The sequence below is a fragment of the Ictalurus punctatus genome, chromosome 15 (assembly GCF_001660625.3).
Source record: "Ictalurus punctatus breed USDA103 chromosome 15, Coco_2.0, whole genome shotgun sequence".
Classification (NCBI taxonomy): domain Eukaryota; kingdom Metazoa; phylum Chordata; class Actinopteri; order Siluriformes; family Ictaluridae; genus Ictalurus; species Ictalurus punctatus.
Window position 1 is genome coordinate 1,151,133 of NC_030430.2, and position 258,308 is coordinate 1,409,440.

General features: G+C 40.5%; 1 protein-coding gene across 1 annotated transcript; it reads left to right on the top strand.

Moving 5' to 3' along the window:
- The first annotated feature begins 7,081 nt into the window (after window positions 1–7,081).
- plxna2 (plexin A2) lies at window positions 7,082–239,358 on the top strand. Its single transcript, XM_047160545.2, has 32 exons — window positions 7,082–7,593; window positions 49,261–50,591; window positions 56,538–56,720; window positions 105,500–105,634; window positions 137,644–137,744; window positions 152,042–152,165; window positions 155,069–155,222; window positions 156,983–157,079; window positions 163,935–164,049; window positions 166,809–167,009; window positions 167,568–167,664; window positions 169,008–169,207; window positions 179,321–179,472; window positions 183,096–183,213; window positions 185,120–185,256; window positions 186,415–186,582; window positions 189,003–189,096; window positions 196,912–197,145; window positions 197,454–197,597; window positions 199,011–199,245; window positions 200,652–200,794; window positions 202,810–203,078; window positions 213,261–213,327; window positions 213,990–214,136; window positions 214,471–214,630; window positions 215,734–215,837; window positions 225,121–225,220; window positions 228,537–228,727; window positions 229,472–229,641; window positions 229,783–229,995; window positions 230,714–230,864; window positions 235,108–239,358. The coding sequence occupies exons 2-32, from the start codon at window positions 49,389–49,391 to the stop codon at window positions 235,201–235,203; spliced, it is 5,703 nt and encodes a 1,900-aa protein (XP_047016501.2). The 5' UTR covers window positions 7,082–7,593; window positions 49,261–49,388; the 3' UTR covers window positions 235,204–239,358.
- The last annotated feature ends 18,950 nt before the right edge of the window (window positions 239,359–258,308 follow it).

Below are 258,308 nucleotides of genomic sequence, written 5' to 3' on the forward strand. Positions count from 1 at the left end.
AGGAGTTAGCCAAGTAATATGCATGGTGTGAGAGATATTCAAGTTTACAAATGTCCTCTAGAGAGGACAAAATTGAACTGCTGGCAGTCAGGAGGGTAAAAAAGTAAAAGACAGCGTGTTGTTCACACCTCTGAGTCTGCCAGGTTTTATTGAGAGTTGTCAGAGACAGGGTTTTTCAGTAACATCAACAGTAGATAACCACCTTTGAACATAAACATGCCTTTAAGCACAAAAAACATCACAGGATAGAAAATGTGGATTAAGAGATTTTTCACCCAAAATAAAGACTAATATGTTGAAAAGATGGCACACATTGAAATAAATATTCATTTCAATCACAATTACAAACAACAACAACAACAACAAAAAACACCTGTATGCTATGCTTAGAGCTCACTTTAAGTAAGTCTGGTTAATCACTTTATAGTACTTGAGATGTCTTCAGTGTAGGTCTTTACTTTAGGTTCTGTCTTCACCGTTCTGTGGACATGGATGATTAACAAATAATTAATCAATAGTGTCATATTTATTTATATAATATTTCCCTCGAATGCCATTTTAGCACACCCTGTGAGCAACTATGTGTTCAGGTTATTTTGACGTGAGAGTAACATGGTTAATTCTGTAAAAAATTATTGCTTGTTTTATAATTGTGAAGCAAAAAGGTCATTTTAGTTTCTGTCATATTTCCTCAGTTATTTGCTCTCTCACCTGTACATACACACCAGCAATCATGTTAAGAGGTTATATACAGTATAGCTGTTTCAGTAACGTTTTGTACATTGCTATTAACTGTGACAAAAATACTCTGGCTATTCTAAAATAATACTTAAAAAGTTTTATTGCTAATAAATCAAAAGAGATTTGATCCAGTGTATAGTACTTCCACTGGTAAATGGTGAACAAAACATGAGGGTCAACAGCACAAAACCTAAAATTAGAGTTGGTTTTGTTTGCAAATGTGTTCTAAGGGTTGCAGGGAGGATGAGGCTGCCTGTCAGCTCAGGGAATGGCTGCAAAGATGCACTGGCACATCATGCCAATGGAAAGCTGTCACTAGTGTGAGTGATGACTCACACCGATTTGTTTGCCTATTCAGTGCTGTGGCTGTTAGACACACACACACACACACACACACACACACACACACACACACACACACACACACACACACACACACACACACACACACACACACACACACACACACACATATCTTTATGGAAGAGTCCAAAGGCTTTAATGGAAATCCTTGATAGTTGTGTTGTCTCAATTGTGGGCCAGTTTAGGAAGAAATGACCAATTTTCCATTTTCTGACATTATAGTGCAATGGATCCAAACGAGAAGACACAACTAAACTCATCGACTCAAGGCAGATCCATCTATTACTCCTAGTACCTTTCACAATAATGAGAGTCCTTGTATCAATACAGTGCAAAGGGAATGCTTGTTAAGATATAAAGGACATCAGCAGTTCTAAGTGCATTTTTAGAAAAATGAGGGTGCTTTGTGTCTCTGTTGGTGCACCTGTTTCATAAGGCATTTCAAATAAACCATCACTAGATATTCTCTCAAACAACTGTCAAAAGCTTCTTTCTTATTTATTTATTTATTTTTTGGCAGCTTTTGTTTGTTTGTTTGTTTGTTTTAAGCTGTTCCTTTCTCTGAGTACCAATTTTGGCTAATTGTTGATGTCTTAAATGGTATACTCTTGGTGAACAATGGTTCTTCAATGGTTCTTAAATGGTTTATTGGATAATTCATGGTTCTAAACTGCCAAAAATGGGTTCTACTTAGAAACCTTTCTCAGAGAAAAACACCATTTTCCATTAAGAGTTCTAAATGTTCTATAAGTGTATTCTTCAGTATAGAAAACTGCCTCATCTTAAAAAGTGAAGTAACCAGCTCTTTGAGCAGACTCCATTTCCAACCACTGTGTTAACTTAATATTATCAATATGACTGTATAAAATATTCAACTTAAATTTAGATTTTAGGTGCATTTAGATAGAAAGGAGGGCAATGTCAGTGACACACACAAAATCAAAAAAGTATATTAAACATTACTGTTTACACGCAGTGGTTAGAAACTCAACACGTGATAAAATGCTTTACAGAGACAATTCTGTGGCATTAAAAAGCAATATTATGGAAACCAATGCAAACATTCACATTACTACTACTACTACTACTACTACTACTACTACTACTAATAATAATAATAATAATAATAATAATAATAATAATAATAATAATAATATATGGAACACTTAACTGGCTGGGGACATGGAGCTTGTAGACAATGGTTTGATATTGTCTGCTTTTTTCATACTAATTAATTTTATTTTATCTTTTTTCGGTCAAAAGCCAATTCCTACCCACCAAAAAGCTCTCCTTTATTATAGGACAGATACCAACCAGGGAGGATGAATGCTATCACATGCTTCTTCCAAGACATTTGAAGTCAGCCAATCACATCTTTTTTGAACTGCTACTCATGGTACATCACAGGGCAGCGTAACATATTCAGAGGAGAGCGCTATTCACACGTTTCCATATCCATAGGCTCATAGACACCCACGACTGGCTAGTGACACTGTGATTGATAGGGAGAGAGAGAGAGAGCAAACTATCCCTCCCACCCAAAGAACAAGGCCAATTGCATTCTCTTGGCTTCTGGCCACAGATGTCTATGGCAACATTGGGATTCTAAACCTGATTTTAAATGGATGCCAGGTTTTTGGATCCATCTATTGGATAGTATCAGTTATTTTTGAGGTCACTGAAGTAAGGGTGTGATGTATTACAAATTTTGTACAGTTTAGTTTGGTGGACAAATTTTAAAATAAAATCAGTTGCCTATTTGAATACATTTTGTTGTGTTCTCTATGAGGTCAAATTTACCATTTGTAAGAATTCCTCGGTAATCAGAAAATAATTTAAAAATCCCTCCCCCATCAGATATGTATACACATCTGCTGTGATCTCTAGTGAAGAGCCTGTAAGAATAATCTGGCCTTTCTATGAAAAAGAAAAAGCGATTTTACACCTAAACACATGACCATAACTCCCCGCAGAATCAACTACTATACCAATTACTTTGCATGAGCCAATTTTAATTGAGCTCATGCTCTCCTGTCATATTTCACAAGTATCTCGCTTCTTTGACATCTGGAACTGGAGCCTAATTTGGGCTTCATAGCCCATCAGAGTTAAACAATCATCGGTAATTATGCTCAGATTGTACCATCTCAGCCAAGGTCAGCACCAGATAATGTTTCACGGATTGTACCAATTATAGCATTCGTTCCAGAGCTGGCACTTGAGCCAACCTTGAATCATAGCCTCTGTGCCTGAAGCCTGTAATGTGTGCTGTTAGGTCTGCATGTGTACAAAGCTTTGGCAATTCTGAGTGTGAATATCTCAGACTCACTGATTCTATAGTTTAGATTTTTTTAAATGCAAAATATGATTGATATCACAAACACCTTATAAAGCAGAAAGTTATTGACATAGTTTTTTTGTTTGTTTGTTTCTTTGTTTTGAGCAGCCTTTCCTGTATTTCCAGTCAAGACTATTTTCTAATCAGTCCTGCTCCCACTGCATCTTCCAGTCACAGTGGTGCATTAAGGACTCAGAAGAAGCCTTTCATTTGATTACCAGTGAAGGACTAATATGTGTTTGAGGGTTAGTGCAGCGGAACTTGAATATGGAAGCCCTCCAGGTATTTTTTGTGTACTTACGTATCAGTCACTCAACATTACCATGCCCATGGCAGTTTTGCAATACTTTTGATAGATGCCATCAGGCCCTTTCCCACTCTAGATTACTAACGGATCACAGGAGAAATGGCCCTGCAATGCTTTCTTCATAGAAGTATTTTGAGTTTAAGTTTTACTAAACTGTAAAAATGTACTATGTAAATGTACATTAATTACTTGGAGAAGTGCTGTCACGTAGTTACTGTTATTTCCAGCAGTCTTACATCTTGTTGTAATGTTTGTTTACAGAAATAGCACATTATATTGTATTTTTAATATGAAAGTGAAATGTGTGTTTTACAGGACTACATACTGTACAATAATATTTAGAGAAGAGATAGATAGATAGATAGATAGATAGATAGATAGATAGATAGATAGATAGATAGATAGATAGATAGATAGATAGATATTTTTGCTGTTTTTGTTTTGTGTGTGTGTGTGTTTCTGTTTAGACTATAAATACATATGTTTATTTAGGCTACCTTTATAGGCTAATAATACCAACAATGCTCAGCTGTCCCTCCAGTTTACAGATCAGTGTAAATTGTTGTTATTGTTGATATTTTTATATATCTTATGTAGGCCTAACTTATGAAGGGCAGTACTAAATGAAAAAAATAAGATCTTTAACTGAAATAATAACAATTTACACCGATCATCCTGTTCAAAAGTTGCCTTCTTGAGCATCAGTAAATGTTTGCACCTTTCGTAATAGTCGTGTACGAGTCCTTCAGTTGTCCTCAGTGTGAAAAGCTGGATCTTAACATCATATAGCCAATGCCGGAAAGGGGTCAAATATGCAGAAGATGCTGGAAAAGCAAAGTATGTGCGGGATCTGGAGGATTTATCTGAAGAACAATGGACAGTTTAACTGCTCAGGACAAACGAGGGACTCATGAACAACTCTCACAAAATATAAACACAGTCGTGGATCATTCAGATAACGACACACAGTATTAATAATCAAGGGTGTGTAAACTTTTGAACTGGTTCATTTGTGTAAATTCAATTTATGTTATGTGAAATAACTTATTCAAGGCAGTAATAAACAAAACACAAATTTTATGAAGTCTATTTTTTTCAATTATTAACATTTTGCAGATTATGTAAGGCATATGTAAAGTTATGACCTCAAGTGTAAATTTGTTGCACTTATTGCAACATTGTTTACTCTTTTTCTCATGGACACATTCGAACGTCCGTCACCTTATGATCAGCCCCTGCACTACAATCACTTTACTTACTTTTGTTGCTACTTAGCATCTTATTTTTTTACTTAATTTAGTTTACTAAGTATGGGTACTGCAACAAAACAAGGTCCCTCAGGGATCAATAACATATTCTACCTTTTACTGAATATGTTTATTGTTATTACTCCTTGAATATTTCTTATTCACACACTATTTTTTGCTTACTGCTGTAATCTGTAAATTGCCCTTAATTGAGATTAATAAAGCTATCTATCTATCTATCTATCCATATATCTATCTATCTATCTATCTATCTATCTATCTATCTATCTATCTATCTATCCCCCCATAAAATGTCACAGATAAATGATATCCAAAAGGAACGTGCTAGGCTTAGTGGTTAGCACATTTGCTACGCATCTCCAGAGTTGGGGGTTTTAATCCCGCCTCCACCTTGTGTGCACAGAAAACTTTGCATGTTTTCCCCATGCTTTGGTGGTTTCCTCTGGGTACTCCGGTTTCCTCCCCAGTCCAAAGACATGCATTGTAGGATGATTAGGATTTCCAAAGTGTCCATAGTGTATGAATGGGTTTGTGAGTGTGTGTCTGACTGTGCCCTGCGATGGGCTGCACCCCATCCAAGCTGTCCCTCGCCTCATGCCTCGAGTTCCCTGGAATAGGCTCCAGGCTCCCTCGCGACCCTCAGTAGGATAAACAGTACAGAAAATGGATGGATTATTATTATTATTATTATTATTATTATTATTATTATTATTATTATTATTATTATTATCATTGTAGTTATTTGTTTATTGTAAACTGTATATTAGAGAAATATATATAATTATATACTTGAGTTTAACTCGAATGAACAGAATGCTGTAATTCCGGATTTTGGACGATAGATGGCACTGCCCTAACAGAATTATTACAGGCTCTCTCTCTCTCTCTCTCTCTCTCTCTCTCTCTCTCTCTCTCCATTCTTCTTCTTTTTTTATTATTGTTCATTTTGTTTTTGTTTTTATTATTAAAAAATAAATAATAAATTGTTATTCTACCTTTTCTTCTTTTTATTCTCTTTTATTATTATTATTATTATTATTATTATTATTATTATTATTATTATGGTTAAAATGTGGCTACGTTACTGTACTGAAGGACGCATGACAAAGTTTGTGTCATGTGTCCACAATAATGTATTCGCACCCCAAAATAAAAAATAATTTTTTTAGGAAGATGACAGATGACAAATTTTTTTTTAAAGAAATGATGGTTTCTAACTGAGGGAGGAGAACGTCAAAAAACCTGGATATAACGAATGACTGCGAACTAAACCTTGGATCATAAATGATCATTTAATAATGGACACAATGGAGAGGGGTGTGTATGTGTGTGTGTGTGTGCGCGCGCGCGCGCGTGCGCGTTCGTGTGCGTGTTGTTTGGAGGAAAAAAAAATACTATGCAGCATTACAATGAATGCAAATAAACCTTAAGACAAATTAAAGCACCACTCCGGCCATTACACCTATTTGCTTAATGAAAGCAAAGGTGTATTATGGGTATTATAGTATGAACATTGCAGGTCCACTTCAAAATTCACGGCGTCCTAGTCATAGATGGAAGATACTATAATAGAGCAATTACATAGGCTTCCAGACATTCGATGATATTCATGATATAATTTTCAAACTGTCAAAGAAATCAGGTAAGGCCAGAAAATGCAGTGAAACTGACTGCATGTACAGTAGATAAAGGACAGCTCCTAAAGGTACCCAGCATTTGGCAGTGGCATTACCAAAGTGCATGCTTCAGCTGTGAGCAGAACTTGGCTCCTTGGTGGAATTGCAACTAATAAAGTATTCTTCTTGCCTAGATAAAAATTAAAAAAATAAATAACAACCAGTGGTGGAATGTAACCTCATATAGATGGTATAGATATAGTAGACACATCATATATGAAGGCTACTTTATTTTCTTGAATGCAGGCTACATTTCATATTTGAGTGTTTGTTATTAATGAGTGTACCGTGTTTCCCTCGAGCGCTAGCGCGTGAGGGATGAGGAAGGAGGGATGAGGAAAGGGGGGGGGGTGTTAAACGCTGTGCAGTGGAGTAATGCCGTACACACACACACACGCACGCTCACACACACGCACGCGCGCACACTCGCACACATCCACTGTACCGCGCGCTCTTGCCTCGTGCTGCTCTAACACAAGACCATCAGTGAAGTGAAACTGGAGACAGCGCGTGAGACAGCGCGTGCGTCTTCTGGAGATCCGCAAGCAACTACCGAGCAGTAGCATGAAAGACATCACACCTCCTGCACAGACGGAATGTGCCATGGAGCTGGCAGACATCTGTAAATGACCATCTTTATGAGAAGGACCGAGCGGCTGCATCTCACATCCCAGAAACCGGCGAGTGACAGAAGAGACCACAGCTGGGGGAAAAGCGCAGAACCTTCCGTCCTTCCTGCGTCCTGTTATTGAAGCGGCAGATGTTATTGATCTTTTCGAGGAATTGCCAGGAAATAGTTCATTCAGATTGATTATTCGGTGACGGTCCGAACAGCCGGATGTGGATTTATTCCCAGACCCAGGAACACAGCGCACATTCTCAGTGTTTTCTATATATAAGGTGAGTGGGAATCGCATGCTGACTCGGTTTGGACCTAAACGCGGCGGTATGCGTGACATGTGGCTGTGAATACTAATGCTTTCCGCCGGCACATTTGAACATTTCCGCGGCAAACGCAGCGAGCTGTCGGGCTTTGACGGCTGCATTAACTACAACTGACAGCGAGCTCGTATTCAGCCGACTTCAACTCAGCTGACCTGTGTGTGTTTCACATCTGTGCTCTGTCCGTGTGTACGCATCGCCCTTACCGAACAGTAGCCTGCCTGGATAAATCCATCCAATGATCGGATACATTGTTTCACATTTCTTTATATAAATCCACATCAGATACATCTTCATGTGAATACACACAGCAGTTAAATCAGGGAATAACTGTATTCATGAATGATAACACCATCTCTCTCTGTCTCTCTCTCTCTCTCTCTCTCTCTCTCTCTCTCTCTCTCTCTCTCTCTCTCTCTCTATATATATATATATATATATATATATATATATATATATATATATATATAAGACACACACACCTGAGGACCTCAGCATCTTTCTGAACATAAGCTACATTAGCTGGGTTATGTGAATGGAGATGCCTTGGCAGTTGCTTTATGCTAGCTGATATGGAGATTTCTCTTGCGGGTTTCAAACATGTTAGAAATCCTTGATTTAGCAGGTCTAGACCTTGCCTAGACTACCCTTTAGCTCAGCTCTCCAAGAACCTTGAATGACCTGTGGATATAATAATATAGGAATCTCAATATGACGAGTGTGTAAGCTGCCTGTACGCAGTGTGCTACAAGAACCGTGATGTTATTCATCAACACGTTCATGTGCTTGACGTTTATTAGCCGTCGATGTGTCCTCTTACATTTCTAGTTCATGAAAAAAAAGATGATTTAAATGAATAATACATGAAATAAGAAAATAGTTATATACCTATGATGCTTCGAACAGATTCAATAAAGGGAATCATGATGATCCAGGCAACTCACTAATACACATGTGAAATAGCATACTGATGTCTTCACACAGTTTAACACCGGTCTAGGAGAGCACGTTTAGATAAGGTTTATTCTAAAAGCTTCTTTGATCATATGTGATTTTGCGGTGGAGCAGAAGATGTAGGCTGTACACAAATCGTCACTTCATTTCATCCAGCACGCTTAATCACACGCTGTCCAGACACGGGAATGTTGTTCTTCTACGTTGACAATTGCTCTAAATTTGCATTAGAATAAATTGCATCTGTTTCGCACTACGAGCCAACAAAACTTGCTTTATCAGCGGCAAACGAGTGAAGTTAAGCCGAAGTGTGATCATCCTTTTAATTTCTACCTTAAGCTGTGCTACATGTCATCTTTAGTCTGTTCTCTCTGAACCCATTAGGCTAATACACACACAATCAATAGAAATATCTTTTTTTTTTTTTCTTTTTTTTTTTTTTATCAACAATTAACGTAAGCTACAAGCACTACTTGTTTTACTGATGACAGTAGGCTTATCATGGTGTGGGGTTTTAACTTTCATTTTAATTCTGAAAAGACCCCTACAGAAAAATCATATGAATGAAACTAAAATAATCATGATTCACATGTGAAATTGACACATATGGTATTTAGATACGTCACATCAATGTTCACACTATTTTTGTAACGTGGACTTTCCACGTACAGTATAGTGAATACGTTTTTGTTTGTGTTTCTTTCAGTGATTTGTTTATTTTCATGTGATTTTGCATACAATTTGTTTATTTTTGCATGATCATTTTTCACATGGAGTCACACGTACGCTTCACAGCTCACAGGTGAAAATTTCAGGGACTTACGTTGAAATGCACCTTCGCGTTTTGCACACGATCACATATTAGTCACTAATTAGTCATTAGTGAAAAACATACGATGGAATGTGAAATGTTTGTGATAGGGCCATATGGGGACGAACGCGTGCAGCAGTATGATTGACTTGTGTTTCTATATCCAGGGTATTGCATTTGAAAGCGTGACTATTCTGAGAGTTGGTGAGTGGAATATTGCGATAGCTGTTTTAAAGATTTATGTCTGTGAAAGAGCCAGGGTCTTTTAGAGAACGGCTGTACCAGTAACTCCACAGTGTATGGTTAAGAAGCTTTTTAAAGAAGACTTATGTTAAAGTCCCTTTACATTCTAAGAGATATTATGAAAAATAGATGCTCAGAGAAAAAAGTCCTTTCGAGTGCTCTGGGCTCAATTATCACCAACAAAAGATTTCACCATGATCCAGCAGTATTCATTAGGCAGGAGGCATGACCATCCCTGTCAGTTATTTTGTGCATGCAAAGGGCTGTACACTGAAAACAAAATGCCACTATTTTATGGCTTAGGCTAAAGTTACTGTGGTGTTATTGTTATCTCTTATGGAAGGAATGGTTGAGAGGCTTCCGAGTGATGGCTTGCAGTAAAAGGATTACAAGAGCTTACAAATAACTGATCCTAACAAGCCGCTGCACATGGCTAATTCTATGAATTCTGTCTAAGAATAAGATCTTGAATCATGTGTGTAAATGCTCGGGTAGAACAAAAGCATGGCTTTACTATAAATTTTTTATTACCATTGGATTGGGTCTCCTTTGTTGGCTCCTTGGTGTTGTCTGGTGAAAGAGAACAAGAGTTGCCAATATTGTCATTGCTTAAGCATAAGCATTAATGCTTTTGTGGGCTAAAAATCACGAATGGGTTAAAGCACAGACCCATCCATAGCTTATTTTCTTCAATGAAGTCATGGGAGACATAAAAAGAGTGTTGAGCATCTCCACATCACACTCTTTAATCAATAAGGTTAACTACACAAAGCCATGGGGTCACGACTTGCAGCCATCGTCCTCCCTGACGAACGCTGTGTACCAAGTACATCACTTCACTAGAACTCGATCCAGCAGTAGTCACACTCAGCCAGATAAAAGCTCCCTTCGCAGCATGAGCTTCTTTGGTTGGATTTCAATGTTCAGTGAAATTGTCAAATAAGCCTTTCAGCCTCTAATGCCCGGACGCATGGTATTGATTTGCGTATGTCAATCCAGCTCGTTAAATGTTTCCTGGAGGCTAATTGGGGGTATTATGTGCTTAACGGGGGTTTGTCTGGCTCTATGTAGCCCTGAGCTCCCAGAGCTCCCAGTTTGCCAGTATTTGTAGTAAGGTTTAAGTTTCTCAGTTTTCTATAGTGCACCAAGCTGGTTTAGTAATAGGCTAAATGCAAGTTGGTACTATCTGTAGGTCTTGTAGTATATAAAACCTTAATAACAATAACTTCATCGTTTGACTCAGCAGCTGTGAGAATGCACTTTGGAATGGTTGAATGTGCGGGTTTGATTTGTGAGTATATGTATGTCTTCATATATTATTGTCTAAAGTGGGATAGAGCTTAAGTAATTGGTGGAAAAAATGTTTAAATATAGCACTTTCATCTACAGATGTTCTTTAAAATGTGCTTTATAAATAAAAATAAACATACTTATTTTGAAGTTGTTATAATGCATGTTGTCTGATCACGCACCGTCTGTCAGCACTCACCTCATTCCCGAGACCCTTGTTCCCTCTGAGAGACAGTCTGGCATACCAGCACAGCTCAGTAGCGCCTCCTATTGATGCAAACCAACTTGGTGGAATTAGTGAACCGGAGAGTGCAGCCAGTGAGAACTTATGATGCCTCTGAAGTTCCACTGATGTAACATTGCACTGCAGACTCCCAGTGGCTTGTGATGCTGCATGTATTTTGAGTATGGCGTATCAGAGGTCGATCTGTCTTGGATGTGTGGCACTGTGTGTTTTAGTTGCACACCGTGTCACGAGTGAGTACAGCACCTTCACAGCTCTTCCAAGGCTCCTCTCTCTCTATCGTCACCTCTCGTCTCCTCTCCACTATCTCTCTATCTCTCTCTCTCTCTCTCTCTCTCTCTCTCATCCTCCCAGTGGGCTTGCCCCTGTTTAGCCTGAGAGATTCTGACAAGGCGCTGTGCATGCAGCCGGAATCCTTGACCTATTTCTTAATGAGTGAACAGTGCAAAATGTGTTCAGGGGGACCATGTTTTCTGCGGCAAGCTTTCTGCCCTGCACAAACTTGACCTCACACACACACACACACACACACATACGCACACGTTTGTCTTACAATCCTTGTAAGGACCTTCCACTGACATAATTATTGCTGCAGTTAATTAATGTTGTGTTATTAACTCATAAGAAAAAAAAAAAGTTTTCCTTGTGGGGAGTAACCAAATTCCCCCACACATGACACTCATATCTGTCAGATACTCCTATCCTTATTTCCTCCCCATCACAATATAAACACACACACACACACACACTTAAGATAGAGATGTTTGTTTCTGAGTGTGTGAATATAGTGTCTAGTTTTTAATGTGTCTGGTCATGCCTCCTTCATTGGTTCATGGTCATGCTGTTTATCTGAATTCTCACCAGTCCAGCTGTCACAACAGAGATCTTTATCACGTTGACCCTTAGTTGCTACTCTCTCTAGAACAGAGAACATGACTCATGGGTTTGTGTGTGTGTGTGTGTGTGTGTGTGTGTGTTGTAACAGCCAAAACTATGTATTTACCTACTAGGGATGGGCAATATCTTATCGTTTGCGATATACTGTAAGAATTAGTCTTCCCGCGATAATAACGATAAAGCCTAGCTGATGACGTATTTCTGTGTGCGACCCATTCGCACCTCACATGCAGAGCGAAAATCTGGAACTGGTTTGGTTACAAAACATTAGTTTTACTTTTAGATAAATGTTTGTGTTTCTGAGGCTCTCAAGACTGCATGTAGCTGTCACTAGTAGCCAAAAACAGTGGTGAATGGCACTATAGTTATATCGTCACTGATATCCTTATCGCAATGAATACCAGAAAGTATCGTGGTATAGTTTTAAGTCCATGCCGCCCATCCCTATTACATATACCACATGAGTATGCAGGGTGCCTTTAAGAGACTGAACATTTCACTTCTATTACGTGCTTCATGGTAATGGCGTAGAGACTGCGTGATTGTGTGCTAGGAGAAACGGTTGATGATAAGACAGCTCTGCTTGTTTGTTATAATTTTATTCTTGCTTTCATTTGTAATGCTCAGAAAGAGTTGCTCTCACATGTATGAGAGGAGTGCATTGCCTGTGTACTTGCCATTAAATGTGTGGAATACAGACCTTTTTGCCATCAAGCTCTTTCATTCCATGGGTTTATTGAGTGATATCCGGGTAAAGCACCCAAACAACTGAATCTGGATCTGTCGTCTACGTGGAACCTGCATCGATTCAAACCTTGAAAATATGGGAGTTGAGGAGAGTAGTGGGAGTGGTTAATTGGTGTTCATTGCTGAAGCTGCAAGCTGGTGAGATTAGCTTGCTAACACTGGGTGCCATGTGTGCGAGGAACATATGTAATGTAGTATGAGCGGATTATATAACCAAATATTTTTGTGTTGCAAAAATAATTTGAAATCTTTAGACTTTGTGCTTTATCTGACATTTTAATACAGATTTCAGGTTTACGGTTCTGTTTTTTTTGTTTTTTTTTAATGAAGAAGTCCGATCGGAACGGAGGATCATTTTGCTTGTTTCAGTTGATTCAGTTGCTAACCTTATTTTTTAAATATATATTTTGCTCATATTTTGCTCCTTGGACTGTTTGGAATATTTCATTACAGCACAGTTTTTGTGTATGCGTTATGCATAAGTGGACAGAGAAGGGTATTCGTGAGGAAGCTATACACTTTTTGGAACACAGTTTTCCTTTTTTCATCATGAACTGAACATGCTTATGTTGAACTAAAGGTTGAATTCTAACTTTTGGACACATTTACTTGGTAAAGTGAATTCAAGAACATTCTATTCGATTCAAATCAATGTGTTGTCTTGCTTTGGGTCTAATGAAGTTGCAGCAGAGCATATTGACACACTTTGGATGTCCTGAGGTTGACTCCCCAGCAGCGCCACATTCACAGCTTCCTCCTATGGCCAGCTCTACCCCTCAAAGCCATGTTCCATCAGTCCAGGTGCAATTACAAGGTACGACTAATAATGTTACCTTTAGAAGCGTGACTTGCTCACCACAACCCACTCTTTCTGATATGAGTAACACTAGCAGAATCCTTACATCTGTACTGTACCAGTCAAGGCTTGAGCTACCTGTGCCTGCAGGAGAAGGACACGTTAACCCTGTGGATTGGCTTCAATCGGTCAATGTTTACAGAACCTCCCTTGACTTAACCGATGCCCAAATACTTCTTGAGCTGCCATGGTTTTTGGCAAAAGAGCCGAAGAAGTGGTTCACTGTCCTCAACACACATGTTGTTACATGGGCTAATTTCTGTGACTTCTTCAGGAAAGTCTTTCTTCCTTTTGACAGCCAGGAACAAATAATGAGAGGTATCTTGGACTGTATACAAAGTCCTGAGGAGCCCCTCCCTGCTTTTGTGCCCACATGCTAAGTGAATTCAGGAAGTTAAAATCTCCCCCACCCGAACAAGAACAAATAAATCTTATTTGTAAACATGCTCTTGAAAAGTACAGAGTTGCACTCTATGGAACTTCTGTTTCCCCAGTCATGGATCTTCTTCTAAGGACTCATGAGATCCATGTGGTTCTGGGACCAAGTAACTGTTTCCCGCCCTCAATGCAGAGTAAAGAAACTTGGCAAAGAAACCTACTGTTACAAATGCTCGTGGCCTGGCCTTTCTAGATTGAGTTCACAACAAAATGAGTTCCCTGATGTGCGTTCGAAGCCTGCATGTGATCCAAGGTATACAAACAAACCCAAACGCAGTGATGCAGTGTAAGGGAGTACATTTTTCAGGCAGAAGGGAAACCCTCCCTTCAGAAGATACATTTGCCTCAACTGACTAATGCAACCATTCCGGAACTACCTGTGCTTTGTCATGTGGAGGATACCACATCACCTTCCTTTTGGAACACTCCATTTAGAGTTAAGTTTAACTTACATGGCCAGGTTTTGGATGCTACACTTGACACTGGCACATCGCTTTCTGAAGTGCAAGCAGACATAGTTCAGGATCAAGCCAAGATGAAGGCTAATGTTAAACCATGGACTGCTCCCCCAATCCAACTAGCAGATGGTGGGGCATGCCAACCCTTAGGGCTGACATGGTTAGCTTTTGGCTTCATGGGACAACGTTTTTATCACCATTGCAATTGTCCCATGCCTACCCTCAACTCGGTCTTGGGGATGGACTTCATGCTGCGGCATGGAACAATTGCAAGTGATGCTTCCATCACCATTCACATCGCATCCGGAACTGTTGCCATAGGCAATGAGCCGTTATTCACAGAAGAGTTGGAAGGCAGGGAAGTACAGGAGTCAGAAGGCAGTTTGTTGTTCATGGAAGTCCCATCTTCAGCACTTCAGGAAAGAGATGAGGAAGCATGTCTGAGTACTGCCGAGAAGGAACAGCTGACAGAGCTACTTGAAAGCTTTTCTGACCTGTTTGACGGTCACCTGGGCCATACAACTCTAGCAGAGCACTACATAGACACAAGGCATACCAAGCCAGTTCACCTTCCCCCTTATTGAACCTCCCCAGCTAAAAAGCAGTTAATAGAGGACCAAATAGGAAAAATGTTAAACGAAGGCATCATTGAACCGGCAACAGGGCTGCCCCTGTTGTGATTGTTCAGAATTCTTGTGGTGAACCACGATTTTGCTTGGACTACTGTGGGCTAAACCAGCTCACCGTAAAGGACTCTTAACCAATACTGAGAGTCAATGAGTCCCTTGACTTCCTTTCCTGGGATATATTCTTGACCACAATCCACCTTGCTTGGGTATACTGGCAAGTCTCCATGACAGAGGACTCAAGACCATAGATGGCTTTTGTTTCACATTGTGGCTATTTCAGTTCCGTGTGCTTCCATTTGGGTTCTGCAATCCACCAGCGACCTATTAAAGGCTTATGAACAATGTTTTGGCTGGTCTCATTTATAGATCCTGTGCAATCTACCTGGATGACATTGTTGTGGTTTTCAAGCAACATCTCAATGACCTTAGGGAAGTACTTTCATGACTCAAGTCCGCTGGGTTGACAATTAAACTCACCAAATGCTTACCTTCTTGGGTTACCATGTCTGTCCAAATGGCATCTTGCCAGACCAAGACAAAGTAAAGGCTGTTGCAGACTTTAAAACCCCTGTCAATGTGAAGCAAGTGCGACAGTTCCCGGACCTAATAAGGTATTACCGCTGATTTATACAAGACTACGCCTGCCATGCTGAGCCACTGTTCACGCTCACAAAATATGATGTTCCCTTTCTCTGGGACGGTGCCTGCCAGGTTGCCATGGGTCTTCTGAAAGGAAAATTAACTTCGGCGCCGGTGCTAAGTTTCCCTGATTTCGCTTGCCCTTTCTTTATTTATGCCGATGCCTGTGACGAAGGACTTGCAGCTGCTTTGATGCAGAGAGATCAGCATTGCAGAGATGTAGCTGTGGCATGTGCTAGTCAGGAAACCTTGGGAGTACAGTATGTTGGTGTTGATTTCGTTAGCTCTTTGCACGTACCTCCTGTGGTAATGCTTACATCTTGGTATTTGTTGATTATTTTTCAAAGTGGGTTGATATCTGAGAGAAGCTACAGCACTGAGAGAAGCTACAGCTCAAGTGGCGGCAAGCAAACTGTTGAGTGAAGTTTTTTCCCATCACGGGGCCCCCACCTACCTCACTTTGGACAGGGGTTCCACTATTCTGAGCGACCTATTTGAGCAAGTGCTCGCTTCACTATGATCGGAGCACCGGCTCACAACTGCATATCACCCACAGACAAATGCCTCAGAAACTCTCAAGATGGCGTTTCGTTCTTATATGAATGATAAACACACCACCTGGGACCAAATTTGCAAGTTTGCTTTGCCCTAAGAATGGCACGACATGAGAGCATGGGTCAAACCCCATCCATTATGTTGTATGGGAGGGAGTTGGACACTACATTGGACCTGGTCACTCAGCCTGTTTGGGATGAAATGAAGGAGCCTGGAGTCCCCACCCTGAGCATCTAAGGTTGTCATTGCAAGAAACTCATGATCATGCAAGGGTAGCCCTGGAAACCAGGCTTAACAGTCAGAAACCAATTTTACATCTAAGCTGGCACTCTGTACTCTGTTCCACACTGTGTCACTCAAGTTTTATCTAATGTGAATACAGACTAGCAAAGTTGGAAACAGGAGAGGATGCTGGTGTCTTCCATGTGGTGATTATGCAACCTTTCCACACTTGGAACTCATGCAGCAGCCATACTCAAAATGAGCCTCAGGATGGGACTGTAACAGACTATGAATCATTGGAGGACAGTCTTCTGGAGACACAGATGAGTGAGGATCAATCTCAAAACCCATGCTCTGCTCTGCCTGCTGAAGCTGTCGTTGATTGTGAACATTTCACTGATGATGCTCATGACATGGCTGGAGATGACACGAGTTGTGTTGTTCACATAGCTGGCTCTCCATTAACACATCTACATGATATACGCAACCTCCTGACTTTGACATTGAACTGCAGGGGCATTGATACAATCTCAGACTTAGAAAGGCCCCTAGAATCACCCCACGGCAGTCAGAAAATGGACTAATGAGTATCATACTGACAGATTGGACCTAAAGTAGTAATGGGTTCAATGGTTTGCATTTCTTATGTATTTAAATGTTACAAATAAGATGATCATTTCTTGCATGGGAATAGGACCTGGAGAGTATGGTCTTGGTTCATGTGTTAATGAAAATTGTTATTTTGCATATATGATTTGGTTACACTTATTTTAGTCTCTTAAGTGATTTGTCTTTGAAGTACATACTGTTTAGTGTGTGGTTTTTACTGACATGTATGCGAGTTATCTACCTGTGTGTGTGAGACATGTTATGGTTTGAAGGATTTCCAAGTTTCCATGTGTGGGGCTGGATTTGAATGTTGTTCCTATGTTGTGTACGGCTGGGGGCAGCCTTTTTCTTTCCTGTGGGGAATCTATAATGGCCGAAACTATGTATTTACATACATCACATGAGCATGCAGGGTGCCTTTAAAAGACTGACCATTTCACTTAGGGCAGCTGTGGATCAGGTGGTAGAGTGGATTGTTCACTAATCGTAGGGTTGGCAGTTCGATTCCCGGCCCCCATTACTCCACATGCCGAAGTGTCCTTGGGCAAGACACTGAACAGTAAGTTGCTCCTGATGGCAAGCTAACCATGGCATCTCTGCTACCATTGGTGTGTGAGTGTGTGTGTGGATGGGTGAATGAGACACAGTGTAAAGCGCTTTGTAGAACTGCTAAGGTTAAAAAAGTGCTATATAAGTGCAGACCATAAGTGCATTTACCATTCATTTCTATTTCGTGCTATGTGGTAAAGACATAGAGACTACGTGATTGTGTGCCAGGAGAAATGGTTGATGGTAAGTCTGCTCTATTTGTTTATTTGTAACGCTCAGAAAGAGTTGCTCTCTCTGCATCTCAGAATGTGTTGCCTGTGTACCTAACATTAAACATGTGGAATACAGACCTTTTCACCATCAAGCACTTTCATTCCATGGATTCATTTATGGATTATGGATTAGGGATTATGTGTGTATGTGTAATATAGCTACATATTTGTTCGTGAACAGAACAGTGTTGTGCTGATAACAGGACTGACTCTTTCTCAGTCTGCCCAGTGGACATCAGCTGCCCTTTCCACCAGTGTTTGGCTTTATCTACAGAAAAGGTCGTAAACACTGTGCTGGCATAATTTGCCTTTAACACTGCTGTCACTTTGAGGGGTGACCCCAGAGCTGAGTTTCACTTTAATTAGGTTTGTATCATTGAAGCTAATAATTGGGAGCAGGTGGGTCACAGGGGTCACCAGTTTGATCCTGAGCTTGGGTTACTGTCTTTGCAGAATTTGGTTTCTGGTTTCCTCCACCTCACAAACACAAGGCGGTAGGTGTATTATATGCAATAACTTGGTGCTGGATTCACTACAGACCTGACTAGGATAAAGGGGTTACTGAAAATGAATGAATGAATGAATGATGGATAGAATGATGGATGGATGGATGAGGTGGAAAGGGTCTTGGTTGGAAGGTTCCAGTATGCACAGTGGTACACGGAAAAGTGTGGACACTGACACATTTAGCAATTTTGCATCCGTCTCACATGTGGCAATTAATCTTTGATAACAAAAACAAACAAACAAACAACAAAAACACTGACTCTCCATGTGCTGCGAGGTCCAAGACTGGCAGACCTGGTGTTGTATAGCACAGTGCTCCAGAATTATTGGCACCCTTGATAAAAATGGGTTAAAAAATAGTAAAAAGTTATGGTGAAAAGTATTTTATGGTTAATTAACTTCCATTGAAACTCTCACTCTAATAATATGAGAGAAATATAACCGTTAACTTTAGGACCCTACGTGTCAACTCCTAGAAATTCTTGTTAACAAGTATTTTCCTATTGAAACACTCACCAGTTGAGTGGTCTTTGTGAGTAAATTTCCTGCATTAATATCACAAAAATGACACTGTTTAAGAGTCACCTAGGGCTGCTCGATTATGGAAAAAATCATAATCATGGCTGTATTTATACCAGCTGTCATGATGCTAGAGGAAATGAGCTTTCCAATGATACCAAACATTATTTCTTTTTGTTCCACATCAGACTTCTTGAAACCAAATTGTTTCCAAATGACTGAAATGGTTTTATCTTATCGACCAAAGACTCTCTTTCTGTCATCTTGGCTCGAGCTGAACTAAAAATCAAAATCTAAAATTTGATTAATTGCACAGCCCTAGAGTCACCTAGATATGTCCTCTTGGCATCTTGATCCAAAATTGAGGTCAGCTGTATCTGGTCAGCATCCATGTAGATGCTAGACAGCATACCAGGATGTTAATTGCTTAAATGTATCAGCAGTGCCTGCCTGAAAGCATCTGCAACTGTTATGTTTCTCCAGTAAGTTATTTGGGTTTTCCTTTAATTAGCTACCAAATCTCTCTCTATATCTATATCTGTCTTATATATATATATATATATATATATATATATATATATATATATATATATATATATATATATATATATATATATATCAGTCTATTATATATACAGTGCCCTCCACTAATATTGGCACCCTCGGTAAATATGAGCAAAGAGGGCTGTGAAAAACTGTTTTTATTGTTAAAACTTTTGATCTTTTATTAAGAAAATTCACAAAAATACTCTGCTCTCAGGGATATCAAACAATTGCAAACAAAACACAGGTTTATCCAAAATAATTTTGTTAAATATAGGTGTGCAACAATTATTGGCACCCTTTTAATCAATACTTTGTGCTACCTCCCTTTACCCAGATAACAGCTCTGAGTCTTCTCCTATAATGCCTGATGAGGTTGGAGAATACATGGAGAGGGATCTGAGAGCGTTCCTCCATACAGAATCTCTCCAGAAGCTTTAAATTTCAAGGTCCACACTGGTGGACTCTCCTCTTCAGTTCACCCCACAGGTTTTCTATGGGTTTCAGGTCAGGGGACTGGGATGGTCATGGCAGGACCTTGATTTTGTTGTCAGTAAACCATTTTTGTGTTGATTTCGTTGTATGTTTTGGATCATTGTCCTGCTGGAAGATCCAACCACTTTTTGGTAGAGGCAGTCAGGTTTTCATTTAATATCTGTTGATATTTGATAGAGTCTATGACGCCGTGTATGCTAACAAAATGTCCAGGTCCTCTTGCAGAAAAACAGCCCCAAAATATTAAAGAACTTGCCATCTCACTGAGGCCATTTTCAGACTGCTAGCGACAGGGCCACAAATGTCAAATATGAACATAACACAGAAAGCAAAAATCAATGCACATATACTCTATACCCATTACTGGCTTTAAAACAACAACAACAACTGGCCTGCTAAGACATGCAGTGTGTGATGGTCTTTCAGTATCTGTCAGGAGTAGGAGTAATATTTGTTATCACAAATATAAAGTAACTATGTAATAATAATGAAACTATGTATTAACAATTTAATTAAACACTAATAGACCCCGGGAACAGAGCAACTTATTTAAAGCACATACACTCTCTTATGCAATGTAAACACGATACATGAAAGTCTGACTATCTATTAAATAATGGTCACACCGGCTGTGTGCTCTTGCCCTTTGCTCTGCGATCTTCATGTGAGTATAATGCAGACTGCTGATGCATTTCACTTGATAAGTGAAATAGACTAATGTAATTATCCCCATATTACATAAAATATAATGGAAGCTGACTGATATTTGATTGTACAGTCAAAGTAGTAAATAGGTAAAACAATAGCATGGAAACATCATAGTTTAAAGAAATCAGTATGTTTAATTTTGGCTTCTTCAAATGAATGAAAGGTAACATGTCTACATATTGGCTCCTGATTCAGTACAGTTTAAATCACACGTGTCAATCTCAAGGCCCATGGGCCATATATAACCAATACAACCTTCTGTCTTGATTTATTAGGCCGGTGTAAACTTGCAAAAAAATAATATTAAAATGGCATGTAGTAGCTGCCTAATACACAATACATTCCCATGTAGACCAGTAATATTTAGAATTGACTCCAGATCTGCCTGTGGTCTGTACATGCCACTGTACAGTGTGTATGGGCTCACTTCTAACATGGCTGAAGTGCTGGTTACAATTGACACCGATCTGTTGTTTTTATTGCAATCAGACCCGCTCCTAAAAATAATACAGCATGATAAAATATAAAAAACGGATGTTGACTTTTAACGTGATTCAGTGATTCAACTCCATATCGTGAAATGATTCACCAGTGTAGAGACTAAAAGAAATTTGGAGTTGGGAGTATTTTCATAGCAGAGATATAAGCCCATGTAAGTTCTTCATAAATCTCTTTCTTTTCATATGAACGTACCATTCTACTTTAATTTATTGGTGTTTATTTATAGAATGGATAATAATGCATTAAAAAAATGAACAGCCTTAGTTTATGGCATTTCAAGGACTCACAAAAATGCTGATGTGGCCCGAACTGAAGTTGAGTTTCACACCCCTGATTTAGCCAATGTTATAGAGAGAAAGATATAAACATGATACGTTTGAATCATTTGAAATAAACTTGTAAAATTCCTTATTATTGTTATTGGAACAGGGAATAATTGTTAAGTTAGTCAATTAAAAATAGGCAACCGATTATTGTCAGGGCATATTTCTTAGAGCATGACGGACAGCAAAAGAAGATAAAGAGGCAGACAGACAAAGGGTGAGAGACAGAGTGAGTAAAAAAAAGAATGGCAGGAAAATAGTAAGTGTACTCGCTTTGCCATTGAGAAATGTCCAGCTCATGTCTTCACGTCTCTGCCCTGCAGCTGCCAACTTGCCAAAATAAAGCCTTTTGTTTCGATCTTCACTTTGGCAGATGGAGAAGAAGATGGTAAATGAAAAAAAAAAAAAAAAAAAAAAAAAACACTTAGGAAGAGAGAGAGTTAGTGGACCATGATGGAACATGGCCAGTCCTTGGGGAAGACTAACGGTCCTACGAAAACAAAAACAGCAACGCGACAATGCCCCTAAGCTGAGCCAGTGCAGCCCTCTGTTTCTTTTTCAGCTGTAGCCACTCGTTTAAAGCAGTAGCCGCTGCCTCAAAGCTCTCTTGGGCCCTTGCGGCCTTTATTAAGATGTTAATAGAATTGCCTTCATGACACATTTCCATGGGACGGATTCACTCATCATGGCCATTCTTCAGCGCCTCAGTCTGGCTGCCACATTCAATACATCAGCTCCTTTTAAACAACAGGTTCTTCACCCATTCATGTTCACTCACTATAGTCGTGTGCTTCACTTTTCTTCTCTGTTTTTCTTTCTCTGACTTTCTCCTCTGCCATTTTTCTTTCTTCCTTTCATACCCTCTGTCTCTGTTCCCCCTTTCTTGGGGCAGTGGTGGCTCAGTGGTTAAGGCTCTGGGCTGCTGATCAGATTGTCATAGTTTAAGTCCTAGCCCTGCCAAGTTGTCATGGTTGTGCCCTTGAACAAGCCCTTGACCCGTTCTGCTCCTGGGGCACTGGATCTGCACCGACCCCAGCTTACTACTAAGCTAGGATATGTGAAGAAAAGAATTTCACTCCACTGTACTTGAATATGTGAACATAAAGGCTATCCTTTTCTGTCTTCCTCTACTTTAACTCTTTCTTCCTCTCTTTTTCTCTGTCTCTCTCACCCCATCTTTCTTCTTTCATTGCCGTTCCTGAATATATAATATTCCCTTTCAGTGGTGATGTATTCTCAGGAGCTCAGGCTCATAAGTGTAGAAATAACCTATATACAACTAAGTATATACACTTGATAACAAATAAGAGTAATAATTTTTCCATCAGTAATACTTGCCCTTCTCCATAGTCCATCTTGGCTATGAGGCAACTTCAGACACTCATGTAATGCCCATTAGAATGTTAATGTTGAATCTGAAACAGTAACACGGTAAAGATAATCCAACACAGTAAAGGGTAGTCTCATAGTCTCTTTGTCTCTTGCACAGACCACTAAAGCTGTCCAAACTCACTCTACAACTCACCCAAGACTGCATAACATACACACTGCTACAAACAAAAGGAGCTCGTACTTTTGTTTTGTTTGTGCTCTTTTGTGATTTCTGAAAGTCTTTGCCTTCTCTCAGCATGCTACTTTCTCTTAAAGTATGTTTAAATGTAACACCAACTCTGACAGCGTCTATAATCAATTAGTTCATGCTGTAGCTGTGTGATGTGCGTTATTGTCTGCCTATGGAAGTCGACAGTAAGTGAACAACAAAAGAATAAAGAGTGAGAGGTCCGGGGTGGGATTGGGTATGACTGTGTGTTTGTGTGTATGCTCGAGGGGCTGGGGGGTGGACTGGGGTGTCAGTAGATCCAGATGGGCATCTGCTCTTGACAGACAGTGTGTGTGGCCTGACAGTATGTGTGTAGCCTGAGAAAGGAAGAGGGCACAAGCATAGGTAGGGGCTTTGGGGTCCATGTTGCCCACTTCTGAATGTTTCCATGGTTACCAAGAGGAGGTGCAGTGCTTGTCAGTGGTGCTGCCAGCTCGGGCCAATTGCAACCCAGCTCTTTCACTGAACTGAAAGTGTTTTTTTTTTTTTTTTTTTTTGGGGGGGGGGGCTGTTCAAGATACATTCCCTACTTGTTAAAACTTGGTTATAAATGAATAAATAATCAATTCAATCAAATTCAGTTTTATTTGTATAGCACTTTTAATGATGGCTATTGTCACAGAGCAGCTTAACAGAAATGTACATTTAGATTCCCGGTGAGCAAGTCAGAGGAGACAGTGGCAAGAAAAAAAAAAAAAAAACCCACGACATCAAGCAGAACCAGAGGGTAAGAGGAGCCACAGAAGTATGTCAGTATCAGGTACCCACATCTCATCAGGCATAATCAAGCTTATACTTTTCGTATCCTTTTTCAGTGATCCGTTGTGTCATTAAAGGAATCATAGGATGCACGCAAATTGCACCTTTCTGTCCAGCCCAGGTGTGCATTGCCATGTGCTGACAGGAACGACCCCTTTGTTGTGGGAAGGTAATTGCTTTTAACCTTCCTTCACCTACAGGCACTGTACATGTACCCACCTGCACCCGAGCCATTGGCTTTGTTACAATTCTCAAGCCAGCCATGGCCTTATCAGCTTAGATAGCTCGTCATTCCTGTCGGGAGACAGGCGCCTTAACACATCCTCTCCGCCATAGCTGGGAAAAGCAGAGATAAGCCTCCAAAATTCATTCCTGGGCCAGATAGCAGACACAGCCCCTCAGATGGAAGGGAGAGAGTGTGGGGAAGAAAAATAGGAGAAAAGGATTGGGAGGGAGAGAGAGAGAGAGAGAGAGAGAGAGAGAGAGAGAGAGAGAGAGAGAAATGATTGCTCTGTCATCCAGATAAACATTTTCTAGAGTGTCAAGCAAAACAATCCCAAAACCGAAGCTATGATGAAAGGCCTTGAAACTCTCAAGTTAAAAACTTGAAAGTGACATGTCCTTGCATGGCACTCCCATCATCCCCTTGTTAAGTGCTGCTTCGTACTAGAATGCAAGGGCACATCAACCACAGACACAAGAATCAATGTTGAAGGTACTGGATGTGTTGTTTAAAACACAGGCCAGGCTGGTAGGAGACTCCTACAACAAGAGGAGCATTTTGAGACAGAGCAACTTCATTCCTCTCATACATTCTCCCCTTGTGTATTTCATCTATCATTTCACTTTGAAAGTCCAGGAGAGTGTAATAAGACTAGATTGTGCTATTTGTGCGATGTATGCACGACTGGATGTCTTCAAAGTTTGACTAGGGCTAGACAAAACTGATGATATCCCACAACAGTGTGGTTTATGTGTGTTTTTTTTTTTCTACTGGTTCATATCCATTTGACCTTAAAAGATGAGCTGCCATGTTTGCTTAATAAAATGTGGTGAAATATATAACAATATGAAATATTTAGAGAAGCAGTTTGTGCTTCAGAGCCTTCTGTTTTTCACCCCACTTACTCCACCCTCTATGCTGAGATTATCTATATCTCATTTTAATCCTACTGCACACTAAACTAATTTTAATGTGTGCACAGTTCATCAATGCATTTTCCTCAGTCTGCGAGCTGTCTCTGAACCCCCAGCAGTTTCAAGCATGTTTTTGATATTCTTGGTGAAGAATCACATATTGTAAGCTCTTCTGTGACTAACAGCAAGAAAAGTGTTAAGAAACAGTGAATGAGAGTCCAAGAGGAAATTAAATTAATTTGCCTAGATGTGCAGAATATCCCAGTTTATCATTATTCTATTTATTGTGAGTGTAAGGGGAAAAAATAAAGCAAAATAAAATGTTTCTATAAGAAATTATTTGACATGTCATACCCAAATGGTTGTTAGGAAAAGCAAAAATACTCATGACTCCTGGTGACTCACATTATAAAAATAGCATGTTTCTGCACTGTATCTCCGGTTCTCTTTGCAGAACAGACAATCCTGTGCCTGCAGCAATATTTGCTCCACATTTGTGTCTTATTTCTGTTTTTCTTGTTTCTGAACAAAATAGTCACAAAGCCACAAAATCACACGATATACTGCTCTCACATTTACTTTTGTAAGAAAGTGTGAGCCTCATCTATGAGCAATTGTGTAGTGCAGGGGTTCCCAAACTTTCCAGCCCAAGGCCCCCCAAATGGCATTAACATTTGACCGAAGCTCCCCTTTTGCGAAATGTTTTTGCATAAAAACATCTTGCAAAAAAAAAAAAAAAACATCTTTTGCATAAAAATGCATCTTTTGCATAAAAAATACAGACTTCTAAATATATCCCGCTTTTTTTTTATTATTAACAATTACATCTTACATCTTTAAATTACATCACATTAGGCATTGATTGTGTGTGTGTGTGTGTGTGTGTGTGTGTGTGTGTGTGTGTGTGTGTGTGTGTGTGTGTTTGTCTGAGAGTGAGAATTTATTTTTCACACCAAATTGTTGAGGCCCCCCAGGCGCCCCCTGGCGGCCCCCAACGAGGCCGTGGCCCCCACTTTGAAAACCACTGGTGTACACACCCATACATCCGCCAAACAACAGATTGATTATAGAAGTTATTAAAGTGGTGTAGTGGGCCAGTGATGCTGAGATTTTTTAAGTTGTGTAGTGTGCATTTGTAAACAAACTAGAGAGTTACATTGTAACGCAATATTGCAAAATAGTTTTCATAGATTTTAAATAAATTACTGTAAGCAAAAATACAAGCTGTAACTTTAATACAATTTTAGTCACTGCATAATTTCCTATGTGGAATGTTTATTTCATAGTTTTATAATTCACAGTAATAGGAAAACTCTTTTGAGTAGATGTGTGTATGGACATTTGATTGATGCTGCATATGTACCCCCTGAAACAATGTTTCTGAAAATATATTAACAGGAGATGACGAGACTAAAACCTTGATCCCTTATGTCTGAGATGGTTGGTTCCACCCCTCTCGTTCAAGCATGTATGCAGTTTAGCAACAGAAAATGTGTATGCCTCGTAAAAGTGCCTCAACAGATTTAATACAATGACTCCTCTGGTGTCAAAATGAATGAAATGTGATACATGACAGCAACATCTCCCATCTGCCTTGCGTGTCTGCTTCTGCACAAGCAGCATAATTAGGAACATAGACGTTTGACTCTAAAGTCACAGGAAATAAATAATCAAACGGTGACATAATGTGTAATTCTCAGATCAGCATCAATGTAGGTCAATCAAGCTTATTTTGCTTTGCATTTAAAGAGAGCAACTGGTGAATTAGGGTATCTAAGACAATTATAAGTGTGACGGCACTGAAAGGCTAGGCAGAGGACTGCAGAGTCCTGTGTTGTCCGCTGAGATGCTGATTAAATATGACTGTGTCGGAATTGCTGTCTCCAGAGAGAGATAGGAAAAGAAATAGAGAGAGAGAGAGAGAGAGAGAGAGAGAGAGAGAGAGAGAGAGAGAGAGAGAGAGAGAGAGAGAGAGACAGACAGTGAGAAAAGGGGAAGTTGTGGGAGATAAGGAGAGAGAGATAGAGAGATAGAGAGAGAGAGATGGGAGGGGGGATAGAAGAGTGCTGGGCAAGTTATCACTTGAAAGATGTGAATGAGTGTAGTGTCATGTTTCTGTGTGTAACTGTTGTGGATCACCTACTAATGCAGTTTAATGCCTGAACATAAAAGACGAGATCGCTTCATTTTTACTGCTTTATCAATGTCATGCCTTAGTTTTGGAGTTATGTTTCCTCAGAGCACCACTGGGTCATGCTACCTTTTTGGTGTTTATAATACTGATTACTATTTTGCATACCTTTATTTATTTATTCAGAGAGGACATCATTGTATAGTTGAGCATTAGGAGTCTTGATCCAGGACAACTTGGTGGTGCTGGGATTTGAACTCACAATATTACAGTCAGTAAGCCCAAATTCCTAACCACTGAGCCACCAATATCCAGCATGCCTGCTGTCTCTGGCTTTAAATCTCTGGCTTTAAGCCTTGCTTGGTGGAAAAAAAGTACTGCAGAGAGATGATGGCAGCTCTGCTGTCTAAGAATGAAGATAGATGTTTCCTCATGGTTTAGGTATAAAACAGCACTCTGTGTGGTAGGTCAGTTCAGTGTTGAATTGAGCAAGCTACCCACATCATGTCTATGGATATATTGACAGATTTCATCCATCCATTTTCCATACCGCTTATCCTACACAGGGTCACTGGAGAGCCTTGAACCTATCCCAGGGAACTTGGGGCACAAGGCGTGGGACACCCTGGATGGGGTGTAAACCCAATACAATGGCAGAATTCAAAATGTCAATATTACGTAAGAAAAGAGTGTTTTTCACAGCCTCAGCTATAGTGCATATTTCTGGAAGTGAAATATATTTTCAATTCATTAGCTCCCAGTTATTTTCATATTTCAGAACAAATCTGTCAATTATGGGCTTTGCTGAGGTATTTAGTTAGCCATGCTGGAAAAATGCTTTTCATGGCATAGGGGATTACAAATGCATTATCTTTCCTTCATTAGTCTGCTTGCATGTATCATCAGTGGCTTTTCAAATCTGGCAATTAAAAGCTTGTAACACGCAACATTTTTTACTTTCTCCGTTCTTCATCTCCCAATTCCTCCTAGGCTGAGTTCTTGTCTTGGCAGGAAGGTGAAACAAGAGAATGTGGAGTAGGAGGGGTGTGTGTGTGTGTTTATGTGTTTGTCTTGCAGTGGAGATATTAGTATGCCCTCCACTGTCAAGCCTGCTATCAGCTCCTGCATTGCCCTTTCCCCAATGCTATTTACAGGACTTTGGCAGATACCCAGTATGTTAATACATTAATGGGCGCTCACAAGCACACACACACACACACACACACACACGCACAGCTTTGTCAGTAATGTGAAGGATTAAAATCTGCCTGCCTTTGTTGGCCTTCTTCAAATGTATGGACAGCTTGAGCTGCCATTCTCATCCACTGATCACTGCTGTTATTTATATATATATATATATATATATATATATATATATATATATATATATATATATATATATATATATAATTCTTTACAAAGAATAAGAGTAGCAAAATATGCCCACTGATTCAACAAATTCTGAATTGCCACATTGACATTTATTTGCTTTCATACCTTTGATATCTATGATATATAATGAGAGGACCATTAATGATTCTCACTGAGGGTTCAGTGATCAGGTGGTGGAGGACATCACATACTTCTACAATATCTAGGCACAGTGCTGCTCTTTAAGGACACAAAATTTTAACTCCCAACATGGCAGTCCTTGTAGCTGGGGACCTCTCAGGTCATTGTTGTCTTGCGAATCACTTATCATGCCGGTAGGCAGCATCTGCAGCCCATGACAGCCCAGTCAGGGAACAAGGCAAAGAGGAACATCACAGAACTTGTGCTGGGTTGTTCCCCATGACGCTAAGCAAGACATGAACAGGAAGGAACTGGTGCTGGGAGGGTTATAATATCAGACACTCTTGGGGGAAGTGTGATAGATGGGGCATGGTGCTGGAGCCGGAAAAGGAAAGTGTTTTGGGATCTACTTGCCAGCCACTAGCGCATAGCTGGCACCAAGCTGGTGAAAGATTGGTGGCTTGAGCGACTCTGGAAGAACAGGATCGAGGTCATGAAGACAGATACTTCCTTGGATGAGCAATATTAAAATCTATTAAGTATATGCCTTCTTCGCTCTTCTAGGATAGAAGTTGTGAATGTGGAGTGTGCAGGCTAAGAGATGTGCTGGCTGGCGTGCAGATTGATTTGTGTTCGGATGAAGTAATATTGATTTTAGATCAGGCCTGCAAAGTACAAGATAAAAACAGAGCAGGGGTATTCAACTAAAATTTGTGAACATCCAGCTACTATAAATTCCTTGCTTAAAAAGGTCTGGATAACCATCTAACAAGACTGTTTGGTGACAATGGTTACCTACAGTAACTATTAGTGATTTTTTTTTACACTGTTTCTTACCACTTTAACTTAATCTGTTTTGAACATGAAGCAGAGAATAACCATATACCTCTCTGTCCAGTTGTCTTGAAACTTCCTTTTTAATAGGCCATGTCATCAGTTCATTAATTAGACCAAAGTGGGTAAATGAAATGAAAATGAAAAAATCTATGAAAAGTCATCTCTGATCTGCGTTCAGTTAAATAATTAAATAAATGCTTGTAATCGGCTACAACATGTTGCAACAGAGGATCTGCTAAAGAAGCCTTGTTGGGGGGGGGTTGGGGTCACTTGCTTCAAGTGTTTGGTATGATCCCCAGAAATACTTTGCTGTGAAGTAAATATAAAATATATATATATATATATATATATATATATATATATATATATATATATATATATATATATATTTAGTTTGGGGAAGGAAAGTATAACACTGTTTTCCCCACCAATTATGTCCATGATATTTTGCAATTGATTCAGACACATATATTGTCTCACTGTTTTTATACTGTTCATAATACCTGCATCCTGTTTTGTTTTGTTCATTGTAATTGCAATTACTAGCTACCATTCATCTTCTAACCATTCAGCTGAAGAAAACAAATGCACGACCATGTGATGATGTCTCGTGTCTCTCATGGTTTGATTGAGGCATGTTTGTGTTGATGATTGAGAAGTTATAATTTTGTCTAGTTTTCTGCCTCGTAAATGCAGAGAGGGTGGGATGGCTGTAACTGTCCAGTAATTACAACTGGGCCATACAACATCCCCAATTCTTTATTTTCCTAAATGATAATTATTTGGCATTAAAGCATGACAAAGCTGTTGTTTTGTTCAGAATGCAGATTTCCACAAAGCTATTTTTACAGACATCAGGCTTTTAACCCCCAGTGAGAAAACCAATGGCGACTCAACAGGGGCGCCCATCCACTTCTGGCTAGCACGGTTAATTATGACCTGTTTTTATATGAGATAGTCTAGAAATAGAAGGTTATAACCCTCTATATCTAGACTATCTAATATGAAAACAGGTCATAATTAACAGTGCTAGCCAGAAGTGGATGGGTAAGAATGGAGAATGGATAAGAATAATGGTATTGAGATATACTGTTTATGAGTGGTATATGTATAACTTTAACTATAGAGAAAGAGACAGGTCACTCAGCCATTGCTACTCTGAAAGGAACCGGCGCTTCTAGTAAAAGGATTATTGGAGTAGGATCTGGAGGGTAGCTGGAGCCTGTTTGCCTCAGGCAAGTTATCCTGTGACTAGTATGAGAGGTAAGAAAACTTGATTCTAAAAGCTTGTTTGCACCAGCAGCAAGGATCAGGTGCTTCATTAGTAAAACACATCATGACAGTTTATATGAATAATACATTGATATACCTCTTTATAGTATGCCATTCTCGATTGCCCTGTTTATAGAGTACTTTCAAGCGGCACGAGTAAGAACAGCAAGACTAAGGTTGATCATTAATGTCCCAGTTAATATGAATGCCTTAGCTCAGGGGTTCCCAAACTTTTCCAGGGCGAGGCCCCCCAAATGGCATTAACATTTGACCGAGGTCCCCCTTTTGAAAGATGTCTTTAAAACACATTAAAATACAGACTTCTGAATATATCCCCCTTTTTTTAAAATTAATAATTACATCTTACATCTTTACATTAAACTGCATTAGGGATTGATTATGTGTGTGTGTGTGTGTGTGTGTGTGTGTGGTTATCTGAGCGTGAGAAAGAAAAAATCATGTATTTATTCATTTTTCACACCAAACTGTTGAGGCCCCCCGGGCGCCCCCTGGTGGCCCCAAGGGGGCCGCGGCCCCCGCTTTTAAAACTACTGCCTCAGCTAGTTAAGTTTGATGTTGTTTTTCTGCTTGGTCATAGCTAGCATTACTTGAACTGCAGACAGATTTGCTCTGCAGTCAAGAGAAGAGACAGATATAGGCTATTATTTGAGAATCTAACTATGTAGTTAATTAAATTACTTTTTAAATTTAATTGAAAGTAATAAAAATGTGTTAGAAAGGTGTTTTTTTGTATTTCCTGTCTTTCTCTCTCTCTCTCTCTCTCTGTGTCTCTCTCTCTGTGTCTCTCTCTGTGTCTATATGTCTATCTATCAAACACAGTAGAAAAATAATTAGCCAATAATTAGATCATCATGGTTTTTTGGATATTTGGACCCTCAAACCAAACCTGCTTAAAACACTTGGTTAATGCTAAAAGTTTTCTCCTTGGGTAGCATCCCCCTGGACTCGCCCCTGGACTTTCTTGATGTAAACTCCTCCAGTGTTCATAACCCAAAATGATGCACCTAGTCAGCTGGAACCCTGGACCATGTTGGGCCCCATTTTTCAGGCTCATCTGTCTTCACTGTCAAAATCAGCCTGATTTGTCTTACCCCCCACTGCTCTGCCACTGATGGGCTTATTAATGTTGAAAGGCAGGTGGAGGTATATGTGCAGTGTGTTCCAGCTACTAGCCATTATTGCCTACTCACGGATCTCGCTGTCCCTCTGTGTGTTTCACTCTTTCTTTATCTGTCTTTGTCTGTCTGCCTCTGTCACACTGACTCTCTTTTTCTCTGTCGCCGTCTGTCACACGCTTTCTTCCTGTCTGTTCTCTTTCTCTGCCTGTTGCTCTTTCTTTTACTGTCATTTATTCTCACTCTTGCTCAGTCTCTTTTTTCCCCTTTCTTTATCGATCCCGCTCTCCTTGTCTCCTGTTACTTTTGATGGGTCTGATTTCAGCCTGATGTCACTCCTAGCCAAGTGAAATAGATGCTAATTTTAATCATTGCACATGCACAGACCTGATCTAAAGCAATGCATGAAGTGTCCATGTTGTTGGTTAAGGGCATGAAATCCTTTTATTATTATTATTATTTGCTCTGAGGCTTCTCTGAAGCTGTTATAGACAGACAATGAAAGACAGACATACAGAAATAACGAAAAGACAATAAGCGAGAGAGATTTTAGATAATGCTACATACATAATAATTGTCTCATATTGCAATCATGTAATAAATGTCTCATGCAGCATGCGCATAATTCGTCTCCAATCTATACAATGAACGACAAACTTCTTTTGGAAAATCCAACAGGTATAGCTGGGTATTAATGGGATCTGTAAAGCCTTATGCTAGTGCTACCATCCTATTATTATTCTGTTCACACACTGGGTCGGATTTAGTGAATCCATGCTCTGAATTTCAATTCACTCACTCTCAAAGTAGGTCTGGGTCCTGGCGTGTGATAATATCAATAAGCGTGTTCCATTAACCCTGGTCTCCACATTACAGCAGCTGTATCAGAATGAGTTATGGGGTGATTCCTGAAGCGAGTTCCTGAGCAAAAGGCAGAGGAAAGAAAGAGAATCCTTTGACTCTCTGAGAAAAGCTTTCCTGTCACAAGGTGCAACTAAAAAATCTTAATCATAACCAAGAGTGTTCCTAGATCTTCTATTTTGTCTGCTACCTCCTTTCTTCATTTCTATTTCCCCCACGTCTATCTCTCACTCTTTTTCACTCTCCTGCCTTACACACACTCTCCCAGCGGTGCCTGAGAACTCATTTAATGGTGACGTCTTTGACAGACACAGGCCTTGCGTAAGCCCTTGTCCCCTTTTCTGAGCTTACCTGTGCCCAAAGCCATTACCCCAGCTATCAAAGGAGGAAAAATTCTAATAAATGAAAGGAGTAGGAGAGAGAACATGAATCCTGAGAGCAAGACTGGATAAACATCCAGACTTCTTTGTGAAATCACATGCATGAAATGAAGGTCCCATAGGTTCCCAGCTTTCAGCATCTGGTTTCTGTCAGTCGGCTGAACAGCAATTCTTACTTCATCTGGCACGTTTGTAATAAAGCTCACACTCTTATGCCCAACAGTCTGGATTGTGTGCAGCTCCTGATATAGAGTGAAGAATGCCAGATCCTTGGAATTGCGTCCATGACACACGATTCTTCAGTGCCGCACTCATGGGTCAGCCTGACATTTTCTCTCCTTATTGCCTTTGCAAGTGAAGCAGCAATATCAATTTTGTAATGAATGCACTTTCAGAATGGCCACATCGGATACTGTAGGTCATCACACAGCTAGTAATACATCAGCACTCATCGGCTGCTGAAGGTGTCTTTTATTGCTGTTACTACAAGTATATATACTAATCAGATTCTGTAGCAGTAAGGCACTGTAGCCATTAGTTATTTACTTATTTTATGGCTTCCAGTAGTGCATCAGACAGAAGGCAGTTTAATTGTGATTTACAAAGCATTGGGCATTGGTCTGTAGCCTCATTGTGCTTTTGTGAAAGGATGCCAGAGTATGCAGGACATGAAGCTCACAGGAAGCCTTTGCACTTATTTTCCATCCTGTTGGTGTTTGACCCAGAGCTAAGCGGAAAGTATGACTCGACACTTCTACACACCAGAAGCATTAGACAGGGCCATGATGTTGCACTTCCATAGGGTTAGTAGATTCACTATCAGAGAGATAGACACTCATGGTCTACCCAGTGTTTCCTTCATTATACAGTAGATACTGTAAACATACTATACAACTACTTTACAATATCTATAATGTGTATGATCAGACATTTTATTGCCAGCCAGTGCTGACTGTACTTAATAAATGGCCTTACATACAAAAAATGATGGTGATGATGAAAATCAATCAACAGTGATGATCCATTACTGTTGATTTATAGACTCTAAGTATGGTGAACTTTTTGTATAGTTTATGTAGAAAATTATGTTTTTCCCATGCTGTTGACTCTTTTGTGTTGTTGCTATATACCATACCAATTTGATAATTAGGTAAAGAATAAAACATGATGGGGTCTGCTGTTAAAGGAAAATAATCAGCAACATGGTGGTTAATAGCACCAAAAAAAAACGTCCAGGGGACAGCTTTACCTCTGACACTGGATGCTGACCAATTAGGTTAGACTTTTGTAGCTGGAAAACAAAGCTGGTGATGCTTTTTATGAAGAGGGAGACATGTATCAGTATAGACACCTTTATTATTGCCTCACTTCCAGACAGATATTAGGCTGAGTAACAAGTTATGGACTTAATTTGAGTTTTTATTGCTACTGATGAAATTAAACGTACTTTGAGAGAGCAAGAGAGAGAGAGATTTCAGATACCTGGCTCGGCCTTCTATAATGGACTAATATTGGTTCCTGAAATAGGGCTCCAATGCTCAGAATGAGATTTGAGGTTATCCGAGTGCAATATGAGAGAGGTGTAAAGAGCAAAAAAGATGCTGGAAGTGCAACACTTTCTTTTTGTGTCAGGTTTGAGTGATAGCCATGTCAGACAAAAGAACAGGCAGCACCTACTGATAGCTACTGAAACCTCTCGAGCTGTTTCGGCATGATATTTACAAGGCAATTGTTGCTCAAAAAACAACATGGTTTCCAGTTTCATGCAAACCTCATTTGTACACACATTAGCTGCATCTCGGCGCTCTGTGAGTTACTCTGAATGTCTCATAGCTTTTCTTGCACAGTCTAATAAAGTAAGCATTTGGAAAGGATTGGCACAGACTGGTGTATTCAAGCCCATAAAGTAGTTTCTAGAAGCTGCCTTCTTTAGCCAGCATGAAAGCCTTTACAGCATAGCTAATGGTTCCTGACAGCTGATGTTTGTGGGTTTTCTGCCTCATTGTTGAATAGCAGTATAACTTGTACAGTTTCTGAAACTCTACTCTGAATATAGTATATTTAGCTATGATATACATATTTATACTACAACACTATTGAATTCTGCAGTCTAATGGGTGGTAATTCAATAATTAATTAAAAAGAATTCACAGGTTAATAAGATTGTTCTAGTACTTTATCATTTTTAATGCGATACTAACAACTCATTCACAGGGACTTGTATGGCACATGTTCCACATGACATAAGACTAATAATAAACTTGTTTAAAAATGTGCTGATATTTAGAAAATGTATAATTGTGAACTTAAGGGAAATTTATATACAACAAATTTATAATTGTTGATATGGTGACGTTTTCTGGAAGGAGATGTTTATTCGAACAATTATGGAAGGAGTCTCCACTGTCAGAACTTTATACTGGTCAGTATGTTTACTGCCAGAAAGTCTTTTCTGTGCTGCAAGAGGAATAAGACACTTTGGGAAATGCTATTATTATTATCCTCACTGCACCACATTGTCCTCGATTATTTTCCTATTATCCTAACTTCCCGCACACATTTAAAAGCTGTAGTCATATCTAGATCTTAAATTAACAAATGAATAGAATTTTTTTTTTAATTATTTCAATGTTTCATGTGCCCACAAGCTTACACATTCAATCTCCCTTGCAGTCTCTCTCTCTCTCTCTCTCAATGTCTCTACTTTACATACCTTCTGCATGTAGTATTAGCGTCTCACTGGAGAGTGGAGCCAAGTGTTTGTGCATTTTGTCTTTCTAGCATTTTGACCAGGAAAAAAACAAACAAACACATAAACAAGAAAAAAAAAACATCTTCTCTTGTACAGTGACATGAACCTCAGTTAAAAAAGACACACAAACATGTACTGCTGCATGAAATGTAAGACCTAATGATGAACCGCCAAACACCGGGGTCAAGGTTAGTTTGCTTAGAATATGTCTGTGACTGGCGAAGAACAATAGAAAACACGTTGCTTAGTTACTATGTTTGGTAGTTTGCAACTTACCAGGCAGTGTTACGTAACTCACAAGGTGTTACACACAGAAGCAGTTGAAAAAAATTGAGACAGAAGCAGCAAATAATGCTATGGCATTGTAATTGTGTGGTAACAGGGTGAAGAGGAGATACTTAAAACAGCCTACTTACTAGCAGAAAATTAATTGGCTAATTCAGAATTTAACCAGCTGGTGGAATTTATGAAAGAGATGTAGTGCCCTACTTTGAAAAAGCTTTAGACAGACATTTCAAACTATGGAAGCTACCTAAATGAAAATGGAACATAAATGGACCAATCGACTGCAGTCACGCTTATGGTTGACCTTGACAAGTCTATTCTGTAAAGAATATGAAAGGGTGAACTATGAGTAGGTTTAAGTTAAATGATATTTGATAGGGTGGTTGTGGATCAGATGGTAGATCGGATTGTCCACTAATCGTAGGGTTGGTGGTTCGATTCCCGGCCCACGTGACTCAACATGCCAAAGTGTCCTTGGGCAAGACACTGAACCCCAAGTTGCTCCCGATGGCAAGTTAGCGCCTTGCATGGCAGCTCTGCTACCATTGGTGTGTGTGTGTGTGTGTGTGTGTGTGTGTGTGTGTGTGTGTGTGTGTGAATGGGTGAATGAGACACAGTGTAAATTGCTATATAAGTGCAGACCATTTTCCATTTACCATCCCCCCATATATACACTCGCTGTCCACTTTATTAGGAACACCATATTAATACTGGGTAGGACTCCACTTTGTTCTTAGAAGAGCCTCAGTTCTTCATGGCATGGATTCTGTTTTACGTTGCCATGATTGCATCACATAATTGCTGCAGATTTTTCAGCTGGACATTCGTGATGGAAGTCTCTGTTCTACCACATCCCAAAAGTGTCTCTACTGGAGTCAGACCTGATGACAGGGGAGGCCACTGAAGTACGCATTGTCATGTTCATGGAACCAGTAGAAGATAACTTGTGCTTTGTGACATGGTGCATTATTATGCTGGAAGTAGCCATTATAAGATGAGTAAATTTCAGCCAAATAGGGATGCACATGATCAGAAACAATACTCAGAGAGGCTGCAGAATTCACGTGGCCCAATGTGTTCCAAGGAAACTTTCCCCCACCATTACACCACCACCTAGAGCATCAATTGTTAACACAATCCAGGTTGGGTCCATAGATTCATGCTGTTGACATCAAATTCTGACAATACCATTCACATGTCATTCCATATTCATCAGACCAGGTGATGTTTTTCAAGAGCTGCACTCCTTTCAGCTAAAAACCTCAGGAATCTGAGGATACAGTGTACACAGGCTCACTGAAACTGGGCAGGGAAAGATTGGAAAAAGACCAGGCCATTATTACCCTGATGTGTATTATTATTTTTATATAACAGCAATGTCTGAAGTGTGTTATTCCACTTATACCACAGTGATTTGCCAATGTTTACAATTTTTTAATTTATTAAAAAAATTATTGTAACCGTTTATAGTCACATTTAATGTAGTGGAAATTCTCCAAGACAAGTTAGTTCTTGTTCTCACGTACGTTATGGCAGCTATAATAAACAATTGTTCCCTCACCAGCCCTTCTTTTTTTTTTTCTCTGTTGAAGTTAAGACAAATAAACACAGCTTGTCATGTGAAAAATTAGAAGATGCAAAGCCCTCTCTCCTGAAGACGTCGGGAAACTTACTGACCGTTACAAATGCTGATACTGGAGACTCCATTCATAAATGATACATAACAGAACAGAAAACTTCACCATAATATCAATTACTGTATATAACATCACATTTTTTATCAGTTTATTATCAATTATGTAGACTGTCCACCAGACAAGTCCCTCTTGAATGAGCTGTTACTATAATCATTCATGTTACAGTCAGAACTATGGTCAGAGCCATGCTGTTATAGAGAATTAATATATAGCCCAGTTATATTTCCAGTTAGCAGAAATGTTCCTCAAACATTTTAATGCTAGGAGATGCTCATCTTTCCTTAATGATGGTTTTGTCTATGTGGGAATGTTGTCTGAGCATATGTTTCTTTATCCGAAGATTGTAGAAACCTTATTTTTGTAACCTTCTTAGAATACAGTTATAAAGTTATGATCTTAACGGGTAGAGAAAGTCTTCAATGAGATGCTTGCTCGACCATTCAGCAAATGAATAAAAGTGAACACGATTATATATTTAAAATGATGGGTTACGTAAACAGTGTTTACATGCACTTATTTACTTCACTACAATTTTATTTGTATTGAAGAATTCACGTCTGAAACATTGATAGGGTCCACCATGTGTGTTACCAATGAAGTGCAAGTAGTAAAGGTAAATAATTGACAGACTTGAGTGGTGCTGAGATAATAGTAATGAACGTAATTGAGAATGACCTTCGTGAAGATTGTCATTTTCCAGCAGGAATAATCCGGGGAAGATTATTATTTATTTAAACCTATGCAGTGTTATTCCTGACCTGTTAAACTACTGGATTTTAATACTGCTACACTATTCCTGATTACCAAGGCAACGTGGGTTGCTGAGGATTCAGTTTTGACATTGTTTTTGGTGTGTAGCACAATGGGATGCTGTGCAGTATGGTATCGTCCTGGGTTTAAAGGGATTGGCATCTATCTAATTTATCAGTGCATGATGGGGGGCCAGGCTGGCCCAGCGGGCACAGCCAGAGAGAGAACATAGAGTCACTGCTGTACAGCCCTGCTAAATGCTGTGATGTGTGTGTGTGTGTAATGACTGAGTAATGAGGACATCCATAGAAAAGGGAACATACTCTATATTGTATACTAATGCATGGGATCAGATTTGTGTCTGCATACAGTTTTATCTTATATCTTGCACTCGTACTTGCATTTAGGATGATTGTGTGTTTCTCTGTGCATTAGCTCTATAGTAAGAGAGTATTTAGCTCTGGTCCTTGATGTGTACAGAGCAGTTCTGTGTTAGCACTATGTCATGATATACACAGTAGCAGTGATTAATGATTAACGAGAGTCACGTGCCCAAACAGCAGCTCCTTGAATGAAGCAACCGCCCTTTCAATTCTCTGAATCAGTTATGTAACTCAGTGGATTTTAGGAGGCTTTTAGGCTAAGCTGACTGAAGCAACACTGGCCTTGATTGCCTTCATTGTGCAATAAACAGTGCATAGAAGCTTATTAGCTGTAAAATCCACATACTCCTGCTTCCTTTATTCTACCTATTTATATCATCCTTTGTCTCTTCTACCTCCATTATTTATCTTTTATCTTCTACTGTCTGTTACTATTTTAGGACTACCATAAGTCTATCTCTTTCTTTCTCTCTCTCTCTGTCTGTCTGTCTGTCTGTCTCTCTCTCTCTCTCTCTCTCTCTGTCTGTCTGTCTGTCTCTCTCTGTCTCTCTCTCTGTCTCTCTCTCTCTCTCTCTCTCTCTCTCTCTCTCTCTCTCTCTCTCTCTCTCTCTCTTTCTCTCTCTCTCTCTGTGCCAGGCTGTGTAAATCTGCTGTAGATAATGGTCTCTGTGTGGGTGAATGCCAGTTTTTGGAGTTGTGACTGCTGTTGTAACTGGTTGTTGCCCAGCTGGAATAATGAATGGCTCTGGTTTTTCTGCCTCTCCTTCTCTCTTGGGCACCAGCGAGTCACATGGGCAGGCTTCCCTACCAAGCTGCAAGCCAGGCCTATGATCACACACACACACACACACACACACACACACACACACACACACACACACACACAGACCCAAGGTAAACGAAAGCTGTTCATTCAGTTGCCTTCTGGGAAATCATACTTCTCTTGGTTCAGTTGAAGATTAAAGGCACGAGGATCAGTCTTCTTTTGAATTGGATATCAATGAGCTCCTAAGGTGATTTGGGAATGATGGATGGGTGGGATTTTTTTTAAAAAATGGTCAATTTTCCTTTTAAGCGGTCCAGATTTGTCACATTTTAGAAAAGTTTTGGTTTGATTATTGGACAGAGGATTAATATTTCACTGAACTTTAAAAGTTGGTCATCTCCATAATTGCACTGCAGCAGTAGCTGCGGAAGCATGACATCTATCATATAGAAACCCTAATCTCATTCATCATCTCGTTGACCTTTGGGTGAATCTGTTGAGTACATCGACTAAACGTCATTTAAATCTCCTGTACTGCAATTAAAAAACAAAACACATTAAAGATTCAGAATATAAAATCCAAAGGTAGAGAGCAGATTAAATAAATGCTGTCTGTTTACAGTACAGCACAATTACAATCTGTTTTATATTTGTTGAATCTGTTGTGAGAATGAACTGATTATCTAGGGCTTTAGATAGATAATCAGACACACTGAAAAGATCTGAGTCGACTAAATATGTCTGTGTCTGCAATTTGAAAAGAAATCCCACTGAACCTCCTGTAAATAAACAGCTTGGGTATTGAAATGGGTTAAAATTGAGAAAATGCAGGCAGTGACACATTTTATCACTAACAGTCCCCCCATCCTTTATCCACCATCTCAGACAGAGAGTTCCCATTTAATAAAGCATATGCAGTGGCAATCAAAGTGCCTAATTCAATTCATATCTGCAGAACTGAAGGATTTACATCTCGTACATGTGGCTTCTGGTGACATATATTCATGGTTGTAGATTTGGTTTGAATATTGGGGGGGGGGGGGGGGGGGGGGGGTATTTATATTATATTCCCAATATTTATAAATTAAAGGGGAAAAAATAATCAGTTTTGTTATATATATGCATATATATTACATAATTATCCTCTGCTTATCTATTTATATACCCATCCATCCATCTGTCTAATTTATCTGTGTATCATCCACAAGCACTTATGATCAAATGATTGTTTCATTAAAATAAATGACACAGGGCATAATAACAGTCCAATGTATACACACTGTAACTGATTCAAACTTATACACATCATTTAGTGTGAACAACCTTGTTGTTGATAATAATGGGAACTATTAAAATAAAATTTAGCTAACATAACACAAGGCAGTTTTTTTTTTCCGCTCACTTGTTATAGGAATAGTTACGGCTAAATTGCAGTGAATTAGCTAGCTAGCTTCAATATATGTGGATTGTCATTAGCTAGATAACACCATATTATCCTACCTTTTATATTTTTTACTGTCCCTCTCTGACCAGCAATGCAATAATGTTACAAAATAAATTACTTCTACTTCAGTTGATCATGGTATAAATATTGGGGGAAACCATGCCCCTGCATATATTGCTTGTTTCTAGTTCATGTCTCCATACCACCAAATTTTCAATTGAAATGTATGCTAAAGGTCTAGCAAAATTCTGTAAAAGGCTTAAGGCAATCCTGATGAGAACTGGTTGAACCTATATGTGTGTGGGCATGGGTGTGAGTGAGTGTAAACCCTTCAAGAGGCTGTAAGTAACTACCTGATGCATGAAGTGAAGACCACAGACCATATCCTCCTTTAGTTAACTCTCTGTGTGCGTGAGTCTGTGAGTCTGCGAGTATGTGACCTGAGGAGCTTTGATCGTGAGCACAGAAACAAAAAGCAATAAACAATAATATTCGGATCATTCTTGAGTGTTGCCAGAAGTGTATAACAGTGAGCTAAGGAAAGTGCTAAACATTTATCTGAGCCTAACTGAAGCAAGAACGAGGAGGCAGAAGGGTATCTCTGCAGGTTCATGGTGAAAGGTAAAGATTAGATCCAAACACCTGTCTTGAAAGATAAGAGCAGCATTTGATGCCTGCTAATTCTAATGTCATTATGACATGCCTTTTTTTGAGGATTGCATTCTGTGAGGGATTTAATACACTTTGATATGCTTCATTCAGTGCTACATCACTCAGCCATGGAGACCCAAAGAATCGAGACGAATCCTAAACATGCTGCCTATGAGCAGTATACAGCAAAATTCACAACACATTTTGAACCACCATGAAGGCTGAGCTTTCCACTACACAACAAAGTCCAGGTTCAGATCACTGATAATTAGTTGCCCAGTAACCAGTGACCTCTGTGCTGATCCATTTATACTAATGGATCTTTTGTATGTGTTACTCTCATAGTATGTGTAATAAGAATCCTCTGAGAATCACTGAGACAAAATGCATTCATTAATATTTTTATTTGTTTACATTCCATAGCATTAATGAGAAGGACATTGATTATCAGTGTCACTGTGCCTAGGTCAGGGTGGCTGACACCCTGTTGTTGTGGAGCTGTCGTTGTTGATGTGGAGCAATGACGTAAACACGGCTGTCCAATTAGAGAGAATATGAAGTAAAGGTATACATGGAACAGTTTTTTTTTTATTCTTACCCCCACGTGCACTAGCAAAAGTTTGACCAATCCACCCACTTCCACAAACAGTTCGACTAACCTGCTCGCTCCCACAGACCGTTTAACCAATATGCTCACTCCCACAGACCGTTTAACCAATATGCCCACTCCCACAGACCGTTTAACCAATATGCTCACTCCCACAGACCGTTTGACCAATCCACCCACTCTCACAGACCATTTGAACAATCCACCCACACCCATAGACAGTTTGACCAATCTGCTTACTCCCACAAACAGTTTAACCAATATGCTCACTCCCACAGACAGTTTAACCAATCCACCCACTCCCACAGACAGTTTGACCAATCTGCTTACTCCCACAAACAGTTTAACCAATATGCTCACTCCCACAGACAGTTTGACCAATCCACCCACTCCCACAGACAGTTTGACCAATCCACCCACTCCCACAGACAGTTTGACCAATCCACCCACTCCCACAGACAGTTTGACCAATCCACCCACTCTCACACATTTTGACTAATCCACCAACTCTCACAGACAGTTTAACCAATCCACCCACTCTCACAGACAGTTTAACCAATCCACCCACTCTCACACAGTTTGTCTAATCTGCCAACTCTCACAGACATTTTGCCCAATCCGCTCACTCCCACAGACAGTTTGACTAATCCGCCAACTCTCACAGACAGTTTAACCAATCCGCCAACTCTCACAGACAGTTTAACCAATCCGCCAATTCTCACAGACAGTTTAACCAATCCGCCAACTCTCACAGACAGTTTGTCCAATCTGCTCACTCCCACAGACAGTTTGTCCAATCCACCAACTCTCACAGACAGTTTGACTAATCCACCCACTCTCACAGACAGTTTGACTAATCCACCCACTCTCACAGACAGTTTAACCAATCCGCTCACTCCCTCAGACAGTTTAACCAATCCGCTCACTCCCACAGACAGTTTGCCCAATCCGCTCACTCCCACAGACAGTTTGCCCAATCCACCAACTCTCACAGACAGTTTGACCAATCCGCTCACTCCCTCAGACCGTTTAACCAATCCGCTCAATCCCACAGACAGTTTGACCAATCCACTCACTCCCACAGACAGTTTGACCAATCCGTTCACTCCCACAGACAGTTTGTCCAATCTGCTCTCTCCCTCAGACAGTTTAACCAATCCACTCACTCCCACAGACAGTTTGACCAATCCACCCACTCACACAGACAGTTTACCCAAGCTGCCGCTCCCACAGACAGTATACCCAAGCTGCCCACTCCCACAGACAGTTTACCCAATAAAAGATAATTTATTTGAAATCTATTATTACATGATTGTCAGGTTAATTCAGGTCATGCAGTGTAGACAGACACTTCCCTCAAAGCAACGAGCACTAGAGATGGGAGCAGAGGGAGATATTCATGCCATGTGTAGTGCACATCTAGCCCTATAGAGTACATTTCCCAATGGACACCTCTGTCACTGTGGTGGGTTTTCCAGATATCTATAGAGCACTATTAATTTGTGCTTCTCATTCAACTTTGAGTATAGAAGAAAATATAAAATGTACTTGAAGCTCTATGACTATGGCTGTGGTTATACATTTACTGTCGCCAAAGCTGTGAGTTAAGTCAACTTAACTGGGTTTTCAGTCCAAACACAGACCAAGTAGAAGAGAACAGAGAGAAGAGTTGATGGGAAGACATGCAGTCAGGGTGAATGTAATCTTTGCCCACTTTACTGTGTTATTCCTCCCAAGTGGGAGGTAAATGTGCTGTATATCGGAAGCTGACTCTCTGTGCTAGCACGTGGAGAGCAAGGCTGCCTCATGCTGCAGTTGGATCTAATAGAGACAAAAGAAATGATAAATATCACTACTCTGGCATGACACCCCACACTAGCAAAGCCTCTCATTATCACTACCAGAGAATGTCAGGCAAGAAATAAAGACTAATGGACTAACCTCACGGACTAATTGTTTTATCAGTTACACACTCACAAAAGAAGAACTTGCTTCAAGAACGATTAAACTTCTATTTTTAACATGACAATAACTCCAGAAGGGAGAACTTCCCCTAATTTGATCATTTTTAAGTTACTCAAATAGTTTGATCATGTCTGTTTTATCAGCTTTGATACAAATGTATATTGATTATTATTCTCGTTTTATTTAACCATTCAAATCATTTGCATCAAATCATAATATTAATCGCAGAAACAAAGTGCAATTTTGTTCCATTGCACAATAATTTTCCACCAATAAAAGGATTTAGCTTTAGGTTCCTGTCTGTATTCTAGCTGTAAATATAAATGTATCAGAGCAAACAAATTTTGTTCAATTATTAAGAATCTTAATAAGGGAAGGAAATAAGGACTGAGTAAGGAGTAGCTGGCTCAACTGACTAAATCAGCTTCAGCTCCTAAGATGGGCTCGGTGACTACAGAGTGGTTGGCACAGGGAGTTTGAAATCTGTGCTTTAAATTATGGGCAGTGTTTCAGCTGACTGACAATGTGGCATTCAATCCTTTTATTCCCTCCTGCCCTATTCAGCACATACTTATTCATATCCAAGCCATAATATGGCAAAGATTTCATTTCCAGAGATTATGTACCTCAATATTACTGGCAGGATTCATGTTGGCAAAGCATACTAAAATTTAGCTTAGCCTAGCCAACACCAATGTGGAGATGCTAACACACTGATGAGCTGACGAAGCAAGGCAGTCCACAGGGTACTTGTGTGGTAGGGGCTGTTAACACTAACATGTGGTTTGCTTTTCCTTACTGTTCATTAAGAAAAACAACAGTTATTTTCACACCATAATCACAGGCCACATGGATTGTGGAATGCAGTGGTTTCCTGTTGTTTCCATTCTACTTGTTCTCCTCAGAATTATTTTGCAGAGATACTCACAACTTTGTGTTTTCACAGCACTGGCTAGGATTGCTATAGTTTGCCTTTTTGAACTTATAGTGAATCATGTTGCTGTTGATTTTGTTAAACTAGCTTATCTTTGAATTTTTTTGGCCAAAATATATATTTTTGCCCACAACCTTAATCCAACTAGCTGGTAAAACACAAAGGTGTAGGCTAGCAAGTGTGCAATGTATATGTTAACTAGTTAGAAGTTAGCTAGCTCAGATTTGAAGATGGACACACACAGACCTATGCTTTCATTTGGGTAGGTTTCGGATTTTATGAATTAGAAGCACACACACACACACACACACACAAAAGAAGAAAATTCTAGATGCCAGGTGCAAGATCTTTCATATCAGGATAAAGTATTTCAGGAACACAACGACATGGGGAATCATGTTGTATGTTTCCATATCATCAATGACATAAGAATAAAAATGAAAATAAAATAAATAAATAATATAAAACAAATTACCAGTTCAACTGCAAGTTTTGTCACAAAATCTTTGCACTGCTATGCTGTTGTTGAAAACATGTGCTTTTGCTGGAGCCAAGCTACAGCATTTTAGTTTGTGCTTTAAAATAAAAAGAAATGGTCGCAGAGTAATAAAAAAATAATCCATCACATATAGAATCAAGATGCACTGAGGATCATTTTAGAATTACTATATCTATAACTATAACTATCAATCAATGTACAGTAACTGTATGTGTCGATGCCGATTGAAATCCAGCGTACAAAAATTACAGCTGGCCTCTCTAGTGCCACTGCAGTCATAATCATCTATAATGTTGCTCTAAATTGGAATTCCAATGTTAAAATTATGCTTTAGAACTCAAAATGCCTGACTGGCTCCAGTAAATGCGCACTATGTCATTTACTGACAATGGAAACAAATTAAAGGGCAATGCAATTGGATGCATTTCAGCAGATGAGGAACTGATGAGTCACTGTTTTTTACTCAGTTTCAGACATATTGCTTTATTTTGGTCATAGTTACTGACATGTAGAAAGTAGTTTAGCACTTCTGTCGTGAAGAGCTGCTCGGGAATGTTGCCTAGCTGGTGGCTCAGCAGCTTCAAAGAAGCATGTGTGACCTTTCTCTGCCCAGATGGATGGTTACTGCGGAATAAGGCCTGAAGGGAAATGAAGAAAAATATATGAAACTAAGGATGATGAAGACACTAGTTAATGCATGTACTGGAGGTAGATGTGCGTCTGTATTTAGGATGTACAGCTGTTCGTGGCTGTCAGCCTGCCAGAAACATATATAATTTTGCATGGCATCTACAGAAATAGCAGCCTATCTGTAAATCAGTGGGTGGAATTTTCACTTATAACCGCGACCCTCAAATAAAGTGTTTGTGTGGTCAAAGCAGTGAAGCTGAATCAGAAAGCTGCTACTTTCCCACTGGTGCAATGTGAGGTTGTGACTCATCGTTATGGCAAACTACAATCCTGTCAACATGCTCGTTTTCTTATCCCTACCAGACTTTGGAACAATGTTGAAATTGCCCTGTTCTCGATGTACTGTAGGCTGTGGGTCGACATGGCCATGATTTGCAGGTGCTAACATTGACATGTTAATCTCTTACTCCTTTTCACAGATTCAAAGCAAAAATAATTACCTCAGACAATAAAAGGATACCAAGAATACATCAGCCCGCTCTCTTTAGTTCTGTGTCTGGGCTACATAATGAAAAGAGATATATCAGACATAAAAAGAGTGGACAGAACATAATAAACAAAAACAAAAAAAACCCTTACATTTCTGATTTCTTTGCTGTTACAGTAGCATGGTTAAACAGTTTCCAATTTTCTCTCCCTTCTTGAACACAGCTGCTGCTGGTATATAAAAAATTAGAGAAGCACTCTTTCTTACACTGAGACAGAATCCAGCAGAAGGGATAAAGCGAGAGATGCACAAAGAGAGAAAGGATTAAGAGAGTGGTGAATTGTGAGAACTAAAATTGGTGAAAAGGGGAGTGGTACTGTTTGTGTTTTAAGGGAAAAGGGGTATATAGGTGTTATATTAAAGTCCCACCTCAGCAAGTCTCTAATAACTGCTCCAGAGGGATGCACTTTTGCATCTCTAGTATGTGCAAACTGTAACAAAGAAATTGCGTGAAGGTCAGGCACAGGCCTGGCTTTATAACCCCTTTTATAGCCATGCTATTGCTCTGCTCTTGGGAGCAAGACATCTCATACCATGCCACCCTATTTGCTGAAAAGGACCAATCAATTTTCTGATTGATAAGGGTCCCCCAGAGCCCAGTGAAAATACAGGTACTACAGCAGTGAAGCAGTGAGTCAGGAGCAAGGACAGGTCTGGGCAATGTCAGGAGTACTTGTCTGAAACACATCAGGTGAGCATACGTACCGTCAGTTGTTTAGGATGTGAAAGAGCACCAGGACATCTGACTGCAACCTTGGAAAATCTAATCTTTTCTTTTTAAAACGTAAGCATAAGGAATAATGGCATCTAATGTTCCACTGATTGCCATTGTGTTAAACATGCCACTTTAATTCATATAATTACATATGCTGGGCTGCTAAGCTGAGTTTTCAGAAGCACATACTTGATTTTCAGAGGCGCAACCATTGTCTCCATTTGCTGCCCTCTTATGTCGCTCGCCTGTGATAATATATGCAGAGCAGCCAGGGACGAATAACAAAGAATACAAATGTGGTGGATGTGGCTGGATGACAGCACTGGTATCTCTAATGGTGGCCTGATTCGTTTAGGAATGATTAGTCTGCTGCCAATGATTAATTCCCCCAGGCTTTGATTGTGTCAGATGTAGAGGTAAAAAAAGAGGGGAGGAAAAAACACAGGAACAAAATTGGAAAGCATAATTAATAGATTCAGATCCTGTTAAACAGCCCTCTTAAAGAGCGGAGAGTAAAGAAAGGTACATGGAACTGGCACCCAATTTGTTCACACTTTGTTTCAGTAATAAGATTCAGGCCTCACTGTGTGGTGGATGAGATAATTAACTCCCCAAGATACACTTGAGAAAGGGTCCTCCCTTTTGATTTACTGTATAAAGTAGGCAGATCTCTGAAGCTCTTTTCAAAAGGCTGTTACAACAATTCCATACTGTGCTTGTTTTTTTTTTTCTTTCTGTCTCTCGTTCTCTCTCTCTTTTACTGATAGACTGTCAAAGCAATTAAGGCCAGATGGAAATAAATGACACTTGTGAAGAAAATGAATGTGCATCACTGATATTTGCTAGAAATGAAAATTATGGAAATGAGGAACTCTTAACCTTGATTCTTGTCATGATTGCATAATTCAAAAATGTTCAAATGCATTCATAGCAGTTTTGCTTATTAGTAGTAATGGTCATTTGGTTTATGTCTTTAAAAATTAGCCATTTAATAATGGGCTTGGTTATCAGCCATGTTGCTATGTAGACACTGTTTTGAGAAAATATAACCCAAATCTTGCCTCAAACTTTAGTTAAACACTGTATTTAGTGTATGAGTTGGTGGCATGACATCAGCTCATGCTAAGTTCCGTTGCTATAAAGCTTCACCTTCCGTCATTGTACTTTCCTACATGACAACTCCTTTGGAATGTGTAGATAAAGCTTTCTGCCCATTGTCTCTATGAGCAATTGAATGGCGGCTCAGAGGCCTGGTGAATTATCAGCTTTTCCTGTTGACTTTGATCTCTTTTCATTTAGCTTACATGTGAGTCAGGATGACCTTAGTCTTACTCATTTGCCCTCTGTCTCTTTCTGTCTTTTTCAGAAACATGTGAAGACAGTGGAATAGAAGAACCATACAGTTTAACCATTAGGACTCAGAAAGAAAGGTTGTAACTTGTAATACCCTGCCCGATTTCTAGTATTGTTTCCTCCTTGCCATCCTTTGGGATCATGGAGGGCCAGCAAGATTCACAAAGGACTTTACAAGTAAACTCTTCTAGTTCTTTAACACTGCCCTTGTGTGTATGGCTGCTGGTGCTAACCCTTGCTACAACATGCAGTGGGCAGACATTTACCACATTTCACCCTGAGAAGCGAGAATGGTCTTTCAATCATATGACGGTCCATCAGACAACAGGGGCACTTTATATTGGTGCTGTTAATCGTGTCTACAAGCTCTCTGGCAACCTCACTCTCCTGGTCTCCCATGACACTGGCCCAGAAGATGACAACAAGGCCTGCTACCCACCTCTCATAGTCCAACCATGTTCTGAACCACTGGTCTCTACCAACAATGTCAACAAGCTTCTCCTTATTGATTACTCTCAGAACAGGCTGCTGGCCTGTGGGAGTCTCTATCAGGGTGTATGCAAGCTACTTCGACTGGATGATCTCTTCATACTGGTAGAACCCTCACACAAGAAAGAGCACTATCTCTCTAGTGTCAATCAGACAGGCACTATGTATGGAGTTATTGTGCCTTCCCAGGGCAAAGATGGCACACTTTTCATTGGCACTGCAGTAGATGGGAAGCAAGACTACTTTCCAACTATCTCAAGCCGCAAACTTCCTCGTGACCCAGAGTCCTCAGCCATGCTTGACTACGAACTGCACACTGATTTTGTCTCATCATTAATCAAGATTCCTTCAGACACCCTAGCACTGGTCTCCCACTTTGACATATACTACATCTATGGATTTGCCAGTGGCAATTTTGTGTACTTTTTGACCGTACAACCAGAAACCCCAGAAAATGGCATGGCCTCCAGTGGTTCCTCAAATGATCTCTTCTATATTTCACGCATTGTCCGGCTCTGCAAGGACGACCACAAATTCCACTCCTATGTGTCACTGCCCATTGGCTGTGTGCGCAATGGCATAGAGTACCGGCTGCTGCAGGCAGCCTACCTTGCCAAACCAGGAAGAGTGCTTGCCACCTCACTCAATATCAGTGTCACCGATGATGTGCTCTTTGCCATCTTTTCTAAAGGCCAGAAGCAGTACCACCGTCCCCCTGACGATTCAGCCCTCTGCGTTTTCACCATCAAGGACATCAATGCCCGCATCAAGGAGCGCCTGCAGTCCTGTTACCAAGGAGAAGGCAACCTGGAGTTGAGTTGGCTGCTTGGAAAAGATGTTCAGTGCACCAAGGCGGTAAGGCACCCTTTGCTATAATACCATCATGTTATTTTATGTAAGAAGCCTAAAATAGTACTATTACAAGAAAGTGTTGTTCAGCAAATGCTCAGACAGATCAATCAGCACTTTGTTTGATTCCTTTTTGAGGATTGTATTAGGTCCTTAATATTTATTAAGTAGTATCTATTTATGAAATTATTTGAAGAACGTCTCATCAATCATACTTTCAGTAGCAGTACTCAGTTATAAACGCCTCTACCAATGACACCAACCATTCATAACCATCAGATTGAATGTAGAGTAACAGCAGACACAACAGAGACACAGACACAACAGGGCTTCAATAAAGCCCTCAATCCTATCAAATTCCTCCTATCATGTAAATCTCTTATTAGGTTAATCTTTGTTTAGTTGTAATTAAAAATAATTAGTTTATAGCCCTGATAGGATAAGTAGTCATATTAAAATCTATCTGAATCTATCTGAAGACATGTTCGCAACTTAGAATGGATTTATTTTTCTTGGCAAGCATTAACGCAGTAATGTTCTCTTCCACTGCAATACAAATACACCAATCCTTTCTAGTCTAGGAGAGCATGGAGATGGAGAGGGATAGGAGAGAGAGCATGGGCGAGAAACAGACTGAGAGTGAGAGAAAAGAAGCTGTGTCCAAATACCCGAGAGCAGGACTCTACTGTATGTCCCTACATAATATCTACAGTCCTGTTAAATTCAGTTAAGAAATGTAGCCTCAGGAGACTGATGTCCTCTGTGTCTTTATTCCTTAGTTGATAATAGGAATGAAAGGAATTATGATAGTTATCAGCCAAATGCTGGCAGCTGTTCCCTGAGGAAGATGTGACACTTGTTTGCACCACTTAAGTGGCAGCAGTTGGGAGGTTCTCTTATGGTTTCCACCTTTCCAGCCCCATTACACCCCCACTGACACATCTCCCATCAACACCCATGGGCCTGTCAGCCAGGCCATGTATTTCTAGATCTCATTAAAACACTTCACAATGCACTTAAGTCTCCAGCCATTTTTACTTTGTTCTTTAGATTAAGGAATGTGTCATCACTTAAGAGAAGATGCACATAGAAAAAATGCTTTGCTCAATACCTGCTCAATAAATCTATAGTATTTAATGGCTTGCACTGGGTGCATTTTAATGAGTCACACAGGAAGCACTCTATGCTTACTCAGATCAGTTCTGCTAGTAAGGGGTTTTGAAGGGGTCAGTGCCCGCTTCCTGCCACATGGCTATTTTTCTTTTCTTTTTAAAGTCCAGCAGGAGTATGAAAATATTTTTCCAAAGAAATAATATACTCTTCAGCAACCACCCCCCCCCCCCCCCCCCCTTTTCCCTCTGAAATAGAAAATAACCTCCTTTTACCTTAGAAAAAAAAAAAAAAAATTGGCCATGCTCAGTGCAGTCGCTCAGTGGAGCCAGACAGGAGTGTTTTTATTTAATTTCCTGATAGTTATTCCTGACTATTTAGATGGCACCAGATGTGGCCTTCTCGGCTGGCTTCTCGCAAAAGTATAACACCCTGAGAGAGAGAGAGAGAGAGAGAGAGATGCACCGAAACTAAATTTCTCAGCACAATCTCTTTTTTTCCCCCAAAGTAAGTAAGAAAGAGAGATGCATGTTAACTAAGTGTATTGTAAGCACACTGACCATAATGAAGTATGAGGACTACCTATACAAAGAAAAAAATTTAAATCCTGTGTTCATCCTGTAATAAAAGCAAAATCTAAAATAACGATCTAATAATACATCTAATGTCATTGGGCACCTTCTAGCTGAATGAACCTTTATTTATTGTGAAAGCACTGTTAAATTCATGTCTAGTTATTAACACATTGTACTTTATTTGTGGAAAACAGTGGAGCATATTTCCCTCATGCACTGTTTCAACTGAGGAATTATTGTTTTACAAAGTGTACAGGTCCCAATCCTCGCTCATACTCAGTGGGCCCTTTGACAACAGCAGTATATTCAATAAGGCCACCTTGTGAATCAGGAAACAATTCCTGAACTTTTATATTCCTGTTAGGCTATTTAACAGCCCAGAAATCAACTTCCTGCATCTAGCAAGGAAATACAATTCCATTGTTTCCCACAGATCTCCTGGAACTGACAACACAAAAGTTTAATAGAATTTCTGCATGCACAATATCAAGACATTTTGCATTTTAACTTTTGTCCTTATGAATTTCTGTATTAAATCACAGTGTTCAAACTTTATTAAAATTCATTAAACCTGCAGTGTTCCATACAAATGCTGGCCGTATGATCCTGATTACTTCACTCAAAGATTTGTCTCAAATAATTAAGCATTCCGCCTGGTTTTACTTTTATTATAATAAGGTTAATGTAGCACAGGGACTGGAAATCAGAAGTGTATAGCGTCACAGGTGCAAACTGAAATCATACAGGCCTCCCAACCTCGATGTAGTCTTGGCGAAATTCTAAATACAAGCGTGCTGCTGTAAGAAATCATGGTGCTCATACAAGAGTACAAACCACTGAAACCAAAATGGTAGTTCATCAGTACTGTTTTAGACGAATGTTTTCTACTCTTGATGAAGGAGACCTGAGTGACTCCTCACTAATTGCTCAAGTGCGATTGAGTGAGAAACAGTCTGAGCAGCTGAAAGAGCATTTAAAGTGCAACTCCGCATTACTGGCAACATGAAATATTGATCTTATTGACTTGTCATCCATTTGGGTGCGGTGCACAAGTATGACCTATGTGTGGGAACGAGTGAATTCCTTTAGGAAATGTACATTTAGTTAATATTCTTCAATACTTTTCTGCAAATAATATAACCAAACAGGCACAGACTCAAACATTAAACATTAAATAAGGTTGAAATGCAAGGGAGTTATATATACAGTATATACACTCACTGTTGATCTCCCAGAATCTATAAAGTTTATAAGGAATGGTGCAAAAAACAAACGAGGAAACAAACAAACAAAAAAAGACTCAAGTGAGTGGCAGTTCTGCAGGGGAAATGCCTTGTTGATGAGAGAGGTCAGAGGAGAATGGGCAAGCTGACAGGAAGGCTTCAGTAACTCAAGTAATCACTCTTTACAACCATGGTAAGCAGAAAAGCATCCCAGAACTCATCGAACCTTGAGGCACATGTGTAACAGCAGAAGACTTGATCGGGTTCCACTCCGTCAGCCAAGAACAAGAGTCTGAGGCTACAGTTGAAGATTGGAAGAAAAAAAAAAAGACCAGCTGATGTTTTTTGTCTGCCACATGATTGGCATGAATGAGCAGGGACAAAGGTATTCATATTAAAGTGGCCATTGGTGTATATACATATACATATGCATTTGTATATAATTCCTTAATAAAGTGGAATGAATTGCTTCAAACCAGCTGGAATTGGGAATGACTATAGCAAGGAAAGGAAAGGATGCAGATTTGCATCTGCTGGTCGTCATCTATGCACATCATCTAAACACTCACACTCTAATGGAAACCAAATGGGCTAAATTACATTCACAGTCTCGGGCACACAGCTGCACCTGCAACACTGCACCAACACACTTTTTCAATTTACATGGCTAGTAAAGCCGTGGTCTCAGTTACAGAGTGAGGTTTCATGGTGCACTTTCCAATTAACACACCCCCACCTGCCCCACCTCCTGCCCCAAGCTGTCTGATCTCACTCGCAGCTCCAAAAATACATTGTGCGAGCACATAATGTAGCCACCTAAATCATTTTAGCTTTTGAGTTCACCTGTGAGAATTGCTCCAGCTATTTTGGGAAGGGAAATAAAAGAGAATGTGGCATGGAGGGCCTGCGTACGTTTATACCCTCTGTGCATTATTGCTTTCCCTGAGCCTATATAACTGGCTGAGCAGCCATAAAATTTTACAGCCTGTAGCTGGAAAGTCAGTGTTAATGTCTGTGATGGCTGTGGTGCAGGTGATGAACAGTGCGCTTACATCAGCGTGCTCCTCTCGATGACTCTCTGTGGCAGTTTGAGGCCAGTGCCAGTCACAGGGCTCTCGCTGACCTGAATCAAGACGATCGCTCAGCTGACTGCGAAGCCTGTAACTTACTGCTCCTTTCTGAATGGAGATTGATGTCAAGTCAGGGCTCTGTTCAACATGAAAAACGACTGTGTGTCCTCTTTAATATTGTAAATGTTTATAAAACTCCATCTTTGCCTATGCATGTGTGCTAATGGTGGTGTTATCTTAATGTTGTTAGTTTAATGAGATTTCAATTGAAACCTACTTTGCCATATTGGATATTCTTATTCTTATTATTTATTATAAGAATATATACATTATTATACATCTTTTAATGTTCAAAACTATATATATATATATATATATATATATATATATATATATAGAGAGAGAGAGAGAGAGAGAGAGAGAGAGACAGAGAGAGAGAGATGCACCAAAACTAAATTTCTCAGCGATACCAATAACCGATTATTCAGAGTGATATCGGCCGATACCGATACTGATACTGATAGTTCTGTCTTTTATGCCTTCTTATAAATTAATAATAATTAATTTAAAAGAATTCTGAAAGAAATGCAAATAAAAACTTTATTCTCTCCATTTCAGCAAGTTGTTTGACAGTAACTGGTCTCATAAACAGAAAACACATTACTCTAATTAACATGAACTAAAGTCTGAAGATTAAAGTAAGATTATTAACTTATTGAATGTTATTAATTCATATTAACATTGACTGAATTGTAAAAATCCTCCTGTTAGTCTCACATTCACTCTCCACAAACACAAGCATTTCTACTTCATCACTGACATCAAACTGGTCATATATAATATCAACTTTTTATATATTAACATTGACTGGATATGAAATATACTACTCTACAAATATATTTTTCTGTGCAATATAGACTTTTTGTCAACTCATCTTTCAATGGTGTACTAGCCTTTTAATTCAGCGTGACGCTGAGCGGGCAGCACGGGGGGTGAAACAAAAATAAAAAAAAATGACTCGACGCTAAAACTCCCGCTTCACTGCAACTCACTTCCGGTGTAAAATGTTATCAGTGCAGAGATTACAGAGCTTACACACTGCAGTTTTTTCATCATTCCACCCAAGAGACATCATTTTTACACACAGCTCGCACATAATGTGTTTTCCCGCCCTCTTTTGATTGACAGGATACAATCGGCCCTGAAGTAAGTAAGAAAACAAACAAATTAACAAACAAGGCGTGGCTTGATTGCTCTTTTATAGGAAATTTCGATTGTATTAGGCTACAGGTCAAATTTGCTATCGAGACAATATTCCACTATTCACCCACACTTGCAAATTTGTAACAATCCACATAAATTCGATTCAGATAAAGAGATATGAAGATAAGGGGTATAGTTAAGAGGGTTTCTACGTTTTCTAACAGTTTTATTTATCTGTATATCACCTATGCTATGACATTTTCTTTGAATGCAAACTTTTTTATTTTTTTCCACGAGAAAAAGTGCATTCACTGTTCAGTGTGACTAATGCTTGAATCCAAGTGTAATCTAACACACTCTTCTGTTCAGATTCTCCAGGTGGGTAAAGCCACACACACACACACACACACACACACACACACACACACACACAAACACACACACACACAGAGAGAGAGAGAGAGAGAGAGAGAGAGAGAGAGAGCGAGCGAGAGAGAGCTTACCAGTACAGGACAACAGCTTTCATAATAAGGCATCATCATTTAGTAAGCTGTGATTTACAAGTTTAAGGCAAGCCTTAATAGTGGTTGGTAGATGTCTACAGTCTAGTCTTGTCCCTCATGGAGCTACAGTACTGTAATCAGGCAGTGATGAGCCAAAGCACCTTGCTTATTGCTTTCCACTCTGTCCTTCAGATTAACCATTAATTTCTTCTGAAAAGCAGTCACATCCTCATTAACATCATTAATATGAGCCTTTATTTACGTACAGCCAGTGCCCATTGATGACTCCTTCTGTGGTCTGGACATTAATCAACCCCTGGGTGGCTCTCAGCTGGTGACTGGATACACACTCTACACGGAAAGCAGAGACCGCATGACCTCAGTGAACTCCTATGTGTACAATGGCTACTGCGTGGCTTTTGTTGGCACAAAGAGTGGACGTCTGAAAAAGGTACGTTTGGTTGTGGTTTTCTATTGCACTGTACCCACCTTGTTCATCTAATTCTGTCATGTTTTACACTTCCAGGGATGACTTGGACAACAGATAACTTGTTGGCTTTGGAACAAAATTGTATTTAAGTTATTAGTCTCTAAGTACAGTATTTCTCTTATAGTTATACGGCGTAAGCAATATAGCTTGTTGGCCATTATGGCTCAGCACTGAACTGTGCCATATTTCACAATTTAAAGTGCATATTTAGGTGCCTTTGCTGAATACCTAATGTTGTCCTTTAGAACTTTCCTGGCCCTTTTCCAACTCTATTTAAAGGCAGATCTCAATTACTAGTACCTCCAGAGGGCATTTAACTTCAATTCGTTCCTCTCTACCTATAGCTGAGTAGAAAGGGTTAGATACAGAATTATCCTGGCTGTCCTCTAGTCTGCTGTGACCAACCTGAACCTGCCATGATCTAGAGGTTATCTGTACTTCTAGTATTTGAAAAGTTATGAGTGATTAGAACACATTTCCTCACAATGTTTATGTTTAGATTATGTTAAGAACACATTCTGAGTTAAGAGCACATTTCTGATGGTAGTTGTTTGCTGGTAATTGCCTGCAAGTTATTCCGTATTATAGTGCAGGACATTGTATTGAAAGATCTGTGATGTTTGGTTTTGTATAAATGGAATGTAGATTTGATATGTCTGGAGGTATTTTGCCAATAACTTGGTTTTCAATAGTCTTTGAAGATTAATCAAATTTGCTCCATTAAAATTGGGTAGCCATCTATACTTGATAGCTGACATTATTTCACTATGCAAAATCGGTAGCTAGCAAAACTGCATGCTAATAAGTCAGACCACTGTGAACATTTAACCATTGTGTGAGCTGCACTTGTAAGTCACCTTCTTCTATAGTGAATCATCCCACATGGATAGCCTAAAGATCTATACAATCTGCTCATACTATATATTATTCTACACACTTTACCAGACATCCCACCCTACAAAAACTCATTTCAGAGAGGTAGCTCCTTAGCAGCTAGCCAGCTAGTTTAAATAATGTTAGCTTTGCTAATGAACGAATGAAACCTGTTAACTGTTAAACTCACCTCTTGGAGCCGCTATCAATATGTGGGAGACTCCCAGAACTTCTAGGAGAAGTGGGGTGTCTGCTTTACAGTATGGAATGTTTTATAATCCCACCACTGATATCACCCAAAAGAGAACGGGTTAAATTTTGACTCTTGTTCCTCTCAATGAGTCTTCCTTGTGTCATCTCTGGGAGTTTTCCTTTGCCACGGTTACCTCTGGCTTGCTCATTATGGATCTAAATCTATATTCGGATTTCTGTTAAGCTGCTTAAATGACAATGTCTATAATTAAAACTGCTATACCAATAAAATAATATAAAATTGGAAATTTCAAATAATGATACGGTATCCTGACGGGTTAGCTGCATCATTCTTTATTGCATAAATAGTAGCTCCTTGGATTAGCATGATAGACAGGTCCATGGATGTGCCAGTGGTAATGAGAGGGCTGCAAAGGCTATTGAGGGATGCCTGTGTTGCTGAAGTGGCATCATGGCAACATGGCCTGTTTGATTTATCTTCATTCTCTTGCTTGAGCTGGAGGCTTATTCTCCAATTCACACAAACACAGAAGTCATATTCATCTCTAATTGAATCGGTGGTATAATCAGGAAGTGGCATCTGAGCATCTCATTCTGTGTAATCCCCTTGTTTGAGCAGGTTAATAATTCATACTAACATCCGGCCTCCCATCTATAGTGGAATTGATTTAGGCAGGAGGTGTAGTGCTCTCCACAGTGGTGCTATGGCCCATTTGTTTGGTTCTGATGCTCATACTTTAATCTCATCGCTCATACACACACACACACACACACACATGCGGCAGCTGGTCAGGTGTAGCCAAGCAGTCGAGGACAAACACACAAGCATTCCTCCAAAGCCCATGTCTGTCAGCGAGGAAGCTGTGGTGAAGGACATCACCCGGATGTGTAGGGAGACTTTGCATTATATTTTGCTGCCTGAAGCCCCATGAGACTGTGATCACACAGCTGCTGGAGCGAAGGACAGTGTGTGTGGATGAGAATGTGACTACTTTGTCAAGGTTTTTTGTCTTTTATTGGGGGTTGGTAAGCTTTCTGTGCATGTTTTGGACAGCACGGGCAGGCTCAGAGATCCTCAAAATGCTCAGAGCATTTGCTTGTGTCCTTTTGCATTCTAGTGATAAGCCTTTTCTAAGCTGAGCAGCACTGACAATCTGCCTTTTGTAGTGTAACTTCTGAGTTGTGAAGGAAGGATATAGGTTTCCGTGATGTCACACTGGAGGTGGTGTAATGTGGTATAGAAAGGTGGGACCTGAAAAGAGAGAGTAGTGTAACAGAGACAGAGAAGGCAAAAAACTGGCGAAATGTAAATTTAACTCAGTTTAAAAAAAAAAAAAACCTGGGCTCACACTGCAGCTTCTACTTGGATTGGCTACTTTCCCAAAGAGCAAATCCCCTCCCCTGTCCACACACACACACACACACACACACACACACACACACACACACACACACACACACGCATACACACGTGTGTGTCTAAGGGCCGCTTTATACCTCTACATTGAAATATATTTACATATTTGCATATGTATTCGCAACAGACAAAGGAGGTTTATGGATAAGAGTGGCACAAAGAGGCACAGGTGCTAACATGCAATGGTTTCCAGAAGCTAACAGCATGTCATGCATATCTGTACGTCAAACAATGATTGGTTGAAGGAGGGGAATGTATCTGTCTGTGTACCAGGAAATGATGTGATGAGGAATTAATACCCTTTCTCCATGGGTTTTATATAGGGTTGCAGAGTAATATTGTTCCAAATACATCCCAAGGTTAAACAACAAATTTTTAATAAATAAAGTGTAAACAGGTCAATTTTCCAATATCTCATCCAGTACTTTCCCCAGCTGGGGAATCTTCAGATATTAGGGACGTATTCCATTAATAATCATATGTATAATAGCTTGAAAGAGAAACAAGCTTAAAAAAAAAAAAAAAAAAAAACGCTTACGCTGTTGGTTTCTAGTGGTTGTGTCTGTGATAATATGTCTCCATTATGATAAAACGGGTATTTGGATAGCTATTAATTAACTACACATTTATTTTCTTGAGTTAGTGTTAATGGCATGAATTTATTTACAGAAAACTACGATCTCAGTACTGATAATACAGATGAGTGAAAATGCTTCTTGGATTATAATTGATCATGTGAGATTTCTTTGCTTCACTAGCACTATTCAAGACATGTTCATATTCAACAATCACAATAAAGTATAAATCAGGTCTTATTATCTTTTTGAGAACTTATTACTGTAGCTAATTAATGCTATGAAATGAGAATAAAACAGAAAATATATATATATATATATATATATATATATATATATATATATATATATATATATATATAGATAGATAGATAGATAGATAGATAGATATACTTATGTTTAAATAAGTTAAATAAGTAGCATTTTCGTGTTGAAAACCTCAAAACGGTCAAAAGGTCAAAATCGGTCAGATGTATCTACCATTGTGGGGCGTTTTGGTCTCCACCAAGATATGAAAACAAGCACAGATTGTGCACACATACACACGCAAACTCTTCTTTCTCACTGTTAAAAACTAAAGCACATGCACACTCACACACACCACTCCCTCATTCATTCCACATACTCTGACTCTTGCTTTTCTTCTTCAGTAAAGCTTCCTTGGCTGCTATTCTTCAGGCACTGGTAGAGCATGTAGAGAGAACGGGTTAAAGTTCTACCCATGATGGGTAGCTAGAGCGGTGAGAAAGAAGAGAAGGAATTAACGAATGGTACTAATGTGCTAATCAGAAGTATAAAGGTATATAACCAAAATAATGCATGGTGATATTGTTTGAGATTTGCATTACTTGCTGAATGTAATAATTAAAAAAAAAAAAGGTGCTGTAGACCAAGACAGAGTGGACAGTGAACAACAGCAGGAGAGAGCAATCGGCCTTTTATTCTGCTGCCGCAACAGAAAATGTGTATGAGAAAGAGGCTGATCTGAATCTATGGCTTGCTTTATCTGTCTTTTGTCAGAGGCTTTGGTTGTATATTTAAGTTGGAAAGAATAATGGAGGCGCACATTAGGCTATATAAATGTGCACTTATTCTCAGGAGAATTTATAAGGCCTGCTTTCTCTGATTTGTATTGCAAACAGTATTTTTTGGCAGGATCAGTTGTGAGGTGAGCCAGGTGGCTCAGATTTGCTGTACCAAAAGCCGGGTATTTTTAGGCTTGCATAAGGCTTTTATTGATATTATGCTTTAAGAGTTATCATAAGGATGTCAATTCCATTTGTAAGAGAGAGCAGATTGATAAACAGGGTATGAACTAGTAGTCATTTAATTAAAAAAGATATTGTATGCAACTCTTAAAAGTCATGACAGTACCAGATTTGTTTTAGTTAATGTAACAGATCTAAAAAATGCTTTTGATGAATTCAGGTTACTTAATGTCTTATTGTGTTCTCAAATCCTCAATACCCATACGAAGGAACACATACAGTACTGTATATCACTGATGATTTATAAATATATATACAGGGTGTCCAAAAATTGTGCATACTTAAGGGACTACGTATGCCAGCACCACGTCGGTTGTTCCTTCGTCAGTGGATGTTCATGGATGTTCTCAGTTGGTGCAACACTTCCAGTCTTTGTGAATTTGTAAAAAAGTTTGGCAAAAGTGTTGTGTGTGATGTGCTTGCAATGTTTCCTGTTAAAGTCCAATACATTCTTCTTAAAGGCTATCTGAAAAAAAAAAATATATTTTATACATTACATATATATAATGTATACTAAGTAAAAATATTGGAAGACATTTTGCTAAAATGTGTTAATTTCCCCTATGTATAGAAACTTTTGGGACACGCTGTAGAATAAATTATGGTGGTACCTGTGAAGATATTGTAATGGAAATAACATCAGAAATCAGGAAAGGGGGAGGCAAACTAGTCTGGGTTTGTCTTTTTTTTTTTTAAATTGTAGTTGCCTGTTGGACAAGTTGGTGTAGCTGTTTATTTTATTTATTTATTGGTATTTCTTTCTTTCTTTTTTAATTAAATATGAGCCCTACCGCTATGCCGCAGAAATATTGGGGAAAAACCTCAGAGGTAGACATGCCAGCACTGTCAGCATGTCTTAAATGAAATGAAATTGAACAGTGTGGTATTTGTTTGTCCCGCAAGCTTTATATCTGAGCACTCGCACATGCACACATGAAAGTAAAAACCTCCTGCCTGCATGAGTTTTTTAGTTGTGTTCTGTGGGATCTCAGTCCTTATGCACACCTTTAACTCAGCTAGATGTCCTGTGAGCCTGGCAAGCTTTAAACAGAGGGAGAGAGAAATCCTATTCATATCTGTATTTGTAGCCATTACAAAGCATAACCATGCACATGTAGAAATTCTGTCAGAATAGATTCTCCCCTTGCTCTGAACCAATCAGCCCTACAGTTGAAAAGTGGCTTTGAAAAGAGCCTTTAACATTGTCTCATCTGGTATAGTTATGTTGAACTTCTGTACAATACACAGGGAGCATAATCAGACCTTGTGTACATGCAGACCCCTAATTAATTCCTTTCATGTTGCTCCAGTGCATAATCAGTATTTTGTTTGCTCAGGGCATCAGCAGGGCTTGAAAGCACAGTTCAGGTGTGTCCCTCCTGGCAAACGCCTGAAACAGTAATTGGACTCAAACTCCCATTGAACTGGTCAAGTAAGCATCTGGGCTCTGGTCCCAGTTTCCTCTCAACTGTGCTGATCTGTTTGACCTGGTGCATGAGACTGTACCGGGGACACAGCAGCGTGCTATACCCAACCATACTACATGAAAGGCCAGCTGGTTTGAAGAGCGACATCGGCAGATGCTCCTAATGCTTATTTCCATCTTTCGTCTCACAGATGCATTTTGATTTCTTGACTGTCATGCTCAAACATGCAAGTTTGACCCCCCAGATGTGGCTGTGCCATTTGGCCTCCTGTGTTTGTTCTGCTCAGATGGACAGACATCCTTATCATGTCCCACCTTGTTTACATCAACTGAAGTCCATCTGGCACTTGTTTGTAAGCCATTGTTGCACTGATTTGTACTGCCTAACCTTGCACAGCCTGTGATGTGACTCTCCATGCACTGACACCCTAATCAGCATCAGCTAGAGGTATGCAGCTTTGTCTGGGAGCAGGATAAGACATGGACAGTAAGAGATGGACAGGATAGTGTGGACAGAGCAGATGATTGAAGGATGAAGGAGGGAGTGTTTTATAGTGTGCCTTTGTGCCAGGGGTATCTGTCCAAACCAATATGAAGAAGAGTATCCCTAGCAACAGTTAACACTCGTGACATCGGTTGAATAGCGTTCCATCCGTCCCTGAGGAGTTCATCATTCCAGTTGCAGCAAGACAATAACCACAACCAGTCTTACCCAAAAGAATGCATGTACATACGCACACACACACACACACACACACACACACACACACACACACACACACACACACACACACACACACACACACACACACACACACACACATAGGCACAATTATGTGCTGATTTTTGCATTATAACATTCCTATTTTTAGTTTTCCCTTCTCATGTGTAGAGCTTTATTCTTCTGATGCGTGGGAATGATTCTTCACTGAGGAGCCATTTACAGTGAGCCTGTCAGCAGAGAAAATGCTCACAGGGCTTTGCCCTCTAAGAAAAACTCGCCTGATATTTCAGTGCTAATTTATTTTTTTCAAAGTCAGGGTCATACACCACACTGCTTTTCTTTTCTTGTGGCAATTTGAACCATATTATATTGGTCTTCTTTAGCTCTATAGATGCAATAAGGTTAAAGAAAAAACTCTCTTCTTGTAAGATAATTGTCCATGATATCTAGTATTCTAAATACCACAACCTTGGATTTGGAGGAAATGAAACATTGCCACTTGTTAAATGCCATCGGCATGCTTTGGAACATACAGTACTGTATTAAAATCTGTTGTTCACTGGTTTTATGAATACAATTAATAATGACTTGGTCTCTCTTTCTCCTTTGACTGCCTGAAATAACTGTTTTAATACTTTGGAAGTTGGATTGACCAGCTTAAGGATTTTGTTATGTAGATATAGGAGATACATTTTGATTAGAACTCTCTTGATGGGGTAAACAAGTTATCAGAGTGAAAATGATCATCTACAATGATTTCAGCTTCCTTTGAAACACTACCTTGCTGACTCTCAACAAAATTGCAAACAAGCTTCCTAATCATGTTACTGTATGCTGGGCAATTCCACTTCAATTAGACTCCTGGCAATAATGAGAGCCTCTGATTGGGTGGAGAAACTGGCAAGCTGTAATGTACCATTGCACAAGCAGCAATTTTAGTTCAGGAAAAAAAGAACTAAGAAAAGTAACTGAAGAATATCACAGAAAATGCATTCATCCTGGATTAGATAAAGAGCAATGAAGTCCTAACAATAACTGGCTTTGGAGAGCGAAATTTGCTACAGTTGATATTTTATATCCACAAGGTTGGCCACAACATTCAGCTAGATGCTGTGAAAAGAACTGAGAGAGATTCTATCCACATTTGTTTAATTCTTTTAACCACTGTAAATATATTAATCGGTGTAAAATGGGCACTACTTAGTCTTTCTTCTGGCAGACTGAGTAATGGCATTATAATGACTTTGACACTGTCTTCCAGAATTTAACTGTGCCGTGTTATTGTGCAGCCCTGCATTTGCGTGAGTGGTGTTCATGATTGAGTTGGCTTTGGAGTGCACCTTCATTACATAATTATTTGGATTGAATGTTGTGAGACAGTGTTGACCTTGATGTGACCTCAGTTTGACTCATGATGATCCAGCATTTAACCTTGTGGACAGATGAAACAGCAGCACCTAACATATTGCTTGGCACTGGAGGAACGATTTTTGAAGTTCATTCAGATCTTCCGAGCCTGAGTGATGCCTGTCTGCCTTGGATCAGCCTCAGAGCTTTCTGAAGAGCCGCCTTATGCTCAGGACAAAGAGCTGGACAACCCCTGCGGTTTCAGTCATCCTTCAAAACAAAACACATGCACATACAAATGAATGCACATCACTGACAATCAGAAGTCTCTCGTCCTTTCCATTTCTCTTTAGCAGTATTTTTGGTGCTCCATGCATTGTGATTACCGGTTTCAGTCTCCAGCCATCACTTGTATATATCATCCCATGCATATATCACTCTTATTGGGGCGTATTTGCTTTTTGATTTTGAGCCCGTGTTCTCGCTGCCTAGATTTTGAGAACTGACAAGCAAACGCTCCAGACACAACATATAACTAGACTGCGTCTTATCAAGCGTGTATTGCATTCACATTTCTCCATGCTTGGAGTGTTGATTAGCCAGGCGTTTGTGTAATAATGCCTGTAACCCTTCAGGACCTCTTGGCACTCATGTACCACCACATAAAGGATATGCTTATTCATACCCATGCTCATTATTAAACGGCTGCCAATAAACTTCCTTCCCCTGACTTATTATTTCCTATCGCACATGCTGATGATCTGCAGCTTAACAAATGACCCTACTGACTGGCAGTGTTAATCACTCTTCACATCAGGAAATGAATAAATGAACCTCTCCATGATTAGCGTCAGTTATCGTCTGAGTGTCTGTGGGCACTGCTGCTTTAATATTGTCCCCTTGGCTGGAACAGAAATGCAGTGGATAATGATTGGGGGTTGCCATGTCTCAATATTATCTGCTCTAGCAAAGCTGAGTGAGCACTCACTCTGAAATTGAGTAGAAATGCTTTTTCAGCAACTTGAACTCCTTTGCCAAATAAAAAGGCCTAAGCAAAACCCATGTTGATTTAATATAACAATGTGACATGATTTTGTAGTGAACTTGGTTAATGTTTCTAAATAGAGAAGGAAAAATTACTATAAATACATGCACATCCACCTACTTCATGTTCACGCCTATCTCAATCAGTAATATGTTACCATTGCACTGCATTCTAAGATGTTCCAGTTTATTTTGTGTAATCTTGCCAATCTCAGGTCAAAATCAGAAGCAGTGATGTCCACTGGTCTTAGAACAGGCAAAACCTGAGTGGTCTGATTACTAATGCATTTACTTACTTTTGTATTTCATTTTGTTGAGATGGAATGTCAAAGTTCGTGTTTCATGTCAGAAAGTTGTAGCAGCTTATAAATATTCAAAGAATCTTTCAGCCAGCATTCGCACTAGAGGGATAGCTTTGAAACTCGAACCCCATAATAATCCTTATCTGTTGCACTTGCTCACATTATCTGTTTCTACGGAAGCAGTAGACCTTTAGACATTTATTTTCAAATGTATTTTTCAACCAAAGTTCTAAATATCCATGGGCTAAATTGAATGAGAGAAGGAGGGAGAGAGAGAGAGAGTAAGAGAATAACATTACATTATTTTGGCAGTGCATCTAAATATAGATTTTTACCATCCATCAGAGTGAACCACTGGCCTGCTGCCAGACTGTATTGATTTACTTTACAAAGTACTCGAATGGGTTGGATATCTGTGATTACCCAATTCATTACTGTAGTCTTTCAGAGTGGTAGAAAATTAGATAAAAGCAAGGCTAGATGGGATAACCTAAATCGTACTGTATATGCATGTCTGGCTGGGGAAAGTGCACTCTAAACCAATTAGCTCAGCTTAGCTTAAGCTAAAATTACATGCTTTGTTGTCCAGCCCCCATTTTTTATTTTTTTTTTTTCATGACATCTATACATAATCTTATCTATACATGCTTGGATTAAAGATGAATATATATAGGGAGATAACGTTTAGTTTTTTCAGAGCATTGTAATATGCACTGACACTTGCATTGCAAAGTTCGTAAATACTACATTGAAGTTTTCACATTTTTGCAGGGGAACTTCACACATACTGTAAAAATCTGATACTGCAGATTTTTACTTTTTGCTTACTTATTCTTATTCCCAATCTGCTCATACTGAGCATCTTTTCAACACACTCCATGCTGTTTGATTTATACTGTACAGTGCTGAATGTGTTGAGAAGATGTTCGGTATAAGTATTTGGTTTGAGGAGAGCAATTATGAAGCGTAATGATTTATAATCCCACTATCCAGTGTCACCCGCAAGAGGAGAGGTTCTCTTCTGAGTCTGGTTCAAGATTTCTTCCTTGTGTCATCTCAGGGAGTTGTTCCTCGCCACTGTTGCCTCTGGCGTGCTCGTTAGGGATCTATATCTACATTCATAAAGCTGTAGCTGTGAAGCTGCTTTGTGACAATGTCTATTGTTGAATGTGCCGTATAAATCAAATTGAACTGAACTGAATTGAACTGAGCTTCTGCCAACTGCCCCAGTGAGCACATATGGCAGTGCAGATGAAAGAATTTTCTACTGAACATATTTTTAATTCCTACTAGTTGAAAATACATCATCCCCGTATATTTTACATAATATATAGAAGACAAAGTAGAGGGTAAAATAAGTACGTTGACCCTTTCACGCATGTGTAAATTCAGATGATAAAGTCTCATTTAGGGAACTGTACTGCTACCTTCTGAATCAACCTATGTGTCTAAACTAATTTTAGTTGATATATTTGGTGCTTTGTTTCTTGTTGATTTGTACACCACTGAGTTGAGGTCACATTTTTCCTGTCCTGACATCGGTGAGTTTCCTGTCTTCTTCTTGTTGCTGTCTGCCTCTTTTTTTTCTCCTTCTGTCAGCCTCGTAGGAGCAAGCTCCGGGCTTCAAGCTAGAGACCATCAGCCCTAACAAGTTCTGACTTCCATCTAATAGCATGTGATAATGTTTCAAATGATGGGTAATAACATCTCCCTCAGAAAGTCATTTGCGAGCCATCTCCTCTCTGTACTGCACCTTGGCAGGAAGCAGAGATACAGGCCTGATTCTTACCCAGTGGCTGACTTCCCCATGATGCCACACTCAGTTGTGCCTAATGGGCATTGACAGGTTCCACTCCCCCATGCATCTCAATGCTTTTCATTCAGAGCAGTTTAGAAAGAACCCTTATGGGGAGGTACCTACTTAAACTGAATCACATTCCGATTCACTGTGGCACCCCGTCAAGGTACACACGAGGCAGCTTATCATTAGTGAGTTAAACATGTATTGCTTTTTTTCATTTTCCAGTTTAAATACTTCCACTTCTGTTGCCCTTGGACTGTATTTTGTACACCATGTTTAAAACCTTTAGGTACGTGTGAATCTGGCAAGCTTTTTGTGTGTGCAGGTAAGGACCTGGAAACCTTCTGTCATATATAGAGAGGTAGAGATTTTTTTTTCTCTCTCTCTCATTCCGAATCCCATCAGCGTCACTCTTGCTATGTGGTTGGCTGGCTCTGGGCTCTTTCATTATGTGGTGCCTGGGAGTTGCTTCAGAGGGCAATATGAGTGCTGGAACAAAGAGCAAGGTCGGGTCCATGCAATGCTATTACACAATCTGAAAGTGGGAAAGAGAAGGGAAACTAGCTTAGGGACGTGACTGTGTAAGCCCTAGGTGGATCAGACTGTGTGTGATGGAATTGATGGGGGACAGAACACAGCAAATATGCTAGCAGAATGCTGTAGAACTCATCTAATCTAAAATACTTTCAACAGATGTCTATTAATCCTAAATTGCTCTGAGTGCACTGTCATCACAACAACTTCTAGGAAAAGAATAAAATCGGATATTATATTTCAGGGGAATTTATTATATGCAAAATAAACATATATAGTGGTTGTCCACTAATTGTAGGGTTGGCGGTCCGATTCCCGACCCACATGCCTCTACATGCCGAAGTGTCCTTGGGCAAGACGTTGAACCCCAATGCAAAGTTGCTCCCGATGGCAGGCTTGCGCCTTGCATGGCAGCTCTGCAGCCATTGGTGTGTGAATGTGTGTGTGAATGGGTGAATGCGACACAGTGTAAAGCATTTGTACAACTGCTAAGGTTAAATAAGCGCTATATACTGTAAGTGCAGACCTTTTACCATTTTTACCATGGCTTACTGTATATAGGAAGGCAAAAGAATAAACGCTACAGCAATGAAACAAATAAAGGCTACAAATTGAAATGATGCCATACAAGAACAGAACACCAGCTTGCCAATGACTTGCTGACTTTTTTGTCAACGGTGCTAACACGACATGCTATTAGAAACTTTGTTAGAAGCGGACAATAATTATATACTCAGTAGTTTACCTAAGTCTGTATTAATGCACTTAACTAGATACCTAGCTTGTCATATGTTATTATTATATCACATTAGCTACCACTTTTTAGCCTAGTCAATTACGTATTCAGGCAACTAAACCTGAGCAAGCACACTGAAGCGTGTACATGCCTGGTGGGCTAGCTCAGAAATGTCTGATTTGTCCAGCCCTGCCTAATTACATTCAGTAATACTGAAACCTTGATAGTGTTGTTGTAGCAAACTTTTGATGTGTATGTATTAACAAGTGCGTTGTAGCTGTGAGTTTTATCGTGCACATTTATTATAGATGTTATATATTTAATGACTGATGCATTTAAAAGAGCAGTAGCCGCTAGAATCATACACTGGATTTGTGTGATTGTACCAGTGACAAATGATGCGCTGTTTGTATGATCCTGTATCTTCGTAATATATATTGTGATGTCTAGTTGCGCTTTGGCTTGTGCTGAAATATCACCCTTGGGAATATCTTATATCAAAGATTTTTACCTTCAGCTCCATAACAGCTGCAATGCTGGTTTTTGACCCGTTGAGTAAGACAGATAGGGTTATCCTCTGTGGTGTGGGGTGCTGTTGCACACACACAAACACACACAGTGTTAGGCTTCAATGAAAGCAGCTGCTGCCCCAGCAGGGGTTCAGCCCCACAGGCACTGTGTGTGTGAACGCATGTGTGTAGATCCTGACCCATTGTCTGTTTGTTCTTACCCCCACCAGGGCAAGTAAACAGCTGCACCTCAGGGTAGGTCAATATGCGCTCAGCACCATCAGAATGGATAAACTACTAATAATCCTGGAGGCGGTGTGTTTTCTGCGTTTCACTGAAGTCAGCATGAAAATGTCCCTGTTGACATTGGCATAAACACTTCCCTGTGGGATAAGATAATGCTAAGTGAAGTCGTTATGGTTAGCTCCGTATTTTCCTCTGGATTTCCACTTTGACCGCACTAGCTTGTAAGTGGCTCTCAGCACTAACAGGGGAAATGGAAAATAATTCTGAAACAACCAAATTTGGTTTCATCAGATGATTCCCTGAAATCAAATCCATGAGGAGAAATCCTGCTAACACTCACCAGATGCTACATTTGCTGCAACTCCTTTCCACAGGTATGCGATGTGTTGTTGGGACGTAAAAACTGAAAGGTGTGTGTGCAAAGAGGGGGATCCGGTGACAGTCATGGCTTCCAGGGTTTCTCCTCTGTAACACAATATGTCTGATGTTTGGTCTGCGCTTCTCCCTGGAGTGCTGGCGCGTTTAAAAACAGCACGGTGACTCCAATAAGATGAAACATGTCAGAACCAGATAAGGTTTCCATAGCTCACCATTGACTTTCTCTCTCTCACTCTCACTTATTGGATCGTTTCTGTCATGCCTGTTCAGTGTCTGGCTGCTGTTTATATTTACGTATGATAAGGTAAAACTTGTGCACGTTTCAGGTTCTTTTTTAGAGATCCCACATGGTGAATATTTCAGGGCTTTCCCTGCTCTACCGCGTAATAACATTCATTAGCTTATTATCAGACACTTTATGAGGTCGTCCAGGTGTGTGAGACGGAAACCACAAATGTGCACAGAATTGAATTCCCACAACTGGCATTAAAAGCCACACATTTAAATAATGATTCTTTTTTCTCTTAGTGTCTGCCAAGGCCAGCGCCTTAGTTCCTACAGAGTTCATTTGGTGAATATGTTAGCACATTTAAGGGAGGAATAGTTTTGGTCACTTGGCGTATGTTACCTTAGGCACTCTAGGGTCTTATAAAGTGGCAACGATTGTCTAATGAATTTATTATACAGACAAAACCAAGGGAGGGCTGGAAACAAAATAAAGAAGAGCGTCTGGGATTGTAACAATAGTAGCAGTGGCTGCAGAGTGTCTCCGCTGGAAGCTATTGTTGAGAGGAAATTGTTTCTCCTTTGAAAATACAATGACTTCCTCCTTCAAATAAGCAAAAAGAAGTATCGCCAAGTGTCAGTGAAGGAAAACGGTATATGTTCTGCAGGTGGAGGCACTCTAAGAAATCCGTCTTGTCTCTGTTCTCTATGTTTCTCCGTCTTTCTCTTTTCTCTGTCTCGCTCTCTCTCTTCTTACGTCTTCAGATCAAAACAATCCAATTGAAAGCCTCTGTATTACACTGATCTGGGCACATCTGCATATCATATCTGGAGGAATCAATCTTTGTGTGTCTTTTAAAAGAAAGGGTTTTTAAAAGAACAATAATCCATTCTCTTATGTTTTTGCCATGCACTGGGGTCTTTATATGGGGTAAACTTCACCACTGAGGAGTGTAGCAGATGCAATTTAGAAATGTTCTTCTTTCTTTAGAAAGTCTTGTTTGCTGGCCACGTCCAAACACAAGCTACCACATCTGAATAAACTGTGAAGCATTTGAGAGAGACAACACATAAAAGCATAATAAGGAGCCATAAAACAGACAAAGGCAGCTGCTGTCAGCCTAACAGACCCATTAACTTTTTAATACTCTCGTTCTCCCATTAATTTTCTGGCTCTTTTTACATAATCCCAAAATTATCCTCTGCTTCTTTCTTTACAAGTAAGATGTGCGAGGATGTTTCTGCTAGTCTTTCTCCTTCTCTGTCTCGTTCTCTCTCTCTATCTCTCTCTCTCTTTCTCTCTGTGTGTGTGGTTTGGCCTGATGTTTTGCCAGTCTGGTTCTGATTAAGCCTACTCTCTAAAGTATTACCTTCAGTACCACACTACAGGCCTGGCCGAGAAGAGGCCCTGTAAGATCTCATCATTAAACCCAAATCTTTCAGGGAAGGGGCTGGTTTCGCTCAGTCATCCTTCTGAGGCAGGACTGGGGGAATATGGCCCCTCTCCGTACTTTACTCTCAGTACCTTATTAACATCTTATAATCCCTAATAAAGTCAGTGCCATATTTGCGCCAACTGATATGTCTGAATAATAATCAGCAAGCAAACACAACATGATTTTCAGTATAATTGTGAAAGTAAAATACATTTTTCCAAGATTAATCTACTCAGTTTTGTTTCTATGTAATGAGATTTGGGGGGGAAAAAAAAAAAAAAAACTGGTTAGATGTCACTGTGGACAGCCAAAAGATGAGAAAAAAAAAAAAATAGAATTTTTAAAATTTATTTATTGCTATTTTAAATTAAATGGTTCTTAAATCAGTATTTGCTTTTAAACACACATTATGTTGGTGTCTTTCAGTCGAGTAGGAATGATATGTGTCCTTTTCTCTCTTTTTCACATTCAGGCATAACCACATTTTAAAATGCTATAGCTTGAGTTGATGCGAGTGCATCCATGACCATCCGTGCAGTGTGAGCGGTTCGTTGGCCTCGTTCAGTGTGGATGATGCTATTCGCTGCTACTTAATTCAGCCAGATGATTTTCTGATTTAAGCAATGCGCATGTCTAGTAGTTGGGATTTCATCATCTGAAAAAGTATTATTGCAAAATAATACATTGTGAAAAATACAAGCCAACAACAATTACACAAGAAAACAAACATGCGCTCGGCGTAACTCAGATGAGTCTCTTTATATTTATATAACAACAATATTAGTTCTAGAGAAAAGCGGATTAAGAGAGGGATCATCATTTTGTATGTGGATTTAATAGTCTATATAAATCATTAATTTCTGTAAATAACAACAGTAGCTGGGTAATTTCTTCCCCACTAATATAGTAAATAACAATGTACGTTTTTAAAAAATATATATATACATATATTATTTTAGTGAAACCTTGATACTGGAGTCAAATACTTTCTTACCAATAACATATTTCTGCTTTATTATTATTATTGTTATTATTATTATTATTATTATTATTATTATTATTATTATTATTATTATTATTACTTTGCACTGGCTTGCACTGAACAACAGGCCACAATAAACAAATCACTGCTTTTATACATTTTCATATCTTAACTGAAACACAGTTTTGTCTACAGTGCAAAAAGACCAAATGGCATTTATTTTAATACGATCGCATGTTTACGTGAGCCGAATGTACAGTGACATTTCTCCTGGTGTCTGTTCATTTTCCAGACCATCTCAGAACAGAGTCCATGTTTATATTTTACTGCCAGCCTAGGAAGTGTATATGGTTAGTAATTGCTAATGAAATGAATAAATCTTGGGTGAAGCAGCATAAATCCCTGTTCAAACCGTATTTGGGTAAGCTGCTTGTGCCGCTTAGCCTCTCTGATTTTCCCTGAGCCCCATCTTAAATGGAGAAAACATCCGATAAGCATAATAACAGGATGGTTTTGCTAATAAAAATAAACGTTTGCTCTCTCTCTCTCTCTCTCACTCACTCTCTATGTGGTTGAATGTGCTTTGTGACTAAATGGACAAAGTTAAAACAAATCGCTTAAATTTAAAACTGTTTTTTCTGAACACAGGCCTCTTTGTTTTTGATGCCTGAAGCTTCTTTCTGTACTATAGACGGTGTCAGAGTGTGTGTGTGTGTGTGTGTGTGTGTGTGTGTGTGTGTGTGTGTGTGTGTGTGTGTGTGTGTGTGTGTGTGTGTGTGTGTGTGTGTGTGTGTGTGTGTGTTGCTGTTGTGAGTTGGAGCCTGGAGAGGTCTGTTGCATGTCTTTGGTATCTTTTTACATCCCTTTCTTTCTTCATTCCCTTTTCGCCCCCCTTGCCTTTTCCACCACTGTAGCCTTTTGTACACACATCTCTTCAATTCTTTTTTTTTTTTCTTCAGACCGTGCTCTTCCATGCTTTAACATATTAGCATATCATTGCCATGAGAGACCTCAACTTTACAATTAATGACTTTTTAATGGCTCTCTTGGCCACCAAATTATGCAGCTCAGCTTCAGTATGCCACTGAGGGGGCACCATATGGACGGCAGCTCGGCCCCATGCCGAGGGGTACAGAGGTTCTAGTGAGCTTTCTTTAAAAGTCAGAGAAAGTTTATTAGTCTGAACGTTGTGGGGGTCCAGTAGAGCTTACACTCTTCTTTATGTGCACTAAAATAAGTGTCAGAGGGGTTTAGAGTTACAGTAAAGATGGGTGTGTGAGGGGATTTGGGCCTTAAACCAGCTGTCGATTGAAAGAACACACTGAGAACCTTGAAGTGAACAGCTGAAGGAACCCTGCCGGTCTTTAGATTCATGACAGGGAAACAACAAGCACTGACAACCTTGAAATGTGTGAATCAAGTTGAGGTTTCACTGTCTGTCTCAGCGTTTTGCTGGGGTTCTTTTTTAGTCGAGACACACAAGCTGGCTAAAGATTAATGAATGTGTAGAATCTGTTTAGACAAGTCTGTGAAAGCATGTTTAGACGTGAATCTTAGCAGTACTTCATCTCAACTAATCAAGGATCTTAGACAGATGCACAAAACGGTATCCAGACTCAAAAATGGAACATAAAAATGCAACTGGGTTTATGATTTGTTTCAGCTAACCTCCAAAAGTTATTAAGGATTCCTAGCATGTAATCAAAGCGAGTAGGTTTTGTAAAAGGAGCTGTTGCTAGGCGCACACTAATGAGCTACTCTACCATGATCAGTACCTTGTTGGAAACAAGCCCAAAAAAAAAAAAAAAAAAAAAAAAAACCAACTCTATGGCCATTAGTGAGTTTGTGAAAGAAATTAGGGAAAACACATCCACATAAGAACGCAGAGAAGTTTTCATCATTGTGCAGATTGTTGTGAGATTTTTTTTTTTTTTTTACATGGTGACAGGCAGGAAACGCTGAGCTGTCTTTTTCTTCAAAATGCCTCCAGCACTGTCCTCCAAGCCCCACAAGTCAGCAGGGGTTGACATTTGCCTTCTCATTTACAGACTAATTAGCCTGATTTATACCAAAAGGTGAAGCAACATCTCTAGATGCCCATCCAGTAGGGAATTTAGTATTGTGAAGAGTGCAGTTTTTAGATGACCTGCAGGAAGTTTAGAAAAAAAAAACAACAACATACAATTGGAATGGCTTTTTCTAACTTGAGGATTGTCAAGTAAGTTTTTTTTTTTCTGTCAAATTAAAGCGGAAAAAAAAGGGTTTAATATCTTTGCTGTGGTTCTTCAAATTCACAACACAATCTCTTGCCAATCCCGTGAGACACCATTTGTTTCAGCACAGTCCTCTGCTTGTTTTTCTCCATATCACTGTTTTTCTCATTACTCTGAGAGTTTGGAGAAACTTGTGTTTTATTGCATGGTATAATATTTTAAAGGGTGCACGGTGGCTTAGTGGTTAGCATGTTCACCTCACACCTCTAGGGTTGGGGGTTCGATTCTCACCGTGGCCCTGTGTGTGTGGAGTTTGCATGTTCTCCCCGTGCTGTGGGGGTTTCCTCCGGGTACTCCGGTTTCCTCCCCCAGTCCAAAGACATGCATGGTAGACTGATTGGCATGTCCAGAGTGTCCGTAGTGTATGAATGCGTGTGTGAGTGTGTATGTGATTGTGTCCAGGGTGTACCCCGCTCCCTGGGATAGACTCCAGGTTTGTGACCCTGAAAAGGATAAAGTGGTGTAGAAGATGGATAGATAATATTTTAGAGTAATATACTTACTGGATTTCTCTAATGTGTTCATAATAATGAGGTTTCACTAATTAATCATACTGCAATTGCATTGTATATTAATACAAATGAATTCTGAACTACCACAAACATGACCTGAAGTAACGCAAGAGGTAATTTTAGAAGAAGCAGTACTCTCTGTAATAGAATAGCCGCCCAGTGACCTGACCTTGTCTCAGGCAGCTCGGGGAGGTCTGAAACTGGAAGGTTTGTGAAAGGTGTCCAAGCAGAAACCTCTGGTAAGTCCTGTAAGAGGCACAGCAGAACATCTGCATTTTTTTTCCTCTCACAAATATTTACCAGTGTGATACACCGTAGTTGTCCAAAAACAAATGAACCTATGTAGTCTGTAATATGTGAACTTACTGCAAACCAGGAAAACTATTTATTTACTGAACTAAACTTTTGATTGGCATATCCAGATGGAAAGCTTGTTCAGTCTGACATTACGAATAACCAGTGTACAGTGTGACGCTCACAATGCTGGGGGAGTGCTATCACGTTTTTAAAGTAGATGATAAAAATCAGACAGTAATATTATATAAAGAAAGATTGTAATCTTTTCAAGTTTAAAAAATCCTAAGCTCCTTTTCCCTTTTATCATTTGCTCGCCAGTGCAGTGTAAGGTTTATTGATATTCTGCCTTAGTGCAATATCTTTGACTCATGGCTTTCGCTACAGCAAATGTTAGGTGGGTATGATTTATTTTTCTACTTAATTGAAATCAGACTACGGTAAGCACGGAAGAGGAAGAGAACGTTTCTGGCTGTTTGAGCATTTGGACGGACTTGGACATTTGTTCGGGAATAATTGTGAGCATTGCATACTGGCTGTGAGATGTCGTGTACCGAAATACCCAGACTGATACGGCTGTGTGAAAGAGAATGCTTGTTTAAATACATTTCTGCTTAACTTCACGCAGGCTAGACAAGAACAAAATGCCTTGCCTAGGGTGACTTTTATGCTAATAGATCATTGAGGTTAGAGTCCAGTACAGTGCTGTGCTGTGCATTTACTATTAATGTTAGACATTTTCTTGAGCCAGCAGAAAGTGGCTGTCATTCGTCATCTGTTCAGCTATTGAGATTGCACTATGGGCTGTCTCACTAATGGACTAAGGTCTTTCGCAATCTTTCTGCATTCCCATAGTACAATTACAGAGTCTATTGGTCTGATATTATAGTCAATAGCTCAAAGCTTTGTTCTCACTCCCACACCCAGCGTCTCGCCACTTGGTGTGTGTGTGTGTGTGTGTGTGTGTGTGTACGCCGCTGTCTGGTTAGATTCTGATATAAGTATAGATGAAAAGTGAGTCATTTTTGTCGGTATAATACTGTGTTACTCATGTGTTTCAGGTATGTGATGTGTGTTGCTTCTGGTCATTCTTTACATGTAATGATGTTAATATTTTCTCTTAAAACAAGGGCTGCTAGCCTTACTGGTGTGTGTGTGTGTGTGTGTGTGTGTGTGTGTGTGTGTGTGTGTGTGTGTGTGTGTGTGTGTGTGTGTGTGTGTGTGTGTGTGTGTGTGTGTGTGTGTGTGAAATAGAGATGGAAAAAGACTGCAGAGGCCTGTGTATGTCTGCTCCCTAAGCTGGTTTCAGACAGAAGTGCAGGTTCCCACAGGAGAGCGATTACTCACTAATATCCCAGCACTCAAAGCAAACATCTGTGACACTTGAGCAGGCGTCGATTTCAGATCTACCTTTAATACTTCCTCCTTCCAAGATCAGTGCCGCAAGGATTATGCAGGTCTGCTCAGAACTTTCTCTTCCATTTTGGCGGAGTTGTGTTCTCTAAAACTGTTGTCAGTAGACACACTTAGAGTGTTGAGATATTCTTTAGGCTTGTAATGGTGTGAAAAAAGTCTCAGTGTGATATCTATACAACGGTAATACTTTGTTCGTTATCACAGTTAACGTAGTTTGCATTTTGAAAGAAAGTGACATTAATGACACATTTGTGAATGGGTATAATGTAGTTATAGATGTAGTGTTGTATTGTTTGCTGTTTGGTTTGGCTTCACACAGCACATCATTAACCAAACCAAAAAGGCAAATAATATTGTCTGAGAGACATGTAGAGCTGAATACCTACCTCAAAACCAATTCATTTCTTTCACTGCTCAGAAATACAGTGACAGGAAAAGGTATAAGTATACGTGTGAGTAGAAATCACAAAAATCACTGTGCATGGAGAACACTGAGCCAGCATTAAATATCATTATATAAGTAATTAGTTTGCATTTTGTGTATCAGAGCTTTTCTTTTTGTTTGTCAGTCCACATTTCCTGAACACAGTCACATTTCTGCAGCTCTACAGCTCTGTCTTGTGGCTCAGTTTGCACCTCCATGCTATCATACCACTTATCCTACACAGGGTCACCGGGAGCCTGGAGCCTTTCCCAGGGAACTCAGGGCACGAGGCAGGGGACACCCTGAACGGGGTACCAAACGATACACAGGGTACAATCACACACACACATTCACATACTACAGACTTTGGAATTTGGAAATGCCAATCAGCCTACAATGCATGTCTTTGAACTGGTGGAGGAAACCGAAGTACCTGGAGGACACCCCTGAAGCACATGGAGAACATGCACACAGGGCTTAGGCAGGAATCAAACCTTCAACCCTGGAGGTGCGAGGCAAAAGGGGTTAAGCTAAATACCTCAACCCCCACAGTTTGCACCTCGTAGGTCAATTGAGCAACTACAAAAACAATGCAGCCTGCAACCCAAAATACATAACTTGTTTGATTCATTCCCTGCGGTTCAGGGTCGAATCCTTTTCTCACGACAGAAGAAGTGCACTCTCAGACAGAACGTCAGTACCCGAGTGTGACTGCTGTCTCTTCACCTGCTTAAACCAACCGCACAGTGAATGAAAACACACCGGGGGTTGATTCAAACAGACTAAACACTGCAACGAACCATTCAAATCTAGGACTTTTTTGCCACATCTGGAAAAAAAAAAGAAAAAAGAAAAAAAGAACATTTTTGTGGCATCAGTATCTGAACTGGTATAGCATTATCACAGTTAATCTCAGTAACTAAAACTAAAACTTACACCACCAGCCCTTCATTTTCATTTCGTTTCTCATTGCTGGAACTTCCCGTGAAGTGCTTTCTCCAAGTGGGCACTGATATATAAGCATTCAGGAGAACACAGCAGTTTCTTGCTTTTCTTTCTCTGTCTCTCTTCCATAAGAGGAAGGTTGTTTTTTTTTTAACTCCTCAGGTATGTAGCAGTGATCCAGAGACACTGACTCTCACTGTTTCCCCTGCATACATGCTGTATAGTTAATCCAGTGAAGCGGCTGTTGATACGATGCAGGAGTCAGACACAGTGTGAAGGCCACCACATTCTGAAATGGCCTTCTGTGAAGCTGTCATTAGTGTGTATTGTCTTAAAGCATATATTTCTGAGGGAAGCACAGAGTTGTGACACATAATAAAGACAGAGAAACCAGTGCTTACGTCCTTTGTTTTCTACATGGAATTGTGTTGAGTGCAACGAGCTTTAAACCATGAACCATGAAATTCTAGTTAATTTGTAGTTAGACACATTACGATGCATGGTGGTCTGATGGCTCTAACAGCCGCAGTTTTAGATGATTCCAAATGACAGCCAAACCTCCAATCACAATCTGCTACCAATACCGAGCTGCTGTTGCACACTGAGGATTTAAATATGCAGCCTTTCAGTCTCCTCTGGTAATAACAGCCTGCCGTCCACTCTCTGTGTGTGTGTGTGTGTGTATGTGTGTGTGTGTGTGTGTGTGTGTGTGTCCTTGTGTGCTTATGTGCATATTTGCGGTCTTCTTTGTGGCACAAGAGCCATGTCTACTGTGGGCCCATGAAGGATCATTTGGGGTCATGCGCCTTTCACAATTCCAGTAGAGCTGTGTGTGTGTGTGTGTGTGTGTGTGTGTGTGTGTGTGTGTGTGTGTGTGTGTGTGTGTGTGGACAGAGGTGGGGTGCTGTGACCGAACACTACGTTCTGAATATATACTCTATGTTGCCTTGACAATGGATGCCTGAAAAACAGCTCACAAGCACTCTCCACACTCACAGACACACACACACACACACACACACACACACACACACACACACACACACACACACGTAACAGTCATCGCCATGTCAGCTGTGTATGTAAAGGCCCCAGGGAGAGTGTCTGAGGCCATGGTCCTGTAAACTCATTCATTTGGCCGGATGGCAGATGTAGCAGAGAGGCAGCTAATGAGAACAGCTCTGTTTGTCTGCTGAGTTCTGTAACATGTCACACATAATATGGATCATCATACTTTATTTGTCTTTATGAGAACATCTGTTAACCACTGCACCCTCTCTTTTTAGATCAGATCTAGCTGTCAACTTCTGAAATTTTCATGTACTTTTTCCTCTAACACTGTGTGTAATAATTTATGCATTAGTCTCCTGCAGTGTCATCTTTTTTTTTTTTTTTTTTTAATCACTTATGTTACAACTGCTATAAACAGTTGGTCACTCATCAGTCTCTTTTTCCCCCTGGTCTTGAAGATAATAAGACAAAAAAGCCCTACTGTCAGAGGATTAATCAATGCCTGCTGACCAATTAGATTCAAGAATTCGTCAGTGATGTGGTACAGTGTAAACAAAGAGATATAAAAAGCTTATGGAACACGTTAACATGTTGTGTAACTTTTGGGGAAAATGAGACGTGAATTTTTCATTCATCCAACACTACCTGCAATTTAGCTTGTAATAAACTGAAATTATGTCAAATAAAAAATTGAAAGTCACATATTTAACGATTTTTAAGCAAGAAGGATTTAAGATATGCAACTTACAGTCTGGAGGATCCCATAGTCCTGTCATTTCATAAATTGAATGAAAGTGCTAATGCAGCTTTAAGTCCAACTCCTTATAGCCAGTATTGCTAAATTATCTTCTGTTGTATACGCACAAGTAGACTGAATCACATATCTCTGTAAGGTTTATTGAATTTAGAACACAAATTACCATTGTCTAAATCACTGATTTCTATTTGAACTGACACCACTGGACAATCACTTGGACAACAATACTTCACTATTAACCTGATTAAGACGATACTCTGATTAATAAACTACCATGTAAACAGCAATTTTTAATGACCTTAATCCGATTAAGGTTGTACTCGAAGTAAGTACTAATCGAATTAAGACGTGTGGAATATTCCTGTTTTAGTCGCATTATGGACGTGTATTACAGACATGTACACACCTTAATCACACTATTAACGTCGTGTGAGAGTTTTCACCGCATTTTGCGTCAGGACACGACCACATACGGCAGCGCTCAAATGTTTTACGACAAACAAGAGAGCACGGCTGCGACCCAAATCGCATACTCGCTTACTATAGGCCTGTAGTAGGAGTAATACATGTATCTCGGCTACTATATAGACGGTAGGTATGCGGTTTGAGATGCAGCCCACGGCTTCAAGCAGTCGTCTATTTGCACGTACAGCATGACAAATAATTAACCGCACTTGAAGCGTTTGTAATAAAAAATTTAATAAAAACACCCAAAACTGTATACGGTCCCGTAACGAAGACCAACTGTATGTCGATACGTGAAATTCTGGAGGGACGTCGGACGGTGTGGCGCGGTGACGTAATGACGTGTGCCGCGTCCATGAAAGGAGTATTCTAAAAGCGACTCATGTAAACGCCTTAATCACATTATTATCTTAATCAGAGTAAGGTCAATAATTAGGTTACTGCTGTCCATGTAAACGTAGTCATTGTTTGTCTGTGCTTTTAATGAGGGCACAAACTTTGCTACTTCAGCCCTTTTTGAAAGTGTATCCATGTCTGCGTTTATACATTTGAAGATTGAAAGGACTTGGATAACATATCTATAGACAATATGGACTCTATCTGACTCTATCTTAAAGGTCAAACGCCAGTATGTTCCTCTAACTGACAGCACTGCGAATGATGGTGGCTGAATGGCTCAAATGATGATCAATTGTGTGTGTTGAAAGGGGAAAGGCTCATCTTAGTCAGACACACGCACACACACACACACACACACACACACGCACAGTGGTTGTACGCTGTAACTCACCAGGTTGACAGGGAGACAGCTGGAACCACACACCCCCAACCTCTAATTTCCCCACTTGAACGCAGAGAGATTGTCAGCTGCACTCGTTCCCCTTTCGACGGGCCCCAGGGCCTGGCGTGCCACGCTCAGTTAGTTCACCCCTTCCACCATCTCCTCCATTGTCTCTTCATTGGGGATTAGTGTTATTGAATTATGGTAAAGCTCTGTCACTCTCTGTGCTCCCCCCCCCCCCCCCCCAACAGTTTCACCCACGCACATTCACCCCTTCAGACAGAGCACTGAAGGTCAGAGGAAGTGCAGCCCTCCGAAGCGTGGCACGGCCACCTGGGCACAAGCTGCTTTTGTAGAGGTTTAACGCTTCACACTGCATCTCCAACGCGTCAGCACGTGACCCAGCAAAGAGTAATAACACTCACAAAAGGGAAGGAGAAACAGAAAAGAAAGGGAAGAAAAGATAGAAGAGGGGTGACAAACAGAGAAAGGACGAGATCCTGGTTTCCCAGATACTACAGCAGACTTCTGTCTTTCCACACGGCTGCTTGAGCGTGACCCAACCTCCTCACTTTTCACATGGGGCCAATGCTGAATGCTGAGTGATTTTAACGTGGCCTCTAATCCTCGATTCATTTGACGCTATTACGGTTATCACTTTATTTAAACCTGTTGAATTCTCAATTCTGATTGGTCAGAAGGTCTTGGTTCATTTTCTGTGACAGCGATGTAAACAAATCGCAGGATTATATTTAAGTTCCCATTCGTGTACGGTACCGTTTCTATAGTAACAACTAACGTAGATATAAATGGATTAAAAAATGTGCTGATACAGTATGATGACGCTTTCGGTGCTTTTCTTCTTTGTAGCAATCAGGGGAAATGGTGTAACGTTAACGTTTCTGACTTGGGAAACTTCACGTGGTGAGGCAATTACTGTTTGTTGACGTTAGAATGTAATGGATTACAGGAGCTGACACATTTTGTGGACATTCTACAACATTAAATATAATACAAATGTAAATATAACTAGACATGGGGGGAAAAAAGCAAGTATCACAGTAAAAATGGTTTGCAGATTGTTGTGGTATAGAAGGAATAAAAGACGTACGGATGTTCTGTTAAAGGAAAATATCCGACAATTCACACTGAATTCATTTGTAACCACACGACACTGAATTGTACTATAATTCTTTTGTAATTACAAAAAATCCTTTAGTACACAACTGTATGTGAATCAACTGGGGTGATCATTTGGCTTCACAGAAAGAATGGTTTGTATTACTGTCTTAAACCACCAAGTCACAGAGTGCAGACAGAGCACTCAACAAAAATAAAACAAACAGGATACTATTTCCCCTCCACCTTCTTTTCCCCTCCGCTTTCTCTCTTGCCTTCTCCTTCTCTGCTACTCTCTGCTTCTCTCCCAGACGTCCTGTGGCTAAGGCACGAGGCTAAGGTCACCTATAAAGCTAGTGTTTTAATAACCCCCCTTCACCCCCCGCCCCCAACACACACACACACACACACACACTGAGTGTTTTTCTTCATGTCTCACTCTCAAGCTGTTGCTTAAATTCCGTGTGAAGACTGCATGGACAATCATGAACACACACACACACACACACACACACACACACACCGTTATCAGTAATAAACCCTGTTTAATACTGTGTAATGTGTGTGCACACATATAAAGCATGGTGCTTTTGTTTCTCTCTCTCGCTCTCTCTCTCTCTCTCTCTCTCTCTCTCTCTCTCTCTCTCTCTCTCTCTCTCTCTCTCTCTCTCTTTTCCTTTCCCTTCTCTCCCACTCAGTCTTTGCCAGTGGCCAAGTAATGTTCAGTGGGAGTGGAGGAAAATTTGAGTAGTGGATTCTGTTTTCCTGTGTCTGATGAAAGCAGCTAGACAAACGCAAGAAAGGAGAAAGGATAAGAGAGAGAGAGAGAGAGAGAGAGAGAGAGAGAGAGAGAGAGAGCCTGCTATAATAGTGCCTAGTTTTAACCCAAGTTCAGTTCTGCTATGCCTGGCCAACAGGAAACTCAAGCGCCGGAAAACATGGCCGGAATCTGGACAAACACAGAGCCGACTGACCGGAGTCTGTGGTAAATGCCTGAAAGGAAGAGAGAATGTGTGAGAGCGTGAAGGAATGTTTCAATCCTTTTCTTCTGTGCTGTAAAATCATACTTACTGAACAGACTTAGTGTAATCATCTTTAACTACAGTAGGTTCATAAATACGGCAAGTCTATCTGTTATAACAGAATAGTAAGAACCGGAGCTCATCTTCAATCACAGACTGTGGCCGAGAGCTAGACGTTACCTCACGAAGGCAATTTACACTGAGGAAATGGTTTATAACGCAGGTAATACCCCAGTGAATCAGTCAGTGGACACTGTTAAGACACTGAGACTTGCAGAATCTCCCCTGCAGCCAGCAGACAAGACAACAAACATGCAGCTTTGGAATATTACGCCTTGCATTACCACACGCGGTGGTATTTCATCATTTGACTGAGTACTAAACAAGTCTGTATTTCATGGTGCAGCAGAGCTCTTAAATGTTTATATCCCAGGGCTAAAACACAGTACGCATTGGCAAGGATTTGTATTTTGGGGTAATGCATATTTACCTTTATCAAGCGTTGGGAATGGAAATCATTATGATCCCTGTGTGACCCAAATTTGACAGCATGCTGTCATTTTCCTGCACAATGAGGGGTTTGAAGTGGCCCCAAGGGCCGAAAGGATGGACAGTTGGAGTTGTGTACACGTGCGCACACACACACACACACACACACACACGCACACACACGCGCACACACATGCACACACACGCACCCGCACACACACACACACACACACACACACATGCAGCTCCCTCCATTTTTGAGTATCATGAGTATCAGTATGCTAATCTTTCTGTCTTTTTCTCTGATCCTGCCCAGCAGACTTTAAACTCTCTCTCTCTCTGTCTCTCTGTCTCTCTCTCTCACACACACACACACACACACACACACACACACACACACACACACACACACATACACACACACACACACACACACACCCACTCTGTGACTGAGCGTTGACCGGCACTAATGGCCTAATGGCATTGGCCTACATACAGTTTGTTCCAGGCTAGTCTCTCCACCATGCATCCTGTGGCAGTTTGCATGATTCATATTCACACTAAATGCCAGTGTTTATGACATATTTTAATAAACATCTCTTTTTGTTATAGACCTACCTTTCTGTCTCTGTACCCTCACGTCATCCCTTCCTTCACTCTCTGTTCTGATATTCTTCTAGTTCATTCTTTCTCTCAATCTGAAAAATGAAATTCTTGAAACAGGATAATGAGAAGTGATTGTGGAGAATGAACATTCCTCTCTTTTCTGTCATGCTGTCACTCGAACACTTTTCACACAATGTCACTGAAGGTCTCCTGTAAGATATTCTCTTTTTCTCCCTCCTGGAGCCCTCATGACCGTTCCTGTGACACACACACACACACACAAAACAATACATACATGTCCAGTGTGTGCCGCTGTCAGCTGGTCTCCACAAGTCCCCGTCCCCCCCCAGATAAATCAGGGAAGGATGGCAGTTACGGTGTTTACCATAAAGCCCAACCTGCGACTGATTTACGCTGTGCACTTCTGACTCCAGCCGTTTCCTTTGTTTAGAGTTTCAGACCGTATTTCACTACAAATGCACTGAGTGTTATGGAAATGGAGGCAGCTGCTGCAATTGTTTTGATCTGATGCAGGGAGATTTGTGGAGATACAATATAGTGTGTATACTCATGCATGAACACACACACACACACACACACACTGAGCCTTGGCCAGACATTTGAATAATAGTAGCTGCTGTGTTAATGCCAATGATTGCGTAACAGTGAGACAAAATTGTGTGAACGGATATGTCCCATTAATCACCAGCCAGTGGCTTTGGCTTTGACTTTTTCACCTGCTTTATGATTCTTATCTCTCTGAAGAGAATAACTTTCATATTTTTGCTTTATTGTTTCTTTAATTCAGTTTTTAGATTTTTTTTTTCCATAAAATTTTTGTAAAGCTACCTGGTCCTATGAAAGTTCTTTTATGAATAACGCATTATGTAGTAGTACAGGCTGTCTGTGTGTTCCAGCAGCACATCGGTTGTGGATGTTCGTGGACGTCCACTTTTCACTCGGTCCGCAACACTTCCAGTCTTTTTGAATTTGTTAATAAGTTTATCAAGAGTGTCTTAAAGGCTATCTGAAAAACATCCATCCAACCATCTTCTATACCGCTTATACTTTTCAGGGTCACGGGGAACCTGGAGCCCATCCCAGGGAGCACGGGGCACGAGGCGGGGTACACCCTGGACAGGGTGCCAATACATCGCAGGGCACAATCATATACACACTCACACACCCATTCATACACTACGGACACTTTAGACAAGCCAATCAGCCTACCATGCATGTCTTTGGACTGGGGGAGGAAACCGGAGTACCCGGAGGAAACCCCCGCAGCACGGGGAGAACACGCGAACTCCACACACACAGGGCCACGGTGGGAATCGAACCCCCGAAGACATTTTGCTAAAAAATGTTGATTTCCCCAATCTATGAAGACTTGTATTATTATTATTATTATTATTATTATTATTATTATTATTATTATTATTATTAATATTATTATGCTGCCCAGGTTCAGTCATAGTGTAAACTAATCCTTGTTATTCGATTATAATGACACTTGAGGTATTTCCTTCCTGTCTTGCCTCACTCCTCTCCTCTCTTCCTTTGGTGCTTCCTGCATTCCCGATTTTTCATTTGAGCCTTGAGAGGTGCTGAGAGAAATAGAGGAACACTCGCCTGCTTGCTGTCTTTCATCAGGGGATAGTCATGCTTGGCTAGGCAGCCATTTGTCCCGGTTCTTTTCTCCACATGCCCCCGGCTTCCCATCACCTCCCTTCCTGTCACACTTTTGTCCTGAAGATAATTCCGGGGCCATCATGTAAGTGTGGTCTGTACCACCTCATGGTGTAGCTAGAGAGCTCGTAGAGCCAAGTTGCCACCTGGTTGGTTCGGACGTTTCCAAGTCTTGTAAAAATAATAATAGTGGCCTTACGTTACATATGACATGCTGGGTGGTGCGTACCGACCCATGAGGAGGCGAGACAGTATAAAAATCCTGCTGAAATGAATTGAATGTGTGGTCACTGACTCCATAAGATGTAGGGGTATTCAGGGACAATTTGAGACCTTCTCAAATTTGATCAAATCTTATCCAAACCTACACGCCCTTCATGCAGGATAACCAGTGCTAGTGATCATCTTTCCTTTATAGCAAATTTCCGTCTGCCTGCTCACTTATTGATCTTTTAAAGTGGTGGCAATCTGTTACAATTTATCTGTGTGTGTAGCAGCATGTGTCACTATTGGTGCTCGTGTGTGTGTGTGTGTGTGTGTGTGTGTGTGTGTGTGTGTGTGTTTGTTTGTTTGTTTGTTTGTCTGTGCTATATAGGATTTACATGTCTTTATATTTATTGCTGTGAGTTTAGGCTAGTTTAGGTGAGTGAGGCTAATAATAAATGGATTCTTTTGTTGGACTTTGTTATTTAAAAAAAGAAATGCTGATTTTGTGAGACATTTATTTAACACGCATTCAAGGAGTCTTTGGGTCAGCACTTTTGTAATAGTAAGTTTTCCACCTCAGGAAAATCTTCCGGACAGGAAACAAGGCTGGGGCTGAGAGAAAAGAGGAAGGTGAGGGATTATTATAGGTTATTTATAGCGGCTATGTACGGGGAGGATGAGCGCTAACTTGTCTCATGGATGTTCCACAGCATCAAATATAATTATACATGGTAAAAAAATAATAATAATAATAAAAAAAAGGATTTCATTGATAAGTTAAAACTGTAATTGTTGACACATTATTGCGGCATACCAGAAATAAAACATTTCAGGATGTACAATTTGGGGATGGTTACAACATCACAGCATTACTTCTTCTTCTTCCAGCCTGACGTGTATTATTTCTTACTTAATGAATGAATAATGAAACAAAAATACAATTAAATAATGAAACATTATAAGTACATTTCCTAACTGTCAAAATGACATATGACATATCTTTGTGATTTTTTCTGAGTATTTGCATGAGAATTTGTAGAAGTTTGTGTATATTGTGCCTTAAGATGAATATATAATGTTGATGATGATGATGACGATTATTATTAACACACGTATTGGTATACACTGCAGGTATATGTGTTTGGTTGGGTATAAGAGAGAAAGACAGGCAGAGAGAGAGAGAGAGAGAGAGAGAGAGAGAGAGAGAGAGCGGCCCGAACACTCATTATAAATAAGTATCTCTAAGGTCAGTCAGAAGCAGGATAATGCTGGTTAGCGCTGGTGAAGGGAAGGATGGAGAGACACGACAGTGACAGTGTGTAGCTCCCGAGGCAAGTACAATTGTTGGAGTTGGCGGAGTATAAAAAAGGAAAGTGGGTGTAATGATAACAGTGAACTAGAGCAGCAGCCATTCCGGGTCAAACATGTTCCCTTAGTCTGTGTGTGTTTATGTGTGCTATCTGATGGCCAGTTCAGTTCAATGAATAAAGCAGCGCACACACACACACACACACGCACACTTTATTGCTTTGTCTATCTATATCTAGCTTTCCTTCCATGACACCTTTACTCTTTTCCCCCCACTGTTCTTTCCTGCGTCTCAATTTCCATGGTCCTTATCACACTTTTTTTTTTTTGTACAATCACACTTTTTTCCACTTCTCACACTGCCTCTCTTTTCTTCCCTCTCCTCTTCCTTCTAGTGCCTTCACCATTCATGTTCACACTTTCGGAGTTGTGTGACCATACATAGATTTCAGCATAGTAGTATGGAGTGATATGTGAGCTCCATAATCAGAATCTTTTAGGAGCCTTCCCCATACTGTAGGTGGCCGTAAAGCTGATTTATTGCTAGCGCTTTTCATCTGAGAGTGCTGCTCACAGCCTCCTACACTGGCACTGCCTGAAAAGTTCATTGGATAGCAGTTTTAGCTAGGAGGCATTGTGAGATATTGAGGGAAATATTGACTAGGTTTAGGTCATTTGGGAATAACCCAAATCGTGCATGCTGTTGAGTATATCTGTCCAGATAAACCTCCAATGTTTCATTTGTATTTAAACTTTTGTTCGACATGAATGGATTTGTTAAAGTATCTTTAAAGCCAGTGAGACAGACAGACACAAATGTGCATGAGCGCAGTATTCCTCTGTATGCACTTCCGATCGCTTCTGAGGTCTTGTAGTGCTGTTCGGTGTACAATAGTAGATCAAGGGCCACGATGTTTGGCCCAAAGCCAACTCATATGTGGAGTTCAGATTGCAATCTAACTCTTTAAATATCTACCAGGCCATGCAGCGGCAGTGATGGAAAGCTAGAGAGGAATGGCAGAGGTGGAGGGGAGCTTAGCCCCTTATAGGCCATTATTACTCCCTGCTGGGTGAGAGAAAGGAAGGATGGAAACCTAATTGCAAGTGCAGTGTAAGGGAACAGAATCTGGAAGTGAGTGACCTTATCAGAAAGAAGAATGGAAAGCAAGCCACTGAAATGAATAAGGCGAGAGAGAACGACAAAGAGAGGAGGGGTGGGCATGGGTGGTCACAGCGAGACTAATAGAACTAGTCAAAGTATTATAAGGAATGGGAATCAGTCATTCAGTCCAGTTTAACAATAGCAAGTTGAATGTTGAATCCTCTCTAGCTCCTCTTCCTCGATCCTTCTCTCACTGTTGACAAACCAACATTCAACACTCTCATCCCATCGTCTCTCTCCCGTCCTCCATTTCTTTCACCCTCTTGCCTCGCTCACTCGCTCCCTCCCACTCTCGCTCATCCTTCCCTCTTTCATGCCGTCTGTCTGAGCTTAACAGGCTGCTGTGGGAAGTGCCAGCAATTGCTCTTGCTAATGTCTGTTTGATGAAGATGCCACAGATTGTCAGTGTGATAAAGCAGTGAAGTACATCTGTCAAGTCCCAACAAGCTTGCTCACTGCCTTATATACCCAATAAGCTAAAACGCAATATGGACAGGAGATTGAGGGTAACCTGATTTCACTAAATTGATTTTGCTTACAGTAGGGGATGCTCAGTGGACTTTAACAGCTGCTGAAAGCACAAAACTTTGTTACAAAATCAATGGTCCTTTAGTGAGACTTGGTGAATAAACGTATGTAATTATTTTCAAATCCACTCTCATATGGCAGTGATTTTAAACATTTAATGGTGCTGTTTATGTTTTTGTAGTAGTGCTTCAAATCTACAATAATATCAAATCTGACAGCCAGTATTGCTGTGCCTTTTCCTGTCCCTGAAATTCGCCTGGCCTCCAGATAAACATAACTTCTTAACTCTGAAGACCTTCACCCTCTTTTTCCTAAAAGGCAGCTCACAAGCCATTAAAGTTACCCACTTTTGATGTTTTGAATAAGGTTGACAGAGGCCTAGAGTCAGTTCAAGGCTGCAGCAAGAAACAAATCAGATGGGGAGCCCTGAAAATGGTGAGAGCCTCTAACCTTAATAAAATAATAAAACAGACCCTACTTCTGGTCTACTATTGATGCTGTTTGGTGTGTACGTTTATCCTTAATGTACTGTAAAGTGGTGTTTCATACTCCAGTGCTCTAGTGTGTGCTTCTGAATCCAGGGTATGCGGAAACACTGGCGAGGCCAGGCAAAATAAAGTTCAGTGCAAAGCATTTATATATATATATATATATATATATATATATATATATATATATATATATATATATATATATATATATATATATATATTTAACTCTCCTGTTAGCACAACCCAAACAATACGTCACCTCACAGTTAAACATGTCAAGAGACAGTAAAGATGCCAGACTGAAATAACACTTTTACTTTTGATGCAAGTAGAAAACATCACAGCTCCTAGCTGAAATGTTCACCAATGACTTAACTTCTTGTCAAGTTACAAACATGTGCTGCACTAACAACTATGACAACACAGTCCCCAGGAATTCATATACTTATTTGTTTCCCTTAGTCTGTAACTTAAGCTAGTCTTAACTAGCTTATTAGCTGACTATGTTATAACATGTATGTTAGCTGCCACTTTTTAACCTAGTCTATTAGGTTTCTGGGCAACCAAACATGGGACTTGTAGCACACTGAAGCTTTCACTTGCCCAGTGGTCTAGCTAATGAATATATCATTTGTCCACCCTTGTTTCTTGTAAAATTAATATATCGAGACCTTTTTTATAGTAGCTAAATAACTATCATTAACAGCACTTAGAAGTTAATTGCTAGTGTTTTGACTTTCTTCATTGCTTTCTTAACTATAGATAGTAGGTTGCTAAAATTTCTTGCGTTATAACATCATTGGTTAGCTAAGCTAGCTGTTAACGAGCTGATCCTTAGGAGAAAGAGCAGGTAGCTGTATGTGGCCTGTTAGGCTAGGTCTAGTTTTATGGCCAAACTATATGTTTATTCCACATGGTTAAAATGCCATGTGACATTTAGCTAACAAAACACATTTAAGTTAAACAAATTTAGTCAACTATTGTAGACAGCAGACTGCATCTTGATCAGTTCCAGGTTGCAGTTCTGTATGTGTGAAAGTCATTGTTTATATTGGTAGGTTAGGCTGTCCTCTGGATATCCTTCACATTAGAGTCCATTTTAAGCAATTACTTGGAGAAGAGCGACATTATCTTGTGTATTGCTGAATTTCCTCCCTGCAGGTCTTTCTGAAGTCGCCTGATGGAGTGCCGCTAATTATAGATGCAGCACTTCTGAGAGGCTCTGTGCAGTCACCATTGATTATGTTCTAGCTTTCTTGCTTATTTGGTTTCCTCTCACTCCTTTGATAGTTTTTGATCCCCCAAACCCCATTAAGCTGTGCCTCTCTCCAACTCTAAAAGACTCATTTGCCAGTTCTAACCTCAACTTGAGGGACTTATTTTAGATATTGGCGGGTGATGTGGGTAGTTGGGGAAGCGGTTGTGACTTTAGATATTGCTGACACAGAGATTATAATGTGGCTTACGGTGTAGTTCATATCCATTAAATAGAACAATTGCATACACATAAAATAGAACTACCACACTGAAATATTTCTTACTAAGCAGACTGTTGGTCTGTAAAAACACTCTAGAAGAAACAATGTGGAAGTTTATTTGCTCTTGGAGTTTTGAAGTTTCTGAGACACTTCTAGTTTATAAGCCCAAATCAGTGAGGTTGTTGTTCTATGTGTTTATATTCCTTAGCCTTGCAAAGTTAGCAAGTTCGTTAATCCCAAGTGTAAACATCCTGACAGCTCTCTAGTACCTTCAGAAGATCACTTTGACAGATCGCTGTTTTAATATACCCATGAGAGTCTGGGTCCTGACCTCAGTGGGTTCAGAATGGCACCAAAATGGTGGACTGGAGCAAATACAGTGGAGTCCACTGTAGGTCTGAGACCACACTGAAAATCTGAAAATAAATATTTAAAATTGGAAGTAAACAGAAGGATTTCGAATTTTGAAATATTTAAAGCAAAGAAAGTAAATGTTCAACATCTTGAATATTTAATATTCAAGATTCTGCACTGTTTCCAGGTCCCTGTTTACACAGTAAGCAAATTTGTGATATTGACCATGTTAACTGCTTTGTACAAAAGGTCAGATTTTCCTCATGCCCAATCTCTTCTACTGTAGCAATGTGTTCACTCTGATAGGTTTGATCTAAAATGGATCATAAGGTTGTGGAGTCCATGCCAGCTCAAGTGCACAGTGTCATTAACGCAAAATAGGGCACACACCAATTACTAAGAAACTCTGAAATTCGTGTAAATATTATAAGGATTCTACTTTTCACTCAAGTTGTTGTCAATAATATAATTTGTAATGAAATTTATATTCTTTAAATCAGTAAAGAATGCAAAATAGAAGCATTTTCACTAGTGGTCTTAGACTTTTGGACCCCACTGTATATCCTAGCATTCACTATTATAAATATTTAAAATGTAATATTATTAACATTTAACATTTAATATATATTATAGACGCACAAATGCCCTTCACATTCCTGAGAATACTCCTTATAGTTTACTTTTACTGTGAGCTTCTTTTTCATTATTATTTATTTATTTATTTATTTGACTTCAGCTGTACTGAAAATCACATTCATATCATTTATGTAATATAAGGGTCATTTTTAAATGATTAATACATTTGATCCAAGTGTTGTTTTAATTCTGATGGTGGAAAAATGTATAACGAGCCAACCTAAACAAAAGGAAAGGGTAAAAAAAAGCTGCTGTTTTCCCCTTCTGAATTGCTTTACACAGCTCTGCGGTTCAGACTGCAGGAGGAAAGGATACTCAAAAAAAGCAGGACAGAGGAATGTGGCCTCCTAGTAAATCCTAAAGTGGGACATTTAGGCCAATTAGGCAGAGGGAAAAAAAACACCAAATACCAAAAAGTTCAGCAGGGGTTACTCGAGACTTGGGCTGAGTCTGCTGTTTTAACACAGCTCTATATTTACTTGACTGCATATAAGCACTACAAAACTGCAGGGTTACAAAAAGAAAAAAAAAAAGAAAGAAAGATATTACTGACGTTCAAATTGCTTCACAGTACTTATTCAGGATTTTGTCTCTGCACCCGTGTTGTAAAGATAAAAAAGAGTAACATGGGGGCCCCCGAGTGGTTGGTTGAAAAGAATTTGCCCTATCATCCTGAGATCGAATCCTGATGATGCCATGGCTGGAACTCCAAGAGAGTGAAATTGGCCATGTGTTCTGAGTGGGAGAGGTGGCCTACTCTCTTTCCCCTATCAATCACAGGGACACTAGCCAATCATAGCCATCTGTGAGTTCATGCATGCAGAAGAGGGTCAAAAGCTGGTTTCATGTGCCTCAGAAGAAGCACGTGTTAGCCTTCATCCTCCCCACCCTAGGGAACAGGCCATGACATTCGATATAGAATGGTGTTTTTAAAATATCAGTACAATTGATAGTAGTCTTTGAAGGCATAAAAACATTTGATACATTTTCATTCCATTTTTTTTTTAATTCATTGAGAATTTTTCTCCTATGAGATATGCTATAAATATATAATAGCTGTCACCCAGTAAAACAACATTTCAGTGCATAGCCTGGTTTAAATAAGATTATGCATGAACATCTAAAAGAAGTTCTGGTACACTTACGTATTTATCTCCTGACATTTTTTAAAATTCAAACTTAAAAAGAAATAACTTTTTACTCATTAAATTATTTACAAAGGGCATCAAAATTGCATTAGTGGTATTTAAAGCGGGATGATTTGCCAATACTGCAGAGTGTTCGATTTGACACTTAAATGTGTCAGAGTCCTCTGCCCAGAACTGCAATGGGATCCATAATAACACATCTCCTACACGTGGGACAGAGGCGCAGAGGGTCACTATGGGAAATTCTTTTAATAGGGATGTCATGAGTTCTTTAGCTGCAGGGTGTCAGGCACTTAATATAGATGAAATATTAATGAGGTATGTGACATCCACCTACGAAGTCACTAAGTCTTGCCTAGCTATTTCATACACCTCCACTAGAATAGATGGATGATTTCCTGATTGTTCGCTAATAGATTTAATCCCAATCTAAGAACATAGATTAAATCTTCATTTTTTTTCCACCTGCCAGTTCCTGGAAATGGTGTGTATTGATTTGTGTACATTAATAAACCATTACCTTGTACAGGCTACTTCTGATAATACACAGTATGTACGTGTGGGTATAGTAACACGGCTTTCTTCACCTAAAATCCTCACACTAAAATGAGCCTCACTGATACACTTCAAACAGTAAACGTTGAGTTCAGCTTTAAATGTATGTAGGAGTTAATTATCCAATTAGCTACGCAATATTTTAATTGAGCATTCATAATAGGTTCACAGTGTGTGCACATTGAGGGCTTAATTTGGATTTTCAGATGTGGCTATTTGCACATTGATGCGATTCATGTATGCGATGTGCATGTGTGTTCATATTTACATATGATTTTGCATTCGTGGGATTTTTTTTTTTTTTTTTTTAAATCTAGGGAAGGCTAAACAATACTAAAGTATGAACTTTGCATTTATATGAGCAAAAAAACACACACACACACACACACACACACACACACACACACACACACACACACACACACACACACACACACATTGAAGCATCCATTCTTTTGTCCCTCACAAATGTGTTGTTCCCCAAGCAGCCAATATTAGTAAAAACCAAGTGGAGTATACTCCAGTCTTTATCAACTGCATCTGGATTATATACGGGTATTTACCATGTACAATGTCAATGTGTTTCCCTGTATGGCCCTGGAAAACCCTTCAAATGGTTAAATTTTGACGTTTTCTGCTATTGATAATTCTGAAAACTTTTCTGAACTAAAAATATACAGTATTTCCCTTTTTGTTCTCAACCACAAGCAAAGTTATAGCATTTTTCACTCTAGTTACTACCCAAAGTTAAAAGGTAGTGATTCTAAAGACTTGCATAAGCAAAGATGAAAAGTAAATAAAAACATTTCCACATTTTTTTTTGTTATAGACTGAAAAGCCCAATTTTGACCAAAACCTTTTTTTTTTCTTCTGCTTACCAGAATTCAGCCACAGTGGCATCTGATGGGTTTTTCCCAAACTGACAATGCATACTTACATATTTTTTTATAATATACACTTTCTTGAAGGCCTCATTGGTAAATTGTCCTTTCAGAGTATTACTGTATCAGAATGAAGAATGGATTGTAGTATAGTCAGTGTAGCTGAAAGAACATGGAGGTTAGGAAAGGTCAAGTGTGTTTGTACTGCATTGCTGTGGTGTTTGAAAGTTAGATAAAAGCTTTGGTAAGAATTTCTCTCATGTCAGTCTCATCCTTGAGCTTTTATTTTTAGAGTACGGTGGTTGTAGTTTGTAATGTGTGCTACATAGTCTATCCATCCATTTTCTGTACCTTATACTACACGGGGTCACAGAGGACCCTGGATTCTATGACAGGGGACTCGGCATACAAGGCAACCCTGGATGGGGTGCCAACCGTTCGCATAATCACACACGTTCACACACCCATTCACACACTACAAATAATTTAGAGATGCCAATCAGCCTACAATGCATGTCTTTGGACTGGGGAAGGAAACCTTAGTACCTGGAGAAAACCCCCAAAGCACGAGGAGAACATGCAAACTCCATACACATAGGGCAGAGGCAGGAATCGAACCCTGGAGGTGCAAGACAAGCATGCTAACCACTAAGCCACCATACCCCCCCTGTTACGTTTTTGCATTTGTAAAACATTTATAGATTGTTCCACCAGTCTTCCTCAGGCAAGTTTTAAGCAAATATGTTTTCTGGTTGTTTTTCTCTGCGCAGGGAAACGTGTTGAAATTTATTAGTCTGTGAACTGAATTTGATTTGACTTTCAGACAGTGACCCGTCCAGTGTTCAAAAAGTTATTTTCTCTCCATTTCATTTGGTAATAAGTGTGTAGGTAGACTGCCTCAGAAACAATGCATAAGAATCACCCATGAAGCCGGTTTCAGTGGCTACCCAGGTTAGTTTGAGCAAACTCTGGTTTTTCAGTCTCAACCAGGTAGATTAGTTTTTAGCGGGTTTCATCTCCATGGTAACTTACGTTCCATGGTTACCCTGCTCCAGAGCGGGTTTTATTCTGAGTAAGAAAACTCAAACCCAAACTGGACCAATCAGCTGTGAGCAAAGTGAGAGAAATCCGACGAATCAAAGTTAACCCTTTAGTGTTTTTGTGTTGGCCTTTCCCGATGACCATCTGTATGAAAGATATGCATGTTTGGCAGATGGTTTATTTCTGCCGGCTTCTTGAGCGGCGCATTAAAATTTCTGACACGCCGAAGAGACGCTCTTACTGTACCGCAAACTGTATGTGTTGCTTTGCAGTTCTTTTTGAGTGGTAACCCTACATTTCATGCAGTGGCATTATTCCTGTCCTAATATATTTCACAAATTGATATTTATTTGATTAGTATTTCATTTTTGAAACAAATGTGCATTTATATGAAATGAAATTACATGAAATAAGTTGGTAATTGCTAATATATGTTTGCAGTCCGTTTATTCTCCTATTTGAGCCTATAAAAATACATTTACTCTGCAACTCGGAGTTTGTTCGAGTCACTTCGTGAAACAGGTCTCACAAAGCGTTGTAACCATTCTATAAAGGCAGAAAATGTCTGGCTGCAGCAGATTTCATAGAATTTCAAGTTTGTGTGTGGAATATTGAGATGATATATGATGTGTGCTGTTTCTTTCGGCTTTGGACTGTACGAGGTCTTAACTATACTGCGACTCTTATTAGGCTGAGCGGTAAGCTAGGCTAAACGACCACTCAGTATGTGATAACACAGAACTCATCAGTACAACACAGAGTCAATACTCTTGTTTAGATCTTTTTATCAAGACAGCTGATGGACACTTTATGTTCGGTTCTAGCATATAGTCAGTCAGGATTATAATATATTTATTCAGCACTCCAATGGAGATTCCAGTGAAGGGGGTAAACTTAAAGTGTGTAAACCATGAGCTTGAGAAGGGTATCTCTCAGACCTGCTGAGAGCTCAGCGGGAATCATACACAGTGCGGTACCTTGTCTACGAGTGTGCATGAATATAGTGTGGAAGAAAGTGTGTGAGTGAGAGAGAGAGAGTCCTTTTCATCTCAGATTGATGGTGTAATCCCTCTGGTGGTCTATCTCCAATCTGCTGTAATCCATTTTAACTGTGTTGATGTGTGTTGATTCACATTCACTCACATTCACGCACATTCACTCTTGATTTATCTGGCTGATTCAGGGGAGAGAGAGAGAGAGAGAGAGAGAGAGAGAGAGAGAGAGAGAGAGAGAGAGAGAGATAGAGATAGAGATAGAGAGAGAGTCCGTTCATGCAACACATAGTAACAGACACTAATTACTTCACGCCTCAGGAATTCCTCTAAACAGCAAACCCTAACAGGGTCAAATGTAATCTGCTCATCCTGCTCAGGATGGGTTAAAACAGAAGCCTGTGGGGTTAACACGCATAGTAAGCCCGGTCTGTTTCTCCTGCTGCTAACTACTTGTCACCAGATAGGTGTCATCTAGGTGACAGAATGACAACTGTGCATGCAGAAGCAGACAAGCAGAACTGATAGAGAACACCTCATCACATTCCTGCACTCGAGTTACGCACTCCTCCACTAAACCTCCCAGATAAATTAATAAATTAAAATGGGTAAGCAACTAACATGAATGAATAGCGACAACAATTACCTTTTAATGCCGAACCATTAGTGATTAATTTACGGCTATAAATAAGACATCAATTTGAAGGGGATATGCTTTGTTTCTCACCAGTGATTCACGTTACCACTTTTGACTAACATCATCAACTCCGAATAGAAGAAACATCTGTTTTGAAGCAAGGTGAATAAAGTATTTCTGTTCAATCAGCTGTAATCATTCTTCAACTTTCACTAATCAGACCAGGGAAGGTAAATGAGATGATAAATATACTGTATAAAAGTCTGTGAATGCTCATGTGATTGGTCACAACAGAAGATCTGCTACAGAAGGTTCGTGTTTAAAACAAACAAACTAAGAAACACAAGAACCCAACAAAAACTGGACTCGCTGAACTACAGACAGGTTTTTTTTTTTTTTACAGTTTTTTCATACATCACTTGGTTTTGGGGCACACAGTAGCTTAGTGGTTAGCACGTTCGCCTCACACCTCCAGGGTCGGGGGTTCGATTCCCACCGTGTCCCTGCGTGGTAGGGACATGCATGGTAGGCTGATTGGCGTGTCCGTAGTGTATGAATGGGTGTGTGAGTGTGTATGTGATTGTGCCCTGCGACAGATCCGTACCCTGTCCAATGCTCATTTTGATCCACTGAAATACTCTGCGTCCGAAAAGTTGAAGAAACCTGGCCTAGGTATTATGTTATTGGCCGGAGCTTACATTAAGAAGTCCGTACAGGATTTCACAGAGTGATTTTGCTGTGAAATCGCGATGCAATTTGTGGAGTGCTTTGAGGGTTTTTTTTGTGGGAAACGACTTGGATTGGTGAAATTGCAATTGCACGAAATCGTTTTGTGCAATTTGTCTTTCGCAGTGAGGTTAGATGGTAAACAAGACCTTTTAGCTGTACTCACGTTCAATGCAGATGAATCGAAGAGGGCTTTGGCTGAATGCACGTTGTCATGATGATGTCACATGATGTGTCTTGGCCCAAATCTGCAGAAATTAAATTGTAAGCTCCTACAAATACTGCAGCGTTTCCTTGATTTTGTGTTAATTTCCGCCATCGCAAAATCGCTAAACCCTAGAGGGACTGTTTAATCCCTGTATATCAATAGTGGCACGATCCTGCTGGTAGTCATGATCTACAGAGTCATGATTGTTTCCTCATGAATTCAACCTCAACATCAGTTCAATCAATTCTAGTTAAAGAAAGCTTTATTGACCATGCTGTATAATCAGATCCATGTCAGATTTGTGAGGAAAGAGGAGGTTTCTTCCTGTAATCTATCAAGTGCTGATGTTATGTATTATTCTTAACTGGAACATGCTTCTATTAGTTCAGCTAGACATAGTGTCATAAGACACTAACAACTCACTGTCACATGCATAAGACACAAATCACCTCATATTGTTCATTCAGACCTCTGTGTGTGCATATGGCTCTTTGAACACACAGTAGATTTTCTTTTTGGCTGTGTTTATTAATGGACAGAACAAGGCAATTTCAACTTCTGCAGCCTTCCCTTGCACCCCATCGCTCTCTCCGTGGCGGTCTCATTCACTTCTGCAGAAACAGTTTTTTCCCCCAAGTCCTGGTCTGCCTGGATTACACATCTAATCCATCACCTATGTCAGTTTGAAGAATTCAGGTGCCAGCGAATGTTCTCTTTCTCTCCCACTCTCTCTTTCTCTCTGATGGTTTCAAACAGACTCTTTTGTTCTTCCTGCTGTACTACAATAGCATCTTCCATAATGTGCGTGTTACAACCGTGGCCTTCAAGTGGCTCATGTCACTTCACATCCACGCACCCTGAGCATTGAAACAGTACTCAGCCTCAGAGGGAGTGTGAGGAAGGGAGGGACTGAGAGAGTATGGACGGGAGTGAGAGAGGCATTTTGCTTTGATAGCAAGTCCACGGCAGAACTGGAGAATTCTGTAAACGTAGATGTGCTCAGAATAAAGCGCAGAAACCAGCCAGGGGGTTGACGTGGAGCCCATGTTGCCAAAGACACTTTGACTTTGCATATTATTGTTAGACATAACACACACACACCCACACACTTGTTTTTCTATACACATGCAAGTGGACCAAAATTGCATGTAGATTCATTCAGAAACAATTCGGGAATCATACTGTGTGCTAGACCACCCACTAGCCTTGAAACTAGAGTTCGATCATAAAACAGAACAGACAGACAAAATAGCCCTGACGAAAGTAAGAGAGCATGCAAACAAATCTTTGCTTTCTTTTATACTCCAGTTCAGTCTGGAGGAACAATCAGTAAGGAGTGTGTGAATAATTAAAGGCAAGAGACTGAGCAGAAAGAAGGGGAGATGAAGGTGAGATGAGAAATGCTTAGTGAAGTCTGCATAACATGCCCTTTACAATGGATATGTGTGTGTGTGTGTGTGTGTGTGTGTGTGTGTGTGTGTGTGTGTGTGTGTGTGTGTGTGTGTGTGTGTGTGTGTGTGTGTCTTGGACATTCATACACTGTCCAGTGTTTTACATACAGATGAAGTGAAACTTGGCTGTGCATAATACAATGTGTTTTATACATCCTGTAGTTCTCTAGTGGCAGCACCGTAATGTAAAAACCAGCTGGAAAAGGCTGCAATTTTTAGGCTTTGGAGAGAGCAAGTGAGAGAGAGAGAGAGAGAGAGAGAGAGAGAGAGAGAGAGAGAGAGAGAGAAGCAGCTCACAAATGCAAGACTAGAAAAAGCAAATAAATAAATAAATAAATAAAATGTAACCACAAATCTGGTTTGAGATTGAGGATAAATTGTTGCATTAAATAAAAAACAAGTTTGGACAGGAAATAGAGAGAGATTTAACACATAAGCAGCATGTCTGCGTCAGAGAAGTCATAGCATAAAAGATCTTTTGTCTGCTCCTCAGACAGTTTTGTGGGAATACAGAACAGGGCACTTTCATCAAGCCAAACTAGTACGTATACATTCACCACGGTCAGCATAACATGTGGTGTGAGGACAGTTAGAGTGAGGCCAGCTGTAATTACAACACCGTTCACTCAAAAATGTAACATGAGACGGTGGCTACGTTTACATGCAACCAAATAATCCGATAGTAATCCGACTGACGGCTCAATCGGACCGAAAAGCCTTCACGTAAGCACTCATTTGGATCTGATTATAAGGGGGGGTTTGTTCCTTTTCTAATCCGATCGAAAGGAAAACAATTAAAGGTTTGAATCCTATTATTTTCTCTCAATCAGATTCAAAAATACCTTGTGCACATGTGCAGTGCAGTGGTGCGTACATTGTGAAGAGCTCATGTGTTCTTTCATAACACAACATAAAGCAAAAAAAAAAAAGAATGCCACGTCATTGGAAAATTCTGTTTTCATTCCACGTCTGTAAACTCCTTAAGGACAACTCTCTCCCACCAATCTTGACTTGGTACCTTCATGTGGAGTTGGCAGGTTATTGGAGGTGGAATAGGCATAAGTGTAATGTGGTGAAGACACACAGGATGTTGCTTGTAGTTTTCTTTGTTGTCCGAGTAAAGTGAGTAGGATTTTGGAAAAAAAAACAAAAAAAAAAACATTGCCGACATATATAATATGTATATGTATATGTATATGTCCATCCATCCATCTATCCATCTTCTACACCGCTTATCCTTTCCTTCAGAGTCACGAGGAAACCTGGAGTCTATCCCAAGGAGCATCGGGCACAAGGCGGGGTACACCCTGGACAGGGTGACAGTCCATCGCAGGGCACAATTATGTATATGTCAACAAAGCAAAAAAAAAAAATCCTATTAGGTCATTTGGTGTCATGCCCATGGCTTTCTTTCTCTGATACTGTATGGTTGGCATGACGACAGATGGTGTACGCTGTGCACTCGCGCAGAAGTTTTGTTCGGAATACATATAATGCACATATAAATGAATGCAGTGTTTAGGGTACATATAAACAGATCTGCAATCGGTGCATGTAAACATAACCATTGTCTTAGCCGTTGTAAACAAACGGAATATTCGCGTTGATTCACATTTCCTGTGTTAAATGAGTGGCATCACCGTACAACCATGCTTTATTTCACATTGTATAGCACGTGGAAGTGTGTTATTCATTTCCTTGGCCACTTCCTCACGTCCTCACATGTGCAAGTTAAGGAAAAAGGAAGGACTAACATGGGACAAAAAAAACAACAACAGCAGGACTTGAATTTTTTAAGTCAGCATCTCATAGAGCTGGTGTAGACTGAAAAAAAATGGTTCAAATGGAAATATCTTTCAGCGGTGAACAAATCAGAGGCTTGTGCGTCTGAAGAAGCAGATTACATTAAAGCAGACTACTGAATTTTTATTCATCTGCGGCGGATAAGTAGGCTTAGTAGGGGCGATTAATAGTTAGTAGACATTTGAGAAAGTGGTTAACAATCACTTAACATTTAACAATCTACCTATCATAAAAAAAAAAAAACACCTTACTGACTTTCACTAAACATTTTTTACTTGATGTGTACATTTCGTGATGTCGTGACGTGCACACGCTCAACCGTGGATGCGTTCTGCTTATCAGTGAGAACTACAGTATGCTAACTAGGAAGTGGTAGCTCAGTGGGTAAAATTCTGTATTGGAAGGTCGTGAGTTCAATTCCTAGCACTGGCATCTTGCCACGACTGTGCCCTTCACCCTCAACTGCTTATTTGTTTAAAAAAAGAAAAAAAATGATAATTCAATTCAATTCAATTTTATTTGTATAGCGCTTTTTATAATAGACATTGTCTCAAAGCGGCTTTACAGAAATATCAACACGGTATACAGATATTAAAGGTGTGAATTTATCCCAACTGAGCAAGCCACTGAGTGGCGACGGTGGCAAGGAAAAACTCCCTAAGATGTTTTAAGAGGAAGAAACCTTGAGAGGAACCCGACTCAGAAGGGAACCCGTCCTCATCTGAGTAACAACAGATATTGTGAAAAAGTTCATTATGGATTTATATGAAGTCTGTATGGCGTTAGGAGCAGCCGTAGTCCCAGCAGTCTGGAATTAGAGAAGATTTGAGCTCCATCCAGAGGCAGAAAGGATCTGGATCTCTAGTATCTCCATAAATTCGTGTGGGGCTCGACAGAAGGGGAGAGGGAGAAAAAAGATTAAATATCATGATTCGCTCTGAATAAAGGTTGTCTGTCAAATGCTCTAAATAAATAAATGATCAGGAACAGATTCAGAAACATTTTGATGAATCAGAAATACACAGGGATGTGGAACCTGAGCAAATTATACAAAGGTGGTTTGCAGAACGAAACTGTCATTCTCCTGTGCTACTAATATGTCAAGCGAAAATAAAGACGCTGCAAATATCAAGGGCGTTTTGAGGACAGGATGAGGATGTACAGTACATAGGATCAATCTCCCTATGAATTTTAGTCTTCACGTATTCTCATTAGTCAGCCTTAATGCATTTAATTAGATAACTAGCTTGGGTTCAATTACGTTACCCTCTAAATGACGTTAGCATGTAGGTTACTGGGCAACTGAAACATGAGCACGTCAGAGCTTTTACTAGCTAATGAATTCAGTGTTTTCCCATCACGGATCTTTATTCTGTCAAAAGCATGGATGAACAATTTTTCAGATTTGCTTTTGATTTGAATTTGCCTTTAGGATTAGAGTATTACGTGGAACCAACAATACTTGAGGATGTCTGTGTGTTTATAAATGTGTGTGTGTGTGGGTGTTTTTGTGCTTTCTGGTTAAATAGACTTTTACATCATTTCTCACTCTGTGAACCCGGCACACTTCTTCCCCTCTGCAACTACAATCCCTTTCAGCGTCCTCCTGAGCTATAGCTCACAGGACCACAATCACATAGCTACCATGCACCACTGCTTTCTAGCTCTGAATGCAGCGTACCTCTGAGTGATCTCTGTGTGTGTAGTGGACACACAGGTCTCTGTGACATACGATCGGTGCATCACACACATGGTCAGATCAGGGTCACGCTCAGGTCAGAAAGGGAAGAGAAAAGTGACATGCTTTATGAATGAAGGTATGTACTTTTAACGACTGTGCGTTGGCATACCGTAAATGTCAGGATAGAGACTTGTGAGCCTGTGGAGACCTTCTGCCTTCCTCAAGAAGCATGGTTTTCTCATCCACAATGATATATCTCTGTTGTGCAGTGATGCTGAATTGTTTGAAGCCTGTGCGCTGGATGGTTTTATCCTTGACTTTGCTCAAGGTCATGTTGCTGTAGAGGGAGAATTACCATACATCAGGCTTGACTTGTGTTTTGTGGGAGTCTCAACAGGTTTCACCCATCATGAATTCTGGATTTGGCACCGCTGATTGGTTGAATGAGTTTGAATGAGGAGGCAGTAAATTGTACCTCATCAAATACTGTAGTTTTATGTAGTAGTATTTGATTTGCTAGAAGAGAGAGGAAAAAAAAAGTTGCTTTGGATTTAAAACACATTTTCCTTCACTAAATAAGAGGGCAGATTTCATTGCGCTGGGTCTGCTTCTTCAGGCATAAATCTGTAGTAAATATATATATATATATATATATATATATATATATATAACTTCAGTATTTCAGCAGATTGAACTGTGCACTCAGTTCAAAAGTACTATATCAATAGTGATCAACGTATGGAAAAACAGGCCCTACGTGATCCATGAACCATGTTTCTGTAGAAAATTCACATGAGTTTATGTAAATGATTTATCTCTTCAAGGAAGGAATTAGGTTGTGGTCCGATTAGGTCATGACATGCCTTGTGGACACAGAGTCATGCGTTTATTCTCCGCTTCATGTTCAAAACAGATGTCTCATCTGTTCAGAGTCTGTAGCGCTAATAAAATGTAGCAACATGAGGTGGCGCTCGGAAACAAAACATAACCTCTCCACAGTTTATATGTCTTATTTATAGCCGTGAACCAGTCACCAATCGTTTAAAAGGTAACCGTTGTAGTAAGGGAGTCATGTTTGTCAAGCAAGGCATTTTATGTAAATGGACATTCAGGAGTTTTTTTTTTTTCACATTAGCAGCAATCCTACTGTCTCATTAAATATCATTCCAGCATGCAATGTCAGTCAGAAGATATTTTCTCTGGTTGTTTTCTATAGGGCTTTGTTCTCCATGGGGTTGAAAGAAAACCTCCAGACAGGGCTGTGTGGTTTTCCTACATTGTTTTCTGTATTGACGCACCATATATTCTGCCATTGTGAAGTCCCACTAGACAGATGACTGACCTCGAGTTAACCCTCCCCACACAAGCCACATGTATGTGTGTCTGCTGCCCATAATGGATGTTTATTGAGTGGAACTAAATGTCTTACTGACTAATGAAGGAGATGTCCATGTAAGCTCTCATAGCCTGATTTAATCGTTGGTTATTTCCATACTGATAACCGATCATTTGCAAAGCATACCAGTAAGAAGGAAGCTATCACCCTGCTGTATTATTGTGTGCCAGTTGATATTTGCTTATGTATGTGTGTGTTACTTCCTTGTCCTGTTTCAGATCCGTGTGGATGGACCTCCGTATGGCAGTGTGCAGTACGAGACAGTGTCTGTCAATAAGGACAGGAGCCCCATTCTCAGAGACATGGCCTTCTCGCTGGACTATAACTATATCTATGTCATGTCTGAGAGACAGGTCAGTGTGAGACACAGACACATGCACACACACAATCTGTATTGAACACATATGTATCTCCTAGTCAATTAAAACGATTTCAAAGTGCCCAGTTTTCCTGAGAAATGACTAAGAAGAGAATGGAGAAATGTATTTAAAACCCAGTTATAACAGAGGTCTGAAGGGCAGTTCTTAAACTCCGTCGACAACACAAGTATATGATGCAAATTCAGAACATCATATTGTGACAACACAGGTCATAGAATGATATGGAGCTGATGAACAAGTTGTTTATGTTTTATACAACTTTTGAACACTAGGGCAGTACAGTAAAAACTGATTCTGGGTGAAGGTTGTGTGGGGTCCACATGCATTCTCACTGAAATGGAGGCATCTCCATGTGTATGTGTTTACTCTGATGAAGAATAACCACCAATGTTCCTTCTAAAAACTCCTATCTCTAAAAGAACAAATATGATAACTTAGAGCTTCATTTACAAAGTGCAAATATAACTTTGGCTGGATTATTACTGATTATTACAACTGCTCTTAGACTCCCGTTATAATCAAGTTTCAGTTAATAACCTTCTCTACTGTTTTATCAGCACATGAAAATGTGTTCAATTTGTCTCTGGTACACTGCTCTGTTCTGCTCTGTTCTTCTCTGTTCTGCTCTGTTCTTCTCTGTTCTGCTCTGTTCTGCTCTGTTCTTCTCTGTTCTTCTCTGTTCTCTGTTCTTCTCTGTTCTGCTCTGTTCTTCTCTGTTCTGCTCTGTTCTTCTCTGTTCTCTGTTCTTCTCTGTTCTCTGTTCTTCTCTGTTCTGCTCTGTTCTTCTCTGTTCTGCTCTGTTCTTCTCTGTTCTCTGTTCTTCTCTGTTCTGCTCTGTTCTTCTCTGTTCTGCTCTATTCTTCTCTGTTCTTCTCTGTTCTTCTCTGTTCTGCTCTGTTCTTCTCTGTTCTGCTCTGTTCTTCTCTGTTCTGCTCTATTCTTCTCTGTTCTTCTCTGTTCTTCTCTGTTCTGCTCTGTTCTTCTCTGTTCTCTGTTCTTCTCTGTTCTGCTCTGTTCTTCTCTGTTCTGCTCTATTCTTCTCTGTTCTTCTCTGTTCTGCTCTGTTCTTCTCTGTTCTCTGTTCTTCTCTGTTCTGCTCTGTTCTTCTCTGTTCTGCTCTATTCTTCTCTGTTCTTCTCTGTTCTGCTCTGTTCTTCTCTGTTCTTCTCTGTTCTTCTCTGTTCTTCTCTGTTCTGCTCTATTCTTCTCTGTTCTTCTCTGTTCTGCTCTATTCTTCTCTGTTCTTCTCTGTTCTTCTCTGTTCTTCTCTGTTCTCTGTTCTTCTCTGTTCTTCTATGTTCTGCTCTGTTCTTCTCTGTTCTGCTCTGTTCTGCTCTGTTCTTCTCTGTTCTGCTCTATTCTTCTCTGTTCTTCTCTGTTCTTCTCTGTTCTTCTCTGTTCTGCTCTATTCTTCTCTGTTCTTCTCTGTTCTTCTGTGTTCTGCTCTGTTCTTATCTGTTTTCTCTGTTTTTCTCGGTTCTGCTCGGTTCTGTTTTTCTCGGTTCTGCTCTGCTCTGTTTTTCTCGGTTCTGTTCTTCTCTGTTCTGCTCTGTTCTTCTCTGTTCTTCTCTGCTCTGTTCTGCTCTGTTTTTTTCTTTACTGTTCTCTTGTGATCTGTAGGTTTCTGCTCTCTTCTCTTCTGCTCTGTTCTCTTCTGCTCTGTTCTTGTCTGTTTGCTTGTCCTCTCTTCTGTTATTTTCTGTGCTTTTCTCTTGTCTTCTATTCTGTTCTCTTCTCATCATAGTCCTCTCTACACTCCATTCACAACACCCAGGGCATGGGAAATATATATATGTGTGTGTGTGTGTGTGTGTGTGTGTGTGTGTGTGTGTGTGTGTGTGTGTGTGTGTGTGTGTGTGTGTGTGTGTGTGAAGAAATAAAGGCATGTGAAGTGACTGTGGCAGTGGGGATAAGAGAGATGGTGGCACTGGACTGGAGAGGGGGAAGGTGGAGGAGTGATGGAGGAAAAAGAGACAGGGAGCAAGGTCACCTCTCTGTGGTTGTAATGAAGTGAGTGAGAGTAAAATGGCAGCTAGGCATCAGAGCTGTCATATTAAGCATCAGGAGCATCAGGGGAGTAGAACATGTCTGTGAAAGGAGACACTGTGAAGAAAAAAAAAAAAAAACGAGTGTCTGTGATTGATGAATGCCCTGCTTCCTTTTCTGTGGACATTTTTAGCCCTTGCGTTGGATAGCATGTCCCCGTGGTGTTTCATTTGGGACCATGTGGCCTGAATGAAGTCAGGAGGGTGATACTGAGGTAATGAGAGAGAGAGAGAGAGAGAGGTGCAGAGGTACAGAACTTTTGTTAGTGCGGTGTCTAGCTGTACTTTGTGCAGATGTCATGAGCTGCACACATCAGTGCACAGAGTGGCCCATGTGAGCTCTGATTAGAATTCACTCCCAGAGGAGACAGAAAAAGAAAGAGTGAGTGAGAGAGACAGAGACTTACTGAGTCAGCAGCTTATGCATTTATGCACACACACACACACATGCTTATATTTCGCAAGTGGATGAGCTCCTAACACTCTGTCAACTTTATAGCCCCATGCATCATCCCTGCATCACACAGACCTAGAGACAAAGAATTAACAACCACTGATATACAGCTACATACAACACACATCCATGTACACGCCACATTCCTTTATGTAACTGTGAAGTCCTCGGGGACTGATTTTACCCCAGCTCTCATGCAATTGATCTAGCTAGTGTGGTAGAACAAAGACCGATCACATCATAAAAGAACCATCAGCAGTGCCTGTCCTTGTCTCACCCCATTCTGGTCCATGCTCCCAGAGTGCCATCTGATTAATTCAGCGTCACTCAGTTTAAAACCCAGCCTGAGAGACCTAGACCCTCCGAGAACTCTCACTCACCTGGTTTGGACAACAGGTTTAGCACACTCCACTTTTACAAACCAGATTCAGCCTCTCTTTTATTCTTTTAAGTTAATAAGGCAAAAACAGGCCACCTGTAACGTTACAGAGCAACTGGAAAGCTTAAAGTTCTCTGTCCTAAAGATGCTTCTTGCTGGTGTAAAACTTACTATCTGTTACAAAGTGCTGACAACCAAGACTTCTTCCATAAATATTACATAAATGTATCTTAAGAGAAAGCTTCACCGGTATTAGATTGTGTGAAGCAAAACCCAGAGAAGTCTCTAGGAATGAGCTGTTACTACAGTTAGAACAACCTATAAGGACAAGTGCATTAATATAAAGCTATAATTTATGTTACATCAAGAGCTCCAGTCATAGCAGTTATAGAAAATTAATCAATACTTTCTGATCTGAAATTGAACAGAGCCATGCTGTAAAGCATTTTAAAATCTGGTTACCCTCAGAAGTGAAAAGGGAGAAAATTGCATTGAAAAATTCCACTTCCTCCAGTGAAAGCCTCCTTTCAGTCCGCCTAAACACGTTAAGCCAGCTGGCTGCACCTTTTCGAACTGTTGCTCCTGCTGCATCACAGGGCAGTGTAACACAAGAAGAAAGTGCTATCTGCTCTTTTATGCATGCAGGAGCTTACAGACATGCATGAATGTCTAGAGTCGCTGTGATTGATTGAGTATGCCATCCCTTCCACCCAGGGAGCATAGCCCATTTTGGATATTACTCCCAGCCACATATGGCTGTGGCATCACTGGGTTTCGAACCTGCAATCTCCCTACTCAGGAGGCAAAAACAATAGCTATCTTTTAAACCTGCATTCATTCATAGCCTCCAGCCATTTAAGCAGCTGTTTTAAACTCACTCTTTACACTGCAAAAAATACCTTTCTTGAACAAGCAAGTTAAATCTAGTTTAGATGTACTAAAATCAAGCAAAATCTGCCAATGCGGTAAGCATTGGTAAACTGACTTGGTAAGAGTTCTTGAAAATAATGATAATGAGTCTTTATTTGTCACGTATACATTACAGCACAGTGAAATTGTTTTCTTTGCATACTCCAGCATGTTAGGAAGCTGGGGTCAGAGCGCAGGGTCAGCCGTGATACAGTGCCCCCTGGAGCAGAGAGGGTTAAGGGCCTTGCTCAAGGGCCCAACAGTGGTAGCTTGAACCCCTAACCTTCTGATCAGTAACCCAGAGACTAGAGCCCAGATAGCAAATATCTAAATGCCATTGGATCTTAAAACTATACAAAAATACCAAACTTTAAGCAAGAAAACTCAGTTATTCATGATAGACTTACTCAAAATGAGTATTTTGTTCTCTTGATTGAGCTGACTTTAATAAGTTATCCCTTAATCTAAGATTAATAATTAGCAAAAAAACAAACTTACAAGTAGACTCGATTTCTTCAAACAGCATAACAAAAATAAGTAACTTTGTCTAAAATGAAGGCGCCAGAAGCATTGCTATTTTTAGCAATTTTAATGAAGCAGGAAGAAAACCATACTGCAACATAGAGTCGTGTCAGGGATTGTCGAAGGTGGCGGATGCAGGAACAGATTTTTATTTTATAAAATGCAAAACAAACAACCAAAACTGTGAAAACAAGAACGTAACAATGGACACAAGACAAAAACATGCAGACTACGAGAGCGGCTGTAGGACACACGATAACACATGGACACGACAACAACAAAAGCTTGACAATCAGGTGCTAAAAAACTAGATCTTCTATAGGGGAGCTTATTAGGGGTAGCACAGAACAGGTGTGAGTGATCAGTGGGACATGTGACATACTGCGGCTGATGGGTAATGTAGTTCAGTCTGGATTTCAGCATAACCATGACACATAGCTGTTTCGTTGAAAAAGTGTGCAAGTGTTCTTAGTCTTAAAATAAAGAAACCCATATTACTCCTCTGCTGGTGTATTAGGCAACCCATTGTTGTAGCTTGTTACTGGTTAAATATTGCTCAGAGTAAACTGGAATATCTTATTAAGACAAAGTTAGGTATATTTTCTTAAAATGAGATTGCTTTTCAAATACAAAATATGCGTGACAAGATTATTTCTCTTTCTACACAAAAAATAAGATTAATTTCCCCAGAAGCAAGGCTTTTTTTTTTTTATTTTTTACTTTATTGATATTCCTTTTTTGCAGTGTATTTACCTAACATAATTTATGCAGAAAGCCTTAGAGAAGCTTAGAAAGTATATTTTTCACTGCCACAAAGATATTTGTCAGGTTTTCCAGACCGACACACACACGCACCCCCAGCCCCCCCCCCCCCCCCCCCCCCCCCGACACACACATATATTATGAAAGGCAAAAAGACCGTGTTTGACTTATAAACACTATCACAAGAGGTACAGTAGAGAGATATTTCTGTTCCCCAAGGTATAAACAATGTAACTGTTCCTTTTTTCAAAGATACAACAGCAGTCCTAAAAGTCCAATTATATCCCTTAATGAGGTTTCTCTACAATTATGATCCTCTAACAAGAGGTACAAAAGACGTACCCTTGAGGCTACTACTCCAGCGACAAGCTTTTTGTATAATTTAGTCCCTTTTTTTCTGAGAGTGTATTTACCTATTCATGACTGAGAGATAGATTCTGGATCATTTCTCAGCACTTCTTCAGTCATTCTATGCTAGCAGGGTATGTGTTAAAGATATATACAGTATATTCTACATCTTTGTCATTATATACTCGTCTGAATGGAAATATGCAGTATATATTTCCAGAGGCCGGTACACTACTCTACATGTATACGGTATGTGCCGCAGACCCTGCTTATGCATTAGCCTAATGAGAAAACAACAGGATTAAGGTCCTCTCTCTGTAATTGTAGCCTCTGCTCTCTACCCACGCATTACAGTTTTGTTAATTTGCAGAATTTCGTATATAGTCTGCTCTAGAGATACACAGTTCAAGACTGTAGAAAGAGTCCAGAAATGATGTATAATGTAAAACACCGGAGGAAATTTTTATTCAGACACTTATACAAATCATATCTGCTTTGTGGATACAATCGGCAGTGTATGTAACAAGGACATACACGTCTTCACCACTCAAATGAACAAATTATCATGCAGTAGACACACACACACTATACATAGAACACCCACATACTCCATCCATCCATCCATCTATCTTCTACACCGCTTTATCCTTTTTCAGGGTTACGGGGAAACCTGGAGCCTATCCCAGGGAGCATCGGGCACAAGGCGGGGTACACCCTGGACAGGGTGCCAATCTGACCTCAAAACCAAAGTCAAATTTCACGTTTCTAGCACACGTCTAAATTCTATTCGTTCTATAAGCATAGTTATCCTTCCCTCACTTCTCGTATACTCCACATAACACATCATAAACCCACACACACACACACACACACCCTGAGAGAATATCATAATTCACACGCTCTTGTGTGTCCGTGTGTCTGCGGGAGCGCTTGTTTTGGACGTTTAATGACGACAGCTTCCAGAATGTTAACGGTCTCGAGTGACTGGTTCATTTTCGAGCAGTGCTGTGGAACGGATGGAAGATGCAGCTGCTTAGGTTCCCCTCTCTGCTCCTCTATTAGAAATAATGTGAATTCTTACGGAGACTGCGGGGCACTGTGTCATCACTGACAGTAATCAGAGAACACGGAGCGAGCGCTTGATTCATGCACACGGTGAATTTCCTCTCTGCCACTGGAGAGCTGAAGTGTGTAGATCACGTCCTCTCGAGCAGAGTTGGCCCTCTTTGTCTCCGTGTCACAATGAAGGATGTTCATGTGTTGGCCTGCATTAGGACTGGTTCTGCAGCGTTTACGACTTTGTCTGTCTGTCTTTTAGAGATGTGAAAAAAATGAGCAAGGATGTCTGCTGTAAACCACGGCACAGCCGAACTGAATGAAATCAAAGGAGAGCTGGAGCCAAGTCGTCTCTGTCGTATTTTATTTTTTTTTCTAAACATTTTATTTGAATTTTTTTGTGTTCTCTCTTTTTTCCAGATTTCATTGATATGCTTCAGAAATCATATTCATTTACCCTCTAGTGCAGATTTTCTCAAACTTTTTGGATCCAAAAGCACCTGTTCAAATTTTTCCCTTTCTTAAAATTGTCATTTATTCAATTGGTCAGTAATAAATACTGTAGAATAGCATTGATGATTGTAGGTTGTGACTATTACCACCATAACAATTATAAAAAATGAATGCTCCTTGGACCCCTGGGGATCCCCAGACCCCACCTTGAGAAGCACTGTTCTGTTGCATGAAGCATATTTCAAACTCATTTAAATTATTAATGCAGCAGAAAAAAAAAAAAAAAAAAAAAAAATCTAGTGAAATCTAGTTAAATATGATTATGCTTTTACTAACCTACTAGTTTTTAAGGTGTATTTCTGACTCAGACTGCTCATTGTGTGTGTGTGTGTGTGTGTGTGTGTGTGTGTGTGTGTGTGTGTGTGTGTGTGGCTTTGTGTGCTGTTTGTTCAGTTAGTTCAGTTATAGAAGTCAGCTCAATTAAACAGTGATTTTTTTTTTCTTGTTGTATTTGATCATCTATCACTCGCTGACATTCAAAAGAAGAAAACATAAAACCGCTCTATTTACGCTGCACCAAGTAAATGTGTTAATCACAGGTAGATGTGTTTTTATTATTCCTGCCTCTTTGGTAAAGCTTCGTTAAAGCCACAAAAGCACCAAGTAGTTCCGAGAGCCGTCAGTCAAGAGCGATGATTATATTTAAGATAACAGGTTTTTTTGTTTTTTTAAGGGTTTGTTGGATAATTAAGGCTCTTTTGCATCCTTAAATGGCCTTTGCACCATGAAATATTATATCTTAGCAAGTGAAAGTATCTTAAATATGGGCAAATTATATTGTTATATTGTTAATCAGATATAAGAGTATTCAGTTTTCACTCGTTTTAAGCCGTATATATCCTTAATCTGCTGGTAGATGACCCAGCTCCATTTTACTATCATGAGAATACGCGTTACACTTAGAAGAAGAATAAGTGAGCAAGGTTCCTACTTTCTGAGCTTGCACATGTCAGGAGGAAACGAATATTTTGCTGTTCAATTGCTAATGGCTGCTGCCTGAAGCACGGTGTCTATTAAAAATAAATAAATAAATAAATAAAGTGTGCTTACACAATATTGGCTCAACCAAGGTCAATGTAATAATATGCGATTATACATGGATATTGGTGTCATTATTACATTATCATTATTATACTTTATACAGAGATTTCACTCAGAAATTCTATAAAAGCTATTGCAAAGATCTATGCGATACAATTTAATAGAATTACAATTGCATTGTTTCCCATTTCCATCCTTTCTGGAGTACTGTATCGTACAAAAAATAGTCAGCTTAAGGGTTAGGGATTTTGTGCTTCCTCTGTCTGAGCATGTGCATTTTCATAGCATGCAGACGCAATGATGGACAAAAGAGCCTTGGGCTAATAGTTTCAAAATGTCAACCGGCTTCAGCTGAGAGTCGTTTCCAAGCGTGACACGGAGTAGTGGCAAAGGAGAGATACTGTAAGCGATGTGAAACTTGGAGACTTAACAATGTCATGAGCATTGGTGAATACGTGTCAAAGTGTACTGCAGGAACGAGTCTCCCTCTCTCGGGTTTTAAAAACTGCTGTGTGGTAAATCTGTTTGTCTTCCTGCCTCTTTGGTAAACTGAGACCACCTGAGTTGAGTACACAGTACAGCATTGAGAAACCATAACAAAATATGCACCCCATGTTTTAGATCAATAAACCAGACAGCAAAAGCATATAGAATTTGAATTTGAAACAAGGCCACACCTGGGTCATATAGTCATAAGCAAATATGTCATGCCTAGAAGCTTTGCATGATCCGGCCTCATACTGTACATGCTCTAAGTGTAGCATGAAAAACACACCTCGTTAAACACTAATTTGCATCTGACTACATGAACTGTAAGTAAAGGTAGTGACCACAGTCTGTTGTGTGGTGTTAACGCTCACTTGTTTTTCTTTATCTAACTTGTAGTGAGAAGCAATGAATGGAATAAACTCATCGGTGGCTTTTTAACAGTCTTATTAGCGGTACTAAAATTGATCTGCACTTCTGCCAGGTTAATAATAATGAGCCGGGAGATGATTCAGGATGAATTATTTATTCGTTTAGTTATTTGTTCAGTGAAGGCCTGGGTTCAATTCCAGTCGAAGTTGAAATAACAAAAGGCAAGCGAGATTTCTTATAACATGTAAAGAACATGTGCTCCTGTCCGTTATGACTTGCACCCGTATATACAGCTTGGATGGGTGTAGAGAGAAAAGCAGCATCAAACAGAAATATGTCCTTGTAAAGGGCTGCCATCTGTCTCCATTTAGTGTGAGCAGAGAAAATTAAGAGAGAAGAGAAGTCCAGTGCATGATGGGATGACGTGTAAAGTGAGTCTTGACGTGGCCCAAGAGTGTTACGCTTTAACAACGTCTTCTCTGCGCCCACACTTCTATGAGAACGAGTGTGAAACTTGACTAACACGGGTGGGCTCGCGAAAGAAGTGTCAACTTTCACGAGACGCTCTGACTCCCTGTCATTCTTCGGTCGTATTTTGAATGATACGTATTTTCAGCATGTTTCTGAAGCCTGCCTCTTTCCCTCCTTCTCCATCTCACCCCATAACAGCAACATTCTTACTTAGGAGATCATCAGCTAATCAAGGAGACTTTTTTTTTTTTTTTTTTTTTTTTAAACTTAGCAATTTCCCCCCCAAGTACTCAGCTGTGAAATTTAAAATCCATGCATGATTTCCTTCTTTTCCTGCTTGGGGAACCCAGATTACTTGCTTTGTGTCTTTTCAACCCTTTAACCTCTATCTTGCACAAAAAAAACGACACACATCTCTTCCCGTCTCGAAGCACCTCCACCTTTGTTTGGCCAGGGATGAGGGATGTGTAGGAAATGAGGTGTGTGGTTATCAAGGACTGGGAAATAGGATTTCTTCACCCAGAGAGAGACTGACTAGAGCCTCCTTCTGCCTCCCACACCATGCAGAGCTGGAGCTGCCACTCAGGAAAAAAAAAAACAAAACAAAAAAATCCCCACTAGTGCTCATATTATGCCTCTGGAGCCTTTCAGCAGATATCATATACTTATTCTCTATCTGGCTTCAATACAATTAAAGCTACTTCATAGATGTGTATGGCATGCTAAATAATTCTGCAAAACATATTCGCCGTGCACGTTTTCGAAATACGTCTACAAAATATATGCACATGGCCTGTGTGCACTGATGTTCCTGCAGACGTAGCTCGTGCTTTACGGCTTTGTGATGAACATGGTTACTGCTGTCGTCGACCCCCCCCTGTTTGCACTGTCCCTCATAGCAGATGCAGATTGAGTTGGCACATAGCCACTTTTGCTTTGTGTGTGTGTGTATGTGCGTGTGTGTGTGTGTGGCAGTCTATGCATGGGTTTGTGTGTGTCGTGTGTCTGTGGGGGTTGTTAGGGGGGAGGCCTTTATGTGATGGAGGGACTAACAGGAAATCAGCAGAGCAAAGGATGTGATTAATGAGAACAAAGCGGCATTAATATTCAGTTAAGGGCAGTGCAAGCTCTCTCTCACACACACACACACACACGTACACATACATCACCATACACAAAACGCCCCTGGTATATTCATAAATCTCCCTGACAATAACCAGGAAAAGAAATGCGGTGGTTCTGAAATCCGTATTGAATAAAGATAAAGAGAGCGAGACATACAACCATGTAGATAAGCTGTCTTGAGCTATCATGTAAGTTCCGACTGTGTGTGTGTGTGTGTGTGTGTGTGTGTGTGTGGTGTTGTTGTGTTTCCTTTTGACACACCCCAATTCCAGTGGTTCGCTTTGAACCACATAAGATTTTCAGCTCTTGGCCTGTGCACCCACTGGTCTCTTCTTGACCCCTGTTAGGAAGCCTGTTGAAGAAAAGCTACAAGGAAGTCATTTGACCAATGACCTTCACCCTCCCTCTCCTCACCAATCAATGTCGTGCAGCCTGTTCGGGACAAAGACGTTGATGAAGTCAAGTCACCACACGAGTGGAAGGGGAACAATGCAAACGTTCTTGATTTGTCTGATCAATCAGAGACCCGTTTAAAAACCCAAGAAAGCCGATATCTAAAGGAATTATTTGCTAGTCACACAGGTAGTGCTCTCATCTGGTCGCACGTCGGTCGCTTTAAAAAAGAAAAAAAAAAACATTTGTTGTGCCTGCATCCTGTTCCTGTAATTCTTTGGAGATGCTCATTCATGCATGATGTGAAGGAACATCAGTCGTGACGTATAACGCCCTAAGCCCAAAACTATTGGCAGAACTTTGGAGTGGGGTCAAATGCAATTTCCCCTACATGACACATGTGGCAGTATCGTACCACACATCCCCTGCATTCATAACATTTCTATCTGCATTTTTCTGGAAGACAAGTTGAGGCCAATGTGACTAGGATTCGTGGTGGAAAGTGACTGTTCAACCCAGACCCACATGGATCATTATCGGTTCCGTAGTTAACATCCATGCTACTTCTCAGCGGGATATATTTGACAGTATGGAAAAAAGCCTGGCGTATGCTAATAGAAGTTTGATTTATTTAACATCATTCCTTATCTCAGACTACCAAGGGGGTCGGTGCTGCCAAAACAGAGGTTGTGGGAAAGGAATCAATTCCAGCAATACAGGCTGTTCTAGAGCTGGTGTCAGCTTCTGGCAGGTTGATGGCGTCTCTTGCTATTGACACAGTTACAAATCCTGATAAATGCCCCTGTCAATACATATGACGATATTGATGAGGCTATTTAACTTGTCTCTGAAAGCTAGTCACAATCCCAGGCTCTCTTTTAAGAGTGTAGAACAATGCCACTGTCTCTATCTGTACCTGTACTTCCATACGTACAGTATATTCCAAATATTCATACCGAATTTTTAAATGAATAAAATATTATCTCTACCACTATGCCCCCAGCAACACTGAAAAAAAAAAAAAATAAACCACAGAAGTGCTAGTACTCTCAGCATGGACTATGAATTCTACAGATGTGCACAGAACTGTTTTCTAATCATTTTAACGACCGCAATCTCGATCTTAACCGTCGCAATCAAGCATTTAAAGATGCTGTAAATTCATCGCACAGCGCTGCGTGTATATGCTCACTCACACCTGAACGAAAGTAAAAAAGTTTTTTTTGGTTTTTTTGTTTTGCTGCATATCATGGGATCCCAGTAGTGCACCTCCTATTCCTATCTGTATTTGTATTTTGTATCTGAACTTCAGAACACGTTATCTGTTCGTTCGGAATAATGTATTCATACTTGCTTATATCCCTACTCTCCTTGGAGGCCTGGTGTCATCGGGACTCAGGTGTGTTGTGGTTTTGAGGTCAGCTCCTGACCTCAGCAGTGTATCAAAGTGCTAGTGTCAACTCTAGTTCGAGGTCAGCTCTAGGTGGACACTGCAGGTTGAAGAACATCATGTGATCCTCCTGTATCATCCAAGAGATATATCAGTTGCGTCCACTTTTGTTTTTTGTTTTTCCATCTAAAAAAAACCCAACCCCTCATATTTGCATTAACTCCATTCTATAACGATTCGTTTTAGGGCTTGGATTAAGGCTAAGCATGGTTAGTTCCAATTCTAACCTCTTTATTTGATAGTAAACCTCCTGTCAGCTTCAATTAGCGCATTAATTATGATTGCTAGACTTCCATTGTCTTCTCTGCTGTATTGCTACTAGGGTATTGTGTGCTGTTGTTGCACTCAGGTTTGGGGCAACACTGCACAGTCTTTGTTATTGTTACTAAACCGTCTGAACAAACTCCTGTTGACCTGATGGCCAGGTTATAGATTTAACCCTGCATACGGAGACGAGCATGTGTCACACTTGGTATTATTAGTGTATAGCTGAGGCAGGGGCCAGAGGCAGTTTCTGTACCTGCTCAACCCTCATCACTGTCTTAAAGGCTCTCCAGGGAGTTTTCACTTCTCTGCTGACTTAATATCCTCTAATGAGAAGGGGAATACTTGGAATCCGGTGGTATACACTAGTTTAGATGTTTGTCACTCTTTAGGGGGGATAAAATAACAAAATTCAACATTGCCGAACGCACCAGCCCCCGTAAATTGTAAACAGCTGCGTTCACATTTCCTCAGTCTGTCCATTGTTCATCAACCTTGTGTTGGACATATATGACAATGAGATATGTCAGTGTAGCATCAAATGTATTGTCAGGCATCAGTCAAACACGTGGCTAAGCGGTGCTTCTGCAATCTGTTTTTTTTTTTGTTTTTTTTTTTAAGGAAAAGAAATGTTGCAAAATAAACAAGTTTTCCCTGTATTTATCATGGTTGTGTGGGCAGTGAAGTGACAGTTCTGTAACTTTCTCATAGTTCACTTCTCCCAGAGACGTTGGCTTGTTGGCTCAGGAATCAGGCGCAAGGATGGCAGGATAATAACATCCGCAATTAAAATGTTCTGGCGTGTCAGTAGTCGTCGTAGCTGTCACCGAGTGACTGTATAATGGGGGAGCCTCTGTGCGTGCCTCACCATGCAAAAAAAACCCTCCCAGACTTCAAACACATCACTAATAATGGCACTTCTCTTTCCTAATTGCAGGCTTTAATTGCAATAATTATTTACAAGCCTAATTAAACAAAAAAAAGAAATCTTCAGGAGAAGTAACTGCTAGTTCAAGGAAGCACGCACGGTTGTGTCAAGAGGCAAGACAGCAGCAGGAGAAACGCTACTAGCGTGCTATCATTATCGCTAGCTGTCTAATTGGTGGAGGCAGTCCTGTATGACTTGCTCGTTTCGCTTTCTCTCAGTAAGTGAACACAAACTGGTTAACTGAGACAGAGAGTGCCTAATGATTTCATTCTCCGCCAGTGCATAGAAAACTGAAACAGCACTCTCTAAATATCTCTGGGCTTCTTTGTTCTAAAATACTCTAGGGAGAGGGGAGGGACGGCAGCTCATCAGCCGGCACAGTCGGACCAATGTTTAGGGTAGGCACAATTGTAAAGAGGTCTGTCTGGGCCAACTGCTTAGGTGTGGAGTGAACTCGGCTCAAGCAAGTGTGATTGTGGAGATAATCCCTTATATGGGAAGCTAAACATGTCCTTTTTCTTCCTCTCCATTGAGATATTCAAAATGTGCTGCTGACTCAATGAACTTCCCATAACTCAAGTTAACTTGGCTAACTCAAAATAACCTCTTATATGTAGTTTACTGTATGTTTTTTTCTAAACTTTTGTCAAGAGAGGATGATCTTTTTTGTTTGTTTGTTTTTTTGGTTTTGTATTTTAAACCAGGCATGGTTAGGTAACAAATCTTTATTTTTTAAAATTTATCGCATTCGGGCTTTATTAATCTTTGGCCCCAAAGATAGCAGAACAACAAGCTGCTCTTTATCGATTATGGCCAAACACATGTGAGCTGTTTCTCAGGCTGTGCCAAGCCGTAATAGCCGTAAACTGCGCCTGCGTGCTTCAAGACTGAAGCTGTCAATGTCTACCTGCTCTTTTGCTGATGAATGTCACTGTGAGCTGGGCTCCCCTCCTGTTTTTGTGGGGAGGAGGGCCGTAAACTAAGCCCCCCTGCCCGCCGAGCATGCCCTAAGCATCCCGTCAGGTTCAGCTGTAAATGCCGGGCAGGCTGGCAGGCGTCCCGGTCCTTCCTCCCACACTACTATCCAGTTCTGGAGCCTGCCAGACCCACATATGCTCTTTGTCTGTGCTGCTGAGCTGCTAATGCCTTAGACACAACAGCAAAAAACCCTGCACCATGTGAGACAATTGATTTCCTTGCTCACACAGAGGTTTTCCCGGAACTGTATATGCCAAAAGAGTGCCTAGGGTCTCTGTCTTAGAGCAATGGCACCGGCCAACAATACTCCCCCTGTCCTCCTCCACTGCCCATATTGAGAGAGCTGTCAGACTGAGCTGTTCTGATAGATGGTAATGGTGTGTGTGTGTGTGTGTGTGTGTGTGTGTGTGTGTGTGTGTGTGTGTGTGTGTGTGTGTGTGTGTGTGTCTGCAACTACAACTATGTATATTTTCTTTTCCATCTGGTCAGCACTCACAGCCAAATAAGATGAATATTGGCCTGTTTGAGCTGCTTTTGGACCTGTTTTAGTCTCAATTCTCAGAAATAAATCCATATCCACACATCCAAATCAATTTAAACATGCAGTATATCATATACATATATTTAAGCCCATATCTTTATGCATGCATGAATTGGGCAGGGACTAGCAAAGCTGTTTAACTGTTTTTTTTATCAGAGGCCAAAAAATGGAATTTGTGTCTGTTATGGCGGATTGTGATGTCACACTCCACAGTAGTGGTTAATGACTCATATAAAAGTAGACACTCAGGACTTTAAGAATTTGCAGTTTAAGTACCCTAAGTATTATTTTTTACTTTGCCTACTAGGTTTAAATGATGTAATTTTATCATGGCAGTTGTATACAGTGTTTTACGATCAAAAAAGCTTTAGTTGTACTGTCTGTTTGATCTCTCTTATTGTGGAGACGTGTGAATTGTTTGCCCAGCAGGGGGCTCACACCCCTCCCTTTTCCCATCACTCTGCTCACCAGCAGCTAAACACACAGTCATGATACTCTACACACAGAAACCCAACAGTGTCCTGACTCATCTTATAACAAACGTGCAGCGATAAAATAATTCAGTTGAATAATGAAACCAATCAATAGATTAATTGATTATGAAAATAATTGCAGCCCAAGCCTGCTTATTGAAGATCTTCTACAAATTCAGGTATCCTTCCTGTGCTGAGATACACAGTCGCTGATAAAGGAGTTGGGTGAATTCAATGTGAATCATTTGGTGTTTGTGGTGTATCTCTATAGCAGCACTAACAGAGGCAATAATGGTAATGTGAACAGGCTCATTGCCACCCACAGAGCAAATGATGGATGTCATTCTCAAGTGCTGCGCTGGCAACACGCTAAGTGAAGCAAATGCCATTCTGCTTTTAGTGCTGGAAGTTTAAAATGACTGCTTTTTATTATTTTCAGACATGTTTTCTGTTATTCCGGAGTGTCTATGTAGTACATTTCAAATGTTTTTGATTTACAGAGCTGAGAAATCTAGGAAGGAAACTAGAACGCTTAGAAGCTCAATCCAAACAAAACCCTTTTTCTAAGACTCTATGTCTTCCTTACAGCATGTTTTCCTTGAGACCGCCCACTAGTTATGAATTCTCAGGCTGGTAGCGAGGTTAAGACAAAGAGAACTATAGACAGCTTCGTTATCAGTGCATTCTCCTGGCCTCTTGTCACACCGAGAATGAGAAGGACTCCGCTGAGAGGCTGAAATTAATGAGGAGTATGCAACAGCATATCTCTGCTTTTCATTCCACTCCACAGAGCTGAAGGACATTGTTTACTTAGCTTCTTCGAGCTCCACAGGTGGACAAATTATTCTGCAACCAAAAAGAGAGAGCGAGAGAGAGAGAAAAAAATCTGTATCTCTATCTCTGTCACATAATAATCAGGAAATCTTGAGATCAGCGGAGTGAATCGGACGGGTACAGAGCATCAGCTGCACTCCCAGGTGTCAATGTAGTTCTTGTAAATTGGGCTTTTCTCAGGGTTGGTTTGCTGCTTGGATGAGGATGTGTATTTGTGATATGACTGGGTACCAGTCAAAGGCACCTGAGCCACATAACGCCCCCACCTCCTCCCAAACCTTCTTAAACCTAGCCAAAAAACATGCTAGGCACTTGCCTATTGAGCAGGCACCAGACCAGTGGGGTGCAGTCAAACCTGCCATCTGTATATTCTCATTCTCAGACACACACACACACATACACCATGATGTGTGGAAGGGGAGACAAAGAGCCAGCAGAGGGGAGTTAAACAAATGGATACACACAACAATGTACAGCCCTTGTCAGCCAAGCAGAGCATGAATTACCTTACAAACATGTCTGTTGTCTTCTATCAGGCACACAAATACACACATAAAACCTGAATATGTACTCACAGCGGAGCTCACAAAACCCAAAACCCAAAGCACAGACCCAATCAAGTGGGCTCCCAATCAACCCTGGGATCAGAGCGACACTCTGTCTGGCTGCTGTGTTTAAATCAATAAGCCCCCCGCTGTCTCCCCTGCAGATCTACTTGTGTGTGTGTGTGTGTGTGTGTGTGTGTGTGTGTGTGATAGAAGGAGAGAGAGATAGAGGGACCTCAGCCTGTTGCTTGGGATGGCTGCATTATTAACTCCTAGCACACTGGCTGAGGCGCTGCCTGCTGTCAATGCCGACTACATTATTAGCTTAGAGACTAGCTTACTGCTGCTTGGGGACCTGATGGAGCTGCTGGTAAAGAAAAAAATAAAATAAAAAACTGCTGCAAATCTCTCCATCCATAGCAATCAAGCATCTGGTGTCTTTCACTGCTGGGACTTAATAATATTATGGACGTTTTGATAATTCTTTTTTTTTATTTATTTATTTTATTGTTTTAATTCTGCTCCATGCAGCATAGCGAACAGAGCATCTGTGTATTTGCATCAGCAGCCTCATCAGTTAGTTTATTTGACAGTAGCATTGTGAGTCTTGTGACCAGTCGAAGCTGCTCACCCTGATGGTGAATGGAGTTGTAGACCTGTACACCCATGGATCACTGGGAGGAAGATACTTGTGCTTAATTGACAGACTGACTGGCAGACAGACACCGTGGGCTTTCTGTGCTGCTTCCCTAAGGAGCATCAGATCAGGCTTAGCAGCTGTGTCAGGAGGCTTGGCCCGTCTTCTTTTTTGTGTCTGTGTCTTTCTCATTAGAGTTATAGTTAGAGTTATAGTCTTTATTAGCCGCATATTGGCAAATATCTTAAGCACGTATGTACAGTCTGTTGTTTATTGATAACCAACAGATTTAAAAAAAAAACAAAAAAAACTTAGAATATGAAAGCTATGATGATGCAGAAGAATTGATAGTGATATGGCAGTGTCACTGTGTGTGTAGGCATACAAGCACCAGTCAGCTCTCTTCCCACAGATAATGTCTCAGTGGTACCCACTCCTACCTCACCTCTTTTCTCCCCTCTCCGGCTTCCCAAAAGAAGGTTTCAGTCATACATAATTAATATACTGCTCTCTGTATTGACTGGCTGCAATTTTTAGCTCCCCATCTCCGGTCGATTTACCCTACTCTTTATCCATCAGTCTGGTTCTTCTCCTCCTGAATTGTTTGAGTTAGATAGGGCTTCCTGGAATGCCATGACTCCTACTCTGCATCTTTTAAAGACCCATCAGGACAGGGTGAAGGGCGTTGGCCAAAGCTCATTCACTAATGCTCACTCAGGTATTCATTCTGATGCTGTACTGATGCTTTGAGCTTCTGCACTTGTGACTGACTTTCTGCTGGCTGTGAATAGATATTCTAAAGATTATAACCAAGACAGCTTCACCACTGCTTTAGTGGATAAACTCAACTATATATGGACTGACCTGTGCGCATCCAAGGACTTTTATTCATAATATGCTCAAATCTTTCAACATGTTTAGCGTTGATTGACTTTATAGTATTCACTTGTAGAAGAGGAATGAGTTATACATACAGACTTCATATAAATCCATAATGAACTTTTTCACACTATCTGTTGTTACCCAGATGAGGACGGGTTCCCTTCTGAGTCGGGTTCCTCTCAAGGTTTCTTCCTCTTAAAACATCTTGGGGAGTTTTTCCTCGCCACCGTCGCCACTCAGTGTCTTGCTCAGTTGGGATAAATTCACACCTTTAATATCTGTATACCGTGTTGATATTTCTGTAAAGCCGCTTTGAGACAATGTCTATTGTAAAAAGCGCTATACAAATAAAATTGAATTGAATTGAATTGAAGTTATAATCACACTCTCTGATGGCACCCAGAAGAGGACGGGTGGCTAGATTTGACTTGACACCATCACCTCTGGTTTGCTCATTAGGCATTTCGATCTACATCCAGATTTCTATAAAGCTGCTTTGTAACAAGGTCTGTTGTTAAATGTGCTATACAAATAAAGCTGAATTGAATCGAATTAGTGCCTCCATAAACTAGCTAATAAACGTCTTCTCTTAGAGGCTTCAGAGAACGTTATAGAAGCAGCAGCCCTGTGTGATCCTCTGACTTATGACCTGTGCTGGCATTCAGTGATTGGTGTAGATTGTTCTTCTAATAATGACTTTTGAACTCTTCTAATAATGAACTACTATGAACTGCTTTCAAATGTACAGCGTCATAACTCAACCCTAAGCTCTTACTACTAAGCTAAACTCTCTTAGTTGGATAAACATTCATTTTGTTAGGTCCTGCAGTGAGGTGAACTGTTCATATTATGCATATAATTTCAGAAAAGGAAAAAAAAAAAAAAAAAAAACAATACTACAAAAACTGTTCTGCACCTTGGCATGAAGAACTGCTTGGCTTACAAACATGAAACGTAGCCATTCATCATAGCGCTGATGGAGAGCTATAGTATGACTGAGAACAATAGGCCTAGAACTTGAGCTTCACAATGAGGCTCTTTCATGTGACTTTATAGTGAAATTGATTCACTAGAGTAGGCTGTGTGATGCAGCTCTATCCTGCGAGTCATTTATCAATGCAAGACACGTGAATGTGAGATAAAGGCTCTAGTAATGGAGCATAACAATGAGGTTTATTTGAATGACCTGGTGTTGTCAGTGATGTGACCCAAGCCTGGGAGCCCTATGATGCAGCTCTGCCATGAGCCCAATCCTGCTTTAACTTTCTGACATCACGCTGAGTCACTGAAGGATATACTTGTTCAGTAAATCACTAGAAGCACTAAAATGCTGTATTTTATTTGTAAATGTTTCCTGGCTTTTTATGATATAAATAGGCTTCCTGGTGCTGGAGTGTTGGAATGTTTCAGCTGAGCTTAGTCTGGGCATTCAGGCCAAATCCCATAAACAAACAGTGCTAATGGGACAGAAACAGCTCACCAAGGGGGTCCAGACACAGACGCACACACAGAACTGCATAGACATGCAAAAGCATTCAGTGCAGTTACATTTATATATACCAAAATATTAGAACCCCTTATGATGCATTTATATATATATATATATATATATATATATATATATATATATATATATATATATATATGTGTATGTTTAGTACCTTGCAGTATCTATGTTTTTAGTACAGACTTTGTTATACATGTTTATTTTATGACTTCTACACTGTCGAGTCAGTACAAAAACATTCTTCTTCTTCTCTTATTATTATTATTATTGTTATTAATAATAGTAATAATAATAATAATAATAATAATAATAACAATATTGTTATTATTATTATTATTATTATTATTATTATTATTATTATTATGTCGGGGGTTTGATTCCCACCGTGGCCCTGTGTGTGTGGAGTTTGCGTGTTCTCCCCGTGTTGCGGGGGTTTCCTCCGGGTACTCCGGTTTCCTCCCCCAGTCCAAACACATGCATGGTAGGCTGATTGGCGTGTCTAAAGTGTCCGTAGTGCATGAATGGGTGTGTGAGTGTGTATGTGATTGTGCCCTGTGATGGATTGGCACCCTGTCCAGGGTGTACCCCGCCTTGTGCCCCATGCTCCCTGGGATAGACTCCAGGTTTCCCCGTGACCCTGAAAAGGATAAGCGGTATAGAAGATGGATGGATGGATTATTATTATTATTATTATTATTATTATTATTATTATTATTATTATTATTATTATTATTATTATTTTAGTACTACATTTAGACATTACATTTCTTACTTTGAGAAAACTTTTCTTACTATTATTGGATGTGCTTTGTGCACTGGATGAGCTTTGCTGAACACATGTATACTATTCACCTGATTTATAATGGAAGCTTAAAGTTTGTCTTCAGCAATGCTTTTGGGGGGACACATTGTGCTGAGAACACTGTAGTGCCATACCACATTAATGCTGGTATCACAGGAAAATGACACAGTTTCATTGAGCACAACAGCCATGAACAGGAAGGTGGCTGCTTTTGAATTCTCGATGGAGTTAAAAACCCTGGATTCAGTGACTGTTTGTCTAGTTGAAAATGCTGACGTTTTTTCCACCGTACACATGTTTTTTCACTGAGATTCCCGAACCGTTGGAAACTCAAGAGTTCCTGCTCTGTCCTGATGAGGAACTACAAGACACTGCAGAACTGTGACCATTAACAAGTGAAGCAAGACATTAGTGTAGTAGTCTGAGATTTAAAAAAAAAATAAATAAATGCTGTCGTTTTGTTGTGGTAGGATTCTGGCAAACAGGAAAAAAAGACAAAATAATGCAGTTTTTGGCCTAAATAGGGGATTTCTTCCTGTAACATAATTTGAAACCTCAACTTAAAGAACCCATAAATATATTTCACCAAAACTGTGTGGAAATGTTTTTTCTTTACATTTTAATCTCGCCTTGGCTTCTTACCGTACTCCTCCTGCCAGTTTAACAAATGCAGTGGTTAAAACACAGTCACTCTGTCTGAAGAGGTCTAAAAAAGTGTGATTTCCTCACACAGTGAATGCTACACTTGGTACATGCTACGTGCCATGACGCAATGGATATTTTAATCAATTTATTTTGTAATCAGATACTGCCTTTCAAAATGCCCACAGTGCTCCTACACCACAGGCAGAATGAAAGCTTTATTTTATTATTATTATTATTATTATTATTATTATTATTATTATTATTATTATTATTATTATTATTATTATTATTTTCCCTATTGAAGGTAGCTAGATTTTGCAATGCAGTAACTAAACATGATGCACACAGTATTTCAGTTCAGGAAGATCTGTAGTTATCAGACCACTAATATATATATATATATATATATATATATATATATATATATATATATATATATATATATATATATATATATATATACTGAGAACATTTCTCACATATTCCAAATACTAGCAGACAACTGATCAGAATAACATTAAAGATGCAGTGTTTTCTGACCTCGAATAACGCAAAGAAATATTCATTTTTAAACAACTCAGTCCTAACGTTTTAACTTAGGAAGAGTTCAGAAAATCAATGTTTGGTGGAATAAACCTGATTTTTAATCACAGCTTTCATGCATCATGGCATGCTCTCCATCTGTCTTTCACAATGCTGCTAGGTGACTCTATGCCACTCCTCGTGCAACAATTCAAGCGGCTCAGCTTTGTTTGATGGCTTGTGACCATCCATCTTCCTCTTATTCACATTTCAGAGGTTTTCAAAGGGGTTCAGGTATGGAGATTGGACTGGACATGGTATTGATCTGGTGGTCCTCCATCCACACCTTGATTTGAACTGCCTGAGCATTGGGCAGCTGGAAAAACTAATCCTCAGATTTGGGGAACATTGACAGAGCTGAAGGAAGTCAATTTTCTTCGAGGATAACCTTGTACATGGCTTGATTCAGGCGTCCTTCGCGAAGACAAATCTGCCTGATTGCAGCCTTGCTAAAACAACCACAGATCATCACCAGTCGTCTACAGATTTCACAGTAGGCCTCTCCAAGTCTTCGTCTAACCTTTAGATGACCAGCTGTTGGGCAAAGCTGAAAATTTGACTCATCGGAGAAGATGACCGTACTCTAGTCCTCTACGGTCCAATCCTTATGGTCTTTTGCAAACCTCAGTCGGGCTCTTCGTTGCTTCTCACTGATGAAGGGCTTTTTTCTGTCTTATAAATAATAAAAGTTTCCATTGGCAAGAAAGGAGAAAATGGAATTCATTCAACACTACGTTGAAGGAAATGAAGGACATTCAAATTTACACATGCACCCAAAAAAAAACTACTGAGCTGAGCCTCAAACCCCAGTTACTGGCGTTCCACACCAAGGACGTTACAGCGGCACTATTCTAGCACATGTGTTTTAGTCGTGCTCATTATAATACTATGGTTATTGTACCTGACTCAATCACGCTTCATTTGTGTAATTCAATCTTATAATTAGAAACTTCTTTAAATTAGGTTTATTTTTTCTTAAACCTAACCGACCACACATTCCGTTTTTTTTTTTTTTTTTCAGGCTCGACAACGTTTAATGTGCTCTGCTGCTTGTTGCAAAATGCCAAGCGTTGCCTGAATAGTTCCTGGTCTGTAAAGAAATGCCTTGTCTGGCACAAGAGCTTCAAATATACCTAGAACAACAGACCAGGAAGTAAAATTGAGTAAAATTAATCTGGTGGAAATAGTAAGGGTTATCAAAAAAGTTCCCAGGTTTCTAAAAAAAAGGTTCTTGTCATGGAAATGCCCTTATTATTTAATGAAAGAAGAAAACCCCACCTTAGTAATCATGAATTTGCCCAACTATTCTTTCATCCACCCCCTGTAATGAAGTTATAAAAAAAAGATATCTTGCTCACCTTGCTTCTGTCTGAACCTCCACTTTTAGGCTTCTCTCTCTCTCTCTCTCTCTCTCTCTCTCTCTCACTCTCTCTCGAACACACACACACACACACACACACACACACACACACACACACACACACACTTTCTCTCATTTGCCTGCAGCATTCTGGAGCCCTGCTGCGAGACCTCCTCTTGCAATCAAGCATCATTTGATTGAGTTTTCATCACGCACACACACACGCGCGCGCACACACGCATGCACACACACACACACACACCCACACACACACACACACACACACAAGCACATGCTTGTAGACCTTGTGTGTTCTAGGCAAACTGAAATGAAGGAGACTCTGTGACAGAAAACATTTAGGAAGTTTGTACATGGTGTCTGCTTGGGAATGTGTGCAAGCCTAAGGCTGTGTGTGTGTGTGTGTGTGTGTGTCTTTCTGCTCTGCTCTGCTCTTTCTCACCTGGGGAGTTAAAAGGCCAGATTAGCCTGCATCCCTCTGTGCTGTATGTCTGTCACGGTGGCACACAGAGGCAGAAGGGGAATGGAGAAGGGGTCATTCACATGCCGACCTCAGCTTAGCCAAGCATGGATTTATCCCAGGTGGATTTGTGTGTGCGTGTGTATATATATATGTGTGTGTGGACATATATTTGGAATACATTAGTTCCTAAATGAAATGTGCATGATATGATGCATGCGTTATGCACACCCTATAGTTATTCCCTGCAGGTTTGTCAGTTTAACAGATTCTTTGCAGGAGTAGCTCTGGGCCCGTGTGGCAGTGAGATTATTGCAGTGTGTGTGCGTGCACGTGTGTGTGTGTGTGTGTGTTGACGGGGGTGGGAGTGGGGGTATTAGGAGCAATAGTTTGTGTGTTTGAGAGGAGATGATCGATAACTCCCATTGCAGTTAATGCAAGACTCACCGCTTCTCATTAAAAATGAATGCGTGTGTGTGAGCGTGAGGTGGTGGTCTATCCCAGAGGTGCCAGCTGTTTATCATTCCACCAGAACAGAGTGGGAGGGGTCAGAGGCTGGGCAGGTTGCTATAGTAACTGAGGTTCTCGTTGCATGTGGTTTTATAGTGGTGAGTTCCAGTGCCACTGTACATCAGGAAACGTTGCCGTTTGTGCTTAAGCCAGACATAGCTTCTAATCATTTGTGTAGAACTGCCATGATTCTACTATTTCTTTCTCCATCTCTCTTTCCATTTCTTTATGTCCTTTTTTGGTAACACTTTTGTCTAGATTGCTACACGTATTTTGTTTTTTCTATTTACACCTATGGAAAAAATCCAGCTTTTTCCCTCTTTTATTCTTCCTCCCACCACATCTCTCTCTCTCTCTCTCTCTCTCTCTCTCTCTCTAATGGTCCTCCATTCCTCATTTCTCAGCCAGGGGGTCTAGGAGTTAATGTGAACATTTTTTTTCCTCATGTCTATAAGTAGCTCCCAGCACTTACAGCATGCTTCATTTCTCATCCATCCAGCAGTTCACCTCCTCGCCGCATGTCCTCATGCTAGCTGATCTCAGGACAGCTTAGCTCTGCTTTATTCCGATAAGCTCTGATTTCCGATAAGCTTACCTCTGTCTCACCCTCTTGATGTCAGATAAACTTAACTCTCCTTCATTCTCAGCCCCTGCTGATCTCATATCAGTTTAATGCTACCTAATCTTCATACCAGGATGTCTTCTCGCTTCAGTTGAGCTTTTCTTCATATAATCTCAGGTCACTTTAGTCCTGTGTCATCCTCATTTATGTACGTCTCCTTATTCCCAATCAGTTCTTCTTCATTTTCATTTGCGTACCTGACGTCAACTTCGCTGTCTCATCGCTCATATTTGAATTCTTATGGCCCCAGCTCTCAGATCAGCTTAACTCTGCATTATCATCATTATGCCTCCAGAGCTCTGATCATTCAAACTCTGCTTCATTTTCATATCCTGATCTCAGATCAGAATAATCTCTCGTGTAAAACACCGGAACCACCTGTGCTTTCTTAAAGGCTGACTTATACTTCAATTTGCATATGTATTTGCATCACGTGGTTTATGGGTAAACGTGGCACACCAATGCACACTGACAGAGACACCTTCAGTCATCCACATTCCTAACAGTACGTTGTGCTTTCTATGGTGCTGTGCGTCGATCAGTCTTCAGGCAAACGCTGATTAGATGTGGATAACGAAGGGTAACCTAGGGCTGGAGAAAAAAAAAAAAAAAAAAAAGTTTAAAAACGGTAATCTCTGTTTGTTTTTCAAAGCAATTTAATTCAAGAGCAAACATGACATAAAACAGAGAGCCACCGTTCCTTCTTATTTGCTGTGACCATCGACCATAGCCACATGCACACACTTGAAGCATGGTAACTTGACCAGAAAGTTCTGAGTGAATTCTAAAACAAAACAGAAAAACAACAAATGTTTAATATTATGTACTAAATATTAATTACTGAACCAAGGATTTAAAAAAAAAAAAAAATGAAGAGATGAATGAATTATGGGAGTGAATTATGGCCGCGTGGACCATCTCACGCCGTATTACACATAGAGCGCGTTTATCAATATTAAATTTCATCCGAGCATGGTTTGTGAGTTGCTATCAACCGAACAGAACCAACAAGCTATAATTTAACTGGCTGTTAATATAGCTTGCTTGCTTGCTTTTTTTCCTCACCATACCATCACATGATGCATCTTGGCCCAAATCTGTGGAAAATCTGCTGTAATTTTGAAAAATTGCAAGCTGCTCTGAATATTGCAATGCTTGCTTGTGTTACTTTCTGCGGAATCCTGGAGGGACCGTGTGATATGACGTTTTATATGTTGGTCAGGATTTAGGCTATAGGCAATAAACCAATAACTCAAACTGCAGCTGAGCCATCATTCACAGACATCTGATAGAAGAATATAGCTACCACGGTTGGCTACAGTATTGTTCGAATTTAATAAACGTACTATAAAATTTTTACGAATTCAAAACAAAGTGTCCTATTTCAGCAAGAATAATACTGCTATAAATCAGGCCTAACAGGTTAAGCTGTGCCTTGTCCTCACAAGCCTCATTGTCTTTTACTGATGTCTACTGGTCTCAGATCAGCTCAACTTCACCTTGCACTCAAATCCTTATTGCAGCTCAGTTCAGCTCTATCTCATCTTTATGTTCATGATATCAGGTCACCATCCTCATAACCTTATGCATCTTCATGTTGGACTCGAATCATCATATATCTTCTGATCTCATGTCAGTGTAGCTAGGTGACTCACTTGTGCGTGTATAAGGTCCCCAGATGCTGATTAGTATTTTAGTGTGACAGAGGGCTTATCGTTTATTCCAACACAACACACAAAGCAGCTACTCTCCCATCTAACCCCCGCATGTTATTATACATCACAATTTATTACGTACTGTATCAACAGAGCTCTTTTACACTGTTAGTGTGAGTATATATTCAATAATGACAATACAAATTGTGCTTTGTGAATAAAATATACATATATTGTATTTTTCTTTTTTGGCATATTCAGTGTACGTGCATATGAATGATTATACATATTAGAAACATTTATACAAACAAACACACACACACACACACACACACACACACACACACACACACACACACACACACACACAGACACACACACACACACATGCAGCCTGCTCACAGTAGGAGAACAGGCCTCATTGTGTTAGCTCGCTGTGTTGAGTGACTGTGGCGTGTGGTCAATGTCAATGTGGACAACACACTGGCCAACAGCTGCTGCAGTTTACCCCAAACTCCTTTCTTCTCATTTACAACCCCCACTTCTCCCTCACACACACACACACACACACACACACCTGCTGAAGTATTGTCACCATGCTTGGCAGCTGTCTCTCTACCATTACTTTTTTTTTTTTATCAGCTTCTCACATATCCATACATCTGGCTGAGTGAGAGTTCGCCTGAACTAATATTCCTCCCCGGTTAGCGTTCTGAGAAACGCAGCCTTGCTTATCAGCAGCATCCATTCACATTGCACACGAGGCACGGTCCCAAAGACTACACCAGAAGCCTAGGCTATGACAGAGTGGCATCTGGCAGCGGGCCAGTTTGTCTTGTGTTATTGCAGTGTGAGGATGGTGTCGGGAGGCACCGAGAGCCGCTGGCCACTCTGCTTTGTTAGTTTTGGCCCCCGGTGTGAGTGTTTGTTAGCAAACGCCTGATGTGATGGACTCATTACTTTAGACCACCTGTTTGTCCTGGGGCACAGAGAGAGAAAGAAGAAAGAAAGCGAGCGTCACCCCGCAGTCAGCTTTCATATCTGCTGTTGAGAGACACTGTATGTGAATATAAACAGTGTGTGCGCGTGGGTGGGTGTGTGTGACTCATCAAGCAAAAGTGAGTGCCTTACTGGCTACAGACAACAGAAGTGCTGTTGATTAGCCGGAGATGCATGTGCATCTTTGTCAAGAGAAACGATGGTGATGGAACAGTGGAGCATTGCTTCTCTACTCAAACACACTAATGACATTAAGCACGGTCCTCCTCCTCCTCCTCCTCCTCCTACTACTACACACATACACAACATGACCCTAAGTATTATTCACCCCATCCTGTTACACACACCGTGGGCTTAACCATCTTAAAGCTTCCTTCATTTTTTCTTGAACATTTGGTGCAGAAGAAAGAAAAGAATTCTCCTTATATGAGAAGTGCTTACTGGCCTCATGTTAGATTTCACTCAGGGACACGGTGGACTCCAGTAATCTAACGCATGGCATTTTAAATGTATGTAATTTGATTACAGTTACTGATGTAAAAAAAAAAATTGTTACTTTTGTTACAAATTTATTGTTAAGAAAACAATAAGTCAAATTCATTTTTTAAATAAATCACGTTTTCCCCTGAAGATTTTATTCTTTGGCCCTGAATAATTATCCACTTGGAGCGGTTTGACACTACGTAACTGAACATGGGTTTGACATCTTACTGTATAAAACCAGTATAAAATCTATGCTTCTTTTTCTCTTCTTGCTGAAAACATTCGGTATTTCATGGGAAATCAGCTCGTTATCCCTGAGCTGATATCCCTATGATTCTGATTGGTTACTCCTGTTTCTGAGTATAGTAGCTGATAGCCAGTGAAATGTGATTAAACGACCCAACGGATGTGTTTGTTTGATGGCTGGGATGGTTAAATACAGAGGAGTCATTATTAGCATTATGCATGTAGCTACACCTCTGACTAACACTGAAACGTCATGTGATCAAGAGTTAATCTTGGGCACTGATTTGTAAACCCTTAAAGTCCCTTAAATTTTATTTGTGTAGCGCTTTTAACAATGGACACTGTATCAAAGCAGCTTTACAGAAACATATAAACACAGGATAGAGATTTTAAGTGTGTGAATTTATCCCTATTGAGTGAGCCGCTGGCGACGGTGGTGAGGAAAAACTCCCTAAGATGTTTTAAGAGGAAGAAACCTTGAGAGGAACCGACTCAGAAGGGAACCCATCCTCATCTGGGTAACAACAGATAGTGTGAAAAAGTTCATTATGGATTTATATGAAGTCTGTATGGCGTTAGGAGCAGCCGTAGTCCCAGCAGTCTGGATTTGGAGTAGATGAGAGCTCCATCCAGAGGCAGGACATCCGAAACGGGTCAGGCAGGTCCGGAGAGTAGAGAGGATCAGGATCTCTAGTATCTCCATAAAATCGTGTTTGGCTCGACAGAAGGAGAGAGGAGAGAAAAGATTATTAGGACTGTGCTTAGCGTAACAGAAAGTCTAGTCAGGATACGTTTTAAGCCTAGACTTAAACACTGAGACTGTGTCTGAGTCCCGAACACTAATAGGAAGACTGTTCCATAACTGTGGGGCTCTATAAGAGAAAGCTCTTCCCCCTGCTGTAGCCTTCACTATTCCAGGTATCGTCAAATAACCGGCATCCTTTGATCTAAGTAGGCGTGGCGGATCACAGAAAACCAAAAGTTTGCTTGGATACTGTGGTGCGAGACCATTTAGTGCTTTATAGGTTAATAAAAGTATTTTATAGTTAATGCGAGATTTTACTGGGAGCCAATGCAGTATTGATAATATCAGTGTGATGTGGTCGTATCTTCTGGTTCTAGTTAGGACTCTAGCAGCTGCATTCTGGACTAACTGGAGCTTATTTATATTCCTACTGGAACATCCAGACAGTAAGGCATTACAGTAATCTAATCTAGAGGTGACGAATGCATGAACTAGTATTTCCGCATCATGTAGTGACAATATGTTTCTTATTTTAGAAATATTTCTGAGATGAAAGAAGGCTATCCTAGTAATATTATCTACATGAGCATCAAATGATAGACTGGAGTCAATAATCACTCCAAGGTCTTTAACTGCTGCACATGATGAAACAGAAAGTAAATATATTATTCAATATCTACAGTGTTACTGAAAGGAGAAGGTATTTCGTTTTGTGAGTGTGGAATTGAAGTCAGGACAGTGAAGTGAAGTGCTGACAGTTCTGACAAGTTTAAGTGGTTAAACATAAATGTTACTGTATTTGTTTTGACAAAAGTGTGTTTTCTGTGGAACTCGTAACCTCCAAGGAAAGCATTCCTGATGTTATCGCTTAGCTACACTGTTTGTTCTGGCACAAACCATATTTAACTGTTTGGTGGAAATAATCCTAAGATTTCCCGGCTGAGGTCATATGCGCATGCTCAAAATACAGTCGGCATTTTCTCTATCTGGGTGGACTTTTTTAACATGAAAACTGCATTTTCAAATAGCTTTGCATCAGTATGGATTTGAGCTTAAATCCAGGCATCAAGTTTAAGTTTAATTAAAACCAACGGCGCTCTTTTGCATGTTCTCCCCATTGCACGTTTCCTCCCTCAGTCCAAAGACATGCACTGTAGCCTGACTGGTATCTCGAAATTGTCCAGAGTGCATGAATGGTTGTATAAATGTGTGTGCGTGATTGTGGTCTGCGATGGGTTGTCCCCACCTTGTGCCCCGAGTTCCCTGGGATAGGCTCCACGGACCTGTGTAGGATTAGCGGTATGGAAAATGGATGGATGGATGGATGGATGGATGGATGACCTCCTTCATGTTTTATTAATGATGACAGAGTGTTGTAAACAAACCATATGTCCCTTTGCACTGCCAGTGTCAGTGTGTGTGTGTCTGTGTGAGTGTGTGTGTAAGCTATCCAGGTGTATTTTATAGGACTTTTTTTTTAGGACAAGAAGAGGAGCAATTTGAGCTAGCTTCATTAGAAAAGCAAGCTAAAAACATATACTACAAATATACTACAGTGAAACAAAAGGAAAGAAAAGACGAGTGGTCTGGTTGTCAGGACAAGGCTGCCCCAGCATGTCAGGCATGTGCAGAGTGGCTAAGGGCATTGTGGCTCAGCGAAGGAAAGCAGCAGCTCTGTTCCTCACAGGCCGTCTGCTGTCCTGATTGGTGTGTGTATGTGTGTGTCTTTGTTTATGAGACATCGTAGTAGAGGGAACGGTTTGTGCATCTTGTTAGCAATTAAAGATTAATCACATTCATAACCATAAACCACTTTGCCCACAAGCAAAAAGACTAATGTGCAATGATTTAGGTTTACAAAACTACAACCCGGATGTGGAGATGTGTGTGTTGATGTTTTTTTTTTTATTTTGCGTATAAGTGAAGTCTGCTGTCGTCGTGGAAATGTGAAGCATCTCTGAAATAAAGATTTGACTATAGAGCATCACACTAATGCCAGCACTTATCTTTCCATTTTAAGTACTAATTAAAAAAAAAAAAGCTATAGTGCAGACATTGCAGCATGTGTGATCATGTGTGTGTGTGTGTGTGTGTGTGTGTGTGTGTGTGTGTGTGTGTGTGAGACTCATACCTGACTGCACAAATGCACTGTATCTGTTGTACAATAGATTACTGTTTTGGTCACATCCTGTTTAGCAAAGCCCTTACAGCTGCACTCACTGGTGTTCATCTTTCAGATAAGCTTTAAAACACACATACACACACACATATATTCACACACACACACACACACACACACACACACACACACACACACACACACACATATACACACACATGCACGCAGACTGCATCAGTTGCTCCTGCTGCACACTTTCCTGACCACCTGTCAACCACCCCAAACCAGTACACACACACACACACACACACACACACACATGTGCGCACACACAAAAACAAAGGCATTAATGTCTTCATTGTCCACCTTTACACACACACTCTTGTGTGCTACATTAGTGTTTGGCCACTGCTGTTATGTATTATGAATAAAATGCATGTTGTGAAGTTTTCCTGCTGGCTCTGCCCTCCTGAGATGATAAAAATCAATATGCCTTCTATCTGACCCTTATCTACTTTCCACTAGATCCAATTAACTTCCTTTGAACGCCCCACTGTTAGGTTTGACCAATAATGAAAAGCTTGCTTTCAGCTCAGCGAGAAGTCAATGAAAGTACACGTTTCATGCTTTAGTCGGACTTTTCAATGAGCTCCCTGTGATGGTGTCGCTCATATGATCTGTAAAACAAATCTAATCTGATTGGAACAGATTTTACGTGTATGTGTGTGTGTGCGTGTGTGCGCGCGCACACGTGTGTGTGTGTGTGTGTGTGTGTGTGTGTTGGTGAGCAGACTCTGACAGCTGCCGTCTAATCTTCACAGGTGACGCAGGTGCCCATCGAGTCATGCGAGCAGTACGGGACGTGTCACGAGTGTTTGAGCTCTGGAGACCCGCATTGCGGCTGGTGTGTGCTGCACAACATGTGAGTGCTCTTTCTACACAACATTTGCTACGCTGTCGATTACACCGTGACAATCAAAGAGAGCTTGTGATGTCAGTCTCTGAGATATATGAGATAAAAGACATTCATCCAAACTGAACCAAAAAGTAACACTCCAAATAACAAATAAACATAGAGACATCCAAAGTGAATCAAAAACATTTCAAATAACACATCAAAATGGGTCAGTGATTGTTTTTATTTTGCCTCTAGAGGCCGCTCTCGTACTGTATAATGACAGCGGATCCTTCTCAGCTGCTCCCGCAACACCGTGAAAAACTATCGGTGTGGATTTTGGCCGATAACTGATAGTTCATGTAATCTATTAATCGCCAAAACCATCAACTGGTCGACCCCTATTGATAAGTCCAGCTCAGGACAATGTGAAATGCAAATAAATGCATTTTATTTGTAATGAAACAGGTAAGCTCAGCATTTTGGCGGAATGATCCCTGGCTAAACTTCAAAATGATATTAATGATTCATATCATTTTTACCTCACCCATGCAGTGTATGACGCTGCAGTCACTTACAGATAAGCATGGCATCTCATGGCATTTTGACAGATTACATAAAACCAGGATTTTTAAATGATAATAAGTAATGATAATGATAATAAAGTGTAAAAGGAGATGTGAGTGCATGTACGACAGTCACTGGTGATATGAGCACAGTTATCCAATCAGCTTCAGCTGCGTGTACACGAGCCCCTACCCGCTAGTCTTTTATTTAGATTTTACATGCGCACACCACACATTAATTTGCCCTAACATACATCTAATAAACATGAGTTTTGGGGGTTGGGAGTTAAAATCCCACCTCTGCTCCGTGTGCGCGGAGTTTGCATGTTCTTCCCATGCTTCAGGGGTTTCCTCCCCAGTCCAAAGACATATATTGTAGGCTGATTGGCACTTCCAAATTGTCCGTAGTGTATGAATGTGTGTGTATGTGTGTGTGCGATTGTGCCCCTGTGATGGGTTGGCACCCTTTCCAGGATGTCCCCGCCTTCTGTCCTGAGGTTCCTGGGATGGGCTCCAGGCTCCCCTGTGAGCGCGTGTAGGATAAGCAGTATAGAAAATGTATGAAGGAATGTCTATAGCTCTAATATATTGGGATAGTGAGCCAAGGAAGTAAATCAAGAGAGGGGGGAATCAGTGAAGGTACATTAGAGGTGCATGGTGCTGCAGATAAAAATTTCAGGCAGTTAACATCAGTTATGGAAATGTGCTTTATTAATTTATTTATTTATTTATTTATTTATTTATTTATTTATTTATTTATTTATTTATTTATTTATTTTATAAAGCTGAAACCTGGCCTGTTTTTGCAACTTCACCAGCTTAGCAAGTAGTCATGTGAATTTTACTTATTAAATATTAGTTTTTATACCTCTTAGAACTTGAATATGACAATCAAACCCCTTAATTAAGCAATGAATCCTCAAAGAACTCTTGAAGAACCCCTTTTACTAAGCACTAAGCATGTCATTTAAGCACTACTCTTGATGGAGAGCTTTCATAAATATGTAGCTCATTCTGGCTTTAATTCGGCTTTGTGCTCACCAACACACTGCTAGTAAGATGGAAGTGTAGGGGTTTTGTGTTCTTGCGTTTTAGCAAATGCCGCCTGTGAGGCAAGATTCCACGCTAAACAAATAAATACCATTAATCTTTATTTCCTAATAAACGAAATGTTGAGAGAGAAAAAAAAAAAATCTAATGCTGGAAAGAAGACTACAAAACAAACAAACGTGTCTTCGGTGTGTTGATATGAAATGCTAATACCCTTAAAAGAAATGTGCCATAAACAGCTCGTGCTATCTCTCTAAGACTCATTGTAGTCGTACACAAAAACACTTAGTTAAAAAAAAAACTTAGTACAAAAACAATTAGTACTCAGTTAAAAGACTAATGAACTGATAAAGGTCTGAGACTGAGTTCACATTTATAAATTACATGTTGACACTAAAGCCACATGCACAGTTTGTGAGATTATCAGCATTATTATATACATACTCCTGTATGCAGATGTTCAGTTCGATGATTTAACTGCAGACCAAGAAGTTAAAGTGTTTCGCTCACATGTATAAATAAAATAAATAAACGGCGCACTCATATAGCGCTTTACAGTGTGTCCCATTCACCCGTTCACACGTTCACACTCACTCACACACCAGTGGTAGCAGAGCTACCGTGCAAGGTGCTAGCTTGCCATCGGGAGCAACTCCGGGTTCAGTGTCTTGCCCAAGGACACTTCGGCATGCGGAGTCATCGAACCGCCAACCCTACGATTAGTGGACAACCTGCTCTACCACCTGAGCCACAGCCGCCCCATGTACACGCACTCCAAGCAGACATGAGTTTGGTAACACATGCCAAAGACGCAACTGATGATTAGCAAAACCGTCAGTGCAACGTGTGTGCACTTGCTTCACTGTGAGATTTGAGTATGTGGGCCAGTATGAACAGCACATGCTACAAATAATTTGAATTTCATATTGTCTTGACACTCATTTTCTCACACATTCATTCTCCATGTTTTATTTTGAGTAAGGATTCTTTGCGCCGTGCCATTCTGTGTAAACACGTTTTATCATTACATTTTATTCTTGCTGAACAGATGTGTGCAGAACAGATTTTCTATTTAAATGTCTGTGGGCTGTTTTTTTCTTCTTCTTCTTCTTCTTCTTCTTCTTCTTCTTCTTCTTCTTCTTCTTCTTCACGTTTGCAGTTTCTGAGCTTTTAAAAAAAAGTAGGCTTACACTGTGAGAAAGTAAACGCTCCCACAGTAGCCCCCAGCACACAGCGTAGGGTCCGTCACTGTCACCTGGTGGCTCATGTGTGTTACTACACCCAGCTTCATCAGTTTATCTTAACTTATTTTAGCAGCATATTCCAATGGATTACCCCCTTTTTTTTTTTCTTTTTTTTTTTTAAAAATTCATCAAATGCCTTGTTTTTTCCGGCCGGAATTTACAGTATGTATCAGTACGTCCTTGTTTGCAGTTGCTTTGCTAATTCTTGTCTATTTTCCCTGCTGGCACAATGAACACAGCTTCATCCTAATAACCGTCAAGTCGAGCTACTAGCATTTTCCTAATGGTGGCAGCACTGTGAAGAGTGCACTTAAAGTAATTTGCGTAGCCCTTGCAGCGCAATGGGGACAAATAACAGCTCGAGTGCAAGGTACTTTAGTGTGTCTCTTCAGCATGCCAGAACAGGTGCTGCTAGTCTCGGTGTGCTTAAAGACTTTTCATTTTAGAAATTACATTTATTCTACTGTGTTCATCTATGTATATAGTTATATGTAGTTATATATAGAGATGCTACACCTCTCATAAAGTCTGTGTGTGCTACATAAATTCTCATATGTACAATCACACACACAGACGTTTTGTGTGATTGTGTTACGGGATGCTATATGAAATCATTTGTTAATGTGGTTAGAGCTGCGCTGACACACTGTTATTCAAAATGCTGCTGATCAGCCAAATTTGTTGCTTTCCTTTTGCACTAGAGTTATTTATTCATAGGAGGTACTGGTATTCTTTTCCATCTGAAATCTTATTATGTTTAGTATAACAGAAAGAAAAAAAAATCTATTTTGTAAATTGTTTTTGATTAAGCTTCTCCGTTAAGATTTTATGTGCAGCACAGCAGTGTTTCCGGTCTATTCTGTAGTTTATTCTCTCTTCTTCTCTCTCTCTCTCTCTCTCTCTCTCTCTCCCCTACCGCCTTGCCATCATACCCTCAGCCTCAGATGCAGCCACAATAGGCACATTTTCCACAATTTATGTTGTCTGGATGAAATTAGCCTCCTCTCTCTAGCTGTCTCTCTCTCATTTCTCTCTCGCTCTCGTCTCCTGGCTCACGTCTGCTTATTTCTCACTCCTGCAGACCCCTTAAGTATCTCTCTTTCTCTGGATATGACAGAAAAGACAGAAAGAGAGACAAAAAGAAGGATGGCTCTTCATGCATAATCTCTCACACCTTTGAAGCTGTGAATGGGTCTCTCTCTCGCTCCCTCTTTTGCTGTTCGTTACACATTCGCCTCCCCTCTATATCGGCGCTCTAGTGCTGCTCTGGGCATGGTAATTAGCTACATGGCAGCACATTAGCATGATACAGCACCAGCGATGAGCGGCACAGTGAAGAAAGTGGTCAAGACTAGCGCTTCTTTCTGTACCGCCCCCCCTCTCTCTCGCCACAGAATGGCGCGATCTGCTGACGGCCCCTGTAATTACCGGCAGCTGCTGCCTGATGAGTGAAAAGAGAAGGAGAAGAAGAAAGAGCGTGCAGAAGAGAGGGCGACTGCCAGAGAAACGAGTCTGATTTTGGCATGCCAGGGCCACACAAAAGCATCCAGCGTTTAGATTGCAGTTGCAAACACGCTTTTGTCTCAAGCACACTCGAGTCTCATGGGTGTGGATAAGAGCGAGCTTCAAGCGCCGTCCTCATTATGCACACACTCGTTCCCAAAGCTCAAGCTCTAAAGATTTCCCTGCTTGTTGTCCACATTCAGGACATTCACAGGCTGCAGAAGGGTGGCTAGAGGATGGAGAGAAAAGAAATAGTGTGTGTGTGTGTGTGTGTGTGTGAGAGAGAGAGAGAGAGAGAGAGAGAGAGAGAGAGAGAGAGAGAGAGAGAGAGAGAATTGAATTTAGAAAATTGTTTATTTTAATCTATCCATGATGCAGACACTAACATTTTGCATGTAATGCACTGGATTATTAAATAATTGGACAGACAGGCAGATAAATAGATAGACAGACAGACAGACAGACAGATAAATATATAGATAGACAGACAGATAGACAGACAGATAGATAGATATATAGATAGATAGACAGACAGACAGACAGACAGATAGATAGATAGATAGATAGATAGATATGCAATAATTAACTAGTAAAAACTTAATTACTTTCTTTTCCAATTAAATATCCCTTATTGCTCCAGAACTGTAGTGCAAAGATAACCTCATCAAGAGACACAGACACACTGCCTTTCTGTAGCATCACATTTAAAAATAAATAAATAAATACTTTTCCCAATCCCTCATACTTTTGTAGAGCCTAACTCCTTGATTTGTCCAGTCTCTGAACAGTTCTCGTGTCATTGGTGTTGGTGTTATTCCACTGCTGATGTATATTGTTTTTCTCTTTTGTTTTTTTTTTTTGTCTGTCCAAGAATGAAATGAATCAGCTAGCACTTAGATATTTCGTTTCTCACACATTTAAAAACCAAGGATGAAAAACTGCAAGGAATAATTAACGTTAAGATTCCTATCAAATTTCCAACAGGTCAAATTTCAATTTCCAACACAATCTAAGATCGTGCTTTTGTAGTTAACGCCGGTGTGTTTAGTGCCCTCCATTCTTAATTTACATCACTGCTCAACCCAAGGACATTTCACCACGGTGTGTCGGCGCTCATATCCAAACCTTTCTTGTTCACACAATCAACTTAAACAATGGCTCGTTCCACATTCTGGCATGATTTCCTTTGCACTGACTTCCTCAGCACAGTACTCTTTCTAATGCACTCTTCTAAAAGCTGAGCAACAGCATGTATAACTCTTATCTCCATCTGTGTTGTCACATTTTCTGGATGAAGAAAGACAGGTCTTCTTATTATTTATTTCCCCCAGAAATCTAAACACGTTAATTTCTGAAAGTAGGTTAGTTCCAGGCCTGAGAGAGCATCCAACAACCTAACAACATGGTGCTAATTTTAATGTTGACATTTTAATTGCACTATTAAGTTTGTTATCGCGACCTCACTGTGCATAAAGCGCTTCTTGCTGTAGTTTTGCACTCAACAACTAACTGGAAATGTACAAGGAACAAAAACGTCACTCCCTTAAACCAACGAAATGGTTTATACTGAAAACGGCCACAAATACTGAAAACACACAACAATACTGAAAATGCCCGCAAATACTGTAAAACAACCACAAATACTGAAAACAACCACAAATACTGAAAACAACCACAAATACTGTAAAACAACCACAAATACTGAAAACAACCACAAATACTGTAAAACAACCACAAATACTGAAAACAACCACAAATACTGTAAAACAACCACAAATACTGAAAACAACCACAAATACTGAAAACAACCACAAATACTGAAAACAACCACAAATACTGTAAAACAACCACAAATACTGAAAACAACCACAAATACTGAAAACAACCACAAATACTGTAAAACAACCACAAATACTGAAAACAACCACAAATACTGAAAACAACCACAAATACTGTAAAATAACCACAAATACTGAAAACAACCACAAATACTGAAAACAACCACAAATACTGAAAACACACGAAAATACTGAAAATGCCCACAAGTACTGAAAATGCCTGCAAATACTGTAAAACAACCGCAAATACTGGAAACAACCACAAATACTGAACGGACCTGCAAACACTGAAAACAACCACAAATACTGAAAACCACAAATACTGAAAACAACCACAAATATTGAACATACCTGCAAATACCGAAAACAACCACAAATACTGAAAACAACCACAAATACTGAAAATGCCCGCAAATACTGAAAACAGCCACAAATACAGAAAAGGAAAGAATTTTCACTGTGCTGTAATGTATATGTGACAAATGAAGGCTTCTTCTTGTTGTTCTTCCCGTTCTTCATTCACAGTGGTTCAATAGCTAGATCTTACAGCATGTCTGACAGACAGCAGCCCAGTCGAACAACCCTCTAAACTTTAAAAGGTGCGCATAACCCACTGTTTACTTTAAGTGCACTCTCAATATCACGGTCCAGAATGATGAGAATGGTTAGAAAAACTGAGAACCTACTTTTCTAAAACCGTCCACAGAGACTAAACCTGGAGATGTCCACAATACCCCAAATTAGGCAAATGTTGTCAAAGATTGCCCTGTCAGACATCTGGATAAAGAGAATGGCTTGCTCCGTCACCTTCCCTAGTCTTGTAGCTAATGCTTTTGCAGTGAGAACACAACAAAGCCACCAGGCGCCAGGTCAGTGGTCTTCATTCTCAAGCAAGCGGGTCAAGACAACATTCCTTCCCTTAGGCTATCTGGAAGCACATCACACAAGCCTTGCCCTAACACTGACCAGAAAGCTTTATAAAACTCAACCGGAAGACAATCAATGATACATGTCTGTCCGTTATACATGCCTCTGAGAGCTGTATGCAACTCATCTATGGACAGGTCCCTGTCAAGCATGTCAACTGACTGCTTTGTGATTTTGGGAAGAATTTCCTCTACCTTTCGCACCCCTGAAAGCTATCTCTCTGCTTACAAACTTCAGTACAGTCTGACAACAGAACCTCTGAATCTGTATAAACCATTTTTTGTCCATTTTCTTCCTCAAGATCAAAGAAAAGCTTGAAAGGACCATCCGTATCTCTCACACTGTTAAATTGAGAGCAGACCATCACCCCCTGCAAAGCTATTTTTTACTTTGAGAGCATCATATTGCACTCGGTTTCCCATGGCCTCCACCAAATCCTGGAGTTCCACTTGAAGTGCTAAAATTATTGGAACTTTTGCCACGTTCCACCACTACCACAGGGAGAAAAGTGACTTCAGAAGTGTCCCAGAGAAAGAAAAAAAAAAACCCTCTTTAAAATTGACCTAATCTAAATTGCATTATTATGCACCTTGTGGTTTTCCATCACATTTAAGTATAGTACACAGAACCATGAGCCAATGATCTGAAAACACAACAGGATACTATGCACTGAATACTGAATAAGAGTCCAGACTCAGCTCACATTTACTGGTCACTGACCAAAAATTTCTGCAGCAAATTGTATCTCCATTATTTCACTCATTCATTCCTGTCCATGCTGAAAACCCTACAGTGTAGCCAATGCCTAAGATGAAAAATCAATCGAATTTTCAAAAGAGAATCGTCTTCACTCCTACATCTGGAGCATATACACATACAAAATACCTCTCAGTCTCAATGCACGCTCTCACACAAATCTTTCTTTTATAACTTATTCATGTTGCTTTGTCTTTCCTTCAGAAAGATGACATCAGCTTTTTTTGCTTCTTTTTTATTTATTTATTTATTTATTTATTTTTTATGATGTCTGCTCTTTCTCTATAATACCTAGCCGTTTGTGTTTACTGCTGTTGTAATAATTTCACTTATGGCGAATCAAAAAATAAAAAAAAATATCATATGGAGGAAAAGTGGAACTTTCAAATATTCTAGATTCATTACACATGACGTGAAATGTTTCAAGCCTTTATTTGTTTTAATCTTGATTACAGCTTACAGCTCATGGAAATCAAAAATCCAGTATCTCAAAATACTTGAATAAAGAATTTATAATACAGAAACGTCAACCTGAGAAGACTCTAATCAGATAATTCACTCAAAGGCAAACTCAAGAGTCGATGCAGCGTCTACCAGGAGATTTTAGATCACTTCATGCTTCCATCTGGTGACGAGCTTTATGGAGATGCGGATTTCCTTTTCCAGCAGGACTCTGCACCTGCCCACAGTGCCAAAACTTCTAGTAACTGGTTTCTGACCATGGTATTACTGTGCTCGATTGTCCAGCCGACTCTCCTGACCCGAACCCCATAGAGAACCTATGAGAGACACCAGACCCGACAATACAGACGAGCTGAAGACCGCTATCAAAGAGACCTGGGCTTCCAGAACACCTCAGCAGTGCCACAGGCTGATCGCCTCCACGCCACGCCGCACTGATGCAGTAATTCCTGCAAAAGGATTAAAACCCAGACCGAGTATCAGTGCATAATTTATCATACTTTTCACAAGGTCGACATTTCTCTATTACAAATTCTTTATTCGAATATATTGAGATTTTTATTTCCGTGAGCTGTAAGCCGTAATCATCGAGACAAAAACAATAATTTGGCTTGAAATTTTATATGTAACTTTATGTGTAGTGACTCTAGAATATATGAAAGTTCCACTTTTTGATTTCAATCACGGAAAAAAATTAACTTTTCCACCACGTTCAAATTGTTTTGAGATGCACCTGTATTTATGTTGACCGCCAGTTTTATTACAAAAACACTAAACTGTCGTGCCGGTTTTTATTTATTTATTTATTTATTTTTTTAACTCAGATAATGCACAATTTTATATTCAATTCAACCTCCTGGATTAATTGGGAAGTATTTCCCAGCCCTTACCCCTCTTAGACAGTTATTTAATAACTGTTTGAGTCTGAAGAATAAAACCGTCACTATCTCACGCATGATCAGTTTCCGTTTCACTTCTTACTTCTTACTCTTACTAATATAACTTTCCTGTAGTGCTCTATGTCAGTGTGCTCTTCTGGGTATTATGTTTCTGGATGGTATTAAGTTTCACGGGTGTAAATATGTCCTGAAATACAACCACATCTCAATTGATCTCATTTGCGTCGTTCTTAATTACTAAGTCCGATAAGATTTCCCAGCACCAGTCAACACTCCTCAACCCTGATCCATTTTAATGCTGATATCTTGTTAAGTTTTCACAACTCCTAGAGATTGGAGTCACCATGCTGCCCACAGACACTGACAATTTATCACACACCGCTTATCCAAATCATTCTTAAGCTGTTATGCTGAAGAAGAAAAAAGAAATAAATAAATGAGAGCGAACGAGGAGCTGGAAAACTTTGCTTTTGGATTTGGCAGGATTAATCTCGCCAACAAAGCACACTAATCCTAGAGATCTGATTGGCTGAGCTCCAGCATGGTCAGAGGTCATCAGAGTTCCTTTTGTTATCTACTGCCGTGCCGTAGCTTTGAGTTCCTCCGTGGAGGAAAGTGCAGAATCACCACTGCTTACTCAGACATGGCATAATTATGGAGAAGAACAGGATGTTCTATGTTTACAGCAAACAAAGCGAAACAATGGTGAGAATGGGAGAGCTTTTTCGCCACAAACCCCAAGGTATTGAAGAGGGAAAGCTATGCGTAGCTTTCAATTGGTAGTTTTGGTGCTACATAAAGAACTTCTAGTTCAGTCCCATAATTTCACATTCACATATCAAAAATGGGGATATCAGATAATTACTCAAAACGTTGATAGATTTTGAGTTTTTTGCGTTTTTGCAAGGACGAGTGGATTGTAACGGCCAGATCCAGATGTGCTACTGTATACTAGTAGCCTTGGACTCAAAAGATTGTTTATTTTTTTATTTTTTTCTGCCCTGAAAGATTTTTTTTATCGGTTTTTCACTTGAATTACATTTTGGTCGCTATATCACATTAAAAGTTGGAAAAAGATATGATGTGATTTATTCTGGACTTCGCCTGCATTTTAAACCTCCATTATAAACCAGGGATTGAAACATAACATCCATTTTGACAGCAAAGGAAGAGTATACTGTACAACCCGCAAACACTTTTTACATACACATCTAAACTAGCATCACTACACAACCAATCAGCATGGGCTAAAAATACCAGCTCCCTAACGGCTGAACTGAATCCATCATATCAAAGCAGAACTAATCACAGTGAGAATAATATCCAGCACACTGAGGTCATTACATGGTCCAGCTTGCACTATCCGTGTTGAACACAAGTCTTACGTTAGCACGGATCACAACCCTGAGACTATCTATCAGCACACCAAATAGTCTCCCAGCTGCGTATCGATTTCAGCATGTGTAAGAAGGCAGAGAAGCCCGCACTCGCTCCTAGACACGACTAAATGAATGCAGGTGTGTTTATGGCTGTGATGGCGAGATGGAGGAGATGGAGCTGATACAGCAGGCAGACTGCAGTCGCTGTGAGCTCAGTGTAGTGCAGTTATGAGGAAGGAGCAACAAACAACATGTGTTACAGTACTGAAGGTGCTGGGATTCACGTCTCTGTACTTCTTCTCTTCTCTTCTTCTCTTCTCTTTACTTCTTCTCTTCTCTTCTTCTCTTCTCTTCTTCTCTTCTCTTTACTTCTTCTCTTCTCTTTACTTCTTCTCTTCTTCTCTTCTCTTTACTTCTTCTCTTCTCTTCTTCTCTTCTCTTCTTCTCTTCTCTTTACTTCTTCTCTTCTCTTCTTCTCTTCTCTTCTTCTCTTCTCTTTACTTCTTCTCTTCTTCTCTTCTCTTCTTCTCTTCTCTTTACTTCTTCTCTTCTTCTCTTCTCTTTTCTTCTCTTCTTCTCTTCTCTTTACTTCTTCTCTTCTCTTCTTCTCTTCTCTTCTCTTTACTTCTTCTCTTCTCTTCTCTTCTCTTTTCTTCTCTTCTTCTCTTCTTCTCTTCTCTTTACTTCTCTTCTCTTCTTCTCTTCTCTTCTCTTTACTTCTTCTCTTCTCTTCTCTTTTCTTCTCTTCTTCTCTTCTCTTCTCTTTACTTCCTCTTCTCTTCTTCTCTTCTCTTCTTCTCTTCTTCTTTTCTTCTCTTCTTCTCTTCTCTTCTTCTCTTCTCTTCTCTTTACTTCTTCTCTTCTCTTTACTTCTTCTCTTCTCTTTACTTCTTCTCTTCTCTTCCTCTCTTCTTCTCTTCTTCTCTTCTCTTTACTTCTCTTCTTCTCTTCTCTTCTCTTCTCTTCTTCTCTTCTCTTCTTCTCTTCTCTTCTCTTTACTTCTTCTCTTCTCTTCCTCTCTTCTTCTCTTCTTCTCTTCTCTTTACTTCTCTTCTTCTCTTCTCTTTACTTCTTCTCTTCTCTTCTTCTCTTCTCTTCTCTTTACTTCTTCTCTTCTCTTCCTCTCTTCTTCTCTTCTTCTCTTCTCTTTACTTCTCTTCTTCTCTTCTCTTTACTTCTTCTCTTCTCTTCTCTTTACTTCTCTTCTTCTCTTCTCTTTAGTTCTCTTCTTCTCTTCTCTTTACTTCTCTTCTTCTCTTCTCTTTACTTCTCTTCTTCTCTTCTCTTTAGTTCTCTTCTTCTCTTCTCTTTACTTCTCTTCTTTCTTCTCTTCTCTTTTTTATTCTCTTTTCTTCTTTTCTTCTATTTACTTGACATTTCCTCTTTTCTCTTCTCTCCATTTCTCTTCTCTTCATGTCTCTTCTTCTCTTCTCTTCTCCTCTATTCTTCTCTTTACACCTCTTCTCTTCTTCTCGTCATTTCTCTTCTCTTCTCTTAATTCTTCTCTTCTTCTTTTCTCTTCTCCTTTTCTTCTCTTTTCTTCTCTTTACTTTATATATCCTCTTTTCTCTTCTCTTCTCTTCATTTCTCTTCTCTTCACTTCTCTTCCCATCGTTTCTCATTTTTTGCTTTTCTTCTTTTCTTGTCTTTACTTTACATTTCCTCCTTTCTCTTCCCTTCTCTTTCTGTCATCAATCTGGTGGCTTCACACTGGAGTGTAGATGGAGGTGTGTATGTGTGTGTGTGAGTGTGTGTGTGTGTGTGTGAGTGTGTGTGTGTGTGTGAGTGTGTGTGTGTGTGTGAGAGAGAGAGAGACAGGACAATGTAATTGCCTGTCTGAAACACAGGGCTAAAAGCAGGCAGCAGACTAGAGCCCAAAGGTTAGCCCGTCATCGCCATCACCTTCCCTTGTCACTTGAACACACACACACACACACACACACACACACACACAGCAGAAGCATATGTGTAGAGTCTGTTAATGATGTCGACCCTGTAAGCATTCCACACAGCCCTAGAGATGGCCATGAGATGTCATAAAATAGACAAAGCCAGAGACAGACCGACCGACTCAGGCAGACAGGTAGGGTGGGGACACACTTCAATTAATGAGAGCAAGGAGAGAAGAACACACACACACACACACAATGGCCGTCTATCAGCACCATGGCAACTGCAGCACCCCCATACCCTCTCAACCCCAAAATAAAAATCAATGCTGAGCTTTGGCAGCTTATTTGCAGTGCACACACACACTCACACACTCACACACACACACACACACATACACACACACACTTTCAGACAGTAAAGAATTCACAAGCCATCCCAGACATCTGAAAGCGCATTAAGTGTCATTTTCCCTCGAGCATTAGGAATGTAAAAGAGATGCGGCAAATTGCAAGTCGACATGCTCCCTGTCAGGAAGGCCTGATAGAGAGAGAGAGAGAGAGAGAGAGAGAGAGAGAGAGAGAGAGAGAGAGAGAGCGCACACAAGAAATAAGCGAAAACAAAGAGAGATTTAATGAAGCAAAGTCATACAATACTCATTTACATAAATCTGGAGAAAAAAAAGCATGACTTACTGTAATATTACATTTTGAAAGCAGCCCGCATTCTATGTAACACACACACACACACACACACACACACACACACACACACACACACACACGCACTCAAACACACACACACACACACACTAACGACAGCCACTCAAATTACCTTAATGTGCTGTTCTGCTGCAGAAAGCTTTCAGCCAAACCATCCGTTGTTAGGAGTATCATCTGAACAAAGGCCTCAAATCTTGATCTCGGAAATTTTACACAAATCCAAATTCAGATGTTTCACCGGTAGAACCCACTTGAGCCGCTTGCTCGTTGTGAGGAACGTGCTTAGTCTGCACAGCGGCTTATCTGGATGATTTGGGGTGAATTTGAGGGCAACAGTTGCCGAAAACAGCTGGATGTGCATATTGTGCTGTATTCAGGACCAAGGACAGCGACTTCCTCTCAGCCCTGCCTTGGAGTTCACAAGACAATGAAGGCAAGAACTGTAACAGGATACAGTAGTGACCTCTCAGATGAAACATTTTGCCCTTTCTCACCTGCATCGCTGCGGTTGTCACTGATTTACGGAAAATTCTCATTTTCACTCACTCAGCGACTGCTACCCTGTTGCTAAATCCTCTTTACCGTAGGATGTCCATTACGTAGTGATGTACGCCTAAACCCAGTCCGTACATTTTCTTGATTTCGCTGTGGCTTTTTTGTTTTTTTCCTTCAAAATTTGTGATGTAACTCGAGCAATTTTTCCAGGAAACTGTTTGAATTTGACGAACTTGCAATTGCACTCAATGGTTCTGCACGGTCTTTCACACTGATGTCTGTTTGTAAATGAGACCTTGTAGCTGTACTCATGTCCCACGCACGTGACTCGAAGAGGGCGTCGGTTGAATGCGCGTTGTGATGACGTCGCATGACACCTATTAGTCCAAATCTGCAGTCATTTTGAAAAATTGCAAGTTGCAAGCATCGAATTCCATTACAGTAATGCGACAGTCCCGCCTCCTGTGTTGAGATTCCTACTCACAAGCAGATTGTGGAAAATAAACACAGCAGAATGGATTTGTCAGAATATTGATGTGAAAACAAAACCCAAGCAAACATGACTTATATTTCTGTCACTCTTTCCTCCACAGGTGTTCTCAGAGGGATCGGTGCGAACGAGCCAATGAGCCCTACCGATTTGCGGCCACGCTGAACCAATGCATAAAGGCCACGGTGTATCCTGACAGCATTGCGGTTTCCGAACCCAGTGTACCGGTGAGAGATATTTCCCCCATACTGTGCGTATTCAGAGCTCTGAACTAGGCTTTGCGCCATTACGATTTTAACCGCATGAAGTATACCTGAACCGTACGAGGAAATCCTCCTTCTGCACTGACGATCAGACTCTTTTTTTTTTTTTTTTACAGCGTTTGAGAAACAGATGTGGAGTGCACTCTGTCTAGCGACTGTGAACACAAATTCAGATTCGGTCTGAATGGAGATGTGTTTATGGGCTGTTTTCTCGCTTGCGTTTTTGGTTGAGCGGTAATGCGTGGTGTGGGTGGATGGGATACTGAGCGAGCGAGCGGCGTGTAGGTGAAAGGTGCGTGTGTGGGTGAGATGCCAAAAAGTGCATGTGTGTAGGCTGATGTGGGGGGTTTGTTTCAGAAGAGCCTGGTGTGTATTCAGCCACAGAGAAGAAGGAGTCAATGTCTATGCGTTCTGTCTTTTTTTTTTTTTTTGTGCCTTTTTTCAAAGCTTTTCAAAGTGAAATCACAATCTTTTTCTGTCTCTCTGTTCTTCATTCTTCGTCTCGTTCATACACAAACAAGTAGGTGGCTGTTAAATTTCTTGGGCTTTGAATATCAAAATAGTTTTTTTTATTATTCTTATTTTATTTATTTATTTATTTATTTATTTATTTTTGAAATGTAGAGTGCCTAAACAGTATGTGCTAACGATATGTTTGTCTGTAAATGAGCTGTTTGGCTCTTCTGCACATAATACGACAACAGGGTCACTGCTGCTCCGATGGCAGGGAACCATCACCATGACAACAAAGCCCATCCGCTCCGGGGCCAAGGGAATACGAAAAGCAGCGAAAACAATCAAATTACTTTTATTAAAAATGCTGGTAGTGATTAGCCAGCTCTGCGTGTACACATGCACTAAAAGCAACACCTACACCAAGTCCGCTAGAGAGATAATGCTCAAGGAAAACATCATGTGAAACCTGTGCAGACTGTGAAAACTGCCCTGCAAGGAACTATACTGATATACTGCGTGGTCTACGGTGCTCCACCTTACCGTGTTAATATTATAGATCCTACAACAGACTGAATGAGGTGATTCTTCACTGCTATATTATCCACAAGCTATACAGGGGTGCTTGAAAGTTTGTGAACCCTTTAGAATTTCCTAGATTTCTGCCTAAATTTGACCTAAAACATCATCAGTCCTAAAAGTAGACAAAGAGGACCCAGTTAAACAAATGAGACCAAAATATTATACTTATAGTATAATATTATACTATTATACTACCTCCAGGATTAGCAGATAATTTGAAGGTGAAATTAGAGTCGGGTGTTTTCAATCAATGGGATGACGATCCGGTGTGAGTGCTTTATTTCAAGAACAGGGATCTATCGGAGTCTGATCTTTATAGCACATGCTTGTGGAAGTGTATCATGGCACAAACAAAGGAGATTTCTGAGGACCTCAAAAAAAAAAAAAAAAAAGAGTTGTTGATGCTCATCAGGCTGGAAAATGTTACAAAACCATCTCTAAAGAGTTTGGACTCCACCGATCCACAGTCAGACAGATTGTGTACAAATGGAGGAAATTCTAGACCATTGTTACCCTCTCCAGGAGTGGAGACCAACAAAGATCTCTCCAGGTCACGAAGGAACCCAGGGTAACTTCTAAGCAGCTAAAGGCCTCTCTCACGTTGTGGTTATTGCTGCACAAGGGGGTCACACCAGGTACTGAAAGCAAAGATTCACATACTTCTGTCACTCACGGATATGTAATTGTGATTAGATCATTTTCCTCAATAAGTAAATGACCAAATATAATGTTTTTGTCTCATTTGTTTAATTGAGTTCTCCTTATGTACTTTTAGGACTTGTGTGAAAATCTGATGATGTTTTAGGCCACAATTATGCAGAAATATAGAAAATTCTAAAGGGTTCACAAACTTTCAAGCACCGCTGTAGGTAGTATGTTTTATAACTTGGACAATAATATGCTGCAGGGTTTGTGATCACTGTGGATATACAGAAGTGCTCCCGATTCGACAATGAATAAAGGAATGAACATGGTGGCATTTCAAACACAGCGTTGGTAGCCACCAGAATAATGGCTTCCATTCTCACCGTGTGAAAAGTCTAGCACGCGCACATTACACAATCAGCAATTAGAAGCTCTCTGCCTCGTATTGCTAGAGCACTAGTTTTGCAGCCGTGACCAGCGCATGAGGTTTTGGGGTAATTAGCTGCTTTATGGACATTCTTCTGCACAGGAAGTTCGGATGAAAAGGGCACGGGAAGTGTGCACGACAGGTAGGATGGTTAATCAGACCTTGTTGGTAAGACGTTAGTGTTCTGAGAATCTGACCCGGGTCCTCGGCGTGAGGCTCTAGACAAGCTGAACAATGGAAAACTTCAAACAAGGAGGTAAAATGGGAAGCGGGTAGGGCGATCTTTACAAATGTCAACCCAGTCATTACTGCCTGAGCAGTGTTTGAAACCCCCCCACCACCACCACACACACACACACACACACACACACACACACACGCGCCCACCTAGTCCGGAGAACTGGAAATGTTTATTTATAGAGTGCTACAGCATCTGTGACTGCTCCCCAGAGAATGACTTCAAAAGGGATGTGTGTGAATGTGTTTTTGTGTGAAGTGAGAGAGAAGTTCAAGAAGCGGATTGAATTTGTCAGATGTCCATTTTCATCTGTTTTCAAAAAAGGAAAAAGGAAACACAGCCTTTCTGGCACCCTTTTATAGTGCCTGCTCACCTGCATCTGAGGGCTAAGCGTTGGCTGACAGTTTGTGCCATCGCCTTATGCTCAGGCCATCTGCTGTGTACCTGATGAAGCTTGATTGAAAATACTGCAGTGCTAATAGCAGCTACCACTCTTTCCCTCTGCCGCCTCTCTGTGTTCAGCTGCTGGTGAAGGTGACTGATGTTCCCGATCTCTCTGCGGGAATCACCTGTGCCTTTGGGAATCTGACTGAAGTAGAGGGAACAGTGAATGGGAATCAGATCCTGTGCATCTCTCCTGCTGCTAAAGACGTCCCTGTAATTCCTACTGATCAAGGTACAGCTCTAAAGGTCTAGCCTCTTTCTAATCTGTTCTTCTCTCCCTCCAGTTTACTCACATGCACAAATTCGATTTTGGTTTTATCCCTCAAACGCGCTTGCTATCCCTCCATCCGTTCTCAGTCCTCAGTTCTCTCTTTTTACCATTTCCTCTCTCCTCCCCCTTCTCCCAAAGGGGCGTGGCTTTGGCTAAGCTCTCTTATAGATGTTCTATTAATAGAGCTTCTCAGATGCGTGCTCCTCTGCCTTCTAATGAGCGCTTCATTCAGCAGGGCTCTGCACGCTCACGCCCATCGATTCCACACACACTGCAGCTCTAATGAGCTTACACTGACCTCAGCGTCGGGGCCGGAGTCGTGTTCTCGGCCACACTTACACCTACTGCAGATGATATTTGTCGCCTTTTTTTTTTTGGGGGGGGGGGGGGGGGGGGGGGGGTACACTCAGCTCAAGAAAGAATGGGAGCTGTGATAAGAGACATGAGCCACAAGGGAAAACTAGGAAGATGAGCACAAATATTAGGAGAGATATATTTTGAGGTTTTTGTCACAAAAAAGTACAGCTCATTCAGTGTCAGATACAAAAGGTCAGTTTTCTTCATGGTGGCTTTGATGAAAGGCTAATGACAGAGCTCTGAGAGACAGCTCGTTTAAGTGAAAGAAAGCGTCTCAGAAGAGCATGAGCTCGCTAATTAGTCACGCTCTGTCACACGGTACCTCCTGATCAAAGATAGACGGTCATGACGGACACCTGTACGAGGCAGCCACCGTGTGAGTAAGCCTACATGTTCTGAGGGTAAATGACAGCTTTGTTTACCCACAATCCTCTACTTCCCACAAGGAGCATGGCCCAATCAGTGTGGGCCCTCAGGTAAATGTCATCTAAACCTCATATTTCCCTCTGTCTCCTTCAGACGCAATAGGCAGTATAGATTATTAACCATCGCCCAGGAACATCGATCATGCCCAGAATAAATAGCTTGGAGGCTAGGCGAATCGAGTTTGTAGTGGGCAGTGACTGATATTTCCCATTCTGATCTATTTTCCGAAGCAAAAGATATACTTATGGGGATTACTGAGAAAGACACTCCTGAAATGAAATAATAATAATACAAATAATCCACTACCCCTGCATGTGTTATAAAAAATAAAAAATAAAAAACACAAAAGCAGAAGAAAGTGGAGAGAGCAGGTGTGAAGGATAGCTTGGGGTCACAGCTGACTCCTACACACGGTATGCCAGCCGAATTTGTGCCCAATCGCTCATCCGAGTGTGAGGAGCTGGCTGCTTATTGAACGTTTTTAACATTTTCAATGCTTTGCCAAATGAGACAGAGCTGGCTGCGTTCCGTGCCGATGGCAGCAGCTTTGCTGGCTCTTCACTCAGCGCTGCGGCCCACGGACACCATCTCGTATCAACACAGGCGTTCTGCACCACTGTATCAAACCTCACACGTGCGCTGTAGGTAAGGCAGGGTGAAACCGGATAAAACAGTTTTGTAGCCATATGCCTCACAGTGTGAGCAGCAGACCAAGAAACATATATTGTCTGGGAACGATATGCAGCCTTTATTCGTGCACTGAAGTGTCGAACCACCGTGTGTAACGGTGTTCGATTCAATTAAGACCAGCTGGACATTGCAGTAATATCTGATTCAACACTGGGGCTTTGCTGTGTATTAATAAATATGTGATTGTCATGAGGATTCACTTTGCTCATGTCTGTCTGCCTGTGCATCTGTCTGTCTGTGTGTCTCAGACTGGTCTGGGGTGGAGCTCAGGCTGAACTCGAAGGAGACGGGTCAAATGCTGATCAGTACTGAGGTTAAATTCTACAACTGCAGTGTACACCAGCTGTGAGTATCGTTTTTTTCCTCATCTATGCACTGTACAGAAATGCGCTGCAAAGTTTACACTCACAGTCCATTAATATTTATCAATATACAGCCTCCTCCGAAACTATTGGAACGACGAGTCCAATGAAATTTGTTTGTGCTATACACCATTTGGGTTTGAGATCAAAAGTTGGGTTTGAGATCAAAGGATGGATATGAGACAAGAGTTTCGGATTTTATTTAGTGGCGTTTACATCTAAATGTGTCGAACAGCATAGAACACGGAACCTTTTGCATCACCTAATGTTTGTGCAATGCCTCTGAGTGACTTTCCCTCTTTTCTCATCTTCAAAATGGCTTGCTTTACTCCTGTAGACAGCTCTCTGATCTTCAGGTTGGTTTATCCATTTTAACAACAAATGCAGTCTTCACAGGTGAGACTGAAGGCAAAAACCAAGAGTAAATGTTTAGCGCTGTTTATTATTTAAGCAGTCAATCTAACAGGACACACCTGGGTAACGAGAAACACCTGTCAGTTGTGTTCCAATATTTTTGCTCACCTACAAATTGGCTGGTCTGATACGAAATGTGTTACGTTCTATGACTTAACACATTTACATATAAATACCAGGAAACCAAAGCTGAAATTCTACGCTCTCTTATCATGCTTATCTTTTGATCTCAAACCCAAATGTCTTCAGTCTAAACAAAAACAAATGAATTGGCCTTGCCGTACCAATAGTTTGGGAGAGGACTGTACTACGTAAGCTTTATCCGTTCTACACTGTTGTGTATTTGTGTCTGCTGTTTGTGTTGCATTTGTGAAGCGCATAAAAGATGCTTTTTCTGACTCACTGCAGCTCTGTAACCTTGACTCTGGCTACACGACAGATATTTTGGAAGTGTTGCATAAAATGGACAATAGTAAGCATTTCTGACCCAAAGGGCATTTCGTGCACACTGAGTAGGATTGAGTTTAGTATTGTGGAGCTGAAAGTGACTATGGAGTGCTCAGAGACCCCTCTAGGTGGGGGGGGCACGGTAATTTGCTAAAAGATCTAACTAGCATGTGCGTTATGTTCTTTTGCCATGTCTGGCTTTGGCCCTCACTATTCTAAAAAGCATCCATTAAAGCTAATGCCATCATATTGTTTGACATTTCCCATGTGCAGAAGCGGAATTTCTCGGCTGTAAGTGGGCTGTTCATATGCTGCTCATGTGTATGTGGTGTCTGGTGCAGTCTGCGGAAAGCAGATGCTTTTCGGCACATGAGATGAAAGAGCTTGGTTGGCTGGGACCTTCCTGAAATGACTGAGTAGGTGCTTGCCACAGTAGGAGACGACCGGCTAGGTTTTTAAAGCTTTTGTTCTTTAGCATCCATGTCTCCACTTTTTCCCCTCTGTCACCCTGATTATCTCCATCCTCTCTTAAGCCATTCTTTCTTATAGTACCATGTCCGACAAACATCCGAGCAGATCTGGAACTAATCAAACAAACTCCCTCTATCCGATCCCCTGAGTAATCCCCCAAACACACATACTAATACACACATAGTCACATCTTTTACCCTCCCGGTGTGTCTCACCAGCTGCCTCTCTGTGCCAATGTCTAAGGGGGATTATGGGTACAGTGAAGCAGAATGGTTCTTTCTGGGTGGCATGGAATTGCATCTCATCTCATCACACTTTGACACTGGCTAAGTGCTTGGCACGCTCGGCCTCCCCACAATCCTCTCTTCCTCCTCTTTCACTCCCCAGATATAAATCCCTTAAATAGTTTCTCAGAGGCATCATACAGGCCACTGAGACGACGGATCCTTCCTCAGGAGCATGTGCACTTCACTGCTTCATTATAGATTAACATGTCAGCAGAAACTAATATTCATACGTCATATGCCGCTTTTCCACCGCAGGAACTGTCCCCAGGAACTAGGGACTTTCGGGGGTACTCGTTGTGTTTCCACCGCAGCGACCCGGGTCTAAATTAAGTTCTGGGTAAAATATTTAGCCCTCTCAAAGTCCCTAATCAGGAGGTGGTACTTTTTCAAAAGCCATTAACATTTGGGGGTGGGACTTGATCGCTGCACATGCTGATTGGTTGAGTGCACGCAGCATTTTTTTGCAGCCGCCATTTTTAAAAATCTATTGCGGTGCGAACAGTAACAGTTTTTATTGCGATTCGAATCAACACAATGGAGTTTCTTAAAAATCCAACCGATGGACCGACGACGAGGTTCAGGCCTTATTAAGTATTTATGCTGAGGACGAAATACGGCGGGAACCAGAAACGGCGACCCGCGACGAAAAAGTAAACTTAAACATATCAAGTCGGTTAAGCGAAGCTGGGCGATGTTCACACAGGAAAACAGTCCAGAGAGAAACTCGTGCGCACGTCTTCGTCTCCGTCATCTCAGCAATAGCTGATAAAATTTATTTGCTTACTTTAAGTCCATCATTACGAGCGTTCTGAATCCGCTTTACTACCACGGCTCGTCTCTTTTCCGGCGTTTTCTTAATTACCTCTGTAGCAAAGCAATGAATCAACAGCAGCACAGTTTGAATTGCCGTGCAGTGCCCTTATCATCAGATTTCAGAAAATAGACTGTCCGTTTTTAAAACACCAACTTTTATCTAAAAAATTCTCACCCCGTGACTCGTACCTGGGCCGCAGCAGTGAGCGCACCAAACCCTAACCACTAGACTGCTAGAGTGGTTGTTGTAAATGCTTTTGTTACTGTTGAAAGATTTGTGTTCCAATCAGCGCCTGCTGCGTGTTTTTATGAGCTGAGCAAACATTTTACATTATTACATCATTAAAATCAGCTTACTTTGTAGCAATAATCCATTTGATTGAAGCATACTTTGAGGCTTCATATCCTCGCCAAGGGCTTGTAGCGCGCAGTCATACGTCACCAGACTAATTTGCCTAATCTTCAGGGTACTTTAGACCGCGACAACTCAGACAACAAAGGTCTGGAGGAACCAAATGCTCCCTTGAAAAAAGTCATTTCAGTGGAACTACGGCTATAGATGCTCAATCCTCCTGATCCCTTTTAAAAGATACCTCATAATGTTCGATCGTGTTCAGCTTCACCAAAAATGTGTCTCGTATTGGACACTCTCAGGGAAAACTACCGTACAAATTAGATAAGATCCTTCCTTTGTGTATTTTGGACAGCCTACATTTCAGGAGTGGAAAAATTGTTCCCCTTCCTCCATGATAAATGTGCTGATAGTATCCTTTCCAGGAGGATCTCTGAGTCATCAGTAGGCACACGCGCACTTAAACAAACACACACACACACAAACACACACACACACACACACACACACACACACACGCATTTGTCTTGCTATCCTTTTGAGGACCTTCCATTGACACAATTATTAATGCAGCTAATTAATGCTAACCTTAACCTCAATAACCAATAGGAAACCGAGCCACTTTTCCTTACAAGGACACGACAAATGTCACCACAAGGTCAAAAATGGTAGATATTCCTATTCTTGTGTGGACATATGGCCCCCACCAATATATAAAAACATGCCTATGCATGCACATAGAACAACGAGCCATTATCTCTTAGGGATGCAGCTAGACACACGTTTTTAAATATTGAGACGATAAACTCACGTAGACTGAACTTGGTTTTCAAAAACAAAGAAAACAATTATGTGCAATTGCAATTTCGCGGATTCTATTAGTTAGTGCAAAAAAAACAAAACAAAAAACAACAACAACAACAAAAGAAGCACAAAATATATCTGCAAATTGTGAAAAAACAGCCACAGCAAAATTAAGCATTTTTGGCCACAACAATCACAAAAAAAAAAAAAAACCTTTGGAACGCCCGTGTGGACTGATTGATAAACATCTTCATTGTGTTTTATTGCTGCTTCGGACTCACCTCGGAGTTCAGAGTGATGTCATTTTTTTTTACTTCTGTGCATTCGAGCTACAAAGTAGGGGGAAAAAAAACCCCAGACACCTACATGTGTATCTTTCATTAGCAACAAAAGCAGTAACAATATAGTCGGTGTTCTAAATGTCTGTATGTCTGTATGTTAATTGATCCAAAGCAAATGCTTGCGTATACAGTATTACTCGTTTAAAGTTAAGAAGTGCTGCTTTGTTTACTGCTGATGCTGTGCACAGCCATGTTGATTAGATGTCTCTTGTTGAAGTTGAGGAGACCATATCAAGTAGGAATTCCAGGTTGAGTGGGCTTTTTCTTAGTTTTTTGCAGCATACTGTATGTTCCCAGTGAGCTAGCAGTAGTGACCTGTGCAGTATGTTCTCTGTGCTTTGAGGAGAAGATGCCATACTGTGGAAGGAAAGTGTCACCATATTAAGTCCGGAGAAGTTCCAGACAGGTTTAAGTTAAGTGGTTGAAAAGTACCAAATATTCGAATGATCTCTATGAACGTTTTCTTTTTCTTTTTAATCTATAAAACTCGCTTTTTCCTCAGCCTTGTTTTTTTTTTTTTGTTGCGGCGTTGTTTCTGCCCACATGTCATCTCATGTGAATAAAGTCCAATCTTTTGTTTTGAGAGCTGAAGTAGACTCTAACTCACTTAAGAACAATCATTGCTTCTAACACCAGATTTTGACCCTCCAGAGCTCAGCTCATTCTGAACAGGCTGTCCTTTCAAATTCATCTCTCGTAGCATTAGCAACGTTTATTACAGATCGATTCTTATTCGTCCTCGTAATTCAGGGCTTTTATATATATATATATATATATATATATATATATATATATATATATATATATATATATATATATATATATATATATATATATACCTTCGGATCTCTTTAAGGATAAGGACACTGAGCTGGAGAATTCAGATTATGTTGAACTGGTAGATTATTCAAATAAGGTGTGAGATGCACTGTGTCGGTGTCCATTATGAACAATGTGCAATGCACAGTTACTTACCAATGCATGCTAAATGAATAGTCAAAGAAGTTACTGCTTGGGACAAAGATTTACTTATTCAGAATTTGCAAAATCCCAGCAAGGACACGACAGAAGGTGAGTGGGATATGAATATTTGAGCACTTTCCTGTGGGGTTACAGAGCACAACGGTGGTCTGCTGGTTTCTGGATACTCTGGGTACTTTTGGTTCGGGTCGGTTTCACACTGCATATAATTAAACAAAGCACAAAAAAGTTTAGCAGAGGGCTGAAAACATACTCATAAAGCTCGCTCATTTCATTCTTCGTCAGAAATCAGATAAGGGAAGGGTACTTTTGCTATGTACATTCGGAAATCATTTCAAAACAAACTAAACAGTGAGTTGATCATTATAGAAATAATCAGTTTCGAACCTTTTGTGCATCACATTCAGAGTTTATTCGGTCCAAATATTCAGAACACATTGCATTTACAGTTGATGTAAAAAAAAAAAGTCTACACACCCCTGTTAAAATGTCAAGTTTTTGGGATGTAAAAAAAATAATAATAATAAAAAATAAATAAATGAAACCAAGATAAATTATTTCAAAACTTTTCCCACCCTCAATGTGACATTACAGCATATAACAATTAAGTGAAAAACAATCAGAAACATTTTGAGGGAAAATAGGAACAATAATAATAATAAAAAAGTTACAATAATCTGGTTGAATAAGTGTGCACACCCTTTTATAACTGGGGATGTGGCTGTGTTCAGAATGAACCAATCACATTCAATCTCATGTTAATTAAAAAGTAATTAAGAAGTGGGTGCACGACGGTGGCTTAGTGGTTAGCACGTTCGGCTCACACCTCCAGAGTCGGGGGTTTGATTCCCACCGTGGCCTGGAGTTTCTCCCCGTACTGCAGGGGTTTCCTCCGGGTACTCCAGTTTCATGCATGGTAGGCTGATTGGCGTGTCCGAATGTGATTGTGCCCTGCGCTGGACTGGCACCCTGTCCGGGGTGTACCCCGCCTTGTACCCGATGCTCCCTGGGATAAACTCCAGGTTCCCCGTGACCCTGAAAAGGATAAGCGGTATAGAAGATGGATGGATGAAAGTATTTATGACAGTAATAGCTGTCGTCAATGAAATTACTCATTTTCTTCCCATCTTCTTGGTTTTATCTGACTGCTCAAGCCATGGTCTGCAAAGAGCTGTACAGCGTCTCACTGCTGAAAATAATCAATCAGGAGAGGGGTACGAAAACATTTCCAAAACATTATATGTACCATAGAACATCATGAAGGCCATGACGACATCACCAAGAACAGGATGTCATTCCCATGTGCTACAATGCTAGACGCTTATCTAAAAAGACTGAGAGATGGAATAAAATCAAAAGGTGCTTCAACAAAGTATTAGTCTAAGGGTGTGCACACTTATGCAACTAGTTTTTTTTTTCCTTTTTTCTTTTTTCCCCACCTATAAATGTTTCTTATTGTTTTTTTTTTCCACTTTATTTGTATACATTGCATTTGTACATTAAAAGTGAGAAAAGATCTGGCATGATTTGTCTTAATGTCATTTTTAACAGAGATGTGGTTTTTATATGCTTTGTATGCAGCACTACAGCGCTGTCCTTCGTCTGTCATTCGTGATTATTCAGCTTGCATCTACAAAAAAAAAAAAAAAAATGCTGCAACCCAAAAAACATGTTATATTTGGTTCCCTTCCTGCTGTTCGGTCAATCCAGAGTCAAATTACTTCACCCGTGTTCTCATCTGCGCAAACAAACCACCCCGCTGGGGAAAACACACCAGTCCGGATTCATATGGACTAAACGCTGCATATGTGAAAGCACCATTTGTGTGTCTTTCTTTTCTAAACGTGTACTTCAGGTAACAAAACAAGGCAGTTTTGCTTATAGAGCGAAACGTCGAATAAAACTTTTATCTTCGTGTGTGTCTTTAGGTGTTTGTCTTGTGTAACCAGTTCCTTCCGGTGCCACTGGTGCAAGTACCGAAACCTGTGTACACATGACCCATCTAGCTGCTCTTTCCAGGAGGGACGGGTCAATGCCTCAGAGGTATATACACACAGACACACACACTCAGTCTCACACACACACACACACACACACTCACAGTCTGTACATTCTGCAGGTTCTCCTTGTGAATGGCTTATTATCTCATGTTTCCAGCAATTATGCATGCAGACTATTTTAATAAGAACTCGAGCGGGGGTGTCTGTAGATAATGGCTAATCAATAATAAAAAGGTAATTGCAGTATAATAACATATCGGCCCACTTGCCGAGTCACCTGCGTAAGTCGCTAAAAGTGTTGCGCACAAAGACCGAACCCATGCACAGCATGCAGGACTGTTTTCTTGTTCAGACCGAGCGCCGCATGCTATTACACTGCACTGAAGCACTCTGTGATTGCCGCACACAAAAGACTACAATTTCCAATTTGAATCACTCATATTTCTGCTAACAAAAGATAAACAACATACAAAATGGACAATGGGTTGATTAGATTGTTATCCATAAATGTAACTAAATAATTTCCCTCGCTTTCCCCAGGCACAATTAGCTCCTGCTAATCTTAATACTCACTCAATAATTACTGTAAGAAGAGTGTGTTTTATTTTTATTTTAACTTAACTTATTCCTTACGTAATAGCACTTTATATCTGAATTTGAAACGTCTAAAAGATCTGGCATGTCGTGTACAGACTGCAAGGCACACTGGAATGTTAAGCTGCAATAGACTGGTCTTGTGTGTAGTAACATTTATACACTCTCATTTCAAAGCAATGTATAACCAAACTACACCGTACCTAATTACATCAAGAGTGTAAACTCATTTTAGTTAAGGAGCCACATGATACTTGAGCCTGATGTCAAATGAGCAGGACCAAAAAAAAAAAAAAAGACACCCAATAGCGCAACACATTACAATAACTGCTCTTAAAGGTGTTCATTTTATCAGAAAGGTTAAAAAAAAAAAAAAAAGAAAGAAAGAAAAAAGAAAAGTATGGTTATGGTATCTTTATATACAATAATGAGCCATACCATTAAAATCACTGACAGGTGAAGTGAATGACATTGATTAGCTCTTTACATTGGCACCTGTCGAGGGGTGTGATATATTAGGCAGCAATGTGAACAGTCAGTTCTCGAAGTTGACGTGTTGGAAGCAGGAAAAATGGGCAAAAGTAAGGATCTCAGTGACTTTGACAAGGGCAAGATTGTGATGGCTAGACGACTGGGTCAAAGTGTCTCCAAAACAGCAGGTCTTCTGGGGTGTTTCCAGTATGTAGTGGTTAGTACCAACCAAAAGTGATCCAAGGAGGACAGTCTGTTAACCGGCAACAGGGTCATGCCACAATGCCCACGATGACCTCTGTTCATAGACGAAAGCACCTACAATGGGCACGTGAACATCAGAACTGGGCCATGGAGCAATAGATAAAAAAAAACTGGCCTAGTTTGATGAGTCATGTTTTCTTTTACATCATGTGGATGGCTGTGTGCGTGTACGTCGCTTACCTGGGGAAGAGATGGCACCATGATGCACTATGGGAAGAAGGCAAGCCGGCGGAGGAAGTGTGATGCTCTAGTTAATGTTCTGCTGGGAAACCTTAAGTCCTGGTATTCATGTGGATGTTACTTTGACACGTACCACCTACCTGAACATTGTTGGAGTCCAAGTACATCCCTACATGGCAGCAGTATTCCCTAATGACAGATTCCTCTTCAGCCCTGTCACACCGTGAAAAAACTGCTCAGGAATGATCTGAGGAACACGACAAAGAGTTCAAGGTGTCGACTCGGCCTCCAAATTCTCCAGATCCCAATCCGATCGAGCATCTCCGGATGTGCTGGACAAACAGGTCCCACCTCGTAACTTACAGGTCTTAACAGATCTGCTGCGAACATCTTGGTGCCAGAAACCACAGCAGACCTTCAGAGGTCTTGTGGAGTCTATGCCTCGACAGCTCAGAGCTGTTTTGATGGCAGAAGGGGAACCTGCACAGTATCAGGCAGGTTGTTTTAATGTCATGACTGATATATATATATATATGTACTTTTATAATATAAGTGTAATATAAGTGTATTTTTACAATAACAACAACAGCAGAAAAAGGACTGGAATGGAACACAGCTCTAGTTTTCATTTGGTCAATTATTCAAATTCATTTTTGTTAACTGATGTCAGTTGAGGTTATTCTTTTAGCTATTGTAACCGTCTGTGCATGTGTTTGTGCGTGTGTGTGTGTGTGTGTGTGTGTGTGTGTGTTTGTAGAGGGAAAGACTATTCTTGGATTCTTGGTATCAGCTGCTAATTACTCATGAGGAGAGGGCGAGTGTGTGTGTGTTTACCTCTTGACAGGTTCTAACGCAGCACATTAATCAAGTGAACACCTGCAAGTGTGCGCACACACACACACACACTCACACACACACACACACACACACACACACACATGCATGCACATGGCAGTCACCAAGCCTCCAGTGAGATGTCCCGTTGTCTCACACACACTTTTTTTGCAGTAGTGCTATTATTGGCAAGTCCCTCCTCTGAGTGCTGTGATCCAGTAGAATTAAACAGTGTTTAAGTGCCAGGCTACAGAGGAATGCTGTGGATGTAAGGTGGTGGAGAAAAAACAAACACATGCCTACACACACCCACACACACCCACACCCACACAGCTTCTGTGTCCTCATATCCATTATTTATGTTGTTTCCTACACAGAATAATAGTGTGTGTGTGTGTGTGTGTGTTGTATGAGTACGGGCGTTTGTTCATTGTTGGTGTTCCTGGTGTGTGCTGTCAGGACTGTCCTCAGCTGGTGCGCTCTGAGGAGATTCTGATCCCAGCTGGAGAAGTGAAGCCTATCACGCTGAAGGCCCGGAACCTTCCACAGCCTCAGTCGGGTCAGCGTGGCTATGAGTGTGTGCTGCACATCCAGGGGGTCAGCCACCGAGTCACAGCGCTGCGCTTCAACAGCTCCAGTGTACAGTGCCAGAACAGCTCGGTATGACACACACACACACACACACACACACACACACACACACACACACACAGTGCAACCAGTACCCTATAGAGGTGCCTCTGCATCTGTTCCTAATGACTGCACCTGCATAGACCTCATGACATTAAAATCCCTCCACTCTTCTGCAAAATCAGCAGTTCCTTTGTTTTCTCTCTCTCTCTCTTTCATCTCAGAGAAGCCTCACTGGCATGGCCGTGCCGAATTATAGTAAAATCTGCTAAATCTTCTATATCCTAAATTAGAACATCGATCAAACGGAACAGCTCAACAGGAATGAACAATAAATCATCTTTAATCTAATGATTAAAAAAAAAAAATTATCATTTAATTAACCACAATCAACTGGTTCGACGGGATTAAGTGTTGTTGAAGCTGACACACACACACAAAAACACACATACAAACACCTACTAATAAGCATTGCACACTGAGGTGAACAGACTTTCTGAGTCTTTGCGTCATTGAGTGAGGTCCTAGTCCCCTCTCTCTCTCTCTCTCTCTCTCTCTCTCTCTCTCTCTCTCTCTCTCTCTCTGCAGTATCTATATGAGGGTATGAGGATTAGTGAGCTGCCGGTGGATTTCTCTGTGGTGTGGAACGGCAACTTCATCATCGATAATCCTGAGAACATTCGAGGTAACACTCCAACAGAGCTCCCCTTTGAACTCTGCCCCTTTTGTCAGAGCATAAGCACACACACACACACACACACACACACACACACACACACACACACACACACACGCACACGCACACAAACTCTCTGTGTTTAAACCATGGCTTTTTTAAACCGAATGCTGCAATCTCAAGAATCATCGTTATTTTTTTCACACACAAAGCAAACTGAAGTCTATTTACTCGAGGCAAAGGAAAGCTTACTCATAAACGCTTCAGTTCAATTGGATGTTAATTATATAGCGTGTAATAGGCATGGTCACAAAGCAGATTTACAGAAGTTTCTGTACAGAAGTTTCTAGAAAAGTCCCTCCAGGATTCTGCAGTTTTGCAATCCCAAAGTAACGCAAATTCACGCAAACGCTGCGATATTCGGAGGAGCTTGCGATTTTTTCAAATTTTTGAAAATTCGAAAATTTCCTACAGTGTCTGCAGAATTGGGCCAAGATGCTTCATGCGACATCATCACAATGTGTATTCAGCCAAAGCCCTCTTCAATTCACACGTTTCGAACATGAGTACAGCTAAAGGGTCTCATTTACCAACAAACATCAACAAAACAATTCCGTGCAATTGCAGTTTTGCCAATTCAAGTAGGTTTCTGCAAAAAAAAAAAAAAAAAAAAAAAAAAAGCACAAAAATGACGCAAATTTTGCAACAACAACAAAAAAAATGTGTCAGAAAAATCAAGCGTTTTCGGCCGCAGCAATCACAAAAAAAAAAAAAAAAAAAAAAACCTCTGAGAAATCCTGTATGAACTGCTAGAAACTTGACGCTATAAACATTAGCATCGGTTTGAAACTACAACCGAGTGACTATGTGATGTTTTGCTCCACTATCCCACTGCAGGACCATTCTGTTAAAACATTCTGCTTTCACATTCTTGAAACATCCCTAAGCTATCTAAAATGAACAACATCTAAAACGCCTCTATGGGGACATTTCTTTAGCATCAGTGCTGTGATTTCTACTGTACCTGAAGAGTGCAGTAAAAACTGCTAACACAAGTTGTACAGAATGTAATATCTGTGTAATGTGCCTAGTTCAAAGTTTTATTTTAGTTTATTTGTTTTTTTTAGCATAGCATTGTGTAGAACAGCATTACTATTACTAGGAGCCAAGACTATGGGAACCTGCAGATCTGCAGTGAACATCACCGATCTCGTCAATAATCACTTAAATTACACTATCTCCTCAGCGAAAAGTCATCCAAATTTCAGATGTATAGATTTCACAGCACGACCGAGGTCTGTTCTCGATTGTGCTTATTAAGCATGATGATGGATGCGTCCTGTTCCTCACAGTGCATCTGTACAAGTGTGGCGCTCAGAGAGACAGCTGTGGCATGTGCCTGAAGGCGGAGAGGAAGTTCCAATGTGGCTGGTGCAGTATGGAGGGCCGCTGCACCCTACAGCACCACTGTCCCATGATCAACCCTTACACCAACCGCTGGCTAAATCTAGCCACGACTAACGTCAAGTGCACCAACCCTCGCATCACCGAGGTCAGTAAACCCGTCTGTTCACTTTACTAATTAAACATGAATGAACTCTTCGTCGGGTCAAATTAACATGGACTACTTATATTATTATGAAGAACTTTTGTGAATGCCGAATATTTTGAATATTTATTACATATCGGCAATATCTAAGGTGCCAGAAAGCTTAAAGGAACAGCTTTACCTCTGACTGTTACAAAGCACTGACACTGGAGACTCATTCCAAAAATGTGCATTACAGCGTATTAGAAGAGGACATTAATACTGTCTAAACCATGCAGCTGGAACTACTGTCAAAGCTGCTCTTCAGGCCAATCAGAATCGAGTAATCAACAGTGCTGAGGAATCAATGACATTAATATAGACAAGGATGTGCCTGCAGGTTGATTTTATTTATCTTTTTTTTTTTTTTTTTTATTAGCAATGATGACCTTGTAGAACTGTAGAACTATTCACATGGACTAATATAGACACATCAAGGTGTGTAATTACATTACGGCAGTGTTTAGCATAATATCACTGCTAGTCATAGCCCTTGACCGTAAATTATAGTCCTTATAGTTCAAAGCCCTCGACGGAAAATTCTGTTGAAAATACAATGTGAGAGCAATTTGATTATATTGAAGGACCCATTGATATCGAACATCTGTATTGATGCTTTCAGCACAAACAACAGCAATCTACTGACATTAAAATGGGAACCTACAGTAATTAGGCATAAAGCTTCATATATATATATATATATATATATTAGTGTGTGTGTGTGTGTGTGTGTGTGTGTCAAATCCATTGGTGTCATCTGAACACATGCTTCAATAGAAGAGATTAGGCATGAGGAAAATCTGACATTTTCTATAAAGCACTTAACATGGTCAATATCACGAATGTGCTTACATTTAATATATATATATATATATATATATATATATATATATATATATATATATATATATATATATATATACTCTTACATGGTAACATGGCTATAGTGCAAATTCTGACACAGCACAGCAGTCGACCTGAGCCTGTGCAACATTCCCTCTGTTCGTCTCCGTGTGTCTGTCCGACCTCATTCTCCTCTTACTATCTCTCCTCAAATCACTATGCAGGGTGGAGAGCAGCTGGTGTTTGATTTCATTGAGTGACTCACATATATATGCGTGGGTGTGTGTGTGTGTGTCACCTTCAGTCTGTCTGCAAGGGCAAGAAGTTTTAGCCATCACTCTAGGGTGCAATGGCCAGACTCAAGATAGCAGCAGTGAAACATTATCCTTCGCTGCTTGCGTGTGTTGTCTTTGTGTGAGGAGAAAAAGAGATTTCTGTTGTTTAAGCATATAAAGAATTATACAATCAATGTAGTGTCCAAGAACATCGCTTCAGTCCAGACAGGTGGCAAATTAAAGGAAAATAAACAGTAGCTCTGTTATACTTGAGTCGCCACAAATCAATACAAAGTTCTTCTGACTGATCACTGATGATCACGGCCACTTCCACGATGACCTCATGCCCATCCACAGAGCGCTAGGAGTCAGTGGATGGTTCGATGAGGATGAAAATGACGTCAGTCATATGCTACGGCCTTCACACTCACCAGATCTCAACCCAAATCAACACGTATAGGAGATTTTGACGCCAGGATTTAAAGATTTGAAGCTGTTCTGGACGGTCATTGTTGCCGAACACAAATTAAGACTAAGACACAAATTTATCACCCGTCTATTTCAATACAGGTACAAGGATTCAGTTCAAGTGAGCAAGCTAGACAGAACATGATCTCTGTGCACTCACGTACACACTCACACACAGACACATAGACTGTAGTAAAGACGTAGCAGTGATCATGTTTCAGTCTGTGGTTTGACTGAGCTGAAGTTATCGATGCCTCTATCGATGGTAGGAGGAGAACAGAAATAGAACTTTGTCCTACTCTGTGTGTGTGTGTGTGTGTGTGTGTGTGTGTGTGTGTGTGTGTGTGTGTGTGCAGGGAGAAAGTAAGACATAATGTATAATTAGCATGTGTAACGCATGGCTGGACCATGTTTGGGGTCTGGCCTGGTGCAGAACATACACGTCGAAAAATGTGTCCCTTCCGGACCTGTGCAGACAAGCCAATTAAAACGGATGAGGTAATGACTCTGCTAGTACTGCCTTTTTATTTTTTGTGTAAATACAAACAATAAAGACAAGCTGCCCAGTCCACACGAATACCTACAATTCAATTTAATTGTATTTCTGTAGCGCTTTTAACAATGGGCATTGTCACAAAGCAGCTTTACAGAAACATATCAATTCAGGGTATAAAATTTAATTTATAAGTTTATCCATAACGAGCAAGCTAGAGGCGACCGTGGCGAGGAAAAACTCCCTGAGACGATATGAGGAAGAAACCTTGAGAGGAACCAGACTCAAAAGAGAACCCGTCCTCATCGGGGTGACACCTGATAATGGGATTATAAATAATTCCTTTCTATAACTGTATAATACATATTCAAAAAAGTGCAACCGACAAGAATAATCTCATTTCAAGGTAGAACGCTGTCTATGTAGTGACATATATATGTATGAGTGCAAGTCTGTGTTTGATCAGAGTTTGAAGCGTTCATTTGGTGCTATATATAAATGTCTGGAAGGGTACCTTGAGCACCAGAGGAGACGGGAACAGACGAATAGACAGGCTGAACAAGTGAAAAGTACCAATCAGCAGCTAGGGCATGATGGAAGGTGTGAGAGAGAATGATAGACTGCAAGGAGAGCAAGAGGTCAGGGAAAGAGCATTGAGGTCTGCTCGGCTATTCTTTGTTCAAGCCAAATCTAATAGTACAGCAGTTTACTCTGAGAACGCTTTTCTGTATTCATTCAAGTCTCCTGCACAGATGGCACAATTCCTAAAAACCATCCTGAGCCATTTTTTAAGTCAAATTATTGGATGGAAAAAGTGTATGACACCTTTGTGGCCTACTATCTGTACTGAATAGTATCCGGGATTAGAATCAGTGTGTCCCAAATAGTAATATGTAGAAATGTGTATCCCAAAGGTACCCGGATAGTCTACTATTTACTGTAGATTTGCATCCTTGCATGATGGAGTAGGAGTACGCTTCGTGGAATTCCAGGACGCATTTTACGTTTACATTTACATTTATTCATTTAGCGGACGCTTTTATCAAAACGACTTACAAATAGGAAATACAAGCAAAGCGATATATCAAGCAGAGAACAATACGAGTAGTGCTACTGTACAAGATCTTATAATGGAGTTCTAGAAAAGCAAAGTGCACAGAGTAGAGGAGTAAGTGCCAGAGGAAGGGTTTTTTATTGTTATTTTCTTTAGAGAGGATAATGTGGGTTGGTGTTTAGGGGTTAGTTCGGTGTTCACGGAAGAGCTGGGTCTTTAGCTGTTTCTTGAAGATGGTGAGAGATTCTGCGGTCCGGATTGAAGTTCATTCCACCGCTGAGGGACGGTTAGTGTGACGGTTCTGGAAAGGGATCTTGAGCCACACTGAGTAGGTTCTACTTAATTGATCGCAGATTGCGTGAGGGAACGTAAGCCTTCAGGAGAGAGTTGAGGTAGGGGGTGGTGTTCCAGATAAGGTTTTGTAGGTGAGCATCAAGGCCTTGAATTTGATCCGGGCGGCTACAGGAAGCCAGTGGAGGGAGATGAAGACGGGTGTGATCTTCTGGACTGGTTGAAGACGAGGCGCGCTGCTGCGTTCTGAATCATTCTGAATTTTAGAGACAGGTAAATGAAACGTGGAAAAATAAATCAAAGGAATGGTAACTTAAAATCTATAGTATCATTTACATAAGGAATAATGAACGAAGAAAAGCTGAACTGCAATGAGGAGTTTGTTTACGGTCACAGTCTGCGTACAGCAATAACTGCAACTAACTGTTGATCAGTAATGCATGTTTCTCCTTTCTCCTCGCCTTGACTGTGCATTGGTGGAGTCCAAACTCTTTAGAGATGTTTTTATAAACTTTTCCAGCGTGAGTAGCGGCAACAACTCTTTATCTGAGGTCCTCAGAAATCTCCTGTGTTCATGCCATGATGCACATCCACAAACATGTGGTGTGAAGATCGGACTCTGATAGATCCCTGTTCTGTAAATATAACAGATCACTCACTCACTCACACCTGATCATCATCATCCCACTGACTGAAATCACCTGACTCTAATCTCACCTTCAGATTAACTGCTAATCCTAGAGATTCACATACTTTTACCTCTTACAGATATCTAATATTGGCTCATAATATTGGTAATATTTTTGTCTCATTTGTTTCATTGCATTCTCTTTATCTACTATTAGGAGACTTGTGTGAAAATATGATGATGTTTTAGGTTATATTTCTGTAGATATATAGAAAATTCGAAATGGCAAAGCAGAATTTTAAGGTGCATCTCTGTGATGGTCAGAAATTTGGTTTGTTCAACATGGCGGCATTAAAAAAAAAATCCAAGATTAAACCAGCAACTGTGTGGCTTGAGCAGGAGAAATTCTGTCTTTTAGTATGCTCTGTATTAAACTCGGATTTATAAGCTGATTTGTATACATACATGGATATTAGCAACGCTGCCACTGAGATGAGGAACGTCATGAATAATGAATGCTTCTTTTAACAACATTCCATCCCTCCTCCAAAGCCCCATTAATATTTAAGAAGCTTTGTTAAATGGAGAGGGACAGGCATCAAATGAGACTGGGAATAAGATGAAGCAGGATGTTCATTTGCAGTAAATAGCTTCTGTTTTGCTTTATGTTTTGTTTTGTTTCTTCATTCGCATGAAGAGTTAATTACTCTCTGGGCATATTACTTTGCAAATCAAAGTTCTACAAATAAAAAGAAATACAGGAATATTTGAATATCATTCATAGAAAATCTAAAAAGTCTAGACAAGTCGAGTTTTTCCCAGACTGTAGTCCATTTATCAGATGTTCAGTTAAGCGATACAGCTATGAAAATAATCAGACACACCTACAATCTGACAGATGTCTTTTGTTGGTTTTTCCATTTATATTTTGCACAGTTTGGCTTTTTGCATTGTTCAATTGGCGTATTGACGCGTTGATGACAAATGGGGGTGGGGGGCAAGCACAGTAAACGACTGCTCATTTAGCTCCTGTGTGGATATAAAAGCACTGAAATAGCTTTTAAAAAATGCACAAGATGAGGAGACGAGTCGGCTTCATTTATTTCAGAAGTGGATGAGCGTGTGGGATGCAGTGAAAGAAAAAAAAACATGTTTGTTTGAACAAAAAAAAAAATCACGCACAAACGATTTAAGAGTTTGAATTGTGAAAATGTCCAGTTGTATCGAGTGATCTCAACCAACACAAACAACACAAAGTGAACAGAACAGAAAGTTCGTCTTAAAACTTAAAACACTCTGCTGTTTCTAGTTATTATCGGCACATTGGGCTGACTATTGAAATGACTCAGAGTTCCTCGGACCTATTTGTACCAGTTAAAAGAAAAGAAAAAAAAAGGCACAATCACATATTTCGATGCATCTACTTACCGCATGTGTATTAAAATGCTTCTTAAATTAGCTTCATTCTCCGTCGTCCCCGGGCGCATAATTTCACATCTCTCGGTTAAACGTGAGATTAATTGGAACATAAAGAATGTAATATACAGAAGGTGCTTTTAAAGAGCTCACACGCACATCTCATTTGACTTTACAGAGTCTTCACGGGCCAGCTTAACTTAGCAACGACCTTGCACACTCATGGCCGTTCTCCAGCACCTCTAACCTACACACGCTGCACTCATAAATACTGATGTGACAAGAAGGAAGACTCATAGTCACACATGCATGCACAAGCAGCATCCGTAGTCATCCACATAGTCCGATTTTTCTCTCTCTGACTCGCTCGTTCACACACACACACACACACACACAAACACACACACACACACACACACACACACATGCACGGACTGGCCTTAGGAGAAAAAGACATCCACTTTGAAATGAAAATAAATAAATCATATCGGCCTGATTGAAGCGCCGCACCGCTCACAGCTACAAACATAGCATTACTGTGACAGCGTTGTCCCTCTTGGGCTCACAAGTCTATTTGCAGAAGAGTATTAAATTGAACTCAGTCATCCAAAAAGCCCAGTGCTCCCAAAACAAAATGCCTTCCCTTTTCCACTCTTTCCTTCCCTTCTCTCCTCCTGTGTTGCTGACATCAGCTGGACAGAAATTCATTATTAGGACCTTTCTTCCCTTTGTTGTTGTTTTTTTTTTTTTTTTTTTTATCTCTGCCAGCCATCAGTTAAAAGGCAGTTAAACACAAATAGAGCATTTAGTGTGGGGTTTATGCAGCAAGAAACAAGTCATAATCTGAATTTTATCAAGCCCATAAAGTCTGTTCCCTCAGCAAAACGGGACATGCTTGAGCCACCATAAAACAGTCCATACTGGCTGGGGTAACAAATCATACCTTCGTTCCTTTGCACACTTTATTACGACGCCCTTGTTATATGGTACATGACAATGCGAGAGAGAAAGAATTCTCAAAGGACGGAAATAAATCCACCATTTATGCTTGCATATACTGTTATAAAACTTGTGTCTATTCCCAATTGACAGGCTTTTTGTTCTGCGTGTCAGCGTCACATTTAGCTCAGGAGCTGCTCAGATATTATACCGCTCCCTATAACCCCACCGTCTCTCCCTCCTCTCTCTCTTTCTCTTTCTCTTTGTCATTGTCTGGAGCTAAAAACTGCCACAGTAGGAACACTACACAGTTTTAGCTCAAGGACAACATTCTTTCAGTAGTAGATATTAAAGCTGATACATAGAACAAGCTTTTCTCGGAATTATGAGTAAAAGCTCTGAGGATGTTGCGTCCCCAGATCCCCCCGAGGCAAACACAAATCTCTTCTGTCAGTGTCTAGCAACCCGTGCATTGCTACACGTTGTGTATGTTTAAGCTTGAATAAACCATCTCACACGTACAATTCATACTGGGTTTCCAGCATCCTCTATTTCTGGCTCATAATTTTCACTTACAAGCATGACCTGGGTATTACAGTATGGTGCAAAGGAATTCTCTGGTGCTCGCCATAAAGTTGGGCTTCTCGCAAGGCACGCAGCATGCCAAATCAGCTCGTTTATGGCGGATTTTCTAATCAACAGCCTGATCCAGCATATGCAGTTAACCCCCCGCCTCCCTGACCAGTGTGAGAAGAGGAGATCGGCTGCCTTTTTTTTTTTTTTCCCTCTCTGGCGTATTAGCCTTCTTTGAATGTGACAGTCAAGGGAGTGAGGCGGGCAACGCCTGTCCTCTTAACAGGATTACACTGTGAACAGAGCCACAGGATATGCGCACATAGAGAGCAGAGGGACTCCACGCTTTACACCAGTGTACACAGTCAAGACGCCACACTGGCCTCTGTGTGAGCGAGTGTGTGTGAGGCTGAGACGCTGTCAAGCACTCACACACATACACAGTATGAATGTATGTTATCTCAGTTAGCCCCAGGGAAGCAGCTCCCTTCAGAAGAGTGTGAAGCGTAAAGATTTTGTTGGAAGCTCTGATTCGTTTCTCCAGGCCTGAACTGGGACAGTTAATGAGGGTGAAATTGCTGTGCCACTACTGCACTACTGCCCCTTGCTAAGCTTTCTGAGGATTGCCGCATTGTAGGCCAGTTACAGTAGGTCCATCCACCGAGTCTAACATCACGGCGTCGTCTCGTCAACGCACGATAAAGACGTTTAAAGTATGAACTCACAGACAGAGATATAGTCACAAAAAACACTCGGATGTCATGGCTGGCCAGTCACTCTCAGCTCACGGTGTTTGATTCTTTAGAGTGTAGTCAGCAAGTCAAGGATGTGGACTATTGATAAGATGATTATGAGTTCAAATCCAGGCATTACCACACCGTCATTGGACCCATGACCCTTGACCCTGACCTGCTCGGCTCAATTCTAAGTGACTTTGCATAAAAGCGTCTGCCAAATGTGGGAATGTCAGATGTACATCTATTAGTCAGTATGCCGAGTGTGAATCGGAGTGAAATTGGTATTTTTGTCTACTGTTTAGTTTGGTTTGGTTTCTTGTTATGCTTAATTAAATGACCCAAAAAGCATTAGCTGATGGGGAATGTAGATGGGGACAGGGTTGAGAACATACTCATAAAACATTTGCAAAATGTACTCGGTAAAAAAGGTAAACAAACCTTTGATAAGCACATTCTGAAATCATGGAGCACAGAAAACACGGAGCCAGAGACGGTGAAATAATAACAGTTTAAAACATTCAGTCTACCTGATATCTATTATTTCTTTTCACATATCCCTTTCTTTCTTTCTTTCTTTCTTTCTCTCTTTCCATCTTTGGTAAACATGTCTAGAACACATTGTATTTGTCTGGTATTTCAGTTCTGTGTCCCAGCTCATATAGGGTTCAGGTTCTGCAGTTGGAACGATTCAAGGTCAAATCTCTTTTCTTACTACGGAACAATGCCTGAGATGGCTTCAAAGCAGATTCAGTTCAGTTCAGATCTGCCGTTTTGGTTCATACCCAAGCGCGAATGCTGTGTTCTCAACTGCTTGAAAGAAGAAAAATGCACCAGGGTTCAATTTAAACAAAGTAAACACCGCACATGAAAACGCACTGTCAGCCTCAGCTTTAGATGATCGATACGATGTGTATTGTACGCTTATACTACTATAATAATCTTGACTTTTACGATCACATTGGCTATCCAGGTCTGCATGTTTTTCACACTTCCCTGCAGCAGAACATTTGAACATAGTGACAAAAACTATTCTGAGCAATATATAGTCACTTGAGGCTCATGGCACCGTGTCCCAATCTCAGATTGTCTATAGCTATGGTGTATAAGACTATAGTTAACACTGTTTCCAGGTTGCTGCACGTGAGTCTGAGCCATGGTCGGCCATTTGAGGTAAAGTTCTTGCCGTGAAAGCACACAAATCTTGATTGTGTTGAGTGATGAACCTACCAGACTTTCTACTGATAGATAGTCTATTGTTGTCTAGACTTTGGAGTGAGCACATACAGCACTCTATTTCCTTTCTGACAGACTCATCTTCTATTAGGTTTGGTGCGAATCTTCTCTACTTTTCCCCTCTGCACGAGCTATTCCAGCTTTAAAAAAGCAGTCTTTAACTCTGTATGGTGGTGCACATAATCTAAAAAAATAATTAAAAAAAAAACTGGGCTTGTCTTTCTTGCTCCTCTATTTCCTTGGCTGAAGTTAGATTGAGTCATGACAGATATAGTCCGATATGGATATATTTAGAATTACGTTCTCATTTGCTTTTTTATCCACAATGTTTGCCTCCGAGGGTACTTCATGGCCAGGAACTAATATAAGATTCATGTATTCATGCCCTCCAGCATTGCAGTGATGTACTTCCTTTACATCCTGAACAATTAATGTCCACTAAATTGAGACTACAATGCAGCAGTCCCACTGGGTCGTGTAGGCTCAGTTCTCCTGGGGTATTCTGGGTGAGATTACAGAACGTGACTAGTCTCAGATCAGTGAACAGTCACAGCCTAAGAACTGTAGTTGAATTGCTTTTACTTTTGCATGCCCACCCACTAATGGTTTATTGATTGTGTATGTAGTGGACTGTTGAGTGCACACGTCTCTCTCTCTACCTCTATCTCTTACTCTTTCTCCATCTGCCTATCCTCTCTGGAGAAGGGCCAGGACTGAGGGACTGATGTACTCAGGGGTTTTAACAGCACAGAAGGCTGCATGCCACCCAGAGCCAAGGTCATGCTGTGCTGCCATATTGTCTTTTATGAGAAGATGGGCAGCAATAAGTACTGATATGGTCCCATGGTTGGTTTATTGCCCCTGGCGACAGCATGCAGATCTGATTCAAGCAGGTCTCCAGAATCTTTTTTTGAGGCCTTTAGTGATACATATATCATGCATAAGCTAGCACCCATGACAGATCATTTATAAACACATTCAGTGTGTGAAGGTACCTGCCCTAGTCTTGAGGCATAAAGGCAGTTAGGGAACCCAACAATCTGTAGTTTTGTATAAAAACAATTCCATCTGTTGTATTAGATCTGTATTAAGTAATTAACTTTATTCTCTTTTTCTTTTCCATACAGGTGACCCCAGTAGCTGGGCCTCCAGAAGGGGGCACCAGGGTGACTATCCGTGGGGTGAATCTGGGTCTGTCTTTCCCTGAAATGGAAGATAACGTACAGGTGGCAGGAGTTCGGTGTACTCCAAAGGAGGACGGCTACATCATTGCAGAACAGTGAGTCCTTAAATAACCATTAAACCAAACCTGATTCCATACTGAGCTGATCTACTCTGTACATCTTTTAAACCAGGTTACTTTCAGAATGTCAATATTTCTTGTAAATTAAACTGTGTCATGATTGGAACAAAAAAAAAAAAAAACTAGTTTAGCTCAAAATAGAATGCACTGGAAAAACACAATGTCCTACATTAACACCCCCCCCTGCAGAACAGAAAAAAGTATCTGTTACAAATAGAACGCTCTCGCTAACACACTGGGAGACAACATAGATTATAGTCTAGCCAGAGTCAAAAGCAGCCAATTAGAGCTTTCATAGCCGTAAGACGTGCTAGCCACTCCGGAAGGGGTGTTCAGGGGGTTCTGCTTTGCTCGGCTGACCCTGCTGGCAGTTTTCCTCACACAGGAACATCTTCACAAAAGCAGTACAAACAACTCATGATGGACGGCTATCCTGAAGATTACGTTCACAGCCATCCCCAGCAGGACAAAAAAAGGCTAATTAGAGCAGAGGCAGACCTGGCTAGTCTCCTTCCGCTGGGAGATTGCTACCCACCCTACCTCCCACTCCCTCACTCCTCAATAATCACTCAGCATCTGTTTGTGTTTACTTGTTTGCTGAATGGCTAGTTAACCCAGCTTTTACAGGCTTCTGCAAATATCTCCAAGCCAGCACCGTGTACATCAACAAGAGCCCCTGCTGAATACAGAAATATGGAACGTTGTTCATAACTTATCATTGATTAGTTGGATTATATATCAACTGAAAATATACTAAATGCCAAATATATATATATATATATATATATATATATATATATATATATATATATATATATATATATATATATAATATGCATATATGTATGCTTATTTCTTTCCAGCATTTCAACCAACTACTACTAATACTACTACACTCATCACCCACTATATTAGGAACACCTGTATGCAGGTATCCAATCAGCCAGTCACGTGGCAGCAGCACAGTGCATAAAATCATGCAGATACACATCAAGAGCTTCAGTTAAGACCAACGACCATACCATCAACGACCATACCAGGATCAAAGAAATGTATTTTTAAGTCACTGTATGACGCTATAACGAGTGTAATGTAAAGTGTTCCAACATTGTGGTTGCACCACTTTCTTTGTTGTAACAGCACTGTCTGCCGTTTGAATCAAATGTGTCTTTAATCTCAGTGAGGTGACGTAGTGCATGCCGCAGCATGCTTCATAGCGTACCATAATCAATAAGTGAATTCCAAAGTGGTGTAACAAGAAAGCATTTGCCCTGTCATCCAGAGGTTACAAGTTTGAATCCCAGTAATGCCACAGCCGTCTGTGGCTGGGAGTCCAAGAGAGCAAAACCATCCATCACAATGACACTACCCAATAATGGCCTTCTTTGAGCTCATGCAAGCTCAGGTTGCATGTTTATACGCCAGCTATATTTATTATCATGTTTTATTGATTAGCTGTTCTAGCACTAGTCCCTATCAGATAAACAGATCTGTATTCTACATTAGAATTGTGCATAGAGTACTCTCATCACTTGGGATCAGCCACCATTCTCTTTGAATCACCTTTACATACTCTCTTTGATTCAAAATGGACACGGAATTTAATAAAGACGCTTTTGTAGTCAGGCAAAGGCTTCTGGCGCTAATAAGGAAGACTATTAATTAGTAAGCACTGAGTATATACACACCACCCTCCGCTTGAGTCTACACCTTAATGTCATGGGTACTGCAGTCTTATTTACACGTTCTGAAGTGTGATCACACATGGCCATTTGTAGGAAGATGCTGGTGCTGAATGTACAATGTAGCTGCTACAATGTGCCATGGCCTTTTAAGGTTGAGTGAATTACAGGATTCTGTGAACTTTACAATTGACAGTGTTTTTATACCGTGACCTTATTGTACTGCAAATCTGTAGAGATGTGGAAGGTTAGCCTTGACTCCAAGCCGGGGGTACAGCACAGTGGGTGCAGAATTTTCTCTTGCCGTGTGAGTGTCTTTTGAGGATCTATAAATAGTTCCTGTCTGTGTGTCCGGTCTGGTTCCTTTTCCTGTGCCTCGGTGCGGCATGTCGTAGGGGGCAGAAGCAAGCCAGGGCAGCTGTAATTGAAATGCGTGACGTGCAAGGGAGGAGATTTGTCAGTCCTCCTCGCCTCTGACAGCAGTTTAATCCAAGTAGGATAGAGCCGGGGTGAATTCATTTGTATGGAGCTGTGGAGGAGTGTCAGGAGGAAATGAGGAAAGGGGCTACACAAGATACTAGCGCCTACGAAGCAGAAATTCTCCACTGTGTAGCCTCTAGAGCCATTACATCACCCCAAGTACCATCAGCTACAGTCATTTATCTTAGGCTGGCACAGAGTTAACACTGCTGCTTAGAGTTGCTTTCAGAATGTAATAGAAGTTCTACTCGTATGCAGTCGTATTACAGCTATGTATGTATATCCTGAAACTGTAGATTAACACCGGCACACATGCCACATGCACTAAGCAAGCATGATTGCGTTGCGATCTTTTCTACTCTGCACAAGTGCCAATCGATGAGTGGCACATTTTTATTATGTCATTTGATCTGGCCACCTGCCTGCACGGGTGACATCAGATCAGGGAGTATGATAAAACAGTATTGATCTGCTGCAGCTATTCACTGTGATTTACACAGGCCTTCAGCTCTCTGTTAGGAGCCAAATTTATGACACGGCAGGGTGCAAACGTTACGAGGGTTGGGCAGGCGTCTGCTTCGGATGCCCATACGAAGGCCAAATCCTCTTCACTGAACATTTGTGGCGTAGCAATTGAGCATCCAAGGGGCCGAAAATACAATGGTATTGACAGGAAATCAACGTAGAAGGTTGGCCTTGTATTTGCCACAGTAATTCATTACACAGAGGTGGCAACATTTATAGCTTAGTACATTTGTGGCATGCTTTCCTTTCTAAAGCAGCAGTCAGACCACTTGTGAATAAAATTCACCTGGTGGAAAAGCTAACTGACTGAAAAGGGAAAAGGGTGCATGATGTAAAAGAGGCATGTGCTTCTTGTAGCAGTTGATTTTGCAGCTTTATCTAGGTGAACTTTGACCTAGGTGAACAAACCTCAGCCTTGTGAGTCTATAGAAAGCAAGTGGGTCGGATTGTGGTCTCTTTGGGTGAAAAAAAAAAGAGGTGCTTCTAATTATTAAATAGCTCCGGACGTTTGCGTCTCGTTTTCTGGGAAAAAGAATCTAACATTACCCCTGATTTCCAAAATCACATTACCACTCGTCTGAATCACCAGCATGGAAAATTGTGTTGTGAAAATGAACACAAAATGGACTGTCGACTGGATATACACTTTTGTTCATTTTTGTGTATATGTAATATACACTCCGCTCATTTGATTATAAATCTAAACATTTCTGCAGAGTGTAGTTAAATATAACTTCTGCCAATACGTTTCCTTACTCATGCTGCTCATGAAGTTGTTCCATTCATTGACACACACTAGGAGTTTTGCCTGCTAGGATTTTCATGTTGGCAATGTTGACACTGGCGCATTATAAATAAGAGTCCTACAGAATACAATGCTCTAATTGCTGTGCATTTGATGTGAATTTTCAGGATCGTGTGTGAGATGGATGCAGCTCCGGAAGACACCAGGGCTGGTCCTGTGCAGCTATGCGTAGGAGAGTGTAAGCCTGAGCTGCAGGCTCGCTCTTCCCAGCTCTATTCCTTTGTGGTAAGGATTCAAATCCCAGCATGCCTGTGAATTATGCAAGAAGGACGTCGTATTACTTGCCGTTATTTTGGTAGTACTTTAATAGTTCCACTTATAAGAGCTCATGAATATTGACGCAGCAATTTTTTTAGGCATTAGGACAGATTTGAACTTGAGGTACATGTAGGATAAAGCTTTAAGTGAGAGCATAACATCCATCCATCCATTTTCTATGAGGCTTATCCTTACTGGGTCGTGGGAAACCTGGAGCCTATCCCAGGGGGCACTTGGACGGGGTGACTATCCATCTCAGGGCACAATCACACACACATTCACACACCCATTCATACACTACGGACACTTTAGACACGCCAATCAGTCTACCGTGCGTGTCTTTGGACTGGGGGAGGAAACCGGAGTACCCGGAGAAAACCCCCGCATCAAACTCTCAACCCTGGAGGTGTGAGGCAAATGCGCTAACCACTAAGCTACCATGCCGCCCTAGAACATAACATAATAAACTAATCATTATTTCACTATTCACATATACGGTCCATATATTGTCTGTTTCATGAACTATTCAGCTTTATTTATTTCTGTAATCCATTAAGACACCAAGCGTTTTTGCAGCTAAATGTGTTTATCACTACTAGGTAAATAAATTCCACTTTTATGACTCATTTTTTTCCTTTTTTATTTCCTGCTGTTATTCTCTCTCTATTGATTTGCATAGAGGGATAACGGCATTATCTGCACACTTATTAGTGAGCTAATGTGTCTAATGCAGCCATGATGCGAAACACCGAACTGAATCGAGTCTTTGCTCGCGGACCCTTCCAATGAACTGATTTCAAAAATTGCACACGATTAGAAATTACAGGCTTAATTTGTCACTGCGTTTCAGCAGAAGAGGAATTGTGCTTCCTGCTTGTGAAGCAAAGTTCCTGACAGCATAATCAAATTAGTTTTTAGTATAGAGCAATTATAAACGTGTGGCACCATGGGGAAAGCACGCCGAACACAGAGACAATGAAAGCTGTTAGCTGAATTAAAGGAAGGATGGCAGCCATGTTCCTCTACACCAAAAAGCACCTGAGGGGACACTTAAGCACCGCCATTCACACACACAAACACACATACACAATTACCCCTCCCCCAGCAATTAACAGCTGCTGGTTATTATCAGAACTGTTTTCATTATGAGTTTGTGGATTCCCTCCGACACTCGGTATGAGTGTGTGTCTGTACCTTTCATGTCCTGTTCACACACAAAATGAAATGTTTACACTAAAGCTGCATGGACAACAGAGTAGAATTCCTAAGTGGATACCTGTTTTATAACACAAGATGAGGCAGAAAATGCTGTTAATGTATTTTTCGCCCTCGTGCATGAGGAGTCGGCCACCATCTATTTTTAAGACTCAGAGCTGTGTGTTTGTGTATTTCTCCATCTGCTTGTCTTCAGAGGCTGTGAGTACAGTACATACATGCTATTTTCAGTCTGCGGAATGAAACGCAGGGTAGCGCTGCAGATAGAGATGAGGGGAAGATGGGAAACGGGCAGGGGATTGCTTAGAGGATATTTTTCATGGGTTTTAAGCATTTGTGTCCTGAAATCTCTTCCATGAGATATCACCACTGTGGTTGGTTACAGAACAGTCTTTTTGGGGTCTTCACTCTGTGAATATTACAAATTAGACATGCTTGTGTGAGAATATAGGTTTTTCCTCAATACCTAAAACTGGTATCCAAAGCTGTTCAGAATGTCTAGTTATACCTGCATTAATTGTCCTGGGAATTTACTCTCTCTCTCTCTCTCTCTCTCTCTCTCTCTCTCTCTCTCTCTCTCTCTCTCTCTCTCTCTCTCTCTCTTTCTCTCTCTCTCTCTCTCTCTCTCTCTGTCTGTCCATTTATCTCTTTAACTCAGACACCATCTGTAACTGGACTATCACCCAGTCGAGGTCCAGAATCAGGGGGCACTAAGGTGACCATCATTGGAGTGAATCTTGGTGCAGGTAGCAGAGTCCGCGTTGTGTTCGGCAACCAGACCTGCGAGTACTACGAGTAAGAACTTTCATCTAACAGCTGTCAACCGCACCCGTAGTATATGTGTGATTACCTCCATCCATCCATCCATCCATCTTCTACCGCTTACTCCTTCTTCAGGGTCGCGGGGGAAACCTGGATCCTATCCCAGGGAGCTGTGTGATTACAACTGACATGAATTTTTATATGTTTTTCCTGTACTGCCATACACAATAAGAGATTAAAATACCCATTGTAGGACTACAATCATTGAGACTACTATCAGTATATTTATAAAGGCCATATGATGACACAGTAAACAGGTGTCTTTACTTAATACAGGTAAACTATATCTAATCTTGTCCATCTACCTGAATAAATGATGGCGATGAACTCACAAATGAACTGCCATGAGTAAAGTTAACTTAATATAGCTGCAGGCACACTATGCTGAGGTGGAGAAAATGGCCGCTGTCATCCAGGGCAAAAAAAGGAATTATGTTCCTCATGTGATCGCCAGTCAGGAACTCAAGTGACACAGGCTTATTTGATAAGTATTTTAAACGTGGTTACTATCATTTATTTACATATTTAAATTGAAATCGACAAGCAACAGTTAAATGTCCAATTCACTAAAGGTCAAATAAATGTTTTTCGCGGAGTTACAAAGCGCTGACACAGGAGACTTCCTCTAAAAATGCTAAATAAACACCTCCTTACAAAAATCTTCAAGATTGCAACAGTTATGCACATTTTTTAGTCGGTTTTCTAGACATTCAACGCCTGGGCAAGTTACTATAGAAACAAGCGCATTAATGTAAATCTATGATTTGCATGGCAGCTGGAACAGCGCTGGTTCCATAATAATAGGAACATTAATAGGACATTAATCAAAACATTCTGATCACTCACTCGAGAATTCAACAATACTGTGGTATAATAGAGAAATAATAGTCTTTCTGGCATAATAATAGCTATATTAGTCATCAATATAGTAATGCTGTAAGGTTTATATTACGCTGATTACGTTGGATGATATTGGCTCATTTCTCTCTTTGTTAAAGGTTGGAGAAGGAAAGTGTGTGTTTGTGTATGTGAGAGTGTAGGTAGTGAAACATGGTATTGTAATAACAGTATAGGCGGTTGTAATGCATGGAAGTATCATATTTGAGATGCATGTATGGCTGTTTCTCACAGACGGACTATGACGGAGATTGTGTGCTACTCTGCTCCGTCGTTGACGGGGGTGGGTCCAGTGCAGATCAATGTAAGTGTGGACCATGCCCAGGTGAAAGAGAAACTCACCTTTGAGTACATCGATGATCCCACTGTACACCGCGTCGAGCCTGAATGGAGCATTGCAAGGTAACAACTTCCCATCATAACTCCTCTACCTCATCTGGAACTGAATCATAGTGTTCCTAGTGCACAGAAATACAGTCTGATACACAACCACCCTGGAGTAAACTTTTGAAAGAAAAAATGTTATCACAACCATGTGATCTAAATTATCATCTGACACATGGACTCCAGATACGTCTCATCCATAGGTTACTGTAGTTCTGTGGATCAGTTTAAAAGAAGGGTCAGTGAAAGCAGCCACTATGGAAGGTCTCGGTGTGCGTCCATCTGGTGCTGGCTGCCCCTGATTACGCCACTGCAGGGCTGACAGGTCTGAAATTAGCGCGACTGATGAGTGTTTTTAACAGGACATCGAAGGATATGCGCAGAACATGTGGCAGAGGTGTGAGTATGCAGCAGATGGCATGGAAATTAATTTCAGTGTGAGACCTTACAGCAGGACCCCAGGACACAGAGGCGAAGGGGAAAGGGAGAAGAAACGGTGTTTTGATTTCCTTCAGGAAAACGGAAATATTAGTAACCAATGGATACATTTTGTTGCTAAAACATTAAAGACGACGATGTACTCATTTCAAAATAAGTCCAGTATAATAATCATGACAGGATAAGAGATGCAGGTATGAATTATGCATGCGTATGTGAATGATGCAGCAGCCCTCTCTTCACCTTTAGTCCAGAACAGTTGGAGTCCAGCATCCATTCTCCTGCTGATAAACAAATTAGGAGGATGCTAGTGTATGAGCAAAAACTGTGTGCTCCAGCATCTCCTTCACCTTCAAAGCTAAACCTGAGTGTTTACGAAATAGAGGAAATTTCTTTTCCTCGGTGTCTCCATGTCAAAGCACAAAGGTGCAAAGTACAATATATATTTGACTGACAAATGCATTTCTGTACTTATGGGACAGGCTGTTAAGAAAAGTAACAGCTTGTTAGATTGTGAAGAGAAATGTCTAAGTGACAGCACAAATGCAGTCAATTAGATTCAACTGACTAATTGCTTCCATTCTTTTCCGCATTAGCATTTTTACTCTAATCATGCCTTTATCATCTGTCTATGTGGGATGAGAATGTAATTTATATATATATATATATATATATATATATATATATATATATATATATATATATATATATATATAGGATATAGTTTTCTCTTTATGCTTTTGTAATGATCTGAAATCATTTAGATAGACATAGCAATGCTGAATACTGGTTTCTTTCGCTTGCGTTTCTTGCTTTCTTAGTGCTAGCCTTACTTCCGTCTTTCGCTCCGTTATATGTAATTTCCTGAAACATTTTAGCACAATGCATCACTAATTGTATAGTACACGCCACACCCGAACCACATGATTGCATGATTTGCAATTATATTTGCATATAATTTACACATTTAAAAAAAAAAATAAATAAAAAAAAAAAAGCCCATTGTAAGTTTTTTTTGTTTTGTTTTGTTTTTTGTATGTACGTTCATGGGTCATTTTATTTTAAGTTTGCACACATGTGCAGTAATATTTGATGAGTTTAATAGCGCTAACGAACGAATGATGATTGCTGCGTTGATATCTAGCCAAACTTTTCTACACTGCAGCTAGATAAAGGATGCTCGCTGCAGAGTAATCAGTAGCCTATAATGATAGGGGAATAAAAACACTTTCAGTAGTGGTCCAGAAGTGCACGGGATACTCAGGAAGAATGATCCAGTCCAGGCCAGAGAGCAGCTGTAGCATTTACACTGTGCTAATGTCATCAGAGCGTCGCTAAAAACCAAAAGCCATATGGTTCTCTACTACAAGCTGAGCATGGCTAATGTAGTGGATCTGGGAACTAGTTTGCGACATTTTATGAAGAGCAACCAGCAGCTTCCTGTCCCCAGTCCATGTTTCCATGCTTGTTTTTGTCGCATATTTTAAAGTCCTGGACAACAGCAGAATGTTAACTAGAATCATTGTGGTTCCTGCTCCTTTGGTGTTTCCAAAGGCACATCTGTTGTGTTTGATTTCATCTACTGAAGCCAGTTAAAAGCATCTTTAATCATGATCTTTTTGCAAGCTTATTATCTTCACAGCACCGTTTGACTATGTGCACTATAAAACAGTTCAGGTGGATAAACTTAGAAACAAAAGTTAAAAATGTTAGTAAACTTAAAATAACCGTTGTTTCATCTAAAAAAAAAAAAGGTCGTTTGGGAAGTTTTACAAGTCAAGACAATGGATTACTTTAAGTTCAATTTCCTTAACTTGTCGTGACAATTGGAGATAAAGAGAAGAAATGAGTTCACATAACGTAATGGGGCGGTCGTGTTTTACAGAGTGGGTCTGTGGAAGGGTTTAAAATATAGAGAACATACTGGAAGTTAACTTTCTCTTCAAGGTGTTAAGCTGACCATGTTTTTCTTCTTCTTCTTCTTCTTCTTTTGTTTCTAGTGGACACACTCCCCTTGTAGTGACCGGAACCAATTTGGATGTGGTCCAGGAACCCCGAATACGGGTCAAGTACGGCGGACACGAATCAGTAAATGTATGTAGCAATAAAATATTTTTTCCCGTTCTTGCTTTTTTTTTAATCCTTTGTCCTGTCTTTTCACCATGACCTCAGTTACCTCTGTGCCAAGCTTTTAGTAGAATGTGTATGGTTATATATGGGAAGAGAATGGCTAATGAAACCGAAATTGCATCAGTTCAACCTCAGAGGTTCGCAACCTCGAGCATCAACGTGCTTTGTCTGTTGCCTGGTCTTAATTATTGGTCAATTATTGAAGGAAAGTGTGACAGAGCACTTTCAGACTGTCCTTTTTAGCTACACACGTAATCCAGATCAGCCCTGACTATGGAGCTGTGCATCTCTGTAAGTGACATAACTGCCCCTCTGAATAATTCAGTGCCCACAACGAGGCTTCCAAGAAATGCTTAATTGGATCGTTTTAACCACCACAAGTTGCAGACAGGGACCGCTTGGCTATTTGTTCTTATTCTGAGTAAAACATTCTGCATGAAATGCATCAGTGGGTGTTTACGGCATACTAAGTGTGTTAGGGAGAAGAGTGAGGTCGAAAAGTGGGAAGACATTCTTCCTTGCTGACTGAACAATTAACTCTATTTACTAGCCTTCATCAGCATATATTCAAGGACCTACAGTAATCAAAGTAAGGCACAGAATCATTATAAATCACATGTGTTTCTTTAGCGCTGGAACTGCATTTAACATTTAATTAAGGAAAGAGTGGTTATGAGACTGGATAGTGGGAGGGAGATACCATGAAATAATTCTGAAACCTTACACAGTCAGACAGTGTGATGACAGTGTGTTTACACAGCCATGCCATAAGTAAGAAATAAAACATGACAGGTTGGCTGCTGTTTAAGGAAAATAATCAATGACAGGTTGGAGTGATGTGACATGAAGTGAAGGGTTGTTGCAAGCGTGAAGCTGATTATTTCCCGATAATATGACGTAGATTTAGAATAGTTTCACTCCTCTAATGCCACAGTAGTTTTCTGCCAATAACATTAATTAATTAATTAATTAATTAATTAAAGGATGACAAATAATACTTTTTAATCTGGTTAATTTTTTTATAATTAATGTTGGCAGCTTGTTTTGTCTTACATCCACAAAACAGCTTGGTTCCTGTTATCACCTACATTATAACAGCCAAAAAAAAGAGTTGTTCCCTCACCAGCTTCTCTTTCTCACTGTTGACGTTAAAAAGCTTACTGAAAAAAACTTAAAGCTTTCCATCCTGAAGACGTTTGTTGGAAAACTTAAACGAGCAGTCTTACCTCTGACAGTTAGAAAGCACGGACACTGTAGACTCCTTCCAAAAAATGCTAACTCGATGTCTCCTCACAGAAAAGGTTTTCATGTTACATCTATACAATTGTTATTCTCAAGGGCGTAACCATGGTATGGACACTGGGGGGGGGTCCAACGAACTTGGTGGGAGGATGTGCAAGTGAATGTAACGTTAATGAACGTCAAGAACTGGCCCTGATGTTAGCCTAGCCTACTTCATGGGTGTGCAAATTTCAAACGTTTATTGACGTTCTTAAGAACAAACCAAGCCATGGTATGATGCCTTCTATACTAAGCTAAGGTCACCTACTATTTAGGTATCTAGTTTCTGACTGTCTGTAAAAAAGCTCGTACGTTCTGCTGCACTTTTCTGCGCTTGGCTGCTGTCTCCATTTCTTACAGACTGAGCTGCTAAAATATATCAACGAACTGGCGTTGAGTATGGGCGCAACCGAGTGTACAGTTGGAGGGGGGGACACACCTGTTTCCTTAACAAACGGAAACATATTAAAAAGGAATAGACGTAAATAAATAGAATAGATGAAGAAAAGACAGATCCGTTGGCAGGGTTTGTTAAAAGGGGACATATAGAAAATATTTTGTACTGTATATTGGGGGGACAGATTGGTATTCCCTCAACATTGTGGGGGGTTACGCCCATGGTTATTCTAATTCTTTTGCATTTCTGATGATGTACTGAAGTATGCTGATGAGACCCTTACAGTATGAGAACTTTCCTGACTAGACTAGTACTTTCAGAGATAATGATGAAGTCAATAATACGATGAGGAATGACATAAGTTTCATGCTGCAGCATGCTTCGCAGAGCTGTGAGTTTTTTGAGCACTGCTGAAATATAGGTGTTGGGTGGGCACTGCCTGATTTGTCAGGGTTTTTTTTTTTTCTTCTTCTTCTTCTTCTCCGTCACTCTCTTACTCTCATTCCTTTTCTTCCTTTTCCTTTTCTTGATATATATCTTTCTTTGTAACTGCTAGAAAAAAAAGTAGTTCAATCTATCCCACCTCTCCACCCTGTCTGATCGTTCACTATAGAATAGTCCGGCTTTGATTCGTGGCCTGAAAGGGTGAATTTTTATTAACTGCTGAGGTTACAATTATAGAGCTCTTCATCCCTCCCTCTTGCCTTTGTCGCTGAGGAGAGGCAAACAGTGGAACATCCTGGCAATCAGAGCAGAGAGCCTGTCAATGCAGCCTTCAAATTGTCACCTGCCTCCTGCCCAAATTGCTTCTCCTCGCCACCCCTCCTCCCCCTTGCCTTACCTGGCAGAATTCTCAAAAGCTACTGCAAAATTGGAGACAATTGCCTTTGTGCATGTAGCCGTACCTGTCACCTGCCTACAATGGAGACATTAATCATTGTCCTGATTATGGGGGAAAGATTACCCCCCCCCCCCCCCCCCCCCCGCCCCCCCAGCTCCATTTTCTTTCTGAAGTAAAAAGAGGCAGCGGGCGCATGGAATGGCAGGAAGAAACAATAATGATGTGAGGAGATGGATTCCTAAAGTGTTATCAGTCGCTATCTTAGCTGATCAGAACAGTACTTCTGCACAGCTCTGAAGGGAAGTACTTCAGGAACACATGCAATCAGACAATGTTCCCAGCAATCAGTGTCAGAGACCTCCTCAGACACCACTCTTAAAAGAACGCCAACTCAAACAGATGATAAAAGACTGATGGCTTATGCACCCCTTCACCAGTTCAACAGTGAGCTGTGTGCATATGCATGGACAGTTGAATTATTTAAGATTCTCTTCAGTCAGTCAGTTTAAGGTACTCTACGCTACCTGGTCACGCATGTATAGATAGACAGACAACAAAGGGCATTATTCAAAATCTGCCTCAAGTGGTTTCTCTGATCCTGATCCTTCAAGTATGGAATATACTTTTTTTTTTTTTTTTCTTTTTTTTTTTACACACGTTTCCATATGGGAAAGTGCTGCCATGGTGCACCTGAGATGCTAAAAACCCATGTAAAGTGTGAAGTTGAGAGATTATTAAAATGAAGGCCAGTGGGGCCATGGATTCTACTGATTTCTACTGAAATTCTTCTCATGAGAAATCACCCCATGTACGATGGATATAAAAATAGTTTTTGTGAAGTAAAAGATAAATCATGTCAGATCTTTTCTCACCTTTAATGTTGCAATTGCAAAATATATGAATAAAGTGAAAAACAATCAGAAGCTTTCATAAAAAAAGTTACAATAACCTGTTTGGATAAGTGTGCACAGCCCTAGACTAGTATTTGTTGAAGCACCTTTTGATTGTATTATGCCACTCAGTCTTTTTGGGTAAAAGTCTATCCGCGTGGTACATCCGTATTTTCCCCACAGATCAAACAATCGATCTTCTTTTGGTTAAGCCATTCCTTTGTTGATTTGGATGTATGCTTTGGGTCACTGTCCTGCTGAAAGGTGAAATGCCTTTTCATCTTCAGCTTTCTAGCAAACACCTGAATGTTTTGCGCTAAAATCGACTGGTATTTGTAGCTATTCATAATTTCCTCCACCTTGATAAGCGCCCCAGTTCTGGCTGAAGAACAGCAGCCCTGCCACCACCATGCTTCACCATGGGTATGGTGTTCTTTTGTTTTCTACCAGACATACCTTTTGGACTTAGGAAATTATTATGCCTTTTTGAATTTTTCTCATCAGGCTATGACACATTTTGCCGCAAGGTTTGGGGTGATGGGCGCACGGTGGCTTAGTGGTTCGCACGTTTGCCTCACACCTCCAGGGTCGGGAGTTCGATTCCCACCGTGGCCCTGTGTGTGTGGAGTTTGCATGTTCTCCCCGTGCTGCGGGGGTTTCCTCCGGGTACTCCGGTTTCCTCCCCCAGTCCAAACACATGCATGGTAGTCTGATTGGCATGTCCAAAGTGTCCGTAGTGTATGAATGTGAGTGTGTATGTGATTGTGCCTTGTGATGGATTGGCACCCTGTCCAGGATGTACCCCGCCTTGTGCCCCATGCCCCCTGGGATAGACTCCAGGTTTCCCATGACCCTGAAAAGGATAAAGCGGTATAGAAGATGGATGGATGGGTTTTAGTTGAGCTTGGATGTTTTTTGTGAGAAATGGCTTCCATCCAGCCACCCTACCCCATAGCTCAGACATTTGAGAATATAAGAGATCATTGTCACATGCAGCGAGTAATCAATACTTGTCAGAGATTCCTGCAGCTCCTTTAATGTTACTCTAATCAGTACTCTAGGTCTCTTGGCACCCTCCCTGGTAAGTTTTGATCTTGTCCTTTGTTTCTGATTGTTTTTCACTTAGTTTTTATATGCTGTAATATGTTGTAAAGGTTCTGACATGATTCATCTTGGTTTATTTGACCTTTTTTTCATCACAAAAATTTGCCATTTTAACAGTAGACTTTATATATCCACTGTAGCTTCCTGTGAAGATGACTGAGACAATGGCAAGATTATACAAAGGTGTCTTAAAAGTATAAGATCGTTTTGAATTGTGAAATGTTTTTTTTTTTTTGGTGGGTGGTGAAAAATTCCATACTATTTATTATTATCATGTTGCTGTCTTTAACTGTTATTCACTATCCACTCTTTACTCACATAAAAATTAGGAAAACATTAAAAATAAAGAAAATATGTTACGAGCAGGTCCCAACTTACATCACTGGTATTGTACATGTCGTACATCTGTATGGACTGATTCCATTTTAACATCTTTGATACCATATTGATATCATAGTTCTAAGTATCAGCTGATACCAAATACTGACGTGATGCTGATATTCTCAGAACCCTCTGGAAGCAAGTTGTACAAAACCTCACGGGCATGTTAGTGGAATGCTTTTAGTCAATTTGTGTCCTGGCTACAGGCTACGATTAGCCCTGACATCGATATCCAGTATGAGTGCATTCCTTCCTACTTGCCTTCAATCCCGTGTACCTGGATATACCAAACGCACAAGTGACAAAAGCACACATGATTGTATAAGGTACAGAATAGTATGGGAAAACCTGCTTATTTCTACACATTAACGTAACACCAAAATCGCTTCATCCTAAATCTACAATTCACACATGCTTGTTACAAGGCCAAATTCATTCATTTTGGACAGTTGTATTTTCTGGGACTGAAAGAATGTGTGGAAAGAAGGGTATTTGCAGCCTGGCGAGTGAAAAATGCCTGAAGTGAGCAGAAATGTGGCAAAACCAAGCAGCTTCCAGACAATTTTGAGCAGATGGTATTGTGAGCCAGAGTTAAAATGCTAATGCAAGTTTGGTTTCAGGCAGCATGAAGCGTGTTGCTGTGGTAGCATCTGTCCCTGCTCCCTGTCACATGACACGTCTGCTGAGGGAAAAAGAACAACATCCAAGGAACAGCTAGATTCAAATTGTAGCGCAGAGCCAGGGTAGCAAAGGAGTATTAGATTTCATTGTGTGAAATTTACAAATAAGAATTCATTTGTTGAAGAATATTTTTTTTGTCTATGTTCATTTGCACTGTATGCCACATTGGTTATGTTTTAGATATATAATATATATATATATATATATATATATATATATATATATATATATATATATATATATATATATATATAAAATATTATATATACATTATATAATAATAATAATAATAATAATAATAATAATAATAATAATAATAATAATAATATATCCACCTGTTTTAAAGATTTACACACACCCTGCTATAAACATACAGTCAGGCAACATTACAGCTGTTTTTGACCTCTGACTGGAGACGAGAGACTCAGGAGTAGCACGATATCATGGTGCGGTTCATTTTGAAACATGCTTACACCATGTCTGTCATGATGGAGATATGACTATTGTGACAGTTTTAGCATAACGTAAACTGTTTCCATTCAGCAGTCAATGTTTGGCACAAGGCGATAGCGCGGCCCTGCATCGGTCCACCCACACAGCTGTAATGCTCGATCTGTGTTTCTGTCAACATGCACTCTGGATGAAGCTCACTCTCTCCTGAAACCAGAGAATGCAAAACAGGCTGTTCTGTGGATGAGGCCAAGACAGCACAGCACCCAGAAAAGCAAACCTGCCATCACCTTTTCAAAAACTATACTTATATTTATCCCAGAATACCATTGTTTCACTGTCCCTTGGCAGATATCTGAGATATATGTCATTATTATTTGGGTGGTGTCCAAGCCTTATTTTAGTGTTTGATATCTTGTGCGGGGTGCACGGTGGCTTAGTGGTTAGCACGTTCGCCTCACACCTCCAGGGTCGGGGGTTCTGTGTGTGCGGAGTTTGCATGTTCTCCCTGTGCTCCGGGTACTCCGGTTTCCTCCCCCAGTCCAAACACATGCATGGTAGGCTGATTGGCGTGTCCAAAGTGTCCGTAGTGTATGAATGGGTGTGTGAGTGTGTATGTGATTGTGCCCTGCGATGGATTGGCACCCTGTCCAAGGTGTACCCCGCCTTGTGCCCCATGCTCCCTGGGATAGTCTCCAGGTTTCCCCGTGACCCTGAAAAGGATAAAGCGGTGTAGAAGATGGATGGATATCTTGTGCTTTTTATTAGTTATCAGTACACTGGTCAAGCACGTCATGCTAAAATTCCTTATGGACATCCTCTATCCCGGGAGACAGTGAAGCAGATTGTCTTGCGTGCATCCTCCTAAAGGAAAGCGTACAGGAACAAAAGGTATTGAAATGAGATTCACCCAGACGTTCTCAGACTCCAGAGGGCATTTCACATCTGCAAAAAATCAAGTTTGTGTGGCTAAAAGGAGTTTGTATCGATTACCTCCGTCACCATGCAGGCCAGAACTACAGGTATGGGGCGTGGTGTTTCCTGTGCTTTGAAGATATTTAGTTCTAATTAAGTTTCTCCCTGGAGAGTGGGAGAGGCGAAAGAGATGAGATGAAACCCTCCCGGCACAGTCAGGGATTTACGGCAATCAATTTTGTTGTTCGAGGTTTAGCCAGGCTCTCTGGAGCGTGCAGGAGAAGCATAGCACCTGCGTATCAAAGTGAGTGTGGGTTTGTGTGTTGTCGTGTCTCTGTGCATGACTGTGTTTTTTAGGGGAAAAGAACAAGCTCATTTACTACATTGTAAGAAAGGTCGAGTAGGTGAAAAAAAAAACAACACTAAAATGTTCACTTGTTTTGTTTTTTTTTTCCCACGGTAAAAGCATGGTAAATACATTAGGAGATACCTGCACCTTTCATTTTGGTGCATGTCCACGTAGAGCTGAAAGGTCATTTGTGATAAGGACAAGCTTTTGTAAGCTTGTTCCATGTCAGTATTGACACAACGGAAAGCAAAGAGCAATTTCATGTCTCGGTGTAGTTTTATACAGCTTTTTGTGTTGTCTCAGGTAGAAACATGACCACAAGAGATGCTTTGTTTGTCATAGCTCCTACATATTTGATAGTTTCATTTCATGAAGAACATCTTTTTCTCTCTGCCCTCTCTCTCTCTCTCTCTCTCTCTCTCTCTCTCTCTCTCTCTCTCTCTCTCTCTCTCTCTCTCTCTCTCTCTCTCTCTCTCTCTCTCTCTCTCAGGTGTGTAAGGTCCAGAATAGCACCACTATGAGCTGTTTTGCACCATCTCTGGCGGCGGACTCTGGGCTGGACTCAGTAAAGCACGCAGACGAATTTGGCTTCATTTTTAATAACGTGCAGGCCCTTTTGGTTTACAACAACACTAACTTCCTGTATTACCCAAACCCTTACTTCGAGCCTCTCAATACCAATGGAGTCCTGGAGCAGAAACCAGGCTCTCCTATTATTCTGAAGGTATCACCATGATTCATCATGCTAGATGTAAACTGTGCAATCCGATCTCACATGTTCACACAGTACAGCATACACTGCCCATTCATATTTAGACAGACGCAGGACATAAACAATAAAAAAAACATTTACTGATTAATATCATGACATTTAAAGTAATTGTATACATAATAATAACTGAGGTTAAAGTTAGGGTTAGATTTTGGTGTACGAATAAGCTGTGTTAATAATGATATCATGAGGATAGTATGATGGACGTGTGTGTGTGTGTGTGTGTGTGTGTGTGTGTGTGTGTGTGTGTGTTTTCTCAGGGGAAGAACTTGGTTCCTCCAGGCTCAGGCGGAGTAAAGCTGAACTACACTGTGCTCCTGGGAGAGACGCCCTGCTCCGTCACGGTCTCCGACACTCAGCTGCTGTGTGAGCCGCCCAACCTCACTGGCCAGTACAAAGTCATGGTAAGAGCAAGTACTTAGCCACTTGACCAGGATCAAGTACAATACAAGCTAGCTACACTCATTGGCCTCATAGGTGACTTTGTAGATATATTTAGCCCATCTGTTGCTGTCCACCTAGTAAAAGATCCCAACTGCCCAGATATGATTTAGGTAATGACTTTTCTCAGCACTGATACTGACATGATCGCAGTATCTTAGTGTCTGTGGGGGAGTTACGAGTGAATCAGGTTCCATTATTACTGGGATTCAGTCAGTACGTTTACATGGAGAACAATAATCCGATATGAACCCGATTAAGACGATACTCTGATTAAGAAACTAGCATGTAAACAGCGATTATTGATGATCTTAATCTATTCAAAGTCATACTCGAAGTAAACACAAATGGAATTAAGACGTGTGGAGTATTCCTGTTTTAGTCGCGTTACAGACATGTACATGCCTTAATCACACTATTAACGTCATGTGGGAGTTTTCACCGCATTTTGTGAGATAGCACACGATCACGCACGGCAGCGCTCAACCGTTTGACGGCGAACAAGAGAACACGGCTGCGTCCCAAACCACGTACTTACCTGCTATATAGTTGGAGATATACATGCATATCAGCTACTATATAGACGGTAAGTACGCGGTTTGGGACGCAGCCCACGGCTTCAAGCAATTGTCTGTTTGCACGTACAGCACGACTAATAATTAACCGCACTTGAAGCTTTCATAAAATTAAAAACGAAACACCCAGAACTGTATACGGTTCCATAACGAAGACGAACTATATGTCGATACGTGAAATTCTGGAGGGACGTCGGACGGCGTGGCGTGGCGCGGTGACGTAATGACGTGTGCTGTTAATCCATCTATGTTCTATAACACGTAACACAGGAACATGACAGGAGTATTCTAAAAGCGACTCATGTAAACACCTTAATCAGAATATTATCTTACTCAGAGTAAGGCCAATAATTAGATTACTGCTGTCCGTGTAAATGCAGTCAGTGTCACTGCTGGGTTTGTGTTAGTCTACCAACACAGACATCAGTTCAGTAGGCAGAAAGTGATCATTAATAAGGGGCTGGAGTGGGATTAACACAAATTATACATTGAAAAATAAGATGTAGTCTCTAACGGTATATCAAGGCATGTGGTCTAATAAGGTGAACACAGCGTTTAATAATCCCAGCAATGAAACTGCATCTGATGTACAGAGTCACTGCCAGAGAATGCTGATCTCCTCACCAAATAATAAGGTGTAATGATGTAATATTGGTCATAGGTGGCTCTGTGGTCATCTCTGGTATGTGCATTAAATGGGCTAGCAACTGTGTGTATAACTTTATAAAGTTGAGTCATAACTCGGACAGAAATGCTTGACAGTATGAATTTGTGCGTGTGGGTGTGTGTTTTCTTGCTCAGGTACAGGTAGGCGGTCTTCACGTCTCTCCTGGATCTGTGAACATCCTATCAGACAGTCTCTTGACTCTCCCTGCCATCGTAAGCATAGCAGCTGGCGGAGGTCTTCTCCTGATCATCGTCATCCTCGTCCTCATCGCCTACAAGCGTAAGTCGCGTGAGAACGACCTAACGCTCAAGCGGCTGCAGATGCAGATGGACAACCTGGAGTCCAGGGTGGCACTCGAGTGCAAAGAAGGTGAGTAGACTGATACACACTGATCCAGCAATACAATATGAAATCGAACTAGCCCGAAAAAAAAAAAAAAAAAACTTCACTCTGTTCAAGACACAAGCTCAATCAGCTTCCTGTTCTCTGGTGCCCACTCTTTCAAGCACTCACCCGTGATGTCCTCCTGAATCACACTCCTTTTGGTCCTATTTTCAGATGCTCGATTTCACCTCAATTACTGTAGTCTTCTGTGGTTAATGATGTAGCTAAATGACACACACCAAGCCTTCAGCCATGGTGCAATGATGTAATACTCAGGCAAGCCACTCATTTCTTTTGCTTGTATTAAAGTGAACTTTTCATGAGGCGAGTGCAGCACACACAAACACACACACACACACACACACACACACACACACACGCACGCATACACACACGCATGCTTTCAGGCGGGTAATAGGCGCTGTGCTGGTGAGTTATGGGCATGGGGCACGAGGCTGTTCCTGAATCCATGTCGTACAGGGTTTCAGAGCACGTGCGTGTGTGGGTGAAAGATTTTGTTTGTGTGTCATGAAAAGAAAGAGAAAAGGAGAAAAGTGAGAAAAGTAAAAGTGAGAGAGGGAATGAGGGATAGGAGATAGGAGAGAGACTCCCTGAGGGTAGAGTGCTGCTCAGTCAGAATGGACCCAATTAAAGCAGCCTCACCTCCGCTCTCCAGCAGCAGGGGACACACACTTGAGCAGACAGTCAATTCATTATCTGCACATCTGTGCGTGTCTGTATATGTGTGCGCGTGTGTGCATGCATGGATCCATGCAAGTATGGCTGAAAATAAAACATCTGCGTTGTTAGAACTGATTATGTGGATGTTAGATAATGAAATAAGCATTTAATTCCCACTGATGCCACATCAGTCTGTGCTTGGGAGGTAGAGCAAGCAAGCTTAACTGTCGGTCTCAGAGGCACCAGTTACACTGGGGAAAAATTAACAAAAGAGCTCGTATATAGATATATATATATATATATTTTTTAATCTGACACCCAATGTTTCAGAGACGTATTCAACAGTTTTGCAGTACCACAATTTCAACTTGTAGCTTGATGGAAAATATAGTTTATTTGCAGAGACACTTTGCTGACGGAACACATCAAGCCAGTCTCTGGCAATTTCTCAAATGGCACAAGTACCGATTGAAGGCGTTGACGTCTAAAACAGACAGTCAAGCTGATCAATACTGTTAAGTGCTCTTTCACCATATGGGGCTTTAAAGAAATCATCAAATGCGGAATTACCATTGACTAAAAGTCAAGATCCTCACTTTCAAACATCCTGATCAAAACCTGAGGCTAACATTATTTGTCATCATCATATGATATGTCTAAGCCTTTCGTTATAAACATATTAAACACATCCTTTCTCTTTCCTTCACCAGCTTTCGCGGAGTTGCAAACAGACATTAACGAGTTGACCAGCGATCTCGACAGAGCTGGAATCCCTCACCTGGACTACCGCACTTACGCCATGAGAGTGCTGTTCCCTGGCATCGAAGACCACCCAGTTCTCCGAGAGCTCGAGGTAATGTGTGACGTACAAAACGAATATTCATGAATGAGCTTCACTTGAGAAAGTGGAACGGATATTCTCCGCACTCTGCGTTTGAGCAAAGACACGGAGTGTCAGTGTGGAGATTGTGACGGGAAGTAGAAAGGAGTACAAACTCGAGAAAAGACAAAGCGACATCACAAGGACGATCTCTGCGCACACACACACACACACACACACACATACACACACATGTATATACACACACTCGCATTATGCCTACCTTATGCATCTCAATGTCTTTTGTCAGACAGGGGCCAGCATGGCGTTTGCTCCACACTCACACACACACACACACACATATACAGAGCCTTGCACACATACCGAGCGCTGCAGAATTTCACCCACCAGCAGTCATCTTATCAGGAGTAATGGAGTAGCAAGTGCTCAGTTGCTCAGAAGCCTGTAGATAGAAAATGGTTTCCCAATGTCTCTATCCAGCCATTCTCCTCCACCAGCTTATTGAGAGCGGGAGTTCTCCTCCAGCAGTCGCTCATTCCTAATTGACTTTTAATGTGTGCTTCACAATATCTGTAAGCTACAAACAGAATCATTTTAAATGTAAAACATTAATGGAGTATCCGGATCAGGTTCTGTAACCTAATCTCTATATCTGTAGGAATTACCACCCACACACAATAATTTACACTTGTTTGCCTGCAAAGAGGAAAGAATGGGAAACCTGATTACTCCAAATTCACTTAGCACTGACATTTAAAAGCAGTTGCTCATGCAGTGTAAACGTTTATGCGAAACACTATATTCATGTAGAATGTTTTCATTAAATAGGGCGCACGGTGGCTTAGTGGTTAGCACGTTCGCCACACACCTCCAGGGTCGGGGGTTCGATTCCCACCGTGACCCTGTGTGTGCGGAGTTTGCATGTTCTCCCCGTGCTGTGGGGGTTTCCTCCGGGTACTCCGGTTTCCTCCCCCAGTCCAAACGCATGCGTGTCTAAAGTGTCCGTAGTGTATGAATGGGTGTGTGAGTGTGTATGTGATTGTGCCCTGTGATGGACTGGCACCCTGTCCAGGGTGTACCCCGCCTTGTGCCCCATGCTCCCTGGGATAGACTCCAGGTTCCCCCGTGACCCTGAAAAGGATAAGTGGTGTAGAAGATGGATGGTTTTCATTAAATCATCAAGCAATGGTATTTCTAAATCAGCCTCAACTACAACCAAAATTGTGTGTGTCAGATCACAAGCCCTAATGGCTTTTTTTTGTGGCTTAGTGGCGTATGTGTACATGGAGTTTGCATGTTCTCCCAGTGCTTTGGGGTTTTCCTCTGGGTACTCCGGTTTCCTCACGCAGTCCAAAGACATTCGCTGTAGGCCTATTGGCATTCCCAAATTGTTTGTAGGGTGTGAATGTGTGTGTGAGTGTGCCCTGCAGTGGGTTGGCACCCTGTCCAGCGTGTCCGCTGCGTAATGCCATGAGTTCCCTGGTATAGGCTTCAGGCTCCCTGCGACCCCGTGTAGGATAAGTGGTATAGAAAATGGAAGGATGGATGGGATGCTCATACTGAACATCTTTTCAACACACTGGTACTGTTTGCCTTTACTCTTCTATAATTATGTACTATAATGATTTAAAATCCCAAAAGAGTATGGATTTTGTTCCTTATTTCATCTCAGGAAGGTTTTCACCAGTTTGCTAATTAGGAATCTAAATCTTATATCATTTATGAGTTACGTAGAGCCGCTTTATAAATTGAATGTATGATATGATTTGTGTGATATACATAGTTTTAAGTTGTTTTTTTTTTTTTGACAGAATTCATTACCCACTATTCGATAAAAAAAAAAAAAAAAATGTTTTCTCAGTACTGGGAAATGTCTGGGTAATCGCATATATACTGCAGATACAGTACATAGAGATTTGTATAAGATGAAAGATCAATGGAGTACTCCTTTAACAAACAGAGGACCACTAAAAGACCACCTTGCATTGCCTGTGTGTGTGTGTGTGTGTGTGTGTGTGTGTCTGCAGGTCTCGGGTAACGGACAGCAGACGGTGGAAAAGGCTCTGAAGCTGTTTGCACAGCTGATCAACAACAAAGTGTTTCTGTTGACGTTTATTCGTACGCTTGAGCTGCAGCGCTCGTTCTCGATGCGAGACCGCGGCAATGTGGCTTCGCTCATCATGACGGCGCTGCAGGGAAGACTGGAGTACGCAACAGATGTTCTCAAACACCTTCTCTCTGACCTCATCGACAAGAACCTGGAGAGTAAGAACCACCCCAAGCTGCTGTTGCGCAGGTAGGATCCTACACACGTGTGCATACACACAAACGTGCACTTTCCGGTAGAAACTGTCAAAAACTGTCAAAGTTTAGCGGTGAAGTTGCCGAGCAGAGGCTTGCGATTACTAACACACTGCACAGGAACTGAGGAGTTGAGAAGTACTGTAGCGATGCTAGGCTCTCACACACAATGCGTCACCCATATAGTGTATAAGACAGAGCACATACTAAAAATGGAACAAATTGGCCAAGGCGATTGTTCATCTGTTATCTCACTCAAGCTTATGGCTCGGAACTTTATGGTAATTATTAATGAGGAGCAGAGGAACGTTACGATGTCCTCTTTCTGCATCGCTTTCTCGTTATTCGCTATTTTTGCCCAGTCTCTCTTTCAGCTATTGTCTCTCATTCCCTCTCTCTCCGGGCTGAGAATGCGGTGCGATTGTCAGTGTCGTTTATCGTCTGTGTTCTACCACCTCATAAAACATGCAGGAGCAGCTGGGCTTTAGCCCTCTCTCTCTATCTCAATCACTTTTTCCACACTCATCTCTCTCCTCTATCTCTCCCTCCTTCCGGGCTTCTATCATTCGACGTTTCCACATTTGGCTTGATTTTCTGATCTCCCAGAATTATGTGTCGATCAAAGAAAGGCCTCGTTTTTTTACCCAGACATTCTTAATGTCATATTGATTAATTAAATGGTGCTCCAAAGACTCAGACTCCTGAAGGCTTGATTGAGCTTAAATGAAGTTGTCTTTGTGCAGCAAACAAGGGCTTCAATCTAGGATCTAGGATCTCTCCCTCTCTCTCTCTCGCTCTCTCTCTTTTATTTAATTTCCCCTGTCTTGCATCCCTCCGTTTGTAATAGTGTATTCTTCAATGTGAGGCTCATTAGTAATCGTAGAAAATACATGCACATGCATACATTTAAAGCGGTGGAGGCAAAAGCACGGATTATGCTGTTATTTAACGTGACAGACGTGGCATCTCCCTCATTATCAGTCGTCATTAGGAGCATAATGCTGTAATCCTCCTGTGCTGGGGGGCGGGGAGGGGGGGGGGGCAACAACCAGCTTGAGAAGCCCATCGCTTTAGACAATACTTTTTTTTTTTCTTCCTCCTGAAATTTTCAGGGATTATCAATTCGACACGCTCCTTTTGTATTCTCTCGTGCTCGGCGCCCTTCACCCTGTCAAAAGAGGCTGGTGGAAGTAAAGAGCTAGCTGCAGCAGAGCCGCTGGAAATCTCTTCTCTCTCTCGCTCGCTACTCCCCCCTCTCTCTCGCTCTCTGTCATTCCCTGCTCACTGTTTTGCAATTTTATCTCTCCCTAACATGACACGTTGTTTTTGGTCTCTCGTCCTGTGTCTCCGCTTGACCACACTGGCTTAACGTAGCGCACATGTATACGAGTCATACACTTGTCAGTTTAAGTCTAAGTTATGTCCAAGTCTTACGAGTGGATTTAATGGAATGATGTGTTAAAGAGCTTGAAACACTACAGTAGCCCAGTAGGTTACATTTGGATCGCAGATGTCGAGATCTTTTAACTTGATCATTCAAGTGTGTGTGTTTGTGTGGGGGGGCTTGTTTATAATGCTACAAAACAAGAAGCACCTGAAGTAGTTTGATGACATATGCAACTCTACAGCATTTCCTTGAAATGAACCGAACAAAAGACGCTTATATTTATTTGACAGTATGTATGTCAAAGCCACCCCTGAGGCAGTTGCTTGCGAATGAGACATCTTTGAGGAATTGTGCACAATGTCATCAGAGTGAGTAATTTATTTTCTCAGACTGACCCACATGCGTTTAATAATAGTTAAACAAATAATGAGGGGGGGAAAAAAAAACTTTTGAAATGCCTGAACTATGGTCATTTTTGGAAATTAGGTTCTGTAAATTGCATGTAGCGTGCATCCACATTCTGATATCGTCAATAAATCAGTAAACACTGAGAATTTATTAGAATTATGCTAAAATATTGAATTCTTGATTCTAATCGGTCAGAAAGTGTGGATTCATTTTGTATAATAGCTGTGACATAAATGCTACATTGATTTTAATGCATTGGTTCAAAGGTTTTTTTGTTTCTATAGTAACCGCTCCATACACAGGGACTTGTATGGTGGACATTTAATACTCTTTAAGCCTAATGATAAGCGAATTATTTATTTATTTTTTAAAGCTGTGTCGTTTTTGTTTTTTGTAACAGAGAAAAACATATAATCATTGATGTGATGGATTTTTTTTGCTTCTTCGGATTTTCATTTGTCAGCGCTTTGTGAAATTTCCCAGCATGGGAGAGTCTTCAGGAAAGAGGGGTTTGTGCTTTTATGGTTTCTCAGTAAAATGACAAGCTGCAATTTTTTTCGTCTCATTAACCTCAAAAGAGAGAAATGAAGACGCTGGGGAGGGAATGACAATTAATCACTGCTATAACATAACACACCGTAACCGATAACAGAAACGTTAACCGTAATATCTTATTGCTCCTATAGTAACAGATGCTCCACAAAATTTAAGTCTAATTCTAAAAAATTATTAAAAATGTGTGGGTTTTTTTTTTTTTTTTTTAGATTAAATATATAATCATTTACACCGATCAGCCATAACATTACAAGCACTGACAGGTGAAGTAAATAACACTGATGATCTCTTTACAGTGGAACATGTGAAGGGGTGGGATATATTAGGCAGCAAGTGAACAGTCAGATCTCGAAGTTGACGTGTAAGTGTAAGGATCTGAGCGACTTTGACAAGGGCCAAACTGGTGACAAGGTCATTGGCGCCCAAGGGTCATTGATCTGCATGGGGAGCGAAGGCTAGCCCGTCTGGTCCGATCCCACAGAAGAGCTATTGTAGCACAAATTGCTGAAAAAGTTCATGCTGGCTATGATAGAAAGGTATCAGAACACACAACGCATCGCAGCTTGGTGCGTGTGGGGCTGTGTAACCCCAGACTGATCAGAGTGCCCATGCTGAGCGCCTACAATGGGCATGTGAGCATCAGAACTGCACCATGGAGCGATGTAAGAAGGTAGCCTGGTCTGATGAATCACGTTGTCTTTTACCTCATGTGGACGGCTGTGTGTGTGTGTGTGTGTGTGTGTGTGTGTGTGTGCGTCGCTTACCTGGGGAAGAGATGGCACCATGATGCACTATGAGAAGAAGGCAAGCCGGCGGAGGAAGTTAATGTTCTGGTTAATGTTCTGCTGGGAAACCTTAAGTCCTGGTATTCATCTGGATGTTACTTTGACACGTACCACCTACCTGAACATTGTTGCAGACCGAGTATACCCCTACATGGCAGCAGTATTCCCTAATGTCAGTGGATTCTTACAGAAGGATAATGCACCATGCATCACTGCACAAATTCTTCAGGAACGGTTTGAGGAACATGACAAAGAGTCCAAGGGCTTGACTTGCCAGATCTCAATCCAGTCGCGTATCTGTGAGATGTGCTGGACGACTCGTAACTTACAGGTCTTAAAGGATCTGCTGTTAATGTCTTGCTGCCAGATACCACAGCACACCTTCAGAGGTCTTGTGGAGTCCATGCCTCGAAAGGTCAGAGCTGTTTTGGCGGCACAAGAAAGACCTGCGCAATATCAGGCAGGTGGTTTGAATGTCATGGCGGATCAGTGTATATGATGAAGACTTATGTGATCAGTTCGGGATCCGGTTTCTTGGAAACCTGGAAAAAAGCTATTATTATTATTATTATTATTATTATTATTATTATTATTATTATTATTATTAGTCTTAAATTTCAAGACAGAGAGAAAAAAGCCAGAGATGGAATTATTATTTATACCGTTAATTAATAATCAATAAAGGGGCAAGCTGCTGAGGTATAAGAGGAGTAAAACATTTTGGAACGTACCGTTCTAGCATTCAGCTTTGGTGTGGTGATGGCACTCCTTGTTGTTTTTATTTATTTTCCTAAAACAACATGCCTGGTCATGTTTTATTCCATACTTATGTAGTATCACTGATGAGTTTGTCAGTGCTTGGAGAAAGAATGCATACAGTAGTAAATATAGAATGAACATTAATATTTCATATGTTATAAGAAATGTTCTTTTTTCTTCTTCTTCTTCTTCCCCATGTGTTTCATTTTTTGAGTCATATATTTATAACTCACTGTCTTCATGGCCATCCTTTAACCTAGTGTGTAAAATATGATTCTGATCTCTCTCTCTCTCTCACACACACACACACACACACACACACACACACTCCTATCTATAGTTCTGCATGTAAATATCTGAATCTGAAGGGAATGGTAGCTAAAAATGGTATGGCTCTGTTGCCTCCGGCCATTTCTCCCTCATGGTGTTCACGCTGTGTGAACGCGTGTTTTTATCGTGTGTGTTTGTGTGTGTGTGTGTGTGTGTGTGTGTGTGTGCTTCTCTGAGTTCAGTAATGAGATTTTCATCCATCCAGAGCAGCTAGGAATGGACTATTAGAGGAACATTGTTCTGTATGTCACCCCCCCCCCCCTCCCCCCCCCCTCACTGAAGCATTCCTTTACCCCCGTAAACACAAACTCAAACGCACACGCACACGCACAGTGTGTAATTGGCTAATGAAACCGTGATGTTCATTAATGATACTCAATTAAAAGGCTGCAGAAAGAGTCAGAGAGAGACTCTTCCTTTTAAAGCATTCAAATACAGAGTGACATTAAGAGGGGAGAGAAGTGGGAGAAAGCACAAAAGATTTTATTTGGCTTGCTTCTCGAGGATGAGGCAAGCTCATTTAGTCATGCAAATAGCTCCCATTAAGATCTGTCTCTGTATGAGTGTGTTTTGTGTTTTGGGGGTGCACACATGTGAATATACGTGTGTGTGTGTGTGTGTGTGTGTGTGTTGGTGCTCTCTGTAGGGTACATTGCTGCTGAGAGACTCTTATGTAAAAGTGTTTAGGAAACATCTGACACATAATGGATTTTAATAAATAATTTTTAGAAATTTGCTTTTTTTTCTTCTCTCTCTCTTTCTCTCTCTCTAACGTTTTTTCCCCTCTAATTGAGGCTCAGTTGTTTTCACTCTTCTCTGTGTGTCTGCCAAACCCACGGTTGAATAGAAAATGGGAACACGGCCATCGTCTAAAATGTTTGTCAGTTCAAGTCATATTTGTGCAAAAGAAAGCTGTGTGTGTGTGTGTGTGTGTGTGTGTGTGTGTGTGTGTGTATGTGTGTGTGTGTGTGTGTGTGTGTGTGTGTGTGTGCAGCTGTCATCCAAGTGGCTGCCTGTGATTGCAGGCAAAAGAACCTCCATCTGTCCCTGCCTGATGCAACCAATATTAAACACAGCGGTGTTCAGTTAATAGTGCGTGTTTGTGTGTGTGTGTATCTATCATTCTTTCAGAGAACTCATACAGTAAATAAAGATATTGTACTTCCTTTCCAATTTGCCTGCACACATATACACGCACACACATTTTTATAAATGAAAGTATCATATAAACAGAGGTGAATTTTGCATCTAGACCTTAACTCGTGAAACTATTAAAACAGTTTTGAGTATAGCTGATAGCTGCAAACGATTAACATGTTCTGCTCTGTAATGGCGGTACACGCAAATCCGTTTACAAATTCGAATGTATTCCGTCTGCTAACGTAGTCCTTTGATATAATGTGTTTTTTTGGGGTTTTTTTTTCAATCCTGGGAGTCATCCAGAGAATCGATCGCTGGTCCTCTTGAAAACGTTGGCCTGTGGTTTGCTTCAACCAAACCCTGGCGTGGTCTGCACGCGGCATGGAAGCCATTCGCTCTCGCCTGCATGCCGAGTAACGTGAACGCTTCGACTAGTTCCGTTGCTTCCTGTTTCTCCTTTTGCGATGCCGGGGAAAGGTTTATGATTGTTCCTGATTTCCATAGTAATGGAGCGCTGCAATTATATCACCTTTGTGCTGCGAATGATTGTGATGAGAACATCATGAAAAACACGCCTAAAAATGTTATCATAAGCGAACAGCTCCTTTGTTTGAAGGCATTCCTGGGGGATGACATGACTTGAATCCAGGATGCTGAGTGATGGTACGACATGAGAGGAAAAAAAAAGAAAGAAAAAGCAAATGGATAAAGCTAGGGCCATTTTCCAAATCGGAATGCACAAAAGTGGAATTGCGCAATCGACTTAATATCGATTCTAAGACCATTCTAAGACCACTGATCTCAACTCACAACTAGTGTACGATTTTTGTCTGCAAGAGTAAAAACAGGTTTGTAGTTGTACGGTGTAAACTGGGATATAACTCGCTGTTCTTATGCATTCGGCATTCAATTTAATGTCGGGGGAAAAGCATGGCTGCCTCCATTGTTCACCTTTTGTTAGCAACAAGCTAGCCAGCTAACTGTGATGAGTGATATAGATGTTCCTTCTCAAAACATTGCACAGTTATAGGTTTAATAGGCGACCATGTCTATATGTCGATTGATCGTAACTTGTAAATGCAGTATGTTTTTTAAAGGTAATGCATGCTAATTTGTTTACTGCTGATGCTGTGTGCTGCCATGTTGAGGAGATTAGGAATTCCGAGTTGAGGGAGGGGCGTGTTCTTTCAGTTCTTGTTGGTCAGAGGTCAGGAATTACAAGTCTAATTGAATGCATCATTTATGCCGTGAGACGCAGAGCCGAAACCTACGTGTCATTTAAAGAACAAATGACACGTGAGCTGAAAGCCGCTTTCCCCATGTCTTTGGTTTTACTTACAGTCCACTCCGAAACTAACAGTCCACTCCGAAACTAACAGTCCACTCCGAAACTAACAGTCCACTCCGAAACTTGGAACAGAAAGGCAGATTCATGCATTTTTGTTTCCGACTACCCAATTTGTAGACGAGCAAAAATACTGGAACGTGTGTCTGACAGGTGTTTCTTATTACCCGGGGGTGCCCTGATTGTTTAAACAATAGATCTTAGGTTTTAGCCTCCAGTGTCACCTTTGAAGACTACATTTGTTGATAAAAAAAAAGTATAAGCCAACATTAAAATCAGAGAGCTGTCTATTGGAGAAAAACAAGCCAATTTGAAGCTGCGAAAAGAGGAAAAATCAATCCCAGCCATTGCACCAACATCGCGCATAGCCAATACAATGATGTCAGTGAGGCGCAGTAATTGCAAGCAAAAGATATGCGACCAAATATATTAAGTGTTTTATTATTTTAATTTACTTCAAGATCGGTCTGTTCCTATACTTTTGCTCACCTAAAAAATTGGGTGTGGTCTGATACATGTTTTATGTTTAATAACACATCTAAATGTAAACCAGGAAATAAAAGCTGAAATCCTAAACTCTCGTCTCATATCCATCTTTTGATCTCAAACCCATATGTGTGTGGTGTGCTGTATATCATAAACAAATGAACTGGCCTCGCCGTTCCAATAGTTTCAGAGGGGACTGTAGAAGACCTACACAGAGGAGTAGATGACGGAGTGGGAATGTGATCACGAGTATACAGATCAATCACTATATGCGTGTATTGTTATTGTGGTCTAAAAATCCACTGGTGTGTGTAACATGGTCAGCACGAGGATGCTCTCTTCACGTACAATACAGTAAAAGCAGCATTCAGCGAGGTTACATCCTCTCAGTCACACACTGTATAGTCATCTCTCCATTCTTGTCTCGAGTGCAGTGAGAGCATTATCTCTTTCTCATGTGTGTGCGAGGGAGAGAGTAAGCTTTGCAGTAAGCTTTGTCCCACCCACCTCGTTCTTCGCCTCTCTGGCACACAGACAGACACACACGTGCACGCTTCCGTCGGCTCCGAGATAATAACAGTCATTTTCATGAGCATTAGGAGAGTCATTTTCCCTACATGCTAAATTGATGAACAGCTACCCTTCATAGCCTGTGTGTGTGTGTGTGTGTGTGTGTGTGTGTGTGTGTGTGTGTGTGTGTGTGTGTGTGTACATACTCAGGAGACAAATGTATTGGTTTGCATATTGGTTTGAACACAAAATTCATGCATGTTCTGACAAGGCAGTGTGTGTGTGTGTGTGTGTGTGTGTGTGTGTGTGTGTGTGTGTGTGTGATAGAGAAGAAGGAGGAAAGGTATTGGTATTCCACAGGCATGCTGATCTCTCGGAGTGGGAGAGTAACTCTTTCATGTATTTTTCATGTTCGTTAACCACTCCTGTCTGGATGCTGTTTGTTCTCTCTCTTTTTTGTTCCCTCTCTTATTGCTCTCACTCTTTTTCTGGGTTTTACCTGATCCTTTTTTTTTTTTTCCTCCCCTCAACAAAAAAACATCAGCTCATCTCCCTTCCAAAATAATCCTCATGTGCTCTAGAGAACAGCATGAAAACCTGTTTATGAATGTGTTTAATACAGTTCACATGGGGGAATGTGTGTGTGTGTGTGTGTGTGTGTGTGTGTGTGTGTGTGTGTGTGTGTGTGTGTGTGTGTGTGTGTGTGTATCCTTCGCATTGCTTCAAAGGCAAGCAAAACATGAAAGGGTCTGCGGTCAGGACAGAGACAGAAAAATATGGAAATGGACAGAGAAGGATAGTGAAAAGAATTGTGGGAGAAAGAAGTAAAGTACTGCTTCTATCCTCCACACCTATACTTCACCTCTGACACTGTAGACAGTTTCCTCTGAAAGTATTGGAAAGGCAAAGCCAGTTCTTTTAGCTTTGCTATACACTGAAGACTTTCGGGTTTGAGATCAAAAGATGAATATAAGACGATAGATCAAAATCCTGATATTTACATCTAGATGGCACCTTTTGTTTGATCCCATCCATTTTCCAAGGGATCAGAAATATTGGAACATGTGACTGGCAAGTGTTTCTTGTATCTCAGGTGTGCCCTGTTAGATTGACTGTTTAAACACTTAATAGTTCTGAATGTCTACTCTTGGTTTGCGCCCTGGGTTTCGCCTGTGAAGACTGCTTTTGTTGTTAAAGAGGATAAACCAATGTAAAGGCCAGAGAGCTGTCTATGAGATAAAAGCAAGCCATTTTGAAGCTGAGAAAAGAGGAAAAATCAATCAGAGCCATTGCGCAAGCACTGGACAGAGCCAATACAACAATTTGGAATGTGCTGAAAAAGAAAGAAACGAAGGGCGTAGGAACAACCAGACATCAAACAGGTCGGCCAAGGAAAACAACAGCTGACAGGCACTTCGTGAGAGCTGTGAAGAAAAACCAAAAACAACAGCCAGTGACATCACCAACAGGGTATCACAATCCACCATTTAAAGAGAGGCAATACTACAGGATGCAAACCACTCATCAGCAGCGAAAGCCAGATTGGAATTCTCAAAGAAATACAGACATGAGCCACAACACTTTTGGAACCAAGAATAACCTCTACCAAAAGCGATGGAAAGGCCAAAGTGTGGAGAAATAAAGGATCTGTACATGATCCAAAACATAAGAGCTCGCCATACATGGTGGAGGTAATGTCATGGCTTTGATCTCAAACCTGTATGGTTATAGTTCCAATACTTTCAGAGGGGTCTGTAGTATATAATGTATGTGTTTTTGTGCTCGGACAGAATGTAGTATATAATGATGATGTATATAATGATGGCAATACAGGACATACCATAGTAGCCTGGATTCCTCGCTTCTTGTTTTATGTAGCACATTTTGTACTGTACAGAAGAGTGAACAATGCCAAGTCCGTTAATGAAAGAATATATTTGTGATTGACCAAAATGCTTCCCTTTTACATGTTTCTCAAACTCAAGCTATATCATTTTTATAGTCTGTCTACTACCAAAAGTCAAAAAGGAGAAATTTGCTTTTGAAGATTCATTCTGACTGCATGAATCGACTGAATCGAATCGGCATATGTCCATTCTCCTATGTCATGTGACTATCCGAGAACTCGATCAAGTCGAGACGGTGTGAGGAAATCTCCGACGCTAGCAGGATTTTAGACGTCTTTAGGCAGGCTGATTGTTTTTACCACTGTGTTTGTTGAACTGACTCCTTCCCAACGTGATCTTTGCAGGAACATAGCAAAGTCAAGATTAAAATGTAATATGATTGTCATTTGGGTGAAGTGTATTTATGGTTTCAGGTGGAGTGTCAAAGAATGTTATAGGCAGAAAAGTCCTACTTTATTTGCCTGAATTTCGCCATCGAATGACTTTTCCAACGCTAAAATATAAAATATAAGCCAATTAAAATGCTTATTTTTAAATTCAGAGGGGTTTTTCGTGTGTTTTTCAGGACTGAGTCTGTAGCTGAGAAGATGCTCACCAACTGGTTCGCGTTCCTCCTTCACAAGTTCCTCAAGGTAATATCAGTAGTAAACCGATGCCTTTCTTCACTCATATGAAGCAAAATCATTACACACGTGTAGATGTACTCGGTGCTGGACTCATATATATATATATATATATATATATATATATATATATATATATATATATATATATATATATATATATATAAAAAGTAATGTTTGTAAGACCTTTTCTGGTGTGAATCGGTGTGCATGTGTAAGTAAGACGGTGAATGAAACATGCATCTCGTATTGGAGTTCAGCTAATCCATACACTCAGCTTTCACTAGCCTATGCTGAATTACTGTTCATACTGTTTTACAGCATACAGATCCCCATGATGTGTGTAGCTGTGTGTATGATTTATTTATCCAAACCAACAACAATATATCATTTTTTTTTATATTTAGTAATCGAGTGCATCTGTAGAAATTGAGACATACGGCATACCCTGTATGCATAATAATCACCTTCCAGTGGCACAATAAGACCTAAATTAAAGATGAATGAGTATATTTTCGAACGCAATTTAATAAAAAATCAGGTAGACTTACCTTCATTTGGATATCTAAAGAAAAAGCAGACTAGCCTTCATGAAGTAAACATTTTTTTTTTTTTACACATGCTTTATCTCTAATATTACTCTCTGCTGTTTTCTCTCTTTTTATCTGTAGGAGTGTGCTGGAGAGCCTTTGTTTATGCTTTATTGTGCTATTAAGCAGCAGATGGAGAAAGGGCCTATAGATGCCATCACCGGGGAAGCTCGCTACTCACTCAGTGAAGACAAGCTCATCCGACAGCAAATAGAGTACAAAACATTGGTTAGTAGTCTAACATACGCTCCTATACTGCATATGTATCACTGGGGTGAGTGGTGTTGACATGTATTTGCATGTGCCCTGTGTGTATAGCTTCCTGTGTGTATGCGTGCGTGTGTTTTTGTGCTCGGACAGACTGTTCATTAAGCCCTAATACCCTGCTGAAGCTGAAATTGGGCTCCTGCAGTGGGTGTGAAATTAGATTTGTGGGACCAGCAAATGGCCTTTCTCTCAACCTTGCCATGTACCCAAAGCTCGGCTCCATCACAGCGCTCCAACTGTGGATTACTCTTCATCCAGATCAACCTCGTCCTCATTTGTTATCTCTCTCTTTCAGATATTGAACTGTGTGAATCCAGATAACGAGAACAGTCCGGAGATTGCAGTGAAGGTGCTGAACTGTGATACCATTACGCAGGTGAAGGAAAAGATACTGGATGCCATCTATAAGAATATGCCGTACTCTCAGAGACCCAGAGCTGTAGACATGGACCTGGGTGAGTACTCATCCCGGAGTACGTGTGTACTGATGGCACACATAGCAAAAATGTTTTTCCCTGTCATTAGTTATTTCCCTGTCATTGGATGTGTGTATGTGTGATTGACAGATCTGCAGCAAGCCTCATTCATACTTGTTCTGTCTTCTTCACACACACACACACACAAATAAAAAAAAAAACGTACATGCACGGGAAGGAACACGTGCACGCACACACGCACACACACACGCGCACACACACACGCACGCACCTCGGCAGGCTGTCATCATCGTGGTAATCATAGTTATTGTCACAGGCATTAAGAGGATAATTTTCCCCATACGCCATTGAGTAAATTGGCGGTCAGCTACCCCACCAGCACCATAGGAGCTGAGAGCGAGTGAGATGTCTGTGTGTGTTCCCCTTGGTAAAATATACTGGTGATTTTACATTGTTCAGCCATGTTATTGGTCAGATTTAAACAGTGTGTTTGCGTATAAAGCCAAAATCAGACTAGACCCCAACTATGGAATTTATCAGAATAAGACTGATATCTCACTACGAAAAAAAAAACATGACTCATTATTTTTTTGTTTCTGTACCAACTTGTTCCACAAACTCCTCCTTAATAGGGTTTTAGCGTATTCTCAGACCCTGACCTATTTGTACTAGCCTGAATATGTGATTTTGATTAAAAAAAAAAAAAAAAAAAAAAAAAGTTCTAGAATTTGCTCTGGATAAGTTTGCTAAATGCACAAAAAAGAAATCAACCTTTCCCAATTCCCTGCCTCATTTCTGGCACACATATTTACCACATAAATACGGCACAAAAGCTCCCCATCAGTGGTTCAAAGCAGCCTTCCAGCACCTTGGCCTGAACAACCGCTTCCACTGCAAGCTTTTTGGGCCTGGAACTGGCACGGCTCTGCATGTTTTTTTTTTTGTTTGTTTTTTTTTTTTAAACAGCCATCATCTGTGCATCTGGCAAGCACACAGTCTAATGAGGACCATTCAACAGAGAGGAAAATCGATGATCATTTTTCCTCTGAACCTGTCTAATTCTCCATCAACACACTCTGTAGTGTTTCCTTATTTATGCATGTGTGGGTGATGTTTTCCAGAGTGGCGTCAAGGCCGGCTGGCACGAGTGGTCTTGCAGGATGAAGATATCACCACCAAGATTGAGAATGACTGGAAGAGGCTCAACACTCTCATGCACTATCAGGTAACGTTGTTCTGTTGTTGGTTTCATAACTGAAAGCTGAACAGTGATGTTGCTAGCCAACGTATAACAAAATTAGAAAGTAACTAGCAAAACCAAAGTCATTGAGGACAAGAAAAGTCCTTTCTTTTTCCTGGCACATCAGGTTGTTGTGTAACTGAATATTAAAAGACGATTAAATCACGATAGTGGTACAGAAACTCTGAACAGAAACAGAAATGTTTGACTCCTACACAAAGCATTTCAGTCGAAACGGTGTTCTTCTAGCTCTAGAAGCAAAGCTATGCTTTCGGTAGCACTCATCACTCAATTTGTCCAAGAAGCCACCTGCTAGCACCTACACTGCTAAGAGATATGTGGGTGGAGCGTTTGAGGTTGCGACTCTCTCTTTCCACTACCTGCTTTTATAGATGGGATGTGAACTTCGCAAAAAACCTGGCAGTATCCTGCTTTAAAAGTGTTTCGTTGTCACAGTTTGTTTGCCCGTCAGACTGATAAAAAGCAGCACATTGATCGCCAGTGAGATTGTAATTGGCAGAGTTCTGATCGTTGTGGCCGCTAAGTGTACAATATACATCAGACAGTCTGTGGGTGAGTGTCTGAGTGGTCTGAAGTGAACAGCTTTGGAGAAAACAGATCAGAGCTGCAGCCTTTATCAGTATTTCTCTCATTCACATGCAGTAATGGCTATTATTAGTTGGTGGAGCAAAGAGATGTATGTTTTGAGAGATATATAGATAGAGAGAGAGAGAGAGAGAGAGAGAGAGAGAGAGAGAGAGAGAGAGAGAGAATGTGTGTGGGTTTTGACTGGAGGCTCTTGCCTGTTGTGCTATTTTAACCATGTACTGAGTACTGAGTACTGGAGTGTATCCTTGCCCCAACTTATCTCAGCTCTACACATTGCAGAACGCAGCGCATTACACAAACAAGGAAGGTGAAGAAATGAAAGGAAAAGTGATTGTGAATCACTACTGGTCATATGTTTTAATATGTCTCTCTCTCTCTCTCCGCCTTTCTCTCCTCTAACAGCATCATGATGGAGTGTTTGTTTGTAGACTGATTTCTCTCCATCTCAGCTTGCTTCATTTTGCTCATCACCTTTTTTTTTATCACTGTCATTATCGAGAATGAAAGCCGTGTGGAAGAGAAACACGACTCACGCATACGCGAAAATAATCCGCGTCTATAGCATTGATGATAGATCTAAGGTGATTTGTGTTTGGGGCTGTCTAAACTCTTAATACAGCCTGAAAATCTTCGCAGAGATCAAGCAAAAGAAAGGCACAGGAGATGAGAGAGGAAGAGCAGGTGTTTTGTATCTTTTAGAGGTACACAATTACATTAACTGTGATAAGTGGAACTTAAAATTCCTTGCCACACGTCTGGTTATGAGCCACTAATACAGAATAAGTATCCTTTAACGTTCTTAAGAGCTGTGTATGTGTGTGGTTGTGAGCACATTTGCCTCACACCTCCAGGGTCGGGGGTTCAAATCCCATCTCCGCCCTGTGTGCACAGAGTTTGCATGTTCTCCCCATGATTTGGGGGTTTCCTCTGGGTACTCTTGTTTCCTCCCCCAGTCCAAAGACATGCATTGTAGGCTGATCGGCATGTCCAAATGGTCCATAGTGTGCGAATGTGTGTGCCTTGTGATGGGTTGGCCCAGAGTCCCCTGGGATAGGCTCCAGTCTCCCCGTAACCCTGTGTAGTATAAGCGGTAAATCTAGAATTGCTAAATCACATATGTAGATGAGGAAAAAAGTTAGGTTCATCTGTCTCAATGCATATAAAATGTCCACTCCATCCATCGCATCCATGGAAGCAACAAGTGTGTATGCCTCTGTAGACCACAGAAACATTGTAGTCAATTCTACCAAGCGAATATCACTATGTACCCTCAGAAATTGTGTACAGTAGAATCCAAATGTCTGGGTTCACTGCAAAGCTGTTTTTCTTTCAGCAGTAATGAAAAAGTAATGCAGTTTGGCATTGATTTTGGTCTCCGACAGATACTCTTGACCACTCTGTAAGAGAATTCTGACCAGTCTCGCCTGCTCCTACTGTTATTTTTATTTTTATTTTTTTCACCTGTCCATGATATTTTCTAACAACTTTGTTATATGTTCCCCAATATGTTTCCCAAAATATACACAAATTAGTCATTTAAACCACTGTGCCCAGGATTCTGAATATTCAATACACTTTCATGTTAATGAACGAGTTAAAAATCTTTGCTCCCACAACTGTTTGGTTTGATCTTACCAGATCTCGGATGCCATGCACACCTCTAGCCAAACCCCCACCACTCACAAGGCCATGCCGCAATCTATTGTGTACCATCAGATTTCCCCCAAATTAACAATCAGCTCCTAACTAATATGTTACAGTAGATTAACAGCTATAAATGGAAATGTGATGACATGAAGCACTCGCCACTGATTACTGACTAGAATTGCACAAGGGTGATTAGTCAATTAGGTCATCAAATAAGGATTTCATTAGCCTAGATAGCATTGCTCTCAATTATCTTCTTTCTATTAATCTCTGTATCTCCTTCTTTCTTTCTAATCAATTCAGTTAAATTCACTTACATTCTAGAAGAAAAAAAAAACAGAAACTGAAATAAGAAACTAAGTTTTTATGTTTGAAAGTTTTTTTATTGGTTGTTTTTTTTTTTTTTTTTTTTTAAAGTCAGTCACTCAGTGTTTCTCAGTCCAATCAGCAGAGGTGAGATGGTTAACCTTGCACAGGTTGAATATCATTTGCAGGCTGGAAGTGTGTCCCTGAGGGGCTGCTGTACTCTTGGGGCAGCAAATGAATTTCCAATTTCAAGGATTTGAATGGCATGAGAGATAAGAAATTAACAATTCAAATGTGCTGAGTGTGAGCTAAGTAGTGTGCCCAAGAGTGTGTGTGTAATGTGCTGAAGTGTACATCTGTTTCTTTGAGTGTCAATGGCAATGGATTCATGCCTAGAATATCTCGTACAGTATGCCACTCAGTTTTGAAGAAGCAATTAAAAAATGTGTTTTAAAACATAGCACAGGGTATGGAATTAGTCATGAGCCAATCCAACACATATTAAGCAATTGGTCTTAATCATGTCTCTGGAAGTTGTCTTTGTTCATTGCTGCTGGTGACACAAGAATAACAGATGACGATACACATCGATAACAGTGGTGCTATAAATATGGCATATCATTGGAATTATCAGCCCCACTGATGCATCAAATTTATTTCATGTTTTCTTGACACCTAGAGCACAGCTTCATCTGTTCCTCATCAAGACTGAACCTCGAACAGATTTGTATTTACATTTATTCAATTGGCAGCCTCTTACCCAATGTGACTTACAATTGAGTTGAACAGATATGGAGTCTTGTTCGAGGACCCAACACTGACAGTTTGGCAGTATTAGGATTCAAACTCATAACCTTCTACACTGTAGTCCAGTGTCCTAACCACAAAGCCACCTCTGCCTGCACCACAACAGCCACAGTGATGCTGTGGCAGAGACAAAACTGATTCTTCAGTGTGCACAAACTTATCTATCCAAATTCTTCAGTGTGCACAAACCTATCCATCCATTTTCCTCCCTATACAGGGTTGTGGGGAGCCTGGATCCTATCCCAGGGAACTTGCGGCACTAGGCGGGGGACACCTTGGATGGGGTGCCTACCTGTTGCAGGGCACATTCACACACTATGGACAATTTGGAAATACCAGTCAGCCTACAAAGCATGTCTATGACTGGGGGAGGAAACCAGAGTACCCAGAGGAAACTGTCTGGGCCAAGCATGTAACCCTGTTCCCTGAGAAGGGAAAGAGAGCTTCATGCTGTGGGACGTGCCCTCACGTGTGGCCGGTATCTGCAGTCCATGTGAAATCATGCCTATTTATAGGCCTGCCATGGTCAGGTGACATGGCACTTACGCGCGTCGCGTGACTAAAAAACGGCACCTGTGAACCACACTGTTAGCCTCTATTATCTGAAGACGCAGTTCACAGGCATGCCCCAGTATGACAAAGCTACAAAACATCTTGTTTCCTTCTCAGGGAACAGGGTTATGTGCATAACCCAGACTTTCCATTTCAAAGGGAACTCAATGTTACGTGAGCTTCACACTGTGGGAACGAGTATACTCACTCCGTCATACTGAGGGTAAGGCCCGTCACAATGCTCCATCAATAGGTGCATGGCTGGCCGAAATGGCAGCCATGTAGACCCTAACTGTAGAAGAAGCCAACCTTGCTGAGAAACATTCCTGTAAGAACTCCAGGACAGGACTGCGACATCGCGCAGTTTCTTCTGTCTCACTGATGTTCCTAGCGTTTAACATGGTCTCTACAACCTCGGTTGAGAGACCGGAATCTATGAGTTGGTGCCCCTCAGGGGCCACACTCACAGTTTCCATGGTTCCGACCGAGGATAATAAATCTCCCTCTGGCTTGAGACAATAGATCCCTGCGAACAGCAGAGATATTATCTCCAAGAACCATGTATGAGCTGGCCCATAAGGCCAAAATATAATACCGAATGAATGTGTGTGGCATAGACTACCCCAGTAACACACAGTTCCTGTAAGGGTACCCCTTAGATCCCATATAGCAAAATTGCTGTGGCCCAGCTCCGGCCCAAACCTGACACTTTCATCCGGCCCACATACTGCGTGGAATGATGGCACCTGGCGGTCCACTCCTGTTTACTAGATTTGGGACATTCCCCCATTGTGGAATGAGCCCCTATGCCTAGAGGCATAGCGAGACCACATGCCTCATAAGCGATAGAGATTGCTTCTACTATCCAAATAGAGATGTACTGCTTTGATGCGGCATCACCTCTACTGTCACTTCTACTGTGCCTCCTTCACAGCTCAGCAGGTCTGAACAGGAGGACTGCCATTGTATGTTGAGCCCCTCCAGCAAGAGCCACTGCCACATAGGCTTCTCCAACCAATGCCGAGGTGGTCTTACACGGCCTGCTGCTGGAGAGAGGTGGCTTGCAAGCACCTCCTCCACCTTAGGCATAGCAAAATAGTGGTACTGTTTATTCCCCCCAATGGCTGAATAATCCCACATTGCGGGGTAATAAACACCACTTTCCACAGAAGCATGACACTTCATGGTGCACTGGGAAAAAAAGTTACTGACTCCACAAACTGTCAGGAAGAAAAGGGGAAAAAAAGGGGAGTTTTCTGCAGAGTGAGGAAGCACTGTGCTTCTCAGTGACTTCCCCCCTCTGGCTCCTCAGAGTCAGAGTAGGGTTGGTTGACTCTCCATACCAGAGGGAGAACCTAGCACCCTTCAGCTGAGAAGTGAGAGAGCCAAGAGCAGAGCTGCTTTATTGTGCCCTGCTTTTTGTAAATTAACTAAATCAATAAATTGTGTGTGTGTATATATGTATATATATATATATATATATATATATATATATATATATATATATATATATATATATGCTTCACTCTCATAAAAATGATGCACTGGCTCCCCCCTCTGGATCCTTGGAGTCAGCGAGGGTGGGTTAACGTGAGCTGCATCTTCCTGTTTTTTTTTTTGTAAACCCGGAAGCAGTGGCATCAGATCCAGAAGAAAGCGAGAGATAGAGCAGCGCTCGTCTCCGATTCCCCCTCCAGGCTGCCTCGACAGCGGCCTGAGTCCTGAGGTTCTGAAACCCATCTCACTTCAGCTTAGCTTCACACAGAAAGTGTCCCTGCCTACCCTCATAAGAGAAAGGAGTAACACTTCCTGAATTCTCTCTGACTCATGCTTCTCTTCTTTTTTTAACAGGACAGAAAAGTAAAGAGCAAGAGCCACTGCCACATAGGCTTCACCTATCATTACTCATAAGAGAAAGGAATAACACTTCCTGAATTCTCTCTGACTCATACTTTTCTTCTTTTTTTAACAGGACAGAAAAGTAAAGAGTTTTTTTTTTAAATAGAGAGGAAGTGAAGAGTTTTTAGGACTGTTCACACAAACAGGCCGGCATACACGCTTTCGCTGAAGTAAACAAGGCTGACGGCATGGTTTGCAGGTGCCGTTTTTATAGTCACGCCATGTGGGATATTGCCATGTCATCTGACCAAGGCATGCCTATAAACAGCCATGATTTCACACGTGCTTCAGAAACTGGTCATGCGCGAGGGCACTTCCCACAACGTGAAGCTCATGCAACGTTGAGTTCGCTTTGAAGCACAGGAAGAACATTCAAGCTGCACACACACACCGAGGTATCGAACCCACAACCATGAAGGTGCTAGGCAAACGTGCTAACCACTAAGCCACCATGTACCCTGCACATGTATTTGTAATAAAAATAATAATAATAATAAATACAATTTAAAAGAAAAAAAAAAAAACAGCCCTATGCAAATGGATGCACAAACATTTATGGATATGCTCCTGTATGTCTACACTGTAGATAGCTGTGATGCATTTATTAATGCATATTTGCATGGTTGTCTTAAATTAATTTAAATGAATGTAAATTTATCTTTTGGAAGAAAGCACTAATTATGAGATTTGTTTTAGATGAACTGAATGCTGGGCAGAGCAATGACAGTTTCACTTCCTGCTTGCTTGAAGGTGGCCTTTGAGTTAATGCTCTGCCTGCTCAGGGAGCCTTTACTGATGCCCATCAGGGAAAGGCCATGGGGATCAGAGATATTGGAAAAAAGGCTTGGCTTTTTGTGTTTGATTGAGGCCTTATCTCACCAAACGCTGGCCGTTTATCACTTCCACCCAGCCACTATCAGACAGCCTTCCCAGCCCAGGATTATCTCTCAAGGGCAAATCCACCTTCCTTCAATCATCTGCCATCTATCTCCATATAGACACTCCATGTGCTTCCTGCTGCTTTATGAAATACTCAGGCACATATGCACACATGAAGTATAAGAAAAGAATTTAGCAGAGATATGGCTAAATTCTGATGTGGTTGCAGAGGGATGTAGAAAAAGCCACTTTTGCAAGTCTCAGCAATTCAAAATCATGCTTAGACTTATGAAGTCTACCCAAATATGTATCACCTAGTCTTTAAGATGCTGGAATATGGAATGTTGGACTTCTTAAAGATCTAAACCACCCACTGCCGGTTTCCTTAGTTTATATTTAACACTGTGACACTGTCACGAAAGCCGTTTCCCCATATGCGATTTGAGCAAACGACGTGATTCTCCAGCCAGAAAAACGAATGGACGAGACTCTTAATGCCTCTTCGTAACAACTACTACATCGCAAATGCTAGAATGATAACTGTTTTAGCATTTGCAATTTAATAGTTGTTTCAGACCGTTGACATTGTTCAAAATGTCAGCATTCAACATTTTGGGGGCTTTTAAATTTAGACGGCATTTAAGCATTTATCTTATTCGATAGAGAAGGTCGAAGAGAGAGAGAAAGAGAGAGTGCTGAGAGGTGCTGCTACTGGAGCCTCTCCTGGCGTCAAGGGTGAACGCCAGAGATACAAGAAATGGAGAAAATGGGAGCGTGGAGAGCAAGGGGTAGGAGTAAGAAAGAAAGGTTACCTTTTTGAGAGTCTGATAACCAGAGTGTCGACTCTGACATGATTTCTTTCACAGTCTTCCCCTCCTTCGAGTGTCTCTCCAGCCAGGCCATTAGCCCCATGCAAGGTAGGATTCAGCCCTGAACTGGACACTTACTAATAGTCCTGGGGGAGGAGGACTGGAGGAGAGAAGGAGAAGGAAGAAACGAAAGAAGAGCAGTGCAGGATGATTTCCGACTACAGGCGGCTTTTACACTGAGCCAGTGAAAGAGAAGAGATTATGGACTCTATTACAGAGATGAGAGAGACCTGTTTTTTCCTTTGTGAAATGGACTTTCTGAAGCTTTCACTATCTTAGGCTGTTGGAGTTGACCCCTCTCTCTCTCACTCTCTCTCTCACTCTCTCTCTCACTCTCTCTCTCACTCTCTCTCTCACTCTCTCTCTCACTCTCTCTCTCACTCTCTCTCTCACTCTCTCTCTCACTCTCTCTCTCTCTCTCACAGACACACACACACACACACACACACACACACACACACACACACACACACACCACCCTGTGTTTCATTTCTGCTTTGCTTTTTCACCTCCTTTTTTCAATCTAAGAATGTTAGCTGAATCCTTAAAGCGCTTGAAATAGAACGCTTTCAGACTTCATTCTTGAAATCAGATTCCCTTCATCCTACTAGTACTTATGAACGAGTAATCTGTATCTAGCCATTTGTCACAAACCAGGGAGCTCTGTAGGCATCCAAAGAGGTGAGCGCTGAAATGGCCTCATCGAGACAAGCATTCTGAGTGGGTGGACCACAGAGAGGCGATGAAAGAAAACACAGCCAGGGGATTTACAGCACAGCTATACAGTACATTTGCACTGGAAATGTTCACACGGACGCAGAGAAACAAACTGCAACAGAAGGCGAGTCAGGTTTAAGAGTAAAGCTTGAATTCAACTTTTTCAACTTGAATGAGGCGAATTCTCCGTTTTGGAGATCTGGAGACTCAGCACTGGCTTTCAGACGGCCGACTTAAAGTTCACTTAACATTATTCTTTAGCTTTGATAGCAAAGTTTCAAGGCTGAGCATTTATTTTAATGTGTGTGGCAAATGAGACACCTCGTCCTGTATGAAGCGGTATGAAACTCCAGCAAAAGATCTTATAGATAGAACAGAACAAGAGAAAGAATAAAAGAAAAATCTCATGCCGTTTGATAACTGTGAGGCGTACTTTGAATGTAAATGAAAATATATGAGTAAAAAGTATATTTTGTTCTCTTGGACATTTATTTGAGTACGAGTTAAAGTGTTCGATCTCAAATGAGTCATGCACAAATCCTCCCAAATAGTGCTTAAGTAAATGAACAAAGTAATAACCGCCTCGGAAAACCACTTAGGACGTTCACTGAGGATGAAGAGGACTCGCCACGAGTATGTGCTGTCTTTTGACTTAGCTTCTGTTCGCTCAGATCTAATGTATGCAGGGAACATTCACTTGTTTTATCAGCAGATAAACTATTTGCCTCACTACTCTCCTAATTGCCTCACACTGCACTGACAGTTTGTGGAGTCAGTAACCGTGAAATGGCTCTCGAGTCTTGAACAGAAGTGCTGCAAATGCCGAATGAAATTGTGAAGCTTATCTTAGTGTTTGCTAGTTTCCTTCTAATATCATGTATCAATGGTTTTGCTATTATTTTCTTTATGCTTCATTAAGTCACTGAAAATGCTCCTTTACCCACTACATTCTTTTACCCAGGCCATTCTTTGTCTTTGTGCAGGTGTCAGACCGCTCTGTAGTGGCGCTGGTTCCGAAGCAGACCTCCTCCTACAACATTCCTCCCACAGCCAGCATTTCCCGCACATCCATCAGCCGATACGGTGAGTGTTTACGAACATCTCTGGAGCCATGAACACTGATGAGATGCCATTACCAAGGAAACGGTGCCAATTTATGCATTCTAATGCATTCACAAGAAGAGCTGTAACCAGGATCAACGTATTAGTGAGGTCCACACTGAAACACAACGTTTCACAGTTAACACATCACCGTCCGGAATGTGTACATTCAATTAATCGTTTTTATTTTGCGTTCTGTTATCTTTCCCTTCTTCCATAAACTGCTCGGACTCCAGTTAGACCATTTAGTTTGATTGAGTTACATATTTTGGTTTTTAATATTAATTTCAGCTTAGAGCTTTCAATATCTTAGAGCTTTTTCTCTAAGAAGTCTTAAAAATCAGAGTGAACTGACAGTGAATTGGCTTCATATTAAAGGAGCACAAAGTAGAAGGCAAGGATATACCATGTATTTTGTTTACATATTAAAACATATATCACTGTTGTCACTCGTACAATAGACGGGATGTTTTAGATCCATTAATACATTGTCTATTTGATCTATATATTATACAATATACTTTTTTTTTTTTTTAATAAATCATTAGAATTTGTCCTGACCTTCTTATAAACTGTTACATGTCATTTGTATATTACATTTACCTGCACGTGGACAGCAAGCCATTACTGTTATGTAGAGTAATTAATAAGAAAAGTGTGCATGTAACTCTTTTAGTGTCTAAATTAGTTCTCGCTAAAAAAAAAAAAACTACCGTTTTCCTCATTGTTGGTTGTGGCCATGTTCACAAGTACCTAAAACTCTAATACCGACAATATAATAAAAAGTATATAATGCATAATTTTGTATGATGGCCAACAAGACTGCTATGAGCCCATGTCTGCTTGTGTGCAGTTTTAAATGATGGCTCTGGTGACAGTGTTTACTAGTGTGTATGCTGCAGTTTGCTTTACAGCCTAGAGGAAGCCCTGGGGAGGCCACAGGGAGAGAGAGTGAGAGAGAGAGAGAGAGAGAGAGAGAGAGAGAGAGAGAGAGAGAGAGAGAGCAAGTGAGAATTGATAGCATTTACCAAAAATCCCAATAATTTTGATACCTCTGCTGACTTTGGATGCCATCCGTATTGGGCACACACACATTAGCACCCCCCCTTATCTCAACTCTAAGGGAGTGCCTCAGGGCTTCCCATCTGGACCTCTCTCATTTTCCAGCACAGAGCTGCAGGCCTTTCTGATTGCTAATTATGCGCTGCAAATGATAACTTCACACAGGGAAAAAAGCCACAAAAGATGCACAGCCAAATATTAGAGCCTGGATTGGCTAGAGCCTGAATTGTCACCTAGCAACCCAGACAGCTTTGCTCAAATATGTCACCCACCTTGAGCTCGCTGCATGCGTGTGAAATCTGTCCTTACAAGTAGGCACATTAAAGACTTCAGTTAATCGAAGCCCTGGAATAAACTTGTCATTTAGGCACAGTAGACATAATTATCTCCCCTTACCATTTACAAACAGAGTGACATTTAACAACATTTCAAACGGGAACAGATTAGGAACTCAATCAGCACTTGTTTAATGCTGTTTCATTCCTGAAACTTTAACGCTTTTGAACAGCAGCCATTATTTGTGCGTTTCACACTTTATTTAGTTCTTCACATCCTGCAGCCTTTTAGGCATTAGGTAGTTAAGTTAAGCGACTCTTCAACTTGTTATATTACAAAAGGGCTTGTTGAATATTTCAGTCATAAAAGAAAGTCATAAAATGACTATGAGGAGGCAAAGTAGAGCACTTTTTTTATTTTGCGTGTGCGTGTGTGTGAGGTGCATAGAGAACAGCTCTCACATCCGCAGTGCCCATCAATCACAGAGTGGCACAGCTGCAGCTAGTCACCCGCTGATTGATTCATATCAATTTAATGCTCAGCACTTAGCATTTCACCTGAATTTAGCATGCCAGCACCCTTAGCCCAAAATAGCACATTTCTCACATGACCTTGACTGGTGCCGGAGAGAGGAACGCTGGGAATAGTCAAGAGGTTGGCCATATGCAGTAGCTTAAGTTGGATCTACAACCACAATCCTACTTCCCTTATGATGCACACACGCTCACATGCATTCACAACCCCTCATTCCCAAATCCTTGCATTTGTGTCATTTTAACTGCAATCTGCACAAAATTACACTAAAACCTCAGTGTCACTGAGGCCAGCTGCCTTGTTGTGTTGTCTTCTTTTTAATTAAAGGCCAGATAAAGAACCAAGTATTAGACAGAGTAAGGACTATAGAGAATGATCTGTGACCTTAGAGATATTTCTACCACTGTGGGGGAAAAAGACATAAATCTAATTGTGAGAAGTGGAGACTAATAGGCTTAACCTTTTTAGGTTTTTAGATACATTGATTAGACAAAGTGGTCCGGACCCTGGGGGACATAGTGGTGTAGTGGGTAGCACGTTTGCCTCACGTTTGCCTCAATCCTGCCTCCGCGTTGTGTGCATGGGCCTTGCTTGTTCTCCTCAGGTACTCCCGTTTCGTCAGTCCAAAGAAATGCGCTGTAGGCTGATTGGTTTTTCCAATATTGTCCGTAATGTGTGAACGTGTGTGTGATTGTGCCATGCAATAAGTTGGCACCCTGTCAAGGGTGTTCCTATGAATTAGGCTCCAGGCTCCCCTGTGACCATGTGTAGAATAAGCAGTGGATAGTCCAGACCCTTATAGCATGTCAGAAGAACAATACATTAAGAAGATCCAAATGTGAAAGCCTTAAGATTAGTGAAACTATAAGATTAGTGAGACAGTCAGTCTGAGACCAGTCCAACATAGACAGTGAGATGAATAAGAATTATACTTAACATCTGGAAGTGGGGCTTAGTGGTTAGCACGTTCGCCTCACACCTCCAGGGTCGGGGGTTCAATTCCCACTGTGACCCTGTGTGTGTGGAGTTTGTGTGTTCTCCCCGTGCTGTGGGGGTTTCCTCCGGGTACTCCGGTTTCCTCCCCCAGTCCAAAGACATGCATGGTAGGCTGATTGGCGTGTCTAAAGTGTCCGTAGTGTATGAATGGGTGTGTGAGTGTGTGTGATTGTGCCCTGCGATGGACTGGCACCCTGTCCAGGGTGTACCCCGCCTTGTGCCCCATGCTCCCTTGGATAGACTCCAGGTTTCCCCGTGACACTGAAAAGGATAAAGCGGTATAGAAGATGGATGGATGGATGGATCTGGAAGTGGATTTTATCTGGAATACGAACAGTTCAATGTCCTGTATATGTGTTTGGATGTGTGCATGCACTTCTACACCTGCTTATTGTCTCAATGCACCATAAACTGTGCTGTCCCTCTACAGATTCGTCATTTCGCTACACAGGAAGTCCAGACAGCCTTCGCTCCCGGGCTCCTATGATCACTCCAGACCTGGAGAGCGGAGTTAAAGTGTGGCACTTGGTCAAGAACCATGAACACGGAGACCAGAAGGAGGGCGACCGTGGCAGCAAGATGGTGTCTGAGATCTACCTCACCCGCCTGCTAGCTACTAAGGTAACATTTGATTATAGAAGTGTGCTTCAAATATATGTTCATGTCTACCTTATAAATTCCAGTCATGTCAATTTGGAGTAAAAGCCATGAGCTTTCTTTTCTTTCCCAGGATTCTACTACATAAAAGCATGCAGTAGTGTTTTGTGATTGGTTGTTCATTTTATGAATCTCTGCACTACCAGTCAAACTTTTTTTTTTTTTTTTTTTTTTTAGCAATTTTAATAAATAACAATAAGTAAGCAATAGAAATGAATGAATTGATGTGTGACTTTTTATTATTTTATTTTCTAGATCTAATTAAAATAGATTTTGAGCATTTTAATTGGCCAGTTCTAGCTCACAGTGTATACTATATTTGTCTTACAATTTATATCTGAGTCCTTTATCTGTACTGTAGGCTTAAGTGGTTTACTTTCCAAGTGTACTTGCCATTAATAAAAGATTAATTTAGAGACCCATTAGGATCTGAGAGCTTGCCAGCAAGTCCGTAAATACAAAGATTTAGATCTGTGTTGGAACACTTGTTTAATGTTTTTCCTTATTTTTAATTGCTAATATATATCTTTAGATTTGTCTGTGGCACAAGTATTCTTTATATTGCAGTAAATCAGAATAAACTCCAGAGCTTTTGAATTGCAGTGCACCTGTATAGCAGTCTATTTGTTATTATTAAGTGTGTATTCAATCTCTCTCTCTCTCTCACTCTCTCTCTCTCGCTCTCGCTCTGTTTCTGTGATGATCTAGGGTACACTGCAGAAGTTTGTGGACGATCTGTTTGAGACTCTGTTCAGCACAGTTCATAGAGGCAGCGCCTTGCCTTTAGCAATCAAATACATGTTCGACTTCCTGGACGAGCAGGCCGACAAGCATGGCATCCATGACATGGATGTTCGCCACACTTGGAAAAGTAACTGGTAAGGGCAGAACAAGGCAGTTCTAAACTTATACATGGTTATAAGTGAGACGCTTGTCATTCAGAAGCTGCATGCTTGATGTGTAAGAATTCCATTAGTTTGCTCAGTTTGCTGAGATCTTATTGTGGGTCTTCCCTTCAGCCTTCCGCTGCGATTCTGGGTGAACGTGATTAAGAACCCTCAGTTTGTATTTGACATTCACAAGAGCAGCATCACAGACGCGTGTTTATCCGTGGTGGCCCAGACGTTCATGGACTCATGCTCCACTTCAGAACACAGGCTGGGGAAAGACTCTCCCTCCAACAAGCTGCTCTATGCTAAAGATATCCCCAACTACAAGAACTGGGTGGAAAGGTGAGACGCTCTAAATTGATTCCCCTTGCCTGCTTTCAGTACAGTGGTACGTCAAATCTGTGAACCTTCATATTTAATGCAATGGGATTTTATCTGTGCACTGCTTTTAACAATAGACATGGTCACTAATTAGGTTTAAGCAAATCCAGATTGATCCCTAAAGGGACCCTAAAGCTCTTGATCCCTAAAGACCAAATCAGATGTGACAGTGGCAAGATAAATTGTGAGACTCGAAAGGGAATCCACCATGTTCTGGTTGACAACGGATAGTCAAATCGTAAATAATTGCAGTATACGGCTGTAAAAGAGTAAAAGCAAACAGTCCTTAATGTGTTTAAAGATCGTTCAGCACGAGCGTACTGTGAATAAGTCTGGGATGAGCACAAGGAGAAACTGTCGTTGGGATGTGCGGATCTTTAGGGTATCTACGGTCCCCTCCGAAAGTATTCGAACAGCAAAACCTATGGCTCAAACAAAGAGTAGACATTCTTTACACAATCCGTTTTAACAGGGCACACTCGGGCAGCCAGAAACACCCGTCAATCACACGGGTGGGTTCAAACAAAAGGTGCCATATTTTAAGTCGTTTGTTGTTGAAAAGGAAAAAAAAAAAAGAAGACGTTTAATTTCAGAAGTCCATCTGTGACCTGAGACAAATGTAACAGGCACAATCTGAAGAACCAGATCTGCTAATCACTGTTGCTTTCTGTGTCCTCAGATACTACGCTGATATAAGCAGACTGCCAGCGATCAGCGACCAGGACATGAACGCATACTTGGCTGAGCAGGCACGGCTCCACTCCCATGAGTTTAACATGCTGAGTGCTCTGAATGAGATCTACTCTTACGTCAGCAAGTACAGCGAAGAGGTGAGCTACCGCACACACACACACACACACACGACACAGGAAGAGCAAGACAGCAAACAGAGAGGATGAATAGAGTTGTGATGAGGAAGATTATACACAGCAAGATCAGGTTCTCCTAATCAAAGTGCTGCCCTCGATGGAGATGTTCACTCATAATGGCAACACAGCTCCGGCACCTGACCTTCACATTATGCTGCGTTGAATGTCTTTTATATCTTTTATATTGCTTTTACTCATACATAAAGATGCAAACTTCATGAGGTGCAAGAGGAAGTGCTAAATTATTAGCATTATACTGAGCCATGGCTGTGCAAATGCGATTATGTGTGTATCTGATCTGCTCACTGTGCAAAATATATATATATATATGTATATGAAAAATGTAAAACACAGTAACAACACTACCAGGTTCAAGTAAATAGAGGCACTACTGTAAGAGCTGCATGCATCTGTGGATGAAATACTAACAAGTACTAATAATTTTTTTTCATATTTCATATCCATTTCTATTGATTTTTATTTATAGATAATAACAAAAACATCATGTAGTATAATATGCTATACTGTAAGTTAAGGAATATATATATATATATATATATATATATATATATATATATATATATATATAGCACAACTGGCACAACTGGTACCAGCCTTTACACGGAAGAGCATTTAGCATGAAGTGTGTGTAATATACTGTATGCACATGTGTGATGGAAAGGAAGAGAGAGTAACAAGCTCTTCAAGTAAATCAAAATTCTGGGAGCAGTGGTGCAGAAACTTTCCTTTAACTCTAGTGATATACATGCAGTATCATCTTCTCCACGCCAGGGCTGGGCGTCTATACAGCTTTTAGTGAATTCACTTCCTTAACACATATGATTCATCTCATCATCCAGCCATCAAGTCCTTCATGAGTCAAATCAAGTGTGTTGGGGCAGGAAGAGCGAAGCAACAGTGCAAGAATGACGTGAGAGTGCTGCAGGCATGATGTATTTTTGTAGGCCAACCTGGAAGTTAGCATCACCCTGTTTCCTTCGACAAAAAGATGATGGGATTTTCCCATTGGCTTTTGGATTATTGCGGAAAATAATCAAAAGTTTATGATTCTTACATATTTTGTTCATCAAAGCAATCTTCACAAATGAATGCAACTTGTATGAAGTTTGAAATTTGCCAGAAGTAAAAAGCTATATTTAGACGATAAACGAACTACACCATGGTCGCTTGACTTCAACGTCACCATCACTAACTCTTTCAAGCGTTAGCCATTTCCCTCCTCGGTGTCATGTGACTTGTTAGTGTTACAAGGCCTCAGGTGTGAATGGGGAGCAGGTGTGTTAAATTTGGTGTATTCGCTCTCACACTCCCTCATACTGGTCACTGGAAGTTCAACATGGCACCTCATGGCAAAGAACTCTCTGAGGATCTGAAAAAAAGAATTGTTGCTCTACATAAAGACGGCCTAGGCTATAAAAAGATTGCCGAGACCCTGACAGTGAGCTGCAGCACGGTGGCCAAGAACATACAGTGGTTTAACAGGACAGGTTCCACTCAGAACAGGCCTCGCCATGGTCCACCAAAGAAGTTGAGTGCACGTGCTCAGTGTCATATCCAGAGGTTGTGTTTGGGAAATAGACGTATGAGTGCTGCCAGCATTGCTGCAGAGGTTGAAGGGGTGGGGGGTCAGCCTGTCAGTGCTCAGACCATACGCCGCACACTGCATCAAATTGGTCTGCATGGCTGTCGTCCCAGAAGGAAGCCTCTTCTAAAGATGATGCACAAGAAAGCCCGCACACAGTTTGCTGAAGACAAGCAGACTAAGGACATGGATTACTGGAACCATGTCCTATGGTCTGATGAGACCAAGATAAACTTATTTGGTTCAGATGGTGTCAAGTGTGTGTGGCAGCAACCAGGTGATGAGTACAAAGACAAGTGTGTCTTGCCTACAGTCAAGCATGGTGGTGGTGGTGTCATGGTCTGGGGCTGCATGAGTGCTGCGGCACTGGGGAGCTAGAGTTCACTGAGGGAACCATGAATGCCAACATGTACTGTGACATACTGAAGCAGAGCATGATCAGTATGCAATATTCCAGCATAATAACGACCCCAAACACACCTCCAAGCCGACCACTGCCTTGCTAAAGAAGCTGAGGGTGAAGGTGATGGACTGGCCAAGCATGTCTCCAGACCTAAACCCTATTGAGCGTCTGTGGGGCATCCTCAAACAGAAGGTGGAGGAGCACTAGGTCTCTAACATCCACCAGCTCCGTGATGTCATCATGGAGGAGTGGAAGAGGACTCCAGTGGAACCTGTGAAGCTCTGGTGAACTCCATGCCCAAGAGGGTTAAGGCAGTGCTGGAAAATAATGGTGGCCACACAAAATATTGACACTTTGGACCCAATTTGGACATTTTCACTTAGGGGTGTACTCACTTTTGTTGCCAGCGGTTTAGACATTAATGTCTGTGTGTTGAGTTATTTTGAGGGGACAGCAAATTTACACTGTTACACAAGCTGTACACTCACTACTTTACATTGTAGCACAGTGTCATTTCTTCAGTGTTGTCACATGAAAAGATATCATCAAATATTTACACAAATGTGAGGGGTGTACTCACTTTTGTGAGATATATATATATATATATATATATATATATATATATATATATATATATATATATATATATATATATACACACACACACACATTTTTTTTTAATAGGGAAATGGGACTGTGAGAGATTTCCTTCATCTCTCTTGAGAATAGGAGACTGACACTTTTTTTCTTTGAATATCATATTAGTGCATTAAAGTCTCAGGCAGTTCATCCGACAGCGTCCAGAGTCTGACATGTGTCAGAGTTTCCATCCATGGCCTAGATTCACTTTGACAGTGCTGTGGCATATTTAACAACATTTTTATTACTCTGACAACATTACAGTGCTTTCACATCTTGTAGCTTATGTATTCTTAGAATCACATATGTTTAAACGTGACACGCTTGTAAGCAGCACATTTCAATAGGACAGGACGTGAACATAGAGCATATGTATGGTGGACTGGGGAAATCCGTCTTTAGATCTCTTCTCTTCATCTTTGAATCTATAAATGTAATTTTCTCCATTGTCACTCCATCGTCACTGGTGTAGCCACATTATAAAATGCTCTATATACAGCAGTGTCCATAAGGCTTAGCCACGTGCAAAGAAATGCCTAGAGCAAAGATGCCTTCAAAAATAATGAAATTAAATATTTCATTTGAATAAATACTATAGTGCAGTAAACAGTAATAATTGAAACAAAGTCAGTATTTGGTGTGATGACCATTTGCTTTAAAAAAAAAAAAATAAATAGTAGTCTCAGGTACAATTAGTGCAGTTTTATAAGGAAATGAGATGTAGGTTTTATTGAGCATCTTGCAGAACCAACCACGGTTCTTCTGGAGACTTTGACTGTTGTACTTTTCTTGATTAGACAAAGTGGTCCGGACCCTGGGGGGCATAGTGGTGTAGTGGGTAGCACGTTTGCGTCACACCTCCCGCGTTGGGAGGTTCAAATCCTGCCTCCGCGTTGTGTGCATGGGCCTTGCTTGTTCTCCTCAGGTACTCCGGTTTCCTCCCCCAGTCCAAAGAAATGCGCTGTAGGCTGATTGGTTTTTCCAATATTGTCCGTAATGTGTGAACGTGTGTGTGATTGTGCCATCCAATGAGTTGACACCCTGTTCAATGGTTGAATGGCAGAACAGCTCTTCTGGAGACTTTGACTGTTGTACTTTCTTCTTATTTTTGCAGCAAAACCCAGCAGCCTTCATGATGTATTTTTGTCTGAAAAGGGGTCTCTTATGTAATATGCTGCTTTCTTTACTTACATACAACGTTTTTCCGTAACATTTAATTCTGTGCTGGAAAGCTAAAGTTTGGAAATCTAACATGACTCTGATGTCAATAATGTAGGAGTCATAAAATAAAAATTCATAACAAACTTTGTACTGAAACAAATGATGTTTGTGCCTAAGGCCACACATGCAGAAAACCAACATCAGACATCAGTAAGAAAAGCACACTGGCTAAATATTTTCTGCTTGCAAATATTGTCCTTAACTGGCACTGGGTGCTGTCTGATGCTTGATTTCTATCCTTAGGTCAGCAATTAAGTGCTGTTTGGTCATATAATTAGCCTGTCTGACCTCAGCTGAGATGGTCTATGTGTTAATAAGTGGTTGATTTGTGTCTCCAGATCACTGCCGCATTGGAGCAGGATGAGCAGGCTAAGAAGCAGAGGCTGGCCTACAAGGTGGACCAACTGATTGCTGCTATGTCCCTGGAGAGCTGAGACACACACATGGATTGAGCAATGGAACACAAATTCTCTGCCATGAATCCTTTATCCAAAGCCTGGTCCTGCAACTCAAATGGAAACGGGATACAGCTGACTTTCTGATATCTTGTTATAGTATTTCTTTGAAAAGGGTCGAAATGGTTACCTCCGCAAGTCAGTCTGCACGTCCATCTACTTTTGCCTTCCAACGTATAAGAGGAGTCAACTCAAGATCTCAAATCGTTTAAAACTATATGCTGGGCCCAGCATCATGCATGTTTGTTTTTGTATTTATTTAGTCTTTGTTGGTTTTTATACCCACGACTGGCAGATGTGACAGGACTACAGCTACAATACCTCTTTGTAATTGTTTTTTTTTCTTTCTTTCTTTCTTTCTTTCTGGTGGCATGTCAGAAGAACAGAAGAGAGAGCATTGGATATTTAATGCCTCAATTTAAATCCAGCGGATAGGTTTTACTTCCAAATTTTATTTTTATACGATTATTGTTTTTATTTAATTTATTCTGTTGCGATTGTGCCTCCAAATCGTTAAAGGCATAGTGACATTAGTAGTCCTCTTCGTCAAATAACGTGATCATGACACTTCTATATCCGTCTTTTTTAAATCGGAGGCCGCAGCCCTAAGTGTTCGTGTACGCCCATCATACAAAGAACGTGGACTTTACGGAACTCTCTAGGATTCGTGAGCAACCAGCTGTATTTTCAGAACGCTTATCAGACTGCTGGTGTTTAAGGGGTCAAAGTTTGACCAGCATGTTTTTTTTTTTCATCCACGCAGCCCTCATGTTTTCCAAGACTGCACTTCACCCATGGAAAATTCTACGAGACTGGCTTAATAGAATCCTCCTGCAATCTCTCTACGTCTCTACGTCCTGTTTTCTACATGTAAGCCTTTGTGAATGTACAAATGTTCCTCTATCTTGTCTGTTTGTTTGTTCTTAAAAAAAAAAAAAAAAAAAAGAGAGAGAGAGAAGAGGTCAGTTGAGCTGATCTCTATGGCAAAATGGCCAAAAGGGCATCTTTTTATGCTGCGTTGTCTTCTTCATTCTTGATTACATTGCCAGAATATGCTGTACCACTTATTTCAATCTGGATCAATTAGTTACATGATTTTCAATGAGACAGCAGCAATGAGAGCCCTTTAGGTCAGCTTGTAGGTGGAGGAACATTCCTTAGAAGGAGAGCACTGACCTGAGGTCACCTCACCTCAGTACCAGGCAGTATTACTTATTACCTATGGTCCAATGTGTGTGTATTTTGCATGCATTATAGAGTACCTCATAAAGGAAGAATAATGTCTTTGTTCCCATATGTTCATATTTTCAAGTGCCAAGGGTTTTACTTGAGTTGTGCATGTGGCTGGCTCGGAGGCAAACTGAGGATAGAGTGTCCCATCCTGTTAACCTTACATTTACATAGCACTAAACTGACTGTGACGTTGTATCATGTTTAAGTGCCAAAAGGTCAGTCTTGATTATCAATGTCAGAAACGGTTATTGCTTTATTAAGGGGCGGCAAACCCTTCAAAACTTGAACAGCGAGAACAGCGTGGCACTGGAGAAGAACTGGAAAAGAGAAAGCAGACATAGCTGCTAATATTGCTGTGGCCACTGAAGCCAAGAACCGGTACGGAGAGATAGTGAGTGCCTCATGCTATTTGGAAAATTGGAAGTGTGTGTGTGTGTGTGCGTGTGTGTGTGTGTGTGTGTGTTTCTTTTCTCCCCTTCTGCATCAGCATGCACAAACAAAATATGACATAGCTTTAATTTATAATGCATGATTCTAGCTAGAGCTGTCTTTAAAGATCTGAATGATAATGAACAACCTCATAAATGGTTACAGGCAGTGTGTGTGTGTGTGTGTGTGTGTGTGTGTGAGTTAAGCTGATGACTTATTTGCATAGCGCAACCTGTGGCCATGATGGTCATCATTTTCTTCCAGGAGTCTTTCAGCAGTGTAAAAATGAAGTTATTTATTCAGTTCAATCTACCTGATTCTGCTTCAAAATTGAATTTCTGCACTCTGAATTGACTTTCGAAACCTCACAATCAGATGTAAAGCCACTTTTCCATTCGTCTGTTTATTTCTTTTGTTCCTATATTGTTCCTTGCCCCCGGCGTCGGCAAATTCGCTTAGTCTGAGATAGACAAACAAAATACTGAGACCGATCACAAAAAAAAAAAAAAAAAAAAAAAAAAGGCGATCAACTGAGGGACGAAAGAAAGGTTGAAAGATCGCGGACAGTGTGCAGCGCTTTATTGCTTAGCCATATTGCACTGAGTGTTTGGGAAGGATAGAGATGAGAAAAGGAGGAAGAGAGAGAGAGAGAGAGAGAGAGAGAGAGAGATAGATGGGGGGGCTTTACTCTCAGTTTCCTGCCAGGGCTTTGAAGCGTGGCTTTGATCTCAGCTAGTCATGTGCACACCAAGATCAGGAGATAAAAAAAAGAGCATACATGGAACGTACATCAAAAATAGGAAGGCGTGAGGAATAAGAAGAAGACTGACATGACTGACATGGAATTAATTCATCAAGCTACAGCATGTTAGAAACACTGCAGGAATGCTGTTTGTATATAGTCATATATAGGCATTTAAAATGCACTTGAGCATGTGAATTGCATTCATTAAGAATATCACACACACACACACACACACACACACACACACACACACATAAGCACATGGACATAAGACGTGTCATATTCCAGTGACATCAGGTGATATAGAAGCGCAACCTGCTTCAGACTATTAACAGGTCTTCCTATATTTTTTATTTGCCAGACAAGCCCATTCCAGCTCCAGCCATCTTTCCCAGACTTCACACCTTTAGCTCCTCCCTTTTTCTTAAATTGGAATGGTAATGTTGATATGCCTATATGAATTAAGTAATAAAATGATTCCTTTATCTAGAATTCACAATCGCAGATAAAAAACCTTGCTTAAGGTACGTTCACACATACACAGCGACTCGCAGCGACAAAGCAACCGTTTGGCGACTAGATGTGGGCGTGTCTTTTGAGAAAAGTTGAGCGACTTGATGCGGCAACTACTAACGGAAGTGAATACGGTAGAGCGCACGTGATCCGTGATCCGCCATGCTGCCTGCGAGTCCGAAGCTTACATTTTTCGCCGCAGATAGATGACCGCAATGGCAAAGAGCACACACTGCTTCTCTTTCATCATATTCGTAGCATGTGATACATATATACGCTGGTGAACTTTATATACAAAAAAAAAATCCAGTATCTTTTAGCAGAAAGAAAACTCATTTGTTGTCAAAAGTGGAACGCTAGTTGCGTCATCCTTTGATAAATGTTACTATGGCAACCAGTAGTAGGACTTCTTAGTACAACGACTGGCAACTTACAGTGGTGAAACCGCTCTATGTGTGAGCGTTTCTTTAGACTTTCCAGAAGTCTTAAAATATAAAGGATTGCCATCGACGGCACAGCACGCACGACAACGCTAAGAACCCTCAAGCTCAAATTGCTCTAGATCAAAAGTACTGTCAAGGCAAGGACAATACAGATGCTTCTCACGTCTGCTGGTAGTTAATAACAGTTAATGATAGGTGGTAGTAGCTAGTAATAGTAGCGATGACACCGTGGCCTGGTTTCAAATCAACATCCGAGAAGATCCAGAATAATGCTAACTCTTTAGTAAATAGAACCGTTCTACATCGGATGTCATCGATACATCACATATACACTGGTACATATTACAACCTATCCAAATAAAGTCGCTCTATTATAACAATCATACAGGTCTAACATTCCCCTCTGTAACATAATGCTTCTTGTAAAGTGTGGTTTGAGCTCTTATTTTCCCTCTCACTTTTATCCAAAACAGAATAGAAATTCAGAGCATGGGGCATTACTACTAAAGTGATGTGCAGTGATGCATCTAGTGCAGCCCTTTAGTATTTTTGGCACAAACGTCCAGTTTTGTGCACTTTATTAGCTCACATCCTGCCATCAGTGGTCGAATAGCATGCTGCGGAATTATACTCATGTACACGTCACATTACCAATCCAGCCATCCATCGGAGGATGAAAAGAAATAAAGGGAGAGATCTCTGCAGTCAGAATGCTACCTGGATATATGTTACATTTACACAAACCTTTATAGAACATTTTCTTTTTTTTTTTTAGACACTGGAGGTCTGTAATATAGTTAATACAAAAATAATAATAATAATAATAATAATAATGACCATGATGATAATAGTACTTATTGCTGTCTGTTCTTGTTGTTTTATAAAAGTGTTGTGAAAACTGTAAGAATGTTAAAGTATTTAAAAAACAAAAAAACAAACAAACAAAAAAAAAAACAGTTGGGTCTTTTTTATTTGCTTTAGGTTTTGTTATATATTATTGTGTACCTATTGTAAATATGAAGCACACCTATTTTGCAAGCCAAGGATTCAATTTGTACTGTTGTTATATATAAATAAATTTTACTGGTTAGAAAATGTCTTTTTTTTTCTATTTGTCTCACTAAAATCCAAATCTGAGTGCGGTTGTACCCAGTGCCCCCTGCAGCACTGGTCTAGCTTCACTCGATTACCAAATCCCGGTGCATTTGTGTTCATCTTACAATACATCATCTCAAATGTACATGGACAACGCAGAGAGACTCAACATATCTTTTGCTTTTTAATAATTATGCACAGCAGGTATTATCTGCAGCAGTGGATCTCTTCTGTGACCCACAACGTTCCCCTGCCACTCATGGTACACGTCTGATGTGGAAACTAATGATGTCATCATCAGCTAAAACACACGCACAGGTTACTTTACTTCCTGAACAAGTGCAGACCCGAGTATGAGTTGCGTTCACATTGACAGGAATCGCGGTACAGTTCCAGTGCAGCCGTACTCAGACTCAGTCTCGGGTACTGCGGTGTGCTTCCCGGTCCACGTGACAGCCTTCACGTTACAAATTTTTCATGCAAACTGTGCTCTGTTGCAGACTGAACTGCCAGTGTGAAAGCCCCCTTTGATATATTTGTAAAATATCCTGAACATTCAGTGCTTGACACGTGATAGGTACGCTTTTCTGTTAACTATTAATTAGAAGGAAATACCATTTGGGGCACCATTTGTCTAGCACCCCTGAGGCTGGGGGCTCGAGTCCTGCCTCCACCATGTGTGCACAGAGCTTACATGTTCTCCCCATGCCTCGGGGGTTTCCTCCAGGTACTCTGGTTTGATCCCCCAGTCCAAAGATGTTTGTTGTAGGCTGATTGGCATTTCCAAATTGTTTGTAGTGTGTGAATGCATATGCAAATGCGCCCTGTTTTAGGTTGGCACCCTGTTCAGGGTGTCCCCTGCCTTCTGCCCCAACTTCCGTTGAATGCGCTCCAGACTCAAAGCAGTATGGATACTAATATCAGAGGATATAGAGAAGTAAATCAAAGAACTAAAATGTTACAACTGACCCTACCTCTAATGTATAATGGGAGATTATATATATATATATATATATATATATATATATATATATATATATATATATATATATATAGCATGATTCTTAAGTAGTTATTTGCAGAAGTTGAAGCACTTGCTTTGCTAAAATCTTCTCTTAAGTGGATGCATAATAATGTTGGGCACTGCATGAAGCACAAATATGCCAATCACATGAGTAGCAGCTGATATACTGATATACTAAGGTCTTTGCGCCATTTGTTTTTCCAGGAAGGAAACAATTTCACAATTTCTTTTGGGTTTAGTAAAATACTTGTATTGATAACACTGTTACAACTGACACCAACCTGTCAACCATCAGCTTAGCACTGTCAACTACCAATCAAGCCAACTCCTAGTCACCTAGACAGTCTACTCATAACTAGACAGGTTTTGACCACATAGTGATTTACGAGTCTATTTCGATTTCATTTGCACACAAAAATGCACACCTAATTCAAAACATTCTGCAGATGGAAAAAAAATCTCAAAGTTTTTGACGATAAATTCTCCAGAGCCGTGATTATGTTGCTGTTCTTTTGCAAGCAGGCAGAGGATGCTATTGATCATGTGCAGAGTGAGGGTCACTCCTGTACTGTAGCTTGTTGCTGATTGGAGCAGATGATAACGTTACAGCTGACCCCACTCACCCCAACTGACAAAAGTACAAAAAGCACTTATTACAGTCGGTAGGTTTTTGGCCATTTTATTAAATGCTGATGTTCAAATTCCCTGATAGCCATATTTGCATGCAAGGCATGCATATTATTTTTAATTTATGTTATAAAATTGACATCTGATTCAGCACCACAACCAAATCCGATATTAGCTCAGCAAGCCGCCTCTTTCAACCCTTAAGGACAAAAATGGCTGCCCATTTATCCCATTTAGACAGGGTTAATCCTAGCATGCAATTTAAACCCTGCCATCAATGAATGCTCACACTTGGGCAAGTGGCGTAACAAGATAAGCGATGGTGCAAATGCAGGCTGGGGCTGCAGTTTGTCTTCACGGGCTACCATTAGGCCTCGCTAGACACTTTTTCAACAGCCCTCTGAGACAAATTATATTACAGTGGAAATGAGCAGGAGCCATTTGTAAGAGATTGCAGTAGATGCCACCGAATTTCAATCAATACAGAAAATGTCTTAAAGCACAGGCATTCGGGTGAGGGAACAGGTGATAATATCCACTAGAGGCAAGGATTTGTACATTTTAGAAGTCTGTTCTTATATGGATATGGTATGAATAACAAACAAGATGCGTAGGCCACAGAGGTCAGTACACTGAGCTTGCTTGCGAGTGGAAAAATACATGTTTAAATGATCTGCATAAACTCTCTCTCTCTCTCTCTCTCTCTCTCTCTCTCTCTCTGTCTCTCACGCTCTCACGCTCTCTCTCTGCCAGGTCTATGTCTAATTAAGAGGTCACGAGAGGTCTGATGTAGTCCATCTGGACATTCATAAGCTCACCGTATCAATAATTAAACAAGTTGCAATAGCTTGACATAAATATTTCACCCTGTGCTACAGTGAGAGGCCTTACTGGCAATGAATAGTGTCACTGGAAAGTAAATTTTACTTATTTGGTTAAAAAAAAACAACAACATTTTTTTAAATACATGGCTCAAACCATGTTGTGCATATCCATTTCAAAAGGTCTGATTTCACTAGCTAGTTAATGCTATTAATGCTAAATTACTAACAGTAGGTAAACGACAAACTGGAAATGGAACTCATAATATGAACACGCCCTTCCCCCTGGAGGGAAGTCGTTATAAAGACAACTGAGTCAGCCGAACCTGCAGGAAGAAACAACTCGATACGTGATATTGAACTGGTACACACACAAAGGAAACTTTCAGAAAACTTTTACTTGATACCTGATAATGCAAAAATATTTCATAACACAATAACCCCAAGTTTTAAAGCGAACACAAAAGCACTGAAAAACAACCCGAATTGAAAGCAGTTTCAAAGTCAGACCCATATGCAAATCGAGTTCAAAAGCCTCCAACAATAGACGGCACCGCTACAACATTATACAGTATATGCCAGTCTTCATTTGAATTTTATGTGACTGTAATCATTTCAGTTTTGGTGTTAAACATATGCGAAGGAAATTGAAAAAGAAAAAAAACAACTCCTGTGCACCATCGCAGGAACCTCATCGAGGTGGACGACCTCTTCGGGTCGGAATGCGTCAATTTGCACATGAGCAAGTGTCCAATCAGATCCAGAAAAAATTACTTGTTTTGATGCCCTACTTGTGCTTGAGTTCTCATCACTAGGAAATCACTCTCTGTTGCTGAGGATGGCCCCAAACGGACAGCCAAAAGATCAATGAGATTACTGAGGATGGTACCACTAAAAAACCACGGACATAGCTTTGAACTGCAACTGATAGTAACGGTTTTACAGTTACGGTAGCTTTAGGACTGCAATTGCCATGAACAGTTCTGCAGTCGAGTCACCTGGTATAAATTTCCTGCTTACACAAGTGCACTATTTGACCATGGAATTCTTTATAATTGCACATCAGGTGTCACCCAGATCAGGACGGGTTCCGTTTCAAGTCTGGTTCCTCTCAAGGTTTCTTCCTTATATCATCTCAGGGAGTTTTTCCCTGCCACCATGGCCTCTGGCTTGCTCATTAGAGATTTTATATATATATATATATAAAGGTGCTATACAAATAAAATTTGATTGAACTGAATAATTTTGAGCACTTTACATTTTAAATTGAACCCAAACTAATATCAGATATACATACAAGTTGGAATTTAGCCACATATTTACATACATTCATTTACTATAGGATTTTAAACATTCAGAGAATTCTAGTAATTATTTTTGTGTGCAAAAATCACATACTTGATTTGGACAAATCTGCTGGACTGATGAATCATTCTTTCATTGCACATGCACGTACGCACACACGCGCGCACACACACACACACACACACACACGCACAAATAGATTTACATAACTCTATTGTTATTGACGAGAGGGGGTAATCCCTGTCTGAATGTAATCCTGTACCACTGAGACCAATTCCAACCCACATGGGGCTTAATGCACTTATAATGCCATTTTGGGAACTGGCACGGAGCTGACAAACCAAAGGTTATGGATTATATTCGCCAGGATTAGGATGTAAATTCCAAAATAATTAATGCCATTTGGCAAAAGGCATATTTCAAGATTTTATTTATTTATTTTATTTTGCTATTTTTCTTTTCACTGTGAAGGGCGAGACACGGATAGACACAATGCTCGCATAAAACTCTGTATATCAGTATTGAATCCTGAGCATGTATTTTGTGAAATTGTATCTAACTAGTTTGTGGATTTCTGTCCTGAAGAAAAATTGGTGATGCCCCTCGGATAAGAGGTTAGTCTTCAGGATAGTCCAGTCACTTTGACACACTAATAGACATTTCAAAATTACTTGTGCTTGTCCATGTTTAACAGCAGGAGCTGTGATTTTGTCTCCTGTCATCTCTAAATCTGGTTTTATGACACACAATGAGCTAAAACCCCACCTTCCCTCCTAAATCAGCTTGCCAGTGCTACCTGTCAAAGAGAGATAAAAAAAAAGGGGGGGTTATAGAGAGGGGGGATAAATGGAGGGGAGGGACGAGAGTCACAGCTGTAATGGATGGTGAAAAAATGAGGAGATGAAGAAAGAGCTACTGGAAAGGTGGAAATAAATGGACAGAGGAATAAAAAGATTAATGTAAGAGCTTACTCTACATGAATGACTGATGGGGAAAGAAAACAAAACAAAAAAAATGAGTTAGTCTGAGAGACCAAGTGAAGAGACAGGAGAGAGAAACACAGAGATAGCGATTACAGGGAAAATGTAAGCGAGGAACAGGTGAAATCTGTGAACTGTAGCATTAAGATTTCCCAGAACTAGAAGTACGGGGCTCAAACATGCTCCAGCATGACAATGCCCCTGTGCACAAAACGAGCTCCATAAAGACATAGTTTGCCAAGGCTGGCATGGAAGAACTTGAGTGGCCTTCACAGAGCCCTGACCTCAACCAAACTGAACACCAAACTGAACACCTTTGAATGTGCACCAGGTCTCCCCAAGCTCACTAATGCTCTTCTGGCTGAATGGACAAATCCCCATAGCCACGCTCCAAAATCTAGCAAAAAGCCTTCCCAGACAAAGGGAAGCTCATATAACAGCAATGGGGGAACAACTCTTCTTAATTCCCATGGTTTTGTAATGGGCACACTTTTTATTTTTTTTTTATCAGTTATTTATACGTAGCTCCACCCATAATTTTGGCCCTAGTGTATTATTGCAGCTCTAAAACTGGACTGACAGCCGTTTACACCCTTCAAATTGCTTACACCACAGCCTGTTGAATTCTCAAATGTGATTGGCCAGAAAGTGTTTCAAAATTTCAACACTTTAGTGTTTTTCTGTCAGTAATTCAAATTCTAGTATAGTTCTAGTACGTCATTGTTTCTATAGTAACAAGATTTGTATGACAGATGCTCCACATATTAAACACATTTTTAAAATGCTGCTCTTTAACATAGAAAATGTATAACCATTGATTCAGAATAGAGAGCCGTGTATCGTGTGGTTTCTCAGATATAACTTAAAGAGAGAGAAAAAAGAGGGGCTGGTGAGGGAATGATTACAAACCAGCAAAAATAGATAAATAAATAAAAATTGCTGACCGCACCCTGAATTCAGTCCACATTTAAAAAGTCTAGGAAAAAAAAATATATATATATATATATATATATATATATATATATATATATATATATATATATATATATATATATATTATAAACTGCATGGTGCAATAAGTGCAAAGTGCATGTGAATTAAAAGCCAGACCAGTCCAAGCAGGCGTTTCAGCACATTCTTCATCTTTCTTCAGGGCTCACATTGCAAAAAACATTCCCCCTTTTCTTAGTAGATTTCCAATTAGGGACAATCAGCTGGATTCATTTGGCAAAAGTAGAACTCCAAGGGAGTATGGCAGTTGACATGTGACACAGAATAATACAGATATATAATTGCAGCAAATGAAGTATGCAAACAATATAAATATAACAAACATTACAAAGAAACCCCATTAAAATAAATAAATTATTATTATTATTATTATTATTATTATTTTTACAAACAGCAGGAAAGTTCTAATACAAGAAAGTTCTAACCTTGTATGTTTTCAATGTACGGGGATGTGTAAATGAATTACATTTGACATATTTAGTGCAAGAAGTACAATTGTAACATGGAAATATAGAGTGTGTAGTGTGGTTTCTCAGATATAACCTAAAGATAGAGAAAAAAAAGTGGCTGATTATGGAATGACCCATTATAGCTGTTATAAAGTAAGGGATAACAGGAACTAACTGATTTTGTGCACCATCCATCCATCTTCCATACCATTTATCCTACATAGGGTTGCCGGGAGCCTGGAGTCTACCCCAGGGAACTCGGGGCGCAAGGTGGGGGACACCCTGGACGGGGTGCCAACCCATCACAGGTCACAATCGCATACGCTAAAACAATTTAGAGATGCAAATCAGCTCACAACACATCTTTGGACTGGAGGAGAAAACTGGAAGACCCAGGGGAAACCTCCGAAGCACAGGGAGAACATGCAAACTCTGCACACACAGAGCAGGGGTGGAAACACTAGAGGTGCAAGGCAAACATGCTAACCACTAAGCCACCGTGCCCCTTATTGACGTTTTGTAAGATTTAATCCAACTGCAAATGGATACAAAACGTCATTCTTGGCGAATAGCTGTTTAGTTATTTATTTAACACAGGCCTCCAGTACGCCTTTCACCTTTCACAATATTAATCTGACCAGTGTAAATCCGCTTCAACAATTAAGCTTGGATGCACAATTTTGGCTTGATTGGAGTGTGGAAAGATGGAAATTTCTCCACTGTTCCTTCACCTGCATTCATATTCCACTTTCCCTTGGCCCTGCAGCAGATCTATCTCTTCCCACGTCATTAGAGTTGTCAATCAACCCGGTGCTATTACACACAGATCTGTAAGCCTAACTTCAACCTTTCATATGTGTTTGTGTGTGTGTTCCGTCACTCTAGAGTCCACCACTGAAGGGGGCATTCACATGGTTTAGTGCCATTATGTTTTCTTTTGTTATCTGGGCTTTGAATTGCAGCATACACGCAACCCAGTGTGACACATTCAAATGCTCAAGGATTCACTTTATGCCCATTTGTACTATGGCTAGCCAAGAGAAATGCTCACTCCTGCCACTCAATGCACGTGCATGCACCACGGACAGCGCCGCAAAAAAAAAGCTGCCAAGTGCCTCCAAATAGCCATGCTCCTTTACTATATATGCAGATGTTTACAGACGCCTACCTCAATAACCAGTGGGAATTGTGTTTAGCTTGTCAGTGGCTTCTCTATTTGCTGATGCTTGTGTTTCTCCCTCTAGCAGATGATGACAATGATTGGCTCATCCTGGACTGCATGCCTTGTTGTCTGAAGCAGCAGCAGCAGATCACCTTCTCCATCACTGCCCTTTATCACAGAGAGGAAGCCAGAGGAAAGGGTTTAGCGTTGCTTGCATAAGTGGATTTGGATAGCAATCGGTTTATGTTGAGCTAAATAGTGATCGGATATCAGTTGAACGCTGTAAGCCATTCTGTGTGCTACTACTCAACTGATCCTTTGTCTACTCACTTTGCCTTGACTACAGATCAGTGTACACGATAGTGTCTTCTGTTAAATTGCTTTCAAAAAAAGGCAAAGAGATTTACCACAGCCACGTAATGATGCATTTGTCAATCTTTTTTTTAAAACCCCTTTTTTAAAAAAAATATATATATATATATGACTGAACTACAAGTTTACACTGACATCTTAGTGAGTCAAAATATTTTGAATGTAGTCAGGCCATTAAAATTAAATATAATATAAGATTATCAAACTTATTTCTATACATATTACTAATTTTAAGCTTGTTCTTGTTCTATTGGCTGATAATTTGGGTCATTTTAAATATTTACGGTATTTCTAGAAAGAATCAAAATGAAAACGTAAAGCTTGAAATTGGTGCAAATGTCTAGCAATAAGCTTAATAATCTTTTTTTTCTAATCTTATAATTGGGCATACTAGATAGATTTGACTATATTCAAGATATTTTCAAGGCTAAGATGTCATTTTTAGTGATGTGTTGGAAAGGTGACTTTTGTCTTCAGTGGCATGGACAGACAAAAATTCATTCAAATGCATTTTAATATATAAAACTGGCCAAGAATAAATGTCAAAACATAAATTAGTGAATAATATATACAGTGCCCTCCACTAATATTGGCACCCTTGGCAAATGCAAAGATGGCTGCTGAAAATTTTATATTTTTGTTTAACCTTTTTTTTTCTTCTTTAGTTCAAAATATTAACAAAAATACTCTGCTCTCATGGATATCAAACAAAACAGGTTTATACACACAAAAAAACTTTGTTAAATATAGGTGTGCAACAACTATTGGCACACTTGTAGTCATTACTTTGTGCTACCTCCGTTTGTCAAACTCTGAGTCTTCCCCTATGATGAGGTTGGAGAATACATGGTGAGGGATCTGAGACAGTTCCTACGTACAGAATCTCTCCAGATCCTTCACATTTCGAGGTCCACGCTGGTGGAATCTCCTCTTCAGTTCACCCCACAGGTTTTCTATGGGGTTCAGGTCAGGGGACTGGGATGGTCATGGCAGGACCTTGATTTTGTGGTCAGTAAACCATTTCTGTGTTGATGTTGATGATGTTTTGGATCATCGTCCTGCTTGAAGATCCAACCACGGCCCGTTTGAAGCTTTCTGGCAGAGGCAGTCAGGTTTTCATTTAATATCTGTTGATATTTGATGGAGTCCATGTTGCCATGTATCCTAATAAAATGTCCAGGTCCTCTGGCAGAAAAACAGCCCCAAAACATTAAAGATCCTCCTCCAGATTTAACCGTGGGCATGAGGTACTTTTCCATATGGCTACCTCTCTGTGTGCTCCAAAACCACCTCTGGTGTTTATTGCCTAAAAGCTCTATTCTGGTTTCATCTGACCATAGAACCCGATCCCATCTGAAGTTCCAGTAGTGTCTGGCACACTGAACACACTCGAGTTTGTTTTTGGATGAGAGTAGAGGCTTTTTTCTTGAAACCCTTCCAAACAGCTTGTGGTGATGTAGGTGACCCTGTATTGTAGTTTTGGAGACTCTGACCCCAAGACACAACTAACATCTGCAGTTCTCCAGCTGTGATCCTTGGAGATTTTTATTCACTCGACCCGTCCTCTTCACAGTGTGTTGAGACGATATAGACACACGTCCAATTCCAGGTCGATTCATAACATTTCCATTTGACTGCAACTTCTTGCCATGATGGTGGAAATGGGCATTTTTCTTGTGCCATTTTTCTTTCAATGCAGCATGTGTTTAAAATCTTTTACACACATCCTGTATTGTACCACAGCACTGTTGAATTCTCTAAATGAATTGTTCAGAAGGTGTTGATTAATTTTCTATAACAGCAGCTCTAACAGTAGTTGTGTACAAGGCAAATCACAGGATTGTATCAATGTGCTCTTCTTGTACGTTTCTATAGTAACATCTAATTCACAAGGTCTTGCATAACACATAATCTCAACCTAATAATAAATGGAGTAAAAGACATGCTGTTATTTAGAAGCGAAAACAAAAGCAGTTTTCTGTGGAAAGGTTTATTTAACATTTATGTACGATGTCTCATGCCCATAAGCTGGACCTTGCAACTTTTTTAACTTTAATGTAACAAAGTAATTGCAACTTAAAGAAATCTTAACAAATCATTCCACTAGCCTCATGGACAAGCCATTAGCTCTGAAAGACGTCATTTTAACTAAACACGGGTTGTTTCGCACCCCTCTGTCCTCATGTGCATGTCATTTCCGCTCCTCTAAATACAGACCATCTGTTTTCTGCAGTCTCTCTCTCTCTCCTTCTCTCTCTCAGTCTCACTGTCTGCACATCTGAACTCATTGTCCAGGCAGGAACGTGTCTAGGGTAGTAAGGGTTTGCTTTCAGGACACTTCTCTGAGAATTATTAAAGGTTTAACGGTTGCAGCTGGATGAATATTTAATGTGCTGGACCTGAGAGTCTTTGCCGAAGCCCAGAGCAAATACTTCTGAGGCAGCCTACAATGAGACTGACAGACACACACACACCTCAACTCACATGTGCATTGAAATACAGCTGTTCATACACAGTATTACACTAATATACAGAAAGAGAGAGAGAGCTGCAACATCTGAATTGCTTCGAGTCCTACAAGCAGTCATCCATCTAAATGTGAATCCAGGCTATTTTGTAACATTGAATGTAAAAGGCTTTATTTTTGGGGTTCTATTTGATATTTGTAGACAACTGTCTGTGAGAATTCTTGCTATAAAATAAACATTCCCCGTCATTCCACAAGAAGGAGCCTTTGCAGCACCAAGCTGCCCAATCCTACAGTTCAAAGTCCTGTGCCAGAATTGATTTCATCTCCTTAAACAGGTCTTAGGGTTCCATCTAGTGGTCTCTCCAAGAGAGAGAGTACCCTGATAGTGAAGAATGAACTGACTGATAAATTATAAAGACTGTCCAGTAGTAATGCCAGGACTCTTATTCACAATATGATTATGCAGAACATTGTTTCAACACAGTAATGTCTGCCTTTACACATCTTCAAATGTAATGATTTATAATCCCTCTATCCGGTGTCACAAGGAAGAGGATGAGTTCCCCTTTGAGTCTGGTTACTCTCGAAGTTTCTTCCTCTCGTCATCTCAGGAGCATACTCATTACCAGCTGAAAGAAAAGAGAAACCTATATAGAATTTGTAATGGTTTTAATGGTTATAATGGGAATAGTAGTGGTTTTAATGAAAACTGTAATGGTCTCTGTGAGTATCTACTGGTAATTTGTTGCCTTCTATTGATGGCATGTTATGTCTAGCGGATACCATTAAGAACCAATAATGGTAATGGTTTTTAATGATTAGCTGATGGTTTATAATGGTATTTGTAATGGAAACCATTAGAATTACTCTGATTTTATTTTTATTTTTTATTTTTTTCCAGCAGGGTAGGGATATACAGGGTATCCCAAAAGTCTCCATATATTAACAAATTAAAATTAAGAATTTGTAGCACCATGGCTTCCAAACATTTGGAATATTGATAGTTGGTTTATTTAAATCATTGTTGGTTTATTTATTACATTTTTTCAGATAGCTTTTAAGAATGCCTTTGACAACAGAAGAACGTACTGAAATCATTCTCATGCCTGGATCGGGACGCTCGCGAGATTGTGATGGACTTTAAAAGGAAACATGGCAAGCACATCACACAGGAAACACGTATTAACAAATTCCAAAGGACTGGAAGTGTTGTGGACCAACCAAGAAGTGGACTTCCAAGAACATCCAGAGGTGGCAGAGGTGGGTAGAGTAGCCAAACATTTTACTCAAGTACAAGTGAAATGACTTATAAATAAAGTATCCAATGAGAAGACTACTTGAGTAGCAAGTTACTAGGTACTTTGGATTTGATTCAAATGAATGGAAAATCCTGACTCTCAGACTACATGAAGAACAGTAAGTCACACCTCTCCTTGAAAGTCTGTCTGTTCTGTTTATGTCATATCACAGCAAACCAGTGACTAAATTTCCCATCCTGCATTGCGGCCTACAAACATGGCCCGCCATGGACCGAAATTCCTAGATCACTCACTTTCATTCTTATCACGCTCACCTGCATCCGATCTCACACACGATCACACCACACATAAAAGAGACTGTTTGAAAACTCAGTATACACTCAATTGCCTTCTGTCTCTGTCGTTACCAAGCCTTTGATCCCGTGTTTGTTTATTCTGGTTTTGACCTTGTTCTCGTTTACGACCTTGTCTCTTTGCCTTACCTAGTTTGGACTGTTTGCCTGATCGATCAACCCTTGCCTGCCTATGTACCTTGATTTCTGCCTGATCCATTGTACCTATTGGATTAAACTAATTAACCTGCACTTGCTTCCGTCTCAGCCTCCATTACATGACAGTTTATAAAACCTGGGTTCAAGATGAAGCAGCATATCCAAGTCCTGTGATGGGTTCAATAACATACAACCTATCATTTTCGACACAAACTCAACACCCCCCCCCCCCCCCAAAAAAAAAAAAAAAATGCACATTTTCCCAACAGTTGACTGACTTAACATGTTAACAACACAAACTTGTCAGCATCTGCAATCAAACAAGACAAGAACAGAGTATGGAACAGAACAGAGGAGAAAGTGTGTGTAGGGAGAGAGAGTGAGTGTTTGTGTGTGTAAGTACAATACTGTGCAAAAGTCTTAGGCACATGCAAAGAAATGCTGTAGAGCGAAGATGCCTTCAAAAATAATGAAATTAAAATGCTTCTATATTTAAAAAAAAAATACTATAAAAAGGAGTAAACCGTAATAAATGAAACAAAGTCAATATTTGGTGTGATGACCCTTTGCTTACAAAAAAAATCGCACTCTCAGGTACAATGTGTGCAGTTTTATAAGGAAATGAGCTATACGTGTTATTGAGCTTCTTTCAGAACACAGTTTTTCTGGAGACTTTGACTGTAGTACAAGTTTCTTATGTTTGCAACAAAACCCAGCAGCCTTCATTATGTTTTTTGTTTTGTTTTTGTTTTTTTCTTCTGAAAAGTGGTCTCTTACATAATATGCTGCTTTCTTTACTGAAATACGAGCATTTTTCGCTAATATTTCATTTTGGGCTGGAAAACTAATGTTGAGAAATCTAAAATGGTTTTATACTGACTTGATCATGTAGAAGTCATAAAATAAAAACATTTATAGCTATAAATTCTCGCTTCTTCCACCTCTCCGAGACGAAAGTAATAAAAAAGCGGTTAGCAGTTGGTGCGTCTGCATTCAGACCACTACATCGTATCGCAAGAGTTGCGACCTCATTATACGTGATATAAGGTAATTATTAAAACTACAAATATTCATTAACATTTAACAGTAATGGAGGAACACCACCGAATGTAGCAAAGTAAACATCCATTTCTGTGATTAAAAATGAACTTGAGTAAGAGTATAAGTATGGCCAGATGAAAAAAAAAAAAAAAAGTTACTCAAGTACATATAACGAAGTAAATATAGCACGGTACTACACACCTCTGCACCTATGTATGGAGACTTTTGGGACACCCTGTACTGCATATAAAAAATTCTGTAAAGCTGCTTTGATGTGTTTAAAGTGCTACACAAATAAAATCATATCGTATTAGATTCTGGCTCAGCGGTAAAGGCTCGAGGCTTCCGATTGGAGTCTTAAGTTCATAACTGAGTCCTGAAAGCTTTGGGTCACTGAGCAGTTCCCCAGCCCTCAACTGCTCCCACGGCTCTGCATCACTGTTGACCCTGCATGCTTCCTTCCCAACTAAAATATGCTGGGAGGAAAAAAAAAAAACTTTTTTTTTTTTTTGCCTTTTATAGAAATGTAGTTGTGAATATAATAAATCCATGGGTATTTTTAATCCAGTGGATTGAAATAACTGGTTCTTTGGAAGACTCAGCTGCACAAATTTAATGGAAACCAATGTGTGAGATACACAACATTGTGTTGTGGGATCAAACTCACACTGATTCAAAATGTTTGCAATGTCATGCATCAGTTATTCTAGTTCCAACACTGAATTGTTTCTCATGAGTGATTTTGAGTGATTAAATATGTGCAGAGATCAATCTGAGCAATGTAACTCAGTGACAGTGCACTTGCTGAGATACTGAACATCATTCAGGATTAGGCCACACAATGTGACACCTTTTTCAACAGAGGGAGCTATAACCTAGATATACTCCTGTATCTCCACGTGTACGTGTGAAATTTTGGACAGTTTGTCTACACAAATTGACTTTGTCTGCCAATTACCAGCTGTAAAGCCGAGATATTTGTGTAAAGTGAAGGTGTTATTTACATTGTTGTTATATGCTAGCATGGCACAGAAATGGACGGTACAATAAAGGGGTCCAGGTATCTGTGTCTGCCTGTCTGACATGCTCTTCTTGTGTTCGCTTCTGTTAATCTTTTGGTAGTATTCCAAATCCTGTGATTGCACTATATCTTTTCAGTTTGTCTGCCAAGCCATGAAACTAGGACCATATTGTTAAGGACATTAGTTCTAGGTGCATTGTCGAGACATGGAGGAATGAGGAGAAAAGTGTTCATACTAAATGTTGAAATAAATTGAAATGAAGCAGACCATGTTCTCCCCGTGCTTCGGGGGTTTCCTCCGGGTACTCCCGTTTCCTCCCCCAGTCCAAAGACATGCATGGTAGGCTGATTGGCATTTCAAATTGTCTGTATTGTGTGAATAGATGTGTGGGTGTGTGTGACTGTGCCCTGTGATGGGTTGGCACCCTGTCCAGGGTGTTCCTTGCCTTGTCCGCCCGAGTCTCCTGAGATAGCCTCCAGGCTCCCCACGACCCAGGATAAGTAGTACGGAAAAAGATTTAGGCATTGTGTTATTCATACCTGTGTATTTGTGTGTTTATGTGTGTTAAGTGCTGTATGTTGATGCTCTTGGGTTCATACTGGACCATACCTCTGTTGAATATGAGATATATTTTGTCTCTCAGATGATTGTGGTTATGTGCTCTGTAGGGTGTGGTGGGGTTCGGTTTATTAGCATTTGGAGCTTTTCCCACTTGAGACAGCTGCTAAAGTGAAACATCTGCATCGACTCTGTTGCAGGCGGCAGACAATAAGGGTGGAGGGAAAGAAAGAGGTCTGATAAATAGGATTTTGGGGAGATATCAACAAGAAAAGACATTTGTGTTTAATTAATGAATTAATTAAAATGTATTCATTTCACCCCGTGACCCTGAAAAGGAGTAAGCGGTTGAAGATGGATGGATGGATGGTATTCATTTCACTGGTGTTACTGTATCAATTATGACAATTCCTGAAAATAACTAATAAATAAACTTTTATGAATGAAAAAAATGAAGATATATAACTTGCATATTGCACTGTGTATTTTCATACTATATTACCTCCCCAACAGCGTTTTTTAGATTAATAGTGCTCGTAGTCTGTGATCTAGTGAATCAGTATCAAGGTGTACTTATTGATAGAGACTGGATGAAGATGGATGGATGGATGTACTCTCTACCAGTCTAACTAAATGTGTGAAAGCCTACCCAATATATAACAAGTTTTTACATAATTTACAGTATGTAATAACATAATCAGAGAGGTTTAGCTCATTGTATGATAAAAGGGTCTTCTAATGACAACGTACCACTTATCTATCTAGATAGATATCCTTCTATCTACTTTTGGTGTGACATACTGTATCAGGTCAGAACACTCTGGTACAGAATACATTCAAAGATAATAAGAATCAGTATAAAGAGGATAAAACGAAATAAAAACACATTCAAAGCATACGCAAAACTACAGGGAAATCGAATCACTCCAACACACAGCATTCCTTAAAGAATCAATCAGTCCTACGATTACTACACCAAAAGCACGTTTCTTAACCAATATGATCAAATTCCCAAATGCAACAGTGCAACCTGCATGTTTCTCTTGCATCCTATTACTCATTTCCTTACTTTATGAGTTTTGTGGAATATCCTTGACTGTGGGATTTTATTTTCCATATATCTCAGGAGAAAGGAAGATCCCCATGAACGGAAGGCCATGTGTAGTATCAAATACCTTGAAATGAGAGGATAAACTGAGTAACAGGAAGAGCAGTGTATCCTAATGTTGGCACACGCTTGATTCTGTCTGTGAGTGTATGTGTGTGTGCGTGTGTGTGTGTGTGTAAAATCTAAATAAAGTTGCTCTGCCCAAACATACATTGTTCTGTGATTAGAATAAATAACTGAGGAAACTATACCTAGGGCTTTTTAAAGTAGATGATGAATTCCCGGAACTACGTGAGGTGGCATTTAGGGTGGGTTACATATTCAGAATTAGGAGCTTCCTGGCACTTTTTCCTGACACCGGTTTGGATGACGTTAATTTAACATGAATCCTGGACAAACTCTTATGACTGTGCGCTGCATATTTTTCCTTCAATTACACCTCCAAGCTTTAATCAGTCCTCCAACCACGGAGTGCATTTACTGGCATTCTTCTGTACAAGGCGTTACTCGAGTCACAGCATTTGTCTGACACTTTTATACTAAGTGTTTCGTAAGATCTGTCATCAATTAAATTCTCACACTAGTACAAAGTAGATGCTAAGCCATGGTGTAAGGAAACTATCAGGCTAAAACCGTGTCGGAGAGACGTTATCTATGAATACAGTGCAAGTGAAGGTTTTATTTTTAATCCAGCCTAGGTGGATTGTGAAGATTTGGGTCTTAAGCCTTCATTTGAAGTCAGCCAGGGAAAGTCCTTTCCACCACAGAGAGAAGTCTTGATGTGTCTAAAGGGTTTGGCAGGTCAAGTCACGCCATGCTTGTGGAAGAAAGTGAACAGTGCAGTGCCGGGTGTTAGACAATACCTTCAGGTTGGTAGGGGACCATTTTGGTATTGTAGGTGAGGATCGATGTTCTGATGTGGGACACAATAGAGGGAAAACAGCAATGGGGTGATGTGGAAATTGCTGTAATTGACATTTTATCACTGTGGAATGGTGCAATTCTGCTTACATTTTATCGTCGCCACCGAGTTATCCAGATTTTTTATTCTTAAGTAGTGGTGACATGGTGGTGCAGTGGGAAGTTTTGCTACCTCACAGTTCCAGGGTCACCAGTTCAATTCTGACCTCAACATGCTCTGAGTTTCTCATGTTCTCCCAGTGTCTGTGTGGGTTCATCTGGGTGCTCTGGTTTCCTCTCACTGCCCTAAAACATGATGGTTGTAGGTGGTAATAAATGTGTAACGTGCCCTGTAAAGGATTATCCTGATTGTATTCCCACCCCAGCTTGCATGGTAGTGCTGCTGTTTGGAAGGTTTAGATGCCAAGGTCTGGCAATATAACAATGTTGCAGTCATTGTTCACGTGTGTGGTAAGTCTGTAACAGCCTATTAAAGATTTACAACTGGAGCATTTGCTATTCATTATTCTCTTTATTATATTAAAGAGTCTTTATGTCGGATGGTTTCAAGTTGCCACTAGAAACGTGTACACAGACCACTGCCGTTTTCACAAGACTCAACCCCAAACGAAACCTGAAATCCCATGTTCCCTAAAGGTTCAGAGATGAGCCGTGCTCTGTCTCATTCTCTCTGATGTTTTCCTGCTACACCCCTGTTGTCAGATCAAACATGTAATCCTGAATTATGAAGTTCGAACAGATGCACACAAGTTTAGTGGGAGTGCGTCTACAAACAAACCTTCATGTGTCTGCCCCACCCTCAGTCCTCAGGCTCAATCCATTCTTAAGCAAAAGTGAATAAGATACACGCATACTGAAACAGTCATGCAAATTGTATGAAACAGATTGTGTACTATATAACAGATTGTGGACAAGGTTGTTTTTGCCCTGAAAAGGACCATAATCCATTAACTACCCTCTGAAAAAAAGATATTCTTCTTCAGTGGTAATTGAAACCATGTGTGTGCATGTATTCAACTCTTTGTGGGATCAAATGTCCAGTTATTGTGCAGACCTGTGTAGTATTATGCTTTTTTTATTATTCAAAAAATGTATTTGTGTGTGTGTGTGCGTGTGTGTGTGTGTGTACATGTATGATTTAGTGTGTAAACAAACTGACAAAATAGCATTCATTAACGTAATTCTGTTGAACAGGTTTCAAATAAGAGATGATAGAGCGCCAGGGCAATTCCCATTTCCTCTCAAGACAGGACAAAATCTTTCCAAAGCTAAAGGCTGTTATTACCATCTGCACATTTGGACAAACGATACATTCATTTTCTGTGAACTTCAAAAATAAATGTGTGTGTGATGTGGTGCCCCCCAAAGGCATAGTACAAATCATGAACAAGCATGTTGTTCATGCATCCTGCACTTAAAAAAGTTTCACTGGAGTAAAGAACAGGGTCTTGTGAGTTTATACTGTATATCAGATCATGTTTTTTGGGAACATGGTCACTGTTCAGTTAAAAACTATTCTCCAAATCATGCTATTGCTCTGTAGAGCTGCCTAACCTCACTGCATGCGAGTGTCAAGAAATTCATATCTACAGGAAAGCCGCTCTATGTGGTGTCTCTAATCAAGTGTTCTATTGGCTTATCACTGTGTGACTGAGCTTTTTAGGTCCCACTGCTAGAAAAGGTGAGCTACAAATTGGTCACTCATGTACACTCGTGGATAGTATACCTTATCTATTGGGACATGATGGAGAGAGAGAGAGAGAGAACATGTTATTCATCGCAGATGGGGAAAATCACATACAGTATTACAGAGAGTCAGAAAGTAAAATAAAAATATGAATAACAATAAATATATGACAAAAGAGCACATCATGGTGGCTTAGTGGTTATCATGTTTGCCTCTCACCTCTGAGGTTGGGGGTTTGAATCTCACCTCCACCCTGTGTGCGCAGAGCCTGCATGTTCTCCGTGTGCTTTGGGGGTTTCCTCTCCCAGTCCAAAGACA

Coding starts and splice junctions, on each gene's coding strand:
- plxna2 (XM_047160545.2), top strand. CDS start 49,389: ATGGAGGGCCAGCAAGATTCACAAAGGACTTTACAAGTAAACTCTTCT. Junction 200,795..202,809: donor CAGTTCTCCGAGAGCTCGAG/GTAATGTGTGAC, acceptor GTGTGTCTGCAG/GTCTCGGGTAACGGACAGCA. Junction 229,996..230,713: donor TACAAGAACTGGGTGGAAAG/GTGAGACGCTCT, acceptor CTGTGTCCTCAG/ATACTACGCTGATATAAGCA.